The sequence below is a fragment of the Rhinolophus ferrumequinum genome, chromosome X, assembly GCF_004115265.2.
Source record: "Rhinolophus ferrumequinum isolate MPI-CBG mRhiFer1 chromosome X, mRhiFer1_v1.p, whole genome shotgun sequence".
NCBI classification, from domain to species: Eukaryota; Metazoa; Chordata; class Mammalia; order Chiroptera; family Rhinolophidae; genus Rhinolophus; species Rhinolophus ferrumequinum.
Genome location: NC_046284.1, coordinates 5157852 through 5387630, shown reverse-complemented (window position 1 = coordinate 5387630; position 229779 = coordinate 5157852). Strand labels below are relative to the sequence as shown.

The following is a 229779-nucleotide window of genomic DNA, read 5'->3' as shown; positions in this document are numbered from 1 at the left end:
GTTAAATATTTGAAAATGATTGTGAAAATATTACTTTGGCTAACTGATGTTTAAGCTAACATTTGCTAAGCATACCTAATTTTATATTTTTGTATGTCATCAAGAAGCTATATAGTTTGAGAGGCAAGTTCCTTAAACTTTATTGCCTTAGCTTACGTATCTAGAAATGATGAGGACGGTATCACTGCAATGATGTATATTACTACCACAATACGACAACTACTACTACTACTGATGCTACTACTAATACTACGTCACCTAAGTTGTTAGGACTAAACAAGAAAATATATGTAAGTTGTTTTAAAAAGGACTAGGAATGATATAATAGTTTGTTATTATTATTGTTATCATCCCGGATACTTCCAATCAATAGTCAATGAACATATAGAGACAAAATACTTAATATAAGCAAGGATTTAGGAAACGATGTAATTCCTGCTTGGAATAACCCATACACAATTATTTATTTTTCTTGATGAGCTCATTTAGAAACACATGTTCCTTTCTCCTGCTTTAGGGGTTTTCCACAGGGCTTTTTTCAAAAGTTAAAACAAAACAAAACAAAACACCAGGGTAGATCATAAAGAGGAAGCACACCATTCTAAAATGCCTCCTATTCATATAAGAGACACACAGAATCCTGGCTTTTTCTCCCATACTGTTCACACGACCCTGCTCTGATGATTGCCCATTGGGGAGAATTTTAGAAAGCCCTATCTGGGCTATGTGTGGTAATGGGGCTCCCACGCTATTAGTGGCCATTTCCTCCTCCCATTCAAGCCTTCCCAAACTTCCCTCAAAATAACACAGATTGGGAGAGCTGGGAAGCATTAAGGATCATTTTTTCGGCCTCCTTCATTGTATAGATGGAGAAACAAAGGTCCAGAGGGAGAGAGGGATTTGCCTAGAAGCCACTAAGAATACAATTGAGTTACTCTGACTACCAACCATTCGGTGTTCTTTCCACCATATGTCCTTGCCTTTTCCAGACGAGATGTTTTCCTATTGTTATCTGAGAGTAACGAAACACCCAGACATCCTTCAATGACTCAGAATAGCAATATAATTACAAAATTATTTCCTATTTCTAGCCCAAATGTTGACTTATTTTAGAAGCTAAGGTCCAGTGTCAAGAAATAATACATTCTGTATCCTGTTATTGTAGCTAGAAAACTTACCTTCACGAAAAGCTCAATCTCAGGGTCTGCTTGAATGCTGGGCCTTGGGCCTGCCATCTTTCTGTTTTCACTGCCAGTTGTCAGCCCCCGCCTCTGGCACAGTCCACAGTCCTTATGGACTTGTTTCTTCCAGTTTCATCCAAAGACTCAAAGTTGGTGCTTTCAGAGGACCGTCCAGTTTGTAGTGAACTGAGTTAGGGCTGTGGTCAATTTTTCTTCCCAGGAGATTAGATGCAGAGAATTCTAGATGCTTGAGAGCAACTCTTGAATTTGTTTTCCTTCTTCCTTTTGACCTATCATTTCAATCAAGGAGGAGCCAAAGGGGTGTGTGTAGACTGGCTGGCTAGAAGGGTGGGGGTGTTCCCACAGAGGTTTCAATGCCATGAGTCAGCACAGGAGAAACACACACGCACACAAACACACACATGCAGTTCTGGCTCCTATATATCAAGCACACCAGATGTTCTCTAGAGCCTCCCTTTGAGTCCTGGGCTTCATGCCCAGAATATGGCCTCTTACTGCTGTTCCTGTAACCTGACAGCAACAAAAAGCTCTTCCAGGAAAAGGGCCAGAAATGACTTGGGTTTTATCATTGAAAAGGATGTTTATCTAATGATACTGAGTAAAAGGGGGTTTAGAAAGAGTCTTCATCAAATGTCTCCTCCCCCAATTCTGTTGCTTATACAGCGAGATTTCCCTTCAGTGCTGCAAATTTCACTTCTCTTAACCAGGGAATGTTTGCTTGGTTGGTGGAGATTGGGGCCATCTTTGGGTGCCCCACCTCATTCTTTAGTATTTCTGGGAAGTGTGGACTGGCACGGATCACTTCCCTATTTTGGCATCTGCGTTAGGAACCACAGGCAGTTGTGTTTCTCTGCTTGTCAACCCTGGGAACAGCAGTGAAATATCCAAGCTGATCACCCGGTGACTGCAGTCTTTCTGGCAGCTTAGCTGTGTTTTCTGCTGCCAGGAAGCGGGAGGGGGGCCCAGATGAACAAACCTCTTTCGTGGGAAGTCTTTCTCATTGGAGCCAAAGTGCACACAGGTCCACTAGTTGGGTACCTGTGACCCTCTTTCTACAACACCAGCTGTCCCCCGTGCTCAGATGGGCTGTACATGTACCTGCCCTGACCTCATGTACAGAATGTACAGGGTAAGAGGCCCTTGGCAAAACCCCGCCTGTGCCACACCTGCAGGTTCTAGGCAAGGAGTGGCTGACATGAAGATGGGCGTTCTTCAGGACGTGGGGCCTGATGATTTCCCACATGGCAGAAAGTGAGAGGGAAATTCTGGGAGACACCTGCTGAGCCAGCCCTGAGTGTGACTTTAGACTGGCTGTTTGGCAGGACCTGGAAATGCTTTGGTCATGTTTTTCCTCTGTTCATTCATTCTTTCCCTCCAAAGTCAATCAATGAAGCTCACTCTGTGCCAGGATGCTGATCCACTCACTGGGATCAGCAGCACGGGGGACAGTAAGTTTGGGAGGACAACAGGAATTCAACTCTAAGCCCGCTGGGTCCCACGCATCCTCACTTCCCCATTCCCTGTACTAATCGGCGCAAACTCTTGTCACTTCTGCATCCTGAATAGTTTTTAAACCTATCCAACTTCTGTTTGCCGCCTCCACTGCTACTCCAAAGTTCAAGCCAGCAACGTTCTATTTTATTGACTTTTTACTTCTTATTTTAAAAGACCCAAATCGTTGCTTGCCCCTCAGCCCTCATGGAAAAACCACCACTCCTACTATCACCACAGCAACAACACACAACAACATACAACAGCCCAATGAGCTCTGAATGACCCCTAATAAACTGTCTGAGAGATGAACTTTCCTTTTTTTCCTCTGCTTTCCAGGGTGTTTTTAAAAGTCTGTACTGAGATATATTTTACATAGCATAGAATTGACTCATTTTAAGTGTTTACTTCAAGGATTATTAGTAAAACTGTGCTAAATAAATTGTTGGCAAAGAGAAAATACATAAATAAATTGAGTTGTTTGTCTTTTTGCTTTTGAGTTGTAAGAGTTCTTCTAAATACTAGATCCTTATCAGGTATGTGAGTTACAAACATTTTCTCCCAGTCTATGGTTTGTCTTTCAATTTTCTTAATAGTGTTTTTTGAAGGCCAAATGTTTTGATTTTTTATAAAGTCCAATTTATCATTTTTTCTTTTATGGATGGTGGTTTTTGGTGTTATATTTAAGAACTCTTTACCTAACCCAAGGTCATAAAGACTTTTCCAATATTCTCTTCTAAAATTTAAATAATTTTTATCTCTTACATTTATGTCTCTGATTAATTTTGAGTTAATTTTTGTGTATAGCATGAGGTAAGGGTCTAAATTAATCTTTGTTGCATGTGAATAGCCAATTGTCCCAGCACCAATTGTTGAAGACTATCCTTTCTCCGACTGGATGCCCTGGGCATCTTTCTCTATAATAAATTGACCATCAACAAAAGGGTTAACTTCTGGATTCTCTGTTCTGTTTCATTGATCTACATGTTTATCCTTACTGGTACCATACTTAACAACTGCTTTATAGTAGGTTTTAAAATCAAAGTGATAGTCCTTCCCCTTTTTTCTTACTTTTCAATATTGCTTTGGCGATTTGGGGATCTTTGCATTTCCAGGTAAATTTTAGGATCAGCTTGTAAATTTCTGCAAAAAAAACAGTTGGAATTTTGATAAGGGATATGTTGAATATATACATCATCTTAACTATATCACATTTTAAAATCTATGAACACGAAATGTCTATCCTTTTATTTAGATCTTCTTTATCTTTCTTCAACAATATTTTGTGGTTTTCACTGTACAAGTCTTATACCCCTTTTAATAAATTTATTCCTAGGCATTTTATTTTTTGATGTTTTTAAGAATTAAAATGTTTCATTAATTTTTATTTTTGGAATGGTCACACTGGTATGTAGAAATACAATTGGGTTTTTAAAAAGAAATTTTTATTTTGTAATAACTTCAAACTTACAGAAAAGTTGCAAAGACAGTACAGAGAGTTATCACATTCTCCTCACTCAGTTTTTCTTACCATTAACATCTTACATTACCATGGCACATTTGAAAAAACTAAGAAACCCACATTATTACATTACTATTAACTAAATTCCAGACTTGGAGGTCACTCCCTTTTCTGTTCCAGGATCTCCTCCAAGAAATGACATCACATTTAGTCACCATTTCTCTATAGTCTCCTCTCATCTGTGACGGTTCTCACTCTTTCCTTGATTCTCATGACATTGGAAGTTTTGAAGCATTGGCCAGATATTTTGTAGAATGCTCCTCTATTTGGGTTTGTCTGATGTTTTTATCATGATTAGACTGGAGTTATTGGTTTGGGGAAGGAAGAATACTACAAAGATGAAGTGTCCTTCTCATCACATTGTATCAGTGATATATGCTATCAACATAAGTTATCACTGATGAGGTTAACCTTCATCACATGAACAAGGTCATGTCGGCTGGGTTTCTTTATGTAAAGTTACCCCTGTTTCCGTAGATACTCTATTCTTTGGAAGCAAGTCACTAAGTCCAGTCCATCTTTTAATCAAGTTGTTTGTTTTCATATTGTTGAGTTTAAAAACCTCCTTGTATATCTTGTATAACGGTCTTTTGGCAAATGTGTCTTTTGGAAATATTTTCTCCTGTTCTGTGGCTTGTCTTTTCATTATCTTAACTGTGTCTTTTGCAGAGCAGAAGTTTGTAACTGTAAGAATCTTTGCATCTATGTTTGTGAGAGATGTTGGTCTGTCGAGTTTTGTTTTGTTGTTTGTTTGTTTGGTAACATCTTTGCCTGGTTTTGGTATTAGGATAATGCTGGCTTCATAAAATGAGTAGGACAGTGTTCTGGCTTCTGTTTTCTGAAAGAGATTGTGTGAAACTGTTATTATGTCTTACTTAAATGTTTTGGTAGAATTCTTAAGTGAAACCATCTAGCCTGGAGTTTTTTGAAAAGTTTTTAACTACAAATTCAATTTCTTCAGTAGATGTTAGACTAGTCAGGTTATCTTTTTTTCCTTAAGTTAGTTTTTCAGTTTGAGCATTTAAGGAACTAGTCCATATCATCTAAGTTATCAAATGTACAGGAATACATTGTTTGTAGTATTCCATTTATTATTATTTTAACGTATGTGGGCCAGTAGTGATATATCTTGTTTTAGTCCTCATATTGACAACTTGTGTCTCCTCTCCTCTGTCTTTCTTTCTTGGTTAGCCTGGCTAGAGGTTTTCAATTTTATTGATCTATTCAAATAATCAGATTTTAGTTTCACTGACTTTGTCTGTTGTTTTCCTGTTTTCAATTTAATTGATTTCTGCTCTAATTAAAACTGTTCTACCTGCAATTCCAAATTTTGATATATTATATTTTCATTTTCACACAGTTTAAAATATTTTAAAATTTTCCTAAAGATGCCTGGGTTATTTAGAAGTGTATTGTTTTATTTATTTTTTCCAGCTATATTGATATAAAATCGACATATAACACTGCGCACATTTAAGGTGGACAATGTGATGTTAGTCACCACTTCCATTACCTCACAAAATTACCATTTTGTTGTGAGAATATTTAAGATATACGAGTACTATCGTGGAACTTTTAAAATATATAATACAACATATAATGGTTAATTATAGTCACCATGTTGTATATTAGATCCCAGAACTGATTCATCTTATAACTGGAAGTTTGTACATTTTGACCAACATCTTCCCATTTCCCCCACCCCCAACCCCTGGTAACCACCATTCTACTTTCTGTTTCTATGAGTTTGGCTTTTTTAGATTCCACATATTAGTGAGATCACACAGTATTTGTCTTTGATTTATTTCACATAGCATAATGCCCTCAAGTTCCATCTATGCTCTTGCAAATAGCAGGCTATCCTTATTTTATGGCTGGAATATATACACACACACACACACACACACACACACAAACACACACACATATACATACATATAATTTTTTCTTTATATATTAATCCACTGATATGATATATTCATCCACTGATATATATTCATCCACTGATTCATCCATTGGGAAAAATACATGATTTAACTTCAATCTTGTTAAATTTATTGAGACTTGTTTTGTGTCCCAACATATGGTCTATTCTTGAGAATGTTCCATGTGCACTTGAGAAGAATGTGCATTCTGTCACTTTGGGAAGAAAAATTCTGTAAATATCTGTTATTTCTATTGGCCTAATGTTTCATTTAAGGCTGATGTTTCCTTACTGATTTTATGTTTGGATGAGCTATCCACTGGTGTAAGTGGGGTTTTAAAGTATCCTTCTATTATTGTGCTGATGTATATTTTCCCTTTAAGGTCTTTTAATAATTTCTTTTTTTTTTTTAAATTTATTTTTAATTTATTGGGGTGACAATTGTTAGTAGAATTACATAGATTTCAGTTGTTCAATTCTGTATCACATCATCCATAAATCACACTGTGTGTTCACCACCCAGAGTCAGCTCCCCTTCCATCACCATACATTTGATCCCCCTCACCCTCATCCCCCACCCCCCAACCCCCTTACGCTCTGGTAACCACCAAATTACGTTCCCCAGATTAATTTTCAAACCCCGTGGCCATCCTGTGGTCACCGACTGCCCTCCAATCCCCTCACCCTCCCCCCAATAATTTCTTTACATGTTTTGGCGCTCCCAAGTTGAGTGCATATACATAAATAAGCATTATATCTTTTTGATAGATTGTCTCCTTTATCATTATAAAATGTTCATTTTGTCTCGTTTGCTTTTTTGTCCTGAAGTCTGTCTGATATAACTATGCTATACCAGCTTTTCTCTAAATACCATTTGCTCTGAGTGTCATGTTCCACCCCTTCAGTTTGAGCCTATGTTTGTCTTTGGAGTGAGATTGGTCTTCAGAATATAGTTGGGTCTTACCCATTTAGCTACTCTGCCTTTAGATTGGTGAGTTCAGTCCATTTACATTTAGGGTGATTATTGATATATGAGGACTTACTACAGCCATTTTATCACTTGTTTTCCAATTGCTATGTATCTCCATTGTTTCTTCCCCGTGTTTCTGTCTGTTATTTTAGTTTGGTGGTTTTCTACATTTTTTCTCTGTTTCCTCTTTTTTTAATGTTTTGTGTCTCAGCTCTGGATTTTTGTTTTGTGTTTACCTTGAAGTTTGTAAGAAAATATCTGAGATAAAATAATCCTTTTTCTTCTGACAACATTTTATCTTCATTTGCCTGTACAATTTCCATCTTTTTCCTCTTCCCTTTTTATGTTTCTATTATCACAAATTATCCCTTTTTATTTTACATATTCATTACCAAATTGAAGTAGCTATAGTTATTTTTAATTTTTCCTTTAACTTTTATGTTATAATTAAGTGCTTCACACACAATTTTAAATGGAATTGCAATTTTCTGCTTCTGCCTGTTTGTCAGCTTATTCAAAAATTTTGTACTTTTGTCTTTTTGTTTCATGTAGAAGAACTCCTTTCAACATTTCTTGTAATGAAGGTCTTCTGTTGGTACATTCCCTCAGCTTTTGTTTGTCTGGAAAAGCCTTTATTTATCCTTCATATCTAAAGGATAACTTTGCTGTACATATTGTTGGTATTTTATTTCTTTCAATACTTTGAATATATTATTCCACGCTCTCCTAGCCTGTCAGGTATCTGCTGAGAAACCTGATTTGTTTTTTTATGTTACTGTCTTTTTCCTTTCTTTCTTTTTTTATCCCTAGATCCCTTGAGAATTCTTTCTTTATCATTAACTTTGACAGTTTTAATATAATGTGTCTTGGAAAAGGTCTTTTGTGCTGAGATAATTAGGTGTTTTGCTAGCTTCTTGTACTTAAATGTCCAGTTCCTTCCCTAAGTTTGGGTAGTTCTCTTCAATTATTTCTTTGAATAGAGACTCTGTTCCCGTCTTCTTCTCTTCTCCTTCTGAGATACCCATTATCCTTGTGTTGCCCTTTGTAAAGGATTCAGATAGTCCTCATAGAGTTCTTTGTTTTTTTAAAAAAAATTAGTTCTCTCTCCTCTTGAATCTGAATCGTTTCTAGATTTCTATCTTTCAACTTGCTAATTCTCTCTTCCATATAGTCTGCTCTATTCCCAATGCTTTAAAATGTATTCTTAAGCTTATTTATTGAGTTCTTCATCTCCAAAGTGTGTATTTCATTCTTTTTTAGAGTTTCAATCTCTGGTAATGTACTCCTTCTGTTCATTATTTTTATTCCTGAGCTTATTGAACTGCCTTTCTGAGTTTTCTTGTATCTCACTGAGTTTTTTCATGACTGCTATTTTGAATTCTCTATCGTTTAGATCACAATCTTCCATGACTTTTAGTTTGGTCCCTGGAGAATTGACATTTCCTTTCTATATTACCTTGTTGCTATAGTTGTTCATGGAGGTTGATGGGTTGTTTCTTTATTATCATATTTCAAGCAGTGAACACTTTTCTTATTTAGGTACCATTTTGATTTCAGCAATTCAGCAGGTTGGTAACTAGAGGCCTTTCCTTTTATTTCCCAGTAGATGGTGCCATAACACAAATTTTTATTTTCTCTTACTTGGCGCTACTTGCACCTCCAGGATGTTGGTAGGGTAGCATCCTTTTGCTCATGGAAATGGCCATGTACCCACCGGCATAGTGAGTATTGCCTCTGTGTTCAGGTTTCTTCAGTCCTGGAGCACCACCACCATGGTGGGGGGATGTAGTCGGTGGTGGGGAACTGGGTTCATGAGCTCCCAGAACTGCCTTCTTGTTACTAATGGTTTTTATTTGTATACCATAAAATTAATCTGCTTTAAACATACAATTCAATGATGACTAGTATATTTACAAAGTCGTGTAACCATCATAGCAATCCAGGTTTTGAACATTTATATTACCCCAAAAAGTTCCCTCATTCCCATGAACCAGCCACTTCCCATTGAGAGAGAGAAAGAGAGAGAGAGAGAGAGAGAGAGAGAGAGAGAGAGAGAGAGAGAGAGAGAAATTGATTCTGTTTGATTTGTTTCTCTGGAGAATTCTAATTAATACTGCTTGTATACCCAATACCTGGCTCCCTGGCAATCCCTGCCCCCACCTCCTCAATGCAAGGCGTTTAGACCAGAGGCCTAAGGAGGATTTTTCTTAAGCTCAAATCCAAATAGTATCACCATTCACATTACAGAACTCCTAAACATTCCTGTCATAAGACAGTGAGGCAACCAGCCAGCCAGGCCTGCATCCTGTTGCGAAGAGGGTACCAGAACAAGCAGAAGCCCACAGAGCACGCACCCTTACCGGTTTTGCAATAAACGGCACTAGGCTTTTAGGACTCCAAAGGACCCTTCCTGGCAGCCAAGTGCGAGGGCAGGAACGGTGGCTCAATCTGTCTCAACTACTACCCTGTAGTTCCTTACCTATTGCTTCCACATTGTTGAAATAGAAGTAGAAAAGCATACCCCAAAGGTCCCACCCATTTTGAGGCACTTAACTCATAGTGACAACTGTCCCCATGCCCCCCAAAATGCAAAACAAAAATCTACCCCCAAACTGTGTCCTTAAATCTCACCCCAAAACATCAGTATGGCATACAACTTCAGCCTAAAGTGCATTCTCCCAAAGCTGAATGACTGAGAATGAGATTGTACTGGGAAGAATTCTTATTATCACTCTTGAAACTGTAAAGAAAATAAGACAGAATAAAAAAAAAAAACCCAGCTAAGTCAGTTTGCATGTAACAGTTGGACCAAAAAGCCTTGGAAATTTGGTGTTCGAAAATGGACCACCATCGTGCTTTTGGGGAATAACAACAGTCTTGTATATACATGATCACACAACACCAAAGAACCATGCTGATTTTACATATTTGAGTTAAGTAAATGTTGCAGGAAGATCCCTCCTACAAATAAGAGGTCACGTGGATTACAGGTCCCTCCCAGGATAGAACCGGAAATGTGAATTCCAATGCACACCTGACACATTTGCATTGGACCCCCCAACCCCCCAACCCCCAACCTGACTTTGCACCGGACACATTTGTATGGCAGCTATCTGAGTAAGGACCACATCACATATGATCTCTGTAGATTTACTGTCTGATGTAGCCTGCATACTAGGCACACCGTTAATTTCAAATGACACATTGGCAAGCATCTGAACTTCAAGCATGGTGTGAGGGTTTATGGATAGGAAGTTAGTTTAGAGTGCATGGTCTGGAGGGCTGAGAGCTGAAAGGGCAGAATGGTCACAGAATGGATCAGAGAGCCTAATGAGACCATTTGAGTCTGGAGAATTTTAGGGAGAGTGGCTTGGTAACAAAAGTGTGGAGGCAGGCAGACCCCCATGCCCACCATGCTGTTTAGTGAAGGTGGAACACATACTTCCATATCTGACTTTACCACCTCCCCAAACCCCAGTGAAACTACTATAAAATGATATTTGGAAAGATTGGAAAGGCAGGAAAGGAAACAACAACTAAATGTTGAATGCTGAAAAGCAGATGGATGAATAGTGATTGACTTAGCAGACCCAAGAAGGCCACAGACTGGGAATCCTAAGCCCTAAGGAGGAAAAGCCAAAAACCATTCTGATTTACTACCACCACCACCCCACCCCCCCAGAAGAATCTTTAAAGGATGTAAACGGTAACTCTAGAAGTGCAGGTGAAGGGGATGGGCACCAACATAATGAGGGTTGTTTGAAAACTGTTTAAGAAGTAGGTTAATTTCCAAATACCCTCCTGCAGTTGATGCCTGACCGCACTGAGTAGCTAGCCTTTCCCTGACCTGACAGAAGTCAGAAGAATTATTACCTGGAGAGGGTAAAGCAGATGGACTTTGGACTGGGAGTTCCCAAACCCAGTGGATGGCTGGAGCATCATATTGAAAATAGAGGGGTTAAGTGGATGGTACGTATCTTGAAAACTGTAAACTTCTCCGACTCTGACCTTACAATTCTGGCAGCTGCAAGAGTCTTCTGTGAGTCATCTGATGAACCCAAGAGAAAAATATCTAAGGATATTGACATTGAAGAGTCCCCCAAAAGAGGCAAGCTGCATTACTCTACAATGAGGCTCAGCTTGATACTGCAAAGTAAAGCAAAAGGAGGCAAAGGAGAAACACGAAGTTGAAGATATTTATTTTTAGAATGGGAGGGGAGACCCGAACATGTTTGTTATGCAGGGAAAGGAGCCAGTCAGAGAAACGGGAGCAGAGCGACTAGAGATTCTGGAGAGAGAAGGTAATGAATGGAGTGAGGCTCCTGGTGAGGCAGGCTGGGATGGAATTCAGAGCATGAGTGGAAATGATAACTTGAGGCAGACTGAAGGACACCCTTTGCCCCCACTGGGATAGGATGAAAAGAAATGAGATTTGGGTGAAGATTCAGTTCAATCTATTATCATTTGGCAACTGGTATATCCAAGGTGTTCTGCTAGGTAGCATTCATCCATCCATCCACTCATTCATCCAACGTTTTTTGGTGCAACTACTGTATTCCAGACCATTGGAGACAAGAAGATGAATCAGACAACTGCCCATTCCTCCAGGAGCTCACAGTCATGGAGTGAGAGCAGACCTGCAACACTGAAAACTGAGCACAGCGGCTGCGAAACCAGCTGGAGCCCAGCAGGGAACTGATTTGGCGACTTCTACCTGGGCTGCTCTGACCCAGCAGGGGCGCGGGGGAAGGGGCTGTGGGCCTGTTGCTTGGTGAGCTGGGAGCTGCAGAGTTGGCGGGTTAGTGACAGGCGTGCGCTGGGCCGTCACTTCTGCCTCTTTGATTGGGAGGACTCAAACTGGCACCTAGCTTGTTTATGAAAGTGGAACTGCACCTTAAGCAATTGCAGTGCATTTGGAATATTTTGGATAAACTGAGTAGAAGCCAAGGAACAACAGCCTTCTCTCCACCAGGCCCTTTTCCCCAGCACCTCCCCCCAGGGGCAACCTGGACACAGCACATTTAGGAAGATGTGATTTTCAAAGCTAATTATGAAAACATTTGTCATTGGAATCAGTGGTGTGACAAATGGTGGGAAGACAACACTGGCTAAGAATTTGCAGAAACATCTCCCAAACTGCAGTGTCGTATCTCAGGACGATTTCCTTAAGCCAGAGTCTGAGATAGAGACATAAAAATGGATTTCTGCAGTATGATGTACTTGAAGCACTTAACATGGAGAAAATGATGTCCACAATTTCTTGCTGGATGGAAAGCCCCAGATACCCTCTGGTATCAACAGACTGGGGAAATGTCGAGGAAATTCCCATATTAATCATCGAAGATTTCCTTCTCTTTAATTATCGGCACCTTGACATTATATGGAATAGTAGCTACTTTCTGACCATTCCGTATGAAGAATGTTAAGAGGAAGAGGAGTACAAGTATAGTGGGTGGTCACACAGCCTGCCGCCACATCCCCCGGCCAAAAAGAAACAATGAGCTGACAGAGCCATAATCACAGGAGAGATAAGTGGGCCAGGGAAAGTTTCTAAAGTCACCCATGCAGATTAATTAAGAGTTGTCCTGTACTTAACTTGTCCTCATTATCATAGTAAAAAACACTCCCTTAGGTGGAGATTTAAGAAGCTAATAAGACAGGCGGCCCAGGAAGTAACATGTAGGTACACTGTGCAGGTGCAGTGTAGGACCCACCTTGACATACCTTGGGGAGGGAGAAAGGAAGGGGTGGCCAGCAACCCCAAGAGCCTATAAAACCGCTGTGCCTGTAAGCCTCAGGGAGCCACATCCATTCTCTTTCAGAGTGTGTTCTCTTGGTGCATCAAGCTTTCTATTTAATAAGCCTTTCTCTCTGCAAAACTGTTTTGCCCACTCTCTTGCCCCTCCTGAGAGGGGCAAGGCCCCCTGCACCAGTAACACAAGGGTATGCAAGTCTTCAGAACCCCCAGGGTACTTTGATGGCCACACGTGGCCCACGTATGTAAAGCACAGAGGAGAAATGGAGGACATCACAGTGGGAAATCATTTACCTGGATGGAACAAAATCTGAATCCAAAGCATGTGAAGATCTAAGAAGAACTAGCAAAGCAAAAATGTCTGTAAGTAACAGCATAAGAATGGAACACACTGAATCCTTCCTGGGCTGAACTGGGGAACTCGAAGGAATTCAAGAGCCTTAACCAAGATATAATATGTACTTTGGTACAATGACAGCTATTGTTTTGTTTGTTCAATCACACATGATTTTCCCCAGTAAATACTTATCCATGATCATGGACAGGAATTTACCTTCATGAGTTGTTCTCATTCCAAGGAGTGTATAGATATAACACAGTGCGTCAGTTCCTCTAGACCAATGGTTGTCAATCTTTTCTGAATTGAACCCAGAGTACGAAATTAGGTTTACATCACAGTCCAGTATATATGTAGCCTACTGTGTGCATATTTGTGTGTCTGTGTCTATATGTGTGTATGTATGTGTCTCGATGTGTGTGTGTGTCTATATATGTCTACATGTATATATGTGTGTGTATACACACATATCAAGTATCATAAGATGTTTACCTTATATACAAGGTACTCTGGTATTTTTCTATTTTTTTAAAAATATTAGTTACCATCCCATACCAGTGCCCACTTCCTGCAAATAATGGCATTTACCAGGAGTAGCAGTCACATGAAATAAATCAACAATTCCCCTACAGTAAGGAAAAAAAAACCTGACTGAGCACAGGAGACTGTGGGAGCACAGAACAAGGGAATTAAGAGTAAAGGGAGTTAGAGGGAAGAAGTAAGTAGGAGATGTGAAGATCAAAGACAGTGGAGTGATGTGAGGAAGAGGTCATGAACCCAGGCATGCAGGCAGCCTCCAGAAGCTAAAAAAGTAAGGAAACGGATTCCCCACTAGAGTCTCCAGAAGGAACCAACCCTGCTAACACCGCAACTAATGGCCTCTAGAAGTAAGAGAATAAATTTGTCTTGTTTTAAGTGGAATGAAAAGGAGCAAAGGGAATGAAACAAGTATGGAAATGCCTATAGAACAATGCATAGACTGCTCTGTGGGTTCAAGGGCAGAGAGATCTCATCTAGGAGGGCTGACCCACAAAGGATTCAACATGCAGTGATGGGGGGTTGTGGGTGCCCACCAAGAGGTGGGAACAGATGCAAAGATGCGAGGCAGGAAATTGCAAGAGGACATGTTCTGGGAAGGGAGAGAGAGGCTCTGGTTGAGCACAGAGTATGCCGAGGCAAGTAGTGGGAGGGGCAATTGGGAAGCAGGACTAGAATGAGATGCAAAAATGTCATTGAGGCAGCATCACAAAAAGCAACTGGATTGAACTAATGGATTGTGTGAAACACACCAGACTGAGAATGAGAAACTTGGTTTCATTCTAGGCCTAGCTCTGCCACAGACTCGCTCTTGATAAGGTGTGTGCTGACTCAGTTCATGTCTCTGAACACTGCTTTCTTCATCTGTCCCCTGGTAGCCGCAGTACCTTCCCTGCCTATGTCATGGGGTTGTTGTGAGAAGCATATGAGTCAGTCAGTGCACACAAAAACGTCTTTTAACAAATCTTTAAAGTGGCTTAGTCAAGTGACACAGTCAAGGCTTATTATTGAGGAAACACGTGTCCCAGGAACACATCAACTGAAAAAGCAGGCGAGAAAAATTTACTGCAATACTCCCTGCTATGAGAATCTAACAAGTTTCCCAAACTGTTAGGTAACATGGTGAATGAATCACCAAATGCCTATCAACTTGGAACTTCCATACATCACATTTATATACAATAAAAATAGATTTGTACTATCCTGGTAGCCTACTGATAATTGTAAAACAGGAATTATTGTTTCAGAAATGTAAACACTTCAGAGGACAGAAATATGCAACTTTTCAACGTTTTTCATTCACTGACTACCCTGTTGTGTACAGCAGGGGTGACAACTACAATTTCTGCCCTCAAGGAGACCGCCTTCTACCATGACAGACAGACATCTCAACAGACAACTGTAGTACTGGTTGAGCACAAGGGGTCTGTGGGAGCTCAGAGCCAGGGTACCGAAGCCAGTCTTTTGCAGCAGAGGTTATATTAATATGAAGTGGTACTATTGCCCTGATTTTACAGATGAGGAAACAGACATAGCAAGTGACAGAGCCAGTCCTGTAACCCAGGTTTTTGAACTATGGGTCCAGGACTTTTTCGCCTTCACCAAAGCTGCCTCTTTTACTTTGTAAACATGTTAGGACTAATGCACATGGTGGAAGATAAGTTATTTTGTGGATAAGTTATTTTGTTATTTTGTGTATAAGCACCCTGCACTGCTTACTCCTTTCCAGCGATAGAAAGTCTGTGGTTAGAGTACCTCCAAGTGTCCAAAATGTTGTATTTCATATGAAATGATACTAATAAAAGCATTCACCTTTCACGTTCCTTTTGAAAGTTCCTCAAGATTTCAGGAGTGTGTGTGTGTGTGTGTGTGTGTTTGTGTGTGTGTACGGAGGCACATACATGTGCATACACATTTGGTGTGGGAAAGGCTGGGAAACATTGACTCCTGCATTTTCTACAAGTCCAGGCAGAAAGAAAATGGAAACTGAGCCCGAACAGAAAGGAACCTGCAGAAGAAAACAGGTGAAAATAACCAATGCGAGAAAAGAGTTCTTAGGAGATACCAGGAAAGTGGTGTCTTAGGGCCACGTCTAGTGCTTCATTTGCTAAAGTGTATGTAGGGAAAGTGGTTTCCTTCATCATGTTCTTCTTCTGGGAATTCTGTGGGAATTTCCCGGTGCTGTGGGAGTTAGAAAAGGAAAAGAAATAATTTCTGTTTCTGGAAGTAGTACAATCTAGATGACCTGAAATCCCTCTTCACGACAAAACACCTAGGGAAGCTGGATAACTAGTGGGCTGTGGTTGCCACCAGAAGGCGCAATCCATCCCAACAGCAAAACAACTGAAAACAAACAACAAACAAACAAAAAAAACAACACGGGGATTGTACTGAGAAACTCCTAAGATCCCTACCATCCATTTCTATCATTCTCCAGTTTATATATTCACTCATTCGCCTGAACATTTACTGAGCACTGATTCTATATCAGGTATTGGCCTGTGTTGTTTTGATAAATACAAGTTGAAGGGCATAGTTCTTGCACTCAAATAGCTCACCATTTTGTGCAGTGGCTCCCAACCAGAGCTGCACATCAGAAACACAAGAGGGTTTGCAAGAATGCACATGCCTGCCCTCCCGGCTGCCCTCAAGATTCCAGTTGCAGCCTGGAGGGAAACAAATAGCCTGAAATTCTTTCTGTAGTGAACTCTAAAACCCGGAGCCTGAAAGGAATTCAAAGCATTAAACAATGTTGTATAGAAATACGAAGGGGAAAAGAGTCCCTTCAGACAGGATGGTTCCACAAGCTTGGGCAAGGTACAGAAGAGGTGCGGCCTCTCTTGTTCCCAAGAGGAGCGTGAACCTGGGCCTTGCCGCTCCCCAGCAATGCCAAGGAGAGAAATAGATACATTTGACAGGCATTTTGAAAGTGGAGTGTACTGAACTTAGTGTCCGATTAATTGTGAGAGAAAGGAAGGCATCAAGGAAGACTCCTAGATGATCGATTTGGCCAGCTGAACACACCTTGCTCATACAGGGAATATTAGAAGAGAGAGGGAGCTTGGAGAGAAGTTGTTTCCAGTCTTGGATGTAGCTGAGTTGGAGGTGCATGTAGAACATGAATGTGGAGATGTCTAAGAGGCAATTGCACACCTGTATCTGGAGTTTAGCAGTGTCCATTCTTGTATCACTTCTGTTATGTCATATGTAAGTTTTGCATCACTCCTAATCCCTTTTTTATTTTATGAATAAAGCATAATAATCAACTTTACACATTTCTTTTCAAAGGGTACACAGAATCAGTTATCTGTGCCTCAGGGAGTTGTAGGTTTAACTGTATTTTGAGTATGCCCAGTAACTATTCTGCAGCTTTCAGCACCTGCTTCTATATGGCCCCAGATAATGCATGCACTAAAACCAATCTTGTCTTACTACCATTTGCCTGGGGTCGGACTCCCATCATGACAGGGTCTTCATGTTTTTCCACTTCTGATCCTAGGGCAAAAACATCTCACAGACATAACCAGTTCATAACAGCTCTTGCAGAAATTTCTAGTGACATGTGGCTTTGGGCAATTAAGGCTCTTTCAACCCCTGGCTCCCAATTACCTTAGGCTGTCATTGGGTGTCTAGCGTCCCAGAGGTCTAACCCTTCTCTGAGGCTACATAGTCATGAAAAATGTTCTCCATCATTTTGGCCATCTTCCAGAAAACTTGTGGGAGCTTCTCAGTGCTGTGTGAGTTATAAAGGGGAAAGTAATTTCCATTTCTGGAAATAGTGCACACTAGGTAACCTGAAAACCCTCCTGCTACCAAGTGCTTTAAAAGGCTGGACAAAATTTAATAAATATCCCTTTTTATGCACATGATGAGTTTGTCATGGAAAGTGCTCTCAGGTGTCAGAAAACAAAAAGGAGCCTGAAGAGCAGATCAATGTGCATTTGAGTTTATGTTAGGCAGTAGGACTTGACCATCAGGGAGAGGAGAAAAGCCCTAGTACCTTCTCACAAGGACTACACAGTCAATTAAAGGGTGGACTAGAAAGGACATCGGCCCATCACCATGGGGCGATGACAAGGGAGTTTGGTCTCTTCATGGGTTCTGGTGGAAGAAAATAAAATGCTTCCCCTGATAATTTGTAACTCTAGGGCTATTGTCATCCTGATCTAGGGTTGGAGTTAATACCTCTTGTTTAGTCCAGGAAACCCCAAGCTCACAAATTAATGTAAAAAAAATATACCATCCCAGACATATCCTGAGGTCTCCTGGCAGAAGTAAACACACAACCTCTCTGGGAGACACATCCTCAGTTCAGATCTCACAGAAGTCCCACAGATGAAGCTCTGCACGAAACCCACAATCAAAATGATAAAACACATAAGGAAAAAGAAATCTGTGATTGTCAGCATGATGAGCAGGATTAGACCACCAAGAACCTCAGATAATTGAACTACCAGAGTATATAAAATAAGTTTAGGATACTTAGAAAAAATAGGGAAAGACCAAGATTCGGTGGATAAAAGAAGAGGCTGTTTTTTTAAAGAACCAAATGAAACTTCTAGAAATGAAAAACAACATGTTCAGTAACATCAAAAGCTCAGGGGATAGGTTTAAAAGCAGATTTATCTGCTTTAATGAACTGGAAGATAGAGCTAAATAAATTATTCAGAAGGCAACTAGGACAGATAGGAAATGTATGAAAGGTTACGAAATATGGGGGGGGGGGAATGCAAAGGACCAAAAAATAGCTAGTAGGAATGACAGAATTGGAGAATAGGGAGACAGGTATAAACCAATATTCAAAGGGACACTGGCTGGAAATTTTCCAGATTTGCTAAAAGATGTGATTCCTCATATTCTGAAAGCACAAGCTACACAGAGAATCAGTAAAACCAAATCATGGGAAAACTGCAGGCCAACGAAGACAAGAGGGAGATCATAAAAGCAAGCTAGAAAGATGAGACACAGGACTATCAGGGTAATAAAAAACTGGCAGCAGATTTCTGACCATCCACAATAAAATTGTATTCATATCACTAATGCACCCAAAGGGGAAATTAGCAGGAGTGTCACACCCAACTCAACTATTATTCAAAGATGAGGGTGAAGTAAAGATATTTTTTTGAACAAAGATAGAGAGGGATGACCACACACAAGCCCTCACTTAAGGAACAGCTTAAAGATGTTCTTCTATTAAAGGTAAACTGAACATAAGAGAGAGAAGTAAGATGCAACAGAGGAATTGTGAACAAAGAAACCAGTAACCATGGCCATGAGTGTAAAAAAGGATAGACTATATAAAATAGTATAATTAACAAAGTTAAAACTAAATGTTGGACAGCATTGACTTGTAAGACATGGTTCTTGTATTATTTGGGATGAAATGGAGATGATGATTAACATAAGACTTGATAAAATGATAAAAATGTAAGGACACTGATAATCACAGATCCATTAGCGTCCCACATATGAAAGATTAGAAATCTTAAATTTGTCTAAAACTAATTAACTCAAAGTTAGCCAGAATATATCTCGAGGGAAAAATTAACAGTTTAAAACCAAATGAGAGATTTCTTTGTAAAAAAAGATGGTGGAGTGAAGAAAGGTAAAAAAAAAATCTCCCTTTCCCCATCATACTTAATAGATGAATAACGTAATTTAGTGGTTACCAGAGGGTAAGGGGGCTGGGGGGTGGGGGATGAGGGTGAGGGGGATCAAATGTATGGTGATGGAAGGGGAGCTGACTCTGGGTGGTGAACACACAGTGTGATTTATGGATGATGTGATATAGAATTGCACACCTGAAATCTATGTAATTTTACTAACAATTGTCACCCCAATAAATTAAAAAAAAAAAAAAGAAATGGTAAAAAGCAGGAGAAGAAGAGAAGGAAGGGAGGAAGGGAAAGAGGGAAGGAGGGAAAAAAGAAGGAAAGTGTCTTCCAAGGAATACAAAAAAAAAGAGTCTGGTAAAGAGAATCTTTTGTTTAACATACTTTGTATCTTGCCCCCATTCCCCAGAAGCAATACTGAAGGAAAAAATGTGAATCAGTTAAATTTTGCGAATGAAACTTAAGACCTTCTAACTTGAAATGGACTGAGGCAATATGTAGGACAAAATCAAGTAAATACCTTTGTGAACAGAGGAACCCTCAATTGCCACTGTTAGATTTCACCAGCAATAGGAAGGCTCCAAGTTCTTTCCATTTTCCAGGGTACCGTGCTGAGTTCAGGGAATAAGCCCAAACCCTCAGAGTAGGCTAAGAGTTTGATAGTTTCTCAGAAAGTTCAACATAGAGTCATTTCTTGAATGGGATACTGCAGCAGCTTTCTAACTCCAACCTCAACCTTCTCTATTCTATTTTCCACACAGCTGCCAGAATTGTCCTTCTGGAAGCAAATCAGGTCATGTCACCCCCGAGCTTAATGACTGCAGTGGGCTCACAATAGCCTACAACGCATTCCAAAACCTGAGCATAGCATACCAGGACCTTCATCTTGGCTGCTGCCTGCCTCTTCTCCAGCCACAACCACCACCGTCCACCCACACTCACCCTACTCGCCAGCCATGACAAACTAATTGCAGGTTCCCCCAAGCGCTTGGCCTCTCATCATGCTACGGATACACACACACACACACACACACACACACACACGTACTCAAGCAGCTTGCCTGGTGAATGTGAGGTTGGTTTAACATGAAAATCAATGTAATATACCGTATGAATAGAATGCAGGGGGTGGGGAATCTCATGCTCATCACATAGATGTCAAGGGGAAGGAAAGCATTTGACAAAAGCCAACACCCTTTCATGAAAATAAATTCAACAAAATAGAAGTAGAAGGGAAATTCCTCAATCTGATAAAGAGCATCTATAAAAAACTGACAGATAACATCTGGAGGTGCCTTCTTGGCTATTCTCTGCAGATATATTCTCCCTACAGATACTGGTTGGCCTTCAGCAGCTGCAGTGCTATAAAAGTAGGCTCATAGACAAGAATTTTGGAATGCATTTCAAGCCTACCTCATGGTCATTATGTGGATGAGGTTAGGGCAAGCAGAGAAGCATATTGTTTCCTTTTTTTTTTTTTTTGTCACTACAATGTTAATTCTTACCTGACCTCAATTCTCTAGTAAAAGCCAAAACCACAAACTAGTTCAGTGAATAATACCTATTTAGGCTCTATTGGTACTTCAGATGATCAGTTAAAATGATGCATTTTGAATAACTGTGAGAAATAGTCAATTTAAGGTTTTTAAAAAAACTTTTCAATTACAGTTGACATACAATATTATATTAGTTTCAGGTATACAGCATAGTGGTTAGACATTTATATAACTTTGAAGTGATCACCTCTGTAGGTCTAGTATCCACCGGGCATCATACATAGTTATTACAATATTATTGACTATATTCCTTATGCTGTACTTTCCATCCCTTGACTAGAAAATTGTCTTTTTGCTTTTGCTTCCTTCTGTTTCTTTCTCTGGGTGTGGATCTCTCTCTCTCTCCTCTCTCTCTCTCACACACACACACAACACACACACACACACACACACACACACATACACACACACACAGGGCTCTTTATTTATGGACAAGGAGAGTCTTCAATGAGTTTGAGGCTGGTCATTCTGAAATCCAGTGCCATTGAGAGCTGGATGCAGACAAATGAGGAAGCACAAATGGCTGTTCCGGGACAATTTCTGAGCTGCACGGCCTCATATTTTCCATTAGCACTGAGTTGCCTGTGTCTGGCGGTTGTGCTGGAAACAGCCCCAGAATTTTCATGTGAGTTGATAATTTCTGATGCTCTCTCTTCATTTGACAGTAGGACAGGCTCCATCCCTACCCACCACACATTTGGTTCTGCTTATTATGTTATTACATTTAGTTATTTAGGTATTACTTATTACTACTGTAAAATGATCATAGAAAACATTTGTGAGTTGGTATTTCCTGAGCTCATCTGATCAGCACCGCTGAAGGGGAAGGGGGATGTACAGAGCCAAAGTTTTCTTAGAGCACAGACAATGGAGCTAATGTGGGAGTGAAATGTAAGGTAGAATAAGAAAATTGATGTAAGAAGAGGACAGACTATAAGAGGAGACTTTCTACTAATCAGAAACCCAAGAGAATCACTTGAATGCCCCCCACCCCTTTGCCAAGCGTTTGTAGTTTTTCTGGGGACACAAGGGCGTATGTTTATTTGCAAGAGGAAAGTGTATGGTGTCAGAGAACCGGTAAAGCAAAAAAAAAAAAAAAAAAGGATGTCAAGAATAAATAGCCTGTGAGGTCTTCTGAGAGAGATAACAAGTACCTCTTTTTTCTAAGGGTCTAAGTATTGTTTGGCTTTTGTGAATGTTTCGAAGGCAGGTCTCTTCCTGTTGATACTGAAAGTATCTGAGAGCCCAAGTTATAGAAAAACATTTCAGAGAAATAAGTGGGTTCCAGACCAAATACTTCCCTGGAGAACAGAAAGATGGAGTGTTCACCAGCAGAGCAAAGGAGGTCTTCAACACAGTTACCTGACTGATATAGTCCAGATGTCTTGGCAGGGGGGACACATTGTCACACTTTATCTGATTCGGAGGATTCCATGCCTATATTAACCAAATTCACTACAAATCTATCCTCGCAGGCGGTTTATGTAGCTGCAGCTCTTGACAGTCCTTTCCTCTGCTTCTCTCCAGAGGACTCTTGGGGATATTACATAAAGTAACACTGGTGAACATCGGCCCTGGCCTGTCAGGAAAACATATTCTTTCCTTACTGCACAGATAGGGAAACTGTGCTGGATGAAAGGCAGATACTTGAGCATGGGAACAAGCAAGAGGCAAAGCCAAGTCCATTCTTTTGAGAATATGAGGATTTGGAGTGTCCACAGCATCACTAGAATAGATGAGATCACTGGCTTCTTAACTGTTTTTCAGTTCATCCTGAAGCAAGCCCCTGGCCCATGATTTAATGTTGGAAACTTACAGTCCCTGTTAATTAGTTGAGTCAGTAGTTTAAATGGCGAATTCCCCCCCCCCTTTTTTCCGCCTCCTCCCCCCACTCCGGTTCAAGCCGTTGTTTCTCAGTCTAGTTGTGTAGGACACAGCTCCCTGGTCCATGCTGGTATTGTGAGGCTTGCGTTCCCCCCAGCTGAGGCAGTCGGTTGCTGGTCATCAGTTGGCTGCTCACAGTAGCTCTCGGCAGCTCAAGGCAGCCCCTGGCAGCCCAGCTCCAGGGAGAGCTGTTGTTCACAATCTTAGCTGTAGAGGGCGCAGCTCAATTGGCCCATGTGGGAATCCCACCGGAGACCTCAGCTTTAGGAGCACGGTGCTCCAACCACCTGAGCCACGGGGCTGGTCCTAAATGGCAAATTTGATGTTATTAGTTTTTCCTGTTTTGTTTCACTTTAAAGGATTGTATTTTTGTTGTTGAAAGTTTCATAAGGTTCTTGTTCGAACTTTAGAAAATATGATCATACCCAAAGCCACTAGGGTCCAGAGCCAACCCCAGGATTATTATTCTCTTTGGATAGAAGAGGAACTTCAGACACAGAGAGGTTAAGTAACTGAGGAAGGACGGAAGGTAGAGGTCAGTGCTTGAGGTCTAGTACCAAGTAGCAGATATGAGGAGGAGGCCTCAGTGTGTAGTAAATAAGAGATGAAGTTTAGAAGTAGGTCGGGAGGTAGAGAGCACAAAGGATGCAGTTTACCAGTTCAGGACAGAGGATGCGAGGCCCTGAGAGCTGCTGTCTCCTCTGACTGGGCAGATGTTTACATTTTATAAGTGCAAGATTGCTGGCTGCCATGGCCCTACTGCACTCCACCTTCTCCCCTCAGGCCTTCCCTGCTGAGCAGGTCAGATGAACTCTTTCCCAGATTTTCTCAGTGAAAGGCTGCATTGTAATCTGGATCAGATTTTAGGTATGGTTCCTCTCCTATTAGAGCATACATCAGAATTGGCTTTAAGGACAGCAGATGTCTAGGATTCCTAAGTGATACACTCTGATCCTCCCTATCCTGCTGTTTTGAATAAACACAGTGGTGTAGTGTAGAGTGTAACATGGAATTAAAATGAGCTAAGTGTACCAATAAAAGTTGGAGATGAGTGGTTGTGCGTGAATCCAAGGGCAGGGCGACAGTGTAGACTTTCAAATCAACTATGCCTAGATTTAAGTTCTAGCTCTTCAACATATTTGCTTTTCTCGGATCATTTTCACACTTTTTGTTGATTCTCCATATTCTAAAAACATTTTTTCATGCTAGCCCTCCTTGTACTTTATATGATTATCTGTAATGATGACTTATCTTTGTTGCTTTATGTTGGTTTAATCTGTAATGGTTTTATTCTTTTCCTTATCTTCTCTCTCTAATCCACATACTTTCTAGTTTTTTAATTTCCTAATTTTTCCATTTTTAATTTGTACATTCTTATGCACATGGCCTTCATTTTATTTCCAGCTTTTCATTTGATTATTTCTTCTGTTTGTTGAATGGTAGGCTATTCCCGAGGAACATCAAATATCAACTTGTTAGCTTTCCATTGTCTGTCAAATATTTTCTAGTTCACCTTCATTAATAATTTGATTTATACACAAATACACTATTCTTAAATTATTTACCATTCAGTTTTTGTTTATCCATAAAGTGGAGAGTATACCAACAATAAGCATGCATCTCCTTTTCACCTAACTTTGTTCTCTCCTTATGCTGTCCTAGTTCTGTTGCAAACAGGCCTCTTTTCCAAAACAATCTCAGAAAATGTATTCTGTATTTTGTAGATTATTATTAAAGATATGCTCCTTTTCTGAGTTAACTAGCTGCTCTTCCTTTCTCATTTTCATTATTTTTTTTATGTAAGGTTCACATTAGTTGGTTTTTTTCTCCTTGCTTTCTTTTTGGGAAATATTGGGATTTCTCCAGATCAACTGTCTTTAGCTAGAGTGAGTTAACTACCTTTGGTTCCACTCTCTGTCTGCTTGTGTTTTAGTGTACTCTCCTTTTGATATCTACAGTAATCTACAGTAATATTTTAGCTTGAATAAAATTGTAGCAGTTTTCACTTCATATTACTGTACACTACTGATATGGCTGCTTTATCCTCTCCCCTCAGCCAGATTCTCTGGCATCACCACATCAGCCAGCTACCTGGTGACAGGTTGATTACATCGGACCACTTCTATCAGGGAAGGGGCAGTGTTTTATTCTTACTGGAATAGATACTTACTCTGGATATGCATTTTCCTTTCCCGCACACAATGCTTCTGCCCAAACTACCATCCATGGAATTACAGAATACCCTACTCACTGTCATGGTATTCCACACAACACTGCTTCTCATGAAGGAACTCACTTCACAGCAAATGCAGTGAGGCAATGGGCCCATGCTCCTGGAATTCACTGGTCTTGACACATCCCCCAACATCCAGAAGCAACTGGCTTGTTAGAACAGTGGAATGGCCTTCTGAAGACTGAAGACTTAGTTACAGGTATTGCCATCTAGGAGGCAATACCTTGCAGGGCTGGCGCAAGGTTCTCTAGAAGGCTGTTTCTCCAAAAGGCAGGATTCACAGGCCCAGGAATCAAGGAGTGCAAATGGAAATGGACCACTCACTAAAGGTAAGTAGCATCACTTGCCTTTAGTGATCTGTTAGCAAAATTTTTGCTTCCTGTCCCTGAGATCTTATGCTCTGCTGGCCAAAAAATCAGTTCTAGGGGGATGAATGCTTCTGCTAGGAGACACAGCAATGATTCCATTGAACTGGAAGTTAGGACTGCCTCTGGGCTACTATGGGCTCCTTGTGCCTGTGAATCAGCAGACAAAGAAGGGAGTTAAGGTATTGGTTGGGGTGATTGATCCTGACTACCAAGGGTGCTACTCCACAGTAGGTAATGAAGATAAGGACTTCTGTCTGGAGTATAGACAATCCCTTACGGTATCTCTTAGTATTACTTACCATGCCTTGTGGTTAAAGCCAGTGGAGAACTAAAATAACCCAGTTCAGGCAGGACTACAAATGTCCCGTACCCTTGAAGAATGCAGTTTGGGTCACCCCACCAACTAAAGAACCACAACCAGTTGAGGTACTTGGTGAGCTCAAATGGAATACAGAACAGACAGTGAAAGAAAGTAATTATGAATACCAGATATGGCCATGTGACCAGTAACAGAAATATGGAATGTAATTGTCATGAATGTTTCTTCATTTTTTTATCACTGTGTTTGTGAAGGTGTGTTTGTGCGTATAAAATATCTTTGTTTTCTTCCCTCTCTAATCCTCCTATCACATAACATAAAATGTATTGACTTTATACTATAGTATTTAACTATTGTCAACTTTACATCATAGTATTTAAGTTTCTGGATATCAAGGAAGAGAGTAAACATTACCCAAGGAGTTTGCATCCTCTATTGGGGAAATGATTATTGCATTTTCAGTCGTATACAGGATATCTGTATCATGTTAGGTCAAAGTGGGACCTTGTAATTGTCTTTTTTAGGAGTTTAAGTATGTTTTAAGGAGATGTGTCTGGGTGCCAAGTTGATAAAGGGTGTACTTGTGATGGTTACTTTTATGTGTCACCTTGGCTAGGCCACAACATGCAAATATTTGGTCAAACATTATTCTAGATGTTTCTGTGAGAGTTTTTTTAAGATTAACATTTAAATTAGTGGATTTTGAGTAAAAGCAGATTACCTTCCAAATGCCTCATCAAATCAATTAAAAATGTTAATAGAAAAAGACTGACCACCTTGGAAGAAAAGAGAATTTGGCCTGCAGATGCTTCTGGACTCCATCTGCACCTCTTTTCTGGGTCTCTAGCCTGCTGGCCTACCCTGCACATGTTGGAATTTCCAAGCTTCCAATCATGTGACCCATTTCCTTAAAAATCTGTCTCTGTCTCTGTCTCTCTCTCTCTCAATTGTGTTTGCTTTGTTTCTCTGGAGAATTCTAATTAATACTGCTTGTATACCCAATACCTGGCTCCCTGGCAATCCCTGCCCCCACCTCCTCAATGCAAGGCGTTTAGACCAGAGGCCTAAGGAGGATTTTTCTTAAGCTCAAATCCAAATAGTATCACCATTCACATTACAGAACTCCTAAACATTCCTGTCATAAGACAGTGAGGCAGCCAGCCAGCCAGGCCTGCACCCTGTTGAGAAGAGGATACCAGAACAAGCAGAAGCCCACAGAGCACGCACCCTTACCGGTTTTGCAATAAACGGCACTAGGCTTTTAGGACTCCAAAGGACCCTTCCTGGCAGCCAAGTGCGAGGGCAGGAACGGTGGCTCAATCTGTCTCAAACTACTACCCTGTAGTTCCTTACCTATTGCTTCCACATTGTTGAAATAGGAGTAGAAAAGCATACCCCAAAGGTCCCACCCATTTTGAGGCACTTAACTCATAGTGACAACTGTCCCCATGCCCCCCAAAAATGCAAAACAAAAATCTACCCCCAAACTGTGTCCTTAAATCTCACCCCAAAACATCAGTATGGCATACAACTTCAGCCTAAAGTGCATTCTCCCAAAGCTGAATGACTGAGAATGAGATTGTACTGGGAAGAGTTCTTGTTATCACTCTTGAAACTGTACAGAAAATAAGACAGAATTAAAAAAAAACAAAACAGCTAAGTCAGGTTGCATGTAACATTTGGAACAAAAAGCCTATTCCAGTTAAATAAGCGTTGCAGGAAGATCCCTACAACAAATAAGAGGTCACAGATATTACAGGTCCCTCCCAGGACAGAACCAGAAACGTGAATTCCAATGCACAACTGACACATCTGCGTTGGATCCCCCCCCACAACCCGATCTTGCTCGGGACACATTTGCATGGCAGCTACCTGAGTAAGGACCACATCGCAAATGATCTCGTACACTCACTGTCTGGCGTGGTCCGCAGGCCGCATACTAGGCACACTGTCAATTTCAAATGAATGCATACATCTTGGAACTGAAAGAGAATATCTGTTTGTTCTTTCTGCCTCCTGACATGTAGATAAATTATTCCCATTTTAGAGATGAAGTAAATCTAAACCACAAGTATGTAGTAGTGGAATGGCTTTATCATGGACTTAGGGCTGTAGCGACAACAGTGATGTACAGAATCAAGTAATTCCCACAAATACGTAGGGGGAGGATAAAACAGAGGAGAAATTGGATGACCACATATAGAATACACCCAGAAATTAGTCACGATAAAAATACCACATAGCTTAAGTATTTAGACAAAGCTGTGCAAAATAAGATCCAGACTATGAAACAAAGGTGGGGGCGGGGCAGGGCGAGTTGGGTGGAAGAGGAAAGAGCTAAAAGGATTGTCATATTTATGGTGCAGTTTTGGGGAAGAGAGTTAAGTCCCCCACTCTGAGCCTAGCGTATTGTTCTTTTCTCCTACTATTGTGGAAAGAAGTCTTTGGGAGACAGGTAACTTTCAGTCAAGTAAATCCCTGTGGTGGCAAGAGGAAGAAGCAAACAAAGGCAGACCGCTGGGATCCGCGTCCTTTATTTCCGTCCAAATGCAAAGGCGGATGCGTGAGGTTTGGTAACAGGCAAAAAGTAGTCAGTCGGCCAATGGGACTCTTCAGATTCCCTCTCCTGAGGGCGAGATGGTTTCTTGCAGAACGAGGTGAAGAAGGTGGTTCTGCTCGGCACTCAACAGTGGCCACATCTCCACCTGCAGCGACTTGACAGCTTCCGTGTCTTTTTCGTGGGTAGCCATGACCAAGGACTGGAGCAGCAGGAAGAGCTCCTCGGGAAGCTGGCCGCTGCTCTCCTGCCCGTGGCTGTCGAAAGCCTCCCAGGAGTACTTCTCCAGGGTGTGGGCATGCTCCGGGAGGAGCTTGGCGGGCGGTGGCTGCAAGAGCAGCAGCAGCAGCACGCGGGACACCTCGCAGCGGACCAGCACGTCCGAGAAGGCGCCCAGGGCGGCGGGAGAGGGCGCGGTCGCAGGGGCGTTCGGAGGGAGCGGCGCAGCGGGCAGGGCGGGGCCCGCGCCGGGCCCGTGCTGGGGCCCCGGCGGCTGCGGCTGTGGCTGCGGCTGCAGCGGGAGCGGCGGCGGCAGCGGCTGCACCGGGTGGCTGCCGTGCTCCCGCGCCAGGCGCTGCATGCGCGTGAAGACCGCCAAGGCACCGGTGTAGTCGCGCGCCAGCAGCTGGCAGGAGGCGGCGTCGCCGAGCGCCTGCAGTGCAGCCAGGGGCAGCAGAGGCAGCTGCAGCTGGGCGGCGCGCTGGAAGTGGCCGGCGGCGGCGGCTGGCTGCCCCAGGTCGCGCAGGGCGGCGGCCAGCTCCAGGCAGAGGGCGGCGGCGGCCGCTGGCTGGCCCAGCTGGAGGTGCAGACGCACAGCGGCGCCCAAAGCGCTAGCAGCGGCCTGCAGCGGCTCCCCGTAGGCGGCGGGGCAGACGAGGCGCTGGCGCGCGTCGCGCTCTTGCCGCAGGAAGAGGCGGGCGGCCTCGGTGAGCGCCAGCGCCTCCCCGGGCCCGTGGAAGAGCGCCTGCTGGCAGCGCGCCACCGCCAGCTGGCACCAGGCCGCGTATGGCAGGCACTCCTGAACGCGCAGCTCGCGGCCGAGCTGTCCGAACTGCTCGCCGGCCTCCGCCACGTTGGGTTTCCGCAGGAACCGCTTCTTCAGTTTGTTCGACACCTGGCGGTACCTGGCCAGGAAGTCCCCGGCTTCGGGGCCCGGGCCTGCACCGCCTCCCAGTCCGCCCGCGGACGCCGCCATGTTCCCAGCCCGAGCGCTTCTGCTGGGCGGATGTGCAGGCGCTGGCAGCAGGCTGGGACTTGCCCGGCATCCGTCTCGGGTCTGGCCGCGCCACCGCGCCCACTCGGGAGCCCAACGCCACCACATTGCCCTGGTGATATGCAAAATACCGGGTTCCTGGGGCGGGGCCTTGCTTAATACAGGCTGCATATGCAAATCGCGGATCCTGGGACCGGACCTGGCCTTGCGCCCACAGTTGTTAGGTGGTGACAGCTTGTTTACCAAGGTTGCTATGGGCATCTCCTAGCATCTCTAATGGAACATGACCAAAATGCAACTTGTGATCGCGCATGATCTTTATACGGACTTTTCGTCTTTCTTTTTTCTTTAAATGAAAGGCTTTGTATTTTTTAAAAATTGCAAAAATTATGAACGAGGAAAAAACCTGGCCAATAGAACCTGCTATAACATATAGTTATCAGATATATAATAAAAAGGTTATCCATAGAGGTTTGCCTATTGTCATTTAAGAACTGGAGAGGCTTTGAAATTACAGGCTCACATCTTCCCCAGTATTTCAGGCTTGTAACTAAATATGAAAAAAAAAGTTAACTTTGCATCTTTCTTGATTGTCCCCTCATCATTCCTCAATCTTCCTGTCAAAGCTGCTGCCCCATGGGAGTCCATGCCAACCGCTCTGTCCACCCCTCGATCCTGCAGCACCCCGGTCGCCACTGCAAGTTCACCCTATCACGACGCTGCAGTCATGGTCTTGCGCTCCAACCCAAGGAACTTTATCCTTCTGGGGACTTTGCCAGGCTCTGACTTGCTCAAGGGCAATGGCGCAGTCTTCCATAAGTCAGCCTCACCCCCGACCCCAGCCAGCCTCTCCCACCCAGGTCCACCCCCTGCACTGTCACCATGAGAGACTGCTCCTCTCTCATCCCTGACTCCAGCTACCCCCCCCCACCCCAAAGCAGACACCCACGCCACCCCCATCCATCCAACGAGTTATGTCCCATGACCACCTCCCACACAAAGTGACTGAAGAATGCACATGGGTTCCTTTAAACAATTTATTGACTTTTTTCAATGACTGCCCAAGGCACAAGACAGGCCAGGCTGCCCGGGCTGTGAGCAGGCCTGGTGTCCTAGGGCTGAGGCCTGGGGACCCAGGTCGGTCATGGTGGGCAGCTAATGCTGTGAAGGAGCCACCTGGGAGACGGTGGTGTTCTGGAAGAAACTGCTCAGCAGCGCGTTGTTATGGAGTGCCATGTCGATGAACTCCGGAGTGATACGCCGCTGACCGTTGTTCTGGGCCTCATTGCCCGCCAGCTCCAGGATCTTGGCCGTGAGGTACTCGATGACCGCCGCTAGGTAGACCGGTGCCGTCGACCCCAGGCGCTGGGCGTAGTGGCCTTCTCTCAGGAGGCGCTCCACATGGCTCACAGAGAATGACAGCTCAGCTCTGCTGGTGCTGGTGCGGGCGCGGTTCTGCCTCTGGCGACGAGAAGACCCTCCACGGCTCCTTGGCCCCGGCATTCTCGGCGTTGGGTGCGCTGTCTCCGACCGGCCTAGTTCTGCGGTGCAGTTCGGTGCGGTTCGGTACAGTTCAGCGAGATGCGGTAGGTGAGGTAAGGCGAGAAGCGGTGAGGTAAAGTGGGACGAGGCAAGGTGCGATGCGCCAGCCAGTCCCAACCTCGGAAATGGCGGTTACTCAGGTCCCTACTGTGTATCCTAGCAACCACGGAACGGCCGCTCATTGGCTGAGACGCACTCTGCCTGGAACGTTCGCTGGGAGAGACCACTGCTTTCCCATTGGCCCCCACGGGCCTGGGCCTACAAAAAAATGGCGCCTGCAGCAGCCTGCTCAGCCTGCTCACCCTGCTCACTGGAACCTTGCTTTGAGGGAACTCGGACTTTACATTGGACGGGGACGTTGAAGTGAAGGATAAATGGCTTGGGAGTACAAGAGCGAGGTCAGGGCTGGAGATACAGATTTGAGACTCATCAGGATAGTTCCTCCAGCCCTGACCTCGCTCTTGTACTCCCAAGCCATTTATCCTTCACTTGTATCTGGATATCCCACAGGCATCTCAAATCTCAGCTACTCCAAACTGAACTAATCCTCCCACCCAAAACTGGACCTTCTCCTTCAGCCCTTATCTTCAGTAATGCCTCCAAAGTGTGTAGTTGCCTCCCCTTGCACTCAGGGTCATGAAATATCTTTTTCCATTGCTTTACTTTCAGTTGTGTGTGCCTTTCGATCTAAAGTGAGTCTCTTGTAGGCCACATGTATAGGTCTTGCTTTCTTATCCATTCAGCCACCCTATGTCTTTTGATTGGAGCATTTAATCCATTTATAGTGAAAGTAATTTTTGAAAGGTATGTAGTTATTGCTATTTTATTCATATTTTTTATCTTTTACCTTTTAAAGAAGTCCCTCTAAGATTCTTTGTAATACTGGTTTGGTGGTGATGAACAACTATAGCTTTTTCTTGTCTGGGAAGCTCTTTATCTGTCCTTTGATTCTAAATGATAGCTTTGCTGGGTAATCTTTATTGTAGGTCCTTGCTTTTCATCACTTTGAATATGCCAATCCCTTTTGGCCTGCTAAGTTTCTGTTGAGAAATCAACTCACAGTCTTATGGAAGCTCCCTTGTAAGTAACTAGTTGTCTTTCTCTTGCTGCTTTTAGGATTCTCTCTTTGTCTTTAACCTACGGCATTTTAATTATAATGTGTCTTGGTGTGGGCCCCTTTGAGTTCATCTTGCTTGGGACTCTGTGCTTCCTGGGCTTGTTTGTCTATTTCCTTCACCAGGTTAGGAAAGTTTTCCATCATTATTTCTTCGAATAGGTTCTCAATTCCTTGCTCTCTCTCTGCTCCTTCTGGTACCCCTATGATTCAAATATTTGTATGCTTGATGTTTTCCCAGAGGGCCCTTAAACTGTCCTCACTTTTTTGGATTCTTTTTTCTTTTTGCTGTTTTGATTGAGAGTTTTCTGCTATCTTATCTTCTAAATTGCGCATTCAATCCTCTGCTTTATCTAATCTGTTGATTCCCTCTAGTGTACTCTTCATTTCAGTTATTGTATTCTTCATTTCTGACAGGTTGTTTTTTATGTTTTCTTTCCCCATTTTTATGTTTTCTATCTCTTTGTTGAAGTTCTTCTAGAGATCACTGAGCATCCTTATAACCAGTGTTTGGAATTGTGCACCTGGTAGATTGCTTGTCTTCATTTTGCTTAGTTCTTTTTCTGGAGCTTTGTTCTGTTTTTTTTTTTTCATTTGGGACATGTTTCTTTGTCTCCCCATGTTTAGCTGCCTCCCTGTGTTTGTTTCTATGTATTAGGTAGAGCTGCTATGCCTCCCATTTTTAGTAGAAGTGGCTCTATGTAGTAGGTGCCCAGTTGCACAGTCTCCCTGGTCACTGGAACTGGGTGTTCCAAGTATATCTCTTGTGTGGTTTATGTGTCCTCATATTGTAATTGAGACTTGGTTGCTGTTTCCACATCAGTGAGCAGGATTGACCCTCGGGCTCATTGGTTGTTAGGACTTGCTGTGACTACAGTGGAGGAGCTGTAGTGCAGGGGATGACCCTATAGAGCAGGATTCACTTTAGCAGGGCTCTGGTACCTGTACAGTCTCCCCTTCGAGTGTGTCATCCTTGGAGGTGATCAGGTGATGCTCTGGCTCAGTCCAAAGTTGGGAGGCAGGCATGCCAGCCCTCGGGCTTCCCGGCAGGGGACCCACTGTTGGCCAAAATCAGCTACAGCCTGTGCCCTGCCTGGGGTCACCTGGCATGAGCCACAAAGCAATCCACAGATGGCCACTGCCTGTGCCATACTTGGACGTGCCTTGAGAGGCCAAGCCACGAACCAAAGCTGGCTGTCACTAGTGCTGAGCTTAGGGCTGCTCAGCCCGAGGTACAGGACATGCCAAAGCCAGATGCTGCTTGTTTGGGTTTTGTGAACCTTTGTGAGATTTTAGGAAAGTGTACAGCATGAGATAAGGCAGGTAGTTTGTATGGAAAAGCCACTGGAAGCTGATTGGATGTGCCCAAAAGTTGGGTGGTGGGGTCTCAGAATCTCCAGGGTGGGGTGAATGAACAGTGGTAGCCAGGTTGATGGAGGCTCAGATATGGCAGCCACCTGCATCTGCATGCTGGGAAGGGAGAGGGCTCAACAAAAATAACAATGGCTTCTGCCACCTCCTCTGGGAGAAAGCTGCTCCTCCAGTCCTTGCCCTGAAGACAGACAACTCAGTTTCTCCCAATATGTTCCTGGCACCTTTCGAGCTGCTGCCCCAACACTGGAGCTCAGAGTGAGTGAGTCCGTCAGTGAGTAAGTCCATGTGTGGATCCTTTAAGAGGATCGCCTGGGACTGCAGCCGCCTTCTTCTCACTCAGCTACAATTTCCACTGGTTTTCACAGTCAGAAGTTATGGGGACTTCTCTCCCCGGCACTGAAACCCTAAGCTGGGGAGCTTGGTGGAGTGCTGTGACCCCTCCCTCCTCCAGAAGGACCTCAGCAGCCAAGAAACCCTCCCATTGTTTTTAAGGAGGGCACAGCTCATGGTGGCCCATGCAGGAATCAAATTGGTAACCTTGGTGCTACGAGCACCATGCTCTAACCAACTGAGCTAACCAGCCACCTCCCATCCCTCTCATTTTTAATGGTCACACTTGGGTGTGGGATTAGCCCATTCTACATGTCTACCCCTCCTACCAGTCTCATGGTGGCTTCTTCTGTATGTCCTTAGTTGTAGGGCTTTGCTTCAGCTAGGTTTCAGGTGATACTCAATGATGGTACTTTAGTTATAATTTTGATGTGGTTGTGAGAGGACGTAAGCACAGCATTTATCTACTCTGCCATCTTGACCAGGAATTCAGTTGTATTTCTATACACAAGCAATTGAACAATCCAAATATGAGGTTAAACTAATGCCTTTTATAGTATCATCAAAAAACAATAAAATACTGAGGAATAAATTTAACAAAAATGTGCAAGACTTGTACTCTGAAAACTGTAAAACATTGTGGAAGGAAATTAAAGAGGACATAAATAAATGTAAAGACATCCCATTAGTGGATTGAACATTTAATATTGTTAAGATGACCACAGTCCCAAAGGCAATATACAGAATCAATGCCATGCCTATTACAATAAAACCTGGCCTCTTTGTAAGAAGCTGATCCTAAAATTCACATGGAAATGCAAGGGATGAAGATAGCCAAAACAATCTTGAAACAAAAACAAAGTTGGAGGACTCTCACTTCCCAACTTCAAAACTTACTAGAAAGCTACAGCAATCCTAAAAAGTGTAGTAGTACCATAATAATAGACACACAGGACAATATTTTAGAATTTAGAATCAGAAATTAGCCCCTATATCTATCAATAGCTAATTTTTAATAAGGGTGCCAACACCATTCAATGGATGAATGAACAATCTCTTCAACAAATGGTGCTGGGACAACTGGATATCCATGAACATAAGAATGAATGCAGACCCCAATCTCACACCATGTACAAATATTGACTGTAATATGGATCACAGACCTAAATGTAAGGGCTGAAAGTATAAAACTCTTGGAGCAAGACATAGATGTAAATCCCCATGACCTTGGATTAGGCAACAGTTACAAAATACGAGAGCAAAAGCAGCAGAGCCACAAAAGACAAAGATAAATTATATGCCATCCAAATTAAAAGGTAAAAACTTTGTGCATCAAAGGCCTATATCTAGAAAGTGAAAGGACAACTCACAGGATGGGAGACACATTTGCAAAACATATATACGATAACAATCTATTTTCCAGAATGCATAAAGATCACTTACAACTCAACAAAAGGAAGACAAGCAACCCAGTTTAAAGAAAAAAAAAGGGGGCCAAAGGACTTGAATGGATATTCCCCCAAAGCAGATGTACAAATGGCCAAGAGGCACATGAAAAGATGCTCAATGTCATTAGCCATTAGGGAAATGCAAATCAAAACCATGAGATACCACTTCACACCTACTGGGATGGCTATTATAAGCAAAACAAAACAAAAAGGAAATAAATTTTGGTGAGAATGTGAAGAAATTGGGATCCTAATACACTGTTGTTGGGAATGCAAAATGATATGGGCCACTGTGGAAATCAGTTTGGTGTTTACTCAGTAAGTTGAACACAGAATTACCATATGACCTCTAAATTCCATTACTAGATATATACCCCAAAGAACTGCAAACAACAGGTATTCAAACAGAAACTTGTACAGGAATGTTCATTGCAGCGCTATTCACAATAGCCAAAAGGTGGAAAGTACCTAAACGTCCATCAACTGATGAACAAATGGATGCACAACATGTGGTCTATTCATACAGTGGAATGTTAATCAGCCATGAAAAGGAATGAAGTGCTAATTCATGCTACCATATGGATGAACCATAATGAGAACATGATGCTAAGTGAAAGCAGCCAGACTCAAAGGCCACCTATTTATTGTATGTAGGATTCCATCTCTAAGAGGTCTCCACAATAGGCAAACCTCTATGGACAGGGAGCAGGTTAGTGGTTGCCTGGGGTCTAGGGATGGGGGGTGGGGATATGCGTGTGTGGGGGGGATACAGAAAGAATCAGTGACTGCCCAACGGGTGCAGGGGTTACTTTTTGCAGTGGTGCCAGCTAGAGAGTTGTGATGGTTGTCCAGCACCAGGAGTGTATACCTAGTGCCAATGGATCGCACACATTTGTTTTATCTGCACAATGTCCCCGTCCAGTGTAAAGCCCGAGTTCCCTCAAAGCGAGGTTCCAGTGAGCAGGGTGAGCAGGCTGCTGCAGGCGCCATTTTTTTGTAGGCCCAGGCCCGTGGGGGCCAATGGGAAAGCAGTGGTCTCTCCCAGCGAACGTTCCAGGCAGAGTGCGTCTCAGCCAATGAGCGGCCGTTCCGTGGTTGCTAGGATACACAGTAGGGACCTGAGTAACCGCCATTTCCGAGGTTGAGACTGGCTGGCGCATCGCACCTTGCCTCGTCCCACTTTACCTCACCGCTTCTCGCCTTACCTCACCTACCGCATCTCGCTGAACTGTACCGAACCGCACCGAACTGCACCGCAGAACTAGGCCGGTCGGAGACAGCGCACCCAACGCCGAGAATGCCGGGGCCAAGGAGCCGTGGAGGGTCTTCTCGTCGCCAGAGGCAGAACCGCGCCCGCACCAGCACCAGCAGAGCTGAGCTGTCATTCTCTGTGAGCCATGTGGAGCGCCTCCTGAGAGAAGGCCACTACGCCCAGCGCCTGGGGTCGACGGCACCGGTCTACCTAGCGGCGGTCATCGAGTACCTCACGGCCAAGATCCTGGAGCTGGCGGGCAATGAGGCCCAGAACAACGGTCAGCGGCGTATCACTCCGGAGTTCATCGACATGGCACTCCATAACAACGCGCTGCTGAGCAGTTTCTTCCAGAACACCACCGTCTCCCAGGTGGCTCCTTCACAGCATTAGCTGCCCACCATGACCGACCTGGGTCCCCAGGCCTCAGCCCTAGGGCACCAGGCCTGCTCACAGCCCGGGCAGCCTGGCCTGTCTTGTGCCTTGGGCAGTCATTGAAAAAAGTCAATAAATTGTTTAAAGGAACCCATGTGCATTCTTCAGTCACTTTGTGTGGGAGGTGGTCATGGGACATAACTCGTTGGATGGATGGGGGTGGCGAGGGTGTCTGCTTTGGGGCGGGGGGGGGGGTAGCTGGAGTCAGGGATGAGAGAGGAGCAGTCTCTCATGGTGACAGTGCAGGGGGTGGACCTGGGTGGGAGAGGCTGGCTGGGGTGGGAGATACACATTTGAGAGTCATCAGGATAGTTCTTGAGGTCGTGGATGTAGTGAGATCATGCAGGGAGAGCACATAGAGAGAACACAGAAGGGAACCAAGGACAACTTCTTTTAAGGGGCAAGCAAACAAAGAAAAAAATTCTTGGTCAGAGACTGGAGAAGTGTCTGCACAGAAGGAGAGGGCTGCGAGAGAATGGAACCAGAAGGAGAAGGGAGCAAGGGGTCAGAAGGAAGACAGGACAGAGCAAGGAGTGGCAAACCCGGGAACAGCTGCTGAGTTCCAGAACAATAGGCATTAAAACGTACACACTGACTTGGGCAATGAGAATGTTGCTCGGGACCCTGACAAGAGCAACTTCAGTAAAGGGGTTGCAGGCAGCAACCAGGCCAGACTTGTACTAGAAGCTAATGGAGAACTCTGAGACATATCCTTCCAATACCTGGCAGCACGATAAATTTCTGTATTAGACAGAATTGGTCAGTACATCACTCTCAAGCAAAGTTTTCTGCATGCCTAGTGGATTCTCATACGGAAAACATATTTCAGTGTGATAAGGAAAATTATCCTTATAAAAGGGGGCAGCAAATTATCCTACTTTTCTTTCATCTTAAATTGTCTTGATTTCCCCTGCGTTCTTTAAGGATAATTTCACTTTGTAGAGGATTCTAGTTCTTTTTCTTTCACCACTTGAGAAGGGTCGCGCTACTACCTTTTGACCCCCATGGTTTCTCATGAGGAAACACTGCCATTCTCCTTGCTTTTCCCATACTAAGGTGTTTCTCTCTTGCTGCTTTCAAGATTTTTCTCTAGGTTTTTAGTTTTCAGGAGTTTCACTATGACATATGTTTCAATGGATTTCTTCAAGCTTATTCTTTTTGGGTTTCACTCAGTTCTTAAGTCTGTAGGTTTATGTCTTTTGCCACTCTTGGAAAAAATTCAGCCATCATTTCTTTGGATGCTTTTTCAGCCCATCCCTTCTCCTCTCCTGTGGTATACCAATGAGACAAATGTTGGCTCTTTTGTTATATTCCCACAGGTCTCCGAGGCTCTGTTCATTTTTCACCCATTTATTTGGGTTCAGGCCACATGTTCTGATCAGCTCTCTATGGTTTGTGGCTTACATTCAGTCCTATTTTGAAAGACTTCGCAGTGCTATTGCGTTTGGTTAAGCATGATCAGCAATTTGGGAGCTGGCAAGGTCTAGTTCAGTCTCAAAGTCTTTGCTATGTTGTATAGGAAGACATCCATGAATGCACAGCTTGGTGCTGAGCCTCAAAGTTCATACACAGCTTCCTGGCTTTATGTTCCCAAGCTCCTTCCTTTCTGCAATCTCCCCAGTACTTCTTGCTTCCCGGAGCTTCCCCTTTTCAATCTTCTGGGTGGAAAGTTATGACTTTAGTTAACCTTTGTCTGCCACACACTTCCTGTGCCTTTGCCTTCTTCTGGTGTCATACAGTGAGAAGACCAAGAGGGGAAACAAGTCATGTGTGTGTGTCTCCACCCTCTTGGGACCACAGCGCCTGTAGTCAGAGAGGAAGGTTACCTTCCTTCAGAGTGTTAGGTACCTCATGGCCTCTGCAGCTGCCACTATCACTGCTTTCTCTGTCACCACCGCTGCTGCCACAGGACTGCCTGTGGACCAGAACATAAGAGGACAGAGAAAAGAAAGAAAAACTGGGGGTTTCCTTCACGCTCTGACTTACCATGTAAGGAATGACAGTTCTCAGTACCCATCCCTCTCAAGTCAGAACTAGAGCTGTGTCTATAGCATTGCCCACTTCCAACTTTCAGGCTATGCTGAACTTGGGATATGGATGGAAAAAAAGTGGTGAATTCACCGCTGTTTTAGTGGTACTTCAGATTGTGGTCTTCTTCCCCAATCTGCCTGCTTCTGTTTGCTTTTCAGTCCTCAAATAGCTGTTCCATGACCGTGTCCATGTTTTATAACTGCATTTAGTAGACCATTCTTGCTCCATCTTTACCCAGAGCCAGAAACATTCTGTAGAGTTTATATTTTACTTTTACATTTAAATGGAACCAATTTGTTTCCTTGTAAGTGATTGTTTTTTTCTGTGCCTTGGTTCCTGGAGAATTCTTTCTTAAAGTGCCATAACAACTAGAATATGTCTCAGTATTGATTGTCCTGTATCATCTTTCCTGGAACTCTCTCATACTGTATCTGTGGATATTTTTCTGTTCTACTTATTAGGTTCTTTACTTAAGGCATGTAAATTATCTTAATGCTGGCTCAACAGTATTATGATCATCTAAAGTCCTTCCTCCATGTTCTTATTTCAGTTTTCAACCATGTCTTGTCTGTGCCTTGCCCTTCATAGTTTATTTCTTTGATCTGCTATGTGGTTCTTTGCATTCTGTTGTATATTGTTTTTCTTGTATATTGCTCTTCTCTCTCTTTCTCTCTCTCTCCCTTCCCCCCCATCTCTCGTTGTAGATAGTTATCATAGTTGCTAAACCAATTATTCTTTTTATTTCAATTATGGGAAGCGTTATCTAGACTTTCTATTTGCTCTAACATTGTGTGAGTGAATTCTTTGCACCCTTCACACCTACTACCTCATAGCTGTAGGGTTTAAGGGCCGGATATTGATTTCAATTTACTTTTTCTTCTAATATCTTACTAAATATCATGTGCTCCACTCCACCCATGCAAGGGTGTAGCCTATGTAAGAGTTAACTATTATCATTGGTCATCATTATATGCTGCAAATTTCTTATTTAATAATCACAAATTTGTTACAAAATCCTGCGAGGCAGGTATTTTCCTTACTGTACCCAAAAGCTATGAGAAAATTACAGAGTGGCAGAGTCTTTACATGCTGCCTCATCCAAGGCTTCTATTTTCAACTGAAGAGGAGAAAACTGAAGACCAAACTGTAGTTCAAAATAGGGGAGGTACATGCCTCAAGTCATTTGGTGAGTCTATGTCACAACTGGGCCTACAATTCAGCAACAGGGGTCTTCCTTTCACTGGGTGTCACACTTTGGCAGGCATCAGAATCCCCCGGAGGGCTTGCTTAAACAGAAACTGCTGGGTTCCACCCCCAGAATTTCTGGTTTAGGAAGTCTGGGATGGGTACTGAGAACTGTCATTCCTTACACGTTTTCAAACGATGCTGCTGATCTGGGGATGCTGCTTTGGCAACCACCACAATACACCACAGTTCATACATCTTTTTCCTACTCATCATACACTGCATAGGTTGTGATTCCCAAAGCACTTGTACAGAAATGGGAACCAGTGATGGAAACTAAAGAAAAATATACAGCAAGCAGCAAGAAGGTAGGATAACCAACAGTTCAGCTTTGTGTGAGACTTCCCTAGTTTTAAAACTAAATTCTGCAGCCCAGGAAGGCCCTCAGTCACAGGCAAACTTGGGTGCTTGGTGAATTTAGATGAAGGTGAAAAAAATTCAGTGCCAGTTAACTGCCAACCACAGAAGGACATACAAAGAATGTGGGAATTTCTGGTGAGTTTGTTTGAAAAGGACTCATGTCATTAATTAATTCTTATTCTAACAAATGTACATTGTGAAATGACTAGATTGGGTATTATGAAACTGTTAGGTACTGCGCTCCTGGCCCTATGGATCCCATCCCACCAAATCAAAATGTAAAAGTTACTCTGTTGTGAGTTTCGTAGACAAAGGCCCATGCTTACATTCTCGGGGACACCAGAAAGACCTATAGAAAAGAAACATCTCACATAGAAAGGTTTCAGTGCATCATGATCAGCACTCAGGTAATTCTGTTGCCGAAATCTTCCTCTGAAGGGAGTGCATTATAGAAATGTTTTGATTAAAAATTTAGGAAGGTGAGAGTGAAATAATGAATAAAGGTCCCAGGGGAGACAAAAGATAAAGGGAGTCCTTCTGTAAGGGGGAAGAATGATTTGTGTCCTTATCTCTCCAGGGTCATGAATATGTCCTTTGCTTGTTATGAATCAATGCTGACATCAGTTATAGTGTAATTTTCAAGCTTAATTTAGGCAAAACTTCAAAAAAGGTAAATATCCTGATGAAGATTAATGGTGACATATTTTAGGAGTACAAAATAGGAGAGGTAGAAGATTGCATGTTAAAATGCTGTTGCTTCTGTTCTGATTGCTAAAGACAATACTCTTTAAGACCCAAACTTAATTTCCAATCCTTTGACCTAAGAGGAAAACACATTTTGTGGAAGACCCCTAAAGATGCCTATTTATTATAGTACAAATAAAATGCAGAAACATTTTGAGAAAATATCCTGGAACACTGGGTGGGTCAATAAGATAATATATAAACTACTAACCATAAACTGAGAACTCCTTGAAAGCCTCAGGTTAAGCTCTATTCTGTCAGAACACTGACTTTTCTTTCCTTTGTGTCTCCTACCCTCACTAGTAATGCTTGTTTTCCCTCTTGTACATATCCTAGCCTGGATTCTCTCTCATCATTCTACAGTGGTTAGTGCAGTTATTGTACAGCTTCACTTTCAATGAAAGCTGGGGGAAAAGAAGCCTCATACCTCTCTTTCAATGTTTCTCTCTCTCTCTCTCTCTCTCTCTCTCTCTCCCCATATATAAAAGGAAGCCAGTAAAAATAAGAGAAGCAAGATATTATAGTTAATTGAGTCAAATTTTGGCAATTAACATGTAAAGTATTTTGAGGAGGGGGGAGAAAGAGATCACCAGAAAGGGATGAAAACAGATTGCATCCTAAATTCCATCAAAAGCCAAAATACAAGTTTGGATAGTAATATCTAGGTCTTGGGAGGCACATTGTTTATCATGATGAGTTCCCTGAACAATTTGACAGACTAACCCTCTGCACCCTCTCTTGCATTTTGTGTGTGCGTGCGTGTGTGTGTGTGTGTATTATCATATATAACCTTATAAGTCTCTAAACACTTTTTGCAGTTTTCCCTTACAGAATCACCAAACTTCTGGGTTTACTTCACAGGACCTATTGTGATTTCCTAGTGCAGCTCCTTAAGAGATGACTTGGATGGAGATACCCCTTCTAACAAGATAAAACACTGTGTTTGTATTCAGTTCCTACCTTATAACTTAGGTTGTGCTATCAAGCAATTCCTACAGTATCTGTAGTTCTAGGAGACTGTAGAAAAAAAAATACTGGGTTTCAGCTAAACTAATCCACAGGCCTACGGAAAAGACTGTCTCAAGGTATTGTCCAGCTCACTGGTTCTCAAAGTGTGTTCTGAAGATACCATGTCCTTGACACTCTTTTAGTGGTTCTGTGTGTCAAAATCTATGTTTTATAACACAGTACAATGATATTTGCCTTTTTCAATCTCATTATTGTACAGAGGACTTTTCCAGAGGCTACATGACATGTGATGATAGCATCTCTCTGATAGCTGAGGGATGTGTGCTTTTGTATTATTGAATTTTAAACATTCTCAGCCTTAATATCTAATACAATCAATATAAATAGATATAACCCACACCTAAGAATTCTTTAGGGGTTCTCAGTAACTTTTAAGATGTTAAGGTGTCCTGAGACCAAAAATTTTGCAAATTATTGCTTTATTAAGACTTTGTTATTTATAGAACATGTCTGTGTAACTGATCTAGTTGGGCCAAATTTTTACCTAGTGATTATTACTGTTTCCCCATCAATGTGGAGATTATATTTCTGAAGTTTATTCACCAAAATTATATCAAAAGTTCTAAAAATCAAATGAGCACATGTTATAACTTGGGGAAGAGAGCTACCACTCTAGACGGCTGACATAAGATAACTCAGAGGCCTTTCTCTAACAGGTTTCTCTATTAGAGACATGGGTGGCTTCTTTTTCGTGTGGTGAGGTAAGGAGACAATTTGAAGTAGGTTTTGACATGATGTTATTTTGCTGATACAAAATTTTGGTAGCAGGGTGTCAGGTGTGTTCATAATCCCAATGCTGTCAATTTTAAGCCTGAAGCCCCAAGAGACGAGCTGTATTTAGTATGTCATCCCTTGTTAAATAGCAGCCACAGAGTGACGATAGCCAGTGAAGGATTCCCTGCCATGTAGGACACACCAGTTATCTATAAATAGGACCTGTGAATGGGCAAAAAGAGAGATAAACACCATCAGAACAAGGGCAGACCAAAGGAACCCCAAGTCAGAAGAGATTATTTGAAAGTAAAGCTTTATGTTGTTCTCTGGTTACATTCCATGAGGTAGTTTTCTTTTGAGATTAGCCAAACGATTGGAAACTGTGATGTGCATAGCCCTGTGGTGGGCTAAGTGAAAGTTACAAAGGTCACAGTAGGTAATAGGCCCTACACTTGAGGAGTTTATGCTTCTTGAGTAATTGTTCTCTTATCAAAACAAATCGGATAATTGGTTTCTTTTTCTTTTCTTTCTCTTTAATTCTTATTACATACTTTCTCAAAAAGTAAAACTATTCACTATGTTTTATGCTAAGCTGAAGATATTCTTCATCCAGAGGAAATATCAAGAGCAAAAAAAGAGAAAGGAATCATAAAGCTGGAAGAACCCTTAGGGACTATCTATTTCAACCCCCTCCTCATACAAATAGTCACTGAGTGATGCCTAGATATGGGGTGGGTCCTGCTTCCAGGTCCTTCAATGTAGCAAGACCAGAGCCAATACCCACGACTCTTTTTTTCCTTTGCAAGATTGCAACTCATATTAAACAAGTACCCATTCGTCACTGCTTCAGTATAACAAGCTTAGTTGACATCCTTAGAGTTTGGCACCCACCCTGCCAGGCTTTAGTTTGACCCAAAACTCATTCTCAGGTCTCCTCAGCTCTATTGTTAGAGTCCGATGTGCTGTATACCAACGATGGACAACATCATAAGGTACAGTATTGATGACAGACCGATCATAAGTGTTGTACCTAAGATGAAATTATGAGAAAGAAAGATCTCTTCATACACATGTTAAAGAAAGATATCTGTTGTTTATTGAGCAATTTTACATAAGGCTTTCCCTATATTCATTACTTGTCCCAAAGATGAGGTGACAAGTCAGAGTTCTCTCGGAACTATAGGATTGTAGAGAGGAGCTCCACTGCCTGTTGACTATATTTTGTTTTTCTTTGGAGAAAATGGGTGTAGGAGATGGAAGTGTGTTCTAGCTGGTTTCTCTAATCTTAGTATATCATGTTTTATCTAAAGCACATTCCCTTTCAAATTCCACAGAAGCATTAGGGAAAGATCCAAGATTTCTTCTCACCAAGCTGAGATGCACAAGAGAGGTTATACCAACAAAGCTTTCATTTTAGCAGGATTATTTATTACTTCTCTGTTGTTTCCCCTTGTGGGAGAAATCCCAGCTATAGTCAAGTGCACATATTACCCAGGGATCTTCACTCATTCCTCATTCATTCAACCCTAACATTTACTATATTTTGCCATGTATAATGCGTACTTTTTTGCCCAAATTTGTGAGGGCAAATAAGAATGTGCATTATATGTGGGTAGTACTAATCCCATATCTATATAAATATTTTTAATTCTTTTGTTTATGCTTATGAGTTAAAAGTGTAACTCTAGAAATCAATAACGATATCCGTATGCAAGATAATACCCTGGATTACGATCATCAGTTTTGTTGAACTTACAACATACTTGCAATGATGAAGAGTTCTTGGCCTTCTATGATGCGTAACTATCGTAAATTTGTTACTGGTACATAAAATTTCTTGTACCATAATATGTTAAAAAGTAAATGCTGAAATTCCTTTATAATAAAAACACAAGTACCTAAATGTAAACAAATAATAATTTTAATTAAAAAATTTAAGAAAAAGATTTTCTTTCCCTGAAAGTTTGGGCCAAAAATGTGGGTGTGCATTAAACACAGGAGTATATTATACAAGGCAAAATACGGTACATGAACACCTGCTATGTATTAGGTGGTGCATCAGGCATTAAAGATACAGTGATGAATATAGCAGACATGATCCAAGCCTTTGGGGAGTTTACTAGGTCCTTTCTCTATTGAGAAAGATAGATGATGAACAATTAATAAATACATAACTAGTTATAGATGCCATGATGAAAAATAGTGTTATGTAATAAAAAGTGACTGGAAAGTCTATTTCAGATGGAATGTTGGACTTTTTTGAAGAAGTACATTTGAGCTTGTACCTGTAAGACAAGAAACCAGCAATGTGACAAGCTGAGGGAAGAGTGTTCCAGGCAGAGGGAACAGGAAGTACAAAGTCTTGGGGTAAAAAGAAATTTTATTATGTTTGCAGATCAGCAAGTTGGTGTTGCGCCTGGAGCTGAGTAAGCAAGAGGAATAATGGTAAGAAATGATGTGGAGAAGGTAGCCATGGGTCAGATCACGTATAGCCTTGTATGCCATCGTAAGGACTTTGGATTTTATTCCAAGTTCTATGGAAAGCCACTGAGAAACCTTTGTTAAGATATTGGACTTTTTTTTTTTTTAACCTAAGGCAAATTAACTTTTTACTGAAGTATAGTACACAAATCATAAGCTTGATAAATTTTTCATGATGTGAACATATCACTAGCATCCATGTCAATAATAGATCATACCCAAAGCCCAGAATACTCTCTTGTCCTCTTTCCCATCTTGTCCCCCGAAACCAAGAATAACCACCATCATGACTTCTGTCGCCAAAGATTAGTTTTGCTTCTTTATAAAACTTTGCAAACATGAAATACTACAGTAAGTACTCTTTTGTATCTGACTTCTTTTATTCAAAACTATACTTACGAGATTCACCATTGTTGTTCTGTGTAGCATTAGTTCACTTATCCTTAGTGCTGTATAGAATGTTATTGTGCGACTATACCACAATTTATCCATCTATTCTATTGTTGATGGGCATTTAAGTAGTTTCCAGTTTGGGGCTATTACAAACAGTGCTGGAGGTTTTAGTCCATGATGGCAACACAGGAGGCTCCTGAACTCACCTCCTCCTATGGACACACCAAATCTACAGCTACACATGGAACAATTCCCTCTGAAAAAATCCAGAAACTAGCTGAGTGACTCCTAGACTTTGGGCAAATGAGGAAAAAAAGCCACATCAAAATGAGGAGGAAAAGCTGAGACATATCAGCACCTAAACTTGTCATAAACCCCACCCCTGATGCAGTGACATACAATCAGGAGGGAGGTCAAGTCCCAGTTTCTCCCTGAGGAGTGAAGGGTTTCGACCCAACATATAGTGCCCCAAGTTTGAAGACTTCCACTTGAGGGATGGCCCCCAAAACACCCAGCTTTGAAAGCCAATCGGACTTGCATCCATGAGGCCCACCAGACTATAGCAAACAAATACCAGTTCTTAATGGGCTTGCGAGCACTCCCCATGGCTATTGTAGGCTGAGCACAGAGACAACAGACAAAAACACCCATATCCCAGTCTTTCCCTAAAAGAGGCCTATTTGCCTACTATAAAAGCCACCGCCTGAGGGTCAGGCTTCTAATTTAGCACACATCTAGGACAGACTGTGATCTTCCCTGGATAAGGGGAAGGCCAGCAGGCATCATCTCCACATTCTCCTTCTGCTCCACTTCAGGTCACCAGTGTCTTCCCTGGAATAAGCTTGTACACGTGTCTGGCACCCCAGCTTTTTGTGGCTGCTGCCCAGGGGACACAGCCTTTGATTTCCTGACTCTCATAGCCAGTAGAGCTTGAATTACAGATTCTGTAGGACTGTAGCAAAGAAAGAAACACTTCTTAACTGCCCCTTCCAGGGCTCAGTGCAGAGGGCGCAGACAGAAACATCCACCTCCAGTTTTACCTGAAAGACGTCTACTTGCATACTTTAAAAGCTGATGTCTAAGGGTATAGCTTCCAATCAGCCTGTATCAAGGTATTGACTGGTATTCTCCCCTTTGGGACACTGACAGGTCTTAGAACATCCTCAAACTATGGGGAGCTGCTAAAAACAAAGAAGGTGACTTGGACAATCACAAAGCTTTGAGAGACAACCAAAAGCTAGGGCTTAGCTGAACAATAAAGTTCATCTCCTATAAAAACCACTCTGTCAAGACTGGGAGAGTTGGCTGTTTCATCTAATGTGCAGAAACCAACACAGAGAGTCAAAGAAAATGAAGAAACAAAGGAATATGTTTTTAAACAAGAGAACAAGATAAAATTCCAGAAACAGGCCTTAATGAAAGGAGATAAATGATTTATATAAAGAGTTCAAAGTAATAGTCCAAAGGTGCTCGCCAAGATCAGGAGAACAATGCATAACACCCTGAGCATTTCAACAAAGAGATAGAACATATAAAAAAAGTAACAAACAAATATTAGAGCTTAAGAATATAATAACTGAACTGAAAAAGTCAATTAAGGGATTCAACAGCAGACTAAATAAGGTAGAAATTTTTATTCAGGTCAAAGACAGGGCAGTGAAATTCATCTAACCAGAAGAGCAATAAGAAAAAAGAATAAAGATAGCTTAAGGGAATTATGGGACTCTATCAAACAAACCAGTACTTACATTATAGGGGTCCCAGAAGGAGAAGAGAGAAAGAAAGGGGCGTAAAGCTTATTCAAAGAAAAAATGGCTGAAAACTCCCCTAACCGAGAGAAAGAGACATACAGATCCAGAAATTGCAGAGTACCAGGAAGATGAATCCAAAGAGACTTACAGCAAGACACTATATACATAAATCCTCACCTAACATCATCAACAGGTTCCTGGAACTGCAGTGCAACAACATATAACAAAGCCAATTTTATGATAGGCTAATTGATAAACAAGAGTAACGTTCTTACAGCATCTCGTCGATGTTATAATAAAACAATGTTGAATGGAATGACATTATTCAAGCACCCGCTATAATTAAATTGTCAAAAGTTAAAGACACGGAGAGATTTCAAAAGCAGTAAAACTAAAACAACTTGTTATGTATAAGGGAACCCCCATAACACTAACAGAAGATTTTTCAGCCCAAACTGAAGGCCAAAAAGGAGTGGCATGATATATTCAAAGTGCTGAAAGGCAAAACTTCCAACCATGAATACTCTCCCTGGCAAAGCTGGAATTCAGAATTGAAGTACAGTTTTCCAGACAAGCAAAAGCTAAAGTGCATCACCACTAGACCAGTCTTAAAATGAATGTTAAAGGGATTTATATAAGCTGAAAAGAAAAGGCACTAATTAGGAGCAACAAAACATATAAAAGTATAAATCTTGCAGGTAAAGGTAAATATATAGTTAAATTCAGAACTCTAATGTTGTAACGGTGGTGGGTAATCCCTTATAAATCTAGTATGTAGGTTAAAAGACAAAAATAGTAAAAACAATTATAACTACAATAATTTGTTAATGAATACATAAGGTAAAAAGATAAAAACTGTGACATCAAAAACATAAAACACATATAGAAGTGATTAAAAATACAGAGTTTTAGGGCCGGCCCGGTGGCTCAGGTGGTTAGAGCTCCATGCTCCTAACTCCGAAGGCTGCCGGTTCGATTCCCACATGGGCCATGTGGGCTCTCAACCACAAGGTTGCCAGTTCGATTCCTCGAGTCCCGCAAGGGATGGTGGGCAGCGCCCCCTGCAACTAAGATTGAACACGGCACCTTGAGCTGAGCTGCCGCTGAGCTGCTGCTGAGCTCCCAGATGGCTCAGTTGGTTGGAATGCGTCCTCTCAACCACAAGGTTGACGGTTTGACTCCCGCAGGGGATGGTGTGCTGCGCCCCCTGAAACTAGCAACGGAAACTGGACCTGGAGCTGGGATGCACCCTCCACAGCTAAGACTGAAAGGACAACAGCTTGACTTGGAAAAAAAGTCCTGGAAGTACACACTGTTCCCCAATAAAGTCCTGTTCCCCTTCCCCAATTAAAAAAAAAAAATCTTTAAAAAAAAAAAATACAGAGCTTTAGTATGTGTTCAAGCTTAAGTTGTTAGCTTCAAATAGATGTTATAAATATAAGGTACTTAAACCTCATGGTAACCACAAAACAAAAGCCTATAACAGATATAAAAAAAAAATAAAGAGAAAGGAATCTAAGCACACAACTACAGAAAATCATCAAATCACAAAGGAAGAGAAAAAGAGAAGCAAGGAACAAAGGAATTACAAAACAGCCAGAAAACAATGAACATAATGTCAATAGTAAGTCCCTACCTACCAATTATTACATAATGGACTAAATTCTCCAATCAAAGAGGAGCTGAATGCCTTTTTAAAAAATGAGGCCTAGCTATATGCTGTCTACAAGACACTCACTTCAGCTTTAAGGACATACACAGACTGAAGTGAAGGGATAGAAAAAGACATTCCATGCAAATAGAAACTAAAAGAAAGCAGAAGTAGCTATACTTATATCAGAAAAAAAATAGATTTTAATCCAAAGACTGTAATAGGAGATAAAAAGGTCATTACATAATGATAAAGGGGTAAATCCAACAAGAGGGTAAATAAAATAGCATGCAAACAATAAACATGAGAATATTAACATAAAATAAACTTGAAAGTCAACTTAAAGAGGTACATGTCATCGTGACGAAAGGTCAGTTTATGAGGAAGACATAAAAATCACAAATGGGTATGTGTTTAATAACAGATATTAAAAAATACATGAAACAAGAACTGGTGGAATTAAAGGTAGAAATAAATAAAATCACGATATTATTTGTTCTCTCAACTTGACAGAACAATTAGACAAACAAATCAGAAAGGACACACTATCAAACACCTTGACCTAATAGATATTTATAAAATAGTTCACCCAAGAAATGCAGAACACATGCACATGCTCTTTGAGTGCACATGGTATGTTCACCAACCTAGACCATTTACTGGGCCAAAAACTAAGTCAATAAAAATGAAAAACTTCAAATCTATAATATGTTTTCTGATGACAACAGACTCCAATTAGAAACCGACAAGATACCTAGAAAAAACCTCAAGTATTGGGAAATTAAAGAATATTCTTCTAATTAATACATGGTTTAAAAAAAAGCATAAGGGAAACTAGAAAATATTTTGTACTTAATGACCATGAAATTAAAACATATAAATATTTGTGGGATACAGCAAAAAAAGGGCTTACAGGCAAAAATATAGCATTAAATGATTATGTTAGAAAAGACTAAATGTATAAAATCAATGACCTAAGGTGCTACCTCAGAGAACTAGAAAAACGAGAATAAATTAAAGCAAAAGTATGTAAAAATAAGGCAATAATGAAGATAACCAATAATGAAGATAACCAATAAAACAAAAACAAGTAATGGAGAGAATTAACAAAGCAGTAAGGTGGATCTTTGAAATGAATAACAAAATTGATAAAATCTTAGCTAGACTAAACAAGAAAAAAAGAGCACAAATTACCAATAGCAAGAATCTGATATCACTATAGAGACTGTAGGCCTTATGAAAATAATAAGAGAATATTACGAATGACTTTATGATTACAAATCTGACAACTTAGATAAAATGTATAAATTTCTAAAAAGAACCACTAAAGAAGAAACAGAAAATCATATTAGCTCTATATCTATGGAAAAAATTAAATTTAACATCTGAAACCCTCCCATAAAATAAACTCCATCTCCAGACAGTTTCCCTGGTAAATTCTAGCAAATATTTAAGATGGAAATAGCACTAATATTCCACAAACTCTTTGGTAAACCAGAGTTTTACAAAGTCAGTATAATACCAACATGTGACAAAATCATTACAAAGGAAGGAAGGAAGGAAGGAAGAAAGAAAGGAGAAAATTGAGGACCAATATGCCTCTTGACCCCAGATGCAAAATTTCCCAACATGATATTATTAAACTGAAAGTAGTTATGTATATGTGTCAGTTACCAATTTACTGCTTCTCAGTTCCAAGTGTATCCTTACATCCACGTTCTCTATATAAGAAGTCCTGTAAGCATTTCTCCTTTACAGCAAGGACAATATTAAACTTTCTCAGTAGAGGGCGCAGGAGGGACGCTCCAGGAGAAAGAGGTTCTCTTGCTATTTCTGTCCCCGGCCAGGGCTCCACTGTTTAGGTGTGAGGACATCGCCAGCCCGTGGTGTCCAGCCTCGGTCCCTACATGACCTTGCAGCCTGAGCCTGGTGATGACCTTTCCACAACCCTCTCAACGCGGTGAACCAGAGCCCCTGCAAGACCTAGATGCAGCTGTTTGTCTGGACTCCCTGGGCAAGCCCCCTGCATGAACTACCTGCAGCCTCCTGTGTTCCACAGGGTCATACTGCAAGCTGAAGGTCATCCCAACCTTCACTCCCATGTCGTGAAATCTATGTGCTCTGAAGTCCTTCTGCTTTCACTGACCCAGGCTTCCTTTGCACACTCACACCAGCAGTTGGTGATCACTTGCTCTCTTGCCTGCACTCTGGGAGCGTGGCCTATTATTGTTTGCTCAACAATACTAGACCAGCTCCTGCCTGGCCACACCAGCAACCTTCTCTGATAGAATATGATTATCTCCATAGAAAATCCCAAGAAATGTAAAAATACTTAGGAATAAAATTAACAAAAGATATATAAGATCAGGTTAAGTTTTGATAGTATTGTAAGGTAACAATAACAATAATAATAATGATGTTATTTTCCAAGAGCTGTGGGCCAAATCCAGCTCACTGCCTGTTTTTGTAAATAATGTTTTCCTGGAACAGAGTCACACACATTCATTTATGTATCATCTCTGGCTGTTGTCGTGCTTCCACAACAGCACTAAGCAGTTGCCATAGAGACTATCTGGCCCTTTACAGAAGTTTGTGGACCCCTGATCTAGAATATCCAAAATAATCTTGAAAAAGGACAAAGTTGGCAAACATATTACTTGATTTCAAGAATTACTGTAAACCTGCAGTAGCCAAGACAGTGTGGAACTGTCATAAGAATCTACAAATAGGGCCGGCCCGGTGGCTCAGGCGGTTGGAGCTCCATGCTCCTAACTGTGAAGGCTGCCGGTTCGATTCCCACATGGGCCAGTGGGCTCTCAACCACAAGGTTGCCAGTTCAATTCCTCGAGTCCCGCAAGGGATGGTGGGCTCCGCCCCCTGCAACTAAGATTGAACACAGCACCTTGAGCTGAGCTGCCTCCCAGATGTGGGCTCTCAACCACAAGGTTGCCAGTTCGATTCCTCGACTACCACAAGGGATGGTGGGCTCCGCCCCCTGCAACTAAGATTGAACAAGGCACCTTGAGCTGAGCTCCCGGATGGCTCAGTTGGTTGGAGAGCGTCCTCTCAACCACAAGGTTGCCGGTTCAACGCCCACAAGGGATGGTGGGCTGCGCCCCCTGCAACAAGAAAACGGCAACTGGACCTGGAGCTGAGCTGCGCCCAACACAACTAAGACTGAAAGGACAACAACTTGAAGCTGAACGGCACCCTCCACAACTAAGATTGAAAGGACAACAACTTGACTTGGAAAAACAGGCCTGGAAGTACACACTGTTCCCCCAATAAAGTCCTGTTCCCCTTCCCCAATAAAATCTTTTAAAAAAAAAAAGAATCTACAAATAGATCAATGGAATCAAACAGAGAGCCCAGAACCAAATGCACATCTATATGGTTATTTGATTTTTGACAGAGTTGTAAAGGCAATCCAATGGGGGAAAAAGGGGTCTTTTCAACAAATGATACTATAGCACCTGGATATCCATATGTAAAAAATATCAACTTCTGGCCCTACCTCACGACACAGAAGAAAATAATTTGAGACAGATCACAGACTTAAATGGTAAAGATAAAACCATAACACCTTTTGAAAATGTAGGAGAATATCATCATGTCATGGGGGTTGTCACAGATTTCTTATACATGTCACATAAACAATGATCATTGAAAGAAATTTGATCAATTACAATCCATTAAAATTAAAATTTTCTGCTCATCAAAAGACACTGTTAAACAACTAAATAGGTAAGCCACAGACTGGAAGATAATATTCCTAAAATATACATCCAGTAAGAACTGGTGACCAGGGTATATAAAGAACTCCTACAACTCAATAAAAATGACAAGCCAATGAAAAAAAGGCAAAAGATTTAATCATATGCTTCACAAGATATAAATGGCCAATAAACACGTGGAAAGATGCTCAATGTCACTAGTCCTCAAGCAATGTAAATTAAAATCCCAAGGAGATACCCACCATAATGGCTGAAATTAACAAGACAGACAACATCAAATGTTGGCCAGGATGTGGGGCAGCTGCAACTCATACACTGCTGATGACTGTAAAATGGAACAACTACTTTAGTAAAAGTTCCGGCAGTTACTTATGAAATTAAACACTCACCTACTCTATGAGCCAGCAGTTTCACTCTTAGGATTTACCTGAGTGAAATGAAAACATATTATCTACAAAAATACTTTCACATGAATGTTCATGGCAGCTTTATTCATAATAACCCCAAACTGGAAAGAGCCTGGTTGTTTATTCACAAAAGAACGAATTCTATGGTATGAATTTCTAGAACAGGCAAAACTAATTTATGGTGGTAAAAAATCAAGACAGTTGCTTCCTCTGGGGTGTGTGAGCAGGACTGGACTAGGAAGGCATATGAGGGTACTTTCTGCAATGATGGTAATATTCCACCTCGTTAGGGGTCTGGGTTACATACGTGTATGCATAAATTTAATAATATACTCAGCAAGTGTATATTTAATGTTTTAACATCATTGTACAAGTGTTGAAGTATTTTAGAGGGGCATGTACTCATACCTGAATTATACTTTAAAATGAACCAAAAAGAAGATTAATTAATAGATGGATACAGGGAGCGAGAGAGATGAATAGATAGGAAATAAAGCAAGTATAGTGGTATCTTAATGGTAGAATTTAGACGGTGATCTATGGGTTTTCATTGTAAATGCTTTCAACTTTTCTATATGTTTAAAAATGTTCATAATAAAATGTTGGAAAAAATATCAAGCACCTTCATTGTTCTAGGCAGAGGATACAAGAGATGACTGAGGGAGAGTTTTCCAGGGGAGCTTATCCAAGGGAAGTGAATTAGTATTTATGTAGTTCCTACTACAATCCTGGGGCAAAGGTAGGGACAACAATTGATTTTTATCTTCACAACAACCGGGTGTGGAAGAGCAGGCTTGAAATGAGTGGAGAGAATGAGTTCAGTTTTGAATAGGGTGTGCTTTATGATCCTAGGTATCTAAGCGGCGATATCTCATAGACTGTTGGATATACAGGTTAGGAGATTTGCAGAAATCTGGGATACAGATAAATGCCGTGGTTGTCATATCTTTGGGTACCTTAGCTGTTTGGTCACTGAGCACAATTTAATAACTATTTCTTATTTTAATAATACTTTCATTTTTAAATACTATCTCAAACATCTGCTGCCCACCCCCGCAACTAGTAGTCCTTGCTTGTTGGCCTATTTATTATTCTATGGAAATTACAATAAGAACAGAAATTGTACAAATAAAAAGCTGTAGAGTAGCAAGATTAAAATGTAGCAGATATAAGGATCTTAGGAATTTCCAATACATTTGATGGCTAATATTTGGTAAATACATTTATACTGGGGGATAGTTCTTTGGTACTCACTTGATCAAATAGAGCTCTTTATTCCATGGATAGATATTTAAGACTGGCCCAACCCCAATCATGTGGTTGTGACTTTCTCCAACATTTTCAAAATATTCATGCTTCAATGGCACATTGCTGAGGAGTTCAAATTCCTCAGGCGTGTTTTGCAGGACCTGCTGTGCTGCATAGAATCCATCTACTAGCAGTGTCCTGCCACCTGTTCCTTCATGCTTAAGACAGTGAAACACTTGAATGCTAAAGAGGGAAACAAGTTAAATTCTTCTGTTCAGTGGAGACATGAGAACATGTCAACATTTTAGAAAATTATATATGAAACGATGACTGAATCTACTTGTGCCATTTTCTTTTCCTGAAGAAGTAAATCTCATTTCCTAATTGCTTTTACCTCATAGCCAGTTGTACTTTTTTTGTGCTTTGACATATTCATGTCATTACATGTATCTTCTAAACGTATTCAACATGTACTGAAGCCTCTATGTGTCAGGCCCTGGGAGTACAAGCATGAATAAGATACAGTCTCTGTTCTAAAGAAGCCTATAGTCTAGTGAAAAGAGATGAAGCAAATAACTACCAATAAAACACGATAGGTATTATAATCAAGTTGTATACAAGATATAGTGGGGCCATAAATAGAGAAATCATTCTAGTGGGGTATTGTATAAAGAAATGCTTTGGAGGTGGAGGACAATGGCTTTGCTTAGTCTTAAAAAAATGGGCAAGAGTAGGGCTGGAATGAGACTGAGGTGAGGAGAGGGCATTCCAGGCAGAGAAAAAGTGTGACCAAAGATACTACTGTAAAACAACAAGGTATATTCAAGAAAGAGGATAAGAAGTTTCGATAGGCATAGCACATAGAACCAGAGGAGGATTTTTCAACAGGGAAACTCTATGGTTATATTAACATTTTAAAGACTTGGTTATAGTAATAGCATGGGAGATGGACTTGTGGGAATCAAGGTAACAGAAAACTTGGATACCTGAAATACTAGAGAAAAACGCTGAGGGCTTAAGCTCAGAGAAGTGTGTTACAGAAAAGAGGACACACCTAAGACATACTACAGAGGTAGAATGGGCAAGATCTGATAACTGATTAGATGTGGAGGATGAAGAAGACAAAAGCCTAGAGTGACTCTAGGTTTTCCATTCGGTAACTTGATGGACGATGATGCCATTTGCTAAGACAGAGAATGTAGGTAAATGTGTAATTGGATGATAATGAAGGGGTCAGAGGGGTTGTGGAAGAAGCTCCGTTTAGAGGCATGTTGAAAAACTTGAATCATACATATATGGCTGCAGATGTTAACAGGGAAAGGAAAGATGATGATTAATGAACTTGAAAACTAAAGACTTTAAAAAGTAGAAAATATTCTTAACAGAAATTTAGAGAAAAAGCAAAAATAAGGAAAAGTGAACACCAAAGCAAAATAAATAATAAATGCAAATAAAGATGGAAGGAATAAAATCAAGGGGAACCTAATATAAATACAATTAAAATAAAAAAGGTCAGCTCTGGCCATGTTGAGCTTTCTATGAAACTTCAAGGTCAGGGTTATTTAGTAGCAAGTTGAACATGTTTAACTCAGAAGAGAGGTAGATTTTGTATTGTCTGTAGGTGATAGCTAAAGCCAAGAGCATGGAAGAAGTCATTTGGACAGATCATTTCAAGTAAGCACAGAGAGACAAGGTGAAAACCTTGAGGAACAACAATATTTAGGACGTGCTCAGAGGAAAATCAGCCAGCACAAAAGGCTGAGGGAAAATGCTCAGAGATATACCATAGGAGCAAAACCAGAAGAGAAGAAATACTTAAGAGGTAGTGGTTAATGTCATGCCCCAGGGGTCAAGTCAGATTAAGACTGAAAGATACACATTGGGTATGGCAATTAAGTTATCTGTTGGTGACTGGAGAGGATAATCTTAATTGGGAGTGGGTAGGATAAACTGGCTGACCATAGGTTTGAGGAGTAAATGGGAAGTGAGAATTAAAATATATTGAATGTAGATAATTTTAAAAGTAGTTTAGCTGTGAAGGGAAGAGTAAGATGGGGCTGTAGCTGGAGGGAGACAGAGTCCAAGGAAGGGTACAGAAGAAGAGATTTAAGATATGAGAAGCTGATAGGAAAGAGTTGATAGGTGTGGAAAGGCTGAAGATAAAGGAGAGGAAAATCCCCAAAGAGCTTGTGAAGGATAGATCTACACCAAAGGTAGTTTTAGAATGGACAAGGCATGTAAAATGATGATGATGATAATGGCTTAAATGATAATAACAATAGCTAGTCTTTACTGAGCACTTAATATGTGTCAGGTAGTATGCCAAGTGCTTTCCATACATCATGTAATTTAATCCCTAACCTAGACTAATGGATAGGTTTAATTAGCTGTCCCATTTTACAGATGAAAAACTGAGGCACAGAGAGGTTACGTTACTTTGTCCAAGATCACAGAGCTAATACACGTACCAGCTGGGATGCAAATCCCAGTCTGGTTGAGGCCATAGTCGGAACTCTTAACCACTCTTACTATACTGCTAAAGCACTTGGTCCTCACCATTGATTAGAAAGGGTTAAATTAAAGGCACAGACAACTGCTTATCTCTGGTAGTGGTCAGACACAGAAAAGCTAGTCGGTATTTGAACTTCAATCCCTGTCCAGCTGCTTCTCTTCCCATTTCCTCTTTCTTTATTCTGCATTCCCTAGAATGAGGAATGCAGGACTGTTGGTCTCTTCGTATATCAATAACATTAAGCAGGATCTCTAAAATATACTTTATTCTTCCTCCCCAGAACCAAACATTCTTAAGTTCCAACCCCCTAAAGGAAATCAATGTAACCACAAGCAATTGCATGTTATCACCCTCTCGTATTGTCTTTTTAAATCCATACATACACTCACTTTACTACTGTCATTGTGCTTCAGGCTCATCACCTACATGCAGAAGCAAGATGAATAACAACAACAAAATAACAACCACAGAGGTGCCTCTAATAAGTGGCAAATGGTAGGAAAATAAAGTATGGTATCTATTCATCATGCACATAATTAACATTTCTTCTTTGTGGTGAGAACATTTAAAATCTTCTGCCTGTTAGCTATTGTGGTAATTATATTACCATATATAAGTGTATCAAATCAACACATTGCCCACCTTAAATTTACACAATGTTAGATGTCAATTATATCTTGATAAAGCTGGGGGGAATGTTCGGTACATATCATTTTTGGCTCAATAGCTTCTGGTTCCATGTGAAGGTTATTTTTCATTCATTCCTCCTCTCCAACTTGTTGTAAAATGGATCCAAATTCCTCTTATACCATATCCAAAGCAGCTGTGTTTGGAACATTGACCCCTTTGCAATATAATAACTAAATATAAGAAAACTGTACAAATTCCAAAACTAACGGTTAACCAACACTCTTCTTGGTAAGTTATTTATCACTTTGAGAAAAAAAAATGTAAATTAAATTAAGATTCATTTATGTAGTAAGGTGAATTTTCAATCATTTCAAAAAAAATGTATTTCTATAAGTCTAAGCAAGGGTGCTTCAAAATGATCATGTTTCCAGAAGAGTCAGAAATAGTCATACATGTCATCATTAGCAGATACGATCTTGGTTCAGATAGAATGGAAAATGATTAAGAAACTATTCCACACCATCACATTTAAAGACCCTGCTCTGGAAAATTCTAATTCACTTACCCACAGGGCTCTTGAAAATAGGTAGTGTCAGTATGCCGATCCAGAGCTAGCTTGGTGTATGCAGTGTCACCCCTGGAAAAGTCGGAAGTGAAATACCACATCCTCCCATAGATGGTTTCCCTGTCAAATGAAATACAGGAAGACCTTTTAGCTATTTGAAATTTTCATTATCTTTCAAAACTCTTTGTAATACTTTCATTATTCACAAATAACAATAGAGTTCTGGCTCTAGATTTCTATCTATGAGGTGAAGATGACAGTGGAAAACACCACCAGTCAATTCTGTCACTGATTAATATTCTAGGAAGTTGTGGGGGGGGCAAGGAGAAACTACGGAAGTATAATGTAGTCTGAAAGCTTAGAGAATCATCTCACTCTGTCTATGTGCCTACTTCTAATAGCTTTTCATTCAAGGTTCTTTGCTGTGCTCAGCTTCCTTGCATAGAAAAAAATGTTTTTATGCAGCTGCTTTTAGAAGTTATTAATGAAGCTGCTCACCCATCTTTTTGACATGGAGGAATGAGAAAAAGAGAAAAGGATAGTTTATGTTAGCAAGTATTTAGTGAGACTTGCTGTATCACTGTTCTTGTTTCTCTCCCTCAGGTATATATCATAGGTTTAGATTTTATAGTTATTTTCCTGGTGAGCTCAGATCTGACTAAAGGTCGCTTTAATTCTTTAGCTTTCAAGTTCATCTATTTTCTGAATCCTCAAAGTCCAACCAGGAAATGTTCTTCCTCTTCAGCTCAATCTTTACAGCCCTCTCAATTTGTGGCTTACCAGCACAGCTTCTTGTACTGGAACTTTCTCAGCCTGTGTTTCAAACTGAGTAGCTCACAAATGTTGGTTGTGCTCTATTACAATAGGGCGAATGACCCAGCATACTACCTGGTGTATGCAGTGTCCCACAATGAGCTATATCTGTCTCTTCTTAAGTCAAAGGAAAGCACCAATTTCTAACAAAGTAGGTTTACATCACATTTAATACTACAGAAGATCAATCTATACTGAAATATAGCAATGCAGACTAGCAAGTGGAAACACTGTACTTAGGATCAAGAAACCCGAGCCATTTGAATTCCAACCCCACTGATTACTAGATGAGCAATACTGAACAAGCCACTTAACATATCTGAGCCTCAAATTCTGCACCCGTAGAACAGGGGATAAAATACACACTTATCTGGATTGTTATAATGACCAAAGAAAATAATAGGCGTGAATATGCTGGTTAAATGGTGTAAGGCAGTATTATTAACAACCAGTCTCTGAATCAAGCCTTAGGAATGAGAGAAGGTCAAAACAGGATGATCTTTTGACACCATTGTATTCAATCCTCTCATTAATCAGATGGGGAAATAGAGGCCACTGGGGGTGTCAAGAGAAAGTTTTGTGTGTAATGGAGTTGCCTATGTTCCTACAACTGCTTGATGGTAGAACTCAAACTAGTGCCTGGTTCTCTTTACTCACAGTTAGTGCTCACTCCAGTGTACAATGACACCACTCACTTTGAGCATTGATGGGCTCAAAAAAAAAAAGTATCAATGATTTTGAAGTCTTTACCACATTTAACATATAAGCATCTTCAGAGATTAAAAATCTGCACCTCAAATAAAGAACTATCAATGGGAATCTCCTTATTCAGGCCACAAAATATTATCGATTAAAAACAAGGGTGACCATACCTGTTACATTATTTTATTGGTGTTCATGCTCTGGAAATCAATCACTGCAGATATCAGGAAACTAATGAATTACCTGATCAAGTTGATCCTTTGTGCCAACTTCTCTGTGTGTTCTTGAGTGGGAGGGACATTTTCTACAAATGCAATTCCATAGAGCAGAAAGTTTTGCATGAAGTTCTTCAGTCCCTCATTGGTTTCTAAAATGCTCTGGCAATCTACAGATGGCTCTTGGGCTTGTTGGTAGATTTCAGAATTCCATAAGAGTCTAGGTTGGATGACCTTTTGTTTCTGTCCTTCATAACTGTTTCTCACCAGCCAATCCAAATCATATTTAGTCACATGATCATCTGGCCCTTTTAAGGGAAAAAAATAAAAGGCATTAAAATAATAATTATAAATGCTGCCAATAATTTACTGGTTAAGAATGTTATTTTTAGCAATCACTCACCCAGTGCTGTATTGTTTATGAAACCAAATAAGAATGAGTGCCTATAACGTTCCTGAGAAAGAAACATTTGTAGGTTGAGTAGTATGAATTATAAGTGAATGAATGAACAAATAAATCTTCCCAGCAGGTAGGTAAGTCTATGGAATTATAGCTCTGGAGCATTTATCAAGTCATCAAAGAACGATAATGAAAAAAATCCCAGTTGCTTTTTAGTCTACTTCCCTCTTTCTCCCCTTGCCCCAACCTCACCTCTCATCTACACACAAACCTTTTGAGCTAGAAGGGACTAATCTTTATTTTACTAATGGAGAAGAGTTAGTGACTAACTCAAGACCACACAGCTGAATAAGTATTACAGCTGGAACTGGAACTCTGGCCTCTTACTTCTGGCGGTTCAGTACTACACTATGTTGTCTTCCTCTTCTAAATGAGTTAGGTCAGTTTGGTCTAATGATACAACATCAATACAGCATGATAAAGTGATGTCATAAGTGAATTTGCCCACTGTGCAAACAAACAAACACAAAACAACAACAACAAAAACCAGCGCCCAAAATTCTTTTGATAAAATCTTCAGGATAAGCAAAGAATACAAGAGGAGCGAAAGGCTATAGGCTATGCTGGCATCTTCTCTCTCCCTTTTACTTCTTTCTAGCTCTCTGTATTAGTCTCTGCTTGTATCTTTTGGCTTCCCACCCCCCAGATAATTAATGTATCATAAAGAATATGCAAAGCATAAGAAAGTATGAGGAAATAAAAAAAAAATCACTGATACTTATCATTCTACCACCCAGATGAAACCACTATTAACAGCTTGGCATCATTCCAGTTTTTTGTTCTATGCATTATTTTACTTTATAAAGTTTGCCATATATGTGAATATATGTGTGTGTGTGTGTGTGTGTATGCGTACATGATATACACGTATACATACACACACACATATATACATTTGCACCCTCCCTTTGTTACTTAACATTTTAACAATAATTTTATCATTGAAAATCTCCATAAAATAAATTCTTATAATTTGCAAAATATGGACTACAAAAATGTACTTAATCAATCTGTTCTTCTGGGGCATGTAGTTTGTTTCTTGAAAAAAATCCCTATTATTTGATAGTGATCATCTTTGTCTATATTTCTGATGATTTTTTTCAAAATACACACATAGAAGGTGTAGTTGTTAAATCCAAAGACATACACTTTTAAGAGTCTTGACACATATTCATATAACCAAATTACTTTCTAGAAAGTCTACCAATTTTCATTGCCTCCAACGATATTTGTGTGCCCATCAAAGTTGCATATTCTTATTTTTTAAATATATTTTTCTAATTTGGTAAGTAAATTGCTCTTACTGTAATAATTTTAATTGACTCACTTACTAATAAGGCTAATAAGACACTTGTTAGACATCTTATTTTTTGTTTCTGTTTTTTTTTAATGGCAGGTCAAATATCCTGAAACATACATGTATTTTGATAGTCTTCTAATCCCAGTTGAGTTCAAGTATTAAAGTAACACGCACGAGCTAAAAGAATTCAATATTGTTTCAAGGCACTTACTGTATCTCCATGACTAGATGAAAACAAGGACAATTAGGATGGACAATTAGACAGCATGTACTATAAAAATAACTTTTTGCTTACAATTTACAACATGTATTATTATTACAATTTTTCATCTCTGATAACTTGCAATGCTGATTTCATGAATCTAGCAATTGTAAAATTCAGAAACTATTTTCTAAAACTTCAGGGCAAATAATTTACAAATAAGGTACACAAAGATTTAGACCATGCAAAAATTTTATGCATGCAATTTTATCAAATTATATCCCTACTTGCTGTCTATATACAAAATCATGCATACATGATAAAACATTAGCAACAGAGTAGTCTTTAAAATCAATTTATCATAAAAGTATTGGTATATTAACATGTCTATAAGCAGCGTGTAACAGGGTTAAGAGACATCAAGGCAATAATACTTGGAGTTACAAAAGAAACCATGTGTAATACTTTTTCCTAAGTGTAGTATATGGCAGATAGATGGTCCCAGCAAAAAATACTAATGTAATAATCTACCCTGCTGTTAGTCCCACATTTTTAAGATGAAATACAGTAAATCTGGGTTTCAGTGGCCCTTAAATTTTCCAGTATTATTTAAAGTGTCTTTAGCTCCCTGAATCATTACTATTCTCAAAGTAGATCTCTTGGTCCTTTGGGTTTTCCACAGCAATTACCAAAACCAGTGTCTGTGGCTTCTGTTGGACTTTCTGGTATTTGATCTTTCTTGCTTCTGAAAGTAGGTGGACAGTCTACACAAAGACCGGCTGGATGATCCCAGTTTTCACTGCCAGACGTTATCAAGCCTTCAGATTTGTTTTGATCAGACTCTTTCTGACTTTGAAGCTCACTCCACTCAGATCTTACAGGTGTATTATGTTCACTTGCTAATATAAAAGATGCGGGAGTTCTTTCAGGTAGAGGAGGAGGTGAATAAATCTTCACTGACAGCATCCTTCTCCGCTCCCAAATGTGTTGTTCCTGCTATAGTATGTGTAGCATTGGACGTTGGCAATACTTTCCTTGCAGAAATGCTTTCCATACTAGTGGCAGCAGAAACTGCGGCACTTGCTGTTGAAATATGAGTTTTATTCTTGGTCACTGGACCATCAGAGTTCCTGTCATCAGAGTGAAGAGGGTCAGTAAAACTGAAGGGTGCTCTGAAGAGAGATCAACTCTTATGATACACAAGATCATGGGTTTCAACTAGTATTGTGGGGCTTGGTATTAAAAGGACAGTTTTCATTGTTTGGCTGGGTATCTGAGGATTTGCTTTCAGAGGAACCGGGCATAGGTGGGATATTTTCAGGTCCATGAAATGACCATATTACATGTCCTTTCTCATCAAGAGGCAAGCGGCCTGGCCTTAGAGGTGTGTCTGAATTCTTCTGTGATTCTTCTGGTGGAATACCTGGAGCTTTATTTGACTGTGGTGCACGGTGGTCCACGCAAGAATTCTGAGAAATATCACCAACTTTTAGATCACCCGAACTCAATTCCTGTAACTGAGAGGTTTTATCAATCATGCAAGGTGAAGCCGATTTAATATTAATTGCTTGTCCCCAATTCGAGTGTGTTTCCATCAAAACTTTTTGGTCCCTCTTGGAAAGGGACCTTGTTAATCTCAAAACTTAAACTTCTCTCCAGTTTTTTATTTACCTATTCAACAGTTGATTCATTTTCCCCTGGAAGTTCTGTTGATTTACTATAATTTCTGTTGAGGTCTGTTGAGTGTCGTTCTGATGAAAGCATGTGCAACACTGGCTTTGGATGGTATGTGTCATTGTCCTGCCACACAGTGGTGACTGTTGGAAAAGCCGAAGGGGGAGAAGGTATCAAGATGGGTGGCCCTGGGTGAGGTTCCATCCGGTGGCTGCAGTATTTCTTCCTTAGCATCCCCTTAAACAAGGTAACTGCAGGTCCTTGGTGGTTTTGGAGAAGAATCTTGTTTGTCACAATCTGTGGAGTTGACCATAGATCAGTGTTCATTTCATTCACTCCATTGGCAATGTTCTGGACTCCACGAATTTCATATAGTTGTGGGTGTTTTTCAAACAGTTGGGTCATAGCTCTGTGGAAAAGCTCATACTGCTCCTTAGCTTATACTGCAGAATGCCTCTGTGTTCTCATTTCTTGTATTAAATTAAGTACATTAAATGCCTCTGGTATTTTCCCAGCCTTTAGTAAATTCCACGTGTAGTCTACAGCCCAAATAGTACCTGCTTTTCCCCATTGTGCACTGCAATGAACACAAATAGGCACATCTTCATGTTCTTGGTATTTCCTCCTCAAGCTTGTCCTATCCAGAATAGAATCCAACGATGAGGGAACAGCATGGTCTGGCCAGTTCACATAATAAAAGTGACACAGCCTATGATACTCGTTCTGAAGTTCAAGTAAGCGTGTCCTAATGAAGTCATCTGTTCTTGCGTGTTCAGCTTCACAAGAAATTTTAAGTGGTGCAACTGTTACAGGGTCTTCTCCATACTAAGGCTGATAGCACCCATATTTTTTCTTTCCATCTCAAGTTCTCCACAGGCCATTACAATGATTACAACATTGTCGTCCCATGGCATCCTCCGAAAATCCATTACTGTATTTGCTAAAGGTCCTTGGGTTGCCACATATGCTTTTGGCCCATAAAATCCCTTAATAAAATTTGCATTGATATCATCTGAACATTGAGAAGAAGTCTTTAAAGTCAACTTAACTCGCTGTGATCAAATGGCAGTATGTCTTTATATCTGCTCGTTTTGACATTTTCTTCTTTTCCTCCAGTGGCTGTGGGACAAATCTTTTCTGTTCTATAGTTGGTAGACAATCTCCTTAATCGCATGAAATCCTGAGCTAAGTTGTCCTCCCCCCTGTCATCTGGACTCTCTGGATGAATTTCCCCAGGATATCGACGTGCTCCATCCTCCCGAGTCTCCCACCTGCCCAGCGCAGAGCCAGCTCGCTCCCCGTCCCTCCCCTTCCCCCATCCCTACTAACCCCAGCCACCCCCTGCTTCGCTCCATTGCTCTACAACTACTGGGGCAGCCCTGCTCTCCACGGCTGCTAGCGCCAACCCCAACCCCAACCCACAGCTTGCTCCATCCTCCTTCTCCCTCCTCCCACTATCCTCCATGCCCGCCCTCCTCCTCCCCCATCGGAGATGCTGTCTGCCACCAAAGCCACAGGATCAGGGCTCTCCACTCGCCCTGCTCCGCCAGCCGGTCCTGCCTCCCCACCCCCACTACCAGCCACAGCCACCTCTCCTCATGGGCGCGCCACCACCCCCCAGACATCTGTTTTTTATAAATGCAAGGATTACCAAACTGTGCTCCAAGGGCCAAACCTGCCCAGCACTTGTTTTTTTCACACCTATTTTAGAACACGTGTCCATTTGGTTACATATTGTCTATGGCTGTTTTCACCCTACTACTGAAGAATGAATAGCTGGGAAGAGTCGTGACAGAGATCTTACAGCCAGAGAAGTCTAAAAATCATTGCTATCTGGCCCTTTACAGAATGTTTGCTGACACGTGCTTTCATGATTTGTCTGTTCACTTCTTTCTCACATTTTTTTAATTGGAAAATTGGTGTTTTCTTACAAATCGGTAATAGCACCTTACACCTTATGGTTTTCAGTCTTCATCATTTTGCAAATATTTTGCCAAGTTAGTTGTTTCTTAATTAACTTTTCTATAGCATTTTTTATTGTAGAGAATTAGTAGTCAGATGTCTTTATTGTAAATGTTTCTTTCCTCCAATGCTTTTTTTTTCTTAGCTTGTTATTTTGAAATAATTATAGATTCAGAGGAAGTTGTAAAGAAATGTATAAGGAAGCCCTGTGCATCCTTCCTTGAGCCTTCTCCAGTGTTAACATCTTACACAACCATAGTACAATATGGAAACCAAGGAAGTGGCATTGGTACAGTCCAAAGAGTTTGTTCAGATTTCACGAGTTATACAGGTACTCGTGTGTGTGTGTGTGTGTGTGTGTGTGTGTGTGTGTGTCTGTGCAGTCTTATTACATGTGTAGCTTTGTGTAACCACTAGTACAGTCAGCATACTCAATTCTACTATCACAAGACTCCCTCATGTTATCTTCTTATAGCCACACCCCTTCCCCCTCTCACCCCTAACTCCTGGCAATTGCTCATCTGTTCTCCATCTCTATAATTGTGTTATTTCACAAATGTTACATAAGTGGAATCACGCAGATTTGCTTTTTCCTTCACATAACTAATTCCTTTGAGGTTCTTCTAAGTTATCATGTGTATCCACAGTTCATTCTTTTGTATTGCTGAGTACTGTTCCATTCTATGGATGGTTTGTTTAATCATTCAGTCATCGAAGGACATTTGGGTAGTTTCCAGTCCTAGGCTATTACAACTAAGGTTGCTGTGAACATTAATGTACAGGTTCTTGTTTGAACATAAATTTTCATTACTCTGGGATAAATGCCTAGGGGTGCAATTGCTAGGGTGTATGGCAGTTGCATGTTTCATATTTTAAGTAACTGACAAAATGTTTTTCATAGTAGTTGTGCCATTTTACATTCCCACCAGCAATATATGACTGATCCAATTTCCCAAAATCTTTTCCAGCATTTTGTGTTGTCACCATTTTTTATTTTAGTCATTCTGTTAGGTAGGTAGTGAAATTTTATCACGATATTAACTTTCATTTCTCTAATGGCTAAGGATGCTGAAAATCTTTGCATGTGTTTATTTGCCTTTTGTATATTCTAGTCAGTGAAATGTCTGTATATGTCTTTTATCCATTTTCTAATTGGATTTTTTATGTTGAGTTTTGAGAATTATTGAGTCCTAGTCCCAGTCGGGACCCAGTTCTAGACCCTGAAGATTTTCTATGTTCTTTTCTAGCAGTTTTATAGTTTTGTGTTTCACATTTAAGTCCACGATACATTTTGAGTTAATTTTTGTGTAAGGTGTAAGACTTAGGTCAAGGTTTTTTTTTTTTTTTTTTTTTTTTTTTTTCCTATAGATGTCCAATTGCTCTAGCACCAGTTGTTGAAAAGACTACCCTTCCTCCATTGAATGGCTATTGCACCTTTGCCAAAGATCAGCTGACTGCATCTGTGTAGGTCTCTTTCTGGGTTCTTTTTTCTGTTCCATTGATCTATGTGTCTGCCCCTCGACTAACACCACACTGTCTTGATTACTGCAGTCTTAACATCAGGAAGTGATTCTTTCCACTTCATTCTTTTTCAAAATTGCTTTGGCTATTCTAGGGCATGAGCCTTTCCATTTAAATTTTAGAATAAGCTTGTTTATATCTACAAAAAAAATCTTGCTGATATTTTGACAGAAATTGCATCAAAACTATAGACCAGTTTGGGAGAGAATTGACATCTTTACTATGTTGGGTATTCCAATCTGTGACCATGATTTGCCTCTCCAAGTACTTAGGCCTTCTTTGATTTCTTTCATCAGCATTTTTCACTGCTCATCATATAGGTCCTGCACATACTTTGTTACATATATACCTAAGTATTTAAATTTCAGTGAATGCATTATAGATGGATATTTTTTTTATTATTTAAATTTATTGGGGTGACAATTATTAGTAAAATTACATAGATTTCAGGTGTGCAATTCTGTATCACATCATCTATAAATTACATTGTGTGTTCACCACCCAGAGTCAGTTCTCCTTCCATCACCGTATATTTGATCCCCCTTACCCTCATCTCCCACCCCTCAACCCCCTTATCCTCTGGTAACCACTAAATTACGTTCCCCAGATTAATTTTCATACCCCGTGGCCATCCTGTGGTCACCAACTGCCCTTCAATCCCTTCACCCGCCCCCCCACCCCCACCCCCCACCCCCGCCCAAAAAAACTGAGGATTGCTAGATGAATATTTTTGATTTCAGTTTCTGCATGTTAATTGTAAGTATACAAAAATGCAATTGATTTCTGCGTGTTGATCTTGTATCCTACAACCTTACTGCATTTACTTATTAGTTCTAGTAGTTTTTGTAGACTATTTGAGGCAGTCTATATAGACAATCATGTATCTGCACATAAAAACAGTTTTATTTCTTCCTTTCTAATATGTATGCATTTTATTTCTTTTTCTTCCCTGATCGTAATGACTACAACTTCCAGAACTGTGTTAAAAAAGAGTGGTAAGAGTGGACTTCCTTGCCATGTTCCCTTCTTAGAGGGAAAGTGTTCAGTCTCACCATTAAGTATGATGTTAGCTGAAAAGATGTTCAGTATCACTAATCATCAGGGAAAAGCAAATCAACACCACAATGACATATCACCTCACACCTGTTAGGATGGCTGTTATCAACAAGACAAATAATAACTAGTGTTGGCGAGGATGTGGAGAAAAGGAGCCCTTGTACACTGCTGGTGGGAATGTAAATTGGTGCAGCTGCTATGAAAAGTATGGAGGTTCTCAAAAAATTAAAAATAGAACCACTGTATCATCCAGCCATCCCTCTTGTAGGCATATATTTGAAGGAAGTGAAATCACTATCGCAAAGTGAAATCTGCACCTTCATGTTCATTGCAGGATTATTTACAATAGTCAACACATGAAAACAATCTAAGTGTCCACTGAAAGATGAATGAATAAAGAAAATTATACATATAGACACACACACACAAACACACATCAGGGGAGCCAAAAAACGTATACAAGTGGACACTTTGGTCAACGTTGCTCAAGCAGTAGTTCACATAATCAGAAGTGTCTGGACACCGATTGTAACTACTTTGAGCACCTCTTGTAATTGCAGAAGTCAAACGTGACTTGTATTCATCTTTTGTTATTGGTGTATATTGAGTATCACAATTTTAATACAGTTTTTTCCTTTCTTAAAATGTGTATACATTTTTTGGCACCGTGTGTGTGTGTGTGTGTGTGTGTGTGTGTGTGTGTGTGTGTGAAATTCAGCTATAAAAGAAGTGAAATAAGTCAGACAGGAAAAAAAAGAAATAAGTCAGACAGAGAAATACAAATACTGGACTTATATGTGGAATCTAAAAAAAAAGCAAACGCATAGAAACAGAGTAGATTGGTCGTTACCAGGGGCAGGGGGTGGGGGAGATGGGTGATAGTGGTCAAAGGGTACAAACTTCCAGTTATAAGATGAATAAATTCTGGTGAATCTAATGTACAGCATAGTGATCTAGTTAACAATACTATATTGTATACTGGAAAGTTACTAAGAGAGTAGATCTTCAATGCTCTCACCACGGACACAAAAAAGGTATCTACGTGAGGTGATGGATGTGTTAACCAACCTTGTTATGGTGATCATTTCACAATACATGTGAATATAAATCATCACACTCTATACCTTAAACTTACACGATGTTATATGTCAAATATATATCTCAATAAAGCTAAAATATAATTTTAAAAAGCATGATATTAGTTGTGGATCACAACAGTTTTATTTTAAAAGATAAAAGTTTCAAAAATTAAATGATTCCAAAGAAAGGAAAAAAGTAGAAGTAACCAAAAGAATATTTTGGAAAGGGGCAAACCATTTTTTTTTTTTTTTGCGAAATAACTGTTCTTTAGAAGAGTACCCCAAAGAAGACCAAATTTCTTGTCCACTCACAAGTGAAAAAGAGTGTGGTCTCATCCCGACGAATGGTCTTTGGCTTGATACATAAATCTATGCTGGCAGTGTCCAGGCTGCGCTGGTGAGTCTTAGAGTTGTAGCAAGATGCTGAACGGCAGTGGTTGCGAAGCCAGACGTAATCGAAGTGCATCACGGTGTTAGCATATTGCAGTTCTAGGGGGGGAAATCACATTTGTTTATGTTATTTGATTAGTTTATATTCTATAATTTATACAAATTAATGAATATTTAGGAAAACTTAAAGAAATCAGTAGCCAGAAAACTCATTTCAAAAAGTCTACCAAGAAAGAAGCAAGAGCAACGAGGGGAGCACTGGCCCTCCACCAGACATTAAAACGTACTATAGAACTTCTATGATTAAAATAGTGTGGTGTTGCTATAGGAATAGGAAGATAAAACAATGAAAGAATATAAAGTCCAAAAAAATACCCGAATTGAAATTTGGTATGTAATAAACTGGTAGTTACAATCACTGGAGAAAATATGAACTTTTAAATAAATGGTTGGCACAAATAGATAGCCATTTGAAAAAGATAAAATAAAATTAATTCTGTACTTCATATTGTCACCAGATCTCTAAAATAAATTCAAACTAGATCAGAGTTCTAAATTTGGAAAATACAACCATTCAAGTATTTAAGTAACGCAAACACTTAAGTCACCGTGAGCTCCATCAGCAGTTCTACCAGGTGGACAGAGGATATCAAGGAAGTCCTTGTACTACTCTTGAAATGTTTCTGTTAGTTTGAAGTTATACCAAAATAAAAAGTTACCAAAAATTGACTTTCCTATACACCAGGTTACTCATTTAGAAAAGGTAACTGAAACTGAAATCAAACATACATAGGAACAAAAGCTATAAAGTATCTGGAAAGAAACAAAAATGTGCAAGACTGCTATGGAGAAATCTGAAGGACTTGAAAGAAACCTGAATGGAGAAATGTGCTCCCAGATGGGCAGATTCAATATTGAAAAGATACAAATTCTCCCCCAAATTTATACACCAAATTCCACATACTCCTGGTCCAAATTCCAGTGGAAATTTTCATGTACCGGACAGGCTAATTCCAAAAATCATATTCAGAATTAATAAAGTAACAATTTTGAAAAAGGAGAAGGAAGGAATGGGGGGGATTGTCTTGCTATGAGGTTGGTGCAGAAGTAATTACAGTTTTTGCAATTTTCTTAACCCTTTAAACCACAATTACTTTTGCACCAACCTATAGATATAAAAAAATATATTATAAAACTACAGTCATTTAGAAAGCATGGTATTTGTGCAGAATAGGTGAACAGATCGAGGAAACAGAATAGAGTCCCAAAAGAGACCCACGTGTATGTGGAACTATGGTATATGTTAAAAGTAGCATTTCATAACAATGGAGAAAAGATGGATTACTCAATAACTAGTTTGGGAAAAATGAATACTTGAAAAAATGGATTCTGGCTTATATCATTCAAAACAGTAAATTACTGATAGGTTAAAACATAAAAAATAAAACTATTATATGTTGACAACCTTAAGGTAGAAAAGACCATCTTAACACAACACAAAAAGCCAACAAGATAAATTTGTCTATATGAAAATAATAACCTTTCATTCTGCAAACAATATAGAAAAGTTAAAAGACAAGTAACAGGAAAAAATTTAAACAAAATAATTAATACCCAGCATATAGAATAAATCTCTGTGATCATTAAGATAAATGATAGAAAAATGAGTGACGGATATCAATTGGAAAGTCACCAGAAGTGACCAATAAACACATGAAACCTCCCCCAACCTTAGCGGTAATCAAGAGAAATGGGTATTAAGATACCATTGTGTGTGTGTGTGTATGTGTGTGCAGTCCTGCATTTTTCTATGGAGTGCATCCAGAACTTTCAACAGAATTTCTATGGGATCCATAACCTAAAAATACTGAAAACCATGCCCTTGGGGTGACAAAAGTGATAACACTGAGATAATCTGGGCTTGGACAAACTACAGCCTGTGGGCCATATAGTATATAGCCCATGGCCTGTTTCTGTATGGCTTGGAACATAAGAATGTTTTTTACATTTTAAAAGTGTTTTAAAACAAAAAATATCATGCAGCTTAGACTGTAGTTATATCCTGCTCAGTGGTTATATCCTGGAAGGAGTAATTTATAACTTTTCATTTGGGGTTAGGTATCTCTCCCCTTTGTTCTTCCGGCACTCTGTATGTTGCCTAAAAGCATTTATCACTCTGTCTTATAACTGTCTATGTGTTTGTCTCTGCCACACGACTGTGAGCACCTTGAAGATAGGGGATGTGTTGTCTTCATCAATGCATCTTAGCACTTACCACAATGCCTGGCTCCTGGTGGGTGCTCATTAAATGTTTGCTGAGTAGATCAATGAGTGGTGGTGAGGCTGCCTTATTGTTCACTCTACTACAGGTGGCACCATAGAAATGAGAAGGATTTTTTCATCAAAACTATGAGTGACCTTCTCCTGCCCTACAGATACCCAGTAATCCTGACTGCCACCTGCTATATCCCATTTTCACCTTATGACTTGCTAGGCACATACAATACGCATATAGGAGTGGAATAACTTATACTGCTATGTGGCTGGACTCATTTCTTAAGCTCTAAAACATCCCCTCCGTTTTGGTCAAGGTGATATGCTTATTGTCTTTCATTCCATGACTGGAATTCATGTTTGCCTTTGCACTTGCCATTTTTCTCCTTGAAATCACAAGCTCTTCTAATTAAACGACTATATTTTCCTTCAAAATCTAGCTAAAACTTCATGTATTCCAGGAAGCTTCCTTGAATAACCCTACATTTTCTTTGAAATTAAGTATTTGGAAGGTATCAACTTAATTTGCATTTGCATATGGCATAAGGTATTTGTGCTTCTTTTATTTATTTACTCAATTTATGTTTCATGGATACTGCCTCTTACATTAAGACAGAGACTGTGCTTCCATTTCTGGTTTTATAGAAGTTGTCAGATCTGTATAAAACTGACACTAATCAAATGTTTATCAATTAGGTCTTGCCAAAATGTCGATACAAAAGAAACTTGGGACTCATCTTGACTCATCTTTCTCATAACCTACATTTAATCAATCACCAAGTTTGTTGATCGCACCTCCTAAATCTCTGAAATCCATATGACCTCTCCATTTCCACTCATTTCTCCTGCCACATTCAGGCAATCACTGTCTCTAACACTAATAGTGGACCTCTATAAAGAGATTTTTAAAATCAGAGTAGTAAAATCGAAGTGTACTTTGGAAAGAATGCTCTAGTTTCTGGATTATCTGGGAGAAAGACAAGGCTGTACCGATCCTGTTACAATAGTTGCCTCCTTGTCCTTTGATGCTCATGCTGTCCTGTGTAACTCTACCCCTCTTCATTATGCTAATCAAATATTTCTTGAATCACTCTATAGTGAAATAAGTGAAGATCAGTTTACTGTCTTCCAACTGTCACCCGTCATCCCTTTCCCTGTCATCATTCTTGGCAATTCCATCACCATTAATTGCAATACCTTCATAATTTTCATTTCAAACTCCCTACATTTCTGACTACCTCTTGTTTCCTTTCCAGCTCCATTATTCGGGCACTCCTCACTCCAATAATCATTCAATCCCACAAAGAGCTTCAATCCATTGACCATAAGCTCCTTTCATTATCCATCATCTTGTCTCCTTTAATGTCTTCACTTCCCTCCTTATAGAGTCCAGCTTCCATGGTCCATCATTTTAATTGATTCCTCACAAACACCCCTAACTCCCTCGTCCCCCTCTCCTTCTGCCACACTTCCCTGACAAAGCCCCAACCCTGATAAACTCAAGTCCTCACCTCTTCTGTGCCTACAGGCAAGCAGCTGGACATTGCTAGCGAGAAAAAAAAAATTAAACTGCACTGGCTACTCTCATTTTAAAATTATCACCAAAAATTGCAAATGAGTATTCAACACTGCCAAATATTCCTTGCATAATTTCCTAGTAAATTCACTCACTCACTCTCCAAGAAGATTATTTCACACTGTCCTCTCCTCAAACTGCCAACACTGCCTCTTCCTTCCCAATTTCAACTGATGACCTTGGTTACTTCTTCAAAGAGAACATGGAAGCAACTAGAAGAGAATCTCCACAAACTTATGCTCCCCACCCACCCACTTACCTGCATCTGTGGCCTATAGTCTGCCGCCCTTCCTGTTACTACGGTTGAAATATCTGTGCACTGAACCAAGGCCAACACTTCCATTTATGAATTAGATCCCCTCTCCTCTCCTACTCAGGCACTACACTTCTGAAATTGTTCTATCCTTTTGCATCATCAAAATTTTCCTCCCTATTTGATCATTCTCATCAGCAAACATGTTGTAATATGTCCCATCTTAAAACAATATTCCCCTTCACTCTATAAACCACTCCCACTCCCACCCCACCTATTTTATATTCCCTTTCATAGTGAAACTTAAGGCTTTATGTTTTCACTACCTTCTCCAATTCCCTCTCTTGTTTGAAGTTTTACATTTACAGAAAAGTTGCAAACACACAAGTTGCCATATAGCCCTCATCCAGTTTCCCCTATTATTAATGTCTTACATTAGTGTGGTACATTTGTCACAACTAAGAATGAACATTGATACATTATTTATTAGCTAAATCCCATAATTTATTTGAATTTTATTAGTTATCCCCTAATGTCCTTTTTCTATTCCATGATCCCATTCAGGACCCATATTCTATTTAGGCATCATGTCTCCTTAGGTTCCTCTGGGCTGTGACTTTCCTGGTTTTTGATGACCTTGACAGTTTTGAGAGGTACCGGTCAGGAATTTTGTTAGAAATATCCCCTGATTTGGGTTTGTCTGATGCTTTTCTCATGGTTAAAATGGCGTTACACTAAAGGGGTGAGGGCTGGGAGATGAGGGTAAGGGGGATCAAATATATGGTGATGGAAGGAGAACTGACTCCGGGTGATGAACACACAATGGGATTTATAGATGATGTAATACAGAATTGTACACCTGAAATCTATGTAATTTTACTAACCATTGTCACCCCAATAAATTAAAAAAAAAATGGCGTTACAGGTTTTGGGGAGGAAGCACACAGAAGTGAAGGGCCCGTCTCACCACATCACATCAATGGCACATGCTATCAATATGACTTATCACTGCTAATGTTAACCTTGAATACCTGGTCAATGCAGTGTTTGCTAGATTTCTCTACTTCAAGTTACTCCCCCCGCCTTCCATATTCTGTTCTTTGGCAGCAAATCACTAAGTGCAGCCTACGTCATAGGACTGGGGAGTTATGATTCACCTCCATCATTGGGGGAGGGAGAGTACCTACATAGATTATTTGGAATTCTCCTGTATGGGACATTTGTCTCTACTCTCCCCATTTATTTATTTATTCAATCATTTATTTATGTAAGCATGGAATCAGGGTAATAATTGTATACTTTGGGTTATAATCCAATACTATATTATTTTCATGCTCAAATTGTTCCAGCTTTGGCAGTTGGTAACTCTTTTAGTTAGTTCCTGTGTTCCTTTACCATTGCCACATAATTGTTTTTTCTTAGCATTTCCTTCCTTTCTGGCACCACAAGATGCTCCGGGCTCGTCTTGCATTTTCCCCATCCCAGCCCTGGAGTAAGCCATTCACCAAGGAGCCCTTGGCTCTTTTTACTGGAGACTGGTATCAGAAACCAAGATTCAGGTGTGCTCATTGCTACTGGGGTGTCATTGCTTCTAGGTCCTCTCAGTGGACAGAACTAGGAAATATAGTAATATTTATGTAAAAACATGTCTATAATTATTTCTGTCTCTAGCCGTCTGTATCTATATTAAGCTAAACATGAGTTTGTACTGATGTCTCCAACTCTGATCCAGTATCACACGATTCATTCTAGCCTTTCCCTCTATGCTTATCTGTAACCACACTCTCTGGTGGTGAGAAATCGGGCTCCCACCATCTGCCATGCTTTATGTGTTCAATTTCAGTACACATATATAGCAGTTTCAGAATTGCAAATCTGTACTCATGTAACGAACAACTTTACCAACTAGAGTACAGTGTTCATGTATAGTTTTTTGTCTGTATCCTTATGGTTTCCAGTCAAAACACCGTTTTACAATGTGACTTATACCAGCACCTACTCCTCTGTTCCCTTCAATGACGTATGTCATATATTTGTAACAGGGTCAGATTCATACATCACAGGCTGCACTCCGTTCTAGTCTCTGACCTTCTAGTAGATTTTTTTTTTAATTTATATACAGTAATGTTCACTTTTTGCTCTAAAGTTCTATGGTGCTTTTTCTAATGCACAGAGTCATTGCCACGACACAGCAATACAGATTAGTTCCACCAAAACCCTGGCAACCACTGACTTGTTTTTTGTCCCCATAGTCTTGCTTTTAACAGAATGTCATATGAATGGAATAATACAGTATGTAGCTTTTTATGGTCAGGCTTCTTTCACTTAGCAAAATGCATTGAAGATTCATGCTGTCATTGTGTGAATTAATAGCTCATTCCTTTCTGTTGCCAAATAGTATTCCAGCATATGAATGGGCTACAGTTTATTTATTAATTAACCAATTGAAGGATATATTGGTAGCTTCCCATTTTTGACAATCATGAATAAAGCTGTTATTCGTGTGTGAGTTTCTGCTGTAGATATAAATTTTACAACTCAGTTGGGTGAATACCTCGGAGTGTAACTAGTTGCTGGCAAGCCTACGTCTAATTTTATGAGAAACTGCCACACTGCCCTCCAGGGTGGCCGTGTCATTTCTGCATTATCCCAGCAATAGGAGTTCGCGTTGCTCTGCCTCCTCGCCAGCATTTAGTGTTGTCAGGTTGTTGTGGATTTCAGTCATTCTACTAGGTATTTAGTAGTATTCTAAATTTCACTGCCCTAAAAATCCTCTGTGCTCTGCCTATTCATCTCTCCCCCCACTATGAGTTTTGAAATGCAGTATTTTCATTTCTAAATCAGGTGAGAATATTTTCTAATTTTTATTGTGATTTTAAAAATTTGACCTACAGGTTACTTAAAAGTATACTTCATATTTTAGGGAGATTTTCTAGTTTTCTTTTTATTGTAATTTTCTACCTTCATTTCACTGTGGCCGAAAAACATACTCAGTGCAACAGTAATTGTTTAAAGTTTTTGAGACTTGCTGTATGGTCTAGCATAGCATCTAATTTTCTGTGTGAAGGAAAGAATATGTATTCTGTTGTTATTGCATGTGGTCATCTGCATATGTCTATGTCAGTTAGGTCAGGTTTGTTAATATTATTGTTCAACTCTTCAATATAGTTGTTGGTTTTATTTGTCTGATATTCTATCAATTAATGAGGGACATGTGTTGAGATCTCTGGTGATGACTGAATTTTTTGGACTTCTGTCAAGTTTTGCTTTGTATATGTTGAGTGTTAAGTGTGTACAAATTAGAATAATTTTATCTTTTGATAGATTGCCTCTGTTATCATTATAAAATATCTCTATGTCTAGTAAAAATTCCTGCCTTATATTTTGTCTGATATTAATATATTCACATGAGTTTTCTTTTGGGTAGTGTTTGCATTGTATACTTCTTCCACCCTTTTACTTTTAATCTTCTTAAATCCTGACATTTAACTTATGTCTCTTATAAACAGCACATAGATTTTGTTTTTAAACAAGTCTGATAATCTTTGTCATTTAATTGATGTGCTAAGTCCATTTTGAGTTTAACTCTACTGTATCAATATTTGCTAATTATGACTGTTTTGTTACCTTTTTCTTTTTTGCTTGGTTTTCCACTGATTAGTAATTTCTGTCATTCTGTTTTTCCTCCTTTGTTTACTTGTTAGTTAAACATTCTTTTACTGATTTTTAAAAGTAGTTATCCTAGGGATTACAACATTTATCTTTGATTTATTACATTATGATGCAAATTAGAGAATTTATATTAACTCCGCATATTCTCCTTCCTCAACCATTGTTGTATATTTTAATTATGCACACATGTGCACATGCGTGCACACACACACACAGATATTCCACGTGACATTAGTATTCTTGTATTATACAATCAATGGGCATTCAGATCTACCCACATATTTAACTTGTCCATTACACTTCATTCAATTGTATATCTTCAAGCTTTCATTTGGCGTCATTTTACTTCTGTTTAAAGATCCTCAATATTTCCTTTGGTGTTTGGTGGCAGGTTCCTTAAGTTTTAGACAATCTAAAAACATCTATTTTATTTTCATTTTTGAAAGCTATTTTCACTGGATATAGAATTTTAAATTGGCAGTTACTTTTGCCAGGATTTTGAAGATATCCTTCCATTATCTCAAGTTATTTCTGTTGAGAAGTCAAAGCCAATCTAACTGCTACTCCTTGTAAGGTAATGTATCTTTTTTTCTCCAACTTATTTTAAGTTTTTTTCTTTTCCTTTCTTTTTTAGCATTTTTTTACTAAAATACATCTAGATGAGGTTTTCTTTGTATTTGTTCTGCTTTGAGTTATAGCACTTTTTAAAATCTATGACTTGATGCTTGTAATAGGCAGAATTCTAAAATGACCTCCAGTGACCCTTGCCATATTATAATCCCTTCCCCTGGAGTGTGAGAGGGACTGTGAATATGATGGAATTTCACTTGCATAATTAGGTTGTGTATATGGCATAGTTGGCTTTAAGAAAGGGAGATGATCCTGGATGGGGTGACCTAATCCAGTGATTCCTTAAGAGGCACAGGGTTCTTTCTAGTGAAAGAGACTTGAATGAGGAAAGGGATTTGCTGTAAAGGAGATTCTCCATTGGTTTTGAAAACGGAGGGGACTACATGGCAAGTAATACAGGCAGTCTCCAGGAGCTAAATGACCCACAGTTGACATGCAGCAAGGAACCAATGACCTCAGTTCCACAGCCACTTGGAACTGAATTCAGCCAATAATCTGAATGAGGCTGGATATGGATTCTTAGCCACAGCCTCCAGACAAAACACCCTGATTTCAGCCTTTAACACACTGACCAGAGAACCCAGTCATGCCATGCCTAATCTGATGTACAGAACTGTGAGCTAATAAATGGGTGTTGGTTTAAGCTACTAAGTTTGTGGTGATTTGGTATGCAGCAAGAGCAAAATAATACAATGCTTTTGTTACTATTAGAAAACTCTTAGTAATCATTTCTTCAAATGTTATTCTGTACCGTTCTCTCTCCCCTCTACTTCTAAGACTCCTATTACAAATATATCAGACCTTTACATGTTGCCAGGCACAGTTATAGGTGATAGAAATATAAAGATAAACAAAACAAATATTCTTGTCCTCATGAAGCACTCATTAATGGCATCCTGATCGCCCCTACACCTAAACTGACTCCTCCCATAGTGTTCTTCCTCAGTAGATTCCAGTACCATCTAATCAGTTGTATAACTGGTTCAATATGAAATCTGTGCTTCAAAATTGATACCTTTTATTTAAAATTTCTCCCCTATAGACAATTATCATATCATTATAACTTTTACCCCCTAAATGATTATCAAACCGGACCCACTGCTTTATATCTCTACTTGTCACCATCCCAGTTCAGGGCTACCATTATTTCTCACTCAAAGACCGCAATAGACTCCTAATTAATCTATCCATATACACACTTGCTCTCCCTTTAAACCATTTTGCACACTAGGAAAAGTGAACTAAAAGAAAATAGATATGGCAGTATGTAATTCCCTTTGAATAGATCGCTAGGGCCTTCAGGGTAAAGTCCAATTTCCTCATCATGTTATGTAATGCCTTCCATTATTTGGTCCCAAGCACTTCTCACCCTCACTTCCTGCTATTTATCTCTTTGTATGTTATTGCTTATAGTTTCCCAGATCCACTATATGCTTTCCTGTTTCTAAGAAGCTCATGTTCATGTTCTCTGTTCCCTCAAACTGGAAGACCTTCCTACTCTATTTTTATTCATCTTTCAGGAATCAATGGAGATATTCTCTCATCTAAGAATTCTTCCCTAACTCCCCAGAAGGAACTAGTAGCTTTCTTTTGTTCTCTCATAATACTCTGTTATGTCTCTATCTTCCTTCTTAATACATTCTGCTAAAATTACATGTTTTATGTCTTTCCCCCTAGTAATACTTGGATACTCCTCAATAGGAAGACCTATGTCTTACTCACTTTCATACTCTAACATCTAGCATGGTTCCTAGTACATAGTAGAACTCCATAAATATTTGTGGGGATTGGATTGAGTTACTTTTCTTCTAGCTTCATAACCTCTTTAAATCTGGTAAGATGTCTGCTCTAAATCTTTACTTAAGTAATAGAAATATTGACTAGATCAAGCAAAAAGTAGGGTTTGAAACAGGCCATCAAAAACTCTTCCTTTGCCTATGGTCCATTAATCAGTGCTCTTTGAGTATGGTAACTTAATTAATTAATATATTATTGTATTAATTATGTAACACATCAATATGGGTTCATAATTCTTGTTCATAAATGTGTCATAAAAGATGTGTTAAAATCTTGCTGAAATTTCATTCATTCATTCATTCATTCATTCATTCATTCATTTAATATACATGTTATATTTCCCATATTTCCATAAACTACCCTCTAATGATCTTGTCAGAAATAAAAATTAGATTTGTGTGGAATGTCTTTGTTGATGACTTCGTAATTTTCTAAGTACTCACTTGAAAACTCTTCCTTCTTTTTCTTTGTTAGAAGTGGCAATATATTTACACAAATCCAGTCTTTTTGTTTTTGTTTTAAAACTTCTGTACTTTATTTGTAACCAAGAATTTTATGTCAACCCAAACTATCAATCAAGATAAGGATAAACTAAAGACATTTCTTTATTATTATTATTGAGGTAATTTTGGTTTATAACATTATATGTTTCAGGTATGCAACATTATAATTTGTCACCTGTATACATTATAGTGTGCTCACCACCAAAAGTCTAGTATCCATCTATCATCATGCATTTGACACCCTTTACCCATTTTGCCCTTCTACACCCCACTTCCCCATCTGGTAACCACCAATCTGTTTTCCACATCTATGAGTTTATTTTTATTTTATTTTGTTTGTTTGTAGTATATTCCACATATGTTGAAATCATATGATTTTTGTCCTTTTCTGTGACTTTTTTCACTTAGCATAATACCCTCAAAGTCCATCCCTGTTGTCACAAATGGCAATATTTCATCTTTAATTCCTTTGATCATTGGGAGTAGTTTAATGATATCATCTGAGTTATAACTTATCCATGTCAGAACACATGAACTTTTTCTTTCTGAGAACATAGTTAAAATATTGTTTTTGTTGTCTTTGTAAATATGTATTTCTACAAGCCTGAGGTAATTTGGGGCCTTATTTTTCCAAATACTAATTCTTTAGGCACATGCCACCTGTTATATCCATCCTTCTTTTCCATCTTTTATATATTATCCTTAAAAAAAGAAAGGAACTATGAGCTCATTGTAGAATTTCCTGTGCAGCTCTATGGTTTCCCTCATTTCTCCTTTAATAGAATAATTTGCTGTTTCATAGTCAAAATTATGTTTTTGAGAGCTTCCCAACCTTAAGAGTCTAAAGCCATCTTAATGTAAATTAAGGTCCAACAAGTATCAATCACAATAACAAACTTTTGGAGACCAGCCATAGCTAGAAATTCTAGTCAGAGTAGGCAATTACATAATAGGTCAATCTGAATCTTTTCATGGTTATTACTAAGGAAGAAGCATTACTTCTTGAAAGGCTTAAAGCCAAGAGTCCATTAAGCTCTTGTCAATTTTTCCTTCCAAATGTCTCTCAGATTTGTCCTTCTCTTTCCATTCCTATAGATGCCTTCATCACCTCATACCTGGACTACTGCCATAAACTAGATGGTTTCTTTGCCTCCAGTCCTTCCATATTCCAATCCACTTTCCATACTTTTGCCAGATTAATCTTCTTAAAACACTTTCATCATGTCACTCTCCTGCCTGAGACCTAGCTCTAATGTCACCTTCTTTGTAAATTCTTCCTAACTCCCCTAGGAATAGTTAGTTAGCTGCCTACTCAGTGTTTTCACAGCTCTTTGTGCATACTCTTATTAGTGCACTTATAACACATATAGTAATTGTTTATTTTTCTCTCCCTATTTGCTGAGAGCTTCTTGAGGGCAGGCAAAAAGACTGGGTCATTTCTTTACAGTGGCACTCAAGGTTTTACATAATTGGCCCCATCTATCTTGCCCCACTACTTCAAGGCTTTTACATACGAGTATGTTGTTTCCTCTGCCTATCATGTTGTCCCACTCATTCTTCCGACTCATTTTTCAGGTCTCAGATTAAATATTAATTCCCTGAAGAAACCCTCCCTGACACCATTATTAACTAATTAATTAGTTAATCAATTCATTTAACAAATATTTATTGGGTGCCAACTTTGTGCCAGGCACTATTTTAGGTACTTCGGATATATCAGTTAACAAAAAATACAAAAGTTCCTGCTTTCATGCAGTCTAACTTCTAGTGGGAGGAGGCAGACAATTATAAAGTATATTATATAAGTACTTTTATAAAGTAAAAAACAATTTTACTTTATAAAAATACAATTTATAAAGTAAATTATATAGTATATTAGAAGGTACTAAGAGCTATAAAAAAAACCCAGCAGGATAAAGGGGTGTGCTGGGGTAATAGGACTTTTAAACATGGTGGTCAGGGTAGACTTCATTGAAAAAGATGACATTTGAACAAAGAGGTAGTTGGTCATGAAGACATCTGGTGTAAAGTAGGCCAGTGCAAAGACACTAGCTGGGATTGTATCTGTTGTGGCCAAAGAACAGCATAAAATCCTGTGGCTACAGCTGAGTAATCAAGGAGATGATGTCAGAAAGGTGGGGGTGGGTAGATTAGATCACATAGGGCCTTCTACGCCGACACAGAAAAACTTTTGAGTTTTATACTCTGATAGAGATGATGAACCATTGTAGGGTTTTATACAAAGAAGTAACATGATGACTTATGTTTTAAAAGGGTTGTTCTGGCTGCTGTATTGAGAATGGGGGGCCTTCTCTTGGTAAAGGGGCCAAGAGAAGAAGAAGGGAGTCCTGTTAGTAGGCTATTGCAGTAATCCAGGCAAGAAGAGACAGTGGGTAGACTAGGGTGGTGGCAGTGGTGGTGGTGAGAGTGGCCAGATTCTGTGTATTTTTGAAGGTACAGACAGAGGACTTGCTGATGGATTAGATATGAGGTATGAGAAAAAAAATGAGTGATGGTTCAAGGTACTCTGACTAAGCAACTGAAAGGATGGAATTGTCATCAACTAAGTTAGGGAACATTGCTGGAGCAAATTTGGAGGGGATCAGGAGCTCAGTTTTGGAACTGCCAAATTTAAGATGCCTATTAGATTTCTAAGTGGAGGCAGGCAGCTGGATATGTGAGTCTTGAGTTCAGGAGAGAGGTCTGAGCTGGAGATACAAATTTGAGAGTTGTACTACAGTTGATAAAGTCATGAAACTGGGTGAGAATACCACAGGCGTCAGCGTAAACAGGGAAAAGAAGAGGATCAACACTCTTGTTACTTTCCTCATAGATCCTTTTATTTTTCCTTCAATGTACTTATTATAACTTGTAATTATATATTTATTTGTTTTTATTTCTGTGATTATTTGGCTATTGTCTGTTTGTTATTACAAGAAATAGCTCCAAAGAGAGCAAAGTCTATGCCCTGTTTCCCACTACCACCAGCACCTGGCATAATAACTAGCACAGTAATATACTGGATTACATGAGTTAATGGAATGCTCCTTTACCTCAGGGTCTCAAAAATTAAATGCCCACAGGAGCTAGGCAAGTAACATAAATAAGTCAAGTATAAGAGACAATAAGGAATAGTGGAAAGGGGCGAACTAAAGAATGTTTGATCTTTCCAATAATCCTAGCCACTACTCACCTTTAGCTGATTGTTGCCAGACAAACCTAGTGTCGCCAGCTCTTCCGAATTTTTGAGAGGAGCCAGAAATGCAGATTATATATGAAATCTCCCAGTCTGTAATGTTCACAACTGCATTTGTCTGGGTCCTCTGAGAAGGAGATGCCATCATGCGAATAGATGTGAAAGTGATTTATTGGGTGAAACATGTGTGAGAGAGAATGGGGAGACAGTCTGAAACGACTGGGAGAGCTGCCAGACGATGGCGCAGGTCTAACCCCTGTGGAGGAGAGGAAAAGAGGTAAGGACTTAGACTGCAGTGCAGTTCTAAGAAGGTTTCAACAAGGTCGTTGGGGAGTCATCAAGCCGAAGGTGCCCATTAGAGGAGAACGTATCTTCAAGGAATGGGCCTTCATGAGTGTCCTTGCCACGCTCAGTCCGTGGGAAGTGTGGCCTCATGCAGCAGCGAGGCCCATTAGTTGGACATTTGAGAGACACTTTGTTGTGGGCACCATGACAATTAAATGTAACACTGTGGTGACCAGAATGGTATAGGACCAAAATACATCTTCAAGTTATATTCAGCCCCAATATGGACAGTTTTCAACTGCTCTGGTTACAAACATATATTTCACTGTCAGTGGACTATTTATATATAGATCCTGAGGGAGGCCAGAAGAGATCCCCAGTAACATCTAGGTAGTGAGGTTAAAGTGCCAGATTAGTACTCAAAAGCATTAGCTGAGGTGTGTTAAAAACACACTGCCTGAACAGAGAGGTGGTTTTATAGTAACGCAAGAGCAAAAATTGCAATCCAAAAGGAAAAATATGAGTAAATGTATTGCTTAAAGCAGTGTCTTTAAGCATTATAGGAGAATAAACAGTGAAGCCGAAAGACAGAAATAGATAATCATTGTCTACCGTTTCCCCAAAAATAAGACCTAGCTGGACAATCAGCTTTAATGCGTCTTTTGAAGCAAAAATTAACATAAGACCCGGTATTATATTATATTATATTATATTATATTATATTATATTATATTATACTATATTATATAAGACCCGGTCTTATTTTACTATAAGATCAGGTCTTATAGTAAAATAAGACCGGGTCTTATTAATTTTTGCTCCAAAAGATGCATTAGAGCTGATTGTCTGGTGAAGTCTTATTTTCGGGGAAACACAGTAGCAGAGCACTGCATATTTTTTACATGAAAGAAGAATGAGCAGTGTTACTATGCTGTTAGAGGAGAAACAAGAGCTTAAAGAACTGGGGGTTTGAAAAATAATGACAGCAGCAGCCAACCCTTCTACATGGTCACACCGAGCTACTACCAGGGCCTGGAATCTGGCCACAGCCTCATGGCTACCTCCCACCACTTCCCCACCACAGAGGCCTGCAGAGTAAGCGAGCTCTGGGCCTTCATGATAATGTGTAAGCAGGATTGGAGCATTCTGCACACCCAGGAAATGCACTTCCTGAGTGAGTGGATGGAGAGCATGGGGAGTAAAATACCATTTGCTACTCATAAAACAGAAGAAAATATCAAGGAAGAAAAAACATATAGTAAGAAGGTGGAGGAAAACAAAGAGACCGATGAACCATCAAGTGAGGAAAGTGATCTAGAAGTTGACAATGAAGGTGTGATTGACCAGACGCTGATGCCCCTCAAGAAATGGGAGAGAAAAAGCAGAGATAACTGAGGAGATGATGGATCAGGCAAATGATAAAGAAGTGGCTGTCACTGATGCCCTAAATGATAGTGAACTACAGAAAGTCATTGGCTTGTTCACAGATACCATCAAGCTGAATCTCGCTTGGCCATTCTGTATGGCAAGAGAGCCAGTGTCTTCATCAAATTATAGGAGCCAAATGCTGCCATCCAAACCCGTGACAGAGCTACTGAAATAAATCCCGATTCAGTTCAGCTCTGCAAATGGTGAGGGTAAGCACACAGACTTCTGGGCCATTGGAAAGAAGCAGCCCATGATCTTGCCCTTGCGTGTAAACTGGATTATGATGAAGATGCCAATGTGATGCTGAAAAAAGTTCCACCAAGCACCCAGAAAATTGCAGAAAATCAAAGAAAGTATGTGTGGCAATGTAAAGAGTGAGAGGTCAAAGGAAGAATGCGAAGTATTGAGAAGGCTCAGGAACAAACAACCAAAGTGTCCTTCGATAGATGATTGGACAAAGAAGTGGTACATACGAGGTCAGACAATTAAGTTCACGAACTCATCCTAGAAAAAGTGCTACACACCTCATTGCTGAATATCACTACAGTCACCTTCGAAGTACTCCCCTTGGGAAGCTATGCACTGACGCCAGCACCTACTCCACCCTTCAAAGCAATTTTGGAACTCTTTTTCTGGAATGGCCATCAGAGCTGTCGTCGTATTACACTTGATGTCCTGAATGGCATCAAAATGTCTTCCTTTCAATATTTCCTTTATCTTCGGGTAAAGAAAGAAGTGATTGGGGGCCAGATCAGGTGAGTAGGGAGGGTGTTCCAATACAGTTATTTGTTGACTGGCTAAAAACTCCCTCACAGACAGTGTGGTGTGAGCTGGTGCACTGTCGTGACGCAAGAGCCATGAATTGTTGGTGAAAAGTTCAGGTTGTTTAACTATTCATGCAGCCTTTTTGGCACTTCTAAATAGTCAACTTGGTTAACTGTTTGTCTATTTGGTACAAATTCATAATGAATAATCCTTCTGATATCAAAAAAGGTTAGCAACATCGTTGCAACAAGTTCGTGAACTTAATCGTCTGACCTCGTATATACAATGGAATATTACTCGGCCATAAGAAAAGATGAAATATTGCCATTTGCGACAACATGGATGGATCTTGAGATGATTATGCTAAGCAAAATATGTCAGACAGAAAGTCAAGGACTATATGACTTCACTCGTATGTGGGATATAAAACTGAAAGCAACACACAAACAAGACAAAGAAAGAAAGAAACAAAAAATCATAGACATAGACAACAGTTTAATGGTTACCAGAGGGTAAGGGGGGAGGGAGGTGATAGAAGACGATAAATGAGGTGATGGAAGGAGAACTGACTCTGGGTGGTAAACACATAATACAATATATAGATGATGTATTATAGAATTGTACACTTGAAACCTATATAGTTTTACTAACCAATGTTACCCCAATAAATTTAATTTTAAAAAAGTTTAAATTAAAAAAAAAAAAAGACTCAGGAAAAGGCCCGGGAAGAACCTGAGAGCACCGAGAGGGAGGAAGAAGCCAGAGGGCAATCAGGAGCTCAGTATGGCTATTTTCCAGGTGGCTTTCTTGGGGGAATGCCTACTAATTTTCCTGGAGGAATGCCAGGAATGGGAGGGGGCATGCCTGGAATGGCAGGAGTGCCTGGGCTCAATGAAAGTCTTAAGAGATGGTGAGATTCTTGCAATCATGCCAGATCCAGAGTTATGGTGCCCTTCCAGGATGTGGTCCAGAATCTGACCAATAGATCAAAATATCAGAGCAACCCACAGGTTATGAATCTCATCAGTAAACTGTCAGCCAAATTTGGAGGACAAGCCTAATGCCCTTCTGACAAAGTCCTTGCTGAAGGAAAAGCAACATAGATCACCCAATGGATGTCACTATAACACAAACCAGTGTACCTCTGACCCTCTCATGAAGAAAGCTGGGGTGCTTTGCAAAGAAACCCTACCCCTCTGCCCCACATGCAGCTGTAACTTTTTACAGTGGTTTGCCATTAGGGTGTTCATTCCGATAATGTTTTCCTACTATGAATTACAAATTTTGAACCCTCTTAAACCTTAAAAATATTTAAAACCAAATTAAGATATTGTAATACCCAGTGCAATCACCACAAAAACTATAAAGAGAGATAAACTCCAAAACACTGTGAATAAATCAAGATGGAATTCTAAAAAAAACCAAAAAACCAAAAAACCAAAAAAACAAAAACAAAACAGCAACAAAAAACAAATTAAAAGGGTGTGTTAAACCCTCCATTTTTCTTTACTAATCATTTTGATGTTTTCCTTTGAATTAATTGGGCAAAGGAAGTATTTCAGTATGGAAGATTTATTGCTCAGTTTGAATGAAATAAAGGTTTATTCAAGGGAGGCAAATGTAACATAAATAGATAAAATTTGAGTTGGGTATATGGTTACTGACCCAATTTGATTTGTCTTTCTAAATGCTTTATTTTTTAAAAGAAATGATTTATTTTGATAAAACTACTGGGGCCACCAGTATTGCAGTAGGACCTGGGTAGGGACTTAAAGTACTGGCAGTGTGGCAGCAATCTTACTACATTTTATATAACATGTACCCTGTACAGATGCATTTAAATTTTACACTGTGGTGAAGGGATGGTTTTTTATAATGCAGTAGAGTTGGATTATGTAGCTCTGTTCTTGTCTGATATATAAAATAAATGTTTCGTATTATTTCCACACAGGGGAAATAAGGGAATACTTTTCTTTTTATATTACTATATTTTAGAAATCACCTTTCCTGGTCAGAAAATGCCCAACTCTTTGTCACCTTTCTACTTGTTTTCACATTTCCTCCCCGCCCCTTACTCTTCTTGAGCTAAAGATAATCCCTTTTCACTAGCACCTTCACTGCCATCATCATTCACAGCATAATTGTGCAAGCATATTTAATGCTGGGTTTAATTTAATACATAATACATATAGTGACTATGTATGGCAATACCCATAACAGCTGTAGTTTCTTACTTGGCCAAGAGACTTCATATTTAAGTGTTAGATTTCTACTTCGGTGAAATCTTCTCATATCAAAAGATGTTGGAAGGAGAGATTCCCTTTGGTATTTGATCTTCTACTTAGGAAATACCAATTGAGTTTGTGTTTGTATTTTGGAGAGTATGAGGTTTGAATTAATTGAGATACACAGAGGAGAACCTAACTGCTTGATCCAACATGAATTATAAAACTGATGAGATTCATGGTTGTTCTTCATTGTGGAGTTGTTGGCTATGAAAGATTCAGTGTTCTCCTACTCAGCTCTTATATATACTGCAATCGTATTTCCACCTCTCCTTTCTCTCCTTCCCTGTCCTCCAAGGATAAAGAAAATGATGAATTTTTTAGTGTACATTCAGTTCCTATATTAAATAAGACTAAGGCCAGGCACTCTACCAGGAATTTCTGGGTTTTTTTCCAGTCTTTCAACTAAAATGCTAGTGCAATTTCAAGGGATAAGACCCTCTGTATTTTGCTTATTTGAAGAATTGGTGGTAGGAGCAGTGAAGTAAATTCCATTGAATGCATTTTTGAAATAGCACATCTCTGAAATCATAAGTTGATTCAGATTCTAACCCTTTGCTGTACACAAGCAGATAGAAATGCATCTGTTATATAAGTGAGAAAAAGCTGTATGCTAATCGAGCATGTTTTTTAAACCCTTTAAAAATACTCAGCACAGAAACTTGTATTTGAGCTCACCAGTGTTCTTTTTGTTAATACAGAGGGTGCCAAAAAATGTACACAAATTTTAAGAAAGGAAAACTATTAAAATTGTAATAATATATATCGATGACAAAAGATGAATACAAGTCATGTTTGACTTCTGCAATTGCAAGAGGTGCTCAGAGTGGTTACTATCAGCGTCTAGACACTTCTGATGACGGCGAACTACTGCTTGAGCATAGATAACACCTCTTAAAATGTGTATACATTTTTTTGGCATCCCCAGTATGTGTTCTCCTTTGTCAAAATTTCCAGTGTACGCTGTGAATAACTCAAGACCAGTTGTTTCTGGATTCCTTATTTGATTTGAGTTACTTAACTATACATCACCTAAGTACATTCTAACATTGCAACTATTACCATAAATGGGTACAAGAAAAATTGGTCTTCTGAAAATGTGTACTGTGCTTTTAGCCTTAAGTTCCACAAATACATTCTTCATTTTCATAGAAACTCAATATCATTTCTAAACAGAAATGTTCTTATGCTAATAATGGTGTAAGAAGGAAAAGCAGTTTTTTTCCTGCTTAAAAATATATAGTTACTGGCTATCTCTAGCTACATTAAAAATAAAGAATGGTTTCAAACTGGAAAAAAGAAAAGGAATGGCAACTGTGGCCCTTGGTGAGAGACAATAATGTCAAGCAGGACATGGCCAATTTCATCAGTGCATCTACTGTAATGAGTATGGCTCGTGCGTGGCACTGGGAGGCAGGGCAGGACACGTTGAAGTAAAGTTTATGTCAAACAAGGGTGGTCTAGGGTCAAGAGTACTATAGGCCGCTGCCCTTTGGGTTTTCCTTCTGTGTCCTTGCTTACAGTGCACAGACTTCATATTTACACATGCCACAGGATATAATGTCAAATGCAGTGCCACCAAAAGTCTTTAAGTGACTTCTTCCAGGATCTACACAGGCACACTGGGAATAGCATTATGGACAGGCAGAGAACTTGGGCTTGGACTTGGCCCATGATGACTTATAACTGGCAATGTAAGTGTACTTCCTCCAACCCATGGTTATACACACACGTCAACACATTTCATATCTAGGTGCTAAGTCAGGTTTTTCTGAATCTTCATCAAGCTCTGCTGAGCATAGGCGTCAGTCTGTTGCTGCTTCTTGATGAAGCCTTTGACCCTGGTGCCCACTGGAGGGGGCACCCTTATACTCTAGAGAGGATGACTTTATAGCAGGAACCACCCACCTGTACTTTGCAAGTGGCCTTTGGCTGAGGATTTGTAGTAAAAGTATGGACAGGGCACCCCATCAGCCATGTGAGGTGTCCTGTCCTGTTGTGTTGGAAAAGACCCTTTTTCAGATGCATAAATATTGTGGAATAAGATGTGGTATAATTGAACAGAACCCCTACGTGCCTTGGGATGTTTTGGCACCTCAGGGATCATTATGAAATCTAGGCAGCTATCATGAATTGGTAGAAAAATGTTCCAATAGAAGCATAGGTGTTATGGCTAGTGCCTTTATAGTGAAAACTGAACCAGGGCTCTGTTCACGTATCTGTGCATGTATGTGCTTTCCAGGGAAAGTAAGTGGAGCAAGATAACTCCAAGGCTAGCAACTATACTCTTCTGTTCTGTTAGCTGGCTTATTGGTTAGTATCATTAATATGAAAGGAGGCAGCTTTTCTCAGGGCCATAACTACCAGATATATTGTCTACTGGGGCACCATTATCTCTTACAAGGACACACGATGGAGTCACTAGAATCACTGTTTAAAGGATAGATTTTCTGAGAGTCAGGTATTGCAATCCAAGGAGGATTTCCATCAGTGTCTAAGTGGAAGGTTGTGAGCACTGCTAAAACCAAAAGAGAAACAATCAGAGGTAGTCCAAAGACGACCTACTAATAGGACAAGATAAGACTGTGGAAGGGAGCAACAGAAGGTTACAAGGGGTGTTCAATACAAAGGATGAGGCAAAAGTGCAACAGGAGAAACAAATGGCAAATATGGTTTCTAGGAGAGTCAAGTGGGAGGTGGGCCAGTGTTAGTTAGATTGAATGATTCATGATTTCCCTGTGAATGGCAATTTACGTGCCAGGACTCCCTATTTTACGGCTTGAGGTATACGCTGAAGAAGTAGGTATATATGATTAAAGGGGACAGACTATTCTAGTCAACAACACATACTGTTTGAACCAAAAATGATGGTATTGTCTGGATCTGAACTGTCCTCCTAACTGATTCAAGTATGTAAGCTTTGATTCTCCAGATAGGCTGTAAATTCCATGAGGTCACAGAACAAATTTCTTTGTAACCCCCACAGTGCCAAACATATACTAAGGACTCAATACTTTTTTAAGTGAATTAAATTAAATCAAGATCCAACAATCATTGGTTGCAGAATAATCATAAATACTTGGGAAACTTCCATAGCTAGAAATTCTAGTCAGAGTAGGCAATCACATATGGGTCAACTTCAGTCTCTTCATGGTTACTACAAAGAAAGAAATATCATCCTCTGAAAGGCTGCAAGCCAAAAACTAGGGCATTTTGATTCCTGAATGACTGGCAGTTCCATCTGAGCAGAATGACTGCATTAGGAATTGGAAAAAATAACTTTGCCTCTACTTTTTCTGTAGCACAAGAATCACGCTAAGAACTTGAAATCCCAAATGTCTACGTTTTAGCTCCAGTTACAAAATAAAGCAAAACAAATTATCCAACTGGAAAAAATAAATTACTCAAAATCGATGCTTAACATAAATAGAGGCAGGACTTCTGAATGGCTATGTGAAGAGCTCAGCAAAACTACTCCTCAGAAAGCAAAGATAAACTGGACAAAGTTGTCAAAAACAACCCTTCATGACACTTGAAATTGACCAAATTATACAAGAAATTGAGAAGCAATAATTCAAGAAAAACTACTGAACCGTAAGAATGGTGGTAACCTGTGGCATTTTAATCTGGAGCTGTTCCCATTCCCGCCACCATCTCTATGGCATGGTAGTTCTAAATAGGCAGTGGAGGCCCCAAGGACTGTAGAATTAAAGACAAAAAATAATTCAAAAATAATAGATGAAGACTTTAAGACCCCTCTTTTAATAACATACAAATCAATTATAAAGAAAATCAATAACGATATAGAAGACTTAGATAATACTATCTACCCCCATAGCCTCATTCACATCAATAGAACATTTTACCCCCAAACAGCAAAATACACATTCTTTTAAGCACACATGTGACATTATACAGGAAAGATCATATGGTAGGCCATGAAATATTTCCCCATAAATTAAAAAGGATCGAAATAACATTCTCAATGATAGACCATATATTGGGACATAAAATAAGCCTCAGCAAATTTAAAAAGATTGAAATCATACCAAGCATATTCTCTGATCACAAGGCTTTGAAATTGGATATCAACTGCAAAGAAAGTAGGAAAAAACACAAATACGTGGAGATTAAACAACATACTTTTAAAGGACGACTGGGTCAAAGAAGAAATTAGAGGAGAGATCAAAAGATACATAGAAACAAATGAGAATGAAAATACATCCTACCAAAATTTTTGGGATTCAGCGAAAGCAGTTTTAAGAGGGAAATTTATATCATTACAGGCCTATCTCAAGAAACAAGAAAAATCCCAAATAAATAACCTCATGTTACACCTTAAAGAACTAGAAAAAAAGAACAAGTGAAACCCAAGGTCAGCAGAAGAAAGGAAATAACAAAAATCAGAGCAGAACTAAATGTAATAGAGAACAAAAAGACAATAGAAAATACTAATCGGATAAAGAGCTGGTTCTTTGAAAAGATTAACAAAATTGACAAACCCTTGGCTAGATTCACTAAGATAAAAAAGAGAGAAGACACTAATTAACAAAATCAGAAATGAAAAAGGGGAAGTTATCACGGACGCCACAGAAATACAAAGGATCATCCAAGAATACTATGAAGGACTATATGCCACCAAATTCAATAACCTAGAAGAAATGGATAAGTTCTTAGAAACATATAGCCTTCCTAGGCTGAACCATGAAGAACTGGAAAATCTAAACAGACCGATCACCAGTAACGAAATTGAATCAGTCATCCAAAACCTTCCCAAAAGCAAAAGTCCTGGACCAGATGGCTTCACTAGTGAATTCTACCAAACCTTCAAAGAGGATCTAATACCAATCCTGCTCAAACTCTTCCAAAAAATTGAAGAAGAGACAGTACTCCCTGACTCATTTTATGAGGCCAACATTACCCCGATACCAAAACCTGGTAAGGACAACACAAAAAAAGAAAACTACAGACCAATATCTCTGATGAATAGAGATGCAAAAATCCTAAACAAAATTCTAGCAAATCTAATACAACAATGCATCAAAAAGATTATTCATCACGACCAAGTGGGGTTCATCCCCGGGGCACAAGGATGGTTCAACATCCGCAAATCCATCAATGTGATACATCACATAAACAAAATAAAGGACAAAAATCATATGATTATATCAATTGATGCAGAAAAAGCATTTGACAAGATACAACATCCATTTATGATCAAAACACTTAATAAAATAGGTATAGAAGGAAAATACCTTAACATAATAAAGGCCATATATGACAAGCCCTCAGCTAATCTCATAATTAATGGTGAAAAACTGAAGCCCTTTGCTCTACGTTCAGGAACACAACAGGGCTGTCCCCTATCATCTCTGCTTTTCAACAGAGTGTTGGAAGTCCTTGCCAGAGTAATCAGGCCAGAGAAAGAAATAAAAGGCATCCAAATTGGGAATGAAGAAGTTAAATTATCACTCTTTGCAGATGACATGATGCTATAGATAGAAAACCATAAAGACTCCACCAAAAAGCTATTAGAAACAATCAACGAATACAGTAAAGTTGCTGGCTACAAAATCAACTTACAAAAGTCCATTGCATTCCTATATACTAACAATGAAATCTCAGAAGAAGAAATACAAAAAACAATTCCTTTTGCAATTGCAGCAAAAAGAATAAAATACCTAGGGATAAACTTAACCAAGGATGTGAAGGACCTATATGGTGAAAACTATGAGACATTTTTGAAAGAAATTGAAGAAGACACAAAGAAATGGAAAGACATTCCATGCTCATGGATTGGAAGAATCAACATAGTTAAAATGGCCACATTACCCAAAGCAATATACAGATTTAATGCAATCCCCATCAAAATCCCAATGGCATTTTTTAAAGAAATAGAACAAAAAATCATCAGATTTGTTTGGAACCACAAAAGACCCCGAATAGCAAAAGCAATCTTAAGAAAAAAGAACAATACTGGAGGTATCACACTCCCTGACTTTAGCTTGTACTACAGCGCTACAATAATCAAAACAGCATGGTATTGGCAGAAAAACAGACACATAGACCAACGGAATAGAATTGAGAACCCAGAAATAAAACCACATAAATATGGACAGATAATGTTTGACAAAGGAGCCAAAAACATACAATGGAGGAAAGACAGCCTCTTCAATAAATGGTGCTGGGAGAATTGGATAGCCACATGCAAAAGCATGAAACTGGACTGCTATCTGTCACCATGTACCAAAATTAATTCAAAATAGATCAAAGACTTAAGCATAAGACCTGACACAATAAACTGCATAGAAGAAAACATAGGTACTAAACTTATGGACCTTGGGTTCAAAGAGCATTTTATGAATTTGACTCCAAAGGCAATGGAAGTAAAAGCTAAAATAAACGAATGGGACTATATGAAACTTAAAAGCTTCTGCACAGCAAAAGAAACCATCGACAAAATAAAGAGGCAACCAACTGAATGGGAGAAGGTTTTTGCAAACAGTGCCTCCGATAAGGGGCTAATATCCAAAATATACAAGGAACTCATGCAACTCAACAACAAAAAAACAAACAACCCAATTGAAAAATGGGCAGAGGACCTGAAGAGACATTTCTCCAAAGAGGACATACAAATGGCAAATAGACATATGGAAAAATGCTCAACATCACTAATCATCAGAGAAATGCAAATAAAAACCACAATGAGGTATCACCTCACCCCAGGCAGAATGGCTATCATCAACAAGACAACCTCATACACTGTTGGGAATGCAGACTGGTGCAGCCGTTATGGAAGGCAGTGTGGAGGTTCCTCAAAAAATAATGAATAGAATTACCATATGACCCAGCAATCCCTCTCCTGGGTATCTACCCAAAAAATCTGAAAACATCTACACATAAAGACACGTGTGCTCCAATGTTCATTGCAGCTTTGTTTACAGTGGCCAAGACATGGAAACAACCAAAATGTCCTTCGATAGATGAATGGATAAAGAAGTTGTGGTATATATACACAATGGAATATTATTTGGCGGTAAGAAAAGATGATATAGGAGCATTTGTGACAACATGGATGGATCTTGAGAGTATGATGCTAAGTGAAATAAGTCAGACAGAAAAAGCAGAGAACCATATGATTTCACTGATATGTGGTATATAAACCAAAAACAACAAAAGAACAAGACAAACAAATGAGAAACAAAAACTCATAGACACAGACAATAGTTTAGTTGTTACCAGAGGGTAAGGGGGGTGGGGAGTGGGAGATGAGCGTAAGGGGGATCAAATACATGGTGATGGAAGGAGAACTGACTCTGGGTGGTGAACACACAATGGGATTTATAGATCATGTCATACAGAATTGTACACCTGAAATCTATGTAATTTTACTAACAATTGTCACCCCAATAAATTTAAAAAAAAAAAGGATTGAAATAATGAAGTATATTCTCCAATCACAATGGAATTGGAAATCAATAGCAGAAGGAAATTTGGGAAATCTACAAATTTTTAAAAATTAAGCTACACACAAATAATCCAGGGGCTAAAGAAATTATAAAGTATTTTGAACTTTAAAGAAAATGAAAATAATATATTTAAACTTATGGAATACCATTAATGCAGAGTATAAAAGGAAATTTATAGTATTATAACCTATATTAAAAAATAAGAAAGATCTCTAATCAATAACCTAAATTTCCACATTAAGAAACTAGAAAAACAAGAGCAAATTAAACTCAAAGGAAGCCAAAGAAAGTGAACAATAATGGTTAGGGTAGAAATCAATGAAATAGAGAACAGAAAATCAATAGAGAAATTTGGTCCTTTCAAAAGGTCAACAAAATTGACAAAGTTTTAGCTACCTCCACCATGAAAAAAAAAGAGATGATACAAATTATCAATACCAACAATGAAAGATAGGACATCACTCTCAATCTTAGAGAAATCAACAGTATTATAACAAAACACTATAAACAACTTCTTGCCAACAAATTACATATGTTAGAGGAAATTGACAGATTTCCCAAAAGAATCAATCTACTAAAACCAACTCAAGAAAAAATTTATAAAATGAATAGCTCTATAACAATTCAAGAAATTTATTTTGTAATTAAATATTCTCCTCCAAAAGAAAAGCCCAGGTCCAGTGGCTTCACCACCGAATACCATCAAATATTAGAGAAGGAATAATACTTAGCCTTCACAAACTCTTCCAGATGATAGAGAGAAACACCTCCCAAGTCATAATATGAGGCTATACTAAAGCCAGACAAAGGCATCACAACAAAAGGAAACAGCAGTTCAGTATCCCTCATGAATACATATGCAAAAATCCTTAACACAATGTTAGCAAACTAAATCCAGCAACATATAGAAAGTATTATACACAATGATTAAATAGTATTTATCCCAGAAATACGACGTTGGTTCACCATCTAATAATCAATTAATGTAATACACCATATTAACAAAGGAGAAAATACACAGTAAGATACAGATATAGAATCTGACAAAATCCAGCACCCATTCAAAACAAAAACTCTCAGAATACTAGGAATATACGGGAACTTTCTCAACCTGATAAATGGCATCTACCGTGTTTCCCTGAAAATAAGACCTAGCCGGACAATCAGCTCTAATGCGTCTTTTGAAGCAAAAATTAATATAAGACCTGGTTTTATAATACATTATATTATATTATACCCAGTATATATTATATTATATTATATTATATTATATTATATTATATTATATTATATTATATTATATTACATTATAGACCCGGTCTTATAGTAAAATAAGACTGGGTCTTACATTAATTTTTTGCTCCAAAAGACGCATTAGAGCTGATTGTCCGGCTAGGTCTAATATTGGGGGAACACGGTATGAAAAACCTACACCTAACAATGTGTAATGGTGAAAAACTGAATGCTTTCCCCCTATAATCAGATGTCTAGTTTTACCATTCATATTCAACATGGTACTGGACGTTCTCTCCAGTGCAATCTGGTGAGAAAAAGAAATAAAAGCCATCCAGATTGGAATGGAAGAATTAAACTAGTTTTAGTTGCAAATGACTTGATTCTATATGTAAAAAATACCTAAGGAACACACACACACATGCACACACACCACTGAAACTAAGTTGAGTTCAGCAATGTTGCAGGATGTAAGACCCATATGAAGGATGTACTTGTATTTCTACATATCATCAATGAACAACCTGAAAATGAACTTAAAACAGTTGCATTTTGGGTGGCCAGATGGCTCAGTTGGTTAGAGTGCAAGCTCTGAACAACAAGGTTTCAGGTTCAATTCCTGCATGGGATGATGGGCTGCGCCCCCTGCAACTAAAGACTGAAAACAGCGACTGGACTTGGAGCTGAGCTGCACCCTCCACAGCTAGATTGCAAGACAATAACTTGGAGCTGATGGGCCCTGGAGAAACATACTGTTCCCCAATATTCCCCAATAAAAAATTTTTAAAAATAAACAGACAAACAAAGCATGTTTGTTTTTGCAGACGTAGACAAGGTGTTTGTAAAATGTATACAGAAATTTCGAAAAACAAAATTAGAGGACTTATACTTTACAATTTCAAAGCTTATTATAAAACCACAGTAATCAAGACAGTATGGTATTGGCATAAAGATAGACATATAGATCAATGCAACAGAATTGAGAGTCGAGAAATACCATTATATCTATATCTATAAAAACTTTTATTTTTCTTATTCTTAATGAATCTAACAGGTAACAGTTTGTTCAAAGAAATAGATTATATCTAAAAGCAAGTGGTCATAACATTACTGCCTCCCTTATTCTTCTGCTTAAAGCCAATGTTAGGGGGTTTGCTGTTGCTGTTCAAAAAAATGCCAATTCCTTCCAGCTCATTTTCACTTGTCTTCTTATATCCCAAGGGTTTTAGGACATCCAGAACAATCAGGTTCAAGTTACATGTTTGGGCCACTGCAATGACTTGACAGACCTCTACCTTCCCATCCTTGATAAAAATGTCTCAATAAAATTGGTATAGAAGATGAGGGTAAAGGCGATCAAATATATGGTGATGGAAAAAGAACTGGCTCTGGGTGGTGAACCCACAATGTGATATATAGATGATGTATTACAGAATTGTACACCTGAAATCTATGTAATTTTACTAATCAATGTCACCCCAATAAACTTTAATTTAAAAAAACTGGTATAGAAGAAAAGAACCTCAGCATACTAAAGGCCACATATGACAAACCCATGGGTAACATCATACTCAATGGTGAAGAAAAGAAAGCTTTTTCTCTAAGGTCAAAAACAAGACAATAATGCCCACATGACACTGTTATTCAACATAGTACTGGAAGTCATAGCCAGAACAAGTAGGGGGAAAAAAAAACTATTGGAAATAATAAACAAATACAGTAAAGTTGCAGGATACAAAATCAATATACAAAAATCTGCTGTGTCTCTATACACTAACAACAAACTATCAGAAAATGAGATGAAGAAAACAATCCCATTTACAATCACAACAAAAAGAATAAAATACCTGGGAATAAATTTAACCAGGGAGGTGAAAGACCTGTACGATGAAAGCTAGAAGACACTGTTGAACAAAATTGAAGACGACACAAAGAAATGGAAAGATATTTTGAGTTCATGTATTGAAAGAATTAACATTGTTAAAATGTCCATATTACCTAAAGCCATCTTCAGATTCAATGGAATCCCTATCAAAATCTCAATAGTATTTTTCACAGAAATAGAATAAAACTCCTAAAGTTTGTATGGATCCAGAAAATACCCCAAATAGCCAAAGTAATCCTGAGAAAAAGAACAAATTCAGAAGTATCACACTCGCTGATTTCAAACTACACACACACACACACACACACACACACACACACACTTTTCAATCTACAGTAATCAAAATAGTATCATATTGGCAGAAAATCAGACAGACCAATGGGACAGAATTAAAAGCTCAGAAATAACCCCACACATATATGGACAACAATTTATGACAAAGGAATCAAGAACATACAATAGAGAAAGGAAAATCTCTTCAATTAATGTTAAGAAAACAGAACAGCCACATGTAAAAGAATGAAACTAGACCACTTTCTTACACCATTCACAAATATGAACTCAAACTAGCTTAACATTCTGAATGTAAACCCTGAAACCATAAAATGCATAGAAGAAAACATAGGTGCTAAGCTCCCGGACATCAGCCTTAGAAGGGTTTTGGTGGATTTGACGCTAACAATAAGAGAAACAAAATCAAAGATAAACAAATGGGACCACATTAAATTCAAAAGCTTCTGCCCAGCAAAGGAAACCATCAACAAAATGAAAACGCTACCAAATGAATGGTAGAAGGTATTTGCAAATGATATTTCTGATAAGGGGTTAATATATAAAATATATAAAGAAGTAGTACAACTCAAAAATAAAAATAACAAAAAAACAAAAAACAATTGATTAAAAAATGGATAGAGGATCTAAATAGACATTTTTCCAAGGAAGACATACAGATGGACAACAGGCACATGAAAAGATGGTCAACATCACTAATTATTAGGGAAATGCCAATCAAAACTACAATGAGATATAACCTCACACCTGTTAGAATGACTATTATCGAAAAGACAATAATGAGTGTTGGAGAGGATATGGAGAAAAAGGAATCCTCATTCACTGTTGGTGGGATTGTAAATTCACGTAGCCACTATGGAAAACAGTATGGAGGTTCATAAAAAAATTAAAACTAGAACAACCATATGATACAGCTATTCCATTTTCAGGTACTTATCCAAAAAGTATGAAAACTTTAGTCATGCACTGTTCAACAATGAGGATACGTTCTGAGAAATGTCATTAGGTGATTTCATTGTTGTGCGAACATCATAAAGTGTACTTGCACAAACCTACGTGGTACAGCCAACTGCTCCTAGGCTACAAGCCTGTAAAGCATGTTACTGTATAAAACAACACAAGGTTAAATCAAGCATAAGACAAAATGATGCAACCAAGAGACACAGTAAATAGGAGATGTATGAGGCTGCTGCCAGCACAATAGGGCATGCTGTTTTACAGCAATTTTTTTTTTATAAGTAGAAAGGGTACACTCTAAAATACGGATTAAAAGTATAATATAATAAACACATAAACCAGTAACATACCGTGTTTCCCCGAAAATAAGCCCTAGCCGGACAATCAGCTCGAATGCGTCTTTTGGAGCAAAAATTAATATAAGACCGGGTATGATATTATATTATATTTTATTATATTATATTATATAAGACCCGGTCTTATATTACAGTAAAATAAGACCGGGTCTTATATTAATTTTTTGCTTCAAAAGACGCATTAGAGTTGATTGTCCCGCTAGGTCTTATTTTCAGGGAAACACAGTAGTTGTTTATTATCATTATCAAATATTATGTACTGTACACAAAAAAAAAACAAAACAATATCACATGGACAACAGAATGGTGGTTACCAGTGGGGAAGGAAGGTGGGAGGAGGGCAAAATGAGTAAAGGGAGTCAAGTGTATGGTGATGGATGCAAACTAGACTTTGGTGATGAGCACACTATAGTATATACAGATATCGAATTACAATGTTGTACACCTGCAACATAAATAATGTCATAAACTCATATTACCTCAATAAACAAAAACCCCAAATTAAAAGACAAGCCACAGACTAGGAAAATATTTTAAGATCATATACCTGATAAAGGACTTGTATCCAAAGTATATAGAGAAATCTTACATTTCAATAACAAAAAGAGAAAGAACCTAATTGAATAATGGGCATAAATATTTAATAGACACTTCTCTAAAAAACATATACAAATGGCCAACAACCAGATGAAAATATGTTCAATATAATTAATTAATGATTAGGGAAATGAAAATTCAAGCCATAATGAGATATTACCTCACATCCACAAAGGTAGCTATAATCTTTTTAAAAAAGAAAAATAATTGTAGGTGGGGATGTGGAGAAATAAGAACTTTCATATGTTGTTGTTAGTACACGTAAATATAATAAGTGTAAAATTGAGCGGCCCCTTTGGAAAACAATTTGGGAAAGATTAAACATGTAGATACAACATGACCCAGCAACCCAACTCCTGGATATACACTCAAAAGCACTGAAAATGAGTGTTCAAACAAAAACTTGCACACAAATGTTCATAGAAGCACTAATCACAGCAGCCAAAAGATGGAAACAACACAAATATGCATCAAATGATAGATGGATAAACAAAAGGTAGTATATACAGTGGAACATTACTCAGCCATCAAAAGTAATGAGGCACTGATACACACAACATGGAAAAACCTTGAAAACATCATGATAAGTAAAAGAAGTCACAAAAGACCACATGCTGTGTCGTACCATTTATGTGAAATGTCCAGAATAGGCAAATCCATAGGCACAGAAAGCAGATTAGAAGTGACCAGGGGCTGGGGTGGTAACGAGGATGAACTACAAATGGGTAAGAGAGACATGTCATTGAGGTAATGGAAACGTCTAAAACTGGAATGTAGGATTTACTAAAAATCCTTGAAGTAAACACTTAAAATGAGTCAATTCTATGCTACGTAAAATATATCTCAATACAAACTTTTAAAAACACCCTGGAAAGCAGAGGAAAAAAAGGAAAGTTCAACTCTTAGACAGTTTATTAGGGGTCATTCAGAGCTCATTGGGCTGTTGTATGTTGTTGTGTGTTGTTGCTGTGGTGATAGTAGGAGTGGTGGTTTTTCCATGAGGGCTGAGGGGCAAGCAACGATTTGGGTCTTTTAAAATAAGAAGTAAAAAGTCAATAAAATAGAACGTTGTTGGCTTGAACTTTGGAGTAGCAGTGGAGGCGGCAAACAGAAGTTGGATAGGTTTAAAAACTATTCAGGATGCAGAAGTGACAAGAGTTTGCGCCGATTAGTACAGGGAATGGGGAAATAAGGATGCGTGGGACCCAGCGGACTTAGAGTTGAATTCCTGTTGTCCTCCCAAATTTACTGTCCCCCGTGCTGCTGATCCCAGTGAGTGGATCAGCATCCTGGCACAGAGTGAGCTTCATTGATTGACTTTGGAGGGAAAGAATGAATGAACAGAGGAAAAACATGACCAAAGCATTTCCAGGTCCTGCCAAACAGGCAGTCCTAAAGTCACACTCAGGGCTGGCTCAGCAGGTGTCTCCCAGAATTTCCCTCTCACTTTCTGCCATGTGGGAAATCATCAGGCCCCAGGTCCTGAAGAACGCCCATCTTCATGTCAGCCACTCCTTGTCTAGAACCTGCAGGTGTGGCACAGGCGGGGTTTTGCCAAGAGCCTCTTACCCTGTACATTCTGTACATGAGGTCAGGGGCAGGTGCATGTACAGCCCATCTGAGCACGGGGGACAGCTGGTGTTGTAGAAAGAGGGTCACAGGTACCCAACTAGTGGACCTGTGTGCACTTTGGCTCCAATGAGAAAGACTCTTCCCACGAAAGAGGTTTGTTAATCTGGGCCCCCCTCCCGCTTCCTGGCAGCAGAAAACACAGCTAAGCTGCCAGAAAGACTGCAGTCACCGGGAGATCAGCTTGGATATTTCACTGCTGTTCCCAGGGTTGACAAGCAGAGAAACACAACTGCCTGTGGTTCCTAACGCAGATGCCAAAATAGGGAAGTGATCCGTGCCAGTCCACACTTCCCAGAAATACTAAAAAATGAGGTGGAGCACCCAAAAGACAGCCCCAATCTCCACCAACCCTGCAAACATTCCCTTCATCATACTGGTTATGAGAGAAAGTATAATCTCTTTAAGTATGGTGATCAATAAAATTCACCTCTCAGTGTTGTGAAGATTACACTGTTTTGCATAATATATGGTTGTCATTATTATCACCAGTTCCAAATGTGGAGGAAATGGAATGACACTACAATGTTGGTCCATGGTATTTATAAGTCTTCTTTGCCTTTATAGTTAATTTCGTGTAAAATAAAGTGTATGTAATTTCTACTCCAGTGTTTCCTGAAAGGGCAATACCAAGCTAAGAAGCAACTCTAAAAACTGCTGTATGGTAACGGATTGTGGAAGTGTCCTTACATATGAGAGCTCAAGGTTCTTTCAGCGATTGGGTCTAGACAGTTAAATCACTCAAGTCTTTTATTATGAGACTTGCTAAGCAGTGTATTGTGTTCATTGAACACAAAACAGTTTGGTCAACAGTCATCTGGTTAAAATAATTAATAGTAAAGCATTCACAAGAGCACTCTTCAGAGTTGACATTCAACTAAGCATTGAATGAATGTTGTTTCCAGTTTTCGGGGCAGTCATTAGTATTAAAAAGACTTTTCAGAGTTATTTTCAGAACAGAGACAGAATTTCCTCGCCCAGCTGCTCTGATGCCCAGCCCTGCCACTCCCGACTCTTGCTAGGCATCGTTGCTCAGGACGGGTAGACAAAGGGTAAACTCTGGGCAGGGAACATTCGTGGATATTAGAACGAAAGAAAGTCAATGCTGCAGGGTCTTGCAGACAGCCGAGTTCTACCTTCCACTCCACTGCCGAGCAAAGTGAAGCAGGGAGAGGGCAGGGACTCGCTGAAAGCTAGACACCCAGTCAGTGACAGACCCAGGACTGGGAAGTCCGTTCGAGTTTGAAACAATAAATACTGGGCGTCAGTCCCAACGCGAGCCTGCTCCAGCTCTTCCAGCTCTTTTGGAGCGCTAGGCCCATCTGGCCCCGCGCTGATCTCCGGGCGGACTCTTAGCCGCGCAACTGGCACAACCATGACGAAAGCCTTGCAGCCGGGGTTAAGGTGAGTAACACCGCCTCGGGGCCGAGCAGCTGGGCTGGGAACTGCCTCCCCCCACTGCGCCAGGCCTGAAAGCGAGCGCCTGGGCAAATCCCATCCCTTGCACCCCCTCCCCCCCCAGGAAACCCCTTCCCCGATCCGTGAGGCAGGACCTACCTGTCTGTGCTGGAGGTTGCGGCTCCCAACTCAGCAAAGCGGAAGGAATTGCAAGGAAGGAGAGCCTCAGGAGGCAAGCTTGCACGCGCCCTTTGCTTTTCTCCAGAAACTGTCCGCCCCGCGCTCCCTTCCCCCAGCCTGTTCGGGCCCAGCGACGAGCCTACAGGCCCCGCCCCTCTCCTTCCGGCCGTGCAGGGTGGGCACCTCGCGCGCCTTGGACTTGGCCTGATGCGGAGGCGTCTTATAGCCTCTGATCCAGAAGGATCGGAATGGGGCGCTCTAGTCGACAAATCGCCTTCACGTCACAGATTTGAAGTCACAGGCGCAGAGAGAACAGGCGGACCCCTAAAACCACAGTGCGTGCAAAGCCCGAGTCGTCCTGTTGCCTTTTCAATGCTGCTCCAGAGTCTCGCCACTACGCTCCTATTTATGGCGGCTTATCAAGGTTTGCTGGAACTAAACTTCTTCCATATATTACAAAGGAGTACCAAAAAGGGTGCTAAATTAGTATGTGCAATGGAAACCCAGAGCAGAGGAAAAAATTGGGAACCAGAATAAACAACATATATAATGTATAAACATTGAAAAGTGGGAAACTGAGCAGTAGTGTAGTTATTAGAGATGAAAAATATTAGTCTAATGTCAAAAGGGTAATAAAGAAACAGTTTGTAAAAGTAAGGATCAACAAAAAGAAAAAGGTTTCATACCTTTGCCCTGGAATTCTTTCCACCAGACGCTCTGCCCCTACTTGTCTATTTGGTAAACTGCTACTCTTTGTTTTTGACTCAGTTTACATATTACCTCATCTGTGAATCCTTTCCTGTCTTTCCCAAATAAATTGATATTCTCATTTTCCATGGATCCATTATGCCCAATGAAACCAGTATAGGCCTCAAATATACAACACCACTGTGGATTTTAATTTCCATCTTTAGATGCCTGTGTCCTCCAATGAACAAGTAGCTTCTTGAGAGCAGAAAATTTGTATGTTTCAAATTTATTTTCTGAGACCCTAGCATAGAACCTAATATAGTATTTGTTTATTTGAATATTTGTTGAAAATGGTCTAGAATCAGTGAGTAGACAGAAAAAAGGGGGGTATAGCTAGGGTGTGAATTGATATACAGAGGAATAACTGAACAAGGTAAAATTCTAGACTCAGGTTAGTATTCATGCAACAAACGTTAATGTGTTTCTACTGTACACCAAGTACCGTATTAAGCCCTGGGTGTAAAATGGTAAGCAAAATCCAGATGGAGTCCTTGCCCTTATGGAGTGTAAAGAACAAACAAGAATTGGCCAGGCAAACAGGAAAAGAAACATTCCAGACAGAGTGACTAGCATGATGAAAGTTCCCATGATAGCACAATGTGATATGTATATGATGTAGTACAGAACTGTACACCTGAAGTCTATGTAACTTTACTAACAATTGTCATCCCAATAACTTTAATTAAAAAAAAAAGTTCCCGTCATAGGAAGGAGCTTGACAGTAGCAATTAGAATGACTAAGATCAACAAAGGTAAGGTAAAATGAACAGATGAGAAGTACAGAAAGAGGCAAGAGGTTGATAGATAAAGCCTGTTTAAGAGTAGGAAAAAGAAGCCAGTTTTCTTAGTAATTGTAACTAACATTTATTAAACCTGCACTGCATACCAAACGCTGGGTTGTTTTATAACAAACACTTAAGGTAGATAATATTATTATTCCAGCTTTAAGAATAATGAAAGTAGGGCATGGAGAAGTTCAGCACTTTTGCCAGGATCACACAGCACTTAAGTTTTAGGGCTGAGATGCAAACCTAGGTAATCTGGTCGCAGACGGAAGGGCAGGGACTGTAAGAAAAGCACAAGTAAAAACTAAAGACCTCTTTCACAAACTATGTTCATTGTTCCCTGATATTTAGCATCTCTGAGAAGCCATACTAAGAGCTTCAAGAACCAATACCCTGGACTTGAATATTAATGCTCTAGACAGAGGACTTTGGAGTAGACATTGGTTGGTATGGGCGCCTTTGGTAGGTGATGCCAGCAGACAGCAATGAGCTTCACATTAGGTAGCAGCCGCGAGCCAGAACAGAGAAGGGAGAAAATAGTAGATGCCCTGAGTGCTACTTTGTGGAGCACATATGAGACCTTGAGCAAAGGACTTCACTTCTCTGACGTTCAATTTCCTATTGTACAACTGAGCATCATAATGGTATCTATATCACAGGGTTGTGATAATTAAATGAGACAATATGTGTAAAGTACCTAGCTGTAGCTGTCACACAGTAAATGCTCAATGAGTATTAGCTGCTATGGTGGTGATTATTGCTATTATGATGATCGATGATGCATTTTAGTGACTGAAGCAGGGGAGGCATGACCAACCAGGGAAGATGTGATTGAAATATAATTGGAGGAGGGTTACATGGAATATGAGACACGTATTGAGTGATGGGGAGACAAAAATTTATTGCCTCTTCTTTGCATCAGTTGCATCCTTTCCCCCTCGTTTTTAGTTAGTACTTACTATTCTGTGTTGTCATTGTTTACTGGTTGGTTTCCCTTATTATGATTTTTGTGTGTTTGTATATGTGTGAAGGAGCTGAAAGTGCTGGCACAGAGTGAGAACTTAAAGAATAGTCTTTGAATGAGTGAATTGATGTCCAAATTAAAAGCAATAGGTACAAATGTGCTACAAAATCGGGGGGGAAATGATAGTATCTAGGTTCACGTATGGCCTTCCTGTGTTTCCAGAACACACCAGACTTGTTCCTGCTCTGCTTCCAATAATATAACCTGCTCATCTATAATAAAATTAGTCTCCACCTGCAATGATAACACTAGAGGCCAAGGGTTGGCTATTTTTTTCTGTAAAGGGTCAGAGAGTAAATATTTCAGGTTTGTAGGGCACATACAGTCTCTGTTTGCCACTACTCAATTCTGCCTTCACTGAGCAAAAGCAGCCACAGACAATACTGAAATGATCAGTCTGGATGTGTTCCAATAAAACTCTATTTACAAAAACAGGCAGGTGGCAGAATTTGGCCTAAGGGCTTATAATTTGGCAACCCCTGCCCTAGACCAAATTACCACCATCTCTTGTGTGGACTATTGTATATGAATGATGTGTGGGAGCCATCATCTTTGACCAACATCTACATCTTGGTTTTATCAGCATATTAATGAAGATTTCATGCTCTCTAATCTTGTTTATAACCTTAAGAGTTTGGTGAAAAGTGATTAAAACTGTGTTGTAAAAAAAATAGAAAAAAAAACTGTGTTGTTGTAATTTTGAATTTTTTTCAAGGTTTTTTGTTTGTTCGTTGCTGTTGTTGTTTTTTAACTTTTTTTTTTAAGTGTGTTTTTCCCAGACCCATCAGCTCCAAGTCAAGTAGTTGTTTCAATCTAGTTGTGGAGGGCATAGCTCACAGTGACCCATGTGGGGATTGAACAGGCAACCTTGTTGTTAAGAGCATCGCGCTCTAACCAACTGAGCTAACCAGCTACCCTGTAATTTTGAATTTTGATTTGTCAAAATGATACTAAAAGAGCCAACTACTAGTGATCTTTGAAACGGTAAAAAATGCAGGAAACAGAGAAAGAAATGAAGATTTATAATAAAATTAGCTTTGATTATGTAACTTATGTAACTAAAAGTGACTTTTAGCCAGAAAATAAATCTTCTGGACACAGTACAATGTTGAACTTGGCAGAGGCTTTGGTCTATGACAATTCTGCTACATACTCTGTACAGAAACAAATAAATGCTAAAATTTTAAAGAAATCATTTAGCCCATGCAATATTTTCCTCATCTACTGATGGACAAAATTTGTTAAAAGTTGAAAGTGTATTAATTTGTGTCTGAGGATATGAACAGGATGTGAACATTTCTGACTCTCAACAGACATATGATTCAGCACAAACTCAGTAGACTTTGGAATGATGACAGTGTTATATGTCTTGATTGTGATGTTGGCTACGCAGTGTCTACATTTGTGAAAACTCATTGATCTGTACAGTTAAGATTTATACACTTAACTGTGTATAAAATACACCTTGAAAAACATTAAGTTGAAAGAAAGGCTAGTTGGTAGCTCACAGAATCATCATGAGGTACGGAGAACCAGGCATGGGGCTAAGATTCCAGGTCCAACAATCAAAAATTCACTGCGCCACTGGTGTGGTGAGGAAACCTCTTTTCATATCACAAAACACTATGAATACCACTGCTACTAATGCAACAGGAACTTCCTGAAGTCAATAATATTGATGGCTGCCCCTTCTATGTCAATCTGGCAATTATTATGGCTGCTCACAAAGACAGCATGAATGTAAGAGTATTTTGTGATCAAACACAATCATTGTCAGTTTAGTTATTCTTATATTATGTGATTCTAAATAGTTTTTAACCTTATTTGAGAAGATTTATTCCATGTGTGCACTGCATTATAAATGGCTTTGAATCCATTTTGGATTTGAGTCAAGAAATGCATAAAACAATGAAAAGATATATTCTAGTCACCAAATCATATTAATTTTTCTCTTATTACTTACTACTTTCTTTCCAGTTTTACTGCTGGTAAGGCAAAGACACTGGAGTCTGACAAATCTAGGTTTTGATCCTCGTCCCCATGCATTGCCTACTTTAACCCTTCTTGGATTTTCCTTTGTTTTGCCACTTCCCAACTTCCATGAGTCTTCCCTAGATTAAATATTCCCTATTGCTTCAACTGTTTCTCATAAAATGAGTTGGAGTACCATCACATGCCAACTGGAAAAATTGTGTCTTCAAGAGTCTGGAGGCCAAGTTCCCAAATGGTATCCTGTCCACTCAGGAGTCAGGCTGATGTCAGCCAAGGTCCTCCCCTTCCAGTATAGCCACAGATTTACTTGGACTTCATAGGGTATTACCAGTATGCTGGGCCCAACTTCTCCAGTATCACTGACTTTGTGAGCAAGAGACTCAGGGTCTCTGGAATTCCAGAGCATTCCAAGTACTCAGGGTGCTCTTCATTTATACCCCATCTTATCCCACAGCATCTGTACATCTGAGAGCGGGACCTCTCCAACAGGGGTCTCAGTGTAACAGACCCCTGCCCTGTCCGTGCTCTGCCCATACTTTTACTACAAAGTCTCAGCAGTCAAAGGCCACCCCCAAAGTGAAGGTGGGTGGTCCCCATTATAAAGTCAGCCTCTCTAGGGATGTAGGGGCATCATATCCAGTTTCCAGCATTTTCCTATTTAAAAAATTTTTATTAATGGAAACTTTCAAACCTGCACCAAAGCAGAAAGAATGTTATAAGGATCCCCATTGTCCTTTCACCCAGCTTCAACTATTCCATTCATGCTAAGTTTTGTTACATGTAGATATTTTGAAGCAAGTCTCTTATATTTTATCATTTCATCTGTAAATTTTTCAGTATGTAGCTATTAAATATGAGAACTTTTTATTTGACATAACCACAATACCATTATCACGTCAAACAACATAATCCTTAATATCATCGAATAGTCAGTCAGTATCCTAATTTCCAATTGTCTCATACATTTGATGAATGTGTTCTCTTTTTTAGTTTGCTTGATTTGACCCCAATAATATCCAGAATTTGAAATTGGTCAGTTTGTCTTTTAAATTTCTTTGAATATAGATTTCTTTTCTCTCTCTCTCTCTCCTGTTTTAATTTTTTCTTCCCATTTGTTTGTTGATGGATGTTTATCTGTATTTTTCCAGAGTCTCAATTTTGCTGATTGTTTGTGGGCATGTTTTAAAAACATCTATTGAGATATAATTCACATACAGTTCACACACTTAATACTTAAAGTATACTATTCAATGACTTTTAGTATATTCACAGAGTTGTGCATCGACCATCGCAATCAAGTTTAGAACATTTTCATTACCCCAGAAAGAAACCCCACACCCCATAGCCATGATTTCCCAACCCCCAACCCCACTACTGGCAACCACTAATCCACTTTCTGTCTCTATTGATTTGCCTATACTGATTATTTTGTATAAATCAAATCATACAATGTGTGGTCCTTGTGACTGGATTATTTCACTTAGCTTAATGTTTTTAAGGTCAATTCATGTTGTAGCACGTATCAATACTTCATTTCTTTATATGACTGAATAATGTTCTATTGTATGAATACAACCACATTTTGTTTATCCATTTGTCAGTTGATGGACATTTATGTTGTTTCCACTTTTTGGCTTTTGTGAATAATGCTGCTATGAACATGTGGGTACAAGTTTTTATGTGGAGATATGTTCTCATTTCTCTAATAGTGGAATTTCTGAGCCATGTGGAAACACTGTTTAACCATTTGAGGAACTGCCAGACTGTTTTCTACAGCAGCTGCACCATTTTACATTCTCACTAGCAATGTATGAAGGTTCCAATTTCTTCACATCCTTGCCAACACTTGTTATTACTATTTTTTTTTTAAATTATGGCCATCCTAGTAGGGGCAAAGTGGTATCACATTGTGGTTTGGATTTGCAGTTCCCCAAGGACTAATAATGTTGAGATCTTTTACGTGCTTATTGGCTATTTGTAAATCTTCTTTGGAGAAATTTCTATTCAAATCCTTTGCCCATTTTAAAATTGGGTTATTTGTCATTTTATTATTGAGCTGTAAGAATGCTTTACATATTCTGGATACAAGATTTTAGTAGATGTATGATTAGCAAAAATGTTGTCCCATTCTGAGAGTACTCTTTTCACAGTCTTGATGGTGTCCTTGGAAGCACCAACGTTTTAATTTTGATGATGCCTAGTTTGTTTCTTTTGTTGTTTGTGCTTTTGTTTTTCATATTTATGAAACTATTGCCTCAACCAAAGTCATGAAGATTGGTACCTATGTTTTCTTCTAAGGATTTTATAGTTTTAGCTCTTACATTTAGATCTTTGGTCCATTTTGAGTTAATTTTTGTATGTGGTGTGATGTAGGCATCCAACTTCATTCTTTTGCATTGTGGGCATGTTTTTAATGTTTTGTTTTTAAGCCAAAAATGATCATATAAGCAAGTTCTCCCTCAGTTCAGTTCCTCATCTCAAAGTAACGGGAGATGTCATTAATATTTGGTGGGAAGCCAAAGCTTCATGATTATTCTACCCCAAAGATCTTCCATCAGAAGCCAGAACAGGCATCCCTGACTTTTAGAAAATATTTTTTTTTTTACTCTTCCTTTGGTTCCTTCTTTTTTCAAAAATTGAGTTTTATTGAGGTATAATTGACATAACATTATATTAGTTTCAAGTGTACAGTGTAATGATTCCATGTTTGTATATATTGTGAAATGAGTACTACAATAAGTCTAGTTTTCATTTATCACCTATACATAGTTACAAATTTGTTTTCTTGTGATGAGAACTTTTAAGATCTGCTCTTTTAGCAACTTTCAAATATACAATACAGTATTATTAACTGTAGTCACTATGCTGTACATTACATCCCCAGGATTTATTTATCTTATAACTGGAAGTTTATATCTTTTGACCCATTTTACCCACTCCCACACCCCCGCCTCTGGCAACCACCAATCTGTTCTCTGTATCTGTGAGCCTGTTTTTGTGGGTTTTTTTTTTTTTTTTTAGATTCCACATATAAGTGAGATCATACAGTATTTGTGTTTCTCTGTCTGACTTATTGCACTTTGCATAATGCCCTCAAGGTCCATCCATGTTGTCACAAATGGCAAGATTTCCTTCTTTCAGGCTGAATAATATTCCACTTTAGGCATGTACCAAATTTTCTTTTTCCCTTTATCTCTCAGTGGACACTTAGACTATTTCCATTTCTTGACTGTTGTAAATAATGCTTCACTGGACACAGAGGTGCAGATACCTTTTTGAATTAGTGTTTTTCCTCCCCTTCGGATAAATACCCAGAAGAGGGATTGCTGGGTCCATATGATAGTTCTACTTTTAATTTTTTGAGGAACCTCGAAACCATTTTCCACAGAGGCTGCACCAATTGGCAGTCCCACCAACCGTGCATGAGGGCTCCTTTTTTTTCCACATCCTCACCAACACTTGTTATCTCTTATCTTTTTCGTAATATCCATTCTGTCAGGTGTGAAGTGATATCTCATTGTGGCTTATACAAAATCTTAAATTTATGTGTAACACAAATACAGAAAAGTGAACATGTTATAATTATACAACTCAGTGCTATTCACAAAATGAACACAACTACTCGTATACAGCCTCAAATTAGGTCAAGAAATAGAACATTGCCACCAGCACCCCAGGAGACTTCCTCAGGATAACCAGTATTCTGATTTATCAATATAAATTAGTTTTACCCTTTATATAAATGAACACACACACACACACACACACTAGTATACGATGTCTGGTTCTGTCTTCACTCCCTCAATATTAAGTTTATGAGATTCATCCTTAATACTGTGTACAGTACCAGCTCATTTATCCTCATAGCTGTATAGATTTTCATTGTGTGAGTATACCACAATTTATTCATGCATTCTACTGTTGATGGGCATTAAAGTTGTTTCCAGTTTGGGAATGTGGTGTATACTACTGCCATGAACACTCTTGTACATGTCTTTTGTAACATATGTGCATGCATTTCTGTTAGGTACATATGCCTAGGAATAGAATTGTTGGCTCATAGGATATGCATATGGTCAGCTTTAGTAGATACTGTCAAACTGTTTTCCCAGGTTGCCTTGCAAGGGGATAGCTATTCTCCTTAAGATCCCCTACTACTTTTTGCCACTAGACTCATAACTAGGATTGGATCTCAGTAGAAGAAAGAATCCAAAGGCTTAGGGGGATAGGAATGATGGAATGCATTTATCATATGTGATTTCTACATTCACCATCATCACTTCCCCAAAACTCACTCTATCCCCCATGATGACCCAGAGAACATTCCCTTCCCTGAGGCTTTGAGAAATATGTTGGTATGAGGAGCACTAGTGTGACTGATACACCAGTGCTCCTTTAAGAACCCAGTTTCATGACCTAAGAAGTTCACAGACCCAAAGCTCTGTGATTAAAGGGGAGGTTAGGTCCCTTGAAGAAAGATCATGCAGCATTTCCATAAATACATACTGTAATTTTATTCCAAACCTTCTCCAAAGGGACCTTTGGCCATTCGCCATGGTAGCAGCACTGGAGGAAAAGGAAATATTCACACATTTGGGGGAATACTAGACACTGTCTTTAAATCAATGTCAATTTCTGAGGACCCAAATCATCACTCTGATCCATAAGTCTAAATGTGGGTTTATGGTGATAAATATGGTGAATGGAGTTTTGGCCTGTGTTTGAATCACAGTGGCTAAATAGGTGAGATAACCCATACTGTGGTTATTCTTCCCAGTTCTTGAATATATAATTGGAGTAGACACATTCAGACAGTGGCAGAATCTCCACATTTGCTCTCTGATCCATAAAATGAGTTATTGTAGAAAGAACCAAATATAAGCCTCAGAAACTTCCCATTCATACAAAGATAGTAAAAACCAAAAGCAAAACTTAATGCTTGCGGAAACGGTAAGGATTAGTGACACCATCACAGACTTAAAAGAAGGGGGCATGGTGTTGATACCTCTCACATCCTCATTTAACTTTACTGTTTGGGCTGTGCAGATATAGAATGGATCTTGGAAAGTGAATGTGGACTCTTGTATACTTCATCAGATAGTTACAGTTGCTTTCTAGATATGCTCTGTTTACTAGGGCAAATCAACACACCCCCTGACACCTAGTATTCAGCTATTGACCTGGAAAATTCTTTCTCTTTATATGTTTGCAAGGATCACAAGAATCGGTTTAGTTTTACTTGACAGAGTCAATAGTACATCTTTACAATCTGGCCTCATGGCTACATCAACTTTGCTGCTCTCTGCCATAGTATAAAAATATGCTGACTATCTTGATGTTCCACAAAATAATATGCTGGTCTTCTACACTTATGGCATTGCGGTGATTATACTTGGTGAGGAGGAAGCAGTGAGGACTTTAGATACCTTGGTAAAACATGGGAACCAGAGAGTCGGAAACAAAACTGCCTCAGTGAAGTTTCTGGGTGTCCACTGGTCAGGAGTATTTTGAGATATCTTCTCATGAGGCTTACCTGGATATTGTTACAAATGAGTACCTAAACTGCCAAGAGAAAAGTGGAACATTTAGCTCCATTCCGTTGGAAGGGAAAAGCCATCCTCCTGGTGGTTGGTTGACTACATAGGATTGCTTCTCTCAGGGAAGTGGAAGCAATTTGTCCTCATTGGAATAGACACTTGGCCTTGGGTATGAATTCATTCCACTGCTTCTGCTAGCTCTGCCACGTGTACACTTGTGGAATGTCGTATTAACCATCGTGGCTTTCTAATGACTGATTCTGAATAAGGAATTGATTTCACAGCAAAACAAGTATATTATAAGTGGGCTCATGTCATGGAATTCACTTGTCTTACTTCATGCCACATCACCTACAGACAGCTGGCCTGACTGAGTAGTGGATGTGCTGCCAAAGACTCAGTTGTGGCACCAGTTGGGAGACAATATGTGTGTATCTTGGAATCAAGGGACGGGAATGGAAGTGGCTCCCTAATAAACCACTTGCAGAATTTTTGTTTCTTTACTGATCACTTTGGGCTTTGCTGGCTTAGAGGCCTTATTTCCCAAGGGAAAAATGCGTTCAGGAGGGGACACACCATTGGTTCCATTGAATTGGAAGTTGAGACTGCTATCTGCTATTGGATATTTGGAGATGTTTATTCCACTGAACCAACAGACAGGAAAGGGGGGAGACTCTACTAGCTGGAGTGATTGATCCTGATCTCCAAGGGAAATTGGGTTGCTGCCATACAGTGGTGTCAAGGAAGATTATGGTTGGCACCTGGGAGATTCTCTGGGGGCAACTCTACAGTACTGCTGTGCCCAATAGTAACAATTAATAGAAAACTACATCAAACAGAAAATCAGCAAGATCATTAAGGATTTAAACCTTTCAGGAATAAAACTGTGGGTCTCCCCACCAGGTGACACATGCTGGGGCAAAGGATATACAAATAGGTAGTGGAAGAAGGATGCTTTAGATATTACCTACAGCCTCAGAACCAGAAGCTGTATGTATAGAAATGAGACATAGTTTCTTTGTTAGTTTGTTATGTATGTATTTTATATATATATATATATATATATATATATATATATATATATATATGTATGTATGTATATATATATACATATATGTGAATTATATGCAAATATTTGACTGATTTCTTTTTCTTTCTTCTGTACTTATTATTTTAGATAAAGATTGTTGGTGGAGGTTGACATTACAATTTAGTCTTTAGGTAACAGAATTTTCAGATGGGGCTGTAACTAAATTTTAGGACAAATCAACATAATCCAGACTTGTATACAATGACTATTCAGACTTTGTCACTCTTCATTTGGGGGAGACCGTGACAGTATTTTGATTGTGTGAAGGACAATTACATATTGTTAAAAAATACAAAGAGAATAGAAAATACGTGTACAGGGTATGTATGGATGCCTACTAGCCAAATGGTTTGACTATAATAGTTATTAATAAATTGTCTCTGAGATTCAAGCCCACACTGAGTATTCTGCCTTGTGATGTTGGGGCGCATAGTATGGACATCACATTTATTTGCCTGCTGGCACCCTGGTAGGCTTTGCCAATAAGGAGTGCTAGAGCAGCATCAATTCCTGCCGGGAGCAGCTGCTGAATCCAGTTTGTAGTTGTCCTCATGTTTCCAGAGCCAGCCTTGTTGTAACCACCAGCTGGAAGTGCTCCCTCCTCAGAAGTCTCCCACTGGTGACCCCTCTCTGCACTCAGGGACAGGAGCATCAGCAGGCCTGGCCCCTTTCTCAGAGGTCTGAGTTTCATATCTGTAGGACATCTCCTCTAAGCTTCTAGCAGGTAGTCATTCCAAACTGTTCTCTTTGTTCCCCAGCCCCACAGGTGGTAGCTGCTTCCTGCCATTATTATATCCATGGTAACTCATTGTCCTCTTTTTGCCTTTTTATTGGTCTAATGCTTGCTTAACAATTCTTTATATTAATTTGCCTCTGGTCAAACAATTTGGTGTGGTTTCTGTCTCTGTACTGGACCCTGACTGATAGAAGCAATTCATAGACATACCAACAGTGTAAAGGAATGTTATTTATTCCACAAGCCTGACAACAGAATTGTTAGTGATGTCAGGTTTGGATCCTTTAAAAAATAATAAAATTTAGCCTTTTTTGTGAGTATGTATGGTATCTCATTTTTTTTCCTTTTTAAAATTATTTTTATTTTTCAGTTACACTTGGCATTCAATATTATTTTATATTAGTTTCAGATGCACAGTTTCATGGTTGGACAGTTATATATTTTATGCAGTGATCCCTCCAATAAGTCTAGTACCCACCTGGCACTATCCATAGTTATTACTATATTATTGACTACATTTCTTATGTTGTACTTTATATCTCCATGACTAACTCATTGGGTTTTAATTTAAAATTTCCAGATGATTTATAATGTCAAGCATCTTTTTATATTTTTAGTGACCATTTGAAAATCTCTTGTAGTAGAGGGTCTGAGTTTCATATTTGGCTGCCTTGTTTACTTTTCTCATTATAGTCCTTCATGTATTCTAGACATGAACACTTCTATTGCATATGCAGCAAAACTCTTCGCTCATTTTGTGATTTGGCTTCCACTCTCTTAATGGTATTTTTGAATGGATAAACATTATTTGTTAATTTAAATGTAATCCAATTTAAAATCCTATACTTTATGTATAGATAGTCCTTTTTATGTTCCATTTAAGAACTCATGGTCACAACAGTCCTCCCTCATGTTCTATAAGCTTTATTATTTTGTCTTTCACTTTTAGATATACGATCTACCTATAATTGTTTGTTTCTTTGTGTATTTGGTGTGGCAAGAGGTAGGGCCTCATTTCATTTTCTCTGAAGTGGATATCCCATTGATCTAGCACCATTTATTGAAAAGACCCTCCTTTCCCTATTGTTCTGTAATAAATCCGGTATCTGTATATGCATGTGTCTCTTTCTGGACTCTCCATTCCATTCCAGTGGCCTATTTGTCTATCCTTGAACTAATACCTCAAGTCTTAATTAAACTAGCTGTATAATCTTCCTTGCTAACCCATATTCCACCTTGTCCTTCTTGAAGGATGGCTTGGCCATGTGCATGTCTATGTAAACCATCAGTTTGTCAAATCTCACAAAATAAACCTGTGGAGATTTTGGTTGGGATTAAATTGCATCTATTGGCTCAGTTTGGAGAGAACTAACACTTTTGTCAAATTGTTTTCTAGCCTATCAATATGAGTGCTGGATATATTCTAGTTGCTCTTCCACACCCATCATTATTTTTCACCCTACCCAATGTTCTAGACATATGGACTATGTTAATGGAATTACTTGCCCCCTGGCTTATAATTAGGTTTGGCCAATGAGGATACCCCAGAAGGAGATCACAGTGAGTGAGGAGGGTGAGGTCACAGTATTTAATCCTCTAAGTCTCTCCGTGAACAGTTGTCTAGGTAGGTCTCAAGTGAAGCTTACTGCTTATTTTAAAGCATCTATCTCTGATAATTGCTTCCTCTTTTTCTTTACTGGGCTAGGCTTGGTAACTGCACCTCCACTATTATTAGCCCTAGGTCCTATAGTATTCTTGTGGTTTCCCTAAAATTTACCTATACCTTTGTAAATAGTTACTTTATAAATACCTCCTCCCAAATTAATCTAACCTTAATAATCTTTTGCCCTTGGGAATTCTGACCAATGTAATGGTATATCCTTGAATTTATTCAGATCATCTTGGATTTCTCTCAATAATGTTTTAGGTTTCTGTGTGGAATTCTTGCATATCCTTCATTTGACTTATTCCTATATATTTGATAACTTTTGATTCTGTTGTTCATGGTATGTTTTTAAATTTTCATTTTTATTCCTTTTCTGCAAGTATATAGAAAAACAACTGAGGCTTATATTGATTTTAATAATTACCTTTTTAATTCTAAGAATTAGTAAACTAATTTGGATTTTCTATGTACACAATCATATAGTTACAAATAATGACACTTTTATTTCTTAATTTTCAATTCTTACATAATTTATTACTATTTCTTACTTTATTTAAATGGTTAAGATTCCAAATACAATGTTGAATAGGCATGCTGATAGCATGCATTCTTGTCTCACATCCAACCTTGAAGGGAACACTTCCAATATTTCACCATTAAGTATAATACACACTATAGGTTTTTGTGGTTACCCTTTATAAGATTAAGGCAGTTTCCTTTCTATTCGTAGTTTGGCAAGGTTTCTAAAAGTTATTATTATGAATTAATATCTACCATTTTTTGTAACTTTTCCATTTCTTACATTTCTTCTTTGCCCCCCCACCCCATGTTTCTGCCTTCTCTTATTTTAATTGAGCATTTGATATAATTCGATTTTGTCTCCTTTCTTAGCATGTCAGTTATACTTCTTTTTAAATTTTCTTTAGTGATTGTCCTAGAGTTTGTGATACACTTTTTTTTTTTCCAGGTGTACAATTCTGTATTACATCATCTATAAATCCTATTGTGTGTTCACCACCCGGAAGCCACCTCCAAATAACACTGTAGTTCTTCACATGGAGTGCATAAGCCTTGTAATAAGTACCCCAGTTCCTTCCTATGATTTTTCTTCTAGCCATCACACTTTCTATTATATACTATAATCACCAACACATTCTTACTTTTGTCACTTTAAAAAACCATTTTTAGAACAATTAAGAATAAGAACACTTTTTAAAAATTGTTTTACCTTTATCTGTTCCTTTTCTGATGTTTTCCTTCTGGATGGAGATCCAAGTTTCTGATGTATGTCATTTTTCTTCTCCCTGAAGAACTTCTTTTAACATTTATTACAGGGCATATCTGCTGGTGATGAATGCCCTAGTTTTGTTTCTCCTTTACTTTCACAGGATAATTTTACTAGATATTGAATTCTAGGTGGTGGGTTTTTCTCTTTAAATATTTCATTCCTCCCTCTTCCTCCTTTCGTGGTGACTGATGAGAAGTTCTGTGTAATTTTTATCCTTATTCTTCTAAAATTACGGTGTTTTTCCTCCATGGCTTCTTGAATATTGAAAAAATATGTATGTATATGTATATATATACACACACACACACACACATATATATATATATATATATATATATATATATATATATATATAAAAAATGTTTTGCTCTGATCTATTTTGGTGATTGTCCATAATTTTTGAAAATTCTCAGCCATTATTATCTCAGATATTTCTTCAGATCCTTTCTTTCTTTACTTTCTGCTAACCAATTAAGTGTATGTTACACCTCTTGAAATTAACCCATAGTTCATAGGTGTTCAGTTCTGAGTTTTTAAAATTCTTTTTTTATTTTTGCATTTCAGTTTGGGAGGGTTCTCTTGACCTATCTTTACATTCACTTATTCTTTCATTGGCCGTGTTTGTTACAGTGGTTTTGATTTCTAGAATTTCCTTTTGATACTTTGTAGAGTTTCCACTTCTCTGTTTACATTTGTCATCTATTCAAGAGATATTGTCTACTTGTTCCATTAGAGCCCTTAACATATTAATCATGTCTGTTAATTCCAATTTGTTTTTCATGTCTAAGTCTGGTTCTGATGTTTGTTTTGTATGTTCCGACTGTTTTTTATCTTGCCTTTTAGCATGCCTTATATTTTTTTCTCTCGAAAGCCAGGCATGATATATTGGGTAATACTACTGAGATAAATAGCCTTTAGTGTGAAGTTTTGTTTTAATCTGGCTAAGAGTTGAGTTTAATGGTTGCAGTATCTATAGGTGTCAAAGGCTTCAAATTCTTCTTGATCAAGTGTCCTTGGTTTTTCTCTCCCCTGTGTCTGGTATGCCCTAAGAACTACTCATCAGATAGAGTCTGCATCTTACAGATCTTTCATCTGTAGTCTACTCTTATTTTACTGGAGCCTGTTGGTATGGTGGTAAGGTGTGAAACAGGGGATGCATTCTGTAATCTTATGATTAAATCTCAGTTTTTTAGTGAGCCTGTGCCCCTGCACTGTGATCTTAACAACATTTGATAGCTTCCCTCTGTTGGCGAGACAGGAAGGCAGGAGAGGGCTGAAATCAGACAAATGACCTTTCCCAAGATTGGATAATAAAGTCTTTTCCCCTGGAGAGCAGATCTTTGTTATAGAGACAGCTCTGTTTGGAGAACACTCTTTTGTGGACCATGCAATGTTTACTCTCCCTTCCCCTGCCAGAACCGTGTGGACATTGTTTTGGCTTTTTACTATATTAACCTGGTGCAATTCACGGAGGTTAAAACCCATTGAAAGTCTGAGTTCCCCTTTAAGACTGTGGCCCCCAAAGACTTCTCCCTGTCAAGGTAGTCCATACTCAACCTCCACCAATTCATCAAAATTACGATTTAGGTAAATGGAGTTTCTGCTCCAGGTAAATAGATCTTGACTGTGCCTTTCTGGATTTGCCAGTCTGTCCAGATTTGCGGGTGGCAGTTTGCCCTGCAACCTAAGTTGTCTGATGTGTCCAAGAAAAGTTACTGCTTTTCAATTTGGTCAGTATTTACTTGTTATAAGGAGGGGAATGACAACTTTCAAGCTATTTACATGCCAGAGCTGAAACCAAAATATCTGCTGAGTTTTTTAAATTATGATCTTGTAGCTTATCTGGGTGACATTCACTTTTAGGGCAAGTAAAAGAGTCTTTTGTAACTTTCTTCAACGTAACCAAAAGAGGAAACTCCAGGCTTCAGTGTTAATGCTTCAGAAGACTGGAAACGATGCCTTGGGTCTTTGCAAGGCATAGAACTGAAATGGGGAATCTCAAAGGTCTGTACACCTTGTGAACATATAGTTTGTGGGACAAAAATCCACCAACAAAAGAGCGGCACACTGAAGAAAATTTTCTGTCTTGGCCTGGGCTATGGATAGGCCTTAATTAGGGTGTAGATTCAAATGCCTGTAAAAGAGACCAAAAGGGGAAGGGGAAGTGGAAAAGTGGAAAGTGGGAAAGTGGAAGAAATGAAGCCCTGAGTGCACTGTGGTGGTCTCACCTGGTTCCCCATGGAGTCTCCAGTTTTGAAAGGCTCTGGGTAGAATAAAGGTTGATGACATATATATATATCTCCAAAAAAATGTATACATATTTTAGGAAAGGAAAACTCTATTAAAATTGTGATACTCAATATATACCGATAACAAAAGATGAATACAAGTCACGTTTGACTTCTGCAATGACAGGAAGGTGCTCAAAGTGGTTACCATCAGCATCTAGACACTTCTGATTATGGTGAACTACTGCTTGAGCAACGCGCTGACCAAAGTGTCCACTTGTATACGTTTTTTTGGCACCCCCGGTACATATATCAATTATATATATATATCATATATAATATATATTTATAATATATATGCCATATATTTACCATGTATGGTAGATTTATATATCTGATATACATATATATATATATGTATATATATATATTACATATATAATGTGGTATGTGTGTTTGTGTATGTATGAGTAATCTTAGAGAAAAAGCGTTCCAGAAGAAACTTTCTTAGATAAATCTGCAAAAGTTGTGATGTTGGAAAACTACTTGTTATAAATGAGATGACTAAACAACAGAAAGATGGGAGTCAAAGATTTTACATCCAAAAAAATTAACTTTCAGGTATAAATACAAGCTAAATGAACACGCTAGAATTCAGGAAATATTATTTCCATGATGCTTTCCTAAGGAATTTAATAGAAAACAAGCTTCAGATAACCAGTAAATCATAGAAGTTTGGCATATGTTTGATGGTGAGCAGTAACTATATTTACCTTTAAAACTAAGAATAAATGATGGAGATGGAATGATAGAATAGAAGAAAATATTAAATATTCTGAAATGTAGATATGATATAAATAACAAACATGGGTGTAGAAGAAGGATAGCCTTATAGACATAAACTAGGAGTAAGAAGTTATAAGTTTAACTCTGAGGCTGGATCAGGAGGAGAGAGGCAGGAAGAGGTGACTAGGAAATTTCATTATGACTCATGAAGGACATCAGTAGACCCTATTTTTAAAAGGGGGATCAAATTATTCTGTGTAAATATTAGTATGAAATAATGGTTCTTCAAGTGTGGTACTGGACCAGTAGGCCCGTATCACTTAGAAAGTTGTTAGAAATGCAGTTTCTCATGTCCTACCCCAGACCTGTTGAATCAGAAACCGTGCAATTGAGGCTCAGTAATCTGTGTTGTAATAGCCCTCCAGGGGATTCTGATACATGCTAAAGTTTGAAAACCACTAAAATAAAAATGTCATTAGAACAAAAATTAAATCTTTCTAAATAGCAAAAGATACACCACAAAGTTAAGAGCAATGCAAACGGATCACATAGTGAAATACTTTATGTGTATAAAACACACTCACACATATACATATGAAAAAACTGAGAACCCCCTCCCGAAGGTACTGTTTATGATAGCAACAAAAATTACAAGGTACATTAAAGTAAATCTCATAAAGGACGTAGAACTTTTTTTTTTAAATTTATTGGGGTAACAATTGTTAGTAAAATTACGTAGATTTTCAGGTGTACAATTCTGTATTACATCATCTATAAATCCCATTGTGTGTTCACCACCCAGAGTCAGTTCTCCTTCCATCACCATATATTTGATCCCCCTTACCCTCATCTCCCACCCCTCACCCCCCTTACCCTCTGGTAACCACTCAACTATTGTCTGTGTCTATGAGTTTTTGTTTCTCATTTGTTTGTCTTGTTCTTTTGTTGTTTTTGGTTTATATACCACATATCAGTGAAATCATGTGGTTCTCTGCTTTTTCTGTCTGACTTATTTCGCTTAGCATCATACTCTCAAGATCCATCCATGTTGTCACAAATGTTCCTATATCATCATTTCTTAACACCGAATAGTATTCCATTGTGTATATATACCACAACTTCTTTATCCATTCATCTATCGAAGGACATTTTGGTTGTTTCCATGTCTTGGCCACCGTAAACAAAGCTGCAATGAACATTGGAGCACACGTGTCTTTATGTATAAATGTTTTCAGATTTTTTGGGTAGATACCCAGGAGAGGGATTGCTGGGTCATATGGTAATTCTATTCGTAATTTTTTGAGGAACCTCCACACTGCCTTCCATAACGGCTGCACCAGTCTGCATTCCCACCAACAGTGTATGAGGGTTCCTTTTTCTCCACGGCCTCTCCAACACTTGTTGGATGTAATACTTTTAAGAAGAAAATTACAAAACTTTAAAATATTTTAAAGGCCTAATTGAATATAGTTATACTATGTTCATAAAGGGAAGATTCATTATCATTAATGTGATTATTCTCTTCAAATTATTCTGTACATTAAATGAAAATATAATCAAGATATCAACAGGATTTTATTTTTAGAGAAATTGACATGCTGATACTAAAATTCATATTATAATTTATATAAAAAATAGAATAGATAAGAATAGTCATGACAGTTTTGAAGAATAAGTATAAAGAACTTGCACTCCTAGATGGCAGAATTTACTACAAAACCATAATAATCACAATAGTATAGCATTATGGCATAAATAGACAAATGATGGACAAAAGTAATGAACTTATAAACAGAACCATGTATAAATGTAATCTCGATATATGACACAGAGAGAATAATAAATCAGGGTGAAATGATTGACTTTTCAACAAATGGTGTTAGGATAACTGGCTATCCTTATAGAAATAGATCAATTTTAAATCAATACTTCACACTGGTTATAAATATTTAAAAATTTAATTCCTGGTGAGTTAAACCCTAAGTAAGAAAAAAGAGAACAGCAGATACGAGTATACAGTTGACCTCTGAACAGTGCAGAGATTAGGGGCACTGACTCCTGCCCAGTCGAAAATCTGCTCATAACTTTTGACTCTCCAAAAACTTAACTATAGTCATCCCTCAGCATCCACAGGGGATTGGGTAAAGGAACCCCCATGGATACCAAAATCTGAGGATGCCAAAGTCCCCTATATAAAATGTCATAGAAATCCAAGAATTCCCAACTGCGGATTGGAAGTACTATTTTCCATCCCTAGTTGGTTGAATTCTCAGATGCCAAACCTAGGGATACGGAGGGCTTACTGTATATTTATTGAAAAAAATACGTGCATAAGTGGACCCTAGTGGTTCAAACTGTTGTTCAAGGGTCAACTGTATATAGTTAAAGTGAATGAACTAGATCTATGTGTAACAATACAGACAAATCTTAAAAATATATTGAGTGATAAAACTTAAGTTTCAAAAGGTATGTACAATATGAAATCATCTGTATATAAAGTTATATATACATGATATATTAATCATATATATAAATTAAGGAAAAGAGAACAGCAGAATATCTTTATGATATCTATGTAAGGGAGGAATTATTTAATAAGACATAAAAATAAACCATAAGACTTAAAAATATAAACCATAAAGGGAAAGATTGATAAATTTAATTACATTAACATTTACAATATCTCAGAATAAACAAAAATAAAGGCAAGTTACAGGCTGCCAGAAAATATTTATCACCTCATATCTGACAAAGTTTTAAAATTATGAATACATAAAGAATTTCTACAAACAAAAAGGACAAACAAACCAAAAACATGGGCACAATATGAGCCCGCAGCTACTAGAGGAAGAATCTTGGATGACCAGTAAACATATTAAAAGAAAATCTACCCTACCAGTATACAAGGAAACACATCACAATGAGCTATTATTTCATATTCACCTGATTGATTAAATTTAGTCTGATAACACCAAGTGTTGAGGAGAATTAGGAAATTTTAAATTACTGGTAATTGTAAGTTGGTGGAACTGCTTTGGAAAGAATTTGACAATATCTAGTAAATGTTGAAGTTGTACAGATCCACTTCTAGGCATAAACCCTGTAGAAAATTGTACATATGCATAAAGAGATAAGGTGAAGGAAATTCATTGCAAAGCATTTGTATAGGAAAAGGTTGGAATGTACTTAACTCTAATAAACCATGATTCATTTATTCAAAGAATACTTTGAAGCAGTTAAAGTGAATGAACTAGATCTATGTGTACCGATATTGATAAGAAATAATGGGTGTTTATTTGTTGTTTTCTTCAAAAGGGAGAGGTATGAAAGTATTTAAATACTGATGAGGAGGAGCCAATTCAAAGTAGAGTTTGAAGGTACAGAACAAATAGGGGGCAATTGATAATGTCTAGTTCCTAAAATGATAAGATTCTATGGGATTCAAAGCATAGAGGAAGAGATTGGCCTCAGCTAGGAGGAAGAACAACTCCTGTATTATAATGAGTTGAAAGGAAGATAGAATGGGGATAGAAGTATCAAGTGTAGGGTTGGCGGCAAGAAAATGAAGAAAATCCTGTCTGGTGGCTTTTGTTATCCCTGTAAAGTAGGAAGTAAGTTTTTCTGCTGTAGGGGGATGGTGGTGGTGGTGTGTATTAGTTCTGTTCATCAAAAGATACCATTAGTAAAGGGGAAAGGATAACCACAGAATAGGAGATGATTGCAATACATATATATGGCAAAAGGCTCGTGTTCAGAATATATGAAGAACTCTTATAAATCAATTACAAAGGACAACAGCCCAATTAAAAATGGGCACAAGACCTGACAAGACACATCATGAAAGAGGATACCCAAATGATCAATATAAGCATACGAAAAGATGCTTAACGTAATTACCCATCAGGAAATGCACATTAAACCCACAGTGTGTATACCACTCACCCACCTGAATGGCTTAAATTAAACAGTAGACAATACCAAGTGTTGCCAAGGTTGTTAAACAATTGGAATTTTATACATTGCTGGTGGGAGTATAAACTGGAACAACCTATTTTTAAAAATTGACGGTATCTACTGAAGCTGAAAGTATGAATACCCTAAGACCTAGCGATTTCACTCCTAAATATATATCCAACAGAAACAGATGTGCATGTATATGACTGATTACTTCTAATAGCCCCAAACTGGAACCAATCCAGAAGTCCATCAATATTGGAATGAATAAAATTTTCATTTGCATACAATTACAAACTACTGACACATATAACAGTATGAATGAATCTCAAAAACAGTTTGCTCAGCAAAATAGCCAGACACAAAAGAGTACATATTGTATTGTCCCATTTATACCAATTTTTAGAAAAAGCAAATCTAATCTATGATAATAAAAAGTCAGAATAGGGGTTACCTCCTGGGAAGGGACAGATGGAATATAGAATCAGAAAGGACCAGAGGGAAATTTCTCAGGTGCTAGATGTATTCTGTATCTTTGTCTCTATGGAGGTTATGCAGGCATGTATACATATATACAATTCTATTTAGCTGTACACTTAAGATGATTGCTCTGTGCATTTTTATGCATGTGGTATTTTAATAAAATTTTTAAACTCCTGACTGAGGTAATTCTTATATCTCTCCTCACTCCTTTGTTTTGGGCCTCTTCTTTAAACCATGAAACTCCACACTCTCCTGGGGTTTCCAGAGTAACTACCTCTCCTTGGGGCCCATATTGTCCCTGTGCCTTCTCTGTTCTATTGCTGGTCCTGTTTCTCCTTCCTCTCCTGCTTAGGCCAATCTTATAGAATATTCCAGTCAATATGTTTCAAGCCATAACTATCAGCTCTAGGATAGTCTATTTCTGTCCTCTTCCCTGTTCCATGATTTAGGACTGTCCATGATATGAAGGTCCAAGGGCTCACGGGTACTTAGGGAAGATTTGTTCTTTAAGTGTCTTTCAAATAAAAAAAGTAGGCCATCATAGACAGTGAGCCATTAGTAACCCTAATGTAATACTGGCCTCATTCCAATGATTTGCTTTTGGAGATAAACAACCTAGAGTAGACAAGTAATAAAGGGATTCTTTCTTGGCTTTAAGTACCCACTGAATAATTTCTAATGTGTCTCTAAATAATCATCAATGGCTTTTATAGAGTTACCTTTAAGCTAATTCTCCTTTGCCCTCTTTTCTTATCCTTCTTCTAGCCTTATGTTCTTATTCCTTCACACCATGCTATCCGTTTTAAATACTTATACTATTGCATTCCTCAGTCATCTTCCACAAAGCTTTTCAAAAATTTATCCTTGGACTTCTGATCCCCCATATTCTAAACATTGAACTATTTAAGGTGTACAACACGTATAAGTCAAATTAATTTCTCACATTATTATCTATATCTCTAAGAAACTGACCTTAAACTGAAAATCTCACACCTTCCAGAAAGATGAATCATAAGCATATTTCTAATCCCTATGCTGATACAGTATTTGCTAATCAGAACACATATCACAGTATTGTTTCAATTAATGGCTAGACATGTTTACCATTACATTTTTTTTCTAAATTAAAATCCATAGAAAATACCTAAGTCTACAGTGACAATATCTAGATATTCCTCAGGAAGTTTCATCACAGTGTGAATGCAAATGTGTAGATTATTATTCTAAATGAATTAGACACCCTTTATCCGAATGCTCAGTTAATTGAGTCCTCACATGTCCCAAGTTAGTGAAGAAGGTAAAATGGTGTAGTGGAGAAGGCACTTAACTAGGAATCAGGAGAATGAGTTCTTGTTTTGGCTCTGCTACTAAGTACCTATGTATCTTGGAGTAAGTACTATAATATCTCTTGGCTTCAGAATTGTCTGTTCTGTGAAGTAAAGAGCTCAGAGGAGAAAAATTCCTTTTATTTGTAATCTGCTGTATAGTTGTAAAATTTATAAGAACTGTCTTGTCTGATCTCATAACAACCTGTGAGTTATGCAAATTAGATACTTTTTTTGCTATTTTACAAATTAGGCCCAGGTTGGCAAAAGGACATGTTGAAGGACACACAGGGAAGAACCAGAGCTAGAACTTTTGTATTGCAGTGTTCTTTCCATACTACCATACTGGCCTGTTAAAACCTCTTAGGGGCCAGAACCACTGATCATCCTCAGAGTTCCCTGAGAAAAGCCACACCAGTTACTAGTTCTTGACCTTCCCTTGTCTTCAGACGTGAGCTCGTGGTAACCTTTTCCATTCATATAGCATACTTGGCACACTCTGTGCCATTTACCTTTTTTCTCATTCAACTTTGTTTTAATGGGTCTCAAAATTCTGTCACAGATTTTTGGTCAAGTTGTTTGCTTTGAACGATTGTACTCCCACTTTCTGAGGCCTTTGGAACGTGCTGAGACAATGTGCTACAATGTGTGATACTTTATGGTAGAGATAATGAGGAAGCTGGGGTCTTGAGGATGTAGAACTAGGAGACATGGGGGAATGATGGACTGTAAAGAGGAAGACGATTCCTTATTTTAAATTGTTTTTCTTCCAGACTGCTCATGATTTAAACAGTAATCTTTCAGCCTGATAACATTTTTGTTAATCACACTCTCTCTCCCCTGAGTCATTCTGATCCCTGAGGCAAGGAGCCAGTTTTCTTCTGCAGGAAGGTTATTGCTTCTCCTAATGTTGGGGGGGATGGGGATATCTTTAGGGTTGGTGTTTGGGCCTGGTGAGGAAGCAGGAAGGGCGTGCCAAGGGCTAGGACAAATCATTCTCACTCTTATGGATGCCATTCCAATTCTTAACAATTATCCAATTATTTCATGAAACTTGTTTTGAGCAGTTATTCAGTGTATCTATCTATCATCTAATCCATCTATCTATCCATCCATCCATCCATCCATCCATCCATCCATCCATCCATCCATCTATTTATCATCTAACTACCCATCCATCTATCTAATCATATAATCTATCTATCTATCTATCTATCTATCTATCTATCTATCTATCTATCATCTATCTATCTATCTATCTATCTATCTATCTATCTATCTATCTATCTATTTTTCTATCTATCTGTCTATCTGTCTGCTCTGTTTGGCACTGGAATACAAATACAAAAGCTCAAAACAGTTTCTGTCTTTAAGGATCTCATATCATGAGCACAAAATATGACTATGAGTGTGATATGCTTTAAAACTACTATATGTATATAACACTTTTTTCTACTTTGTTCACTAATATGAAGTAGATTTGAAAATATGTTGGTATTGTATTTGTTGTGAAAAGCATCTGTTGGTTTTAGTAAATCCTTCCTGGTATTCTCAAAAGGGGACATTGCAGTGGGACAGGTTCCTGGCTGAAGTTTGTCAGAAATGCTGCCAAAGTGTGAAATCAGCCAAGGTTTCTTTGGTGACCTTCCAACCTCCCTGACTACTGGCTCTCAAATCTCTAATGCCTTCAAACTGTCCCCCAGCTTTCCAAGCCCTCTTCTTATTACATCTCACCCAGATTTTCCTTACTTGGGCAGTTCATACTTGGAGTTTTTATATTTAGTCTTTTGTTGGGTAAAATGGATCAATACTCTTTTTCCGAAGGCCATGGACTTGGAGAAACTAACCCTATGGAAAGAGGTACTGATTCAGGATACCCTTAAATAGAGGGAAGTCCTATTCACCTCTGGTCTATTCTATCAACATACTGAGGATGGGATTTCCCCTCCTTGTAGCATACTGGTAGAACTGTGGCCTGTCCCACTTGCCTTCTTTACCATCTTTCTCTAAGTCACATTCCACAGCAGCTATCTTAATTTTGCTTCAATTCAAGATACCATAGATGTTTTATTCTCTATTACGAGTGCTGTAATTCAGAAAGAACCCTGGACTAATTTCTGTTGACAACTCTACCACTAACTTGGACAATTCAGTCACCATATTTGAAAGGAACCCAAAGTTCATTTTCGACATTGGTTCCCAATCTTTTTCACGTCGTGACACAAAGAGAAAATGTGTAGTGTTTGTAAATCTCACTGGGACAAACAGACAAGGCTGCTTGTAGCCAGAGGCAACTGGCCTGGAATTTCCAGCCACCCAAAGTCCTGTCTGGTCACCGTGAAGCCTGAAGGAAGCAATATCTTATTGCTTCTTTATAGTCCATTTGTGGAGAACCAGTGTGCCAAAGACAGCACACCAATTGGGAGATTCCAAGATTTCCTTTTTTTTTTTTCCACCATCCTCTCATATTGAAGACAAATTTCTTGTACAAAGTCTTTTCAATTACATTTCCATTCTCTGCTTGAAAACGTCCAGTGTTGAAAAACTCACTGCCTCTAAAAGGAGGAAGTCGGTTCTGTTGTTGGCTAAATCTAATGGTTATACACTTCTACTTGTTATCAAACTAAAATTGGCCTCTCAGAACACAGCGCATTCCTTCAGGTGTCATTTCATCAGAGCAAACTTCAGTAAATTTTTTACACCTTCCTTGCTCTGTATACTATACTTTTATTAATAACGACTAAGATTTTACTCACTTTTTTTTAGTAACTACACATTGTTGACTCATAGGCTTACTGTCAACTAAGTCCCGTAAGTCTTTTTTCACATCTGAAGTTCTTAAGCCAAGTCTGCTCCATCCTGTGTGTTTGAAGGATATTTCCATCGATCATTATCACATTTCATTTTTTAAAAATATTAAGTCCATTTCAGCTCTCTTCATCCTTATCCAAGTCATCGGCAAAAATATTGAATAGGCCAGGAACTACAGATCTCCCTATGTTTGATACTTTTTATCCCTTCAGTTAACATTTCTTGAGCACCTTTTATGTAAAGAACAAAATACCTACAGTTTCCATCCTCATGGAGCTTATGATTAGTAAGCAGAACTGTTTTATTGTAATTATTCAATTAGTTGTGAGCCCATCTAATTGTATTGGCATTCTATTGTTTTCATAAGTATATCATATGAAACTTTGTCAAATGCCCACATTGTTCAATCAGATATATTATGTACACAGCATTCACCTTATCTACTAACCTAGTAACCCTAGGAAGGAAACGTAACATGTCTGTAAATGGGCATGACATTGTGAGTTGGAAGCTTAGCTGTCGCTTGCTGGTAAGTACAATACAATTTATGTATCTGTGTCTCAGACTTACTTGAGGAGAAAGGCTCCAAGAGAAACCAGAAATATGTCTCTGCAAGGAAAGAAGAGAGGGAAATCTGGAGGGTCATGGAACAAGAAGGGAGATGTATCCAAGTAATTGAGAGTGACCAGCACATAGCTTAAAGATATGCCAGTAAGTCGAAAAGTAAGTAAAGTAGTCCACTGGGGTGGGAGGGAAAAGATTTTAGGGTTAGGAGACACACGGCAAAGGTAGTGGTTCCCAAAGAGGAATGTTCTCTACAATTTTGATTGTTATGTGTGAGACAAAGGACACCCCAAAGACTCTGAATTAAGCAGTGTGGCAAAAGTGTGGCTCGCCAGCTACATCCATCTGCCAGCTACTGACAATGTTGTTATATATTGTTTTCTGTTAGTTGAGCTTCTTAATGTAATATCATGCCAAGGGTGTAAAATATGCAAAATATGATGCTTAGGGGAAAAGAAAGCTGCTCGCCTCATTACAACAGATGTTTCTAGCTATACCATATACTAAAATAGAGTATTTATAGTAACTTAATTTGGGCCTTTTATTCTATCAAAAATCAGCTTGGAGTTTTCAGCAAGAAATTAGAGTATTCTATCAAAACTGTTGGTCATACATGTTAGTTCCTGGTGATCACCACTTTTTTTTCTTCTCATTAATAATTCTTTTTTGGTAATCAGTTCTAAAGCCCTGACTAAACTTTGCATTGAGATCACATTTTATAAATTCTTAAATTTCCCCTTATTCTTTTGAAACTAAGGACTATATTTTTTTCAGCCTCTATTTTTAATAGACTTTACATTTTTAGAGCAGTTTTATATTCACAGCAAGTACAAAAAGTACAGAGAATTTCTATATACCACCTACCCTTGCACATGCACAGCCTTCCCTACTATGAACACCCCCACCATAGTGGGACATTTGTTACAGTCAATGAACCTACATTGACTCACCATTATCACCCAAAGTCCATAGTTTACATTAGGGTTCACTCTTGGTGGTGTACATTCTATATGGGTTTAAATAAATGTGTAATGACATGCATCCACCATTACAGCGTCATACAAAATAGTTTTACTGCCCTAAAAATCTTCTATGCTCCACCTATTCATCTCTCCCTACCCCCAACCCCTGAAAACTACTGACCTTTTAATTGCCTCCATCGTTTTGCCTTTTCCAGAAAGTGGAATTGTACACTTTGTAGCCTTTTCAGATTGGCTTCTTTTACTTAGTATGTGCATTTAAGGTTCCTCCATGTCTTTTCATGGCTTGCTAGCTCATTTCTTTTTAGTGCTGAAGAATATTCCATTATCTGGATGGACCACAGTTTATTTATCCATCTACTCACTTGAGCACATCTTGGTTGCTTCTATGTTTTGGAAATGATGAGTAAAGCTGCTATAAATATCTCTGTGTGGGTTTTCATGTGGAAATAAATTTTCAACTCATCTGGGTAAATACCAAGGAGTGTGCTTGCTGGATTGTATGGTACGAGTATGTTTAGTTTTTAAGAAACTGCCAAACTGTCTTTCAAAGCGTCTGCACTCTTTTTGCATTCCCACCAGCAATGAGAGTTCCTGTTGCTCCACATCCTTGTTGCCTTTTTATCATTCTAATAGATGTGTAGTGGTATCTATTTGTTTTTTAATATGCAATTCCTGATGGCATATGATGTTGAGCATCTTTTCACATGCTTATTTGCTGTCTATATATCTTCTTTGCTTAGGTATCTGTTCAGATCTTTTGCCCATTAAAAAAAATTGTAGTAAGAACACATAACATGAGATCTACCCTTGTAACAAAATTTTAAGTGTACAATGCAGTATTTCTAACTATAGGTATTATGTTACATGGCAGATCTCTAGAACTTATTCATCCTGCATAACTAAAACTTTATGCCCATTGAATAACAATTCTCATTTCTCCCTCCCCCTGGCAACCAACATTCTACTCTTTGCTTCTATTAGTTTGGCTATTTGAGATTCCTCATTATAAGTGGAATCATGCAGCACTTGTCCTTTTGTGACTGGCTTATTTCACTTAGCATAATATCCTCAAGATTTATCCATGTTGTTTCATAGGGCAGGATTTCCTTCTCCTTAAGGCTGAATAATATTGCAATGTATGTGTGTGCCACATTTTATTTTTCTATTAATCTGTCAATGGACATTCAAGTTGTTTCCATGTCTTGTCTGTTATAAACAATACCACAACAAAGATGTAAGTATAGATAAATCTTTAATATCCTCATTTCAGTTATTTTGGTTGTATACCCAGAGTGGGATTGCTGGATCATATAGTAGTTCTATTTTTAACTTTTGGAGGAACCTTCATATGTTTTCTATAGCAGCTGCACCATTTTGCATTCCCACCAACAATGTATAAGTATTCCAATTTCTCAACATCCTGGCCAACTCTTGTTAACTTTTGATAATAGCCATCCTAACAGATGTGAGATGACATCTCATTGTGGTTTAGATTTCTATTTTCCTGATAATTAATGACATTGAGCACTTTTAGAGTTCCTCTCCCATACTCTGTAAGTCTTCAAAGATTGCCAAGAAGGATATCATCTATAACTTTTCTCAATATAAATATGATTCATCTGGTCGCAAGAATTGAACCTATTGAGTGAACTACATACTTTCCTCTGTTTCATCACTTGCATTGGGTTTAAAATATTCTCTTTCTAAAGTTTTAATATGACCAGTGTAAAAATCATTATCTTCAACAAGGAGGATGGGGAAAAAATGGTACCCGGGTAATTCTTAATCTTTTTTCCCCCCATCAGATGTTAACATAATATATGGCCCAAGCATTGTCTCTGCATGAATCAGCATATGTGAGTGGTACTCAAAGGATAAATCTTGGTGATATATCTTGTAATGCAAATCAGAAGACCTGAATTTTAGTTCCACTTTCCTCCCTATGCTCACATTTGTTATGATTTTTTGGCAAGTTGCTTCCTCTCTATGGATAGTGTCAAATGAGTCGGGGCAAATGATGTCCAAGATCTTTTACAGATTCTGTGGTTCTAAGGGTCTATTAGAATATGAAACTTCTATAGTCATGGATGCTCACTGCTTTTATGTTATCCATTATCCCTTCAGACATGTTAGGCTCCTTTTGTGTTCTTGCTATGTTTTCATTTCATCCTGTCCATTTTCAGTTGTTTTTTTAGCCAATTCAGATCAAGTGATTATAGATGATAATTGAATCATAGAATTGTATAGTTGCATCTCTCACAAAATGTTCATAGTGAGAAATACCAAGAAATTACAGTCATTTGCAAAGGTACTATTTGCAAACATACCAGTCACATCAAGTTAAAAATAAATACTCATCAATAAAAGATACTAATGTAAAGTTTGGAAATATCTATTTACTCTATCTGTGAACATATATTTTTGAATATAAATGTTGCAGGTGAAAAACTTATGTTCTAGTCTAGGAGGTGGAGACCAACTTTTCCACTTTCCTCTGGTTTCCATGAGGAAAGACTTTCCCTACACTCTTCTCCTCACCTACTAACTCTGGTGACTTACCTGACTGGTGAATTTGGGAGCATGAACTGAGCATGTGTGACTGAACCTCTTCCTCCTTTTTTTCCTTTGGTTGCCATCTGACTACAAGGAAGTATATGGTCCTGTCTGCTTCTTTGTTCCATATGATTTACAGGATCAGGCTTTCACATAACCATACCTATGGTTGTATAGTATTGTCTGTGAATGGATGGGTAACTCTGACTATTTGGTGCAATATTAAGAAAGCCACATTTTCTAAATTAGCTTTATCAGTAATAAAGTTGAGGTTTTGATCTCCATGTACATAACTTCTCTATCTTTCAGTTGGGTCCAAACACAGGCAAAGAAAGGAGGAGTTATATTTTGGCCCCCTAAGACCCTTATAATCAGAAAGTAGAACTCCTACAAACCTAGAAAACACATGAAATCTCTGTGGACTTCAATCATGCTCCATTGTGTATCTGAAAAGTCATTCTAAGAAATGTCTTGTCAGAGCAGATAGGTTATCTATTTTCCTGGCCAAGGCTTTGTGGATCTCCTGATGGAATACCCTTTCATTATACCCATTAACAGACTGAAATGTCTATTGAGTAACTGTTTGGTACTTGACACTCCAGTAACGTTGGAAAACTCCCACCAGAAAGACAATACACAAGATCTTGTTCTTATGAAAAACCTTGGACTTGTGCTTGACTATACTGGCGCCTTCCACATAAGCTTATAGGGTTTTCTAATAAGGCAGAGATACCTCCAGGGGTATATCAGCACTGTCACGCTGAATGAGATGGTCTGGGTTGAAATATGAGGATCCCTACAGACTCTAATGTACTATTACTTCTAGACGAATGGGCTTGTTGTCAAAGGGGATTTCTCCCAGTGTAACAGAAATTCTTCTCTCCTTACTTTTATTGTCTGTACTCTGAATTTAGGAGGAAACCATTCTATCCCTAACTTCCTAAAATGAAGTTAGGAGAAAGATCCTATAATCTTATTTCAGGAGAGAAAAAACAACAACTCTGATGCCTGCGGTAGAATGACTCCAGTACCCTTCAGAAGGGACAGGAAAAACCGTGCTGAGTAAGATACTGGCCTCTCTACTTGTGATTCTGTTATGTTAATCTATAAAGTATCCAATTTTAATGTCCTATTTTTCTGGCTGGAGAAACCCCTTAGCAAATACTTAGCAAATTAACAGTCTGTGTACCTTTGCCAGAGCTCCCAAATCAACTCTGTCCCTTGAAGCAAAAAAGGGACTAAAAGTGGGAGAGAAGAAGTGGCTGTACTGTTAAAGAACTGAAAAGAGTGACTTTTCGATGGTGTCTTTTAAATACTTTATTGAGGTAAGGGAAAGAAATAGGAAATTGCAATGCCTTGCAAACGGTGCAAGCCAAGTCAGTCTAGGCTAGATTTTATTTAAATGTGGATGAGAAATTTGTAATCTATAATCCCCCTTATTACTATGTGTTTTATTTTCCCTTATTTTCTTAGCAAGGTTTAATTTTGAAAAATTGTAAGTTTTTTTTTTTTAAACTGAAATCAGAGTGTAGTGAGTTCTCTCACATTCAAATAAATACTGAGAGAGGATAGATTCACAGATATTTTTGAGTGCCTGCTCTATGCCAGGTACATATAAAGCACTGAAGTTTTCATTATGAGCAAGCAATAGATATGGTCCCTATCATTGTAGAGCTTTCAAAAATACTGAGAAGAGCTAATCATTAAATAATCACATAATAGCAGTCTGTACGAGCATTTATAAAGAAAAAATACAGAGAAATCTGAGAGCATATACACTTGATTTTGTCTGAGTTGAACAACCAGCAAAGATTTACCTATGAATGGGATTGTTTACATTGAAAACTAAAGAATGAATAAATGTGAGGTAAGCAAATGGTAGGTGAAGACATTCAAGGCAATGGGAACGACACATGAAGAGTCCCAGAGTCATGAATTTCTGGATTTATAGAATAATCAAAAGAAAGGCAATGTGACTAAAAAGTGAAAACCAAGGAAGAGCCAAAAAGTGAGACCAAAATTAGAGATATGGGACAGATCCTGCAGGGTTTATAAGCCAAGTTAAAGATTTTGGACATTGGACTTTATTTTAAGGGCAATGGAGAGCTACTAAAAGGTTTTAAGCTGTACGTGTGTGTGCGTGTGTGTGTGTGTGTTTGTGTGTGTCCGGTGGGGAGGGAAGTGTCAGATTTTTATTTTATTTTATTTATTCATTTATTTATTTATTTTATTATTGGAGAAGGGGAACAGGACTCCACTGGGGAACAGTGTGTACTTCCAGGCCTGTTTTCCAAGTCAAGTTGTTGTCCCCCCAATCCCAGCCACGGAGGGTGCCGTTCAGCTTCAAGTTGTCCTTTCAGTCTTAGTTGTGTCGGGCGCAGCTCAGCTCCAGGTCCAGTTGCCCTTGCTAGTTGCAGGGGGCACAGCCCACCATCCCTTGCGGGAGTTGAACCGGCAACCTTGTGGTTGAGAGGATGCACTCCAACCAACTGAGCCATCGGGGAGCTAAGCGGCAGCTCAGCTCAAGGTGCCGTGTTCAATCTTAGTTGCAGGGGGCAGAGCCCACCATCCCTTCAGGGAGTCGAGGAATCGAACTGGCAACCTTGTGGTTGAGAGCCCACTGGCCCATGTGGGAATCGAACCGGCAGCCTTCGGAGTTAGGAGCATGGAGCTCTAACCGCCTGAGCCACCGGGCCGGCCCAGATTTTTATTTTATATGGAGACTATTCTGTCCCTAGTATGAAGACTAGTATATAAAGGGACTAATAAAGAGAATAGGAACACCAGTCTGGGAACTATTAAAATCACCATGTGAGAAGTGATGGTGACTTGAGTTAGAGTAGAAATGAGAAATTGAGGAGATGGGAAAAGGTGGTCAAATTTGAGCGACTTTTGCGAACTAAAATACAACAGGACTTGGTACTAGATTGAATGTAAGATATGGGGTATTCCCCATAGCCATTTTGACTTGGTTGACTGGATGGACGGCAGGATAATTTGCTGAAATACAAAATACTGAAATAGTTGCATGTATTTATTTTTGGCAGAAGAGAGATGAGTTCTATTTGAACATGTAGTTTGAGACACTTGTGGAATATCCAAATAAAGATAGTAAAATAGCAGCTGGGTATATAGACCTGGCACAAGAGAGAGGAATGGGCTAGAAATATACATTTAGGAGTCATTGGAATATAGATTGTAACTTTGGCAATGGGAATGGATGAGGTGATCCTTGGAAAATATATAGAGGGAGATGAGAAAGCAACCTGGGACAGAAGTCTAGCTTTTCAGGGGAGGGTAGAGGAGGACGATCCAAGCAGGGAGGGTGAGGAGTGTCCAGATAGGGTCAGAGTGTGCTGTCCTGGAAGCCAGTGGACAAGTGTTTCCAACAGGAGAGCCTGGGCCATTAATGGAGACGTCAAGGAGGATCAGGGCTCACAGGTGACCCAGGGAGTTGACACCAAGAAGGTCATAGGTGGCCTTGGCAACAAGCTGTTTCAGTGGGGTGATGGAGGCAGTGCCAGGTCGGAGTAGGTTGAGAGTGGAAGGTGAGATTATGGAAAGGGGCAGCATAGATGACTTTGGAGGCACTGACGGAAAGAAAAAGGGAGGGGAGAGAGATCAGTGGATGGGATGTGATTCTGAAGGAGGCCTTTTCCTTCTGTGCTGTCTGTCTTACATGGGGGGATGTTGAACATAGAAGAGACAGAGTGAGATGGAATGATGGCTGTTACAAGGAACCTGGGCAGAGAAGAGAGCTCAAGGTCCAGTTCACAGCAGGACTGGCTTTAAAAGGAGTAGGGTCCTTCTCCTATGTCATAACAGAAGAAAAAGGGGACAGGATGGATGGGACACGAATACATCGGCAGCCTCAGAGGCAGGAAGTTAGGGGGCTCCTGAGCGAGTGCTGGAGCCCATTTGAACAGTGAGCTCAGGAAGGCCCCTCCACACTTGCCAAGGAAAAGCAAGCCGAGAGTCTTGGAGTTGGAACTCAGATTCCTTCTTCTGCCTGCCAGGAGCTTGAGTCCCCCTCTCGGGCCTGGTGGATAGCAACAGGACTCTGGGCACTTCTTCCCAAGTGGACGAGGAAGATGTGGTCATGAGAGGCCCTCGGGTTATTTGGAGCTCACTGGCATTGGAGTGATCTTGCCTTGTGTGTCCTGCCTCCAGGCCCCTTCCAAATCGTTTCCCTGGTTGTCACTGTGGGCCTCACCTGGATCGTGGCCAGCATCCTCCTGGGTGGGCCTGGCAGTGGCTTTCCTCGCATCCAGCAACTCTTCATCAGTGAGTGTGAGACTCTTCCTTCCCTCACCATGGCGGTCATCAGGGTGGCCACCTGGGCCTGCAGGTTGAAGCTCAGGGTGGGGGTGGGTGAAGCCTGGGTTGTCTGTCTCTTCATGGCTGGCCACATGTAGCTGCCTTCAGTCTGTCTCCTGGCACCCAACACAGCCTTTCCCCTATCACCCAGTTGATTCAGCTGGGAAAGCCGATCCCCACTGATTAGAATTCTGCGCCCAGTTGGTGTCGGTGGGGCCCAAGTGAGGGGCAGGGGGACATCTGGTAAACATTAAGGTCGATGTCCTGGTTGCTGCTTGCCGGCTTTCCACTGAGCTCTGAGGTGAGGAGGGACTCTACACCCATCACTGGTGATGGGTCACCTAAGTCCTTTTACAAATCCAGTTTGCCCTTTTCCTGGAGCAGGGAGCTTTGCATCTGCACATCATTTAGACTTGAGCAGTAATGTGACAAGGTCAGCCAAGACTCTACACGTTGTTATTGGTGATACTTCACCTGAGTACTTTTTTTTCATTTTATGAATAAAAATTTCAGTATTTACTTATATGTGTTCATGAAAGATATGTTTGTCTCTATAAAAGACTTAAAAAATAACCACACCTAAAAATAATTGATGAACTTAATACAGTTAAATATACAGCAAGTGTTCAAATTTCAAATTGTCTCATGAATGTGAAAAACATTTTATATAGTTTTTTTTTAATCAGTATCCAAATAAGGTCCACATACTGTGAGTAGTTGTCTTTTTAGATTTTTATTTTTATAATTATCATACACTAATGACAGTTTTACTTCTTCCTTTCCAATTTGGATGCCTTTTATTTCTTTTTTTTTGTCTGATTGCTGTGTCTAGGACTTCTAGTACTGTGTTGAATGAGAGTGGTGAAAGTGAACATCCTTGTCTTGTTCTTGATCTTAAGGAAAACACTTTTACCTTTTCACCATTGAGTACGATGTTAGCTCGGGGTTTGTCATATATGGCCTTTATTATGTTGTGGTGTGTTCCCTCTATTCTCACTTTGCTGAGAGTTTTTATCATTAAATGAATGCTGGATTTTGTCAGACACTTTTTCTGCATCTATTGATATGATCATATGATTTTTATCCTGCATTTTCTTTATGTGAGGTATCATGTTAATTGATTTGTGGATATTGAACCAAATTTGCATCCCAAGAATAAATCCCACTTGATCATGGTATATGATCTTCTTGATGTATTGCTGAATTCGGTTTGCTAATATTTTGTTGAGGGATTTTGCATCAGGGATATCAGCATATAATTTCCTTTTTTCATAATGTCTTTGTCTGGTTTTGGAATCAGGGTCATGACAGCCTCATAAAATGAGCTTGGGAGCCTTTCCGGCTCTTGAATTTTTTGGAAAATTTGAGAAGGATAGGTAGGTGTTAATTCTTCTTGAATGTTTGGTAAAATTCACCTGTGAAGCCACCTGGTGCAGAACTTTTGTTGGTAGTTTTTTGTTGTACTTTTATTTTTCATTCAGAGTACTGAAATATATTCCAGAATGGTACCTCCAGAAACATAGGTACAGCGTGATAGATTTTTTTTTTATAGAGTCTACATTATTTGGTCATAACAGTGATAGCTCTGAACCTCAGCTGAACTTACCCAAGCAAGCAATAATTTTCATGAGTATATGTTGACATGGAAGTAGTCTATTTCATCTAAACTATCAAATTTGTGGGCTAGTGCTTTTCATATTACTGTATTATTCTTTTAATGTTCATCAGATCAGTTGTGATCACCCATCTTTCATTTCCAATAATAGTAATTTCTGTTTTCTCTCTTTTTTTTTCTTGGTTAGCCTGGGCAGAGTTTTATGTATTTTCAAAGGACTGGCTTTGGCTTCATTGATTTTTCTCCTTTAATATCCTATTTTCAGTTTCACTAATTTCTGTCTGATTTTCATTATTTCATTTCTTCTGCTTAAGTAGTAATATATGCATTCAACGCTATAAATTTAGCTGTAAGCACTACTTTTGTTATATCCCACAAATTTTAATAAGTTGTATTTTCATTTTCATTTAGTTCAAAACAAGTTTTTTATTTCTTTTGAGATTTCATCTTATACCCATATGCTATTTATAAGTGTGCTGTTTTATTTCCAAATGCTTTGGGGTTTTCTAGTTATCTTTCTGTTTGATTCTGTCGTGGTCTAAGAGCACACATTGTATGATTTCTATACTTTTAAATTTGTTAAGATGAGTTTTATGGCCTAGAATTTAGTCTGTCTTGGTGAATATTCCATGTGAGCTTGAGAAAAATGTGTATTCTGTTGTTGTTGGATGAAATATTCTATAAATGACAATTAGATCCAGTTAATGGTGCTATTAAGTTCAATTATATTCTTATTTTTTTCTGCCTTCTAAATATGTTAATTTCTGAGAGAGGGGTGTTGAAGTCTCCAAATATAATAATGGATTTATCTATTTCTCCTTGCAGTTCTGTCAGTTTTTGCCTCATGTATTTTGATGCTCTGCTTTTAGGCATATATACATTAAGGATTGCTGTGTCTTAGAGTATTGACTCCTGTATCATTATGCAATACCTCCCTTTATCCCCGAAACTTCCTTGCCCCCAAAATCTGCTCTGTCTGAAATTCATATAGCTACTCCAGCTTTCTTTTGATTGGTATTAGCATGGTATATCATTCTGCATCCCTTTACCTTTAATATATATGTATGTTGATATTTAAAGTAGGTTTCTTGTAGACAACATATAGTTAGGTCTTGGTTTTTAATAAACTCTGAGTCTCTGTTTTTCAATTAGTGTATTGAAAGCATTTACATTTAAAGTCATTATTGATATAGAGGATTAATATCTACCTTATTTGTAACTGTTTTCTATTCATTGTCCTTGTTCTTTGTTTCTTGTTTGTTTCCACTCATTCTGCTTTCTTTCATTTTTTAATTGTGCATTTTATATGATTCCATTTTCTTTCTCCCCTGTTAGCATATTAATTATGTATACTTCTTTAAAATTTTAAGTGGTTGCCCTAGAGTTTATAATATACACTTACAACTAATCTAAGTCCACTTTCAAACAACACTGTATTACTTCACAGGTAACACAAGTACCTTATGATAAAAAATAATTTGAATTCCTTTTTTCCATGACTTATAACATTGCTGTCATACATTTCACTTATTCATTAGCTATAATCATCCAACATATTATTGATGTTATTTTTTATAACCTTTCCTGATAGGTTTTTTAAGAACAATAAATATGAAGAATTTTATTTTACCTTCATTTATGCATTCTCAAACATTCTTCCTTTCTTTATGTAGCTCCAAATTTTTGACCTATATCATTTTGCTTCTCCCTGAAGAACTTTTAGCATTTCTTGGAGGGCAGGTCTACTGATGACACACTCCCTTAATTTTTGTTTTTGTGAGAAAGTATTTCTCCTTCACTTTTAAAGGATAATTTCACTGGATTTAGAATTCTAGGTTGGTGTGTTTTTTTCTTTTGAAACTTGAAATGTTTCACTCCATTCTCTTCTTGCTTTCATGGTGTCTGATGAGAAGTCTGTAATTCTTATCTTTGTTCTTCTAAAAGTAAGGTTTCTTTTTTTTTTTTTTCTTTTTTTTTTTTTTTAGAGTATTTTTTTTTTTTAATTTATTGGGGTGACAATTGTTAGTAGAATTACATAGATTTCAGTTGTGCAATTCTGAATCACATCATCCATAAATCACACTGTGTGTTCACCACCCAGAGTCAGCTCCCCTTCCATCACCGTACATTTGATCCCCCTCACCCTCATCCCCCACCCCCAACCCCCTTACGCTCTGGTAACCACCAAATTACGTTCCCCAGATTAATTTTCAAACCCCGTGGCCATCCTGTGGTCACCGACTGCCCTCCAATCCCCTCACCCTCCCCCCCACCCCCCACTCCCCCCGCCCATCTAGCAACCCTCAGTTTTTCCTCATTGTCTCCCAAACAGTTTCTGATTAGTTCATTCACTTATTCTTTTCTTTATCAGCTTTCTTTTCAGTCATTTTTCTTTTTGCCTTTTAGTTTGGAACGTTTCTATTAACATATCTTCAAGCTCACTATTTTTTTTCCTTAGCTTTGTCAGACTACTGTTGAGGCCATCAAATACATTTTTTTTTATTTCTATATTTTTAAAAAATTTCTAGCATTTCCTTTTGTCAGTTTCTTAGAATTTCCATATCTCTGCTTATATTAACCATCTATTCTTGCATGTTGTTCACTTTTTTCATTAGAGCTCAGCATATTAATCACAGTTCTTTTATTATTTTATTTATTTATTTATTTATTTAATTTATTGGGGTGACAATTGTTAGTAAAATTACATAGATTTCAGGTGTACAATTCTGTATTACATCATCTATAAATCCCATTGTGTGTTCACCATCCGGAGTCAGTTCTCCTTCCATCACCGTATATTTGAATCACAGTTCTTTTAAATTCTTGGTCTTATCATTCCAAAATCTCTACCATATCTGATTCTGGTTCTGATGCTTGCTGTGTCTCTTCAGACTGTGGTTGTGTTTTGGTTTGTTTGTTTGTTTGTTTTGCCTTTTAGCATGTGTTATCATTGTTCCTTGAAAGATGAACATGATATAATGGATAAAAGTAACTAAGGTAAATAGGCCTTTAGTGTGAGGCTTTAATTTTATCTGTTTAGGAGACTGTGTTTACTATTTGATGTAGCTATAGACATCAGTGGCTAAAATTTCCCACAGTATCCTTGTTTTTGTCTCTCCTGTTGTTTTGAATTTTCCTAGAGACTTCTTTTTTACAAATAGGGTCTGAGCCTTATAGTTCTTTGCAGCTGTAATCACCCTGTTATTATATAGGAGCTAGATTAATGTGGTGGGAAGGAGAAGGGATCTATAGTGCTATTATTGTTTCTCAGTCTTTTAGTGAGTTTGTGTGTTGGGGCTATGACCTCAGAAGTGCTTCAGACTAGAATCGGGTATTTGTCTCCCCAATCTGGAACAATAGAGGAGTCTGGATTTGGGCATTTCCGTCCCACCAAATCATTTAGACTCTGGTAAAACCCACACTTGTTAGGCTCTGGTAAAGAGTTTCTCTTGAGGGCAGGGCTTTGTTAAGGAAAATAGACTATTCTAGATGTATGTCAAAATGGTTACTTTTCCCTTTCCTCTACTGTTAGGTTGGTGCAAAAGTAATTGTGGTTTAAAAAGTTAAAAATAATTGCAAAAACCGCAATTACTTTTGCCCCAACCTAATAGAAGCATGAGGGTTTTTTTTCTGATCTCCACCCTGAGAACATGGTGGGGCTTCCAGAGGTAAAACTCATGAATGTGCGTGGGCTTCCCTAAGGCTGTATCTCCGGGATTTTTTAATCTCTCAAACTAATCCACCTCAGTCCCCAGTAGCTACCCAATTACCCTTTAAGTGTTTCTATTTAATACTGGCTTCAGTGTAGTTTCTGTTCCCACTAAGCCGTGATTCTCTTTATGCACCCATCTTGTTTGCCTCTCTAATTTTTTTGTGGAGGTGGATTTCTTTGTGACCTCAATTCTTTGATGGATATAAGAAGAGTTGTTGATTTTTAGTTTTCAGCTTTTTTCTTGTTGTGAGGACAGGAATGGTGACTTCCAAGCTCTTTCCATGTCAGACCAGAAACCAGAAGTCAATTTAGTTTAATTTTAATGATTTCTTAACAGTTATCACATTTTAAGAATTGTCTCTGCCCAGTATATTTAAAGTGAAGTTTAAAATTTTCCAAATATTTGCATTTTGAGTTTTATGTAATCTTTAAATTTAATTTGTATTTTAAGTTGTAGCCAGAGAATTTGTAAGTTCCTTAGTTTTTAAAAATTTGAGTTTGTTCTTAGCGTATTATACAATTAATTTTATAACTTTTTCATAGACATTTAAAAATAATTTCTAACAATATGTTAAATGTGTTCAACATTGTTGATTAATTATATTATTCAAATAGTCTATGTTCTTCCTATTTATTTATTCATCACATACTTGTTGAACATCAATATGATTCAGGCTCTGTTAGTTACTTGTGACACAATGACGAGAAAAGTAGAAACAATCCTTTTTCATGTGAGACTCACAATCTGGAAGTAAGATGCATACAAGTAAACAAACAACTATAATATAATGTGAAAAATGCTATAATGAATGTCATACATAGTTGTATGTAAGAACATAGGAAGGGTACATAATATAGCCTGGGCAGTCAGAGAAGGCTTTCTTGGAAGAAATTATGACCAAGCTGATACTTAAAGGATAAGTAGGAGCTAACAAAAAAAAAATGAGAGTTTAAAAATCTTTCATACATGTTTGAAGAACTGGAGTTGATAGTTAGCATTTTTAGGAACTTAAAGAAGTTCACTGTGGCTGGATTGTGCAATGTGAATGATGGGTAGAGAACAGGGTGGCAAAATGAGACTGGAGAGAGTCCAAATTAAAGAGTCCTTTTGCTCATATTAAGGAGTTTGGAATTTATCCTAAGATAAGTGAGAAGCCATTTAAGAAATTTAAGCAGGTGAGTTACATGATACGAATTGTATTTTAGAAAGATTCTCTACTTTCAAAATGTAGAATTGGAATAGAGAAATATAGGAGTGTGTTTAACCCTGTGTTATTACCACCTCTAATTTCTATTTTTAATTAAATGTGAATTACCTGTAATATATGAATCCATTGGCCTAAAAAAAAGAATTAGGACCTAAACCTCACACCTTATACAAAAATTAATTCAAAATAGGTCATGGACTTAAATGTAAGACTCTAAAATTTTTAATCCAATTAGAAAATGTTCAAGAGACATTAACAGACAGTTAATCAAAGAGGATGAATAATGTACAGATGGCAAATTAACACATGAAAAGAGGTTCAATATTATTAGCCATTATCAAAACCACAATGCAATATCATCACAGACCTAATAGAATTAGTCAAATAAAAATAATGATAATACTAGATGCTGATGAGGATGCACAGAAATTGGATGTCTAACTGGTGGTAATACCAAATGGTAAAGCCACTGGGAAAAACATTGTTGCCATTTCTTATAAAACTAAATATGCAATTGCTGTAAAATCAAGCATTTACACTCCTGGACTTTTATTCAGAGAAATAAAGACTTATGAATGTTAATAGCAGCTTTATTTTATTTTTTAATTGGGGTCTATTGGGGGACGGTGTGGTTCTCCAGGGCCCATCAGCTCCAAGTAGTTGTCCTTCAATCTAGTTGTGGAGGGCGCAGCTCAGCTCCAAGTCCAGTCACTGTTTTCAATCTTTAGTTGCAGGGGGTGCAGCCCACCATCCCATGTGGGAATTGAACCGGCAACCTTGTTGTTGGGAGCTCACACTAACCAACTAAGCCACCTGGCTACCCCTCCGGAAACTCAGCGGCAGTTCGTTGTCTTCAATCTAGTTGTAGAGGGCGCAGCTCACTGGCCCACGTGGGAATCGAACTGACAACCCTGTAGTTCAGAACTCACGCTCTAACCAACTGAGCCATTCGCCACCCCAGCAGCTTTGTTAATAATACAAAAATATTGACAATGACTCAAATGTTATTCAACAGGTGAATTGTTGAGCAAACTGTGCTACATCCATACCATAGAGTATTATTCAGAAATGAAAAGAACTGGACTATTGATATATGCAAAAACTTAGATGGACTTAAAGTGTATTACACTTGATGGGAAAAAAAGCCAGTCCCCAAAAAGTTACACACTGTATGATTCCATTTATATCACATTCTAAAAATGACAAAGCTATAGAAATGAAGACCAGATGGAGGTGGGGTGTGTGATAGGAGTGAATGAGAATACAAAGAGGTAGAACAAGGGTGTTCTTTTATGGTGATATAACATCTCTGTATCTTGATTGTGGTGATGATTACACAAAACTATACATGGGATAAAATTGCATAGGAGAGAGACAGAGAGAATGATAAAAATGGTGAAAAATGAGTATGTCTGTGATCTAGTTCACATAAATGTTCCAATGTCAAATTCCTGGTTTTTATATTGTACTACACAATATAAGATGTCATCATTGGGGAAGGGTTCACAGGATTTTATGGACTATTTTTGCAACTTTCTGTTTTAAAATTTAAAAACGCTTTTTTTCCCCCAAAGAATTAAGACATTACAGATAAGTCTAAAATCCGCTTTGGTCACTACCCCTGATTTCATTCATTTCTCCCCACCCCAGAAGTCACTACTGCTGTAAGTTTAGTATGTATCTTTCCATAATTGTTTTTCTTAATATTTATATTCCTTTATTGGAGCAAGATTCCTGACCAGTATACAGTGATGTATTTACTAGACAGAGACCTGTGCAGAAGTTACATATGATCCATCTATATAGGTTTTCATTACATTTTCCCTGTTGATGGAATAGTTGCATTTAAAAAGTTTTATACATCAAAAAAGCTTTGAATTTGACCAAGTGTCCATTAATCCAACTCTGAAAAAGTGGCATTTAATTTTAGTTACTATATTTTACAGCATTCAAAAGCTTAGGCATTAGGTAGCTTCTCAAAGTGTTCTTCTATGCACAATGGCATTTAGCAGACAGACCAGAGTCCATCATCTCACCCAGATTCACACAGACGGGTCTCATTTGAGAACTCTATGCTAAATAGCTGGTACTTAGAGACAGAAGTACTCCTCACCTGAGTTAATTACCACCAATGCGGACTTCTTACTCTAAGAGCCTGTCTTCTTGGCTGTATTTTATAGTGCCAACGAAGACATGCCAGCAATTGCCTTGGGTGTAACTTGGCATTAGAGCACCAGGTCTCTCTGATGGTGGTGGTGGGCACTGTTTTATATCCATGTAAAAAAAGGCTTTTTTTTTTTAAATGCCATTTTGAAATACAAATTAAGGGTACAATATACTCAGAACTGAGTTTTGAACAATCTGGTATCCCAAATGATTTGAAAATTTTCAGAAACTGATGGCAAATTGTACCCATGATGTTTCCTAGCTATGGAGACATGAATACATTGATTCAAATCCCTTTACTCAATCCACATAGCCCTGAGGTCATCCTGCAAAGTGCAAAGTGAGTATCAAAAAATATGGAGTTAAGGTGACAAAGTTTGACAATAAGTTATACAAGTCAAACCTGTTCTGAGAGAAAAGCATTAAATCCTTTGGGTACACATTTAGTTTTATTGTAACAAAGCAACTTGTACACTTTTAATGTTTAAAACTGAGCATCCTTTTTCCTTTCCAGTGAGACAAAAAGAAAATTTAAAAATAAAGAGGAGCAAAATTACAATAGTGGATGTGAATTCCAAATAAGATTCTACAGCTTCTGCTGATTCTCCTATCAAGTGGCAGGGCTCAAGTCATCACTAGGAGAGAATTTTATTTTAAAAGTGTCATCTTAAACTGCAAGGATGTCCATTAAACATCACAATTAAACATGCCAAAGGAGAAGCCATGTTGTCAAAACGCCCAGTTACCCCCAAACATCTCAAACCCACCCTTTGCTCACTTTCTATAACCCCCCCTTTTTTAAAACAAGAGAAAGTAGACAGATACATGTTGGTAAATGCTAACTGTCCATATTCACATAGAGGGACAATGTAATCTCTGAGTCCAATATACAGAGGAAGGAGGGAAAAAGCTAGAATTCTATGCACTACTACACAGGGGCCTGGCACCCTCCAGCTTCCAGCAGAGCTAAGGGAGCGAAAGGTTTTTTGTTTTTATTTTTTTCCCCACAGAGCACAGAGTTGTTGATCCCATAAAGTTTTGTTGGGACAGGAGAGGATATAAATGAATTTGGAATAGAAATGGGTGGAGATTCTTTTCCCACTGTATTTTGCTCAAGGTATTCTCCCACCCTACCCCCCCAAAATAAAGTGAGAACCATGATGTAAGGGAGTGAAGAGACCTCAGAAACAGGACAACTGAGCCCAAGGCCGGGGGGAAGACTGCAACTTGCTTCAGATACTGGAGAAAATTTTAAAAAGAAGGTTGGAATCCATCAGTGTTCCAATAGTCATCTTATCCTTCATCTTCCTCTCCTTCCTCCCCCTCATCACCTTCATCTTCTTCAACTTCATCCCTCTCCCCTTCTTCATCAATATCTTCCGATACTTGTTCATCATCACCTTCTTCCTATTCTTCTCGTTCCGCTTCATCACCCATGTCAGGAACCAAGTAGTACTGTAGTGGATTTGGCCAAATAGCATCTTTGATGACTTCTCCTAACACATCTGCACCTGCATGAGAATGGTGGTTAAACCAGGTAAAGAAGCTCTCAGGTTCCTCGTGCTGTCTGCTGTCTCTTCCTGTGGGCTTTATTCTGCATTTCACTTAAACATTTCATCACACCCTTTCCAGATTTCCCTTTGATTTCAGTGGACTTTGAAGATGGATACCACTCTCATTCAGATGAAATTATTTGGAGAGAACTTTATTTTCGAAGTGAAGATTTTCATCAAAATAAAAATCTATTCTGTAATCTAATTTAATATCTTCAAATTCTGTCACTTCAACTCTTGTCAAATAATGCAGTGCCTCTGCATCCTCTTCCCCAAGCAGTGCAGACACTTGTGGATGGTTGACACATTACCCCAAAATTTGGCATTTTGGGCGATCAATTCTGACCTCGTCTGAAAAAAATGGTTGGCAGAGTTTTGTACATTTCTGTTCTATTTTCCAAATCTCCTCACTGGCTTGTTCATTAAGTATGTTTCATTTTGTACTTCACTGGCTTGTTCATTAAGTATGTTTCATTTTGTACTTCATCAGTATGTTCAATTGCTTCTCACTGTTCTTTTTCTGAGATCTCATTGACCTCGTCGTGGTTGGAGTTGACCTCCTTTTTATTGACTTTGGCCGACAGTGTAGATGGGGTGCTGCTCACGGTGGCGGTGGGGGGGTGCGAACAGGGAGAGAAGGGAAGCGAAGAGGATGGGCAATGGCTTCCCCTTCTGCCACACACACGTGCCGGCAGCCTGGCTGCCTCCTCACAGCACCCCTTGGCTTTCCCTCCCCCTGGCTCTCGTGTGCACTGCCACCACAGCCTGACGACGAGGGAGGGAGTGGGGCAGTGTGCCCGCCCTGCCTGGGCTCCTGCTTGTGGAGGAGGGACCTCTGGGCTCCCTCACTCACGCTCCACGCTCCACGCTCCAGCACACTGCTCATTCTCCCAGAGCCGCCTCCACCTCCCTCCCCATAATTGTTTTTTGTTTTTGTTTTTGTGGGTTTTTGTTTTAATTTTATGCTCACCTATGTGTAGTCATAAAAATATATGTAAATATATAGGATTATTTTTGTGTACTTTCTACATAAGTGTTATATCATATGGTGTGTGTCATTCTGTAACTTCCTTTTTGTCACTCAGTGTTATATTCTGAAGATATATTACTATTGATACATATAGCTTTAATTAATTTATTTCGACTGCTCTGTTGCATTCCACTGAATATGCCATTTTTAAATTAAATTTATTGAGATAACATTGGTTGATGACATTATATAAAATTTAGGTGTACAACATTATAATTTGATATTAGTATACTCTATTTGTACTCACCACCGAAAGTCTAGTTTCCTTCCAGTTACCATTTGTTTGACTCCCTTTACCCAATTCACCCTCCCTCACTCTTTCCCCCTATGGTAACCATTGTTTTGTTGTCAGTATATATGACTTTTTTGTTTGTTTGTTTTATTTGTTTGTTATGTTTTTGTTTTATATTCCACATATGAGTGAAAACATACTTTTTTGTGTTCTTTGCCATGTGACTTATTTTGCTTAGCATAATACCCTCAAGATCCATCCATATTGTCTCCAATTGCAATATTTCATCTTGTTTTGGCTGAGTAGTATTCCGTTCTCTGTCTGTCTATCTATGTATCTATCTATCTGTCATCTATCATCTTCCTATATTACATCTTCCTAATCCACTCATCCGTCAATGGACACTTAGGTCATTTCCATATCTTGGCTATTGTAAATAATACTGCAATGAACATAGGGATACATACATACATGTTTATGAATTATTGTTTTCATTTTTCAGGTAAATACTCAGAAGAGGAATTGCTGGGTCATAAAGCAGTTCTATTTTTATTTGTTTGAGGAACATCCATACTGTTTTCCATAGTGGCTGCACCAATTCACATTCCCACCAAATATGCACAAGGGTTCCCTTTTCTCCACATCCTCGTCAACACTTATTTCTCATATTTTTCTCCTCTCTCATCTTTTAATTTTTTTATTTTAAATTACAATTGACATACAATATTGTATTAGCTTCAGGTGTACAACATAGTGATTAGACATTTATATATTTATATAACTTACAAAGTGAATCACCCAAATAAATCTAGTTCCCATCTGACACCATACATATTTATTACAATAGTATTGACTGTATTTCCTATGCTATACTTTATAATAGCCATTCTAACAGGTGTAAAGTGATATCGCATTGTAGTTTTGATTTGCATTTCCCTAATAACTAGTGATGTTGGGCATCTTTTCATGTGCCTGTTGGCCATCTGTGTATCTTCCTTGGAAAAATGTCCATTCAGATCCTCTGCCAATTTGTTAATCAGATTGTTGTTTTGTTGTTGAGTTATATGAGCTCTTTATATATATTTATATTAACCCCTTATTGGAGGTATCATTTGCTAATATCTTCTCCCATTTGATTGGTTGCCTTTTCATTTTGTTGATGGTTTGTTTTGCTGTGCAGATTTTTAGTTTGATGTAGTCCCATTCATTTATTTATTTACAAAAACACCTTTGAGACCAATGTCCAGAAGCTATGTACCTATGTTTTCTTCTATGTATTTTATGGTTTCAGGTCTTATATAAAAGTCTTTAATCCATTTTGAGTTCATTTTTGTGTATGGAGTACTATAGTGGTCTACTTTCATTCTTTTGCAAATGGTTGTCCAGTTTTTCAAACACCATTTATTGAAGAATCTTTTTTTCTCCATTATATATTCCCGGCTCTGTTGTCATAAATCAATTGCCCATAAATCTGTGAGTTTATTGGTTTGTATGTCTGTTTTTCTTCCAGTACCATACTGTTTTCATTACTATAGCTTCAAGTATAGTTTGAAATTGGGAAGTGTGGTACCTCTGGCTTTGTTCTTTTTTCTTGGGATGCTTTGGCTATTTGGGGTCTTTGGTGGTTCCATGCAAACTTTAAGATTTTTTTGTTCTATTTCTGTGAAAAATGCCATTGGGGTTTTGATACAGATTGCATTGAATCTGATGATTGCTTTAAGTAATATGGACATTGTACCAATGGTAGTTCTCCTAATCCATGAACATAGAATATCTTTCCATTTGTTTGTGTCTTCTTCAATTTCTTTCAACAATGTCTTCAATGTAGTTTTCTTTCAGTGTAGTTTTCAGCATACAGGTCTCTCAACTCCTTTGTTAAGTTTATTCCTAGGTATTTTATTCTTTCTGTTTCAATTATAAATGGGATTTTTTTCCTTCATTTCTCTTTGTGATATTTTGTTAGTATGTAGAAGCACAACAAATATTTGTATATTGATTGTATGTCTTTCAAGTTTATTGTATTTGTTTATTATTTCTAATAATTTTTTGGTATAATCTTTAGGGTTTTCTAGATATGAAATAATGTCATCTACAAATAGTGATAGTTTTACTTTTTCCTTTCCAATTTGGATGCTTTTTTCCTTTTTCTTTTTCATGCCTAATTGCTCTGGCTATGACTTCCAGTACTATGTTGAATAACAGTGGCTAGAGTGGGCATTACTGTCTTGTTCTTGATCTTAGAGAAAAGATTTCACTTTCTCACCATTGAGTATGTTGTTAGGTGAGGGTTTGTCATATATGGCCTTTATTATATTGAGGTACTTTCCTTCTATACCCATTTTATTGAGAGTTTTTATCATAAATACATGTTGTATCTTGTCTAATGCTTTTTATGCATCTACCATGTTTCCCCGAAAATAAGACCTGGCCAAACAATCAACTCTAATGAGTCTTTTGGAGCAAAAATTAATATAAGACCCAGTATTATATTATACTAATTACAATATATTATATTATATTATATTATAGACCAGGTCTTATATTATAGTAAAATAAGACCAAGTCTTATATTAATATTTGCTCCAAAAGACACATAGCTGATTGTCTAGCTAGGTCTTATTTTTGGGGAAACACGGTATTAAGATGACTGTGTGATTTTTTAATTTTTATTTATTTTTAAAATTTATTGGGGTGACAATTGTTAGTAAAATTACATAGATTTCAGGTGTACAATTCTGTATTACATTATTTATAAATCCCATTGTGTGTTCACCACCCAGAGTCAGTTCTCCTTCCATCACCATATATTTGATCCCCCTTAACCTCATCTCCCACCCCCCATCCCCCTTACCCTCTGGTAACCACTAAAGTATTGTCTGTGTCTATGAGTTCTTGTTTCTCATTTGTTTGTCTTGTTCTTTTGTTGTTTTGGTTTATATACCACATATCAGTGAAATCATACCCTCATCTCCCACCCCCCGCCCCCCATCCACTATCTCTCTGACATCGCACCGAGCTATCCCATTTCCACTATCTCCACTCCCAATGCTGTACTCTGCCTATTGTAAATGTATACATACCTATATATGTGTGTGTGTATATATATATATATATATATATATATATATATATATATATATATAATATTATAGTTGGCATTCATTATTGTTCAGCTTCAGGTGTACAATGCAGTGATCAGGCATCTACATCTTCCCTGAGATGGTCTCCCAAATGGGACACGTGCCTATCGGATACCCTACAAAATCTTTACAACATTATTGATTACGTTCCCCAGATTAATTTTCAAAACCCCGTGGCCATTTGTGGTTACTGATTGTTTTCTAATCCCCTCACCTTCCCCCTTACCCCCCCGCCCCTCTAGCAACCCTCAGTTTTTCCTCTTTGTCTCCAAAACTGTTTCTGATTAGTTCATTCTTTTCTTTAGATTCCACATATAAGTGAGATCATATGGTACTTATCTTTCTCTGTCTGACTTATTTCACTTAACATATTGTTCTCCAGGTCCATCCATGTTGCTGCAAATGGTAAGATTTCTTTCTTATTTATGGCTGCGTAGTACTCCATTGTATAACTGTACCACATTTTCTTAATCCAGTCATCTACCGATGGGGGATTTGCGGATGTTGAACCATCCTTGTGCCCCCGGGATGAACCCCACTTGGTCGTGATGAATAATCTTTTTAATGCATTGTTGTATTCGATTTGCTAGAATTTTGTTTAGGATTTTTCAATCTGTATTCATCAGAGATATTGGTCTGTAGTTTTCTTTTTTTGTGTTGTCCTTACCAGGTTTTGGTATCAGGGTAATGTTGGCCTCATAAAATGAATTAGGCAGTACTGTCTCTTCTTCAATTTTTTGGAAGAGTTTGAGCAGCATTGGTATTAGATCCTCTTTGAAGGTTTGGTAGAATTCACTAGTGAAGCCATCTGGTCCCGGACTTTTGCTTTTGGGAAGGTTTTGGATGACTGATTCAATTTCGTTACTGGTGATCGGTCTGTTTAGATTTTCCAGTTCTTCATGGTTCAGCCTAGGAAGGCTATATGTTTCTAAGAACTTATCCATTTCTTCTAGGTTATTGAATTTGGTGGCATATAGTCCTTCATAGTATTCTTGGATGATCCTTTGTATTTCTGTGGCGTCCGTGATAACTTCCCCTTTTTCATTTCTGATTTTGTTAATTAGTGTCTTCTCTCTTTTTATCTTAGTGAGTCTAGCCAAGGGTTTGTTAATTTTGTTAAGCTTTTCAAACAACCAGCTCTTTGTCAGACTAATTTTTTTCTATTGTCTTTTTGTTCTCTATTTCATTTAGTTCTGCTCTGATTTTTGTTATTTCCTTTCTTCTGCTGACCTTGGGTTTCACTTGTTTTTCTTTTTCTAGTTCTTTAAGGTGTAACATGAGGTTATTTATTTGGGATTTTTCTTGTTTCTTGAGGTAGGCATGCAATGATATAAATTTCCCACTTAAAACTGCTTTTGCTGCATCTCAAAAATTTTGGTAGGATGTATTTTCATTGTCATTTGTTTCTATGTATCTTTTGATCTCTCCTCTAATTTCTTCTTTGACCCAGTCGTTCTTTAAAAGTATGTTGTTTAGTCTCCATGTATTTGTGTTTTTTCCTGCTTTTTCTTTGCAGGTGATATCCAATTTCAAAGCCTTGTGATCAGAGAATATGCTGGGTATGATTTCAATCTTCTTAAATTTGCTGAGGTTAGTTTTATGTCCCAGTATATGGTCTATCCTTGAGAATGTTCCATGTACACTAGAAAAGAATGTATAGTCTACAATAGCCAAGACATGTTAACAACCAAAATGCCCATCGGTAGATGACTGGATTAAGAAACTGTGGTACATTTATACAATGGAGTATTATGCAGCCATAAAGAAGAAAGAAATCTTACCATTTGCAACAACATGGATGGACCTAGAGAACATTATGTTAAGTGAAATAAGTCAGACAGAGAAAGATAAGTACCATATGATCTCACTTATTTGCGGAATCTAAAGAAAAGAATAAGTGAATGAACTAACCAGAAACAGTGTTGGAGACAAAGAGGAAAAACTGAGGATTGCTAGATGGGCGGGGGGGGGGGCGGGTGAAGGGATTGAAGGGCAGTCGGTGACCACAGGATGGCCACGGGGTTTGAAAATTAATCTGGGGAACGTAATTTAGCGGTTACCAGAGGGTAAAGGGGTTGGGGGTGGGAGATGAGGGTAAGGGGGATCGAATGTATGGTGATGGGGGGAGGGCTGGCTCTGGGTGGTGAACACACAGTGTGGTTTATGGATGATGTGATGTGGGGTTGCACACCTGAAATCTATGTAATTTTGATGACAATTGTCACCCCAATAAATTTAAATTAAAAAAAAAAAGAATGTATAGTCTGATGTTTTAGGATGAAGTACTCTATATATGTCAATTATGTCCATTTCATCTAATGTGTCATTTAGGGCTGCTATTTCGTTATTTATTTTCAGTTTGGATGATCTATCCATAGCTGTCAATGATGTATTTAAGTCCTCTAGTATAATTGTGTTTTGGTCAATTTCTCCCTTTAGTTCTGTTAGTAGTTGCTTGGTATATTTCGGTGCTCCCTGATTGGGGGCATAAATATTGATGACTGTTATGTCTTCTTGTTGTATAGTCCCCTTTACCATTATGAAATGTCCATCTTTGTCTCTTGTTATCTTTTTCACCCTGAAGTCTGTTTCATCTGATATCATTATGGCTACACCTGTTTTTCTCCGGGTACCATTTGCTTGGAGTGTCAATTTCCACCCTTTCACTTTGAGTCTATGCTTGTCCTTGTAGCTGAGATGTGTCTCTTGGAGACAGCATATGGTTGGGTTTAGTTTTGTGATCCAATCTGCTACTCTGTGCCTTTTTATTGGTGAGTTCAGTCCATTTACATTTAGGGTGTTTATGGATATGTGAGGATTTCCTGTCATTCTATCTTTAGTTTTCTGGTAAGGCTGTGTCTCCATTGTTTCTTTGCCTTTTTGTTGTTGTCTGTTATTTCTGTGTGGTGGTATTCTATGATGTTTCCCTCTGTTTCTTCTTTTATTACAGCATATATTTCAGTTCTGGATTTTTTTTGAGTGGTTACGCTGAAGTTTATGTAAAAGAAAGTTTGATATTTAGAGTATTCCATTTTCTTCAGCACGCTTACTTTCTCCATTCCCATATTCCGGTTCAGGCCTTTACTCTCCCCCTTTTTATGTTTTGGTTGCCACAAATTGTCCCTGTTGATGGTGGTCGAATAGCCTCCTTTACTATTTCTTGTAGTGCAGGTCGTGTATTAGAAAATTCCCTCAGCTTCTGTATGTGTGGAAAGGTCTTTATTCCTCCTTCATATCTAAAGGATATCTTTGCTGGATATTTTATTCTTGGTTCATAATTTCTCTCTTTCAATAGTTTGAATATTTGGTTCCACTCCCTCCTGGCTTGTAGAGTTTCTGCTGAAAATGTGATGATAATCTAATGGGCTTTCCTTCGTAGGTTACCGTCTTCTTTTCCCTGGCTGCCTTGAGGATTGTTTCTTTGTCGTTGATTTTAGACAGCTTCAATACAATGTGCCTTGGAGAAGACCTGTTGGGATTGAGGTAATTAGGTGTTGTATTTGCTTGTTGGATTCGAGGATCCAGTTCTGTCCACAAGTTTGGGAAGTTCTCATCAACAATTTGTTTGAATATATTCTCTGTTCACTTCTCTCTTTCTTCTCCTGCTGGTATGCCCATTCTTCTTCTTTTTTTTTTAATTTATTGGGGTGACAATTGTTAGTAAAATTACATAGATTTCAGGTGTACAATTCTGTGTTACATCATCTATAAATCCCACTGTGTGTTCACCACCTGGAGTCAGTTCTCCTTCCATCACCATATATTTGGATCCCCCTTACCCTCATCTCCCACCCTCCACCCCCCGCCCATTATTCTAATATTGCTCTTTCTGATGGAGTCAGAAAGTTGTTGTAGAGTTCTTTCATTTCTTTTAAGTCTGAAGTCTCTTTCTTCTTCCATCTATGTAATTTCCAGGTTTCTATCTTCGATGTCACTGATTCTTTCCTCCATCTGGTCAACTCTACTACCTAAGCTGGTTGTTTCATTCTTGATTTCTTCTATTGAGTTCTTAATCTCCAGAAATTCTATTTGGTTCTTTTTTAAAATTTCAGTCTCTTTCGTAAAATGCTCATGTTGTTCTTTGATTGTGTTTCTGAGTTCATTAAAGTGCCTTTCTGTGTTTTCTTGCATCTTGTTGAGTTTTTTCAGAACTGCAATCTTGAATTCTCTGTCATTTAAGTCACATATTTCAATATCTTTAAGTTCCTTTTCTGGAGACTTTTCACTTTCTTTCTGAGCTGTCTTGTTGCCTTGGTTATTCATGGCAACTACTGATTTATTATTTCTCTTCCTAGACATCTACAAGAGTGGCTTCTGCAACAGGTTGATAGGAAGAGGTCTTTCTTTTGTTTTCCAATACTTGTTGGTAGAATGTTTTATTTTCTCTCTGACTGCAGCCTTTTTTTTCTCTCTCACACGGTAGTGCTATGTTTTCTCTGAACTATTCCAGCTTCTCACACAATGGGGGGATTCCCTGGGAGACGGGCTTCTCCTGTGTTAATAGTTTGCCTGGGTCACAGGGTACAGTGTTCGTGTGGGTAAGCAGAGAGCTTTTGAAGTTCCAAAGCTCTTCCTGCACCAGATTCAGATCCCGTATGGTTCAGCAGTTCTGTTTACTCCTCCAGGGATCCGCCCAGATAGGTGGCGCCAGGGGCCGGGTGAGTTGTGAGAGGTGGCCCAGAGCAATGGCGGCGACCACCACCACAGCCAGTCCTGCTTCCACAGCTCCCTCCCCTTTGCTGGAACTAGTTGGGCTGCGAATCTGTGTCTGTGCTCCACAGTTCTCAGAGCAGCGAATATTCTGTTCTTTTGATCTGACACTGCTACTGTTCCGCTTCTAGCATGGGGCAGGTGGGGGTGGGTCGAGCTCTGGGAGGGTAAGGAGGGGGAGGCTAGTCTCAGAGCCTAAGTCTTCCGTTCTCTGCTCAGCAGTGAGGGCTTAAACCACTGTTTTCAGCCTTCTTCCCTCAGTCTTTTCTCCGAGGTCTCTGCCGTGAGCATTGGGTTCAGCCGTGTTATATACTGCCCCCTCAGCCCTGTGGGCCATAAGTGGAGCCCTAGCATTCCGAGTTCTTCCTTCTCCCGCAGCTGCAGTAGTTCCGGGATGCAGCAAGCTCGGAGCACTGAGCTAGGTCTGCGTCCTGTGCCCGTCTCCGCACTTCTCCCTTCGCTTGCGTGGTTCGCCCACCTTTAGGTGAATTCAGTAGTGGGTCTCTTCGTCTTGCTTGTCTGCTGTGCAGGGAGTCCTTTGTGGAGTTACTGTTGTTCGATTAGTTGTAAATTCCAGGGAAGCTTTACAGAACCTCACCTGTTGCATTTGGTTTACAAGTATTTTGATGAGGATTTTTGCATCTGTGCTCATCAGAGACATTGGCCTGTAATTTCCTTTTCTTGTGATGTCCTTGCCTGGTTTTGCTATTAAGGTAGTGTTGGCCTCATAAGATGAGTTAGGAAGCATTCCCTCATCTTCAACTTTTTGGAAGAGTTTGAGAAGGACAAGTATTAAATCTTTTTTGAATATTTGGTAGAATTCACCAATGAAGCCATCTGATCCTGGGCTTTTTTTTTTTTTAGGAGGTTTTTTATTACTGTTTCAGTTTCCTTACTAGTGATCACTCTGTAAACCAAAATTAACTATAGGCTGTAAGAAAGAGTGAGAAACATTTATTTGAGCAAAAGTAGATATTGCCTGGGAGACATAGATTCAGGTAGCAACGTAAATGGTGTTCCCCCGAGGCTAAGAGGCTGTGGCTTTTTATAGCAAAAGTTCCCACCCAGGTTCTCAATTAGGTCCATTTTATGTAAATGAGGTATTTGCATTATGCAGTTCTGATTGCACAAGGCATGTCTCACTCCATTGGTAGAAAGATGAAACCAGTGTTTCCCTGCAATGGTTAACTCAGACAGCATAAACAAACGGAGCATAGCACAGGAAGCCAAGAGTTCAGTCTGAGGTTCTTCCCAGGATACAGAGTATGTGTGGAACCCCTGTGAGCAACTGACCATTAGACTCTAATTCTTTATAAAATTTGGGGCCTCAGTTGACCATGGGGAGTCCATCTCAGTAGATGAATTCTTTCTCAGGGTTCACATCAAATAAATCTTTCTTCTTGGGGTCCAAAGCTCTATTCAGCATTTCTAATTCTTCATGATTCAGTCTAGGAAGGTTGTATGCTTTTAAGAATTTGTCCATTTCCTCTAGATTGTCCAATTTGGTGGCATATAGCCTTTAATAGCGTGGTTTTTTTTTTGCTATGTAAATTTTTAATAGCATTCTTGTATAATCCTTTGCATTTCTGTTGTGTCTACTGTGAGTTCTCCTCTTACATTTCTGATTTTATTTGAGTCTTCTCTCTTTTTTCCTTAGTGATTCTAGCTAAAGGTTTGTCAATTTTGTTTATCTTTTTAAAGAAGCAGCTCTGTTTCACTAATTTTTCCTATTGTCTTTTTATTCTCTATTTCATTTATTTCTTCTCTGATTTTTATAATTTTCCTTCTTCTACTGACTTTGGGCTTTATTTGTTCTTCCTTTCCTAGTTCCTTAAGGTGTAATGATAGATATTTATTGGGCAGGGCAGTGTTCTTCTTTCTGGAGGTAGGCTTATAGTGCTATAGACTTTCTTCTGAGTACACCACTTTTGCTGCATCCCAAAGATTTTGGTATGTCATACATTCATTTTTATTTGTCTGTATGTATCTTTTGATTTCTTCTCTCATTTCTCCATTGACCTAATAGTTGTTCAGTAACATGTTGTTTAATCTCCATATGTTTTTGATTTTCCAGCTTTCTTCTTATAGTTCATTTCTAGTTTCATACCATTATGGTTGGAGAGGATGCTTGGTATGATTTCAATCTTCTTAAATTTATTGATACTTGTTTTGTGTCCCAACATATGGTCTGTTCTTGAGACTATTCCACGTGCACTTGAGAAGATTGTGTATTCTGTTGTTTGGGAATGGAAATGTCTATGAATATCAATTAAATCCATCTGGTCTAATGTGTCATTTAAGGCCAATATTTCCTTATTGACTTTTGTTCTGGATGAGCTATCCATTGATGTTAGTTGGGTATTAAAGTTCCTATTATTATTGTATTACTGTCAATTTTTTCCTTTAGGTCTTTTAATAATTGCTTTATATATTTTGGTGCTCCTAGGTTGGGTGCAAATATGTTGACATCTGTTGTGTTTTCTTGGTGGATTTCCCCTTTTTCATTATAGAATGTCTATTTTTGTCTCTCGTTACTTTTTTGTCTTGAAATCTATTTTGTCTGATGCAAGTATGGCTACACCAGCTTTTTTTCTCTGGATACCATTTACTTCGAGTATCATCTTCCACCCTTTCACTTTGAGCCTATGTTTGTCTTTGGAGCTGAGATGGGTCTTCTGAAGGCAACATACAGTTGGGTCTTGTTTGTTAATCCATCCAGCCTACTACCATGTTTCCCCCAAAATAAGACCTAGCCAGACAATCAGCTCTAATGCGTCTTTTGGAGCAAAAATTAATATAAGGCCCGGTCTTATATTATATAAGACCGGGTCTTATTGGTCTTATATTAAAATAAGACCGGGCCTTATATTAATTTTTGCTCCAAAAGACGCATTAGAGCTGATTGTCCGGCTAGGTCTTATTTTCAGGGAAACACGGTATGTGCCTTTTAATTGGTGAGTTCAATCCATTTACATTTCAGGTGATTATTGATATATCAGGACTTACTACAGCCATTTTTAGCTTTTGTTTTCTGGTTGTTCTGTGTTTCCATTGTTTCTTTTCTCTTGTTTTTCTACCTGTTATTTTAGTTTGTTAGTTTTTTTCTCTCTTTTTTTTTTTACAATATTTGCCTCCATTTCTTCTTTTTCATGTTTTGTGTCTCAGTTTTAGATTTTTCTTTTGTGGTTACCATGAGGTTTGTAAAGATGTCTGATAGATATAATAGTCCTTTTTCTTCTGATAGCATCTTATCTTCATTTGCCCTTACAACTTCAGTTCTTTTCCTCCTCTCCTTTTATGTGTGTTGTCACAAATTATCCCTTTTTATGTTGCATATTAATTACCAAATTGTTGTTGCTATAGTTATTTTAATGTTTTTTTCCCTTTAGCCTTTTTGTTGTAATTGTTTATTACCCTATTCTGAAATAGGGTTGTATTTTCTTGCTTCTTTCTGTCTGTTTGTCAACTTACTCATAGTTTTTTGTACTTTTGTCTTTTTGTTTCAGATAGAAGAGCTCCTTTCAACATTTCTTATAATGCAAGTCTTGTGCTGGTAAATTCCTGCAGCTTTTATTTATCTGGGTAAGTATTTATTTCTCCTTGATATCTAAAGGATAACTTCGCTGTATATATTGTTCTTGGTTGATGTTTTCTCTCTTTCAATATTTTGAATTATCATTCCAGTCTCTTCTGGCCTATAGGGTTTCTATTGAGAAATCTGATGATAATCTGATGAGGTTTGCATTGTAGGTTACTGTATTTTTGCCCTGGGTGCCTTGAGAAGTCTTCCTTTATCATTAACTTTAGATAGTTTTAATATAATGTGTTTTGGAGAAGGTCTTTTGGCTTTGAAATAATTAGGTGTTCTGTTAGCTTCTTGCACTTGAATGACCAGTTCATTCCCTAGGTTTGGGAAGTTCTCATCAATTATTTCTTTCAATAGGCTCTCTGTTCCCTTCTCCCTCTCTTCTCCTTATGGGATATCCATTATCCTTATGTTGTTCTTTTTAATGGAGTCAGATCTCATAGAGTTCTTTCATTAAAAAAAAAAATTAGTTCTCTCTTATTTCACCTGAGTCGTTTCTAGATTTCTGTCTTCAAGTTTGCTAATTCTCTCTTCCACATGGGCTGCTTTATTTCCAATACTCTCTAATGCATTCTTCATCTCATTTATTGTGTTCTTCAGCTTCAGAATTTCTATTTGGGTACTTTTTTATTGTTTCAATCTCTTTAATAAAGTACTCCTTTTGTTCATTAATTTTATTTCTGAGTTCATTGAATGGCCTTTTTGGGTTTTCTTGTATCTTGTTGAGTTTTCTCATAACTGCTATCTTGAATTCCCTGACATTTAAATCACAGTCTTCCATGACTTGGAGTTTGGTTTCTGGAGACTTGTCATTATCTTTCTGTGTTACCATGTTACCTTGGTTCATGTTACTTGATGTATTGTTCCCCTGCCAGGGCATTTGAAGTACTGGGATCTTTTGTTATTTAGATACTGTTTTGATCTTAACAATTCAGCAGGTCTTTCTTTTTTTTTTCCAGTAGGTGGTGCTATAGCACAAGTTTTTACTTTCTCTTACCGTGCTTCTTGCACCTCTAGGGTCATGGTGGGGGGGGTGTCATGGTTATCATGGAAATTGACTCCTGGGTGACAAGGGTGCTGAGTGTCCCCACTGTGTCTGAGTTGCCTCAGCCTTGGGGCACCACCACTGTGGTGGCGGGTGGCGTGGTGGGCGGGGATGGGAAGAGCAGTACTGCCTCCTTGTTACTAATGGCTGTAGGTACTGCTTTGTTGTTAGAGGCTTCTTAACTGCTTCTACCAGGTTCTGCTGCAGTGGGGGTAGCCATCTTCTCAGTTTGCTGAGAAGCTGCTTTTGCCCCTGTTATCCTCCAAAGGACCATAGTGTGGGGGCCGCACCCTGACCCTTCCATGGCTACCACATTGACTGGGGTTGCAGCAGCACTAAACTGTGTCTGTGGATACTATCGTTGTCCTTCTGCCATCCCACCTCCCTTATGCATTCCAATATGCCCACCTTCAGATGTACTGATACATGGATCTCTCGGGCATGTTTGTGTGTTGAGCAGAGGAACATTTGTTGAATTATAGTTGTGCAATTTGTTGTAAATTTAAGGGGAGATATAAAGGGGTCTTCTCACTCTGCCGTGATGCTGACATCAGAAAAGCCAAATATACAATGTTTATTTAACTATTTCTCTATTATTGGACATTCAGGCTGTTTTCAAATTTTTGCAGTATTGTAGAAAATTTTCTTGTACATGTCTCCTAATACAAGTGTGTGTTTTTCTCCAGGGAAAAAATGGAATTGGTGTGTCATAGGTTATTAATATTTTCAATTTTATAAAAACTGCCAGATTATACCCCAAAGTTACTGTACCAATTTAGACTCTCTCACCCTTGCTAAAATTAGATCTTATCTTCTAATTGCAACCTATGTAAAGTCAATCTACCTCATCAATCCCTCTCATCATGATGTCAATGTCCAAATAAATAATTGTCTAAAATCCAAAAAGAAATGTAAAAAAAAATTACATTTTATTTTTCTCTCTTAATATGCCTTTTACAACACACAGCAAACTATGTTTTAAAAAATAATTTTCACCCATTTACTTCCCAACATGCTCATTCATTATGGCATAGCAGATCCTACAATCTCTTTCTATCTTTCACAATTACCTAAAACACTCATATCTAGCCTAAGTTAATTTTTTTCTTCTTTTAGTAATGTCTACCGTTTCCAATGTAAATCAAACAAATCCTGGCTTGTTTCATTTCTCTTAACCATTATCCTGATCTTTGGAACAAAGTCCAGGAACAGAGTGTGCAAGGACAGAATTCTCTTTAGTGGATGTGTGAGGAGTAGAGGTTGTAAATACTTCTTCTAATTCTTTTTCCTATCATACATGCTTGTGCATAAGGCAAGATTAGTTTTAAGTTTGAACTTTAAGCAGGAAGAATGTCTTCTCACAAGAGGAGTTTTAAAATTCCTCTCTTATGTACACAGTACACAGAAGAATGTAGATAGTGAAGAAAAGAAAACATAGCTTCCAGGGAGAAAACAGATAAGAAGTGCTCAGAACAGCTGCAGCAAGTTGTGTTAATAAAGCCCTTTCTACTTATGATTACTCTACTCATAGTTTCTGTTTTAATAATTCTGAGCCCTTCAAACAGGGCTTTCAATATTCCCATGATTGGTTAACAGATATTTCTAGAGTTCCTCCTGTGTGTAAAGTCCAATATTGTCTATTTTGTGAGAGAAGTAAAGCAAGCATAGAAGACACAGGAGATATGGTGTCTGCTCTTTAAGACCTTTTAGTTTAGTGTCATTGTGTCATTGTGGTTAAGAGTACAGAGGTCAAACTGCATGGGTGACATGACTTTACCACCTCTTTGTGTGACCTTGGATAAGTTCTTCTAGCTCTCTGAATCTCAGTTTCTTCATTTACAAAAGTAATAATCATACATATCTCATAGATCTTTTCTGAGAGAAGCAATTTTTCCTATTCCTGGTATATCTCATGTGAAGAGAAAACAAAAACAGGATCTTTTCTCTCATCCTCACTCACTCCTTCATCAGGGAAATACAGATATCATTTCACACCCACTAAGATGGCCATAATAAAAATTTTAAAAATGGACAATAACAAGTGTTGGCAAAGCTGTGGAGAAATTGGAACCGTTGTACACTGCTGGTGGGAGTGTAAAATGCTGCAATCACTGTGGAAAACATTTTGACATTCCTCAAAATGTTAAACATAGAATTACCATATGATACAACAATTTGCACTCCTAACTATATCTACGAAAGAAGTTAACACAGGTTTTCAAGCAAAAACTTGTGCATGAAGGTTCATAAGATTACTATTCACAGTAGCCAAAAGTGGGGGATAACCTAAGATGGACATCAATAGACAATGGATAAGCAAAATGTGGTCTAGCCAAACAATGACATATTATTCAGCTTTAAAAAGGAATATAATTCTGATACATACTACACTATGGATGAACCTTGAAAACATTACGTTAAGTGAAATAAGCCAGACACAAAAGGACAAATATTGTATGATTCCACTTATATTCCATATTTTATATATTTATATTAAGAAAAAAGTGTGTTTACATAGCCCAATTTTCTCTTCTCTCCTTGAGAGCTAGACTGCCCCCGGGAAGCATGCAACACAGCAAGGCATGCAATTTAGTGTAGCCTGGGGATTTTGGCAGGAGAGGGTTCAGAGGAGAGAAGGAAGAGGGAAGAGAGTTTAGAACTGAAGGAATCTTGCCACTGTAGGACTTTGGAGGTAAGCCCACCTATAAACCAGGTGGAGGTTTGGGAAAATTAATTCTGAATGTTCAAAAGTGTAGTTCAATGCAACTCTGAAACCCTGTTTGTGTGGGGGTGTATGTGTGTATTCCATGGTAATCTTACAGTGGAAATTCCAGCCAAATGCTAAAAATAAGCAAGAGTCTTGGAGAAACAAGAACAGCACGAACAGGTGACATTGTAACATAATATATGCTCTTGTAAGAGCAGACACAATGCTATCTAAAAGATCTCCTGAGATATTTTGTGTGAAAGGAGCCAACCTGTCACAGTAATGGGCAAGAAGTGGTTAAGCAGCAACAAAAGGGCTCCTGCTTCCTGGGGCAATTGGGGTTACATTTCCCTGCAACAATCCTACCATCTATAACTCTGCAAAGTGTGGTGTTGATTTCACTTTGGATTCCAAGGAGAAGGGACTTTTCCTGGCAAACACGGTTTAAAATGTTTCTCTCAGTGTCGTGTTGTATAGAAAAACACTAATCCTACAGAGACAATTAGACACACACACACACACACACACACACATACACACACACACACAGGAAAAGAAGAAATAAGTATGATGTGAACACATACCCAGGGCACTAAAGTCAGAAAGACAGAGCCACAGCCTCACGCAGCCCTTCCTCACACTGCACGGAGCATTACTAGAGGGAAACAAAGTCTTCCACAGAAAACTTGCTGCACCACTCTTAGCAATAGACTTCTTTGGCTTGGCCTAGGGTCGCTCTATCTGCCAATTATTTTGTAGCAGCTTTTCCAGGTGATGCCTAGATTTTCAGTCTCCCCCAATTCATTGGATTGAGCCTCAGAGGCCCTTTCTGATATGTGTCTGATTCAAATTGTGTTTTCAAAAAACATGGAATCAAGGAAGAATAGGATGGTAAAGTACCGAGTGCAAAGCCCCTTTACTAACGTCCAATAATGTCTGAACTCATGTCTAAGGAACACAGAAACACCTTTCAGTTCCTAGTCTTTTCATGCCACTCAAACGTTCCTCATGGAGAGCAGACATTCAATGTGACTCCATTCTCAGGAACGGCTCTAGAGAAAACCACCTTTCTCCAAGCTGAAGAAACTCACCTCATCCCACACCAATTTTAATTCCTTACATTTTGTTTAAATCAAAGGTAGACAATGAGAATGGATAAGCTAGTTGGTGTTTTATAGGCTGGTTTCCTTAAAGCAGAGGTAAAGGTCTTTGACTTTTTACTTAACTGTTTCTGTCACTAAGGGTGCATCAGAGACCTTGTAGTAATATTGTTACATTGCTACGGAGGAGCCCATAAGACTGGGGGCTTGTACAAGGATTGTCATGAAGCACAGCTACTAAGAGCCACTGACAACTTTTTAGAGGTGTGGCTGAAAGCAACCCACAGGAATAACAGACAACTTCTGTTGATGGGACTCATCTGTGAGGGCAACAGCTAAATATTCAGGGTTGGGAGACTTTACTATTGTTCTAAGATATCTGGTCTTGTCCAAAAGAAACCATTCTTGACATCAGGAGAGACTACTGATATTTCAATAGACTCCTAAATGAGCAGATGAAACAATTTGACCTTGATCAATTTTTCTTAACCTCATTGAGCATCAATATCCCCATCTGAAAAGAAGAGTACTTATCTCATAGGTCTATTGTGAAACGTAATTGAGATAAAATATGTAATTTACCTTGCATAATGCTTGGTACACATTAAGCACCAATGATTATTACTATTATTATTTTTACTAACAAATTTAGTAAGGCTGAAGGCTCTGAAACACTGGGTAGGAATTTGAGCCAGCCATAGAGACCTTGAATTGTAACCTGGCCTTCTGATTCCTCATCAGGAGGGTGGGACCAGGAATAAGAGCGTTACACTTGGCACAAGTCCAAACTGCATGACTGCACAAACACTGTAACTGTTCTGTATTCAGACACATTTGAAAGATTTTTCCAGCATAAATTTCTAAATGTGCTGCTTGTTTTGTAATTTAATCTAGGGCAGCGGCAGCAGTGCTATCATTATTTACATTTCTGCCTTTCAGTCCTGGATCCAAGATATTTACAGCAGTATGAATTGGCTCATAACAAAATTCTTCTCTTCTTAAAAAAGCATTTCACGCTACTTTCTTTTATACCTGTAAGCAAATAAATAATAATTTTTTACATTGATTTTCTTCTGAGACACTAGGTCAAAAATAATTTATAAAACAGAGATTCAGACCCTATAGGTAGTTTGACATTAAGTTCTTCCTATTCCTTTGATTTTTAAGAAACGATTTCAGTAGAGAGAGCCCCATTAGCAACATATTAACTTTCTAATATTGATATTACACTTTTTATTTGAATAAACAAAAGCAATACAGAGGCCTTATAAACAATTGGAAAATCTTCTCACACTCAATTAACTTTTCTATTCTTCAGGATGTCATACCTCCAACCATAACTTGGATATAAATCCTCAATTTATAACTGTAAAGGGGATACAAACTTTTAATTTCTATATTAGTCAAGTCTTAACATGGTTCTAATAGTGACCAGTTACTTTTCACTCTTTGCTTTACCCTGGTTGTGTTTGGAGTCTTACATTCTCTAACATTAATAAGTAACTGGCTATCTGCACGAGTCTTTCTTCACTTGGGTGCCCTCAAATTCTGGAAGGACTAACCTGGCTGAACTGCAATGAACTGCTGCATGAGAGTAAATAGTTTTTGAAGGATGAATGATTTAATAGTCAGGGTTGTTCTATGTTAGAAGGCTACTGGAAGTGTTCACTCTACACACAAGGTTTCCAGGTGCTATATGTCTGTACTTCTGCATATATTTCCATTTACTCCTTTCTTTGAATCTCACTGTCTCTTCATGGCTCCAAACTGTGGATCTGGGACCCTATATATCTCTAAGCAAACTTTCAGCCCTCAGTTGCCCTCAGTATTACATCCTTTCTGAAGCAAAACAGAATTTTTCTCTAAATTAAAGGGGGAATCACAGGGCCTCATAGTTAATGGCTTCCGATTTAAAGTTAATTTTCCTTCCTTAGATGCCTAAATTACCCCAGCTCATAATTACAGAATCTTGCTTTGGAAAGGGCCCTAGAGCTTAATCTAATTTTCTTTTTTTTTTAATTAAAATTTATTGGGGTGACAATGGTTAGTAAAATTACATGGATTTCAAGTGTACAGTTCTGTAATACATCATCTATATATCACATTGTGGGTTCACCACCCAGAGTCAGTTCTCCTTCTATTACCATATGATGGGCCCCATTTACCCTCTTCTACCACCCCCCACCCTTACCTTCTGTTAACCACTAAACTATTGTCTGTGTCTATGAGTTTTTGTTTCTTCATTTGTTTGTCTTGTTCCTTTGTTGCTTTCGGCTTTATATCCCACATATCAGTGAAGTCATATGGCTCTCGACTTTTTCTGTCTGACTTATTTCACTTTACCATAATAATCTCAAGATCCATCCATGTTGTCATAAATGGCACTATTACATCTTTTCTTATGGCAGAGTAGTATTCCATTGTGTCTATATACCACAACTTCTTTATCCAATCATCTATCGAAGAACACTTTGGTTGTTTCCATGTCTTGGCCACCATAAATAAAGCTGCAATGAACATTGGAGCACATATATCTTTATGGATAAAGATTTTCAGATTTTTGGGGTAGATACCCAGGAGAGGGATTGCTGGGTCATATGGTACTTCTATTCTTAATTTTTTGAGGAACCTCCACACTGACTTCCATAACAGCTGCACCAGTCTGCATTCCCACCAACAGTGTATGAGGGTTCCTTTTTCTCCACAGCCTCTCCAACACTTATTATTTGTCTTGTTGATGATAGCAATTCTGACTAGTGTGAGGTGATAGCTCGTTGTGGTTTTTATTTGCATTTCTCTGATGATTGGTGATGTTGAACATCTTTTCATATGTCTATTGACTATCTGTATGTTCCCTTTGGAGAAATGTCCATTCAGGTCCTCTGCCCAATTTTTAATTGGATTGTTTTTTTGTTGTTGTTGTTGAGTTGTATGAGTGCCTTATATATTTTGGATATTAGCTCCTTATCAGAGGCGTTGTCTGCAAATATCTCCTCCCATTTGTTTGGTCACCTCTTTATTTTGTCGATGGTTTCTTTTGCTGTGCAGAAGCTTTTTAGTTTGATATAGTCCCATTCATTTATTTTAGCTTTTACTTCCCTTGGCTTTGAAGTCAAATTCATAAAATGCTCTTTGAATCCAAGGTCCATAAGTTTAGTACCTATGTTTTCTTCTATGTAGTTTATTGTTTCAGGTCTTATGCTTAGGTCTTTGATTCATTTTGAGTTAATTTTGGTACATGGTGACAGATAGTAATCTAGTGTCATTCTTTTGCCCAGGCTTTCCAATTCTCCCAGCACCATTTATTGAAGAGGCTGTCTTTTCTCTATTATATGTTTTTGGCTCCTTTGTCAAAAAATATCTGTCCATATTTATGGGGGGTTATTTTTGGGTTTTCAATTCTATTCCATTGATCTGTGTGTCTGTTTTTCTGCCAATACCATGCTGTTTTGATTATTGTTGCTCTGTAGTACAAGCTGAAGTCAGGGAGTGTGGTACTTCCAGCATTATTCTTTTTTCTTACAATTGCTTTGGCTATTCGGGGTCTTTTGTGGTTCCATACAAATCGGATGATTTTTTGTTCTGTTTCTTTAAAAAATGCCATTGAGATTTCGATGGGGATTGTATTAAATCTGTATATTGCTTTGGGTAATACGGCCAATTTCAAATCATTGAAGGATTCATTATTACAGAATCAATGATAGTTCGTAAATCAGTCTCTGATTGAGTACTTACCTGATTAGGAAGACCACTGCAATAGTTGTTAGAAAAGTATTTATCAAAATGAGCTAAGAGTCACCTCCCTAAAATTTTCTTTGAGCAAAGGTTCATGGTCCCATATAAGAAGAGATTTCTATATTTTCATTTAAAATATTTTCCTATCAAATTATCTCTAAATGGATCAAATATAGCATATTTTAACAGGAAGTATTCTTAGTGGTTTTATCTCTGTTAATCCACAGTCCAAAATATTGTCCACTCTTTCAAGCGACCAGCCCTGATGCAGCATCCCAAACATCAGTGCCAAAACCAGAAGTGCATTCTCCTATTACATTAATAATAATTTTACAGTATGGTGGCAGGAAATGCACTTTCAGTTCACTGGCTATAGCTATTATACTATGCGGAAACGACTGCTTGGAAGGCAGCCAGGTCCTTTGGCTTAAAGGCCAACCCTGAGGAAGACAAAGGTAATACAAGAAGGGAAACTATGCCACCTGACCAAAAGCATTATTGAAACACTCTAAAGCAGGGCTTCTCAATTCTCTGTGGTGAAGGACCATTTAAAAAAAGATTCCAATCTGCTATAAACTTTTGTAAAATAGGAAATCATGCACTTGGATGTAACAGCAATGTCAAAATGCTCTAATTATGTCTAAATACTTACCATCTGTGTATTTTATCACTATGCTCATCATACATGTATGATTTGTATATTTATCATACTTATCCCATCAGAAATTGGTAACAAATAGTCTTAGGACTGATATTGGTGTATGGATACATGCTGAATAAGAAAGGATGAGAATTACATTTGGCAATCTAATCCTATAAGTATAGTTCAAGTGACATGCTTGTTCAGCCATCCTTGCTGCTGGCAAGCACCAGATTTGTGTGTATGTTAAATACTAATTGGTGGCCATGCTTAAGGAGTTAGTGAACATCTCGTTATACAGAGCATATCAATGAAACCAATTGCCATTTATAAATCATGTTTGAAGTAGTTTAACAATGAAATCTTGGCTAATCATATGCAGATGGAGAAAATATGTTTGCCACACATTTGTAAGTTGTATCAAATATGTTTTCATTGTTAAGTAATTACCAGAAATAAAGTTTAGCTAGTGGCACAGCCACACAGGGAAAAGAGGGACCACCAAAAAAGTAATTTTGCTAGTAGAACCCTGGAATATCCCTAGTCAGAGGTAGCAAGGAGAGAAAGGGAATGGGACATAGGATGACAGATGGTAGATTGAATTAAAAGACTGAGGAATAGTTATATGAACCCCCCCACCACCGTCACTGGTGTTTGCCCCAGGATGAAGACTTTAAGTGAAGAATTCTGACATTGAAGACTATCAGATTGGGCATTAGGGATATCTGGCTGGTACATGGACTCGGAAGACTGATTCTAAGTGCACCATCCACCATGAATGGGGAACTTCCTGGTTTTTCCCTGCTCCCACGTGCAATGAACTGGAGATAGAGCAATCAGATTCTGCACTAACTGCCAAGAGAACAAGGATTTTCACGTCTATGGAGGATATGAATTCCAGCCACAGACACTTTTTAATCTAGATCTTCATATGTACATATAAACAGGCAACCAAGAATCACCAAATATTTACTGAAAAGTAAAAACTTTAAAGGGAGTCACCACACTCAATCAACATAATAACTTAAATCTCAAGAAATAATAAATGGAGAAAACAGAAAAAACTATAAATATGGATAAATAGTATGTAAAGAAAGACTCACGTAATGGCTGTGTGCGATGTCAGAGGGATAGTGGGTGGGGGGAGGGGGTTGTCACTGTGTGAGGGATATAAATGATAAATGTCTAACTATTACATTGTTTTGTGCACTGGAAACTAATAAGAAAAATAATAAAGTGTAAAATTTTTTTAAAAAAGAAAGGCTCAACATACTCCTATAATGCATTATTAATACCTCACGTTCATAAAATAAAAAATAAGCTATCCAAAAAAGGAAATCAAGGTACTCATTTGCAAACAATATAATTCACGCAGGCTAGTCTAAACATAAGCAAGTATTTATTGAGTGGCTACTGTGTTCCAGCTACTCTTTTAGACATTGGGGATCCAGCAGCAAGCAAAACAGACCAAGTTCCTGTCCTTAAGGGGTTTATATTTCATCAGGAGGCTAGAGACAACAAAGAAATATATGATTCAGGGAGTGATATCAAGCACAGTAAAAGACGCAGCAAATGACAGGTGTGTGTGTGTGTGTGTGTCTATGTGTGTGCACACGTGTGTGTTATTGTAAGTGGTGTGGTCAGAGAAGGTCTCTTTGATAAGGTAATATTTGAGCTAGGAGTTAAAGGAAGTGATGAGGTGAGCCAAGAGGATAGAGGAAGAATGTTCCAAGCCAAGTAAAAGAAGTGTTTTAAGAACGAGAGAGTAACTAGCTATGTAAATAATACTGACAGATCAAGTAAGATGAAGACTGAAGTCATTGGTAACCTTCACAAGGGTGGCTTATTCAACATGGTCATCAGTGGAGAGTGAGAATGGAGTGTATACTAGATATTAGAGGACTAAAGGGACAGTAGATGGTATAAAAAAAAGTCGTCTAGAGAATGGGTATGAAAATGTCATAGCATTCCCAGGCAGTACAAAGGCCCTCTGAGATTTATGGTCATGAATTTTAAGACAAAATTAAATGGATCAAACCATTTAACATGGAAACAGAATAAGTGGTGAGTTGGATTTAAGCAGGTTTGGGGTTTTTCCAGGTGACTATCATGAATGGAAAGAGAGGCAAAGGATTTAATCGTATATGCCTGGGAGTGATTATAATGATGGACCATGAAATGTAAAATCAAGTAAGAAGGAAAGTATCAGTAAAAAGAAGCAGGGTCAATGGATCGGAGGTCCCACTGGGGCCAAGAAAATGTTTGGATTCTGGCATTAGAAGCAGTGAGCAGAAAAGATAGGGAGAAATGGTTTAGAGAAGGGGATGCTGAAACTGAGATTATATACATAGTGTGGTTATTTATTAAGGAAAGTCTGGAAAACCAATCTTGAGGCTCAGTTTCCAGAAACAATTGCATAGGACCAATGCCACAGAACTTGCCTGATAAGAAAAACTGTTGCTCCCGCAGTAGATGCCAAGAAATTGACTTTACTGCAATAGCTACTGCTGCCAGCACTGATGCCACTACTTTATTAAGAACTTGACCTTGCAATCTCTGCCATTGTTCAAAGACAGGTTCCTTCACTACTACCTATTCCAGCAAAATGAAAACCACACAGTACCACACAGACTTTATGCATGTCTTCAGTTCCAAATCAAAGTGTCATGTCTGGGCATCTGATTGCTGGACCTAAATCACATTCCTACATCTTAGTTTCAGCACAGATTAGAAGTTTGAGTTTTGACTTCTACATTTAAGAGGTAAAAATTATAATGTAAGAATTTCCCAAATATGGACAGGCAGTTTATGATATGTTGGTCAGACTCAAATATGACAATGTCTACCATAGAGGTTTTAGAAATTAAAAACATAATTGCCAAAATGTTACTCATCACTAAAGGGGTAACCAGCAGTATGCTAAAACCAGAATCACTGAATTGAAGATTGAATACAGATTCTCCCAGAATACACCACAAAAGCCAAAGAAAAGACAAGGAAAATTAAAAGATACTCCGATCTTTATGAGCAACACAGTATCTGTTTAATGAGAGTTCCAGAAAGGAAAGGAAGAGAAGGGAGACAGAGAGAGAGAGAGAGAGAGAGAGAGAGAGAGAGAGAGAGAGAGAGAGAGAGAGAGAGAAAGAATCAAAGAAACATTGAACTAAAATTTCCATAAATTAAAGAATGACTTAAGTCTTTAGATTTGAAGAGCCCACTAAGTCGCAAGCAGGAATAATGCAAAGAATGGCACGTGCCTAGGTAGATCTTAGGAAAAATAGGAAAAAATGTAAGGTTTCAAGTCAAGAAAAATATCCTCTTCAAGGCACCTTTGTTCAGTGCATAAGTTACATGTCGCTCTGGAGTAATTCTGCTGGATTATGAACTCATCCCTTCACAAGAAATAAACTCAAATGGATAAAAAACATTATCAAAAAAAAAAGAAAGAAATCATCAAAATATAAAAAGTACTAGAAGAAAACATGGGGAGATAAGGCATGGGCAGATAAAACCTAGATGTCAATCCCATAATGGAAGATTGATCAATTTGACTGCATAACAATTTAAAACATTCGCAAAGCATGAAGTACTACAAATCAAGTCAAAAGGCCAATAGCAAAGTGATAAAAAAAAAAGTAAGGTTTCTGTCAGAGGTCTAATTGCCTTAATGCTTATAAATTAATACTGATATTTAAATGTATATCTTAAGTTCTTATAGGTCCATAATGAAATACAATTCAATACAAAAATGGACAAAGAACATGAAAATACAGTTCTCCAAATGAGACATATATGTAGCCAATATTTATATGAAAAAAATTGAATCTCACTCATATTTTTAAAAACCCAAGATATAATTTTCTACTTTTCAGGTGGAAAAAGGTCAAGGCATTTGGTAATATACTTAGCAAGAATGTGAGAAAATGAACATTCTCCTAAAATCTTGGTGGCAGTGTAAATTGGTGCAAGTATTTTTGAGAACCATTTGATAATATTAAGCAAAATTAAAATACATATATTCTTTGTCCCAGCATTTCCACTTTAGAAATTCGTCCTACACATAGACTAGCACAAATATCTCAAAACATATGTGAAAAATATTTATTGCAGCATTGTTTGTAATACAAAAAAATCTGAAAACATTCTAAATGTCTGTCAGTCTGAGATTAGATTTAGGCACACATGTCATGAGGAGGCACACATGACAGGAGTCTATTTTCATGAGGAGAGCCTCCAAAATGTATTCTCTAAAAAAAAATAATAATAACTTTATTGAGATGTAATTCACACATAATAAACCCACCCATTCAAAGTGAATGAGTTGTGCGACCATCACAACTATCTAATCCCAGAACATTTTCATCAACATGAAAAGAAACCACATACTCATTAGCAGTCACTCGCCATTTCTCTTTCTTCCCAGCTCCTGAATTCACTGGTCTGTTTTCTGTCTTTATGGATTTCCTTACTCTGGACATTTCAAATAAATGGAATCATACAATATGTGGCCTTTTGCTTCTGGCTTCTTTCACTTATTGTGATGTTTTCAAGGTTCATCCATGTGGTAGCATGAATCAGTACTGTATTTCTTTTCATGGCGGAGTAATATTCCACTGTGTGGATAGACAGCGTTTTATTTATCCAGTCATCAGAATGGTGGATATTTTGCTTGTTTCTAACATTGGACTATACTGAATAATGCTGTTATGAATATTTGTGTACACGTTTTTATGTGGACATACGTTTTCAATTCTTTTGGACATATATTTTGGAATGGAATTGCCAAATCACACGGTAACTTCATATTTAACGTTTTGAAGAATCTTCAAACTGTTTCCCAAAGTGGCTATACCATTTTACAATCTCACCAGCAGTATATAAGACTTCCAGTTTCTCCATGTTCTTGTCAACACTTGTTATTGTGTGTTGTTTTGATTTTAGCTATCCTAGTGGTATGAAGTAATATCTAATTGTGTTTTGCTTTGCATTTTCCTAATAACAAATGATGTCGAGTATCTTTTCAAGCACACATTGGCCATGTGTATGTCTTCTTTGGGGAAATATCTATTCACATCCTTTGCCCACTTTTCCATTCAGTTACTTGTTTTTGTTGTTGCTGAGTTTAAAGATGTCTCTATTATGGATACAAGTTCCTTATCGGATACATGATTTGGGAACATTTTCTCCCATTCTCTGTGTTTTCACTTTCTTGATGATATGCTTGGCAGCAAAAAAAGGTATTGATTTTGAAGAAGTACAATTTATCTGTTTTTTTAATTTTATCATGTGTGCTTTTATTATTGTTTCTAAGAAGGCTTTGCCTAATCCAAGTTTGCAAAGATTTACTCCTATCCTTTCTTCCAAGAATTTTGTAGTTTTAGCTCATACATTGGGTCTATGATCCATTTTGAGTTAATTTGTGTATATGGTTTGAAGTAAAGGCACAGCTTCATTCTTTTGCCTGTGGCTATCCAGTTGTCCCAGTACCACTGTTTGAAAGACTATTTTTTCCCGTATTCTTCCGATCCATGAACATGAACATTTTTCCATTTATTTAGGTCTTATTTAATTTCTTTCAACATTTTATACTTTTCAGTCTACAAGTTTTGTACTTCTTTTGTTAAATTTAATCCTCAGCATTTTATCTTTTATGATGCAATTGCCAATGAAATAGTTTTCTTAATTTCATTTTCAGATAGTACATAGTAGCTAGTGTATAGAAGTACAGTTTATTTTTGTATATTGATCTTGTATTTTGCCATCTAGCTGAGTGTGTGTGTGTGTGTGTGTGTGTGTGTGTGTGTGTGTGTGTTAGATAGAGAAGTTGCTCGGGAAGTTTGCTACAAATAATAATCATGGGCTGTTGGATAATAGTAGTGGAATAAAACAAGTCACTTGTATTGTTGAGTAGTACTCTATTGTATGGATACAACCACTCCACCACTCATCCCGTGCAATGGATGCAAAATTTGCAATATATCTGTAGAAAGTGTTTGGGTCCTGATGAACTCACGTAGTCTAACTGGAGAATAAAGAGGTTATCAGTCAGTCATTCTAGCGGGTTAAAGTGACTCCTCATTGTAGCTTTGATTGGCATTTACTTAGTCACTAATGATGCTGAGCATTTTCTCATGCGCTTATTGGCCAGCTGTATATCTTTTTTGGAACCAATGAGTTGTACACTGTAAAAAGAAAACGGGTATCAGTGCCTAAAAGTCAGAATTATAATTCAAAACATGCCGTAAAAAGTGAAAGCAAAACCCTTTCTAATTCTTTCATATTTTACCCCCGTTTCTCCAAATTCCTTCACATTTTGCTTTAGTAAAAGCAAAAGTTAACAAGAGTACAATCTTCTCTGTCAGCTGGAAACTATTGTAGATGTTGCTGCCCTTTCCATTCTTCCTTCCCCTGTAAGTGCTCCTGGTTTATCTGGTGGGCACACACCAGGCATTAATCCTACTATAGAGAAATGCATGACACGGAGCTAAAGGTGTGGGCTCAGGAGTTAGACTGCCGAAATTCAAATTCCACCTATGGTATATATTTGCTGTTTGGCCTAAGGTAACTAACTTACCTTTACCTCTCTTCACCCAAGTTTTCCCCATCCTAAAATGGGGGTGATTTTAATGCATTACTTGGAGGATGAATTTTATTAGGATTATATGTATAAAGCACTTAGTACAATACAGTGTTAATGCTCAATAAATGCTAGCATGTCATTAATATTACATGTCAGTCAGTCGGCATATAGGAGACAGACATAGCTATCCCCAGCCCGGGAAGATTTAAAAATAAATAAACAAAATATCTCATTTTAGTCCTGCGGCATCTGTATTCTCTTGACCTGTTGGGGGAGCGGGTTCCTCAGAGATTCTCTTTCTAAAAATTGGAGAAATCAAGAGAAAAGTGCCCAGAGAAGACAGTGAAGGAACCAAGAAAGCAGAGGAGAGAAATAGGAAAGAGAGGAAACTTAAAAGGAGAAGAAACCAAGGAGGCCAGGGAAAGTAGGTGGTAGGGGAGAGGGAGTATAACAATAATAAGTTTCATAAAAGTAGTGGGGGGAAGGAAGGTGGGAGGGAGGGAGACTGACTTTGTAATACAGAGCTAAGAGCTTTATTGAAGTTTAACAGAAAAGAAACCCTTGTTTGAAAGGAAGAGACTGGCTATATTTAGTACTGGGTAGGATGTCAGTTCTGAAAATAAACTGCTCCCAGAACCCAATGTAATCCTCTGTGCTGTTGTCACCTGTAGCAGGCTGTCCTCCCTTGTAGGGGAGTGCGGAACATGGACACATCAGCTAGCTCAGAGTTGCTGACATTCCCAAGGACTTGCCCCGCTTTGTCTCTTCACCTCGTTGCTAAATTTTAAAACTTCTCATTAATGTGAAGAGAAAGTTACATAGCTGAAGAAAGTGAAGTGTATGCCGATACACATGTGAAGCAGGGAAGTGTCCAGCTAAGCAAATACCGGAATCTAAACACCATGTGGCCAGATGCTTTCATACACTATTCACAACGTCTATGGTACATGAATGTGGACACAGGGGCCCAGCAGGAAGTGTGACGGGCCGTATGAAAAGATGTACTTGAATCACACTAGAAGTGGCCAAGAGGTAAGTCCTGAGGAGACGGCATGCCTGTGCAAGTTAGGGAGCTCACATAGGGTATGCAGACAGGCCAAAGTTAGAGTACGTTAGCAAAAGACAGACTTAAGGTACATTTATATGCATGCAGGCACGCACACACACATGCACATACACACACGCACACGTGCATGCACGCTTTGTGTTGGGAAAATATAGGTGACGCCTTTCACTGAAATGGGGAAAAGATAGAAATGAAAAAAACAAGTATTTTAATGGAAGAAAATATTACCATAGTTCCAGAATTATAACTTCCAATTCTATCTTATCATCACTTCCACTGTTACTCTTCTCTCATCTGAATTGTTACAGTAACCTAATTGTTCTCCCTGCTCCCACCCTAAGTACCTCTCCCAAATATATATTCCAAAGGGCAACCAGAGTGATCTTTTGAAAATTACAAGTCACATTGTATCAGTGCTCTGGACAAAAACCTACAATATCTCCTTCAAATGCAAACTCTTTAACATGATCTGCAAGGTTCCACATGATCCACTTCTCTGCTACCTGCCTGCTTTCACTTGCTGCCAGTATCTCCTCACTCCTTTCTCTCTAGGCTGCTGATCTCTGTGCTCATCCTACAACACCCCAAGCACATCCTGGCCTCAGGGATTTGCATACTGTTCCCTCCATGTGGGAGTTGCTGGCCCTATATAGCTGAATGGCTTGCTATCTCACTTTATTCAAGACTCAACTCAAATGTCATCTAATGAAGAGACTTTCCATAACCACCATACACAAAATAGCAGTCCCTTTTACCCTACATCACCTTTGATGGCTAAATGAAGATGATGGCTGGAAATGTCTGATGGGCTGTGGGATAGTTGGGTCTAGAGTTTAGCTAGGAGGTCTGGACCAGAGATGTATATTTGCGAGTTTCCATGACTCCAGGCAAGGAAAATAGTGTTTGTAGTGGTCTAGAGGTAAGAGAAAGCATGATACATTAATGGACCATGTGGGACTTTTTGTAAATGCAGATTCTCTGGAACTCACCCAATATCTCCTGAATAAGAATCCCTGGTGGTGAGGCTTAGGAATATGGAGACTCATGAAGTTCAACATGCGATGCTGATGTGCAGCCCTGCTTGACAAGCACTGTTTGAAAGATACATGCCCCTCCACTGAATTTACTAGTAATCTCCGAATTGCCAAACCAGTAGATAGATACTTTATGTACCTCATGTATCTCAGTGGACCACTCTGTTGGAATTGATAGTTGATCATTCAACTTCAAATATCATACTTCCTTGGCTGCCAGGCACCACACACTTATAATTCTCCTGCCTCCTTTCTGTTCATCCCATCTCAGTCTATTTTATGGACATCTTTCTTGACAACCCCTTAAATATCTGTGCTCTTCAGGGTTTTGACCTCTACCTTTCTGTCACTCTAACATTTCATACAATCTCTCTGTCTAGGCTCACCCATTCACATGACTTAAATCTGTGCACTACTGGTACTCATGTTTCTATGCTTGGTCCATATCCTTTTCTAGGCTTAAACCCCATGTATAATATTGCCTAGATTACCATTTACATATCATGTGGGCACCTCAAACCCAATGTACTCAAAGCTTGTTTTTTCAGTGTTCCCTCCATATCTCAGAAAATGACACAATTAACACCCCACATCTAATAAGTCATTAAGTCTTATGTATTCTACATTCCACCAACCATCACTTTTCTTCATCCACACTGTCCCTATTTTGGTTCAGGCCATAAATACTTCTCATCTGATTTAGTGACAGATTGTATTGCACTTTATGTATTTACATGTATATTTATTCTACTAGACTGTGAGTAATGAGAGCATAGGACCACTCATTTATTCATTCCGCTACGTGTTTCCCCAAAAATAAGACCTAGCCGGGCCATCAGCTCTAATGTGTCTTTTGGAGCAAAACAATGTAAGACCTGGTATTATTACAGTATATTATGTTATGTTATGTTGTTATATTATTATATTATATAAGACTGGGTCTTATAGTAGAATAAGACTGGGCCTTATATTAATTTTTGCTCCAAAAGACACATTAGAGCTGATGGTCCAGCTAGGTCTTATTTTCGGGGAAACACGGTAGTATGTACTGAGGGCCTACTATGTGGCATATTGTGTCACATTCATCTCTGTGTCTTTCACATCAAGTATATTGCTTGATATTAAGTAGGTACACAATATGTTTGTTTTATTGAATTACATTGAAACTTGCTCTGTTACAGATGAGAAATGACCTACCAAACCTATACAGCAGGCTAGGATACTGGAATTTACATTTCCTTACTCTTAGTCCAGCTTTCTTTCCACAGGACCACCTTGTCCCTCCCTTGTACCCCTCTATACTCTCCCAGGTTATTTTTTTTTCTCTGACTTTTCTATACCATTCTCTCATTATTAGTGATATTACTCCTATATTTGTTTGCCAGCTCCTGTGGAATAGACAATAATTATCGCCATCCCTGTAGGCTTCTTGGTTAAGAATCTATATTTCCTTGGCATTGCGTCCTTCTTCTGGCATCATCACTGCTGAATCAGGATGACCATAGGTCAGCTTTTCGTCTGGCACTTCTAAAGAGCTCCTCCTGACTTCAGTGGAGTATGGCTAGAGCTGGTCTCATATAGGAACTTACAGGCTCTCAAACAGATTTGGGCTGTATTCTGGGAAAAAGAGAATGAGGAAATATTGCCAGCATTTGTACAGAATATGTGTTCTATGCAGACGAGAGTATGGGTTATAATTATAAACTGAGCGAATTTGATATTTGACTCCGTTTGTGGATGAAGATTCTGATAATGATTATTTTAGACACGGTATTGGACTATCATACAAAGTTGGTTTTTCATGTATAGTCTATTTCCACTTGCTACAATTTAGGAAAACCTAAATGAGCTTAGTACATTCTAGGAATGTGAATAAAACATATGGGTGGTGCCTTCTAGAGAAAATTTCTGCTCCTAACTTGTTTAGGCTGTAAGTGTAGGAAACCCTCTTAGAATGGTTTATAAAACATGTTGTTTTCACATCTTTGTATCTTTGCTCATTCTGTTATCTCTGCATGCATGGTTTTTATTCATTATTCTATTTATCAAATATTTTCTGAGCATTATACTGAGTTTGGGAGATTCAGTGATGGTTCCTTTTGCAGTTCATCCTGTCATCATTTCTGTTGCCTCTTGGCTTTTGTACATGCTATTCCTTCTGGCTGTGATGCCATTCTCATCTTTCAAATGTGTATTTCCATATTACCTTTTCTAGGAGGCATCCCATAACTCCCTCAATACTGGATTAGGTGCATTTCTTCTCTGCTCCCTTTCATAGCACTTATTCTATATTACATTTGTCTATTTGCTATATTCCCTACTAAATTATGAGCCTCTTGAGAGTAAGGATTCATTTATTAATTATGTGTTAATTAATAATATAATTATTATACAGTTGACACATGAACGATGCAGGGCTTAGGGGCACAGACTCCCTGCCTGCACAGTTGAAAATCTACATTATAACTTTTGACTCCCCAAAAACTTGAGTTGCCCTCAGTCTCTACAGGAGCTTGGTTCCAGGAATACCTGTGGATACCAAAATCCACAGATGCTCAAGTCCCCTGTATAAAATGGCATAGAACATTGTGTACAGTCAGCCCTCCACATCCGCAGATGCCCAACCATGGATCAAAAACAGTACAGGTGTTTATTGAAACATTCTACCTGTCTTATGTTAAGAGAAGTGGAAGTAGTATAGAGTTGAAGAAGAACTTGATGGACAGACAGAGTAATTTTGACTTAATGCTCTAGAAATTAGAAATAAGTTTTTTAACAAAGGAATAAAGTGTGAAAATAAGCCCCATTTAAGGAAAATATATTTGGTATATATCTGTTCAAATTTAAAATGGGACTTTAAAAAACAATAAAAGGATTTCAAATTGAAATTATCTCTTACCTCTCCTAGAGGCTACATTAGGGTGAGACAAATTTCTTAACATTCATTATCTACTGTTCATTGAACACTCACTCTATTCCAGACATATGATATACCTTTTAAAAGACCTTATTCAATCTACAGTTACCTATCATGTAGGTATCTCCATTTTAAAGATGAAGAAACGGGCTCAGAGAGATGAATTGAGTTGCCCAGAGTCAGATAGCTCATAAAATGAGAAATAAAAATTTTAAGTCTGATCTGTTTGACCTGAATCTAGTAAGTACAGTGCTTGGTACATGGTTGATGTGCAACAAATACCTGTTGAATAAATGGGTGAATGAATATATCAGTAAATCTATCCTCTTCTGTGGATGAATTTACAGATTAGCTTTAATGGTTTCCATGACCTTGATAAGCTTAAGTCAATGCTAAGAGTAAGGAAGAGGTTTGAGCCACAAAGGATAATTTACATAGGAAAATCTTTTGACTGGAAATTCTGATTGGGAAGAGGTGTGAATTTGTTCAGAAATTACATTTATAATACATATACACACATATACATACACATCAACATAACAATTTGACACACACACACAAGTGCATGCAGACCCACACAAGCATACTTGTTTTTAATCTCATGTTTTCCTTTGTTTTCTTAACCCCCCTGAGAGGGTGTAAATAGAATGTCAGAGCTAGAAGAAACCTTAGCAATTACCTAATCACATCCCCTCATGTAAACGTAGAAATTGAGGCACTAGAGGAAAAGTAAATTGCAAAGGTCACACAAGGAGTTAGAGTAAGATTAAGAATCTGAGTTTCCTGACTCACAGGTTTGTTTTACTCTGAACTGTCACCATTTACCATCTGAATTTTATCGATGGGGTAACCAAAGCATCCTAAGAATGTTGATGGTCAAGCTCCTGCTACTTTTCCATTGAAGCAGGACTTGAAATCATATCTCTTTTATTTTAAATATGAGGCTTGTTTTCATCCAAGTGCTTTTGTCTGAATGCCCAGAAGGAAGACCCCTTTGTACTGAATTAAATAGTGGACTGAGGATAATTTACAGGAAGCTTTGGCCTTCGCTTTAAGAGAAAATGTCCAAAGCTGCTTTATTTTCAGAAGCCTGGCAGTCCCAAGGAGGCTCCCTGGAGGCAGGGATTCTGTCTGTCTTCCTTATTGAATCCACAACACCTAGCACAAAGAAAGGCACTCAAAAATATTTGTTGAATATATGACATATTAAAGACAGAAAGGGAAAGTAGGTTGGTTAATGGTTTCCCAATGGATGATGGATGGATAATCATTATTAGTGCTGAAAAAGTGGGAATGAATGTAGAAAGGAGGTGGGAGAAACCCTTAAACAAAGGAGAAGCTCTGTCTCCATCTGATTGAAGCGGCAATCACTCAGCAAGGGCTGAGTGGCTTGGTAGGACTGTGATTGGCAGAGATATTTAAATGAGGCCTCCTTAAAATTGTTACTCTCCACCCCACCCCCATTCCCCTTTAAATTCTGTTTCAGTCATTACCCTGGGACCGGATACAGAGATTCCTATGGGGAGTTCTAATGGGTCGATTCAATTTCAACTGGATGACGCCACTTAGCCAAGCATTAAGAGCTACAGCTCCGGGAAAACAAACGACACAGAGAGAGGGAGAGAAAGAAATTATAACAGGGAGCAATAAATCCCTTCCCTCCCATCCTCCCCTGTAACCCATTCACAAGACCTCCCGAAATCATGTACATTCACAAAATAGCCAGCTAGCTGAGCTGAATACACTGCAATGTCAGCCCCTCCCCCGCTCTCTGCGGATTATATACCGACACACCCTGAGCTATGTAAATAATCACACGCTATCAGTATCTATTGCTCTGCTGAGATACCCTGTGTCTACAACTGCAGTTTCTGCTTCTTCGCTTCATCTGTCAGATTGGAGGAGACAGAGTTCGGAGGTGGAGGCGGAGGCAAAAGAGGAGGGGGAGGAGGTAAAGGAGGAGGAAGGGGAGGAGGGAAGGGGGAGGGGAAGAGGAGGGGGAAGGAAAATGCTGGAGGAGGAGGGGAAAAAGAAAGACAAGGAGGAGGAGAAGGGGGAGGAGAAAGAGGCGGAGGAGGAGGAGGAGGAGAAATAGGAGAAGGAGGAGGAGAAAGAAGAGGAGGAGGAGGAGGAGGAGGAGGTGAACAACTTACCCTGCTGAGCTTTCTTTGGGGAATACGGGCATCAAGACTGAGATCTGCATGGAAAATCTATACAAAGTATCTGCCACTACAGGACTGACTCTCCTCCCCCCACCACCGTTTTTTTTTCCCTTTCCGTTTTCTGTGCTGTGTCAGAAAGACTTAAGACAGAACTATCTCTGTTTCTGGCTCCACTGCCGGTGAAGGAGTTTTCATTCAAGACTTTCCGAGGAGAGGTGGAGAAACCTAAAGACTCAGGAGAAGAGGTCCTTTGAACCAGATGGGGCAGTAGTTCGTCTGCTTTTCTCAGCATGAATAGATCCTTTCCTCAAGGTAAGCCATACAGATTAGCTCTTAAGGACCCCAGAATTCTTTCTATGCACAGATTGCCATTCATTCCAGCCATCGTCTGTGTGTGTGTGTGTGTGTGTGTGTGTGTGTGTGTGTGCACGCGTGCGCGCGCGTCTGTGCGCGCGCACAAACGCAAGCGCATGGGTAAAATAAAATGAAAATCATTTAAATGAGATTTAAATGAATCAGCTCTGGCAGAAAACTATCCTTATTGGATATTTATAAATCAAAACGGAACTGCAAAATCACCCTTTTGTAGCCAAATGTCAATTTAATTTCTAGCCCGTTGACCTTTCAATGCGTTTTGGTGCTTGCCTAAGCCCCTTATAGCGCAGCCTAACCACGCAAACTGAGGACGTAGGGAGAGCCCGTGCTGAGGCCAGTCTGGCTGCCCAGCGGGCATCCTGTCAGCGTGGGGCTAGTCGGCTATTGGCTCACAAGTCTGGGCTGTGCATCGTTCAGATTTCATCACATCACCTTGCCCTGGGTAGAAATGGCGCAAGCTGACACGGCATAACCCCCTACTTACATTGAGTCAGAGCAATGATTTAGAAATCTCTGGATCCATGCCTGGGTGTGTATGCACATGTCTCTATGTGGCATATGGAAATTTTGTCAAAAGTGAGAACCTGTGAGCATGTCTAGTTAGCCAATAGGCATTTGATAGGACCTAGGGCAGTGGTTTACACTCCTTTCCATTTGTCTAATTGTAATTATCGCTCACCTCTGATGCTGAAAACCAAGTTGGATGAACAGAAAACAGACCTTGAACTCTTAAACAGAAAAGCTATTTTGAAATGCAAATTATTGTTGCTTTTCTGGGTACATTAAAACTTCACTGTAACATAATGGGCTATCACATGAATTTGGATAGACCAGGTGTTAAATCATGTTCCCAACAAGTCAGTAGCATACATACATACAAATAAGGCACAGGCTAGCAGTTCATCCATAAGGAAGTATTAGTCTTTTTCCCTGTACCTCTTAATAAACATTGACTAAGACTTTATTGTTAACATTCTATACATTTTGTCTTTTCTGTGTGTGTTCTGTTTTTAGGTCTCTCTAGCTGTGAAACAATCTAGATAGTGATCTGAATGACTTGGATTTGGAGGCATTTTATTGAGAGTTGAGGAACTGAGTAGTGAGAAAGTAAAGAGCCTAAAGGAAAGGAGACTAATTCTTCGTGGAAGACTTTTGAGACAGAGAAATGCGACCAACAAAAGCCGCATTAAAAATGTAGAGCATCAGGACAAGAAGGGGCTTTTAAAACTCTTCTCGCATACCCCCTCCTTTTGCAGATGAAGAAACTGAGGCCTGGAACAGAAGTCACTTGCCCACAGTCACACGGCAAAATAGAGCTAGAGTGAGGACTAGAACTTAAGTTTCTTGTCTCCTATAAAAGGGTTTAGGGTGCAAAGAAAGGTTCCTGCTTCTTAAATGAACAATTATGATTTTCTTCAGGATCACAAGTGTGTGAATTCATTTGATATTACAATTTTTCCCTGTATTGCTCATCACTAAAACACCTAGATCTATTGAAGGAATGAATAGGACCAGGGTAGCAAAGTGACAAGTTAAGAGTTAAATGTGGTGAGAACCTGGCAGCTTCAGCAAGATGTATGCGGTAGGAGGGAGGCCCAGTCAGTGGCTGAGAGGTTAGTAATGTAAACTATATACAACTTGGTATTTGTAAGGGGGGAGTGCTGTGATAGACATGCAAATGCTTTTGCACAGAGAGGGATTTTTAGAGAGCAGACTTTGGAACAGTAGAACTAAGAAAACACATAAAGCCATAGCAGAAATTCCCCCTATGTTTGCTTTCAGTTATTCTGAGAAGGAGTGTATATAACAGCAGAGCACAGAAAAAAGCAACACACCCCAGAGCCGTTACACAGTAAAGGTACAAAACAGCATTGAACCCATGGGAGTAGGAGAAAACAGGAGCCAGGCTCTCCTTCTTCTCTTCCCCCCTCTTCTTTGAAATCGAGATTGAGTCATATTGTATCAGAAAGGATTTATCATAGAAATCAGAACTGTCTTGAGGTGTTTGCATAGAAGGGCTTTAGATAGGAAAGTTTTCAACTTTAGTTTCAACGTGGCAGATTTTCGGTTCCAGAGAGAAAATACATTTTTCTTTCATTAACAAGCAGCATTTCTTGAATGGATTTAGCTTTCTACTCCCTAAATTGGCATAAGAAAAGAAATTTCTGTTTAGGTAGAACATAGCAAATTTCAGGGCTGCAGAAAAACTGTTGAGAAAGCTATGAGCACCTGGCCAGGGGACTGAGATGGGAGTGGGTTTACAATGCATCATTCATTACTGCAGAGGCACTACGTGACAGAAATCACTAGATCCCATCAATGTGCAGCCAAGACTTGTAATCACCTTGGCTCCTATTTAATAATATGTGATATGTATATTCTGTCTCTCATTTAATAGAATATGGAATTGACCAACAGCACAGTCAGTTTCTTAACTGTTGCTGCTCACAATGAATGGCCCTTTAATGGGTGGATTTCTAAATCATAAACACGCATGCAGTAGTACTTTTCCCCCTAATCTATGCACTGCAGCAGTCTTTTGCCTATTTGTTTCTCCACTTTTCCCCCCTCTTACCTTCCCCTACAGTATCTGTTTCAGTTCATCCTGTTAGCCAGATCGGATTCAGCACGTCCAGAATGGCAAACAATTTATTGTCATCCAATCCTGTTTTATCCTACTCAACACCCTGATTTTACCCAGGTCCTACTGCCCACTGTATTGCAGATCTTCCACAGTCCATTCTAAAGAAGATTTTACAGGGCAGGAAGAAAACTCTGAGTTCATCCTGTCAATCCCCTTACCTGTAATCAAGACAGCAGTACCTTTTCATCCCAGACTGATGCCCAAAGCTTCCTTTAATCAACCAAGCATCTCAACTCCTCAGTCTTGCAGCAATCTAATCGACATCCAGATATGCGTTCTCACCCTAAACTCCATGTGCCCTTCTGCTAAGACAAGATCCCCTTTGAACATGATTCTGAGTCATTTTTGTTATGACCTAGATTCCTCCAAGCTTAGCGTTCAACCTTCTGGGCATGTCCCTGAGGTACCTGGTGACATCCCTGGAATCCCATATGATTATCTCCTGTAGCTTTGAGACCTTGTGTGCCTTCCTTTGAGTCTTTGATTCTTGGAATTTCCAATATGTTTTGAATTCCTCTGGGAAATCAATGAGTCTAATATATCCAGCATGTATGTTTTTCTAACAGTGTAAATGACTTGAAGGGCCCCACACATTCTTTATCTTATCGATGGGTAATAAATCCATTTATTATAAATTTGTCAAAAAACTCTTCCCAATCCAAAGCTCCTACATCTACATACCCTGCAAGTCAGCTGAACAAGGTATCCTTGTTTATTTTGGCGTTCGAATGACAACTACCTGTTCTTCCCCAACGCTGAGACTATGAATCTTAATAAAAATACAGCAAAGGTAGAGTTGGGAGGCTTCAGGAGGCTGTGTGTCCGAGGAAATAAAAGAGACATTTTGCTTTTGAATGCCCCAATAGATAAACAAGGGCACGTTGCCCAGTTTACCCTCAAGGATTGAAGATGTAGGGGGTGTAGATGAAGAGAATTCTTTTGTCAAATATGTAGTTATAGAATTATAGACCATCATGGGGCAGAAGCCTTCAAAATCACCTTGTCCACCCCTATAATTATATAGCTAGTAAAACTGGCCCAAACAAAGCAAGTGATTTGACAGAGGTTATATAGATATTTGAGTCTTAGACCCTCCATCATGTTTGTCTGCATCCTCTGTGCTGTGTTAAATAACAGCAAAACAACCAGCTAAAAAGTGAAATTATAGTCAGACTGCTTTTTTGATGTGATGTGCCAGAAAAGTTATTTTTAACCAAATTAAATCTTCTTTTTAAAAAATGAACAGATGTAAATTCGACTAAACAGGTTTGCATGGGGATATAGCCTCGAAAGGCAGTGAGTCTGGTCATATTATTAGCCACTGAGTCCTTTATGAGCTGCATCCTCATTTTTCCTGTCATTGAACTTTGAGCACATTTCAGTATCATGTTTGCTTGCTAATCAAGCACTATCCTCTCTCCCTTGTTCATTTCTATTACTCATTCAAGATTTCCATCCCATACAGTACTGTGAGTAATCAATCTATTTTGAGATGCCCTGAAATCTGATGGATTTCAAATATGTACTTTATTCATGCTGGTGTTTCCTAGGTCCTAATGCCTCCAGGATGACTCTTGGATTTGTGTTTAGGTTTCTTCGTGTACGACTTTTTGGCTGTTCAGTCTTCCTGATGGTGCAATACAGCAATCTATGTGTACAATAGTTTCCTCATGGTCACCATTATCAGTACTAGGCTCAATCAAATCCTTTGGGAAATACCCACTAACTCCTCTTGCTTGTGGTACAATGGAAACACAAGCACATGCTTTCTAGATATTCATCATAGCTTAAATCTGGTGTAAGAACGTTGGTGTCCTTTAAGAGAGCCAGGTTATTGTATTGTGTAATATAAAGATAGGGAAAAGCACTCCAAACAGTTTCTGCCTAGTAAATCCCATCAATTAAAAACTTCACTTAGGATGGTAATAGGTACAATTATAGGTGATATTTGAAATCAGTCAGGGCTCATCTTGTATGGTCCCCCCATCTCCATTGTTACTGCCACGTATACAAAAGTTTGACTCTGGAGCCACACTGCCATCTAGAAAGAGTCACCTCCTCAATAAGTTAAATCGGACTAAAGATGAAGAGAACTGCAGGATGATTAGCTTGGCTTCCTCGCAGTGTTGTGAAGCCTCTTTTCATATTATTCTACAGGCAGCCTAATTTCTGCTCTCTGTGTCTCTGCCACATCTCTTCCAACTGCATCTTGTTCGCTTGCCTATATGTATTGAATCAAGCAATGTCCTTTCTCACCTGTTGATTTATGTTTATCACAATTTTCACTGAAGGGAGAATTCTGATATTTACATGAGCAATTTCTCATGGAAGACTTTTGAGGCTTTCTCTTGCACGTTAGCATTGCTTCAAGAAGTGGCCTTTACATTTGATATTCGGGTCCATTTTTATTAGAGTTTGGATGCTCAAGGCCTAGATTTCTCTGTTAGCAAACATCTGAATGAGCTAGCTGCTCCTATGACCCTAGTCATATGATGGAATTCGAAAGCAGTGAACTATCTGATCTTTGCTCCTACGGTGGTTCATGGTCTGGATGGGATGACCAGACTTGCCTGTAAGGAGGTAGGTGAGGTCAATTACAGAACAAAGGTGTAACATGAAGACTACTGTACAGTGATTTAAGGTAGGGGTAGTTATAGGGCCTGAGCTTTGCTGGTTCCCTGCAAAGTGCTCATGCCTTTGTGTTCTCATTCATTATTTCAATTCCTTCTTTCCTAGGATTTTCTGATGTGCCCTAAGGTCCATGTAACTACAAGGGCTCTTTATCACCGTAAGTGCCACCCTGACGCAAAGCCACTCAGAACTCAAGAATCAAGGCAAAATGGATGCTGCAGTGACAGATGATTTCCAACAAATTCTGCCTATTGAACAGCTGCGCTCTACTCATGCTAGCAATGATTATGTGGAACGGCCTCCAGCACCCTGTAAACAGGCCCTCTCCAGCCCTTCCCTTATCGTGCAAACCCACAAATCTGATTGGTCCCTGGCTACCATGCCTACTGCTCTCCCCCGCAGTCTCAGCCAGTGCCATCAATTGCAGCCCTTGCCTCAGCATCTGAGCCAATCTAGCATTGCCAGCTCAATGTCCCATAGCACCACTGCCTCTGATCAAAGGCTCCTGGCCAGCATTACGCCCTCACCTTCAGGCCAGTCCATCATCCGAACCCAGCCTGGAGCAGGAGCCCACCCAAAGGCTGATGGTGCTCTGAAGGGAGAAGCTGAACAAGCTGCAGTGCACCCCAGTGAGCACCTCTTCATCTGTGAGGAGTGTGGGCGCTGCAAATGTGTCCTCTGCACAGCAGCTCGCCCTCTCCCCTCCTGCTGGCTGTGCAACCAGCGTTGCCTTTGCTCTGCTGAGAGCCTCCTCGATTATGGCACTTGTCTCTGCTGCGTTAAGGGCCTCTTCTACCACTGCTCCACGGATGACGAAGACAACTGCGCTGATGAGCCCTGCTCCTGTGGGCCTAGCTCTTGCTTTGTCCGCTGGGCAGCCATGAGCCTCATCTCCCTCTTCTTACCCTGCCTGTGCTGCTACCTGCCCACCCGTGGATGCCTCCATCTGTGCCAGCAGGGCTATGATAGCCTCAAGCGACCAGGCTGCCGCTGTAAGAGGCACACCAACACTGTATGCAGAAAGATCTCCTCTGGTAGTGCGCCCTTCCCCAAGGCCCAGGAGAAGTCTGTATGACCTTCCCACAAAATGGATCCAGAGCTTTCTCCTTCTAGTCCCCATCAGTAAAGCGTAGGCTTCATCTTGGAAGAGGGGAAGGAGGAGTAAAGTAGCCAAAGTTAGGGCTTCACCAATTTTGTTCCTGCAGTGTCAGGGGGATGGCCAAGGACATCCTGGCGCAGGATGCCTTGTTCTTTCTCACACTATCTATCCCGCTCCTCTTTAGCCTTTTTACACCCCGCCTTCTCAGCCCTTATGGCTGTCATGGCAAATTCAGGTGATACATAGGCATGAGATTTGAACACTTGAGGGCTAACAGAGCCAGCAACGTGGAGGTTTAGGGGCTCCCCAATGTCATGCCTCTCGCTGCAGGCTCTGAGTGTCACTCTGCTTTCCACAGTGCCTTTGGAAGCTTTCTTCTAAGATGGTTTTCACAGGTCCATGTGGAAAACAGTCACTATTCCAGGGAATCTGACCCTTCTCCCTGTTTACTGCCCTTCTCTCCTTTAGTCTTCCCTTTTTCCCCTCCTCTCCTCTTCTTTCATTACTGTCTTCAGTACTCCTGCCCCCTCCATTCTCACCCTCTCTACTTTGACTTTTCCTCTCTTTTCGTCCTCTCTCCCTTCCTTTCTTCTCTTTCCCACCCTCTCTCCCAGATTAATCCTTTATCTGCCCATGTTTCTGTCTTGTTTGATCTCTCTCTCTCTCTCTCTCTCTCTCTCCCCCCCCCCGCCCCTCTTCCTCTCAAACACGTCCAAAAGTGCTGTTTTTCTGTAGGTGTTTCCTTTGACGCCCAACTTTGCTATGCTATACTATTTACTAATGTTTATTAAGGGAAGTGGATTCCTGTAATGAACTGATCACTAGCAATAGCCTATATCCTGACGTGTGTGTGCACTCATAACCACACTTAGCTGTTGGTGAGCATATGAGACAAAGTTATGTCACATTTCCAGGTTTCATTAGTTGGAGTTTTACTCCCTTTCCCAATAACCAACTTATAGTACTGACAGATTCCACTAGCATGCTGAATAGGGTAGTAAATCAGGATGCTCATAACTTTGTATGTCTGACCCAAGTGCCAAAGGCAGACGTGCTTTATAGCTAAATGAACAAAGCAAAGGATATTACAGAGGTCCGTTCTCTCTTAGAAGCTAACTGCCCTGAGACTGCATGGCTCAGGCCTTAATAATGGACATAAAAAGTCATAAAACTTTAGAGCTGGAAGGAATCTTAACTGCTAATCTAGTTCAATGCCCTTATTTTATAGATGGGAAAACTGAGACCTGGAGATAGGAACGGATTTGCTCAAGGCCGCACACGGAGTTTATAGCAGAGTTGGGACTGGAATACAGGCCTTCTGACTCAGTTCAATACTCTCTACCCTGCATCACATTAAGTCATGGGACTTTTCTCCTAGGACTCTATTAACAATGACAGAAAGCCATTCCCATTCAATGTTCAGGAACCATGCCGAGTTAGTGTGGTGGTCTTTATGCAGTGCACGGCGGGGAGCTAATTAACTATCAGGTGTCAAGGCTGCCCCCAGTGGACATCACCTTTGGCTCTGTCACCTTGTAGAGAAGCTCGTGTGGAAAAGAAAAGCTTAAGAACGCCCTAACCAAGCTGTATCTTCGCCATTGCACCTACCTTTTGCTGCACACACTGTGCTCATTCCTGGCTTTGTCTGCAATGGCAATTGCCTGAGAACCTAAATTTCAGCAACAGTGGAAAACTGAGATGAAAGATGTATAATGCAGAGAACTGACTTATCTTTTTAAAAATATCAAGAGCCTGTGCTGTGAATACCCTTCATTGGGAAAAGGCTACAGTGGTGATGGCAGGCCCCTAAAGACTGCTACTAAAAGACACAGGAATTAGATACAGTTTCCCTCTGTAAGTGAATCCAAAATTCACTACAGAATTCAGAGATTGAGGGCACTTGCTTGAAATCAAGGTGCTCCAACTTAGTTTAAGACTTCCAGACTCTAACTTTATATATCATCTCTTTGAAAGTGTGCATGGATGTGTATTGCAGGGTGGAGACGTGGGGAGAAATGTATAGTCATACACAGGGGGAAGAAAAAGAAGGGAACATTGATGTCCCTTGGTTGGATATATAGACTATAGAGATACGTGCCACTCGGTCTTTGTTGGTTCTGAATCTTCCTGAAGTGTACTGACATTTGGGCACACAGCCCCACACCTTCACTTTAACCTCCTCTTCTAGAATTGCTTTGCTCTATTTTTGTATATATAAATATGTTATGGTGATTATTAATAATGTTAATGATATTGCTGCAAATGGTGCCATATATAAAGTTTGGCTTCTTGGAACATTTATAAATCTAAACCAATACCTGTAACCTCTTAAGTTGCTTTCAAATCCTTCAATTTTAAGTAATTTTTTTTAATCTTACAAGTCTGCTTGATTGAACTTTGAATTTATCGACCCCTAAAAGCTGTGCCCAGTTCTCTGGGTCAAGCTGGATGGTGATGAGTAGCAACACACACTTCTCCCTGCTTCTGCCTGAAATTTGCTTAGAGCCAAGATATATAAGGATTCTATGACACTAGTGCATTGTTCCTGGAGCTAAAGTTATTCTATGGATGTTTGCTTATTAGTTTCAGGGCCCCAAATAACACAAGTCCCTCCTTCTTGATAGCTCCTTGATAACCCAATCCTGCAGTCCTTACTCAGGCAAATTGTGCACTGCCAGAAGGGCTCTGGGCTCTGCCATATACCCAGATGAGCTCTTCTCAGTGGATTTCTAAATGGCCTTACACTTGGTAGAAGAAACTGAAGGGTTACTCAAATGTAGTTGCAATGTGCAATCTGCTGCTGAGTCAGGGCTTTCACTTGTGTCCAAGTTGGCCTGATATGGACTGCATCTGGTTTACGTATAGATGGGTCCTGTTGGGGTATGCGCATGGACGTGGGAGTGAGTGTGCATATGTATCCCTTCTGTGATATATATATATATATATATATATATATATATATATATATATATATATATATTTGTAAATATATATTCACACATCTCTATATATTTTAATGTATTGCACATGTATATTTAAAATATATACGAAAGAACTCTAAATCCTGCAGAGAGGCTCTGTTTTCATTATTTTTCTACTTTGTGTCATGTACTGTATAAACAAGAATATTTAGAGGGTGTTTCCTGCTTAGCATTTTTTTGCAGTTAAGTCATCTGTTACCCCCTCACTCTACTGCTTTCTACATATTGGTCCCTTGATACATTTCATATGGCTTTGGCCAAGAGTTTTCCTTTGGTTCCAGCCCATCTTCCCTCACCACGATAGCTATAATAAATATAGTGAACACTTAATATAGTGCTTACTATGTGCTAAGCATGATTTTAAGCACATTACCTATATTAGCTAATGTAATCCTCACAATAATTCTATGGTATAGGTACTATTAGAATTGCCATTTTATAGATGAGAAAACTGGAGCTCAGGGAGGTTAAGTAACTTGTCCAAGGCAATGAAGCTTGTAAATGGCAGAGCTAAGATTTGAACCTGTGCGGTCTGACTCCCGAGTCCATGCTCCAGAGTCAGGTATACATGTCTGGAGCGTAATGTAACAAGCCTGGTATAACAAGCCTCAGATGGTGAATAGTCCTTTCCCTAACTCCAGCCCACCTGCAGCCTAAGAGCTGATACAAATGTGCTCCTATGTTGGGAGGGAAACAACAGTTAGAGACATCATGGATTAGCTGTCCTGCTTCCCAAGATGGTGACATTACAAAACTCCCCACTACCCCCTTTGAAAATACGCTTGCAGCCAGTTGCCGTTTCTCAGGCAGCTTATGTTGTAGAGCTAGTAGAGAAGTATTTTCACTTGTACCAGAGAGGGTAAGATTTATTTGGCCTTCTCTTTATAGACCCAGGAAACCTAAATCTATCTTTCTGCAGAAAGTAGAACTAAAGCTATTTTTGGAACTTGAGATTGGTTGGAGCTGTTAACATTCAAGTTTACTGATTATATCAAGTGCATTCTTCTGATTCAGATGTAAGCAATGCACCAGTGATCATTGGCCAGTATAATACCTCACCTTTTCCCATCACCTCCTTCATACTGACAGCCTTTTACCCTGGCATTATTTCAGAGCCAGAAAGACCCTTAAAGAACATCTACTACAACGTCAAAATTTTATAGTTGGAGAAAAAGATGCACAGAAAGAGAAAATAGCCTGTCCAAAACCACACAGTTCTGAATATGGGTGGAATTATGACTTAATTCCAGGCTTCCCAATTTCCAGATGTCTTAGTCTGAGTTTCTTAGAAAACAGAGCTTGAAGCTAAAGCTTCTGTGCAATCCCAGAGAAGTAGGTGTAAGGAAAAAGAAGAGTGAGGTATGGAAGGCAGGAGAGCAGACATAAAGGAGTGTATCACTGTGTGGGCCATAGTCTGTTTCGTCACAAGGTAATTTCTCAAGGACAAGCATTACTGTATCTCCCTCCATACAGCCCATCTCAGGGGAGGAAGGAAGAAGAACGTACTTCCTCTCTCCTATCTCATTAGTCTAATACCTTCCTCGAGGGATATTATTTCCCCTGTACTTCTGGGTAGTGCATGTGTGGGTGCCCAAGCGTGTACCTTGACGTCTCCTGCCTCAGCAGCAGTGGGGTAGCATTGTGGCTCCACTATAGACAGCAGGGCAAGTGTGGGTATAGGAAGACGTAGGAACTTAAAGTGGCACACTAGGATGGGGCTTTTCCCTTACATCTTTAATCACATTTATTCAAACTGAGTTAGAGATAACCTACCATCTTTAAAGTACACGAGGCTTTGTTGTGGTACTTAGAAATCTACTAAATTTGCCTTCTTGGATCTATGTATTCTCTGACATGCTTTGAAGGGCCTCTTTCTATATGGAAATGAAATCCTAGTTCAAATACAGGAGTAACAAAGTCTCAAAATATCCTTCTTCTTAGTATAAATATTACTGAGGAGTTCAAAAAGCATGTCTAAGCCAATGCATGTACATGAATGCACATATGTTCCTTTAGCCTCCATCAGCATAATAGCAGGAAAACTGGTCAACTTAATAAATTCAGGACAAATTGGCTAAACAAGTTGTTTTGCAACATGAAAATAAAACATTCTGTTGGTTGACTGGGTTTTTTTCTATTTCAGCCACTAATTATGATGACATCACATAGACACATTCCACGAGTTATATAATACTCTCTTCTATTCTCGTACACAATAATTCCCCGTGAACTATAGACAATTTTTACATGAAGTCAAAGTATCTAGTTGATAGAAACATCCCATCGATATGGTTTCATACCTATGGGCAAGGTCATAAAAGCACTGAATGCAATCCACTGATTTAATTCTTGCTTTTTCATATAAGAAAAGATGAGCATAAGATGATTCTGAAAAATTTTCCGAGTGAATAATGAAATCATGCTATCACTCCAAACAATCTACCGAAACTGTTCTCCAGTGACATCCATTTTAGTGAATTTGTTGATTACTTCTCGGTTCTCATGGTACCTGACGTATAAGCAGCATTTGACACAGTTGCTCATTCTGTCTTCCTAAAAACACTTACCACTTGGCTTCCAGGATAACACACTTTGCTGGTTTTCCTCTTACTTCACTGTCTGCTCCTTCTCTATATTCTTTGTTGAATCTCCTCATCTCTGTCACCTCTTCATATTCAAGGATCCCAGGGATTGGTCCTTGGAATCTGTTCTTTGGGTGCCATTTACACAATGACTCTCAAAATTATATCTCCAGCCTGGACTGCACCCTTAGACTTCCCACTCATGTAGTCAACTGCCTATCTCACATCCTTACTCTGATATCAAGTAAGGATTTCAAACATGACATGTTCAAACCAAGCTCTTGATCTTTCTCTCCTCATACCTGACCTTTGCAGACTTTACTATCTCCTTTAATGCCAGTTACAAACTTCTAGTTGCTCAGATCAAAGCTTTGCAGTAAATCCAGTGGACTTTTTATTAGTTGTGAATGTAGCCAAAATTCTCAACCTCCAAATCCTAAATTAGTCTTCCACTCTGGTAATTTAGGCCTGGCCTAAGGTTTGATGAGACTGAAATCTTTGATCCCTTTATCCTAATCTAGGCCTATATCCTTATCTTGACCATCAAATTTATCATCACAACATGACCAGTATTGCGGCTTTCAAAGGCCAGGATGGATAAGACACATAGCCCCTCAAGGAAAGACATCTTGGGAATAACACTGTTCATTGTTTAGTGATCTTGCTGTCATTACAATTAAAATTATATATGTTGCTCCCAAATGTATTTGCTGGCCAGTCCCCTCTGAAAAAAAGGAGGTAATTCTGACCCACAAGTTGTCATTCTCCAACTATTCAGGCAATCCTTTTGACTGTACCAGATAGCGATCATGTCTCTGATGGTGAGAGACACAGATGTAAGCATCTTGAAGCCCCCAAGTCCTTGAAGAACTGACTAACACTGCTATTCCAGGTTACTAAAGAAACAAAAACCAGATACACTCACTCAGGCAAACACCCTAGTTTTATTAATATAGGGTTTTAACCTAAAGTCACCTGTATGTTCTCCTATTTTGATAAGGGGAGGTGAACCATACGTGCTTCCTGAAGGCTCATTTTGAAGTCTATGTCCTAAAGCCTAAATTAATGGGAGACTTTAATTTAGGGCTCCCTTAGCCCTTTTGTCCTAGGCCCACACTTTAATCAAACTTTTACCACTCTGATGACAAAAAGAAACACTAAAAAGGAAACACAAGGAAAAGAACACTCATTTTTATAAAGCAGAGATTAGTTGGCTTAAACAATTTTATTGTGATTTTTTTTTCCTAATAGGTCCCCTTCCAACTGGGGTGAGGGCCTCCCAAGAAGGAGAAAGCTCTAGGCCCATCTTAATATATAAGCTATGTTGAAGGACAGAGAGAAAAAAAGTAGCGGGAAGTAATACTAAATGTGGGTCCAGAAAGAAAAACAAAGGTTAAGAAAATGAGCCATGTGAAAGAAAAAATTTCCATAATCAGTTTGTTTCTCTCACCTAAATCTCCACTGCACTAACCTCTTGGCTTAGTTGTATCTTTGAACTCCATTTTGTCCTTGACTTATATCACCCGTCTTTTTTTCCAAACTCCTACAGCACTTCCGCTGGAATGATTCTGTGTTTATCTTTCTGTGTGTGTGTGTGTGTGTGTGTCGGTGTGTGTTGAGAGAGAGAGAGAGATGTAGATGGGGCCCTTGAGCTCCCCCTCAGAGGTTCCAAGTTTGAGTATGCCTGCTAACACTCTCAGGCTTTCAAACTCCCTTCTAGGACATGCCCCATAGTACTTGGATCTTATACTAAATGACAAGGTTTCTCTCCTTCAGAGAGAAATACCAGACTGGATTTGTGGCTTTCTCTGGATTGGCTTCTTCTGAGTCAATGTAGTGTTGTGGAAATCACAGTACCCTAAGACCAATTAAATCAGAATTTTTGGAGGTGGAGCTGAGGAATGGATTTTTTTAAAGCTCCCAGGTGATTGTAATACTCAAACAGGGCTGAGAAAGCTCAATCACTTCATTCTATAAATGTGGATACTGAGGCTCAGAGAGGGGAAGTGACTTATTCATAACCGCACAGTGAGTTAGGGACAAAGTTAGGAGAATGAGAATCCAGGTCTGCTCACTCCTAGGCCAGAGTTCTTGACTTTATACAATGCTGCTTCTCTCTCTACCCTGTGCTGCCCCCCTGGACCTTTGCTTTCCTCATATGTAAAATGAAGATGATAAAGTCTAGAGATCTTGTAAGAGGCATTAAAGTGGAGGCATTTTTCATGGACAAGGTTCTGCACAAATGAGAAGCAATGTTGTTATACTTGAGGAAATTAATGTACAACACATATGTGAGGCTGAGTCTCTGAAAGAGCATAATAAAAGTTGTTTTTATTTTAATAAGCCAATGATTTGGGTGTTGTGTCTACGTGGTAACATGTATAAGATTTATTTCTAGAATTATAGGAATCAAACCTACTCCTAAGATTTCAAAATTCTCCGTGCTAACACTTGTGTGGATTGTATGTACTTTAAACTGAACTTAGCTTTAGTGACAATCAAATAAATTAGGAGTTGAGGACAGAGGTCATTCTTTTCTTTCTCTTTCCCTCACTGGGATAGGGCTTAAAAGATATATAAAAGCAATGGAGTATCTGGACTTCCTATACTCAGTCAATTACAACATGGCCTTGGGACGGAACTAGTCCAGGGTTTCTACAGGACTTGTACATCCCATTCCTGAGGCCTGTCAGGGGTTAGAGGGAGGGAGTCAAAAAGGGATGTCTCTTCTGAAAGGCGGGATGCACAGGAAGCCAGGGGGATTGGCTGCCCTTTAGGAGGAGCTACTGCTATAGAAGCCAGAAAGGAGGAAAAGAGCTTTCTGACTAGGATAATCTGAGGAAGTAGGTTATTTGGGGATCTGGTACCCCAGAATGATCTGTAACCACAAGGAACACATTTCCTGATCTCTAAGGCCCCAGAACAGAGTAGCCAGACCCATTCCTGTCCTATCCATCCCAGATATTAGGAATTTCCAGAGGGGGCCACTTCTATTCCCCTAAGAGTCATACATCTGGCTACTTGTTTATTTGGTAAAAATGGAATTCTGTACCATTTATAAAATGGACCTCTTGTGTCTTCCTTATTTTGAAAGTATAATACACATTCCTAATTCATCATTCATTTTTGCCAACGATTTTTAAGTATTTATTTGAAAGTTATTTTTAAATACAAAAATATATTTATTTAACAAAGCACTCCTTTATCCTCTTATCTGAGCCATGTTAATAAATTAAGAGCAAGCCATGATTAAGCTAGGTATTTCTATATGTCACATTACAAGCTAGTTTTTAAAAATCTATTTAGTAAATATATCCTCATTTCATCTTGAAATGCCTCCTTTGTAAGGGGGAGGTACAGAGACAAGGAATTTGTGGCACTCAAGAGGCCTGAAAGTATAGTGGTGGGCACTTATAATCCAGACCTGCCTTAGGTAGGGGTTACCTTTCAGGTAACAATTAAGAGGCGACGACTTATGCTCAGGAAGAACTGGGTTGTTAGATGCCCTGTTTCAGGGGTCTATGATTTCCTAGAAAATATAACCCAAAAAGCTCCTTGCTAATAGCTATACTGCCAGTGAAGTACTTGTACTTTTCCCAACAACAATTAACCCAAAAGCCTAGAATGAACTGTATAAAATAGCATGTGCATGTAATGAGAAATCAGACTATCTGTAGTTCTAAAAGAAGGGTCAAATTTGGTTGTGATCTCAGCCATAGGCATTAATAGTAGGGACATTGAAATCTATTTCAAGAGAATTTCAAATAAACAGAATGGAGGTCGGACCTGAGCAAAAGAATATAGGACAACTACTGCATAAAAGGCTAGACCATAACCTAAAGTCCGGAAGCAATATTGAACTTACAATCAGAAAACAAATGTAATAACACAGAGACAGTATGAAATAGGAGGAACCAACCTTGATGAGTTTCATCCAACAGATTATAGTTGGCTCTACCATGTGCTAAGCACCTTCGGTATGTTACTTAGGCTTTCTGTGTCTGGTTTTGAACCCAGGAACCACAACTCCAAAAGTTTTCTGCTCTTAACTACTACAATCTGCTTCTTTTCAGTATAAAAATGGCTATATGAGTAGAGTCATAATACGTCCCAATTTGCCTGGGACAGTCTCAGTTAAAACCAGATTAATCCCAGTATATTTAATAGTGCCCTCTTACATTCTGAGAATTTATCTTGATGTGACTTGTATATAATAAATAGTATGTTTGATTAGCTAACTTTGTTTTTTTTTTTTTGCTTTTTAATAATATTTTATTTTTCAATTACAGTGGATATACAACACTATATTAGTTTCAGGTGTACAACATAGTGGTTAGACATTTACATAACTTGCAAAGTGAAGTGATCACCTCAACAAATCCAGCACCCATCTGAAACCATACATAGTTATTCCGATATTATTGACTATATCTCCTATGCTATATTTTACATTTCTATGACTATTTGCAACTACCAATTTGTACTTCTTAATCCCTTCCCTTTTTTCACCCATCCCTCCAACACCCCTCCCATCTTGCAACCATCAAAATGTTCTCTGTATCTATGAGTTTGTTTATTTTGTTTGTTTGTTTATCTTGTTCTTTAGATTCCACATATAAGTGATTTTTTTGGTATTTGTGTTTCTCAGTATGACTTGCTCCACTCAACACAATACCCTTTAGGTCCATCCATGTAGTTGCTGATGGCAAGATTTCATTATTTTTTATGGGTAAGTAACATTTTATTGTATATGTGTACCACCTCTTCTTTCTCCATTCAGCCATTGATGGACACCCACATTGCCTCCATATCTTGGCTATTTTGTAAACAATACTGATGAACATATGGATGTACGTGTCCCTTCAAAGTAGTATTTTGGATTTCTTCAGTTAAATACCCAGAATTGGGAATACTGGGACCTTATTTATCTCTTGTTATAGCCTTTGTTTTAAAGTCTATTTTATCTGGTATAAGTATCGCTATCCAAGCTTTTTTTAAAATTTCCATTTTCATGAAATATGTTCTTTCATTCCTTTACTTTCAGTCTGTGTGTGTCTTTTGATCTGAAATGAGTCTGTTTTAGGCGGCATATGTGAGGGTCTTCTTTTCTTATCCAATTAGTCAACCTATCTTTTGATTGGATCATTTAATCCATTCACATTTAAAGTAATAATTGATAGATATGTAGTTCTTGCCATTTTATCATTCATATTTTTTATCTTTTTTTCTTCTTCTTCTTAAAGAAGTCCCTTTAAAATTTCTTGTAATACTGGTTTGTTGGTGATGAAGTCCTTCAGCCTTTTCTTGTCTGCAAAGCTCTTTATCTCTCCTTCAATTTTAAATGATAGCCTTGCTGGGTAGAATAGTCTTGGTTGTAGGTTCTTGCTTTTCATCACTTTGAATATTTCATGCAAATTCCTTCTAGCCTGCAAAGTTTCTGTTGAGAAATCAGCTGACAGTTTTATGGGAGCTCCCTTGTAAGTAACTAACTGCTTTTCTCGTGCTGCTTTTAAAATTCTCTCTTTGTCTGTAACTTTTGGCATTTTAATTATGCTGTGCCTTGGTGTGGGCCTCTTTGAGTTCATCTTGTTTGGGACTCTCTGTGCTTCCTGGGCTTGTATGTCTATTTCCTTTGCCAGGTTAGGAAAGTTTTCAGTCTTTATTTCTTCAAATAAGTTCTCAATTCTTTGCTCTCTGTCTTCTCCTTCTGGTACCACTATGATGCAAATGTTGGTACCCTTGATTTCCCAGAGACCCCTTTAAACTCTCTTCATTTCTTGGATTCTTTTTTTCTTTTTGCTGTTCTGATTGGGTGTTTTCTGCTACCTTATCTTCCAAATCACTGATTCCATCCTCTGCTTAATCTAATCTACTGCTGATTCCCTTTAACGTACTCTTCATTTCAGTTATTGCAGTCTTCATTTCTGTCTGGTTCTTTTTTATTTTTTTTCTATCTCCATTTTTATGTTTCTTATTTCTTTGTTGAAGTTCTCACTGAGATTATTGAGCATCCTTACAACCAGTGTTTTGAACTCTGCATCTAGTAGATTGCTTACCTCTATTTTGTTTAGTTCTTTCCCTGGAACTTTGTTCTGTTCTTTCCTTTGGGACACTTTTTTTTTTTTGTCACTTCATTTTGGTTGCTCTCTGTATTTGCTACTATGTGTTAAGTAGGGCTGCTATGTCTCCTGGTCTTAGTAGAGTGGCCTTGTATAGTAGGTGTCTTGTGGGACCCAGTGGCATATTTCTCCTGGTCACCTGAACTGGGTGCTCCATAGGTGCCCCTTGTGTAGGTTATGTGTGCCCTCCTGTTGTAGTTGAGCCTTGGTTGCTGTTTGCACATCAATGGGAGGGATTGGCCCTCAGACTGATTGGTTGTGAGGACAGCTGTGACTACAGTGGAGGAGCTGTTGTGCAGGGGTTGACCCTACAGAGCAGCATTTGCTTTAGCAGGGCTCTGGTGCCTGCCCAGTCTACCCTTTGGGTGTGTCCTTTGTAGAGGTGGTTGGGTGGTGCTGTGGTGTGGTCTGAAGCTGGCCACTGGGTGTGTGGGTTCTGAGGCCTCTTAGGAGGGGTTCTGGTGCAGGCCAAGATCAGCTATTGCCTGTGCCCTGCCTGGGGCCACTTGGTATGAGCTACAAAGTGATTGCAGATGATTGCCACTTGGGCTGGGCTTGGAGGTGCCTGGAAGAGGCTAAGCTGGGACCGAAGCCAACTGCCCCTAGTGCTGGGCTTGAGGATGTTCAACAAGAGGTATGGGACAAGCCAAAAGCCAAAGGCTGCTTGTTTTGGTTTGTGAACTTTTGAGAAATTTTAAGAAAGTCTGTAGTGTGAGCCAAGGCAGGTCGTTTGTATGGAAAAGCCAGTGGAAGAGGCTTGGGTGGACCTGAAAGTTGGGTGGGGCGAGGACTCAGTGAATCACCAGGGCTGAGCGAGTGAATGGTGTTAGCCAGGTTGATAGTGAGTCAAATATGGTGCCCACCTGCACATGCAGACTAGGTGGGGGGAGGGCTCAACAAAGGAACAACAGCTTCTGCCAGGGAGAAAGCTCACCCTAAAGCTAGACAATTCAGTTTCTCCCCATATGTTCCTGGTGCCTTTTGAGATGCTGCCTCTGCGCTGGAGCTCAAAGTGGGTGAGTCTGTCAGCATTTAAATCTATGCATGGGTCCTTTAAGAGGAACATTAATTGGCTAACTTTGATACAATTATTGCAGGAAAAGAGATCTGGATAATTTCAGTATGGGCCCTTTACTCCTATTATCCTCAAACACCACCCTAAATTGAACCCCCTCAAATATGTTTTATTTATAATCACCACATCAGGCCCTACTTAACCCAACTTACATTCTCTGGACCATCAAAGCACCCTTGACCGTCTCTCCCTCTAGCACACGTGCCTAGCAAAATGTGAACCTTAGTTAAATATAACCACTGGTTCTATATTTTCATCTAAACAGATGAATGTGGTTGGAGAAAAACACACAACCACAACTTTTAACCAGGCATTTCTACTTTCTCTGTTCAGTTTATTTTCCAATTATTTAAAAAAGACTATTTCACTCCTCTCTCTCTCAACACACCTCCAATATCCCCACTTTCTCTATATCTCCTCTCTCAGCCTATGACCTTGAAAAAATAGAAGCATTCTCTCTTGAACCCACTTCAGGCAGGCGTTTGAACCAATCCTCCACTGAAATGGCTCTTGTCAATGTCACCAGTGTTTCTACCTTGCTAAATCCAGTGGTCAATTGTCAGTCTTCATCTTACTCAAATTAGCAGCATTTGTCCCAGTTGGTCATGCCCTCTATCTTAATTTAGTAGCTTCCTCTCAAAGCCTGGAAGAGCCTGAGACAAGGACCTGCATGGAGTTAGTTTATTTGGGGAGGTGATTCAGGAAACAGGAGAGAAGGGAACTGAGATGAATGAACCAGGAAAGGCGGGACCGTCAATTCAAGAGTATGTTACTAATCTGTTTACTGCTATAGGCAATCGTGTATTATTCCCACTGACGACTCTCTTTGGAGCTGTGTAGAACATGCCTCAGAATTTTCCACCAGAAATAGAAGAGAAGACTTTTATTCCACGAGATTTCACCTCCCCTTGACCCAGGGTAATCCTAGCGGGTGTTAAATCACTGGCACTTGCAGGTTTGTTGAAATTGGAAGTATATGATCGCTTTGACCGAAAGTATAAATTCGGGAAATACAGAACACACTAGGAGACTCCCTTAAAGTGATGCCTACCATCGTTTGAGAAAACCAGGAGACTTGTGCTGGCAAGAGTTCCAATCATTGACAAGGGCAGGTTCCCTGGGCCTCTTTACTGTAAAAGTACTTCTAAAGGAGTATGTTTGGGAATAACTACAGTATAAAATAATACATACCAATTACTGAGTTCCTATTATGTTCCAGGTATAAAATTTAATCCTCATGACAACTTTATGATATAGACTGTTTTAATCACTATTGACAACAGATGTGGAAACTGAGGCTTTGGAAAGTTAAGTGATTTCTATAAAGCAATAAAATTAACCAGTGGAAGAGTGAGAATTTTTTCCAGCTTTATTAAGGTATAATTGATAAATGAAAATTGTATAATTTAATTCATACTACATAACCGAAGCTCTGTACCCTTTGAACAACATATTCCCATTTCTCCCACCTACCAGCCCCTGGCAACCACTGTTCTATTCTCTACTTATATGAGTTTGACTTTTTCCAATTTCACATATAAGTGAGATCAGACAGTATTTGTCTTTCTGCATCTGGCTTATTTCACTTAGCATAAGGACCTCCAGATTCATCAATGTTGTTACAAATTGCAGGATTTCCTTCCTTTTACAGGTGACTAATATATAGCTGCACCAATTTGCATTTCCATCAGCAACTTCAAGGGTTCCCTTTTCTCCACATCCTCGCTAGCACTTATCTTTTGTGATTTTGATAATAGACTTTTGATAATACATTATTTAATAATAGATTGTTTGATAATAATTTCTAACAGATGTGAGGTGACACCTCATTGTAGTTTTGATTTGCATTTCCCTGATGATTAGTGATGGTAATACATTTTTATATACCTTTTTGCCATTTGTATGTCTTTGGAGAAATGTCTATTCAGGTCCTCTGTCCATTTTTTAATTGGGTTGTTTTATTGTTGTTGTTTTATTTTTGTCATTGAGTAGTGAGTTCCTTGTATATTTGGGGATTTAATCCCTTATTAGATGTATGGTTTGCAAATATCTTTTTCCATTCTGTGGGTTGTCTCTTCACTCCACTAATTGTTTCCTTTGCTGTGCAGAAGCTTTTTAGTTTGATGCTTTTTAGTCTATTTTTGCTTTTGTTGCCTGTGCTTTTGATGTCATATACCAAAAAAATCTTATTAAATTTCAGATTGGTTTGCTTGTCTGTTGCTTGCCACAATCAGTATCAAGCTCTCAAGTTAGTTTTTATGTTAGTCTTCCCTGATAGTTTGCCATTGAGGTTGCTCTTGTTTTCAGCAACAATACCAGTCCTGGCATTTTCCATTCTCAACTCTAAATCAGGACCCTTTCTCCGGCAGTGAAGCTGCTGCTCCTCATGGAGAATCATCTCTGGAGAATCACCGTGGCATGGAGCTAAAGGTGGGTCTGGTAGCAGCCCCGGATGAAAATGCCAGATTCTCATCATTCTTACTGAGGGTTAGCAGGTTTTCTTAAATAGACTATTTTCTTAATTTGTTTTATGCCTTTGGCTAAAATTTTGTCCAGTTTTTTTGTATAAGGACTTCCTGAGGTCTTCATTCAGAATTTCTGGAAGTCCTGCCCCAGATCATTGATTTTTTTACCTTTCTTCTTTTTAAATATAATCATGGGAAGCTATAAACTTCCATATAAGTACTCCTGTAGATGGAGACCTACAAATTTTCATGTATTGCACTTGGATTGTCAATCAGTTCTAAATATTTTCTATTTTTTTCTTTGATTCATGGGCCATTTATAAGTGTGTTGATTCATATCCAAGTAATTGCAGGTTTTCTAGGTTTTGGGGGTTTTTTAACTAATTTTTTTGTAATTTAATGTTTTGGACAGAGAACAATCTCTATATGCTTTCAGTCTCTTTTAATTTATTGAGACTGAAGGTTGTTTTTGTGTATGCAAACATAGTTTCTTATACAGACATCTGTAATAGTTTTTCATTCTACTTGACAATTTCTTTTAATTGTAATTTTTAGACCATTTACATGTAACATAATAGTTAATGTGGTTGATGTAATTCTACTTTCTTGCTGTTTTGTTTTCAATTTCTTCCATCAATTATTTGTTCCTTTTTCTCTCCTTTTTGCCTTTCTTTTGTGCTGAGGTTTTCCGTTTGTTTGCTTTTTTGTTTTTGCTTTGTTTTGGGTTTATTTGTATTGCAATTTATCTCCTTTTTTGGCTTATTAGCTTTGCCTCTTAATTTATTATTATTTTTTACCATTGTCACCTAGGGTTGACATCTTTGACTTACCAGACTCTGCCTTCACATACATTAAATTTTCATGTTCAGGGTAAGACTCTTACAACAGTATACTTCCATTTTCTTCCTCCCATCCTTTGTATTATTGTTTTCATAGATTAATTCCAAAATTAATTGTTATTGTTTCAAACAGTAAATTACCTTTTAAAATTTATTTTTGATAAACACAAATAAAATTTACACTTTTTGATGTATAAATCTTTGAGTTTTGGCAAATGCAGAAAGTCATACAACCACCATTCAAATAGCTCTCAGCTCTGTGTGAGCCCTGGGTCATTGTTATTGATTTGCCTAGTGGGGTTTCATCCTATATACAAGTGGATTAATATTGAGCCAAAGGCTCAAGAGGAGCCCTATGCATATTTCTGGAGATATTTTTTCTGACTAGTTCTCCCCTCTTCAGCTCTCCAACCCCCACATTTTAATATCCTAAGCATCCCCAAACTCAATTCTCTGTCTTCTCAACTCAGAGAGACTGATGTGCACTGCTTAGGATACTTCTCCCAGCATCATGGTCCAGAAAGTGTCTCCAAGCACAGAACAGGCATAAGGCCCATCTCATTTGTTTTCCTTCTCTCAGGGGTCACAATCCTTTACTCTTGTTTTCCAACGTCTGAAAACTGTCATTGTATATATTTTGCCAACCTTTTATTGTTTATGGTGGGAAGAAACTTAAAATGTTAAGGTTACAGTTTGGACTTCAGACATTTTATTTTTTCTGTACTCACACCCTCGGTGATTTTATCCAGTCCCATTGATTTAAATAGTATTTATGTTTTGACATCTCTAAAATTTATTTCTCCAGCCTGGACTTCTCACCTCCAGTTGTGTAAATCAACTGCCATATTCACTTGAATTTTTAATAGACATCTGAAACTTCATATATTTAAAACTAGTCTTCATTCTCCATGCCTTACTTCCAAACCTTTTCAAAGCCCACTGTTCTCCATTTAGGTAAGTGACAACTCCATTCTGTTAGTTGTTTGGTCCATACTTGACTCTTTTCTTTCTCTAACACCTCACATCTAATCTATCAGGAAGTTCTTTTGGCAATACCACTCAAATTATATACAGAATCCAACCCTCTTTTCCCACCTCCACTGCTACTATCCAGTACAAGATGACGTTATCTCTTACCTATGTTATCGTAATAGCCTCCTAACAGGTCTTCTTGCTTCTATCACTGTACTCCCTACATTCTATCTCCTCAGAATGGCCAGTGATTCTATTAAACCATCAGTCAGATAATGTCATATCTCTTCTTAAAATTTGCCATGCCTCCTGAGACCATTTTCTTTCCTTGTTCTTTCCACTTTAGCAGGGCGAGAACTAAAGTGAGGCGAGAGAATCATCCAGGGCAATTTAAGGAGGCACTCACTCTCAGGGTTGTGTGAGTGCATAACCCTTGTACTGGCCCTGCACTGTAGCCACACTGACCTCCTTACTGTTCTTCATAATTGCCAAGAATACTTTAGCTCTGGGTCCTTTGTATTTGATGTACCCACTGCTTTCAATACTCTCCCCGCCCCTGGCACCTGCATGTTTTGCTTATGCTCTTCATTCAGGTATCTATATAAATGTCACATTATCAATGAGGCTTTCCCTCATACTCTCAGTCTGTCATTCTGTCCCTTTACCCTGCTCTAGTTTTCTTCTCAGCACTTACCACCACCTAATACCGTGTTTCTCTGAAAATAAGACCTAGCTGGACAATCAGCTCTAATGCGTATTTTGGAGCAAAAATTAGTGTAAGACCTGGTATTGTATGATATTACATTATATTATATTATGTTATGTTATGTTATGTTATGTTATATTATATTATATTATATTATATTATATTATATTCATTAAATACCCGGTCTTATATTATAGTAAAATAAGAACGAGACTTACACTAATTTTTGCTCCAAAAGACACATTTAAGCTGATTGCCCGGCTAGGTCTTATTTTCGGGGAAGCACAGTATGTTATATATGTATTTGTTTATTGCGTAAATCTACTATAAGAATGCAAGCTCATTGAGAACAGAACTTTTGTTTACTTTGTGCTGTGTCTCCAGAAATTAGAGCAGTGCCTGGCCCATAGTAAGCGTTCCATAAATTATTTTTTGAATGGTTGAATATGCAGAATCTTTTATTGTCTACTTATTTTCATTTTATTTATTTCTTGCAAACATCATACAGCTAGAGTATTTTAAACCAATTTTATAGCCTCTGTCTTTTAAAGAGACAATTGCAATTATCCATACTTTGTATAATGTTTTATACACTTGATTTAATTTTTTATATATTATTTAATAAACATTATTATTATTTATTTTATATTGTTGTTCCCTATTTTCTTTTTCCTAAGTTTTCCCATAAGGGGAAAGAGTGGAAGTAGAGAAACCTGCTGCTCACTTTCCCTCCACTAACAACTCCTAGGCAAGCAACGTTCCTAAACTAGGAGACAGAACTACATGGATTTCAGAGATGTTTTCATGGTGTAATCAACAATATATAGTGAAAGTGTATTTAGGGGGTAAAGGAGAAAGAAGTCAGAGATAATTCTCAGGTGTATGACCAAAGCAGCATGATAAGTGTCATTTACTGAAATAGAGGAAGACTGGAAGAAGAACCATTTGGAAAGGGGGAGGATACCAATAGTTCAGTTTTGCATGTGTAAAGTTTGAAATGTCTGTGAGGAAATATCAAGTGATGTCTTACAAAAATTATATATGTGAGATATGAAGCTCACAGGAAAAGTCTGATCTAAAGATATAAATTGGGAGTCCTCAGCATATACTAGTTGGTAATTGCTGGCAAAGAACCAAATGAGATCAGCTGGGGTTCAAATGTAGCATGAGAAAATCAGAGAGTTCAAGCCCAACCTCTGAGGAGCTCTCAACATTTAGAATGGGTAGAGGGGGAGAAATTTTCAAATAATATTGAAAATGGGAAATCCAGAGAGGTAGGAGGTAAGCCAAAAGAAAAGTGCGGTGTCATAGAAAGCAGAAGAGGAGAGTGTGTTTTACTAAGTAAATGATGCATGGAGAGGTCAAAGGAGATGAGGATTGGACAGTGTTCTTTGAATTTAGCTGTGAAGAACTCTTTAGTGGGAGCTGCTTTAGATTGCATATGGTTGAAGGTAGGAGACAGGTATATAAGTGGTTTAATGATAGGATGACTGGGAGCCTGCAACCTTTAGGAGAAACCCTAGCTCTTTCTTTCTCTCCTGTCCCCTTTTCATACATGCTGCCTGGGCCTAGGGAAAGCAGTCTGGGTCATCTTAGTTCTACATACTGAGCAGTGTTTTTCTTCTTTGACCCATTTCTCTGGCAGTGGAGGATGTGGCCTTTCATGTTACTGCATGGTTGTGGGGACAGAGCCCCAAAAAGCAGTTTCCAGGCTCTCGGCCTCACATAAAAAGGTGCTGGCTCAGGTAGTAAATGGCCATCGACTGTGATCAAATGGCCAGCAGCTGTAGCTAGTTGGCCGTCAGCTGTAACCAGTGAGCCATTGGCCACGAATATAACTGCTGTGGTTACGCTAGCAGGAAAAGGGGGAGCTAGCAAGAAGATGGTGGCTGAGTCTGCAAGCGGCACAGTGAGGGTTGAGAATTGTGTTGCTCCTGGTTCCTGTGTCTCCAACCCAGCCGCCAGTGAGAGTATAGTGGTATGACTCCCCTACCTATGGCTCCATGGGTGTTCCTTTTTGGCCTCACCATGTCCTGCGTTCTTATGTGGGGTGTGGGACCAGAGACCCCGCCAGACGCCCCGCACGACAATGGTAACATCAGAGATTCATATTCAGGCTTAGAAGGAAGCCACTTAAGCCTTTAGGCGTAAATAAATACATAAATTTTTTTCTATGTGACTCAGACCAACTGACTAGGGTTTTTGTTTAAGATTAGGGTCCAAATTTTCAGCTAACAATAAAGCATTTTTGTTTTGTTTTATTTTGTCTTCTTTGTGACTATGTCTACCTCAGGGACCTCATAGAAAAGAGGGATAGTTGGGATAAGTCAGGATTCATATATTTCTGGGACTTCCTTTCAAAATATCATCTTTTTTAAAAAAAGATTCTGTTGGGGAAGGGGCACAGGACTTTATTGGAGAACAGTGCACTTCTAGGACTTTTCCAAGTCAAATTGTTGTCCTTTCAATCTTAGTTATGGAAGGCACAGCTCAGCTCCAGGTCTAGTTGGCGTTGCTAGTTGCTAGTTGCAGGGGGCACAGCCCACCATCCCTTGCAGGACTAGAGGAATCGAACTGGCAACCTTGTGGTTGAGAGGATACGCTGCAACCAACTAAGCCATCCGGGAGCTCAGCGGCAGCTCAGCTCAAGGTGCGGTGTTCAATCTTAGTTGCAGGAGGCGCAGCCCACCATCCCTTGCAGGACTCAAGGAGTCGAACAGGCAACCTTGTGTTTGAGAGCCCGCGCTCCAACCAACTGAGCCATCTAGCACTGGCCCATGTTGGAATCGAACCGGCAGCCTTCGGTGTTAGGAGCACAGAAGTCCAAAGGCCTGAGCAACCGGGCTGGCCCCAAAATATCATCTTAACAGCTCCCTATTTCAGCTCCTTACATGACCAAGCTACCAACTTCAATTACGCATCCTTGACAGTCCCTGTCTTGTTCCAAACCTGTGCCTGTACTTGTATCGAAAACCTTCCTAATATTCATATACCTCTCCTCTATAGTAATAGAGCAATAACCTTAAACTTCAATCCTATGGTTGTCACATTCCTACCTCTGCTGCAATTCCCCCCACAAAATTGACTGTATACCAATTTCTGTAGCTTAACACTCTCTAGATACCAGGCTTTGCCTAACTATCTGACTGAACTTTTTTGTATCATGTACCTTGAATCTGCTCTTTAGTACTTGCCTTATGTTAATGGGTTATCTAGGATTCTGCTACCAATCCTTTCCAATGTAGTCTGTGTAGTCATTGATGAATTTATTGAGTTTTAGCCTCATTTCTAATAGCTATAGAAATAAAATTATAATCAATGATGGTTGCAGTTGATTTATTGACAAATAGGTGGTCTCATTTTGAGAGGTGTGCATTCTTCTCTCTTAAATATATTTGTCCCTTGTATTTCCTCAGGTCAATATTAGCATCTCTACTATTTGCTTTTTGTTATAAGATTTTGTTGAGATTACTTCTATGGCTACATAGATTTGGGGGCAAGAACTTTTCCCCTCTACAAAGTGACCTAATAGCATTAACATTTTTATAAAATTATTATTTATGTACAATAAAATGTATCCACTTTAAATATACAGTCACATGAATTTTGGTAATTGTATACAATTGTGTAACCACCACACATGCAGCCTGGTTTGGGAACCACTGCTACCTCTACCTACATATTTTCAGCAATTTTTCTCAGGTGGTTTTTATACACACTACTTTTGAGCATCACTGACATATTTATTATTGTTGCCTGGCCCAGGGTTGCTTTGCACTTGTTACCCTGTCTCTTGTTTTCTCTCATAGACTGTTGATGTGTTGTGGGGCAATTGGCTTCCTGGCATCCACAGATAGCTGACTTTTAGTTTTCTGCTGATGTTACCACAAGCAGAGCTACACATTCAGCTGGTACGGACTCAGAGAATGGAAATTGTCATTCTGTTTGGCTTGGCATAATATTAATGAGGTTTAGTGCTTCCACAAACTCATGTCCTAAAGTTCAAAGCCAAAAAAACGCTTTTTTTGTCTGAACCACTGTTTGTAATTCAGTGGCTATAGGTACCACTGTGGCCCTGATACTCCAAATGGCAGGGATGTACCTATAGTAGGTAAGTAAAGGCAATGAGGAAAATTATTGCTTCTTATTTTAGAAGAAAGCAATGACTTCCGAATTAGAGTTTCAAAACTATTCCCTGGGTTTCTGCACTAATAGAACACACAGTAAAACAACAACGTAGGCCAGCAATTTTCTGAGATGCACAAGTGCTGTTCAGCATCATTACAGGCTCCTCCCAATGTTCTCTATAGAAGTATAGAGTGAATTAGAACAGTGAGTAGGGAACTAGAATAATTTTCCATAATAAAAAGTATTCTGGAAATGAAGGATCTAATTAGAGCCATGGGATCTAATCCTGACTTGGCTACTAACTCACTGTTCTGTCTCACTTTCCCCATTTTACAACAAGGGCGATAAATTAAATAGTCTCTGAGGGCCTTTGCAGCTCTGAAAGTCCATGAACCTGTAATTCTCACCACTTTTCTCCTTCACCCAAACTGTGGGGAGAGGGAGAAGTGTTGGATTGCTTTTATTCTTTTAGCTTAACAATTAGCTCTTGAGTTGATTAATGCTCTGCTGGCAACTACTGCATCTTAGTGAAGATGATTTAGTATTTCAGCAATTGCTGGATGCTTATAAATGTGCCAGCTTGGTGTATTGAAATTATTAAGGTTTCTAAAGGTATTTCAAACTGGCCTTAATTAATTAAATGCTGGATAGATGCAATCCAAGGTTAACCACTTAATAAATTGGCAACCAAATAAAAAATGGAATCAAACATTTTGAGCAGCTTACTGGAAGGGATCTGGGCTATCCACCAAGAGATTCTGTAGCAATGCTGGCAGCAGGGTGGGTCATTTTCAAGCTCCTGACTCATTGTCACTATACCTTTTCACCCAATACTAAATCCTTCCCCCCAAAACAGTATTGCTTCATCTGTAGCAACAATGCTTATGTTAGTGTCCACGGACTAAAAGAAAATCCCCACAGGAAATGTGAATAGTTCAGACAAGAATCAACTTCAATTTACTGTGTATCTGAACATAAGAATATTGTGAAAGAGGACAATAGTGATAGTTCTTAGGTATGTAGAAAAGTCCTTTGTTATTTCGCTGAACTGGTCTTTATGTTGAAGACTAGATGAAAAGTAAAGAGAAGTTACTTAGAAAAAGGGATCATAAAGTAAGATAAATTGGTCCTATTTAGAATACTGTAGAGAGTATTATTAAGTTATTGAAGATTTGAAATCAAGAAGTAATTAGGATTGGCCACGTACCTAGTGGGTAGATTAATTCAGGGAAATTTCTGTTTTCTGAGAAACTGAAAGAGTAATTATTATCACTCAAATTGTCAGAGAGATGTATTTGTAAAAACCTGAGAATTTTGTTGTCAGGTTATAAAACCAAGGACACATTAAGCAGCTACTTGGTGCTCAACTCTGTGCTGTGGAGAACACAAGAAAGAAATGAGATCCCTCCCTCCACCTATGAACCCTAACAATCTATCGTCCATCCTAATAGTCTTGCCTTTTTGAGAATGTAATATAAGTGAAATAATGCAACATGTAGCCGTTTGAGATTGTCTTCTTTGATGCATCATCATGTCCTTGAGAGTCCAAGTTGTTTTGTAAATCAATAGTTATGTTTATTCTGAGTAGTATTTTATTGTATGACTGTACTACAGTTTGTTCATGCATTCGCTCATTGAAGGACATTTGAATCTTTCCAGTTTGGGTCAATTATGAATAGAGCTGGTATAAACGTTGGTGTTCAGACATAAGTTCTCGTTTCTCTGGGGTAGAAACTCAGGAATGAGATTGCTGGGTCATATGATAAGTATGTTTAACTTTACAAGAACTGCCAAAGCATTTTCCAGAGTGGCTGTAACATTTGTCATTCCTTCTATGGAGTAGTGTATGAGAGTACCATCTGCCCACATCCTTGTCAGCACTTGGTATTGTCAATATTTTTTAAAAAATTATTTCTTGTCATAAAAGTAAAAGATGCATTTTTTAAAAACTATACCAGAAAGGAAAAAAAAAGAAAAGAAAAAATTCTGCATTGCTCCTCCCCCTAACCATGAGAAAACTGTTAATGATTTCAAGTGTATCCTTTCAGAAATATTTATCTTATTCATGAGTATATATGACATAAACAACTATCCTTTTTCTTTACTTTTTAAATTATATGGTACTATAAGAGAATATGGTTCTGTACATAAATGTACATTGTACATTTACATCTATGATCCATTTTGAGTTCATTTCTGTATAAGGTACAGGGTTATGGTCGAGGGGGTTTTTTTGTGTGTGTTTTATTTTGTTTGCATATTGATGTCCAATTGTTGCAACACTCTTTGTTGAAAAAACTATCTTTACCCCATTGAATTGCTTTTGCACTTTGGCCAAAAATCAATTGGCTGTATTTATGTGGATATATTTCTGGGCTTTTTATTTTGTTCCATTGATCTATATGTCTAACCCTTTGCCAAGGTCATGCTCTTTTGATTACTTACCTTTACAGTAATTTTTAAAATGAGGTAGTGTGATTGCTTCAACTTTATTATTCTTTTCAAAAAATTTTTAACTACTCTAGTTCATTTGTTTCCCTTATAAATTTTAGAACCAGCTTGCCTGTATCTATAGAAAAATCTTCCTGGGATTTTGATAAGAATTCCACTAAATTTATATAAATAAATTTGAGTAGAATTGATATCTTTATTGTGTTGAACCGTCCAATCCATTAACATGGTATGTCTTTCCTCTTATTTAAGTCTTTCTTTCATGAGCATTTTGTAGTTTTCAGCATACAGACCCTATATATCTTTAGATTTACATTTAATTATTTCACTTTTCAGAGGTTATCATAAATGATATTATTTTTAAATTTGATTTCCAATTGCACATTGATAATATATAGAAATATGACTGATTTTTGTGTGTTGACCTCATATCATTTGATCCTGCTGAAGTCACTTATTTCTATGTTTTTTTGTAGATTATGTTTATATATAACTGAATTCAATTTCCTATACTTTGTGTTGTTTTTGCATTTATGTTCCTAAGGGATATTGGTCTGTTGTTTCTTATAATTTCTTGTAATTTTTTTTGTTTGTCTTGGTATTAGAATACTTTTCCCCTAAGATCACTAATAAGGCAAAGTTGCCAACTCTCACAATTCCTATTCTACATAATATTAGAAAACCTAGTCAGTGTGTAAGGGAAGAAAAATAATAGGTATACTAATTACAAAGGTAGGAAGGAGTAAAGCTCTTTATTCACAAATTACATGATCATCTAAGATCTTAAGGAATCTACATAAAATGCTATTTAAACTAGTAAGATCACAAGACATAATGTCAATATACAAAAATCAATTGTATTTCTATGTACTAAGGAACAAAAAATAGAGAATTGAAATTCCGTGTTTCCCCGAAAATAAGACCTAGTTGGACAATCAGCTCTAATGCATCTTTTGGAGCAAAAATTAACATAAGGTGCAATATTATATTATATTATATTATATTATATCATATCATATCATATCATATCATATCATATCATATCATATTATATTATAAGACCCGGTCTTATATAAGACCGGGTATCATATCATATCATATCATATCATAAAGACCTGGTCTTATAGCAAAATAAGACCAGGTCTTATATTAATTTTTGCTCCAAAAGATGCATTAGAGCTGATCGTCTGACTAGGTCTTATTTTCAAGGAAACACGGTTTTTAAATGCCATTTACAGAAGCATACAAAAACATTAAATATAGATGAATAAATTAAATAAAATATGTATAAGATCTGTACACCTAAATGTACAAAACATTGTTGAGATAAACAGAATATATAAGTAAATTGAGAGCTACATCATGATCGTGTATTGGAAGGCTCAATATTTTTCAGTTACTGTTAGTTTTCTATTGTATAAGAAATTACCACAAATTTAGTGACTTAAAACAACACAAATTTATTATTTCTTAACTTATGTGAATCAGGAGTCAAGGCACAAGTTAGTTGGATCCTCTGTTCACCAGGCTGACTGAAATCAAGATGTTGGCCAGGGCTGTGATCTCATCTGAGGCTCAGAGTCCCCTTCCAAGCTCACTGGTTACTGGAGAATTGAGTTCCTTGAGTTGTAGGACTGAGGATCAGAAAAAGAGTCAATGACCATTCCTCTGTAGCACCAGAGCAAACAAGTAGGTTGGGGCTTTTCAAGGAAATCTGAGGATCCAATAACATCCAGCCACTAAAGTAGGACTATAAAGTGGAAGCTCACATAGAGATCTATGGGAAGCTTTTGCCTTTGTGTGAGCTCTCACATCTTTGGAACCTAGCATCTAATGGCAGATTTGGGGCTGCTGTTGGTCAGCAGTGTTAGCAGTAGGAAAGAAGAGCTAGATGCTGAACAAAGGAAAGCAATGACAAACTGGAATCTATCAGGCACCTCTGCATCTATCACCATATCTGTAGCAGATTTGTAGTTTTCAAAGGTGGCTGCAACAACATCTTCCATCTTATATGCTCTTCTGCAATATGACCCTGTCATTTCCCCATCAAAGGTGCAGTCATTGAATCTGGGCACCACCTGTGACTATTTTGACTAACAGAATGTAGTGCAAGCGAAACTATGCCAGTTCTGGGCACAGCACTTACCTGGCATAAAAACATCTGAGTCCTGCCTCTTGGAACACTCACTATTGGTACACGCCACTGTGGAACCCAGCTTCCATGCTGTAGAAGCCCAAACCATATGGTAAGGCCACATATAAGTGCTCTATTCCACAGCTCCAGCTGAGCTCCCATTCAACAGCCAACCACTTGCATGAACCATCTTGGGTATCCAGTCCAGTTAATTTTTTTTACATAAATCTGACCTCAGATATTAACTAACTGAAGCTTGGAAACCTCAACTGAGAACCACTCAGCTGAACCCAGTCAACCCACCAAACCACAGAGAGAATAATATTTTTGTTCCAGCCACTAAGTCTTGTGATGACTTGTTATATAGCAACAGATAATCAGAACAGTATCTGATCATGAAGACCCTCCAAGTATTATAGCCATTGCTTCACTTCCACCTCCCAAATCTCATACAGGTTCCTCTAACATGGAACCATTCAAATAAAAGGATTCTGGGAAATGTAGTTTCTAGCTCAACTAAGTTGACAATAGAACATTTGGTATATTTGGGTTAGCTGTGTAACTTTGGCTATTGGAATGTGACTTGACATAACACAAGTGGAGGCTTAAAATGTGCTTGTTTGTTGACTTGTTATTGCAATTTTGTCATCTGCCACAAGAAGAAGCTGCCCTGAGTAACCTCTGGTATGGTCCTGCAATGATAAGATATATTTAGCGCACTTGAATCCAACTCTTAGTCTGGAGTCAAGCCTAGCCAAGCCCAGGAAAGCCCAGCAGAATGGCAAAAAACTAGCAAATCTATGAACAAGAAATAAATAGTTGTTGTTTTAAGCCACTGAGATTTTAGAGTTGTTGGTTACATGGCATTATTTCAGGCAATAACCATTTATTATAAATGGTAAATAAATGGAAAGAACCAAACATGTTTTTCTGCCTCTCTTGATAAAAGTACTTCAGGATAACCAAACAGGTGATGTGGAAAAGTTCTTCTTTATAGAAGAATCCCAACTTATAAATGCAAGAAGAATAAGATATCACCATTTGAAACCTATAATGAAATGACAGTTCTAGGCAAAGATGATCAAAAACTGTCAAAATTTTGATGGATAGATCAGGTTGACAATATATGAACAAACTAATCAGTGCTAACATCACAAAAAAAGAGAGACAGCTACATATTATGTGTCTTCTGGTGTGATGCAATAGGAAATACAAAAAAAAAACCCACATAACTTATTCTTGCTAAAATTTAGATCTAAATCTGATAAACTTCTATACCTAACTACAGGAAATATAGGGGTCAGAGGAACTGGTAAGTGGTGGTACCAGTTAATGCATTAGGGAAGCCTGGAAGAGGTTAAATGACACCATGGGGGAGGAGCTTTTAGCAAAATCCAGAATGTGGAAAATTTTACAGGACAAAACTGATATCTTCCACAAATACACTGAAACGAAGAAGAGAAATAGAACCTATAGATTAAAAGAGATTATATCAATCAACTCCAACATATGTGCATTGTATGGATCCTGATTCAAACAAGACAACATTAAAAATTGTAGGAAACAATCAGGGAAATTTGGACACTGAATGGATATTTGATGATATTAAGGAATATTTGTTATCTTTAGATGCAATAATAGCTTTAGATGCAACTACAGAATAGTTGTTACCTTTAGATGTGCTATTGCAATTATTTTAAAAATCAGTTCTTATCTTTTAGAGACACATACTGAGATATTTATGGATGAAATGATACATCTTGGTCTTGTTTCAAAATAGAGGGCTGTGCATGGGGGTTATAGATAAACCAGTTTGGCTAAGAACCTAGGTTTTTGGCTGGAGAAATTCGGTGCATGGTGGTAGTTAGTGATACAGGGAAGCCAGAGAGGGAAACAGGTTTTGATCGGGACATGGGCAATGGCAGATCAGGAGTTCTGTTTTAAATATGAATACGTTAGATTTGAAATGCCTACTAGGTGTAGAAGTGGAGATATCCAGCAGATAATTGGATGAGACAGTCAGGTGCTCAGCTGAGAGGTCACACTGGAGATGTAACTTCGGGTGTCATAAGATTCTTTAGTTTACACTCCCCCTATGTGATCTCATCTATCCACTTGTCTTTGATACTTTGTAGATTAGATAGAAGCTATTCTGTCCTCTACAGTTCTTACTACTCCTACAGGTAGTGTCAGTTTGTTCAGCCATTTTAGATAACAAGGTAACAGCATGTATTAAAATTAAAACATACATCCTAGATGACCAAGCAAATCCACTTCTCTGTATCTACCCTAGAGTAACATTTGCACATGAGCAAAAGCAGACATGACAAGGGTACTCACAACAACCTTATTTGTAATAGCAAGAAATTACAAACAACCTAAATGTCCACCAACAGGAGAATGGCTAAATTTAAAATATTTCCAAACTATGGGATATTATGCAACAGTTAAAAAGAATGAAGGCTATTTCTATATAGTGTAATTAAAAGATCTCTAAGATATATTGCTGAATAAAAAAGCGAGTTGCAGAAAAATATTTCTATTCTATGTTGATAACTTTAAAAAAACTGCTTGTGTGTGTGCATGTGTGTATACATATATTTGTATATAAGAATTCAAAATTTTAAATATTTCAAATACTATGCAAAAAATCATAACATTGGCTATATTTGGGTAGGATACTGGGTTTGGGGGCTGGTCAAGAGAACTTCTAGCTGTATAAGTAATGTTTCAACTTTATAAGGAAAATATATTTACATATAACTTGCAAAATTATCATTTATCTGATTTAAAAGAATGGAGTCATTAAATGCAACTGTCTAGAATCAAGTCATACCAAATTACATAGTGAAACAGAGACTTTGGAGTAGGACTTCCTGGGTTTGAATCCTGGTTCTGCGAGTTAGTAACTGTGTTTGAGCATTTAAGCAAAATACATAAATTCTCTATGCTTCTGTTTCTTCATTTTTAAAATTGAGATAACAGTAGTACTTACCTCAAAGGGTTAGAATAATATGTACAAGAGGCTTAAAAGACTGCCTAGCACATAGTAAGTGATCAATAAATCTCAACTGCTTTTATTATTATTGTTATTTCCATTACTCAATGGGCTTCTGGCTTGGAATATTAAGGGCGCCTGGATACTAGTCTTGTGAATAAGATGATGAAATGTAGGCTGAATGGTATTGTTAAGGTATTCTTAGCAGATTTATTCATTAAATATTTTGCATACCTATTATGTGCAATTGTGTCAAAAGTGTTTCCGTTCATAGATTGCTGTCTGCCTGACAAGCCAAAGTCTGGTGCTATTCAATGGTTTTGTCAAAGACTTGAAGAAGAAAGAAAAAAGAAAAATGCAGATGACATAAATCTTCAAAGGAATCCCAATTCCATTGATAAACATGCAGGGTTGAATCCAATAAGACAAAAGTATTCTTTTCATAAAGTAAAATATCTTTTTTTTAAAAAATTAAAGTTTATTGGGGTGACAATTGTTAGTAAAGTTACATAGGTTTCAGGTGTACAATTCTGTAATACATCATGTATATATCACATTGTGTGTTCACCACCCAGAGTCAGTTCTCCTTCCATCACCATACATTTGATCCCTTTTACCCTCATCTACCATCCTCCTCCCCCCTTACCCTTTCGTAACCACTAAACAATTTATTGTCTGTGTCTATGAGTAAAATAATCTTAAATGAGATCTTAAAGTTTCTCTCATCCAACAGCCACTCAGTGCAGTAATACTCTCACCAGTATCCCAAATAAGAATCGTTCTAGCTCTTAAATGTTTTGAACAGAGGACTCATTATTTCATGAAGCGTAAACTGTTCAATTGTTGAACAGCTAGAACTGTACCTTATGTTGATGCTAAATCAGCAACTCTACAACTTTAAGAACTGGCTCCTTTTTCCGACTAGAGCTACACAAATCAATTCTCTTTCACCTTCTGCATGGCAACTTTTTGAATATTTGTAGACAGTGATACTGTCACCCTAGAATCATTTCTTCTTCAGGCTAAAAATTCCTGCACTTATTTGATTTCCTATCACCCTCCTTATCCTCTGGACCAATTCCAGTTCAGTGGTGTTCTACTTAAAGCCTAAGGCTTTGTATTTTTGTTGCTGGGAAATTACATCCGCTATAGAAACTTGCCACTTTTGCACATATCAGAGAGATAATCTGGAGCAGTTGTTCCTCTAATGACCTCATATAATTAACCCTTGTGGTGTCTAATTAAAAATAAACATATATTAGGGCCCCTATGTTTCCCTGTGGAACTGTTCTAATTCATCTTTGTCCTCTGGCTACTATTTTACATAAGATAACCACAGGGCAGTTAATTTTGGAAACACATATGATAGAAACTTGTAGTTCAGTTTTTTCCCTTAATGTACTTTCAATCAATCCTTCTGGTTATACTTGGTGATAATTTTCTTATACCTATTTATTCTTCCACCCCTAACCCTATGTAGGCAGTGCTAAAAATTAAACCTTAAAATGACATGGCCTCGGTTAACCCCATCCTCAGACCTATGCAAATATCCCCTCTGAAGCCAGGTGACAGATATTTTCCTTAACTGGGGGAAATCTTAGCCCACTCTCTCTCAGAAATAGGAGAAATCCAAGAGAGGGCACACAAGCATACCTGAGCCTGTATCTTTAAGCCCTTATAGACCCTTCTTTTATCAAGTTCTGACTTTTAAAGAACCCAGAATTTGCTCTTTTATTAGGGTCACTGAATTCAGAGTTATTTTGTTCCTCTGTCCCTTTAAGGTAAGTCTCAGCTGATTTCCATGACCAAGTAACTTCCAAACATGAGGGCTCCATCCTTGGATTTCTTGTCTATCTACACTTACTCTCCTCACTCAAGAGTCTTGTAGTGTTAAATACCATATACATGCTGATAGTACCATGTATATCTCCTGTTCAAATCTTTCCCTTGAACTCTGCCATCCACGGTGTTAGATTCATCCTAAGGCTGGCTTCCTTTAAAGTCATAGGATGGCTGCTGGCACACATCAGGACTACATTATTCCTTGTTCCTATCTAGTGAAAAATAGATTGCATTGCTTCCCACAGTCAAAATTTTATCAAAGGCTTTTTCTATAAGAAATTTCTAGTATCATGTAGTTTTCTCTTTTGATCTGTTAGTATGGTGAATTGCTTTTATACATTTTCTAATATTAAACCACTTTTACATCTGTAGCATAAAACCAATCATTGGATTCAATTAATATTTTATGTAAGATTTAACCTTTATATTCATAAATGCAAGGGACATATCATTTTCCTTTCACATAATTTCTTTGTCTGGTTTTAGTATCATAATATCTTCAAAGAATAAGTTAAGAAGTATTCCTTTTTCTCTGTTCCTTGGAGAGTTTGATTAAAATTAGGATGGTCTTGAAATGTAGTCTAACTTGTATGTAAAGCCATTTGAACCAAGTGTTTTCCCTAGAGAAATATTTTAAAATAATGCTTTAATTTATTTCATGATTCTAGGACTATTCAAAATGTTTATATTTTCTTGGGTCAGTACTGGTAAGTTCAGGTCAAACTTCTTAATTGGAATGTTGATATCTTCTATATTCTTCAGAATTATTTTTGTCTCTTTGACCTAACACTAACTGTGAGAAATGTGTTGAAACCTCCCTCTATGTGGTAGATTTGTACACTTCTTGTAATTTTATCAATTTGTGCTTCACATTTATATATACAAGTATATTTAAATTTTGAATTAAATATTTACCATTTAGTAATGGTCCTCTGAATGCCTAATATTATTTTGTATAAAAGTCTATTTTATCTGAAATTAATATAGGCACACCATTTCTTTTTCTTAATATTTGCCTGATATTCCTTTTTTTCCCATCCTTTTACTAATAAAAAATCTTTCATTGGGCTAAGTTCTAAACATTTGATATTATTGTTGACTTGTAAGACTTACTTTTAACAATTTATGTGTAGCCTTCAAATTAGCACATTTCTGATCATTTGCCCTTTAATTCTACATGAAACTTAACTCAGAGAAATTCCAATTATGCAGTTGGCCCATGTCATATGCAGACTCGACTATACATATTTATTTAGGGTGTTAAGTTCATACTGATTTCTAATCATTCAAGCTTGCTGCAGGTACAGTTCATGTCACCAACCTCTCTGTTACTACATATTCCTGCATTTAAATGGTGGATTTGAAATAATGATAGTACAGTGATTGTAAAGATTAATTAAAAAAAAAATCTTGAGTTACTTCAATTCCATATTTTGTTTGGTTACTTGGAGTTTTAATTTGTTTTTAATTTCAAAGCAGTGTAACAGAGTATGCACTGTGAGATAGAATATTTTTGTTTCATAAATGAAAGTTTTAGTCCACACAAATAAAATATTTTACTGAGTTTGGATAATGTGCTTAAAATAATTTTTTTAATTAAGGTTTATTGGGGTGACGATGGTTAGTCAAATTACATAGATTTCAGGTGTACAATTCTGTATTACATCATCTATAATCACATTTTGTGCTCACTACCCAGAATCAGTTCTCCTTCCATCACCATATATTTGATCCCACTTACCCTCATCTACCACCCCCCTTTTTAAAGTTAATCATTGTTTTAAAACTAAAGAAGAAACCAAGAAGATAATGATTTTTGCACATCATCACATGACTATCATTGAAAATAATTTTGTCATATGAAGGAAAGAAGCATTAAGAAATGATCTGCTCCAGGTGACAAATACACTTGATATGCCACTGTTAGGCAATTTGCTCATTCTCTTTATAAGCTATTAGAGTTTTCTCCTTGAAATACTCTAAAATTTTCACTATCTCTATGTATGCGTGTTTACTTATTTCTCCTTAAGAGCACTGTCAATAAGAAGTTGTTTATCTTTAATTCTGGAAATTTTATCCACATTATTTCTTTAAAGTTCTCTCTTCTTTATTTTAATTTTTTCTCCCTTTCTGGAACTCCCATTACCCAGATGTTAGTACATCTACTTCTGTCACACGTATCTCCAAGGTTTCCTTTTATATTTTCTTTTTGGTTGAAACATTTCTTCAATCTGGTTTTATAATTTGTTAATCTACTTATTACCTGTATCCATCATCCTTTTAATCCCAGACATTGTACTCTTTTTTTCTTTATCCCAGATATTGAACTCTTTTTTACACAAAATATTTTTTTGTTCTTTTTTGAAATGTTTTAAATCATCTTTAATCACTGATATAGAATTTATATACAGTAAATCTACCCATTATAGTTTGGTGAGTTTTGAGAAATGTATATAATCATGTAACTACGATCAATATCAAGATATTGAACATTTCCATCACCAACAAAAGTATTCTCAAGCCCCTCCCCTCAACCCTCAGGCCCACTTGCTTTCTGTCACTGTAGTTTTCATTTGAGTTCCATAAAAATGGAATAATGCAGAATGTACCCATTTGTGTCCGGCCTCTTTCACTTAGCAGACTTTTTTGAGATTCAGTCATGTTCTTTCATGTATCAGTAGTTTATTCGTTTTTTATTACTGGATAGTGTTCCATTCTGTGGACACAGCACAATTTGTTTATCTATTCATCTGTTGATGTAAACTTAGGTTGTTCCCAAGTTAGGGCCGCTATGGATAAAACTGATCTGATTATTCAAGTACGAGTCTTCTTATGGAAATATGTTTGTATTTATTGGATAAATACCTATGAGTGGTATTACAGGGTTGTATGGAAAGCATATGTTTAGCTTTACAAGAAAGTGCCGAACTGTTTTCCATAGTAGTTGTACCATTTAATGATCTCACCAATAAGATGTGAGTTTCAGTTTCTCCACATCCAATATAGCATTGTTATATCCTTTGTCTTTGGCCATTCTGGTGGGTATACAGCAGTATCATATTGTGATTTCATTTGTATTTCCCTGATGACTAGTTTTATAGAGGATAATTTCATGTGCTTACTGGCCATTTGTATATCTTCTTCTATAAAATGCCTGTTCATATTTTTTGGCTACTTTTCCTGTAGGTTGTTTTCCTTTTATTATTATTATTATTATTATTATTATTATCATCATCATCATCATCATCATTATTAAGTTTTGAGAATTCTTTGTATACTCTTGATACAAGTCCTTTATCACATACCTGTTTTGCAGACACTTCACACAATCTGTGACTTGCCTTTTTATATTAATAGTACAAATTTTTTATTGTTAATGCAGCAATTATATGTTTAATATTTCTTTTTAAAATTTTAATAAAAATTGTATATACATAGTGAAATAATTGCTACTAACAATTGCAATAGTCAATAGTCAATAGTCAAGCTAATTATCATATCCATCTCCTCACATAGTTACCATGATTTTTTTTTTCCAGTGGATTGATTTTTTTTTGTAATTTATTGGGGTGACAATTGTTAGTAAAATTACATAGATTTCAGGTGTACAATTTACCATGATTTTGGAGGGGTGGTGAGAGTACCTGAAATCTACTCTCTTAGCAAATTTCCAGTGATTCACACATTAACAGTATATTTTAAGGAACAAAAGTTTTAAATTTTGATGAAGTCCAGTTTATCAGTGTTTTTTCTTTTATGCCTCATGCTTCACAATTGTGTCCTAAGAAATGTTTACTTACCCCAAGACTCCAAGATTGAAAAGATATTCTCTTTTTTTTTCTATTGTCCATTCCAAGTGAATTTTTGTGTGGCATGGGGTATCAAGTTTCTTACCTTTTCTTTTTCTTTCTTTCTTTCTTTCTTTCTTTCTTTCTTTCTTTCTTTCTTTCTTTCTTTCTTTCTTTCTTTCTTTCTTTCTTTCTTTCTTTCTTTCTTTCTTTCTTTCTCTCTCTCTCTCTCTCTCTCTCTCTCTCTCTCTCTCTCTCTCTCTCTCTTTTTTGCATATGGATATCCAGTTGTTCTAGCACCAACTGCTATAAAGATTATCTTTTCTCCATTTAATTATCTTGGCACGTTTGTCACTTGGCTGTGGTGCATTATCCTTCATATATATTGCCGGACCCAATTTGCTAATATTTTAAGTACTTTTATATCTTTGTTCATAGCGATGTTGCTCTGCAGCTTTCTCTTCTTGTAATATCTTCGTCTGGTTTTAATATTAGAGTAATGATGGCCTATAGATTACTTGAGGAAGTGTTCTTTCTTCTAATTTCTGAAAGAGTTTGTGTAAGATTGATATTATTTCTTTTTTAAATGTTTCATAGAATTCATCAGGGAAGCCATCTGGTCCTGTAGTGCTTTAAATTATAAATTCAATGTCTTTATACTCATAAAATATAAACTCACTCAGATTTTCCTTTTTATAGTCAATTTTGAAAATTTGATTTTTCAAGGAATTTTTCAATTTCCTCTAAGTTGTGAAATCTCTTGGCATAAAGTGGTTCATAATATTTCCTTATTATCCTTTTAATACATACAGAATCTGTCGTGACATTCCCTCTTTCATTCCTGATATTTATAATTTGTTTCTTTTCCCTTTTTTTCTTGATGTTAGTTAAGGCTTATGAATCTTTTCAAATAACTAGCTCTTGGTTTCACTGATTTTCTCTATTGTTTTTTGTGTTTTCTTTTTTTTTAATTTATTGGGGTGACAATTGTTAGTAAAATTACATAGATTTCAGGTGTATAATTCTGCATTACATCATGTATAAATCCCATTGTGTGTTCACCACCCAGAGTCAGTTCGTTTTTTGTGTTTTCAATTTCATTGATTCCTTTTCTTTATTATTTTCTTCCTTCCACACTTTGGGTTGAATTTGCTCTGCTATTTTCTAGTTATTAAGGTAGAAATTTAGATTGTTGATTTGAATACTTGCTTCTTTTCTAATATAGTAAGCACTTAATACCATAAATTTCCCATAAGTACTCCATTAGCTACATCCCACAAATTTTAGTATGCCATGTTTTCATTTTCATTCAGTGAAAAATATTTTCTGATTTAACTTATGATTTCTTCTGTGACATATGTGTTATATAGAAATGTATGTATTTTAATTCCAACTATTTAGGGATTTTTGAGATATCTTATAAATTCCTAATTTAATTCCACTGTGGTCAGAAAACATACTTTGTATGATTTCACTCCTTTTAAATTTACTGAGACTTGTTTTGTGGCCCCAATATGGCTATTTTGGAGGATGTTCCACATACAGCTGAAAAGAATATGTATTTTGCTGTTGTTGGGTGGAGTTTTCTATAAATGCCAATTGTCATATTGGTTGGTTGAGTTCTTCAGATCTTTTATATCCTTACTGATGTTCTGTCTACTTATTCTATCAATTACTGAGAAAAGTGTGTTTAAATACCCAACCATAATCATAGTTTGTCTATTTTGCCTTTTGTTTCTGTCAGTTTTTGCTTCATACATATTCAATCCCTGTTGTTAGCTGCACGCACATTTAGGATTGTTATGTTTTCTTGAAGAATTGACCTGTTTATAATTATGGAATGTCTATCTTTATTCTTGATAATATTTCTTATTCTGAAATCTATTTTTTTAAATTTATTGGGGTGACAATTGTTAGTAAAGTTACATAGATTTCAGGTGTACAATTCTGTATGACATCATCTATAAATCCCCTTGTGTGTTCACCACCCGGAGTGAAATCTATTTTCTGTGATATTAATATAGCCACTCCAGCTTTCTTTGGATTATTTTGTTGTTGTTACGACTTGCCACATATTTCCTTTTAACCTATCAGCGTCTTTATAAAAAAAGTGAGTCTCTTGTAGACAACATATAGTTGGGTCTTGGTTTTGTATCTAAGAGAGAAGAAGAGAAAATGTTTCTTTCTTTGTTTTGCAACATAAGGAACTCCTATTTGAAAGTCAAATAATGAAGTCAAATGAGCGTATTTTCCAAGATGAGTCAACACCGCCTGACCCAGCAGGATTTGAAAAATCACAGTAGGAAATAAGAAAGAATTAAAAGTACTTCTGGGCATTTTGACATTGAATGAATAATGCATGACTTTCAAGCAGTATGTAATACAAATTAAAATTTGCGAGTCAACAGCTCAGACGCATTTTATAATAGGATTGCAATAGAGAATGAAGTATAGGTCTAAGTCATAGACATGAGTGAAATACACATATCTCTCAATTTTATACCTTAGTATTTTTGGAGTAATGGCATTTATGATCTATAATGAGCAATAATCTCAAACTTATTTTTATTTATCTGTGAAATAAATGGTAGTACATTGATATATGTTATTTTTGTCCAACAGTTTTACCATATGACA

The 229779-nt window shown here is 38.5% G+C and overlaps 6 protein-coding genes and 4 pseudogenes across 7 annotated transcripts in view; 4 read left to right on the top strand and 6 right to left on the bottom strand.

Annotated features, from left to right (window-relative positions):
• The window catches only part of CLIC2 (chloride intracellular channel 2), a 21754-nt gene extending 20369 nt beyond the window's left edge, over positions 1-1385 (bottom strand). The window contains exon 1 of the mRNA XM_033119808.1: positions 1179-1385. Coding sequence (XP_032975699.1) covers positions 1179-1235 — 57 coding nt within the window. The 5' untranslated portion in view covers positions 1236-1385. The remainder of the gene's footprint in view (positions 1-1178) is intronic.
• A 10774-nt stretch (positions 1386-12159) lies between these two features.
• LOC117030134 (nicotinamide riboside kinase 1-like) lies at positions 12160-13243 on the top strand (annotated as a pseudogene).
• A 14185-nt stretch (positions 13244-27428) lies between these two features.
• Positions 27429-29859, bottom strand: LOC117029965 (40-kDa huntingtin-associated protein-like). Its single transcript, XM_033119436.1, has one exon. The coding sequence runs from the start codon at positions 29739-29741 to the stop codon at positions 28323-28325; it is 1419 nt and encodes a 472-aa protein (XP_032975327.1). The 5' UTR covers positions 29742-29859; the 3' UTR covers positions 27429-28322.
• A 170-nt stretch (positions 29860-30029) lies between these two features.
• Positions 30030-31308, bottom strand: LOC117030293 (histone H2A-Bbd type 2/3-like). Its single transcript, XM_033120339.1, has one exon. The coding sequence runs from the start codon at positions 30981-30983 to the stop codon at positions 30636-30638; it is 348 nt and encodes a 115-aa protein (XP_032976230.1). The 5' UTR covers positions 30984-31308; the 3' UTR covers positions 30030-30635.
• A 5136-nt stretch (positions 31309-36444) lies between these two features.
• On the top strand, positions 36445-38661 carry LOC117030243 (histone H2A-Bbd type 2/3-like). The gene has a single exon (XM_033120213.1). It carries the CDS (start codon positions 36586-36588, stop codon positions 36931-36933), a length of 348 nt encoding a protein of 115 aa, XP_032976104.1. The 5' UTR covers positions 36445-36585; the 3' UTR covers positions 36934-38661.
• Positions 38662-42889: 4228 nt separating this feature from the next.
• On the bottom strand, positions 42890-104581 carry TMLHE (trimethyllysine hydroxylase, epsilon). The gene is given in 9 exon segments (XM_033120431.1): positions 42890-43260; positions 43263-43320; positions 43990-44128; positions 54770-55006; positions 58471-58590; positions 60229-60508; positions 69767-69943; positions 83743-84001; positions 104483-104581. Coding segments are annotated over 8 exon segments (1233 nt in total). The 5' UTR covers positions 83894-84001; positions 104483-104581; the 3' UTR covers positions 42890-43189.
• LOC117024484 (tyrosine-protein phosphatase non-receptor type 12-like) lies at positions 62808-65102 on the bottom strand (annotated as a pseudogene).
• LOC117030190 (hsc70-interacting protein-like) lies at positions 85129-87284 on the top strand (annotated as a pseudogene).
• SPRY3 (sprouty RTK signaling antagonist 3) lies at positions 104088-195115 on the top strand. Of its 2 annotated transcripts, XM_033119674.1 has the most exons (4): positions 104088-104329; positions 162248-162323; positions 185453-185625; positions 191069-195115. In XM_033119674.1, the coding sequence occupies exon 4, from the start codon at positions 191172-191174 to the stop codon at positions 192036-192038; it is 867 nt and encodes a 288-aa protein (XP_032975565.1). In that variant the 5' UTR covers positions 104088-104329; positions 162248-162323; positions 185453-185625; positions 191069-191171; the 3' UTR covers positions 192039-195115. The 2 variants fall into 2 exon arrangements, with proteins under 2 accessions (XP_032975565.1, XP_032975470.1); XM_033119579.1 differs by lacking the exons at positions 104088-104329; positions 162248-162323 and having other exon boundaries at positions 185247-185625.
• LOC117025145 (protein SET-like) lies at positions 149328-163350 on the bottom strand (annotated as a pseudogene).
• Positions 195116-229779: the final 34664 nt, after the last annotated feature.

Bases quoted from the DNA above. Each gene is read 5' to 3' on its own strand.
- LOC117030293 (XM_033120339.1), bottom strand. From the start codon at position 30,983: ATGCCGGGGCCAAGGAGCCGTGGAGGGTCTTCTCGTCGCCAGAGGCAG.
- LOC117030243 (XM_033120213.1), top strand. From the start codon at position 36,586: ATGCCGGGGCCAAGGAGCCGTGGAGGGTCTTCTCGTCGCCAGAGGCAG.
- SPRY3 (XM_033119674.1), top strand. From the start codon at position 191,172: ATGGATGCTGCAGTGACAGATGATTTCCAACAAATTCTGCCTATTGAA.
- LOC117029965 (XM_033119436.1), bottom strand. From the start codon at position 29,741: ATGCCCATAGCAACCTTGGTAAACAAGCTGTCACCACCTAACAACTGT.